Here is a 223,779-nt window from a genome sequence, read left to right as displayed (position 1 = left end):
GTGTACATGTCTAGGGGGCAGATGTCATGTGACCTTGACCTCATTTTCATGGTTCAGTGGTTATAGTTAAATTTTTGTGTTTTGGTCTGTTTTTTTCATACTATATGCAATAGGTCTAATATATTTGCTGTATGGAATGATTGTAAGGTGTACATGTCTAGCGGGCAGATTTCATGTGACCTTGACCTCATTTTCATGGTTCAATGGTCAAAGTTAAGATTTTGAGTTTTGGTCTATTTATCTAATACTATATGCCATAGGTCAACTATATTTTGTGTATGGAAATATTTTATGATCTTTATGTCAGTAGCGCAGGTTTCTTTTGACCATGACCTCATTTTCACGGTTCATTGCACAGTGTTAATTAGGGCCCCGCCAAAGGCGGGTCGCCCTATAGTGATCAGTCTGTCCGTCCGTCCGTCCGTCCGTCCGTCCGTCCGTCCGTCCGTCCGTAACACTTTGTCCGCTCCATATCTAGAGAACCATTATAATTTCATACTTTATACTTTACATTTATTTATGTTTAATGTTTATTAACCACCACCAGAGGGCGTGTCATGATGTATGTACAACTTCCTAGGTCAAAGGTCAAGGTAAAAAAACTTTGGTTTCAGTTGACAACCCTGTGTCCTGTGGTGAAGATCGTGTCCGCTCTATATCTTGAGAACCGTTATGATTTCAAAGTTTATACTTGACATGTATATGAACCAACACCAGAGGGTGTGTCATAATTTATGAACGACTGCCTAGGGCAAAGTTCAAGGTCAAAAACTTTGGTTTCAGTTGACAACCCCATGTCCTATGGTAAAGATCCTGTCCGCTCTATATCTTGAGAACCGTTATCATTTCAAAGTTCATACTTGACATGTTTATAAACCAACACCAAAGGGTGTGTCATAATTTATTTACAACTTCCTAGGTCAAAGGTCAAGGTCAAAAACTTTGATTTCAGTTGACAAACCCATGTCTTATGGTAAAGATACAATTTTTTAATGCACATTATTCACAGCGGGGCCCACAGAGATGGCTCCCATCTCAATGATATCTAGTTTTTTGTGTTTTGGTCTATTTTTCTTAAACTATAAGTAATAGGTCAACTATATATGTTGTATAGAAGCATTGTTAGCTGTACATGTCTGCCTGTCATGGTTCATCTGACCTTGACCTCATTTTCATGGTTCATTGGTCTGTGTTTAGTTATCTTGGTTAATGTTAAGTTTATGAGACAGTTGTAATAAAGCTTTATACTTAGGACTATCAACATAATATCAATGATTAGTATAGAAGGCGAGACATTTCAGCGTGTGCACTCTTGTTACTATTTGATATGTTACTTATAGGAAAATCATAATATTGATTCTGTTTGTTAGACTCTTCCTGAATAATACATGAAAAAAATACTTTAAGGTAATTCGCTTCTCAGTTTCAAAATAATTAGCTTTTCAAAACACTAGTTTATATTGATAGGTGATTAATTAAGGAATCAAAAGAGCAAAAAAAAAATGTATAGGTCAATGTGCTTGTTTTCGATATATTAGCCATTGAAATTTTGGCTGGAAAATAGTCTGTCTTGACTTTTCATAGCTTTATCATTGACACGTTTAAGTTCTCATAAACTATTAAAAAATAATTAACATTTTTTAAGACTTACAGATGTCTTATCATCATACACGTAAAAGATTTATAAAAAGAAAGATAAGGGTCAATGGGCAAATTTTTTTAAGGCATTCAAATGGATAAAACCAAAGGATTCTGAAAATTTGACAAATACCCAAAACATGACAAGCGAACTTCATTAAACCTATACAACTACTGTTCTTATATATACAGTACAGAGTCCAAATAATGCAGATGTAGGCAATTATAGGTCAACTTATTTTATTTTGTTTCTTTATTATTATGAGGCTGACTTCATGCAGGAACTTCTTAGGAAGAAAGATAAGAATTTGGCAATATCCTTTAACTCTACTTTCCGCTATATAGATGATGTTCTTTCACTAAATAATTCAAAATTTGGTGACTATGTGGAGCGCATCTATCCCATCGAACTAGAGATAAAAGATACTACAGATACAGTTAAGTCGGCCTCATATCTTGACTTACATCTAGAAATTGACAATGAGGGTCGTTTAAAACAAAACTTTACAACAAAAGAGATGATTTCAGCTTTCCAATTGTGAACTTTCCATTTCTAAGTAGCAACATTCCAGCAGCACCTGCATACAGGGTATATATCTCCCAATTGATAGGATATTCCTGTGCTTGCATTTCCTATCATGATTTTTATCGAGCCTGCAACTTTTGTTGCAGAAAGCTCGACATAGGGAAAGTGATCCGGTGGCGGCGGCAGCGTTAGCTCACTTCTTAAAAGCTTTATATTTTAGAAGGTGGAAGACCTGGATGCTTCATACTTTGTTTATAGATGATTCATGTTACGTAGTGTCCGTCAGTCACAGGTCCAATGTCCTTGACCTCATTTTCATGGTTCAGTGACCACTTGAAAAAAAAGTTCAAATTTTTTGTAATGTTGAATTCTCTCTTATTATAAGTAATAGGATAACTATATTTGATATGTGCGTACCTTGCAAGGTCCTCATGTCTGTCAGACAGTTTTCACTTGACCTCGACCTCATTTCATGGAGCAGTGAACAAGGTTAAGTTTTGGTGGTCAATTCCATATCTCAGATACTATAAGCAATTGGGCTAGTATATTCGGTGTATGGAAGGACTGTAAGGTGTACATGTCCAACTGGCAGGTGTCATCTGACCTTGACCTCGTTTTCATGGTTCAGTGATTATAGTTAAATTTTTGTGTTTTGGTCTGTTTTTCTCATACTATATGCAATAGGTCTACTATATTTGTTGTATGGAATGATTGTAAGGTGTACATGTCTAGCGGGCAGATGTCATGTGACCTTGACCTCATTTTCATGGTTCAGTGGTCAAAGTTAAGTTTTTGAGTTTTGGTCTTTTTATCTAATACTATATGCCATAGGTCAACTATATTTGGTGTATGGAAATATTTTATGTTCTTAATATCAGTCGCGCAGGTTTTATTTGACCGTGACCTCATTTTCACGGTTCATTGCACAGTTTTAAGTTTTTGTGTTTTGGTCTATTTTTCTTAAACTATAAGTAATGGGTCAACAATATGTTGTATAGAAGCATTGTTAGCTGTACATGTCTGCCTGGCATGGTTCATCTGACCTTGACCTCATTTTCAAGGTTCATTGGTCTTTGTTTAGTTATCTTGGTTAATGTTAAGTTTATGTGACAGTTGTAATAAAGCTTAGCTTTATACTTAGGACTATCAACATAATATCAATGATTAGTATAGAAGGCGAGACATTTCAGCGTGTGCACTCTTGTCTTGATAGAGGGTTGCTGCTTACAAGGAAGCTATTAAACCAAGAGTTCCAAATGGTGAAATTGAAATTATCCCTTCCTAAATTTTACAGACACCATCACGGGTTGGTTGACAAATGATATCGGATATGTTCCTTACGTCGTAACTACAATCCCCTTCCCTTTCATAAACGTGACCTACCAAATTAAACTGTTTACATGATTTGTTATCACATGAGCAACACAACGGGTGCCACATGTGGAGCAGGATCTGCTTACCCTTCCGGAGCACCTGAGATCACCCCTAGTTTTTGGTGGGGTTCATGATGTTTATTCTTTAGTTTTCTATGTTGTGTCATGTGTACTATTGTTTGTCTGTTTCTCTTTTTCATTTTTAGCCATGGCGTTGTCAGTTTATTTTAGATTTACGAGTTTAACTGTCCCTTTGGTATCTTTCGTCCCTCTTTTATGGCTTTCAACTATGATCAAAATCCCTACTGTATAACAGTTATAAAAGACCCTAACATGACAAGTGTAAATAATTTGAAATGAGAATACCAATTGCCAGATTTATGGCAAAACAATAAATGAAAAGAAAAAATGAGACACACTAATCAAATTAAAGTCAACCCCTAAATTAAGATCCTGAATTGGCACATACACATAAATGTAATTGGGTAGGGTTCAACATGTATGGGAGTGATCAACCCTTTCTCTAACCTTGAACAGTAGTAGAATATTACAACATGAAGATAAACTGAAATCAGTTGGAATGTGTCAACTTATTAGACTGGCATAAAGTACAAAAAACAAAAGATACAATGTACCAATCTTATTTTGCAGTGGTTATAGATGGTAATTTTCAGCAAGATGTCAACATAATGCACCAGTACAAGATTTATTATTTACCTTGGAATTAAGTGCTGAAATCTAAGTGTCGGGTTCACAAAAATTTATTGTAAGTCTTGAAGAATTCAGTATACTTATGATTAATCTTAGTTTTTTGTGAAACCAACTTCAGGGTCTCAAACAGAAGAAGGCTAAATACACTTAACCACTCATAAATAATCAATTTCTGTATCGTTTTGAAACTTTGCATGCAATGTAGCATCTGAATATCAAAGATTTATAAGATATGTAAAATGGAAGAATGACATTAGCAAAAAACAAGAATGTGTCCCCAGTACATGGATGCCCCATCTGCACTATCATTTTCTATTTTCAGTGAAAATAGGATAAAATCTCTAATTTGGCATTTAAATTAGAAAGATCATATTAAAGGGAAAATGTTTACTAAGTTTCAAGTTGATTGGATTCAACTTCATCAAAAACTACCTCGATCAAAAACTTTATTCTGTAGTGGAACGAACGAACAAACAAAAGGACGATAAATATAAATGGGGCATAAAAATTAAGCATTATAACAGACCACACCATCCACCAAGACCCAACTTATCTGAAAAGGTAAATATACAAAGACAACCCAGAACAACATACACACATTTTATGTTAGATGTTGTGGAGTAATGAAATTTTATATAACCAGAGAAATAAAATTTTTGATGCCCTGTCTGTGATACTTTAGGGCAATTTTTGTTCTGGTGTGTGTGTCAGTCGTTATTCCATCTGACCATTAGGTCTGTCTCATATCAGGTTTAACTTTCGGGATTAGTTAATTATTGATTACCTCTTGACATATATTTCAAAGGTTGTGTCTGTTCCATTATCAAACTATAAGGTAGATCAACCCTCAAAATTTATTTGTTTTCGGTTAAAGATTATTTTCTTTTTAATCCCTTCTGAAAGACATGCAACATGTTTACGACGGTCATTCTTTTTAAAAACAAACAAAATTGACAATTGTCATAAGTAGATTTCTTCCAATTTTTTTTTCATAAAGCTCCTCTTGTCCAGAGCTATAGGTCATTGATTCAAAATCAAAATTTTGAACAGTTCAATATTTGAAGTTTCTTATTCATTGTTTTGGGTGCTTAAAGACAAATCCCTCTATTGTTTATGCGCATATACAAGCGCAACAGTACTATGCCGTCAGTGGTTTATGACGTCGCGGTTTCCGCGAACTGGAAACGTTTATTAGAGTTATTCCTCTTTGAGCCGATGGAGAGAGTGACAATCGTTTTGATAGGTCACTTTGCCGAGAAAAAAATGAAAATTGTTTTTAAATAATAGACATGTTCCAGAATTGGATAAAATATGAGAATGAAAAGAGAGTCAACTATACAGCAATCTAACAACAAAAAATACACAAAAATGACCGTAAAGAAACGAAATAGAATCTGGATACTCGACAACAAGATGAGCCAATCAATTTATAATATAATACTTTTTTCCTTAATTTTCTACATGTATAGACTTTTGTAGGTTCTTAATTACATCGATATTTTACAAATCATTAAGAAAGTACGAAAATCATCAATCTTTCTGATCATGTCCTCAAAATTCAGTGTATCTTTAGCAATAGGTATGGATATGGCAAATTGCACTGACGTATTTTGAATGTGTACTGCACTTACATTTTTACATGAATATGATAATTAGATTTCAAATAAACACCAACAAAACAGTAACCTAATGACGCATACATGTAAAACAAAGTACATCTAGAGAAGTTAACATATAATCTTCTAACATTGTAGGTTTTTTTATATGACCATTCCGAGTTTGTCCCGATTGTTTGATATTTATGTATAAGGTGCGCATTTTTTGTTTAAAAAAACATAATCGTGTCTGTGTTAAAAAGATGTCGGAATGAAGAATTACAGAGGAATGCATATGGGAAAAAAATAGTTAAAAGGAGATTTGAGAAAAGAGGTCGGACTAGGTTTTATTCATACTCACGGTATGACAGCTGTATGAGTATACTTAGGCTGAGTTTCTAGCAACATTACGGAATATTTCGATATTCATAGATGCCTAAGGATGAGTGATCAAAACAGAAATGGTGTTAATTAGACCCCGTTAACACTTGCACGGAATGAAATAAAATCGATCTCTGAAGAGCATCTCGCGTTTTCGATCTTTTTAAAAGAACTTGTGCGTTTACATTTAGTATGCATTGCATATCTAAAATAATCAGCCTAACCATTTCGTTGACAAAAAATCGTAAAAAATTGAATAAGGAAATATTTGGTTCATTAGATAATTATATGCTTCTGCATTTATTAATATTATATTTGATTAACATGTCATAAGTAATTAAAAAAAAAGAATTGTCAGAAAAAAATTACTTATAACGCTCATTTCGTTTGAAGATGAGTAATCTACAGAAAAAAAAAATACTGAATGGATACAAATGAAAAGATATTGTTTTAAAAAGGTGTACCGAATAACACACGTATAGTAAGAGAACATAGAACGAATAAGTAACAGGGCATCAGTCGAGCACTGAAACGAGTATTTACGCCTTAGAATAGGGTTATTTTATCTCTTAGAACCAATATATAGCATCAGAGACGAGAACAAAAAAGGTGCGACCTATAACAAGCATATTGTAAGCGAATAAGTAGCAGGTCATCGGTCTAATGCTAAAACTTGAACATACGCGCTAATAGATATATTTCACTTTTAAGAACCTATAGCTAACACCAGAGACAAGAAAACAATTGAAAAGATTTGTTTCGTAATAGGTGCAATGTGTTTCAACGTATAAGGAACGAATAAGTAACGGTATCAGTCGAGCGCTGTAACGGGTCCTGTCTCAACTCTGTAACGGGTCCTGTCTCAACTCAGGAGTATGTAATTTAAAGTGGTTGTTGTTTGCAAAAGAGTCACACATTTGTTTTTCATTAATTATTTTTTTTTTATTATTTTCTAGTTTGAATTGTGTTACATTTGACCTTTCGGGACCTTTTATAGTTGTGTATGCGGTATGGGATTTGCTCATTGTTGTAGGCAGTACGGTGACCCATAGTTAATAATTTCCAGTGTCAATTGGTCATTTGTGGAGCATTGTGTTATTTGCAATCATACCACATTTTCTTTTTTTATTTATATATTTTCAGAAGAATGACGCAAAAAACGTCGAATATATTAATTTGGTTTTTATTATCTCCATGGCACGTTTTGTCAAATCATTTGAGAATAAACACTGAAAACATTTTTAAACTGACCATGCGCAGATTTATTTTCATATCTACATAAAACACTTGGAATTTTATATCGATTGATTGATTGAAAAGTCGATCGCGATGTATCTAAAGCGTTTTCACTTGAAGAAAAATCGGTTCATAAAAAAATCGTTCTTTTAAAACTACGTCTGGGGATGTAATGTTTACGTCCGATTGAAGATCGATCTTTCTCCTTTTTGCAATACTAAAGATCGGCGAATGCCGATCTCAGAAATGATCGATCTGTATTGTTATTGGAAACGGAGTCTTAGATTTCTAATGATTTTAAGTAATTATCATCAAAATAAAAAGGAACAACATTCTTAAACGAAATTAAAATTCATGATACCGGAAGCAAAATTCTGTCTTGTCTTTCAGATGTACTTTGATTGAACAATGATATTATATAAAATGTCTTCACTATTTTAAAAAGAATTTCTGTTCAACACGTAAGCACTATGAATAACCTGAAATGAAATGTTCACAGAAGCATTTGTGTGTACTTTTGTACAACGCATTGTTTTTCAACCACCGCATTTATATTACGTGTCTGTGATACTGACTGAAAACTAAGTACTATCATGTGTAGATTACTGTGAATTTATCGTAGTTTAAAACAAACAAACAACAAAACAGCAAATAACGAGAACTGGGTTGTCTCTAATTTGTGAGAATATAGCCTAAAACGGCCGAACGTCTTTCGACGTTGTTTTTAGAATTGGCGCAATGTGTTCCCGCCAATTCAAATTGTTAACCCCTTTTTTGAAATATCTCTTTTTCCATTACGGTGACCCCATCTTTTTATTTCCTTATTTTGTTTAGATATAAACAACGCATATTCTATTGAAGACTCATGGAGAAATTATTGGTCAATTTTTTTTAAACTTATTTTTTTTATAGGTATTTCACAATAAAAAAAGGCGGGAAAACTATTATAGCGACTTATCATTATTATTTTCCATTCAGTAAAGGGTGATATTATTAAAATAGTTTGTATTAACAACTAGGTTAACAAAACAGACAAGTTTTTATTGGATACGGACTTTAAAAAAAATATTACACTGCTATTGACTAGAAGTCCCAATTTGCAAATTCCATGAAAAAGATGGCGTTTTAAATCGAAAACGAGGTCGGTGACCCCATTTTTTTATTTGCTTATTTTAAAGCTTTGACCTAGTCTAAAGTAAAAATAAAATATAAAGAAGATATTATTGGTAGATCTGAATAGAAGGATTTGTCTTTAAAGTGATGTAGAAACTAATTTTACTGGATTCAATCAAAATCATGGACAAGAAGACATAAAATTCATATCTATGCCTGCCACATCCTCCCCAGGAAAGAGTACAGTGGATTCATTATTATTCGTTGGATACCAATTTTCATGGATTTCGTTGATTTAGGTGAACCATCGAAATTAAATGTTCAACAAATGACAAATGTTCTAAAGGCTTGTATAAAGACTACGGCAAAACCACGAAATTAAATGTCCACGAACATGCAAGTTTTTCTTCATCCACGAAAATTGGTGCCCCCGAAAATAAATGAATCCTTAGTATGTATGTTAAATGGTAGTTTACTGTACATAACTATGTCCTCTATGTTTGCTTTTGTCTTTGGGTTTATGCCTCATTGACAAATATTCCATGTCTCCATTTATTCATAGATAAAAACAAAAACATACATTATTAAAATTCATTTAATAACAAAAACACAACACATGCCATGGATAATAAATAGCATTCAACACTTTCATACCCCTCATTTTCACAATAACAACTTACTGTTACCTTGGTAACAGTTCAAAGGTAAATACCAACAGAAATCATAGATTAGGTTTTGATAAACTGTGTACAACTATAACATGATAAGTTCTGATTATGTTCTAAAAATTTCAAAAATGGATTATCTACTAGGCTTTAGTATTACATTAACATAAATTAGTGATAAAATGAACTTCATCTAGAAACTGCATTTCTCTTATATCTCAAAACTAAAAAACATATTTGGGGATTTATAAAAAAAACAACAGGAAAATCTAATAATGTTACTGCATCTTTCTACATATAGACCAAATCTTGTTGATTTACAAAAACCAAAGTTAACATCAAAACATTTCAAGGAATGTATAATGAAGTAAATGGTCGGCGGTAAACAATCATATTTCCATGGTTACAGAATGTCAACTTCTGTTTAATTTCTATTCTATACGACACAAAACTGGTAATTTAAAGAAATATATAATATTTTTTCCCAGACAACTTCATCATAATATATGTCAATTAAAACTTTCATTCAGAATACTAACTGAGGTAAAATTATACATAATGGCAGTAATGAAACAAAGAACAGATTAAAATACCAATAGGTGTTCTATGAAAAACAATAAGGATTCTGAAAATCACCCATTTTACATAATTTCCATGTATGATATTGATAGAAATTGCCATCCGTTACCAAAATGAATAATTTTATCAAACAACCCTATAGAAAATCGAGCTGTGATATAGTGATACTTTGTATGAAAGCTTACATATGACTTTTATCTGGTAAAGTTCATTGTTGTGTTATAAAATTTATAATTAATTTGAGAAATGTCTGTAGGCTAATATTTATTTTTATTCTTTTACAACAGCACTAAAAACTGCTCTGCCTGTTTTTTTTTCTTAACTTTTGAATTTAATTATTAAGCAATTTATAAAGCATAATATACATGTATTACTCGTGCACTGATTAGATACTGATAATACTATCTGCATCAGTCTTTAGAACTATCAGATATATTGTGATTTTTGTGCAATAAGTTGATATATCCTCTAACAAGTATGTAAAACTATTTTAACATAAATAATAAATTACCATTCATCACATTCACTACAAAGTATTAAATATTTCAGAAATATTTACAATTGATTAATAAGCTACATACAGAAGCATAAAATGTAAACAGGACAATTTAATAGAAAAAAGAATTCTTGGCTTTGCCAAATTCATTATTAACGTAAAGACTAAATGCAAAGTTTAGTGTTTAACATGGTAAATCATGTTTAGCATAATTTTTATATCTATGATTAATCATGTTCAGCATGATTTTTTTATCCTATGATTAATCATGTTCAGCATGATTTGTTTATCTTACGATTAATCATGTTTAGCATGATTTATATATCCTATGTCCAACTCTGGAAATTAATATTAAAAAAAGCCAAATAAAACGTTGATAATGAAGAGGGTATAAAAAGGCCACGATTTTGAAAATTAAAGTATGCATCAATTAAATTTCATCCTTAAAATATTTATATTTGTCTGTCAGATATTTCTCCCTGGCAAAATAAATGCTCAATCCTGAAATAATAAAGCATTCTTTCCCTGTACCCCCAAAATTTGTAACTAATTCCTTATTCCCAATAAGTATAAATCCCAAATTCCTCAAAAATAAGGGCCCAATCCTAATGTCCAGAAAAAGGTCCTTCCACCCCTATTAAAAGGTCAATTAATGGCTCTAATCATACTTCCCCCTAACAACTCTAGTCATAATTTTAATTTCTCTGGAATCAATGAACCAAATCAAATCTGTATTACCAGCGCATGATAAAAAATAATGTAATTTCATTTATAACCAAATGACTTACAATAATCTGTACCCACAATATTGAAATGAACTATAATATAGAAATATTTTAGAAAAGACATTATAATCACATATGATAAGAGACACAAAATACACATCACATACCAGTATTTAATATTGCACATTTAAAATATCCACACTTTTGATGTTATACTCAACATTTTACATTATACGAGACAAAATCAAGATCATCCCTTCAAAACCTCATGTGTATGATATCAACTACATCAACAAAAATATAAACAAAGAGTTCATGAAATTGTAATATTCAGCTAGTGACATGAACTTTGACCTTTTTCTTGTAGGTCTGTACTTCTCGAATTATCTATTTATAGTAGCTTTGATTTTAGTCACAGTTCAAAGAAAAACAGTAATTATAACATAATATAATTGATTGATTGATGTTGGGGTTTAACAACATTTTCAACATTCTTGACTATCTCATGGTGTTCAGATTTTATTGGTGACGAAAGCCAGCCAACCACAACCTAAGGCTTTAATTTAATATGAGAATGACTTGTTATTTTTAGCAAACAATTATTGAGAAATATTTATACAAAAAATCTGAAGTATGGGTACATAATTCAGTTTACAAATGTATAAAAATTACAATACTAGAGCAATTTTAATTCATTTGCTTTTACAACAAAGCTTCAAACTATTTGCAAACAAATGACTTAAGTAAACATTAACCCTAAAAGAACCAGAAAAGGATAAAATGTTTGATTTAAAAAAAGCTGTTTCTTTCAGAGATCAAACATTTTGGAATGAAGTTATTAGTATCATTTTTATCACATTTATTTCTGATTATGAGATATTTACAAATGTGGCGATGAAATATGATGTAAATTTTCCTTTGAGGAAGTAATGAATACAGACCTATAGGTATTAGAGACCTTTAACCTAGACCAGGATTTGGTTTCACAACAAAACTTACGACTAAGATTTCTCTTGAGTATAAGGAGTATACTGAATTGTTCATGACTTACGATAAATCTTAATCGTAAGTTTTTTTGTGAAACCGACTCCAGAGCTTAGAAAAATTGTAAGTTAATTTCTTTTTGACTGTGGCATTATCTATATAGCAATGCAAACAACTTTATTCTTTTCTGTGCGTGTTATTTACGATAACTGTGATTTTTGTACTAAAACCTAAACTAATATAATTTTTCTGCAGCTTCATATATCATGAAAAAATGTCAACTGCACACCATTTAATTTCCTAAATTTACAAATAAGGATATTAGGAATAGCAGGAAATGTTTAATTTATCGACACAATAAGTATTAACGATATCCACAGTTTTAAAAAATTACTTGTATTCTTTCTTCCTAAGCAAAATACATCAGATCGATTACTAATATTTTCTTGTGGTTATTTTTCTTTAACTTCTGTACCAACATGATACAATTATGCTGAATTATGCGATTTATTTGACTTGAAAAAGATGGTTATCAAAAGCAAACTAATTTTTCGTGAAGGATTTTTACCTTTACAATTGATGAGCACTATAATTGTGCACCTATACTGAGACAAAACTATTAATTTTGTAAGTATATTTGGTAATTGGTACTACTTGAACAAAATAAATCTTTGTTTTAATAAACTATTATAGTTACAATTAAAACCTCTAAATTTCTATTAAAATTTATATCTGCAAAATCTGTTCAAAATGTTTAGTTTAATTATCATACATTGCAAATATGAAAATCTTGCTGTTTCAATCTCCCTATTTTTTCCCCATTTAACAAATGTCTAAACTGTGAGACCAATAGGAATTACGTTTTCAGCTGACATCACTAACATTTGATGATGATTGGCACCTATATTTTGACTTAAAGCTTTGATGACAATCATCTAACAATAATCTCCCTGAGCTGATCAATGTTACATGATAACTCGTCAGATTTCTAGGAAATCTTTCAACAATGTTTGACGTCTCTTCTCCGCAACATCCATTTGATTTTCTAGGTCCTGAAATAAACAAACAACAATAATAACATATAGTGATTATATCTTTAATATGAGATTTCATATAAAAAATGGCCATTGAAAAATGAAATACAAGTACATGAATTTTAATCAATCCGTAGGGTGCCTGTAATTCAGAGGTTGTCATTAATTGTTGTATATCATAGTACTCTTGAAAATCAAAGATCAGAGTTTTTATATACTATACAGATCCTCAGCGATTCCATAGGTGTAGTCTGAAGTAAATCCTTCAAGTCTCCTTGTTTATATGTGCGACATATGAATTTTTTTTAATTTAAATAGTTTTTTATACTTTCTTTACATTTCAAAAGTGTTCTTTAGCTATTTTTTTCCCTAGGCTTTAGTTTACCTAACAGTAGATTCTTTCAATATCTGTGATAATCAATATTTTTGTTTTCTTGTGCAATTACGACTGTTTGTTATTTTGTATTAATTGTAAAATATAGACATGGATAGGCCATAGTATGTCATATATATGTTGTGTACAAATTGTAATGTTGTTCGAATTTTTTGTACAAGTTATCAGTGTTTTATGAAACTGCTCAACCCAAATGAAGGATGCAAGCTACATTCTTTTGTTTTGATTATTTATGTCTTATTTCCAATACTACACAATACAGTTTATACTGAGCAAAAATATTATTAGAACACAAAAAGACTTTTTAAAGATAGGTTTTTGGTATAAGAAGAAAAATAAAAATTGAATTTAAATTATCCAAGTGTTCTTATTTCCAGTTTGAGGACAAGGAGAATAGCACTAAATGTTAGTTTGAAGTATACAAATTTGAAATTAAGACATTTAATTGATACATATCAGAAGAGAAACTTTTATCACCTGGTGCAAAAAGGTGTGTCAAAAAACTTATAACTTGTACAAAAACCCTGTACAAATTATACTTTTTACAAAGTTTCATCATGTACACAACATATACTCTTCTCCACCATTTTACTTACACTCCCATTAGAATTTTTGACCTTAAATAATTTAAACTGGTATCATTTTGAGGTAAATAGCATTGATGTGATAAAGCTTTCATATGTCTTTCTTTTTGGGATGTGAAATCCTATGATTTTTTTTACCCCTGTGCAGGTGACACGAAGAATAACTAATAAATCTATCAAAATCTTTCCACAACACATACCCCTCTGTCTGTTATTTCTGCTCTTTCTACCTTCCATGATAAGTTTTCTACTTCAGCTTCTAACTGAGCTTGCTGATATTCAAACTGAAAAAGAAATCAGAATGCTTGTTATTAACATAGAATAAAAGCATCATTTATGAAGGCTACTTATCACTATAATTCAGAAAAAACAAGAATGTGTCCATACATTATAGTACATGGATGCCCCACTCGCACTTTCATTTTACATGTTCAGTGGACCGTGAAATTGGGGTCAATAATTTTATTTGGCATTAAAATTAGAAAGATAATATCATAGGGAACATGTGTACTAAGTTTCAAGTTGATTGGAATTCAACTTCATCAAAAACTACCTTGACCAAAGCTTTAACCAAAACTTTAACCTGAGCTTTGCACTATCTTTTTCTATGTTCAGTGGACCGTGAAATTGGGATCAATACTTTAATTAGGCATTAAAATTAGAAAGATCATACCATGGGGAACATGTGTACCAAGTTTCAAGTTGATTAGACTTCAACTTCATCAAAAACTACCTTGACCAAAAACTTTAACCTGAAGCGGGACGCACAGACGAACAAACGCAAGGACAGACGAACACGGATGGACGAACGAATGGAGGCACAGACCAGAAAACATAATGCCCCTCTACTATCATAGGTGGGGCATAAAAATCCATTTACAGGGGATTAAACTGATGATTTTAATAAAAAGTCCATTTATAAGTAAAATAAGGATAAACAAGATTTATTTTTTTATTTCTGGATACTATCTTCCGATTATAAATAAGCTTCTGTCCAAGTTTGGTAGAAATCCGGGATAGTTTAAGGTAAAAAAACATTCTAAATTAAAAGTTTTGTTGAAATTATATACTTACAAGTTGTTTTCTAGCTCCTTTTTCCATAAAGTAGGCATACGGATATGTGTACTGTAATGAGTAACGGCACTGTAAAAGAAAAACAAGTTTCTTGTTATGCAATATGCATGTTCTGTAAATAAAATTATGTACACATATATCATTGGCTACCTTACTAATGATTGAACAAATGATGTCAATGATTCACATTTGAATGAATGGATGGAGAAATATTTTTCTGCAGTATTCTATTAAATCATATGATAGAAAAGTTCCAGTTATGAATATTTCACTTCTTAAGTCAACAAAATGAATTTCAACTTTTAATTATCTTTTTTTTTGGGAGGGAGGAAGGCAAGCAGACATCTATATATAAAGATATTGAAGAAAGTACCAAAATGGTAAAATGAATAGATCAATATCATTTCAAGTATCAATTTTAACTTTGAACATTTTTATAGCAGGTTTTGAATTTTTATATGCTTTTATTTTATATAGAAAGTTGTTTCAATATTCCCAACTTGAACTAAGGGCTGTTTTATTCAAACATACATGGTACCCAGGGGAGGCACTTTAAAAACACAGTGACCACCTATAGAAGCAATTTTAGAGTCCTGCATACCTTTAAAGCCCATTTAACATCCACCCATAGTGGCAAATTAAAGTTGCCTTCCCTGGGTTCCATTTATGTTTTTATGGAACATCCCTAATTAATAATTTCCTATAATTGCCTTATTTTAATATTGCAGTTACAATACACATTTTAAAAAATACCCACTTTTCTGAGAAGACCTGCAGCATCTAACAAGTACTGCCAATCAATCCAGGTGCCAGCATTATTCATCACCTTATCCTGAATTCTGGATGTTATTTTAAGTAATGTTTGCTCCTCTAACTCTAAACTCTTTGAATGATTTTCCCACTGAAACAAATCAATAACATTGTAATGACAATTAAGGCTTATTGAAAGTATAGTTTTGCATTCATAGATATAGACCAAAAACCTTTAAACTTATGCCATATATTAAATTATTAAAGGTAAACAACTGCTATAATTAAACCCAAGAACAAATTAAACTGTTTGGTGCACATTTATATTTCACAATAATTCCCAGATAAAATATTGATTAACTTCTCGGTTTAAATTTTGAGAAACTGAGATAGTTCCAAAACTTCAAATGCTAATATTTGAGGATGGGAATGAGGTCAAATGTGCATAATCTTATTTCAGCCAAATATATTAATCTCACAACTCTTTTAAATTTTATAACTTTTTTCAGAGATGAAATTGTGTGTTGTCTTGTCATGCATCGTTCAGGGTAAATTTCAACCCCTTTGTTTTGTTAGAACACTTCTTCATTTTGAATATAAAAAATAAAACAAATTGCCGGGTCCAAGTTACATTTTCTGGAGTGTTGAGTTATCTCTTAATGATGTGTCTGTTTAATAAACTACCAATATATAGCCCATAATGATACTGTAGATTCAGAAATATTGCGAAAAATGCCACAGGGTGAGTATTGCAAAAATAAGGATTCACATTAATATCTGTAAGCAGATTTTCCTGAAATCATAATCATTAATCTTGCACCATTGTCCATTATCTAGAAATCGCAATCATAAATACACACCTTAATTCCTGAATTTACAATATAAATTGATTGATGAAGTTTTTTTTCAAAATTTCTCATTGAATATCAACTTACTCTTTCAAAATAGAAGAGGTATTTTTTGAGAGCCTCTCTTGCTTGAGCATGAGCTGATTCATTAGCAATGTTAGGATTTTCTTTGTATCTGCTGCATTCATAATACTCGCTGCCATGTGCCTTCCAATCTGAAAAAATCAATAATTATCTTAAAACATTCAGACTTCACTATAAATATTTTTAGTTATACTTTAATTTGGAGTAATGTTAGATCTGAGATTTGATAACCTAAACAAGTCTCTCTGTCTATCAGCTGAGTATATAAAAACCTTTCTCTAATTTTTGTGCTATTTTCACATTTCCTGACTGGTGTGAGAAAAATATTTCTCCTCACTAGTGAAAAATCTGTTCTCGGCAAATGATTAGTCGAAATTTGATTATGACGTCTAAATGTTTTGTTTTCTTTTGAATTTTCCTATTGTGACGTCATGAAAACAGGCGACCATGCCTGATGACGTCGCATATAAAGAACACAAGTTTCTGAAAATCTTTGAAAAAGAAAGATAAAAATCATTAGAGAAACAGATTCCTACACTATAACTCGTGTATTATGATATTTCTCCACTCTTGACAGTTAAATTTTAGTTATTTAAAGAGCTCGGCAAGCCTCGCGCTTTAAATAATAAAATTTAACTGTCTCGAGTGGAGAAATATTGTAATACACTTGTTGCAGTGTAGGAATCTATATATATCACTTGAGTACTGTGAGATTAAAAATGATCATATTAAAGAAAGATCAAAGAAATTAGCAATAAATTATAGAATAACTTAAAAATAAATAAAGTTAAAGATATAAACAAGAATAAAACTTACCTCCTAAACACATCCAACAAAAGTCATGTTTACACTTTGTACATTGCTGAAATATGATTGAACAAATTATTTACATGTAGTTTCCTTTCTCATTTTTTTCTATTATTTTCAGAGTTTAACTTTTGTGTTGAAGCATTGTTATTTTTTTCATATCAAAAATGATTGCTCAGAAAATTTGTTATAAATGAACTCTGTTTCAATTCATTGTTTCAGAATCAGATCATAACCAAGTGCTCTGCAGGATGCAGCTTTGTACGACTGCAGATGTCGAACCCTGAACAATTGGGCACAACAGTCAAGCTTGATACAGCTCTGAATTTGGATTGTGACAAAATTTTTGACATAATATGAGTTTCTGACACAAAACAAATGTCAAGATCTTACAAATCTATTGCACAATATTGTGCAGTCAAAGATTTCTTCTTCAAACTTGTAAAAAATTTGGAATTTGAGAAATTTGGAGAGAAAAAAAATTGAAAACTACTACCACCCCCCTTTTTTTGCAATTAGTCAAAACCAGACATTTCTTTATACATAATTTACAACTAGTGTAAAGGAGGTAAATCTGAACATACCCAACAATGCATGTTAAATGTTTCTGAATTACCTCGTTTACACTGCTTTTAAATTGTCTTAATTGTCCATTGACCAGAAAAACCTAGTTTCCCCTTTTTTTGCCCCTAATTCCAATACCTTTAAAACCATAACCCCCCAAAGTTAATACTAACCATCCCTATATGGTATGGACAAGGATCTGGAAATTTTTTCACCTAATTTCGGTCATTTTCATATAACTTAAAAGTTGGTGCCCCTTTTCAAAAACAGATTGTCAAAATCTCATTACTGCATGAGTATGCACCTATTCGTAGCATCAACGAACTTGTTTAACTGTTGCATCGCGTTTACTTCATGATTTGTCCTACCATTTTCCTAAAATCGATCAAGAGCAATTAAGGGAAGGCAACAGTTTAAGAATAAAATGATTTTAATGACTCAAAATCGTAATTTTCTCAGTCATCGCTTACGTTTCTTTCGATTCTGAAGTCGAAATTCAAACCGGATGTAATGCGACAATACTAAAACGAACAATTCCGGACTTATTCCCGGGATTAGTTTTGTTTATCAAATTCACAGGAAAACATCGTTTTTTTTTTAAAATATTTTACCTTTAATAGTGTAAGAATATTAATGAAAATAGTTGCACTTGCTTTATTTAGCAAGAAATCATTTTAAATTTACGATTTAGTGTAAAATCTGCGGAAGAGAATTTTAGGCATGCGTATCATAGCACGTGTGTTAGTAGTGAAAAAAATCTTTTTTCTACGTAAATTAAATCAAATTTTAATTTAATTTTAAATCATAATTGACAATTGTCTTAGCTGAAAAGTAATTAAATAATGAAGACAGTTGGTATTGAATTTTAATTTCTTTATAATATTAGTTCGGAGCTTGTGATTAATAGCCAGGTGTGAATTAAAAACACAGGTAAAAGAGATTAGCGATCATTAGCCAATAGCTCCCTGAGGCATTAATATAGCTATAAGAAGGGCCCTCAGGATTATAACACTTTACTGGAGTGGCAGTTTAACTACATACAAGAGGCTGTCACAACGACAGCAAACCGGATTTATTAACATTTATTTGTGTCCTGGCAATATCACAAGAACCATTACTGATGAATGGTGAAAGTGAAAATCGTCAATATCAAATTTGACCTCCATTTTGTCATCAGTATCAACATATTAAAATTTGAAAAGCTTAGATTGAATGGTTCATGAGTAAATGCAACAACGTGAATGGAAACGCCATTTTACGATTTTTCAAGAACCATAACTCCTGAACGGTAAAAGTCAAAATCGTCATTATTGAACTTGACCTCTATTTTGTCATCAGTAACAACATATTAAAATTTCAAAAGCTTTGGTTGAATGGTTCATGAGAAAATGCACGGACACGACGGGAAACACCATTTTTCAATCTTTCAAGAACCATAACTCCTGAACGGTAAAAGTCAAAATCGTCATTATTGAACTTGACTTCCATTTTGTCATCAGTAACAGCATATTAAAATTTCGGAAGCTTTGGTAGAACAGTTCATGCATAAATGCACGGACACAACTGGAAACTCCATTTTTCAATCTTTCAAGAACCATAACTCCTGAACGGTAAAAGTCAAATTCGTCATTATTGAACTTGACCTCCATTCTGTCATTAGTAACAACATATTAAAATTTGGGAAGCTTTGGTAGAACGGTTCATGCGTAAATGCACGGACACGACTGAAAACTCCATTTTTCAATCTTTCAAGAACCATAACTCCTGAACAGTAAAAGTCAAAATCGCCATTATTGAACTTGACCTTCGAATAGTTGTCAGTAATAACATATTAAAGTTTTAAAAGCTTTGGTTGAACGGTTCATGAGTTAATGCACGGACAACATTTGATTGCCGCCCGCCCGCCCGCCCGACAGCCCAACCGCCCGGCCGCCCGCCGTACATCCCCAAATCAATAACCGACATTTTTGTCACAAAAATCCGGTTAAAAATCGATAACAAAACAAAAATATGTTTAAAATGGCGATTTGAAACTCAATCTCAACGAAATGACCGAAATTATTTCTGTTGAAAAATAAAATTTGACCTAAATCCCAATAAATGATTTAGGACTTTTGAGTTTCCAGATCGGTCATGTCTGGCATATATGACCGTTTCCGGACCCTTGGGTATGGAACCTTGTAGTATAATTTCAGAGATATTATACACTCAAACACAAGTTATGGACTGGAATCTACAAAAATGCTTATATGGGCCCATTTTTTTACCCCAAATTCCTAAACCTTTGGAACCATAACCCCCAAAATCACTCCAAAACTTCTACCTGTGGTATTAAACATTTTGGTACAATTCCAGAGCAATTGAAATACTAATACACAAGTTGATATCCTGAAAGTAGAAAAATGCCTGTTTTGGGCCCTTTTGGGCCCCAAATTCCAAAACAGTTGGAACCATCATCCCCAAAATCAATCCCAACCTTTCTTTTAAGGTATTGAACCTTTTTTTTAAATTTCATAAAGATCCATTCACTTAAACTAAAGTTATTGTCCGGACACCAAATGTGTCTTTGGACGATGTAGACGACGACGACATCATATCATTATACGAATGCAATTTTTTTTGCGGTCGTATGAAAATGAAGTTATTTGGTTAAATATTCAGTGTTTAGGAAACGTGTCTATCCTTTTTGTTTTGAAATACCTTTCAACTGGGTGAAATGTAGTCCAAATAATTATGACGTCTGGCAAGGCTATTTCAATTTTTTTCTGGGACGCCTTCCTACGACTTCATAACGCTGAAGTCATTATTTACGTCTGGAGTCAAATTTTTGGGGGAACTTTGAGACCTAATTTTGACATAAAATTTTCCTTGCAGGTTTAAAATTTTTACGTAGTAACAAAAAAATTAGAATAGCCTTGCTAGATGTCATAATTATTTGGACTAGGTGAAATGTAACCTAGAGTAAAATTCTGGAACTGTGTGTGAAGTTGAAAATTAATAAAGATAAACATATTTAGTAATAATAAAATATACAATAAAAAAATTCAAAATGATAAACCATGTTGTGCATTATTTTCCATGAATGACACTTAGATCCATTTGTCATTCAGAACAATAAAATAAGTTTGACGTACTAAGATCATGTAACCAATTACATATTCAGTTTCAAGCATAACACTAACGACAAAATTATTAAATATGGTTGTGTAAATATGAGTGAAATCTACAACTTCTCTATTAACCATTAATAAAAGTTATTGTACAATTCAGTCACTATATTTAAGATACAGAATTATGTATGCTTAAATTGTAATTCTTACCACATGATTACAACCTCCATTTTTCTCTATACAAACATGGCACTTTGGACACTGAAAAAGAAAATCTTTCAAAATACAATTATCTGCTGAGTAGCTGTTAGTAAATTTTTTCATGTGGATTTAAATATTTTTTTTTTTAGATCATTTACTCAAACTGTCAAATTAATTTGAAATAAAATGCTTTGCTGAAGTTAAACCCTAAACAGTTGAGGCAAATTTGGACACAATATTCAAGCTTGATACTGTCTGAATTTGGATTGTGATAAAAATTTTGATACAAAACAAAAAAACATGTCAAGATCTTACAAACCTATTGTGAATACTGTGCAATTAAATTTTTTTTCTTGAAACTTTTGAAAAATTTGGAATTTGAAAAAAAATTTGAACTCCTTAAAAAATTTGAACGCCTTAAAAAAGTTAACCCCCCCCCCCCTTGGAGCAATTACCCCCACACTCAATTCCAAACTTTCCTTTCAAGTATGGAACCTTGTAGTACAATTTCAGGGATTTCCATACACTTCACAGGAAACTAGTAAAATGATTGTTTTTGGCCCTTTTTGGCCCATTACCACTTCATGAATGAGGCAAGCCATTCCAAGCCTTCTTCTTGTGATATGGAACCTTGTTGTACCAATGTAAGAGAGATCCATACACTTACACACAAGTTATTCTCCAGAAACTACAAAATTGCTTGTTTTTGTCCCTTCTTTGGTCCTTAATTCCTAAACTGTTGGCACCATAACCCCCAAAATAAATCCAAACCTTCTACTTATGGTATTAAACATTCTGGTGCAATTTCAGAGCAATTGAAATACTTATACACAATTTATTCTCTGGAAAGTCTAAAAACACTTGTTTAAGGCCCCTTATTCCTATAGGTTGCATTTCTGTAAATTTTGACAATGCAATTTCCCACAGGAACTCCTTTTACAACTAAAACTGTACCACTTTTACTATGAAGTTTTGAAAAAAATCTTATCCTAGAATTGAAAGTTCATATGCACTACAATTTTTTTCAAAGGTCAAAATATAGGGCTGTGCAATCATATTTTCAAGTTTATATGCCCTGAACTTCTCACAGTTTAAACTACCCCTACCTCGAATAAAAGGTTACCACAGATTTCAATGTAAACAATATGCACATGTATATTTACTGGTAACATTCCAGAGTTCTGTCTCTATGAGATGGAACACAGAGATCACAACTGGGAACCAGTATGTAAACAAAATTAATTTTCTATGAATATTCTAAATCTCCCCAAAAGAGGCCTGGTTTGAGAAACAGCTGTATTTACAAAGTGCAAGCTATACGGCTTGGGCCACCATCCCCAAAATCAATCCCAATTTGTTGTTTGAGCCTTCTTATAAAATTTCATAGAGATCCATTCACTTAAGCTTAACTTATTGTTGGGAAACCAAATGTGTCTTCGGATGCAGACGCAGATGACATTGCAGACGATGACAACATCATACCATTATATGATCTAAAAAAATTTGCTGTCATATAATTATAGATTTAATTTATATGTAAGACAACTTTCAGAGGGGTTTTCTCTAATCTTATGTGCTTTTTATACAAATGTTCACATATTTTGATAGAAATCCAATCATTAATATTTCACAAAAATATAAATGCACTACTTTTTCAATTTTTCTGTATATTTAAGAGTTAACTTACATCTTTAGTATTTGCACTGATATAATTAGCTGTTTCTGAGTCATCAGCACATTTAGTCAGCCATTTCTTTATTGTACCACAGTCTGTAGGACAATGGTAATCTATACCACATTTAAAACTGCAAATAAAATATCAATAAAGTCATATGAAAGAAGTGACTGGTGAAAAATAATGTTTATTCAATTCTTGAACTGATGCATGTAAATTTCATAAACTTAGTCCTCTATGCACGAATTTGTTCTTTTTTAAGCATCCATATTGCATCATCATCAAAAAAAATTCTCAGTCTGTTATGATGTGAAAATATGGCAGCTAATTAATTGTCGTGTTTTGAAGCTGTACTTATTATTACCTAAGTAATTAAACAATCAACAAAGAACCATGGATATTTTAGCATGTGCATAACATGTACAATAAGATAGTAGTTTATTTCAATGACAGATCCATGTGTATTGCGACCAGAATTTTACAAGAAAAGTCACGCTGAGTTCACTGCATACAAAAAACATAATCAGCAAATTGTTTACTGGAAACAAACAATTAAAAAAAAAAGTAAATTTCTTCTAAATTTGGACAAATTATAGAATTTTCTTGAGAAAAAAGTTAATGCACAAATAAGTTTTATAATAAAAACTAGCCATTAAGTTATAAAAAAACACGTGCATAATTTTTTTTAATTGGAAGTTTCACATATTTGCCAAAGGAGTAGGTTCAGTAAGACCCCTTTTTGGCCCCAAAATATAGCAGTTTTACAAAATTGTTAGAATTTAAACTATTAGTTATTTATTGGACAGAAGAATGGTTCTGCTACATAAATATGGCCTGTTTATGACAATACAATGCACAAATATCAGGTACTAGCACCATTAAGTCATGCTAAATTACTGAAATCGTCACTATTCTATCATTTTAGGTAAATTTTAGACGGTTTTCGTGTAAAACAAAAGTGGCCGCATTCGTGTTCATCCTCAATATTGAAATGTAAGTTGTATTTGATAATAATACATAACATATATAAAGGTTGAGGATGAACACGGATGCGGCCACTTTCATTTTTGACAAAAACCATCTAAAAAGTGATATTTTTCGGCATATTTTGTAGATTTTTCATATTTGACCTTGAATCAGATTGTTTTTAATGACTAAATCAGTTAAAATCTTTCACATAAACTAATTGATTCCAATGAAATAGACACTTAAGTGTTTAAAAAGTGTTCAAAATCGTATGTCAGATGAACCTGAAATTTGAGGCCAAAATCGGTCCTTACCGGACCTACTCCTTTCATTGTTGAATATACTGTTGACTGAGGAAAATCAATTTTCAAGGCAATACTTTAGTGTAACAAGAAAATGGATAATTAAAGATATAATTTATATGTGAATGTAAAACAGCAAATTCTATAAATGTGATTCGGGGACATGAAATAAATACTACATCTTTATAATTTGAAATAAAAATCTTGTCCAGCTGATGTGTGACCTATTAGATGATTGATTGTTGTTTGCTAATTTTCCAGTGGCAAGATTTTATACCATTATACCTTGCATACCAACTACAACATCAGTGATATACACACATACTTACCAAAATATAGTTTTACACTGTCCACATTCTACTTTTTTGGCTTTGTTTTCCTTTGCTCTGACTATGACTGAACAATTAGGACCAGGACAAAACCTCAGCTGTGGGTGTCCCTAAAATTAGAAGTTCACATTACAACTGGGGAAGAAGAGAAAATTCGTTTTAAAATTATGACAAATTTCATATTAATAAATCTTATAGGATCTACTAAGCTTTAGAGTAAAAAAAAATTGGAAATATCTATGACAAAACCAGATACTTTTTTTTCTTTTAAGTATATTTTATATTAACTGTCTGGAATATAAATTGAAAAATAAATTGAAATGGACATATTTGTTTTTTTTGCTGTAGAATAGAAAGAAATATATTGAATTTTGAATGTTGGCCTACGTAAACTGGAGGTTTTGATGTCAAAAATTGAGAATTTCTGGTAGTAGAAATAAGTTGGTCGTAACTTGCAACAGCTGTTTTTGTGTACTACTGAGTTTGCGCTAAAGATAGATATATTGCGATTATACTGGTTGACGATGGTAGGACATCATATTAGAATTATTTGTTTAGTTTTTACTTACTTCAATATGATCTGTAAATGACCTTGTAGAATATCTGTCTCTAAAGTCTGGTTTACTGAGAGCACTACAAATAAAATCTTCAGGTACCAGTATATTACAGTCTTTCTCCATACACTCTATCCCTGTCAAGTAAAGATTTGTCAATCATAAGCTTAAATATACAAGTCACAATGTAAAATATTCAACTCAATATTTTGACAAACAAAACCATGTCTTGAATCCAAATTAATGGAGCAGTGTGTTTGTGTTTCTATCATTCTAAACAAGAGTAAGACATCTATCTTCAACAATGTAAATTTGACTAAAAATGAATATTAAAGTAACATTGTAATTTTTTAATGCTTTAGACATAAATTTAATGTGTAAACTATTTTTTTGGGGTTTATTTAAGCTCCAGAAAACAGTAAAGACCTTTCTGTCCCATTTTAAGATTTGGTTTTAATTTTTTTTAAAAGATTGCAAAGTTTAATGTATCCTATAAATAATACCTGTAGTGATTCCTTGTTGAATTTGGATTTGGAAGAAACTATCCCAGCACTCTTTACAGAACTGGTGTCCACATGAAATACTATACATCTGATCCTTCTGTACAGTCAAGTAACACACAGGACAGGTACGATAATTACTGAAACAGGTATCCTGAAATATACAACACACTGTTAATACACACAGGACAAGTACGATAATTACTGAAACAGGTATCCTGAAATATACAACTCACAGTTAATACACACAGGACAGGTACAATAATTACTAAAACAGGTATCCTGAAATATACAACACACTGTTAATACACAGGACAGGTATGATAATTACTGAAACAGGTATCCTGAAATATACAACTCACTGTTAATACACACAGGACAGGTACGATAATTACTAAAACAGGTATCCTGAAATATACAACTCACTGTTAATACACAGGACAGGTATGATAATTACCAAAACAGGTATCCTGAAATATACAACACACTGTTAATACACACAGGACAGGTATGATAATTACTAAAACAGGTATCCTGAAATATACAACACACCGTTAATACACACAGGACAGGTATGATAATTACTAAAACAGGTATCCTGAAATATACAACACACTGTTAATACACACAGGACAGGTATGATAATTACTAAAACAGGTATCCTGAAATATACAACAGACTGTAAATACTATTTTATTAACATTCTGTTGTATATTTCAGGATACCTGTTTCTATATACAATAATTACCAAAAGCAGGTGTCATAAATGAGAGGCAAACAGTAACAAATGGACATTCAATACACAACAAGTTAACAGACAAAACATGAGATAGGATTGGGATAGTAATTTCCAAATAAGGTATTTATGAAATATTTCATGGCAGCTGTCGATTTGTATTCAATTAACCATGGGTTGGGCATTTATATTCGATTTATCTCACCCTGAGCGTAAGGGAGGGTTAAAAAATGTAAAATTCTAATAAAAATGCCCAACCACGGTTAAATGAAAACAAATCTAGGGTGCCATGAATTATTTAGATTCTTATGGGACAAATTCATTAATTTTGTTAACCTTGAAAGCCCTATACATATGATACTGTTTTGGCTGTTCCGTTTTACCCAATTTTGATAATATTAGTAATATTATATAAATCAATAATTTTTTTTAATCATGCTTTTCACTTATATATTTTCTTTCAATGTAGTTTTGTTCGTTCTGGGGCGTTCAAGAGGCTTTAAAACCCTGGTATTTACATTTGACTTTTTGTTTACAGAAAGATACTTGTGACGTCAATTTGTTTCGTTGCCATACCAAGACAAATACATCATTTCGTGGAATTTTCGTTTTATGAAATTTGACCATGAAAAATAAATTGAAATGGACTGATTTGTTTATTTTGCTGTAGAATAGAGATAAATATATTGTATCTGGATCTTGGCCTACGTGAACAAGGGGTTTTGATGTCAAAAATTGAGAATATTCGGTAATCTAAATAAGTTGGTCGTTACGACGAACAGCCGTTTTTGTGTATTACTGCGTTTGCGCTAAAGGTAGATATATTGTGATTATACTGGTTGACGATAATAGGTGGTCAGAGAGCTATGGTGTAGTGGTTAGTGCATCTGACTACTAACACAAAGGTTCCTGGTTTGATTCCCGTTTGGGATAAAAATTTCAGGGACTGAATTTTCGCCTCTCCCTTGACACCATCTGCAAGTATGGTCTTGAGAAAACAATGATAGTCTGTCGGAAGGGGACGATAAATGTCTGACCCGTGTTAAGAGAGAGCCATATCTCTTGCACGTTAAAGACACCCTTGTAGATTTCTAAAAAGAGCAGGCTAATGCCACTACAAGGCAGCACTCGCATCCGCAAAGTGGAAAGGAATTAATATAAGTTGCAAAAATTGTTTCCCAATCCACTATAAATAAATATGTATAAACTAAGGTGGTCATATTTGAATGTGTATTATATAACAGGTAAATTAGTAACAAACAGAAATAAATAACATGTGTAACAAATCAGGTAATGCTATTACTGGTCTAAAGGGAATATGAATTCAAAAAAGGTTATAAAAATATCTATCCATATATCATGCTAAAATTCACAACTTTTGTAAAGAAGAACACAAACTGTCTGCTTGCATAAACTGTTAAATACTGTTTTCTTCAAAGGAAGTCTCTACCTACTAGTTTAATATTTTTAAAAGAGAATTTACAATCTTTGAGACTCAATTTGTTCTTCTTGGCTATCTAAAGTGATTCATATCTATATGATTCAGCTTATTTTACCTTTTATATATGAAATAATTAAATAACTTACCTTATACTTCACAGCTGGTTTTATCTTTGAATCTATCAATAGTTTTCCATGGTCTATAATGTGTCTGGAAAATTGTTATTTTTATGAAATGAAACTTCATATTACTGATTTTTTTTTTAGGTATTGACAGAAAATTTGATAATTAATAGTAATGAAGTTGGAATGATATTGATATTTTTTATATCAATAAGAAGTTTATGTAGCTTATGACATAAGTAGACATATATTGCATTTCTGTGATAACATTCATGGCCCAACTTAAGGCTTTTCAATGGCAATGCAAAAGGTCATGCTTTTCTCAACTGCTAATGAAATTTTAAAACTAAATCTGTAAGAAGTATACTTATAGGTATTAATTCTGAGAAACATGGTACATTCATAAGTCGAAAGTGGGCGTTGAGCTCCATTGTTTTCACTAAATCACAGATCTGTACTTTGTATCTTTTGTCATTTTGTTAGTTGGGTTTATTCTTAGAACCAATATATGTAGCATGATGTTTTGTACAAATAGGTTAGCACCCATGGTGTAAGGGCTGAGTAATCATAAAAGTTTTTTAACCCGCCAATGCTAAGGCCAAATAAAAAAGTATGTGTGGTTCCAGTTACATCTGAGAAAAAGTTAGGGTAGGTAGGTAGAGATTTTTTTTTTTTTTTTTTTTTTTTACATTGAGTCTATGGGAGCAACATTCTGACTTTAACAGTGCTTAATGAAAAGTGACAATAAAATCTTTAGCCTTAGGGTAGGCTATTTTTAAGCCGAAAAAGTAGGGACGGTAGGGTTACTGGAACCACACATATATTTTTATTTGGCCTAACTTTCATATGCTTGGTGTCCAGAGTTCGTCATTGGTTGTCATCTGTCATGATTCATTTTGTTTTTATAATATAAGATTAAATCATTCAATTTTCTCTTTCAAATTGTTTCAAATGTTATCCTTGGGCCTCTTAAATCTTTATGGTAAAGGTTTTACTAATTGATGAAGGCAACATTGTGACCTATAGTTGTTAACAATATTGTCCTTTGGTGGATAAATGTCTCATGGACAATCATACCACATCTCCTTACAAAATGTATGTTTATAATTTATACTCTGAGCAACTTTTCTAACCTTTCTATGATAGATTCTTTATTCCAACCATGTACTTGCAGTAACATCTTGGCTAAGGAAGGATCAATCTGTAACACATTCAAAAAGTTAATTTACCATTTCAAATTTTGAATTTCTAACTTTTAAAACAATTATTCAGTTTCAGATTTAACCAGAATTGGGGTAGAAAATAAATTTCTACACAGCATACAAATGTATTATGCATTTTAACATTTTTAGCAACAGGTCAACCTTCCCTTGACAATTGTTGTAATGGTCCTTCATTGAATTACATTACAACAGAAACAAGTCATATCTTAAGCTTCAATTAATGGTGTTATGGATTCATCTCACATGAACTCTCAGGGTTCTCGCTAAGGATTTTTGAAGGCGAGTCCAGGGACTCATCATTTTTAGGTATGATGAGTCCAGCAGTAAGAAGAAAATATTTTATTGCAATATAAAGTAATATTTTAGTCTCCATTTCCTAACAGAGCAATGAAATCAAATCAAATTCAGATCACTTTTAAACTTTTGCTATAAAATGATGATATTTGTGTTTAACTGTGTTCAGTTTATACAAAATATTTCAATCTTGATGCATCTGTGGACTCACCAGTTTTGAAAATGGTGAGTCCAGACAGATTTTGATGAGTCCAGGACTCATGGACTCGCCTTAGTGAGAACCCTGAACTCTTATTCTTTATTTAAAAACATTTTTAAAACATGTTAGTCAATAAGGTTTCTTTTTATTTTACATGTAGATGCAGCAATGTGCAATTTTCAGATATATATACATGATATAATATATACAAAACATCTGGTACAACTTTAATAGTCCATTATGATTAAAGCCACTCCTAAGCTGTGTTATTTCAAATGAAAGTGTTAAGGATGAAAGCCCTTTACATCTTTTATTACATAGGGATAATAAATTGACACTAAATGGAATGCTGTTATTACATTTTGTATAATAAAAGACAAATAGGTCACATTTACCTTTAATTTACTGCATAAAGCTTCTACTTCCTCATTCAGTAACCTTTCAGCATCCTCTAAATGAAGAAGGTCAAATTCAAAATATTCAGGGTCATCACTTTTCTTTGGTTTGTCAATGTCAAGGTCATCAGTATCATTGTCATAGTAACCACAATAATCATCTTCATCATCCTCGTCCATGTTATCTGATTCATCGTAATCTGAATCGTCTGAATTCTGACTTTTCATATCAACTGTGTCTGTCATTTTTATCTGAAAAATTAAAACGTAAGTCACATAAATACAAAATAAAAGTACAACATAGTTGAACATACATGTGCATAGTGCTAGGTTTATTTGTGTTTGATAATCGTCTTTCCATGGCATTTCTTTGTCAATTAGAAATTTTAAATTCCAGTGTAGGGCAAGATGTTACCATTTAATGATCTCTCCATAAAGTGTGAATAGTTCAGGTGCTGTGGAGTCACTATTATTTGTGGGATACCAACAATGAATTATTTTGAATAATTAAAAAATAAATGTATGATCAAAACTAAAAATAATTTTTAGCTAAGGGGGGTTTATAGTTAGTTAATACTGAAAGTAACCTGAATTTTTCCATTTTTCCATATTCAAATAATTCCTCATTTACCAAATTTGGTTGATTTCCTTAGAAAACTATGTATAAAATGTTCAGCAAAGTATAAATTGTCTTTTAACTTGTAAACAAACTTTTGCAAATCAAATATCCATGAAAATACTATTTTTTCCTAAATCTGCTAAATATATTATTAGTACCCATGAAAATAAATAAATCCACAGTATACACTTCAATACATCTGACAAAATGTCTGACAAAATAAATAAATCCACAGTATACACTTCAATACATCTGACAAAATGTCTGACAAAATAAATAAATCCACAGTATACACTTCAATACATCTGACAAAATATCTGACAAACATCAATAAGACATTACTAATTTGGTATACATGTATCTCAGATTGTGGTCTATGAATCTATGTTCAATTCACTTCCTCTCATAAACATTATTAAACAAAGCTATGGTAAGTGAGAGACATATGATATTATAATATTGGTTGTAATGAAAAACTGTGATTTCTGAAGTCTAATAAAAAACATTTAGGTGGTAATCAGGTAATGTAGCAATGATATTGCAATTTTACAAGGTGGTCGATAAAAAAACAAATACCCAAGGATTAATATTTCTATCATAATGATTTCCTAAAGCTAGTCATGCTAGTACAGATTTTAGGTCATGGAAGAAAAAGATAGTTTCCATAATTTCACACCTGAAAAAAATCATGTACATGATGTATATGACTCCACTGACTTCATACAACTAAGGTTAATCTGGGTTTGTCAAAACTCTGTAGAAAACATTAAGACCTAAAGAAAAAGACGGTGTTCTTTGATTTTTTTTTCAAAAATAAATGAAAATAAAATGACTAATACAAAAAAATTACACTCATGACCAAAAAATACTTTTATTCTGAGACATGTGACATCACTCATGTTTTGATATTGTTGTTATTGTAAACACCTACAGCGAAAAAATATTATTTTGGTCTGACACCTTTTCCAGTGATATTTCATATTGACATAAGGTCATTTTGTCCAACTAATAAATTATTTATTACCTATATATATGGATCTTACTCACTCAAGAAAAAAACATAGTACACACTGTTAGTTATACAATATTTAGAAAATAGGATTTTTTGAATTCCCCTTTTCTGGAAACTAAACAATTAAACATTTAATTCACTCACTACTTTCATAACAGCTTTTTTTGGTCACAACTATCTCCATGAAAAATGAAATACTAACCTTATTAATCACTGTAGTCAATAAACGTTTAGTCCTGGACAATTAACATCAATTCAAGTATATACACATCTATAAACAATCTACTTTCTTTTTCCATCTGACCTATTTCCTCATGAATTGCATCAATTTACCTTTATAACTTATTTAAAAGTCCGGAACAACAGCTGATCAAGACAAGTTTATTTAAATACACTCAATAAGCCAATGGTTCAATTCATAACAGTATTCCATAATAGTATATGATAACAATGAAATGACGATATTTATTGGAAATAATTTCTTCGTGACCTAAAATCTGTACTAGCTTACGGCAATCATCATAATAGAAATATTAAATCTTATTTTAACACATGTAAACTATTTCTGTAAGTTTTATGATAAATATGAGATTTTGCTATATATAAAGACATGTGAATATGTTAAACCTACACAGTAATTAGGTATTAGTTTTCTTGATCACGTTGTATAATGGAAGTATTCTTGATATAAACTCCCATAAATACATGATGTTTGTACTTTTATATTTATAAATTCTTTAGACAGAGGCAGTTTTAAGGGGCAACTCCACTCTTAGACAGCTACATATATGGTTAATACACATACTTTAATGTGTCCCTCTCCTAATGTTGCCTTGGTGGGGGCCCTTATTTTATATTCTATATCCTCAACTGTTAATTCGATTCGATCAACCAAGTTTAAATTTCCCCAAATGTTTCAATGTTTCGGCAACTAAAAGTATTTTTGTATGTAACCATTACTGCATGTGTAGTACAAATTATTGTAAACTGAAATTTTTCTCCACTTTGTAACAAGTTAAATACCATGTATACATGCAGAGTTCAAAATATAGTTACATGAACCTATAGCTATTTATACACATGTACATGATGTAATACAATAATAAAACCACAAGACAGAACAGTTGTTATTATGAACTAAAAAAAACCTTGTCTATTCCTTAATATCAGGTACATGTAAATAAAATATATATGTGAACAATAATACCTTCTGAAATTCAAACTGTCTACATATAAGTTGAGGAGGAGCACTCTGATTCATCTTAAACTTAAACAAAGATTATGTAATAATGTATCCTGGGTAAGACACATCCTGTTTACATGATGTAAAATTACATGTCTAATAATAGCATTAACAGTTTTGGTGAGTTAGTTTCCTGTAATTATAAGGCTGTCCCATCTTACAAGTACATATATATGTCTTATGTAAAATCTCATAAAAATTTCCAATTAACATGATTATTTAATGAAGTGTTTTATTATTATTATATTTCCATCATAATTATGTTCATCACAAATTTAGTACATTTTACTTAGAAAGTGCAAAATTTAAGCTCATTAGGCATTGTCATTTGAATCATCAGCTAGTTTGTAATAAAAAATGTTTTTCAATTTTTTTTTGTTTTTTTTTTCAAATTTTCATAATAACTACCTCCATTTCAGGCAGAATTACAAGAATCTACATTTTCTCATCCTCATTTTCACAATATTTTGGTAAATAATCTGTTTTTTGAAATAAGAATTCAATTTGATTGATATAAGCTGTGTGAAGCTATCCATTATGATATATTTGTAAATTTCATAAATAAATAGGTTTAAACTACAAAATGAAATAGTTTTAATTTCTTATATTTTCACCATCACAATGATTATGTTGGTACACAAAATTTTGTGTTTAAGAAGACTACTTATCATATATACTAAATGTCACATTTTAAGTGTTCAGATACATTTATTTTTTATACTTTTTTTTTAGTGAATAATTACTCATCAATTGAGGTGCTCCTGTATTGGAGGAAGATTCTCAAAACAGACTTTTACAGAAAGAATGAAAACTGCCGTTTCTCTCCTCAATCTCATGTATCCCCAGTAATTATTGATGCAGGAATTCTGAGAATGATTTTAATAATCAGTAAAGGATATCCCTGCTTCTTCGTAGTGTGGCATTCCATCACTGACGTCATTACAATATAGGTTAAATATATTTAGAATATTTCCAAATATAGATTTTTCCGGAATGTAAAAGAAACGTGAATAGTGTAAAGGAGAGCTCAAAATACGACAAATTCACAAGAAACAAAAGGAAAATGTGTGAAAAGGTGTTTAAATTCTATCTATTCATTTTTGTGTCTCCTTCATGTCCTTATCATCAATCTCAGTAAGATTTTTTGGGGGGTTTTCCAAACTATAAGCAAAATGATTGATGTGAGGGCTTGTCAGTCTGGCCAACCCCATAGGAGAATGACGGCTTAAAGCTGTCTTTCTACATAAAAAATCATTATTGATTTAATAAACTGCTTCTTACAAATGTAGATCTTGTTGTTGAAATCAATGACTATAATATTTATCATTGTTTATAAGCATATTTGCAATACTGCTGCTAAAATATTTAGGAATTTGTTCATATTAAGTCTCATGACACTACCAATGGTCCATGACTACCAATTACTGCAGGGGTGAATGAAGGAATTTTCAAAAGGGGGGTGCTAACTCAGGGCAAAGGGGGTGCAAAACATATGTCCTGATACAAATGCATTGATCGGACAATATAATGGGGGGTGCGAACCCCAGAACCCCCCTCTGGATCCGCCACTGAACTGAATTAGTCATGTCACACTACATCAATTTTGAACTAATTGCTTAAATTAACTCTTAATAAAAGATATTTCCATTTCAATTATTTTCAAGGGATCTCTCAGATTTCCTCATCAGAAATGGAAACTTCTCTCCAGAAACTAAAATTATTTCCAGTTAGATTACATTCATTGACATTGATTAATCGTTGCTAACTTGCTAGCTTACAAAATGTATAAACTTCTATTCTATTCTATCAGTAGTTGACTTGTACATGTACATGTATTATGAGTTTGCTCAAACTTGAATATACTCACCAAACAAAGACATTACAAATTTTATAAATGATCAGAGAAAACAATATTTATTTTAATGTGGCCGTTTACAATAATATTAAATAAATAAAAGTATTTTAGAAAAAATGACTAAGACATCTCACATTAGACAATCATAAAGTTTACTTGTATGGCATTATAGAAAGGTCACTTGTTAACATTCTTGAGAAAATACTTATGTTTCGGTTAAATTTCAAAATAAGTGCAGGGTATAAAACACAAAGTACATACATTTGTATGTATTACAAGAATCAACTTTACCTAACAAACTACAGAATTTGTTTACACGAACAGCTCTACTATTTCAAAAAATAATGTGTTCTTGAATGCATGCCCTTAATACTTCCTGGTAGAAAAAAATTCAACCAAAAAAGAGTAATTGTGTCTTTTTTTACAATGAATATGATGAAAATAAAATAAAGAAATGAGTTTCCCAATAATCAATGATAATTAGTAAATATAAATAAAATTTAGAAGACCATATAGGCATATATATTGTTAAAACTTTTGGAAGACCATATTGTAAAGACTTCATACAAAATGTACAAATAATGTATGTGCCTACCAACATGACCAACATATCATAAACTTCAATAAAGTTCATGTAATAAAATTTTAAGATACATGTACACCTTCCATATTATGAGATAGTATCATGGTCAAAAGAAAAAGACAAACATTAAATAAGATTACAAAACAAAACATAGAAACTGAAAACTTAGCAACAAGATCAATAAAAATACCCAGATGTGTACTCAAGTACATGTAACTATGTACTTGGTAAAAGTTATTGATTAGTTGAATAGTAAATATTATAACAAATATTATTGGATGCCGATTTGACTAGATGCCGATTTAACCAGGTGCCGATTTGAGCTGTACATTTCAAATCCTCTGCGATCGTTTGCGGTATTTTCTTGAGAAACCCTGCTTTCTTTCATCAAACAGAACTAGAAACTGCTTTAAAATGATTCTAGAACGCTTCATGATTGTTAAAATAAGTTTAATCCACTTAAAAAACAATTTTGAAACTTTGCGATGTTTTGAAAGGAAGTTTAAAAAGCATAGTAAAAGAAGAAATTAACCGATGAGAGTCGAAATCCGTACATGACAGATATCACTATAATACGACTTTGAAAATAAAACAGTTCCATCCTTTTGTAAAACAGTCTTTAATATACCTATCACATTAATGTTTTAAGGGTCTTAAGCTTATACAAACCATTTAAGTCGGTATGAAACACCAAAACGGAATGAACAATAACCGATTACGTTTTGTAGTTTACAAATTCTAAATGCATTGAACAGGAAGGAGAAATTTGTAATGAAATGTTGAGTTTTTATATTTATCACTTTTAATTTGATATTAAATAGAAATAACTTATTAATATGGATGAGTTAAAATTATTAGTTTGAAAAATCATGAGAGTGCCCTCTACAATATCAATAACAAAGATGGCGGAACGTAAACAAACCACTTCGCCGCGAATATGGAACTTGTTCTCTTATTTCTTGCTAATTGTACTATATAGTCCGCATCCCCACTGGAAGGTCCAATTTTGGAGAATAATAGCACGGACTATACAAGCCTTCCTATGGACAGGTCAACATTTTTGTTGTAAATAAAATAAATTATGTAAACTGGTTCCCGTCCGACTACAACACTTTGTTCGAGTGAAGTGGGATACAAGCAGAAACCAGTTAGTTTGTAAAATAGTAAATATGAAACCGAGTGCGGTAGGCGGAGGCAATAATTGACTTCCTGTTGTTCTGGTCAATGGTATTGGAACAATGCCGCTGACGCGTCATTTTCCAAAAAAACGTTACATGTACCTGATGATAGCGTTTCTTTGTTTACATTGCATATGACATCATAACTTAAATAACACCACAACTAAAATCCCTAACAACAGAACCAAAATTTGAAACGTTACGATATTTCAGTTTCTTTTTTTTAACAAACATTTAAGTCACAAAAAAAATAATTCATACAGACTTCGTCCCCATTTACAGGTAATGCCTGCCTCATATTAAGTACATGTATAGGAGATAATGAGTACATGTAGATACTATGAACTGGTACATTGCAATGTGATTGAATATTGAGCCCAGGAAACTTAAGTAAATAAACAGGTTGGGATTTATAGGAATAATATCCTATACATGTAACTAATTTAAGAACATGTATCAATCTAGCTAGTGTCAGATTAACATTTTAGTTTATTAAACTGTAATGCCCTTTTTAAAAAGTATGGAGAATGATCCAAAGGTGAACAGACTCTATGGGGCAATAAAAAGACCAGGGGCAATAAAAAGATCAAGGGCAAAAATGTCATCAGGGTGGAGGGAACCTGATACCAGTTTTACCCTCTTCAAATGAAACGAATCCGGGTCCGTTCGCGCCCATTCACATTCGCACCCATTCATGTTCGCCCCCTTTCACTTTCGCACCCTACATGTTCGCGCCCAATTTTAATTGGTTTTGTGTTTAATAACTTTGTAATCAAGGGAACCAAGCTATTAAAACAATTATCTTTTATGTTTTTCATTTAAAATCTTCAATGTTTTACTCATACCAAGCTATAAATACATTCAGTATTTACACCAAAGCAATTTAAATTTTAAAACAACAATCATGATTTTCTAATTGTTCAACTGGAATTTGAATTAAAATTGGGCGCAAACTTGTAGAGTGCAAACGGACCTTGGGTGCGAACGTGCGAGGTGCGAACGTGTAGGGTGCGAAAGTGTATTGGGCACGAACAGACCTGATACCAAATGAAACTTCAACATCAAATGAAATATGTTTTTTTTTATGTTAAACTGTTGTAGAAGAAGATTCAAATATCCTGTTATATCTTTTTGTTTGGATTTCGAATACTGCCATATAAAAGTTTGTGGCTTCATTTGTAAACACAAGGAAATATGTGTCTGGACTACAGTGAACAAAAACACACCCTTTTCAAGGTCTTTGTTTAAAACTGCACTGCAATGAACAAAAATTATGATCGTGATTTCTATCTGAGTGAATGTCCAACTTGAAAAGTGTTTTTACTGGCGTATCAACTTACAAAATGTGTGTTTTAGTTGTTTGTTGTTCACGTTTGTTCAATAGAAACCCAAGTTTCTTTGTTGCTATTCTGGGAAATTTCGCATATATTTTTTCCACAACAAAATTATCTAAAACGGATGTGACGTCAACTGGGTACTAAAAGAGCTTGTAGTACATAAATGGAGAAAAGAGTCAGTATTGAAAGCGCTTTACAGATGTAGACTTTGTCTTTCGGAGGTTCTCGGATATTTCCTTCAAGAAAGGAGAGTAAATGCAAAGAAGATCTGTTTTGGCGAAAATGAAACTAGCGAGGGTACTTTCAAATTCTTAAATTCAACATATCTTATCTTACCCAATGCTTTAACTCACAACAGGTTAACCTTCTCATTTTATTTTGATTTTGAAACGTGATTTCATATGAGAAAAGTTTAAAGAACATTAGACTAGTGACATATTTGTTTAAAAGTTTTTAAAAGTTATGCTGAACGGGTCGTTGTCGACCTGGGTACTCCATCAACTAGTCCAGCCCTGGCCTCAGTGACTCATTTTTTTTTTTTTTGTTTTTTTTGTTGTCACTGAGTCCAGCTCGCCCTCCATTACCTTCAATGGTGCAAGCTCCCGGGTAGATTACCCGGGGACGATAGAGACAATGCCAGAGCGCTCAAGTACGAAAAATGTATCACAAATAGTAAAACTTGATAAAATAAAAAAGTTGCATACCTGAAATGCTTGTACACTATATGGAAACTCATCTTAACAGAAGGAAATCCCTTGCAGTCGGAGCTGTGGACATCTTGTTTACATCAGTAACGCTATATTACGGAACGTGACGTTTCTACGCTATAACGTTAGACGAAACGAATTCAATGTATCGATAAAGATTTTCAACGTTTAAACTCGTTAAATCAACTATTTTGCACCTCAAACTATTTAAACGCGGACCTTAGGGCACTGAATGCTGCTGGTAAATTATGACACTTTAAATCATGTTTATATATGTGTACCTTCTGTTGTTCAGATAAAGTTTACTGATTGTGTTTTTTTCTTCAGTTCCCGGCAAGTGACAGAAAGTTCAAACCAAATTAATCAGTTTTAACTTTTCCACATATCATGGTTCCTTTCAGTAAATGACAGGACAATTATTATAATAAATTTCTTCATTAATTTATCATCACACTTTTATTTTTTTAACAATTTTTTTATCCCGAAATTCCATGAAAAATCCCGAATATTTAATTTGTGGTTGCCGTACGGCCAACAGGCGGCTCTGTCCATTTCCTTGCGATAACATATAATAGATCACCCTTTCTGAATATGAATTAATTGTTACTTATGACAAATTGAAGAAAACTTTAATACTGACGATTTTCGTTTTCTCTCATTTTTTTTTTTAAAGTTCTTGTTAATACTTCAACGCGGTTAGTCTTTTTTTTTCTGCGAACGATAAGTCTGAAATTGTTTTTCACTTAAAGTCTTTTATTAGTGTATTCAATTTAACATTGTAATTTAATGCAATTTAATACATTTTTCTTTCTTTCAAATTAAAGAAACACATACCCTCTATTAACATATGGACCAAAATAAAGTATTTTGGATGGTGATTAATCATTTTACAAGTCCAGTTTCCAAAATCGTATCAGGGCCAGACCAACTCCGTTAACATTCGGATTGAAAAATTGTTAAAAAATAAAAGTGTAATGATTAGCTGATGAAGAGATTTCATATTGTCCCGTCATTGACTGAAAATTTACGAAGAAACGGAATAATCGTTCGAGTTATATATTAAGATTTTATTTTTTTAGTCCTAGAAGATATGGCCAACTATGAAAACATTCCTTTACAGGTGTGAATGTTTTTTATACCCGCAGAAAACGTTCATGCATCCGAGTTAATGCAGCAAGTTCTTTAATTATGAAATCATTAGAAAATAAAAATTATTTTAGTTTTGGTAACTATGTGACATTTTAATTGTTAATTTCCCTAGATGTAGAGTGCCGACAGATTTATTGCAGAACGTAACGGTTATTTGACATTGATTGCTTTATCGTTTTACCCGGAATATTCTGCTCATTGTTGACTTTCAAAAATATCATTTTTAAATATTCTATTGATACCTAAGCATCTGCAAGATTTATCTCTATATATACATATACATGTATATATCTTCTTATGCATTACGGATTGAGTTTTAACACTTTATTTATATTCTTGCAATAACTTCTCATTTATATTCTTGCAAAAACTTCTCATTTATAATGCACGCCGTATCCCTATGAATTATAGAAACTCAGGTTGATGTATGAAAATCCGGGAATTGTAGCCCTATTAATGCAATTTCGTTAATCCCATCCGTTTGAATATGATCACAAAAAACACCGATAGAAAAATAGAAAAACGAAATTTATTGGACTGAAAGAATACGGATTGAATTAGAAAAAAGCAAGCAAGCAAAACACAAACAGACGTTGAAACTCATGATCATATAAAAATTAGTTTGTTTGCATGGAATGAGAAAAAAAATGGTTATTGTTCGAATAACTTTCCCTGTATTCCAAGTAAAAACAGTCTCTGAAATTCATTGTTCTGTACAGAAGAAATCCGATATAGAACCGATATGGTTTCTGGATTTTTTTTTTTAGTGTTGGTGTTTCTTTGTGTGAATAAATGGAGATATGGGATATACAACAAGATAGCAAAGGCTATGCAATTAACGACATCAAAACCATAGACATTTTTCAGTTTCCTAGTACATATTTGTTTAAGTCGTTAAACTTGTAATTGAACTTCTGGAGAAAAATCAAACCATAATGAAATCAGGAGATGTGGTATAGTTGACAATGAAAACAATTTTCCACCAAAGACCAACTAACGTACATGATAGCTTGCTAACATTGGTACATTTGATAACACCAGTTTACCATTTCACTACACTGCATATTCACTGATACATGAATTGTCACCACATTCCTTATAAAATAGCACCATCATATTGTTTTAACCGTTCAGCAGTCCAATTTGTACTGGGTATATATAGGTTTCATATATACGGCTTATCTATTAGGACGACAGTCTTTTAAATTGTATACCTGCTTGCATGCTTGTACTAAAGCTGCGTATATCGTCAGTTTTTTTTTGGAAATAACAGGTTGCTGGATTTGGCATTATGATACATGATATAAAATAACACGCAGAATGCAGACTCCGGCTTACATGTCGTACATGCACAATTTCAAACTGGAATTTTTGCGCGGAGTGTTTTACTTATATAAAGGGTGCATATGTTAGCGTAATTTCATTCCACCGTGTATTTATTCCGGGTATCTGTTTTTCACTAGAGAATATTGGAAGTAAAAAGTGTCACGAGCGTCGATCTTGGTATCGTTGTTTTGTTTATATTAACCGGTTTATTGTTTACATATACATTTATGGGTTGAAATTAGAATAATTTTCAGGGAACCAGTTTAATAGTCCTTCATTATTGAGTAAAAATATAAATTTTTCGTCAATAGACAAGTTATAAAATGATTGTGATTTATATCGCTTATACATGTAAGTACGAAGCTTGTTACCATTACTCTGTGACAAAATTTTCGTTTGCCATTCTGCAATATATTTATTAAATAAAACATTTTCAATTTGTAGAACAATTTTCTTTATGCAGCACACTATCAATACTAGTATACAAATCAAAGTTACAATCTTTAACTTTTTTTCATGACTCTAGCTATTACACCAGTTTTTCTTATTATTTACAGCATTTTTATGTGACCATTCGAAAACTTTATAATTTATTCTGTCGTTGGTCATGGCACTACATCTTCCCCAATGCCCAAATACACATGTCCATTGTTTTACACTAGGAGGTCTCCAGCCCATGTCCCCGTTAATTTCATCATTTGGCGTACACTTGCCTATACAAAACCTGATAGCTCTGTTCTGGACAGCGTTGATACAAGAAAAAGAACGAATGCCCTAAATGGATGCACCGTAGCTTATTACTGACCAGACTAGAGTATCAAATAATGTTTTAAAGATACGTTGCTAGAAACCACAATGTGCTTTACATTTAACAATTAATAAACTTAGAGCTCGACTGGCAGACCTTGCTTTAGCTTTAGCCATAATATTATGAGTGGTGGATATTTGGAACTGGATCCGGATTAACCAACCTTTTAAATTCTGTTGATGGATAAAAAGCAATATCTGAATTTGTCGCAAAAATTGACGTTTTCCTATAAAAAAAAGTAAAATCACAAAAATACTGAACTTAGAGGATGTTATGATATTGTAATTATTGTATTTATTTATGTTGGCCTGATTTGTATTGTGTGGCCTGATAGTTGTTTACAGAATAATTTTAGAATTGTGCAGTTTAGAAATCTCTGGAACAATTACAGAATGATTGGAACTTTCCAGAATGATCCTTATAAAAGATGCAGTATATAAACTTCTACATTTTACTAGAAACTTCTGTTGTAACTTTCTAGGATGTTCCTTTATAGACTGTTCTAGAATCTTCCATGACAAATATATATATATACAGACACGAAAGACTCACTCTTACTCTTGGACTTACACTTAGACTTAGACATCGATAGACATTAGTATTCACCGCATTTGGATTGACACTTTAATTCTACAAACAACATCATACTGGATTGTGACAGTAGTAGTGAACATAATATTCAGATTGGATTCCGAAAGATATCCGGATACAGACAAAGATAAAAGATTGGACTCATATTTTGACAGTTAAGTTGACAGTAATATTTGTGTAATACTTCTTGTAAACTTTTGTTTAATAAATATTGTTAAATTTTATTATTGATTTGTGTCTTTTGTTGGCTACAATTTAAAGGCGATTTCTGGCCGTAACAAGGAAAATAATTCGGAAAGTCCATAATCACATTAGAAGACCAAAAATGGTGACCCAAGTTTTTATGCATACAATGACTTATACTGATGTAACTCGATTCAAAATACAAGTGTGCCAAAAAGTTTAGAAATCGGGAGATATGCCATTCGGTATCGTGTTACGAGTTTAAACGTTGAAAATCAGTATCGATACATTGAATTCGTTTCGTCTAACGTTATAGCGTAGAAACGTCACGTTCCGTAATATAGCGTTACTGATGTAAACAAGATGTCCACAGCTCCGACTGCAAGGGATTTCCTTCTGTTAAGATGAGTTTCCATATAGTGTACAAGCATTTCAGGTATGCAACTTTTTTATTTTATCAAGTTTTACTATTTGTGATACATTTTTCGTACTTGAGCGCTCTGGCATTGTCTCTATCGTCCCCGGGTAATCTACCCGGGAGCTTGCACCATTGAAGGTAATGGAGGGCGAGCTGGACTCAGTGACAACAAAAAAAAAAAAAAAAAAAAAAATGAGTCACTGAGGCCAGGGCTGGACTACTCCATCAACGTACCCTGGGTACTTTTACTTTCAATGATGGTACCCTGGGTACCGTGTTTTGTCATACACGTACCCTCGTTTGAAATAAAATGCGTCATGGTACCGCGGAGTATTAAACGTACCCTACTCTCATCTTAAAACCACGTGATTGCTATCGGAACATCTCTGGATGCTGCTGATGTTGTTGATGATGCAAAATGGCGCGGAAAATTAAACAAGAAAATCTTAAGGAGTATTTGGATTCTATTGAAACTTTCAACTTGGCCAATATTATCCGGAAAGGAAGAGAAGTTAAAACAAAATATGTGAAAGCTGAAAAGGGAGAAAATGGATTTTTGACAGACACAATTATATTCAAGAGTGAAGACATTGATAAACCAAAACAGAGAATTTGGGTTGCTCGGGAGACCCTCCTCTGCAATGGGACAGGCAACTGTCTCCGGAATTGTGGAGGTTTTGGTGAATGTGTTGAAGGAGAAATTGATCATGTTCGTTCTCATCTGATTCTGTTTCTGAATCATTGTAACCCCGAATCAAATCCATCGTCCATTTGTTGTTTACAAGTGTAGAATATAATTAAAAATCAACCCACGGGCTAACCACCAACATCCGACTATTCGGAACTCCTAAGAAATCTCGCGATAAATTTCAAGACTCAAATCGGTACGAAGCTGGGTACGATTATCGACGGAAACGTACCCTATTGGTACCATTCATCCAAAACACGGTACCCAGGGTACCATCATTGAAAATAAAAGTACCCAGGGTACGTTGATGGAGTACCCAGGTCGACAACGACCCGTTCAGCAAAAGTTATAGTGTTTTTAAACACCTTTTGGAGAAAATGGTTAACACCTTTTTGGAGAAAAAGGTTAATTCCAAAAAGCATCAATATTGTCACCAAGGAGTCACAGGAAATAAATCAAATTGGTCTATCAAGATATCTTGCACAGATGCACACACCTGTCTCAGAAGTTAAAAAGTGTATATGATTCAAAACAAATCAAGATATGTACAAGAAATCTACCCGAAAATATGTGTTTAATTATAGCCAATTGTGTAAAGATGTAAATATCACTGAAAATACACCTATGTCGTGTAATTGCAGTAATTCAGAATACACCTATGGACCAATTTCCCATGTTATAACAGGAGACCTTAACATCGTTCGCGACCGAGAGTTAAAATCATTCCTCAGTAAAGGACCTAAATATCGTCCCCCGTCAACTATTAACTGGAATGAGTGTCGTAATATCATCAACGACTCACTCCGCGCCTACTGTTTGAAATGGGTAAAACGGGAAAAAGCTGACAAAAAATCTTTGGACTCTTTTTTTAATTCAGTAATGAAGATAGTTGATATTCGAATACAACATTTTAAAGAACATTTTACCCTCAACAAAAACTATAAAAACCCTATTTCGCTTATCAAAAATAAACTAACAGAACTAGCCAAGGAATTTGTTTTTGTCCCGGCTGATAAAGCTGCTAATAATATCATTATTGTTTGACGTAAATTTTATATAGAGGTTCTCCAAAAGGAAATCACGAATTCACCAACATTCCAACTGACTTCATTTTTAGAAAACGACATCTGTAACAAACATAAACTTTTAGCTACTTCTTTACAAGCAGAACCAAACACAATGAAAGTCCCAACTATGTACTGGCTTCCGAAGCTGCACAAAAAACCTTACAAATATAGATTTATTTCATCTTCCAGCCATTGTTCAACTACTAAATTGTCTGTTTTACTTACTAGTACACTTGGTACAATAAAAAACCTGATAATAAATTGTTCAAATAAGGCCTTTGAAAATAGTGGAATTAATTACTTTTGGAGTGTCAAAAACTCGTTGGAAGTACTTGATAAATTGCATGCATATATTGGTGATTTTGAATCTGTTCAAAGTTTTGATTTTTCTACCCTATATACCACTTTACCTCATATTCTTATTAAGAAAAAATTCACATCCCTAATTAACTGGGCATTTAAAAAGTCGGAATGCGAGTACATATGTTCAAACTCTTTTAGATCATTTTTTAGTAGCAATAAACAAAAGAACTATGTCAATTGGACATGCTTTGATACTATTTATGCACTTGAATTTTTACTTGATAACATTTTTGTTCGCTTTGGAGATTCCGTATATCGTCAAGTTATTGGAATTCCAATGGGGACTAACTGTGCACCACTTATTGCGGACCTGTTTTTGTATTGTTATGAGTTACAATTTATGACTAAAATTAGCAAAGACCCATTAAAACAACATTTGATACAAAAATTTAACAATACTTTTAGATATTTGGATGATATATTGGCTCTAAATAATGACGACTTCAGTATGTATACTAAAGAAATTTATCCTGTAGAACTTACTTTAAATAAAGCTAATGATAACAATGACCACTGCCCTTTCCTCGATCTTGATATCTATATCATAAACGGGAAGCTTAATACAAAAATTTATGATAAAAGAGATGATTTTTCATTTCCTATTGTTAATTATCCATTTTTAGATGGTGACGTTCCCTTGTCACCATCTTATGGTGTTTATATATCTCAACTTGTACGATTCGCTCGTGTATGTAACAATGTATTAGATTTTAGCGAGAGAAATTTATGTATTACTGAAAAATTATTACACCAGGGTTTTCGATATCACAAACTGGTCAAAACATTTACTAAATTTTATCACCGGTATAAGGAAATAATTCGTAAATATAACTCAACATGCAGACATCTTATACGTTCAGGTATTTCACATCCAAAATTTTATGGAAATATTCTTTATAAAGCACAAAAATGTCAGTATTCTCCTCAGAAACTAACAAAACCTTTAAATAGACTTATTAAAAGGGGATATAGTTACGATACTGTTGTCAGGTCATTAAAGATTGCATATTTTGGCTTTAACATTGATTCACTGATAGGGTCTTTGCATCGGAACTAAACACATTTATTTCTGAAAAAACAGTTGTTGGCATGACACGGGTTATGTTCTTCTCATATATTTTATGATAGTATGATACTAAACCCCTAACGGGAGGGATTGTACCTGATATTCATATGATGAAGACATAATCTTTCAATCAGTTTAATTGAGGTCTGGAGCTGGCTTGTCAGTTAACTGCTAGTAGTCTGTTGTTATTTATGTATTATTGTCATTTTATTTATTTTCTTTTGTTACATCTTTTGACATCAGACTCGGACTTCTCTTGAACTGAATTTTAATGTGCGTATTGTTATTCTTTTACTTTTCTACATTGGCTAGAGGTATAGGGGGAGGGTTGAGATCTCATAAACATGTTTAACCCCGCCGCAATTTTGCGCCTGTCCCAAGTCAGGAGCCTCTGGCCTTTGTTAGTCTTGTATGATTTTAAATTTTAGTTTCTTGTGTATAATTCGGAGTTTAGTATGACGTCCATTATCACTGTACTATTATGCATATTTTAGAGGCCAGCTGAAGGACACCTACGGGTGCGGGAATCCTCGCTACATTGAAGACCCATTGGTTGCCTTCGGCTGTTGTTTGCTCTATGGTCGGGTGGTTGTCGCTTTGACATATTCACCATTTCCTTTCTCAATTTTATGTATGCTCCAAATATCAAATTATATACCGAAAGCGTAACAAACATGCTTAACACAATTTACTGGCTACCATAACAAGAAAGAATACTTAAAAACTGATTAAATATGTTCCATACAATAACAAACAACATATTAGCCATACTAGATACTGACATACTAATTAAAAGCAAAATAAACATCAGGTCAAACCACAAACAAACCTACTATACCGACTAAATTGATGTAACAAAGACAGTTTCAAATTTTACTTTTTTTCTGCCAAACTATTAAAGACTGGATCAAATTACCTGTACATTTGAACCAATAGCCTGCAGCTCCACTATTCATTTCTATTGAATAATCCAAGGAGCTAGAAATTCACCAGTGAAATTCTCCATATGACACTTACAAACAACTACATGCTCAATCTGCATATTGTTTTTATCTTACATGTATACCAAAAACAAATTGAAAAGTGTTACTTACATATTAAAAATTTGTAAATTATACGGATAGATTTTTTTTAATTATTAACAATAAGTACATGTACTGTAAAACCAGGTATGCGCTAGAAAGTAATCATCAACCAGTCCATGTTTTTTTCTGTTTACAAAGAAGATTAGAATAACTCATTATCAGAAACAAGTGCCTGTAATCATATTGGAAGATTTTGTATAGAAAATTGTATTTGACTTTTTTGCTATTGTGTGTCTGACTGTTGTAAATTTTGAGAGTTTTATCCTGCATCTTTCAGGGTGAATGTTCTGTCACATTCTAGAGTTATTATTTAAAGTTTCCAATTTGAATAACAGTTTAAACGGCTTTCTTGCAAACAGTTCAACATTTCACTAATAACTTTACATAAACTAAAGATTGAGAAATGAAAATCTCAGAGAAGTAAAATTATTTGCTCCTGAACATGCTGAAGGGTAAGTTGTTCCTGCTCCACTTGTGGCATCATCTGTGTAAATGATTCAATATAATACAAATAAAATATGGTTAGAATCTGAGACTACTATACCTGGCAATTCTTGACAAGTCATGGTTTTGATACAGTATGGCGATTGACCAATCTCTGTGTAACATGTATAATAGTCGTAACTAAACATGCTAAAAGAGGGGCGAAAGATGATTAATCTGTGATGTCATAACTGAAAAGAGGATGGGATTGCACAACTGCAACTAAAAAAATATATCTTCATGACACAGATATATATACAAAAGAAATGTAAACATTGGTAAAGGTAGCATAAAGTCCTAACATTGAACATTTTCCTCCAATTATGCCAATTAATCTGGATTGATATTCTGTTCTAAAGGTGTAGTACCACCATTGATTTTCTGCTATTAGTCTTAGTTAAATTTGCACTTTCAAAAGTTTGTGCAGACTTTATCTTTATTTCAAATAAAGAAATATTTTGCATAAGAAAAGTTTTATCCTGTGCAGTACTAAAGACAACATTTTACTAAGATTTCATTGCATACAACATGTACAAGAAAATAACTTAGAAGTTAACATATCAAGTTTTCATCACTTTTTATCCTGTTTACAAGTTTTAGTAACCATGTAACCTCAATTTTCCAAAATAGTCTATAGAAACACCAAATAAAATAATAATGGTGCTTTGAAACTCCTGGAATATATGTTTATCATGTTAATCATGTTTATGATTCAGCAATTTTTTCCTGCCATGAAATGAAGGATTATTTTCCTACAATTGTCAAATTCAAGGGAATATTATAATTTTTTTACCCTTTTTCGTATGCAACAAGATGTGACGTACAATGATTTAGTGGAATTACACCGAAAAAAACTTAAAAATGTATGATTTTTTCCAAACAGATTCACAAATTCTATTTATTTTGTAAAAATGAATCACAATGTTTCTGTATCAATCTCTAATTTGTATTTTCAATACATTTACTATTTTTTTCAGCATTGACAACTATTGATGTTTCAATACAATGTTTTCTGCTTTGTCAAAGCTGGTTAGTTTTATATATCAACCCGAAGATGAGGACTCAAATGATGAGGAAGATGTGGACAAGAATGAAGTTCCTGCAAATGGTTCAAGTCATCTAACACCTGACGCTATTTTGCAAAAGCAGAACTCTGACAGCTACAAGAATTTAACTGGCAAGGTCACACATGTATTTGAAAAGCATGGCCTCATCAATGGAGAGATTTATTTCTCATTTGACAAAGTAATCGACAATGTCAGTGTAAAGATGGGTGATCTAGTTGATGTTGTTGCTAGGCAACAGAATAGTTGTGGAGTTTGGACAACAGATCAGGTATCAATTATTCAAGAAAGATGGGATGACAATGACTTTGAAGGTGACAATGACCTTGATGTTTACAAAAACCAATCAGAAAAATCTTCACAAGATGGTATTGTGGGTAAAATAACCAGGTTTGATGGAGAACAGGGGTTAATTAATGATTATGTCTGTTTTGAAGTGTGCCAATTTATTGATGATTTTAATCCATATGTTGGGGACTATGTTAAGGCAGATTATGGAAGTGATGGGAGTGTGATGCAAATTGCAAATATTCAGCCATTGAGATGCATAGAGAAAGAATCAAAGATAACAGCATTTCAAGTGGATCATGGGTACATTGACAGTGAAATATTTTTTTACCCAGAAGTCTGTGTAAAAGGTTATAGACCACGTAAATGGGACAAAGTTGTTGTTAAAGCTGTTGAGAGTGCACAAGGAAAATGTAACTGGAGAGCTGTTTCTGTTAAGCCAGTGAATGTTCCTCTTTCTCAAAGGTATGATAAGAACTAAAAACAAATCAAGAAAATTTGACATAGATGTGAATTAAAAGAGATATTTGAGAAATTTCAATGTTTTAGATGTCCAACATTACAGTATAATCAAATAAGACAATTTCTAAATAGACAAAATTTACAACAAAAACCACTCACTGACTAGGTTCCTGACCTCAGGCATTGTGGTCACATAAATTTTGATCATTGAACTCAGACTTATAAATCAACCTATCAAAAAAATTTGCTTTGTATTTCAAGCACACACTTTGTACTTTGTACTTTGAGTAAAGTTTTATGACAGAGAGCTTAAGACTCTGGCAAAGTCTAATTAGCATTCAACATAGTAGGATTAAACAGACATTGATAATCTATTATGACACTTCAATGAACATTTTAGTCTAAACATTCTTCCTTGAACTCATATCAGATTCCAGAAAGCTCTATATAGGATGATATGATATATATATCAATTATATCAATGTTAATTAGGAAAATGTCTTGTTAATTTCAGAAAATTTTACATGTATTTACATCATATAATTGAAATTGTCCCACTGAGACAAGCTTAAAATGACTTTAAATCTACACAGTTATGAATAAAACAACCCTATATCTAAAACACAGCCAAATACTCAAAAGAAAAAATTGACAAATCTATACACAATAACTAAGGAAGACTGTGAATTTATTTACCGTGTTTAAGACCTTTTCATGATTTTAATTTTGTTGATAGCATGTTATACATATCACTAATTATCTTAATGTTTTGATGTATTTTCAGCTTAAGTGCCAAATTCTTGCCAAGTCCAACACGCCAATCATTTGTAGAAGAACTAACCAAAGACAAACATGGTATATACATCAGTGGCCAGACAGATATAAAAAATGTCAAGTTTGGACAGGAAAAGAAATTGACAATATGGATACAAAATAAAGGGACATCACCTCAGATCTTGAGGAAATGTCATATTCCATCAGAAACTTCACAGTTTTCTGTTGGTAGTGTTAAATTTTTACAAGAATACTCAGCAATGATGAAATCTGGAAATTCAACGATAAAGGACGAATCTGTGACCATTTTTCCAGCCATGTCTGTATATGTTAATATAACTTTTAATGCAAGGTAAGAAACAGCCAAGGACACATGTATACTTATACAGTTTTAATGATTAGTATTTACAAATTGGTAGCACATGTAGATAGCAACTTTTAACGTTTATATCAGGAACAGATAGCACTTTTTTTCTGAAAGCTTCCATATCATACTGTAACAGTTCTTCTGACGCTACAGAATATCTGAAATAGAAATGATTTAAAGCAATGAGTAACAGATTTGTTGGTTTAACCAATTGTTGCATTAGACTTGTTCGAGTAAAAATTAAGAATTTAACATGACCTAGATTTTAAATCACATTTATTAAACACAGAATATTATTGATTATTCATAATGATTGTGTTTTGATAATTTTTAGATAAAATATATATGAAAAGAGATTCATTTCCATTCTCAATTTTATAATAAATTTGAATAAGTAAATAATCAAACAATACAAAACTAAAACCAAGTTATAGAAAGAGCTGTGCATTTATATATATATATATATATATATACATAAAATTTACTAAAAGGAGTACCAAAATTTAAACCTTTTTGTATTTAAAGTAATTGAAAGATAGGAAACTTACCTTTTCCATTAAAATTTGACCAAGTTTGAAGTTACAGTATCTCTTGGCAGATGGTAGTAAACTTAGCACAGTTCCATTCTTCACACAATAATTAACAAAATCCCAGCATGCTTTCTCAAGGTCATCAAGGCCAAACTGTGATGCACCACATAAAAGTCCTGAAATGATAACCGATAAATTAGTGTTACAATAACTTTCCAGTATGCTTAATTTAAAATTTATTATAAATTTGTATTTGAAAATTATTTAATCTGTAAAACTATAAAAATGATTATTACTTATGGAGGCTCGAGGGTATAAAAATTTCAGAAAAAAATTAAACATTTATTTTTCATTGCAAATTTTATTTATTACCTTTAGTAGTTGTTACTTTATCATATGGTACAAAAATCATTAAAAAAAAATCAATGTGTGTTGGTTCCAGATGATTTTTTAAATGTAAATATCATTGAAAAGCTCCAAATTATCTCACTTTGGTGCAAAAATGCCAGTTTTTGGCACTAAAATTGAAATATCTTTTTTAATTCATCGGTGACCTATATTTTTTATTCTAATTTTCAAATAAGCTGTACTTAAACTAAATTATTGTAAAATTTGAGCGATTTCTGTAATTAAGTTCTTGTTTTATTTCGTTATTACCTTTATTTCTCCTATTAGTTTAACAGAAAAAAGGCACCTTTACAAAAATGTCTGATTCTTTCGAAGGTAGATTGTGAGCGTAAATGAATGGTGACCCCATTTTTTTATTTCATTTTTCTATTAAGTATAAGATAAAGTTCATTTATAGAAAAATATAGCGAATCCAATATTAAATAAAAAAAAATGATTTAGACCTGCGAGCCCCCTTAAACATGGTGTATGAATGTAATAATATTCCTGATCTGCCTTCTAGTAGCAAGATGTATGTTCCCTGTCTATGTAAAGTAAAAAATAATAAAAATAGCATGTTATATACCTGCCAGACAGCTGGAGTTGATGTCAACAGATCCACAATGTATAAACTCAATGATCTTCCTGAAATCTTCTGGTTGGTATTTCTGGACTGTGATTAATACATCATTTTGAAAAATACTGGAGGTTTTCTTTTTTTTGTCCTTTTTATGAGTTTTTCCTTTGAACTCTTGCTCTTTTTGTTTCTTCAGTATCAAGTTGTACAGTACTCTGAAAGAAATAGTTTATTCATTTTCTTTACAACAATGTATGAAAGTGATTACCAGTATCTATGTTCAATCCTTTTTACTTTTTAAGAGACAGTATGATTTAACTGGTATGTCAATGTATGTATTGTTTGTTCCACTCTAATATTGTTATAGTACAGTATCATGGGTATCATGAGAAAGCTCTCTCACAGGCAAACTATCCATAACTACCCATCTACATTTCTTAGACAAAGTTAGAGAAATTTTAATACAGTTTTGGAAATTGTAATGTTTTATTGGTTGTCCAGGTATGTGATGAAATTGGAATTTAAGTCCAAATATTTCTTGTGTTGAAAGTCAATTTCTTTTTTTTTTCCAGTGGTGCTTGCTTATTGGCACATATCCCACCATATCATTACAAATGTATTCAATATACATGATATAGGACATTTAGTGTTGGAGAGTTTAAAACCTTAACACAATGATTGATGGTATTATTAACTATAATGTGAGTATAAGGTACAGTATCTCTGAACTATGTGTTAACTTACCTGCTTCTTGTTCCAAGGATGGCCTTGACACCATGAACCTTGACCTTTTCTGGTCCAACTTCAAAGATAACATCACATAGCTGTGGGATATATGAGATTGTTCTCAGATGCTCAGTCAGTGTCTGTGTATTCCTGAAACTCATTGAGGTTGAGCTTGTCCAATGTCCCATCCTTGTGTTGAGAATGCTATTTATTGACCTGGATGTGTGTCCTATATGTTCCCTATCAGGGGTGTCAACAGTGTCATTGGCCGTTACAGCCTCACTATCAGACAAATCTTGTGACGATCCATACCCAGAGGAGCAGTCTGTAATAGAAACAAACAGTGTACCAGTAAGAATGACAGAAAATGCTCACCATCTATTTTATTTTGTTTAGAGACTATGAAATTAGCCAGATTGAATTGTGAAAAGATTAGACCTGGTATTTGTACAAGCTATTGTAAATATTATATGAGACACTAGTGTTAACTGTAAAAGAGGAATAAGTTTACGTTGTCCAGTACTTCTGAACTTTTAGTAAATTGGGTGAAACTTTTTAATTGCTGTCAGAGTAGACAGCTACTTGTTCTTGTTAAAGTTTTCAAAAAAGTATATTTTATACTTTTAATTTAGTTTTAAAAAAAGTAATTTTAGAAACTTTTGTTTTAGCTTTCAAAAAAGTAATTTGAGATACTTAAAATTTAATTGCAATAGTAGAATTCAGCTCATACAATAAATCTTTGTTAATAAATAAGAGAATATTCATTTTTATAAACACAGTGTATAAACATGATAAAACCAGTATTGTTATAAAAAAGAATACAAAAAAATAGAAAAATACTTGATAGGAATACATAACTTTCAGCTATGTGATTGAGAAAATCTGGCCAAATATTTTGATTTTACCAATAAAAAGAAAATGAAATAATTAAGTTTTTATAATCGAGAAATATTTAATTTTTTTTGCTAAACATCAATTTTACCATGACTTACCATCAAACTCTGTTTGTTCAAAATCTACTAAAGCCAATGTGGACTCACTTCTATCCATTATAAAAAAGATTATTATTGACTTTAAACTTTCAAATTAAAATTGCATCAAATTCAGACACAAATAGTACACTGTTTCATGATGTTAAGAAATCTCTGTTTATACCCTATAGATGAGGAATGGCTTTTAGCAGAGCTTGGGGTCTCAAACATTTGATTTTCAGAGCTTGTGCCTCTGTTTTGTTTTACATTTTTGGGCTTGGGTCTCTTCTTTATTTACGAAAAATTGTAATATATTCAAAATACTCTAAAAGCATAGTTAATTTTTTACATGTTTATATATTTTGTTTATTTTACTAAATCATCAAAGAATATACTAATTGGCAATGGTGTGATTGAGGTGATCTAATTAATGGAGTATTTTATTGCTGTGGCTTAATTTTAATAGTATGTGTGGTAATGTATTTTGGAAATAAATCTCATTGAAGTTTAAACATACCAAACTTTCACCATAAAAAGTTAAAATTTCAAATAAAAAAATATATAAATATCTTTAATTTGCAAAATATATTAGACAAAATATATTATACTTTATTTAGCCACAGATGATAAATAAAAGCTCTGGAAAGGTAATTGCCTTACTTGCACAGAAGACAGTAACAATAAGCTGTCAGTTTTTCATTTTTCTACTTTAACTTACATGATTATAGATTCTCTGTCAGTTATGTTCATGATATTGGCCTGAAGCTAGGGCTGGTAACTTCTTTTAATGAACTTTAATTATTTTTTCTTTCGTTAGATTTTTTCCTGTGACACCTATTTATTATTTTGTGTTTTCTCAACTATTAATTTTTAAATGAAGAATGGTTGAATTTTTTATAAATATTTCTTTGCTTATTTATAAGGTCATGTGACAGTTTGAACAAAACCCTATATACAGTTTCATTAAGATATATGTAAACTGTAGAGTCAATAGATATAACTGCTAAGCAGTTTTAAACAATCACTGGTCCAATATTAACTCTTCATATTCTAAAATACTAAAATTGTGTATTTCCTATATAAAGGCAAATTGTGGGGGTTGAAACTTTTGGGATACCACTTTTGAAGAACTCTGCAGTGAGTCTTTTAGCTCAAAGCAAAAGATTACAAACCTCTGAATATTCAATGTGGAAATTCAATTCTGTTTGAGCAGAATAATTGCAAGATGTGGAAAACAATACAGTCATTGGACAAAAGTGAGTTCCCATTATTATTTCAACTTAAATCAATTTTTTTTCAAAACTACATGACTGATTTACAACAAATAAATACCATAACATGTAGAGTTGTTTGAAGTTTTGTTGTTTATTTGGCCATGATATTATTCATGCTCATTTTAATTTTCTGACAAGGTGAACACAAAAGAAAAATGTTTCTGGAAAAGCCTTGGCTTAAGCAGAAAAGAAGTTATAAAGGCCCCCTATATATATATAAGCATGTATATTAAGGTCAAATAACAGTAGTCCTAGAGTGCATTTAATTACCCTGATGAGTTTAGAAAACTGTCTCTTCTTCCCTAATTATGTGGTTGATACAATAACATTGACAATTAAGTTTTAAAAAACAACTTCAAAAATTACATTTTTAATTATTAGAGCACATGGACATGAGAAACAGCTACTAGTAATAGTATTTGATGGTTTTAAGATAGGAAGATACCTGACAGCAGAAGTGATAGATCCTTACATGTCTATGGTAAACCATACTGGTTCTTACACTGGTACCAGAAGTGAAGCTTTCAACAGGTACAAGACTTCATCTAGGTCTGCTGAGACTTGGAAAATATCAGGAGAAAGACCAAGCCAAAATAGGTATTCTGTAGTTGTATTGGGATTTTTTTACTGGTTTTTTTTTTGGGGGGGGGAGGATGATTATGAAGAATATATAAAAGATGACATGATTATTACCAGATTTACAGTTTAATTTTTATTTGGTCTTTTGAACACTTATAATTTCAAAAGAAGAATTTTGAACAAATGCAAGTTATCTGAATTTTACTCCCACACTTCTAAATTTTACTCCCAAACTCAAGTGTGTAGTTAAGGGACATTTTTCCCCTGAAGTTTGTTTTTAGTACTGGATTTGTAATCAACAAACTTGTAAAAGTTTATAAAACAGCATTCATATAGTGTGTTATGTTTAGTTTTTTATTCAAGATTTTATTTTCCACAACTTTTTTCCAGCAAGTTTGCAAAAAGGAAGTTTTTACCAAACAAACTGAAACAGTACCCTGTCCCTACACCTCTTAGAGAATGTATTATGGAGAATGATTGTATAGAAGACAACTATCCTGTTCTAACAGAGGTAAATATACTAGACTTTGTTATCAAATACAGGAAAACGTTTTGGGAATACAGAACAATTGAAATGTATCTTTAACATTATGCTGAAATTTCAGAATATTTGTCTGTGTAGTAAAAAGTAAAAGATCACAGATGCTTTTGTGAACACTCTGTCATTTGATTGCTATTTATTTTTCTTTTAAATTTTAAAAAAATTGGTACATGTTAACATTCTGACAATGAATTGATTATTTCATCTTTAGCCTCAAATAAGAAAGTAGTTGGTATAAAACACCTAGATTCATTATAAAGGCATTGTAATATTTTGTCCAATTACTCACACAGTCCTGTTTTATTAACTTCTATTATTTGTTTTTGATAACTATGAAGATAAAATTTCCCAGAAGATCCCTCCATTACTCAATAGTGTCTTTTTCATCAAAAGTGGTTGTTTCTACTGCACATCATATTTTACATTGAACAAAAAAATCTATGCTGTTTTAACCCTTATACCACCTGACCAAAAATTAATGGTGTTATATTGTAATGATCCTTGATGAAAAGAAAATTATATCAAAACTCATCAATGGTACCACACTTATAATGATGCTCACTAGACATGTTATGTCCAAATCTGAGCTTTGTAATTCAATTATGTATTATTATGCCCCCACTGCTAGGCAAATGGGGCATTAAGTGTTACCCTTGACCTGCTGTTTGTTCATCTTTCCAACTGTTCCATTTCCATTTCAAAGCTTGAACTCTTAAACACATTCTTCATTTATTTGTTATTTTACATGATTTGTTTTAGGAGCTAACTTTTGAGAACTATACCCAGAAGTTTGATACACTGATTCACTTAGAAGAAATACAGATGGAGATAGATATTAGAGAGTTTGATTTAGAAAGAGTAAGTTATTTAGTGATACATTTGAAGAGATATGATGTGTTTTGCCAAACCAACAAAAAAAACATGATTGATGTATGAAAGTATAGCCCTTTAAGCACAGTGATTTGCGCATTAGTCATATTTATTAGTTGTAAGACAATATGGTATGAGTGCAAATTAGAAGAATTAAAAAAAATTCTTGCTGGGTAATTCTTTTAGTTTCGTAGGTAATTTTCAATTTCCCTATTACACATGGTCTATGTCCCTTATTCTTTTCTTTACTCAATGCCTGTACAGATAAAAGGGCTGAGATGTTGGACGAGACAGAGGACACATTATGCAAACAAAAATTTAAATGACCTAAAGGAATTTTATTCATCATTTTATAAACATGATAGATAAAAGTATTTTTTACACAGTAAATTAGAAAAGACATATATATGTTTACATGATACACTTTTTAATGTTTTAACAGTTCCATATTCAGAAGAATTCTTTAAATTATGATACCTTCAGAATGTTTTTTCTTTAATTTTAGGTTTGTATGAGAAGAATAGGAGAATATTTGGGATTGAAGGTACCAGGCCTAGCTGAGGGAAGACCTTCAGTCCTTATTGGTGACAGAGTTATACTGACAGACCCAGGTGATCCTGATGGTCCACGTTATGAGGGATGTGTTCATGAGGTAAGGACCATTATAGGCATGAGAAATATTGAAACTCATATTGGAGGATTTAAGTGGTTATGATGATTTATGATAAGAGGTCCTGAAATGATTTAAAAGTAAAGACTTTTGGTTCCAGGAATGGTGAAATGGAAACCTTACAAAATAAAATTGATACTTTCACAAACCAAAGATAATAGTATAAATATAAATCTTTTCCCCCCTTTTAATGTAGTTTTCAACTAAGATGAAATGTTGCAATTTTGAGCCAAATATTAAATTGACAACATTTCTGATTATAAAATCAAATATTGAATATACATGATATATGTTCATTTCTTAAACATTTCAGTTTGGGTTTAAAATGTACCCTTTTCATTGCTTTTACTGCCAGTAAATGACAGTGAACTCAGAAAAATGGTTAATGACCTGTTGTTGACCTTCTGCTGTTGTCTGCTCTATGGTCGGGTTGTTGTCTCTTTGATACATTCCCAATTTCCATTCTCAATTTTATTAATGAATGCAAAATATTGTCTATTTGACTTGCATATCCTCAGAGATAAAATAATGTACAGAAGTTGAAAGCAATGTACAGAAGTTGTCCTAAAAGATATTCACATTAAACCTGTATTTTGTTTTATCAATTTACAGGCAAAAAATAGGAATCATTGAACTCTCATTTTTGATTTCAGTTACTAAAAGATGAAGTTCTAATGAAGTTCAACAAGACATTCCAAGACTACTACACAGGAAAAGATTATGATGTCATGTTTACATTTAATAGGTACAATTTATTTTTAGAACCACAAGAAAACAGATTATTTTTTCTTATTGTCTCTTAAAGGGGCACTAGCTGCCAAATTCTTGTTCACTGATTTGATTCAAATTCTCATATTTTATTTATAACAATGTAAAACATTTTTCCAAACAATCAAAAGTATAAAATAAACGATTTACAGGACATGGGGTCAATAATATGTAGCTTCGTTTTGTGTGAATTTTAGCCAAGACCCCATCTTATTATCTATCAAGTTGACCTTTGATGGCCATATAAACCAGGTAAACATAAACAAAGATATAAAACAGTTTAAGCAACTCGTGCAATTGGATTTTTATAGGTCTGTTAAATTTTGTATTATAGATTGAAAATTTATTTTTATTGTCGTTTTTTTTTAAGTACAATTTTTGGCGGATCGAATCAGTCATTCAAATTATTTACCTTTGTTTCACTTTCAATGTTGACATTCTTTTCCTTTAAATAACCATACATGGACCATGCATGCGTTATTCTATCTCTTTCTACAGGGTTAAATTGGAGTTCACATGAATACGGATTCAATGAGGTCTAATTATTCACTTGCAAGTGAATTATTCATTATCAATGTTTTTTATCTTAATTTGACAAATCTGAACTATATAAGCTGATAAAAGCAAATTATTATTTCACTATTTCGCTTTCATTAATGATTGAACAAAAAAATCATTTTTTATATATCTCGTAGCTAGTGCCTCTTTAATGGACAAGAAAAAGTATGACCATTTTGTTGTTTTATTACAGTTAATTTGAGTTCTGACGGTCATTTGTTCTCTTGGCTACTCTGACTTCAATCTCCAATAACTGACCACCATGTTATGAGCAAGGTTGCTGAAAGTGGTGTTAAACACCTACATTAAAACAATTGAAATTGAATGTTAAGATTTAAAGAGGTTTAAAATCAGTGGTTTAACTGATATATGAAGATTTCAGTAATACTTATACACAAAGCTTAATCACCCCTGCCGCTACTGTTACCCTTGACTCTCCTGTCGACCATCAATCTGTCCTATTTTCATTACAAAGCTTTAGCGGTGGCATTTGTGTCCTGAGACACATTCTTCTTTTATTCGAAATATTTTTAGATATAAAAATTCAACAGCATTATAAATTGTCTAAAATTCAGTAATTTATTGTTAATTGTAGGGCACCTGTCAGAAGATGTCATCAGTCTGTAGAGTTTGCTGTGCAGTTAGGAGAAAATGGTACATATAGATAATATTTTCTGAGTAAACTTAATCACAGTATAAACTTATTTAGCAAGCAATTGTAACCATGTTTCTAAAAAACTTCCCTCAGCTGATATTTCTAAATACTTGGTTTGAAAGTGACTAGTCCACTTTTGTTTTTGTCCATCTGATGAGTTAAGCCTTTTTCAACAGATTTTTATAGTTCGTTCTTATGTTGTACTGTAATACCACTGTCCCAGGTTAGGGGGAGGGTTGGGATCCGGCTAACATGTTTAACCCCACCACATTATTTATGTATGTGCCTGTCCCAAGTCAGGAGCCTGTATTTCAGTGGTTGTTGTCTGTTTATGTGTTACATATTTGTTTTTCATTCATTTTTTTTTACATAAATAAGGCCTTTAGTTTTCTCGTTTGAATTGTTTTACATTGTCTTATCAGGGCCTTTTATAGCTGACTATGCGGTATGGGCTTTGCTCATTGTTGAAGGCCGTACGGTGACCTATAGTTGTTAATGTCTGTGTCATTTTGGTCTTTTGTGGATAGTTGTCTCATTGGCAATCATACCACATCTTCTTTTTTATAGATAATGTTTCCTGAGTTTTAAAATCATTGGTTTCTTTACAAAAATAAGGATGAACTGTATGATTGCAACAATACAGATGTCCATTTAAAAACCTAAGATCAAAGATGTGATTATTCTTTAAAAAAACAAACTTTGTATGACTGAATATGATTGACTTTCACATTAACATTTTTAAATGAGGATAGATTGTCTAGAGAAGTGTTTTTGTTTTTTTGTGTCATTTTGTTTGAATGCTCATGCTAGATGTACCCAATATTCTCTTTTATTCATGTATACAAATACCATATATGATATTGTATATGTTTAAAAAAAAAAAAAAAAAAAAAAAAAAGTCAGCACCTTCAAATTTCTTTCAGTACTATTTCCAACTGTTCTCATGCCAAAGATGTCACAGTTGAGGTCACTATCCCAGAGTGCAACAGTGACACCACTGCATACTAGTCCAAGTAAAAGCCATCAGAAACGAATCAATTATTACAATAAATCATTGAATGCCAGACAAAGGGCAGCTGTGACCAGGATATTGGAGGGACAATGTCGACCTGTGCCTTATATACTGTTTGGTCCACCTGGTAAGCTTTCCTTAGATACTGGATTGTCCAAGGGGAATAGGCATCTCATTTTGCTAGACAGTCCTCTTTAGTAAAAGTCTTACAAGATTCTAATTTCAATTTTCACCAAACTGCAATTTTCCATGGTCAAATGAACAGCATGTTTTGCATACATGTACTTGAATTAAGATATAATTTTATATTTTTTGTTTTATATTTATTTGTAGGGGTTAGCTTTGAGAACCCATTGTAACGCATATTGCTTTGTTTTGTTGTGACATTTAAAAAAAATGTATGTCTCTTTTCCCTACAGTATGATCTTCAGTGGTTACTAAATCATTGTCCATTACATTTAATTTAAAATTTCCGTTCTACAGAGGAAAATTTGTTATAGATATAAAAAAAAAAGAGTGTAGAAATCAAACAAAAGAAAATTATGCATTCTTCCTTTTGTTATTAAGTTAAAAGCAATAGGTATTTCTTCTTTTAACACAATTTAGAAAGATACTTTGATTAGAACAATACTCAAAACTTTACCTTCTAAATTTTGATATATGGAACATTCTGGAAAAGTCCATAGAATAAGAACAGTTAACAATAAAAAGGAATACAATAGCTTCTTTAATTATTTTAAGGTTAAGAACTGGTTTGACCAGTTGACCAAGAGGACAATAGTGTCATATTATCATAAATTCTGTATCTGATATGATGTATATTTGTGATGTGAAAACATAGAAATTCTTTTTATAGGAACAGGCAAAACAGTGACAGTGGTAGAAAGCATTCTACAGATTTTACATAAGATTCCATCCAGTCGAGTTCTGGCTTGTACACCATCTAACAGTGCAGCTGACCTCATAGTAAGTTAGAAATGTCTAAGTAGTTATTTTATCTTAATATAGGATTGGTAGTACCATGAGCAGTAGGTCTTGGAAGAATCCAAGATTACATTTAGTTTGTATTTTGTATTTGCTGCTGACCTTCTCACAAGCTTTATATAGTAGACTTAGAAGGACTATATTTATTATACACTTGCCTGTTTTCACCCTGAATACCAAATATGGTTTCTTGACAAGAACATTCAGTAAAGGAAAGGTGTGAAGTATTAGGCCAATTATATGTATAAACTAGAGAGCATGATCTTTATAACAATCTCTTGTAACCCAGGACCTCTGTGTTACAAGGCAGCGTGTTAATCGACTGAGGTAAAGAAGAACTTTCTTAGCTCAACCGCTTACTGCTGGATAAGTATCTACTATATGTTCAAAGGGAAGCAATCCCATCACCTATTAGTACTTTTTAAAGAAAAGGAATTTTTGTTTGCCTTTTTTGTTTTGCCTTGACGGAGTCAAAAAGCAAGACAATGGTATGCTGTTTCTGGCGATGGCGTCAACAGTGTATTAGTTTGTGATTAGGTCTAGTTTATGGTGAACCACAAGTGGTAGGTCAATCATATTTGGTAAACAGTCACATCTCATTTCCATGGAGATTATTTGGCCCTGACCCCTCAGTCATGGTCTATTAACTTCGAAACTTTTGCTGATTTTATATGTATTAGTTTGTGATTAGGTCAGTTTATGGGAAACCACAAGTGGTAGGTCAATGATATTTGGTATGTAGTTGTATAAGCATCGGTATATCTCATTTCCATGGAGATAATTTGGCTCTGCCCCCTTAGTAATGGTCTATTGACTTTGAAAAAAATTGTGAGTTATCATATATTAGTTTGTGATTAGGTCATTTCAAGGGGAACCATTAGTGGTAGGCCAATGTTAATTGGTATTCAGTTGTATAAGCATTGGCACATCTCATTTTTATGGAGAATATTTGGCCTCACCCCTCAGTCACAGTCTAATGACTTTGAAACTTATTTTAGTTTACATGTATTAGTTTGTGATTAGGACATTAGGTCAGTTTAAGATGAACTGCTAATGTTAAGTCAATGATATTTGGTATGCAAATTTATTGGCATTTGCAAGTATTGTTTCCATGGACATAATATAGCCTCAACTCTTCTTATTGAGTTTGAAACTTTTCTATACTTTACTAGTTAATGTTTGTATTTAGATTTGGGAACGACTTATAATAAGTCAATGGTCATGATGGTATTTGGTATGTAGTTGTATAAGCATTGGCACATCTCATTTACATGGAGATTGTTTAGCCATGTAACTCAGTCATGGTTCATTGACTTTGAATATTTTCATAACTTGTGTAAGATGTTAAAGTATTGCTATTTTAATTTCAACATTTGCATAATCAAAATTATAATAAGGCAGGACATATCCTTCTCACAAGCTTTATATAGTAGACTTAGAAGGACTATATTTATTATACACTTGCCTGTTTTCACCCTGAATACCAAATATGGTTTCTTGACAAGAACATTCAGTAAAGGAAAGGTGTGAAGTATTAGGCCAATTATATGTATAAACTAGAGAGCATGATCTTTATAACAATCTCTTGTAACCCAGGACCTCTGTGTTACAAGGCAGCGTGTTAATCGACTGAGGTAAAGAAGAACTTTCTTAGCTCAACCGCTTACTGCTGGATAAGTATCTACTATATGTTCAAAGGGAAGCAATCCCATCACCTATTAGTACTTTTTAAAGAAAAGGAATTTTTGTTTGCCTTTTTTGTTTTGCCTTGACGTTTCAAGGGGAACCATTAGTGGTAGGCCAATGTTAATTGGTATTCAGTTGTATAAGCATTGGCACATCTCATTTTTATGGAGAATATTTGGCCTCACCCCTCAGTCACAGTCTAATGACTTTGAAACTTATTTTAGTTTACATGTATTAGTTTGTGATTAGGACATTAGGTCAGTTTAAGATGAACTGCTAATGTTAAGTCAATGATATTTGGTATGCAAATTTATTGGCATTTGCAAGTATTGTTTCCATGGACATAATATAGCCTCAACTCTTCTTATTGAGTTTGAAACTTTTCTATACTTTACTAGTTAATGTTTGTATTTAGATTTGGGAACGACTTATAATAAGTCAATGGTCATGATGGTATTTGGTATGTAGTTGTATAAGCATTGGCACATCTCATTTACATGGAGATTGTTTAGCCATGTAACTCAGTCATGGTTCATTGACTTTGAATATTTTCATAACTTGTGTAAGATGTTAAAGTATTGCTATTTTAATTTCAACATTTGCATAATCAAAATTATAATAAGGCAGGACATATCTCTGTGATAACAGGTTATTTTATCAACTTTAATGTTTGTATATTCTATTATTCAGTGTTATTATATTTAGCATATACATAAGATAATCTGTTTTTTTAGGCTGAGAGAATACATGAGAGTGGACTAGTAAAGACAACAGATATGGTCAGATTGAATGCCAGAAATAGAAATCTAGAGGTTTGAAAATAAATAAACAAAAAGTGCTTGCATGATAATTAATCCAATTTATTTTGGTATTTGAAATTCTTTTTTTCTGCAATAATTCAAACTCTGTTCCTTTCTCTTTATACCGATAGTACAATAACTTTAACACAAACTTTGGTGTATTTTTTCACATACAAAAATTCAAATGTCAAAGTTACATTGCTCTTATAAAAGAAAATATGTGTGAGATATCAACATAAAAAAATATTGTTATAATAAATTGTTTGACCAGCAACTGAATTTTGCTGAATAGAACCGAAGTTAACTCTGATCGTAGCATTACTTTTATTTTACATCATAGTTTTTGTATCATGTGAACAATTATAAAACCATTTCCATAATATTAAGCTTTTTTAGTACACTGAATACAAAAACAAATTAACAAAAAATTGTGAAAACTTTCAGGTTATATCAGAGTGTCTGAAGCCATATTGTTTAAATGGTGACGATCTTGACACTGCCTCACACTACAGGATAGTTGTGTGTACATGTGTATCAGCTGGTGTGCTGTATTCTCTAGGGATCAAAGCAGGACATTTTACACATGTCATAATTGATGAGGTATTTAATTTCATAATTGACCAAAAACCTACTGCTTGTATTATATATTTTTATAAAATTTCTGAAATGAAACAACTAATATTTTGACTTTTGACTTTAACGTGTCACGCTTACAGAAAATCAGCAATCCTGTGTAACGCTTAGACAAAAATGAGACCCACTACAATTCTCCTTATCTTTCCTGTTTAGAATTTTTCAATTTTTTTTTTTTAGAAGCACAGTCAATGCAATTATAAATATATGTTCATATTTTCACCAAATGATACTAATGTTCTGAAATTTTATATATACAGTCGACTCCACTTAATCGCTTACTTAATTGCATAATTCTGTTAATTGCATCATTTTCTCCTGCACAAAACCATTAACCCTTCATCTGCTTAGCCTTAAAAGTGGCCTTTCAGTTAATTGCATAAAAAATATTGCCTGCTAAATATGCTTAGTTAAAACTGATGAGATTTTTAAACAGTAAGGGCAATTTGGTAAGTACATTTTTTATTGAATACATTTTTTTATTTACGTAATTATTTCATATTCACTTTTGAGGGTTAGTTTTAAAATCAATGATGCCTGCTAATTCACATAACATCCGATGTATTGGCTGGTAATTTGGCTTGGGCTGATTAGTATTCATGTTAAACATTACAGCGCATTCAAAATGGCCGAAAAATTCTATATGTCAATCATGTATTTTTTTATGATTTTTTGAAAAAGCATTTACTTCTAATTATAATATATTTTCTCAGATTCAACACAGATGCTTCAAGCTTTCAAGCAAATACCCTGTAAAGGGCCTCTTTCTTAACTGATTTGTATATACAAATCTAATGAGGTTAAAGAGACAACGTTTGAATCACTGTGAAAGATGTAAATACTTCATATCACAGGCCATTATACATTTATTGTTAAAAAAGATAATAAACTCTGTAGCATTGTTTAACAGCTTATTGTAACCAAGGTGTAAAAATGTACATCCACATAAGGGTCATGGAAACAAATCTATTTTTTAGGAAATTTGGTTCTATTTTTGTATTCCAGGTATTTAAAAGGAAACGTTGGTACCCAAATAAATTACAAGAAAATGTGTTTATAAACTTAATTGAAGGAACATGTTTGACATTAGACATATAACTTTTATTAGAATATATATCATCATTCAGTACATTGCAAGTGGATTAATCTGTTCATCTTTCATCAGGGATTTCCTTTACTAATCTTTACTTTATAGCTTACTATTGATGTTATTTGACTGTAATTTGGCATTTTAGATATATATGCATACTTCGCTTAATTGCATAATTTTGTCTGACAATAAGGCTATGCAATTAACAGGAATGGAGGGGGAAGGACTTTTTCAAACCTCAGATCAGCTGTTTTAAAGCTCGATATTTAGGGTTGATCCTTTCAGGATCCGGGATTTCTTTTTGGAATTTGGGGAAGTCAGATTTTTTTTTTTTTAATTCATGACCTTAGGATTTCATGTTTTTAAGCCCGGGATTTAGGGATCAGGATCCCTCCAATCCCCCCTCTATTGTACTGCATTTACAAGTTTCTTTCAACAATCTCACTGTTAAGAATTAACAGAAGCATGTTACTTTATATACTAATTATTGGGAATTATTCTATATTATTTTAGGCAGGACAAGCTACAGAACCAGAGTGTCTAATATCGATATGCTTAATTGGTGACGAAACTGGTCAGGTAGGAAGAATGTAAACCTTATATAATAATAAGAAGATGTGGTGTGATTGCCAATGAGGCAACTATTCACCAGAGTTCATATGAAGCAGATGTAAGCAATTTTAGTTCACTGTACAGTCTTCAACAATGAGGAAAATTCATACTGTAAAAGGCCTTGACATGAAAAATTTGAAATAATAATTGTTTACTTCAACTTGCTCAACTTTAAATAAACAGGTTCTGTTCTTGCAGTTAAGATCTAAGTTAAGATTATGGTAATTGTTTCAAAAAAATGATAGATGAAACATAAAGAATATTTTTATACAATGAAGAAATCGCTTTGTGCTTTGTTAAATCCATCTTTAATTTTAGATTGTCCTAGCAGGCGATCCAATGCAGCTAGGAGCAGTATTAAGGTCAAAATATTCCAAAGAATATGGCCTAGAATTATCATTTCTAGAAAGGTTGATGAGCAGACCTTTGTATGATAGGAATGAAGCAATATTTGCTGATCATGGGTGCTATGATCCTTTGTTGGTAAGCAAATACAAATAAGGAGATGTGGTATGATTGATAACCACCAGAGTTAAAATGAAGTGGAAGAAAGCATAATGTCATAAGAATGTGTTAAAAATAAGACTGAGTTAACTTTGCATATCATGGGTATTTCAACCCTACAAGGTAGATATTCTGTATACCCAGGTAAATCCATCTCTTATTTGCTTTCTGGTTTGCCAATTTAGGATAGAACAAAAAGAATGTTTGCCATGTATAAAAATTAAAAGATTACTTGTATTTAGTTCTAAAAAAAGTAGAACTGTCTCCATTTGATTCTTGTGTTTCTAACAATTCCAAAAAATGTTGTGACAAAACTATCGGGCTATATAAATAAGTTTTTAATGGAATGAATTCAATTTATTGAAATAAATAGAACCACCTGACATTTGTAAAAATGGTCGGGGAAAATAAGAAAATTTAATGTAGATTTAAACATTTTCAATAAGATTTGTTCTCTAAGAAAGCAAATTAGATTTTTACAAAGTTTCTGCTTTTTAATTTGTTAAAATGCACACCATTTATGTAAAACCTCTTAATTGAAAAAAAAAATAAGGATATCCACACCAACACCAGGAAAATAATGTCACAAAGGTTTGTCTAAAAACAGGGTAAAAAGGACAGGGACAATTATAGATGTGATTACATCCTTGAAAGGTTAAATGGTCACTCTCTTTAATAATTGGTGATATAACTGGTAAATAAGTATCTGTCTCATCCTGTCATCAAAGGACTATTTATCCTATCATGAAATGCTATTGAAACTCTAAGAGTTTTATTTCTTTTTCTGTTCTAGGTGACAAAATTAGTAGATAATTACCGCTCACATCCATCCATACTAGGATTACCATCTGAGTTATTTTACCATGGAGAACTCTTGGTCAAGGCAGACCATCATCTGACCCACAGACTATGTAACTGGTCCATGTTACCTACAAAACAATTTCCTGTTATATTTCATGGAGTAAGAGTAAGTAGTTTAAATGGCTATTGCTGTCTCTTTAAAGATTAATTAATGTGATATATTAAACATTCTTTTATCTAAACCAACTTTGATCTTTGAAATTCTTATAAATTATTTTATAGTATTCCTTTCAAAGTTTTGGGTCCTCAATGCTCTTCAACCTTGGACTTGATTTGGCCTATTAGCTTTAACTTTTAACTAATGAATATTTTGAAGATGAAACTCCTGTCTTGTGTAAACATTTATAAGCTTGTTATCTTTGATAATAGGAAAACAAAATAATAATATGTATCTTTTGAAATATTTTGCTGTTGTCAATGTCACTTAACTAACTTAATGTTTCTATATTTATCTTATCTATTTATAACTCTTTATTGCTACTTTCACTTTTCATTGTTTCTCTCACCTTCACAACGTGAAATTCAATGTACCACTTTGAGTACGAAAATTGTCCTCATGAAGCCTGCCTTGTAGGCGAAACATGTAGACCATTTGAAGTGTTGTCAATTTTGTGTATAATTTATTAAAGTTAAACCTAATTTTGTCATTTCTTTTTAAAGGGAGACGGATTTATATAAGTTTTTCTTGTTTCCGAATCCCTGTATTTATATTGTATTATTATATTTCATGCACTTTTTTTTGAATAAATATTGTTTAAACTAATTTGTGAGTTAAATTTTTTTTTTAAATTGTGGAGTGAGATGACTATTTTGTCCTACATAAGTCAGGAATTAATCATAACTCTTCTCTTTATGTAAAAGATTGTTGAAATTTTGCATTAATCTTAGACTAACATATTATTTGTTAGGGAACAGATCTGAGGGAAGGGAACAGTCCCTCCTGGTTTAATCCTGTAGAAACTGTACAAGTAATCAGATATCTCCAGGGAATACTCAATGATCCTGATGTGAAAGTGGACCCAGAAGATATTGGTATCATCACGCCATATCGTAAACAGGTACACTACTCATTTTTATACTGCAAATAATGCATTTTTAGCTCAATCATTTTTTATGGCTGCAAACTGAGCTATTGCCGTCACTTGGCATCACTTAGCATATTTCATCGTTTGTCTTTGTAAATATTTTTTTTATACATGACTTAGTCATATTGTTATGGTCCTTTGATGTTATAAAGTTGACTTAGTCATATTGTTATGGTCCTTTGATGTTATATATGACTTAGTCATATTGTTATGGTCCTTTGATGTTATATATGTCAAATGATCTGTATACTTTTTGGTGAAAATAAGATTAAAACTTTTTGAGTTACGGCAATTTGTAACTAAAACAGGGGGGTGTTTTTTTCACATGTTGCATCGTATCTCAAAAACGATTCTGGATTCTGGCTTAAAACTTTTTGAACACTTCTTAGTTATATTAATCTTAATATCTGTATACTTTTTGGTGATGATTCAAAATTTCATTTTTGAGTTATTGAGTATTTTGTAAAAAAAGGGGAGTTTTTTTTTACATGTCGCGCCATATCTCAAAAACGATTTATGATTATTGCTTAAAACTTTACACATGTCTTTGTTATATTTATCTAAAGATCTGTAAACTTTTTGGTGATGATTCAAAATTTCATTTTTGAGTTATTGAGTATTTTGTAAAAAAGGGGGAGGGTTTTTTTACATGTTGTGCCGTATCTCAGAAACAAATTTATGATTATTGCTTAAAACTTTACACACTTCTTTGTTATATTAATCTAAAGATCTGTATACTTTTTAGTTTTGATTCAAAATTTTATTTAAAACTTTCTCAGAAACTATTTATGATTATTGCATAAAACTTACACACAAGACGTCGGGCGTATCATGCGCTCATGGCGCAGCTGTTTATTCTTGTTTTAGGACCATATTTTGTGTATAAGTGTATTGATCTCTGTAAAATTGAACCACAAAGTTCCATACCACAAAAGGGTTATGGCCCAAACTGTTGAGGAATTAGGTGCTAAAAGGGTTGATCGTTGCTATTGAATTTGATTTTCTTTTAAATTACAATGCATGGTTATTAATTTAGTATTGAGACTTACTTCCTTATTAGACTTCAGCAGACAGTTCATGAAGAATAATAATAACAATTCCAATACTAAAATCCATCTTTCTCTCTTAAAAATATTGTTCTATTCTAATGACGTCACAATCATAGATATTATATATACCAGTTTGATATTAGGACAGAAAAGTTCAAAGTTACCAAATTTAGATTATTGTATTGCATCATCATGTTGGTTAAGGCAAAGAGAAGAATCCATTTTCTTGTTGATAGGGGTGCTCAGTAGAATTTTAAATAATTAGTTTCTATAGTTCAATTAAACTTGTCAGAAAGTGTGTTATACTCCGTTACAAATGGATTTATTTGCCAAAATTTTTCATTAATATAAAAAAGAAGATGTGGTATGATTGCCAATGAGACAACTATCCACAAAAGACCAAAATGACACAGACATTAACAACTATAGGTCACCATAAAGTTTGCCTCAACCAATTGTTATGAATCTTGTAAACAATACTTATTACCACAAAACTCAGATCAAGTACAAATTGGGTAGTGTAACTTTTAACGTTCTTTAGTTATAAATGTTTCTTCATAATTTTATATGATTTGTAAGCAGGGACATTTTCTGTGTCAAATGGACACATTCCCCATTTATTTTTGTTAGAATTTAATGTCAAAAGAAATGCACTACAACTTTATCTTGTTCCCTGGCCACTTTCTAAAATGGTGTAGGAGGGCAGAGATACCGGTAATTACCACCCATACACTCTTAGAAGAAAATCTTTTTTAATCTTTTATTTATTTTTTTAAAGATTATTATTCTAACAAAACACTATACAAGCTTGTATTATTGTGGTGCCAAGTGCAACATTTAGGAATTGTCAACAAAATTTTCAACAATAAAGTTTCTTTTGAGGTAAACTTATATTACTGCATGACTGAAAAATAGATTCCTAGAACATAGTTAGACGGTCGAATTTGTTAGCTTGTTAACTATGGTGGCTTGATAATATCCTTGTTTTAAACAACAGTTTTGAATTTGAAGCTTATCAAATTTGATATACTTCAAAGTGTTATATAATTGATAAGGAAAAGGGGAATGTTTCAAAGAGACAACAACCTGACAAAAGAGCAGAAAACAGCACAAGATAGCACAAGACCACCTATGAGTCTTGAATGTAGGAGAGAAAATCCTGGACCAGGAGGTGTGATTCTGCTGGCCACTTAACAATAAAGTAATTAGGCTAAATGTACACCACAAACAAATCAGAAACATATAAATGATAAAAAAAATTAAAACATGCAGGACTAATGAAGGTTAGAGGTTCCTGATTTGGGACATGTTCAAAAATGCATTTTAGTTAAACATGTTTTTCGAAATCTCAACTCGCTTAAATCTTCCCCTATACCTCTATCCAATGTAGAATAAACAAACAGACAGCTACACAGTAAAACATAGTGTAAAAAGTCTGTGTCAAATATTAGAAAAGTGATAAATTTGTATTCAGACTAACTTTATTATTGTGTATCATCAGACAATCCATGAAGAATTATTAAAAATCCAATACTAAAATCCATCTTCCTCTCTTCAAAATAATGTTCTATTCTAATGACGTCACTATTATAGATATAATATATACAAGTTTAGTATTAGTACAGAAAAGTTCCATTTTACCGAATATAGATTAAACTTATGCGTCATCATGTTGGTTAACGCAAAGGAGAAGAAACCATAACTTGATAGGGGTGTTTAGAAGATTTAAAATAAAAAAGTTTCAAAGTTCCAACGGAGAATGAACGTCTACAATACTTAAATTTCCTTTCATTTCTGTATGTTTGTAACTTTTATTCATTTTATATATATTTACATAAGATTATTCTAAAGCATCAATAAATGTAAATAAGTATAACGCATAAAATTGATGTTGTTTAAAAAGTTACTCCCCCTTCTAATTTAATGGACATAACCAATAAGTTGGTTAAGACAAGAATTTGGATCACCTCCGTCAGTATTTATTTATACATTTACCTGACATAAATATCAGCCCACTTTTTGACTTGTATATCTTTTGGCAATTTGATATGTTATTTCGGTTTTGGGTTATAGTTACTGAAATAAACTATGATCATTTTGAAGAAGTTGTTTTGCCCCTATAGAAAGGTTTATGAAAGGTATTTTAGTTTCAGTGTTCTAAATTTAATACTTCCTCTGTGACAGACGTTATGTTCAGGAATTGTTTTTGTTCCATACCAAAATCTAAACTTTGAAATATTCATTTGAAATTTGGAAAGGTAATTTTTGACAAAAATTTAATTTCTTGTGTATACTGTTCCTTGACAGTTTTAGAAAATCATCTAATTTCAGTTTTCCCTTCAATACCTACAAAAATTACTAAATCTTTTCTTCTATATATATGTGTCTTTGAAAGCCAAATTATTGTGTACTCAGATAAAAATATGATGAAGAAAATTGGTGATGGGCAACATGGTAACAGCATGATTTTAATGACACATTTTACCTTTAATTTCCTATTGTATTTTAAAAGAAGGTTATAAATCCTTCAGCCGAATATGACCATGGTATAAGTGCTATCATATTCTGGTCCTCTTTATGTAATGCTCTCCAGCATTGAATTGTTCAAGATGGGTAGCACAGAAATTCATATAATACACTTTTTACAAGCACTTACTTTATGACTGCTTACTGTGAATACAATTTGTGCAGTAGCCAATAATTTAGCATCAGTATGGTTTAATTGATTAATTCTGTCTCTATATTATTTCCTGTTTGGTATTTATATAATTGTATTAAAACTGAACTCTCACAGACTTAGTTGGTCTTAAATGGTATTGACTGTTATGTATCATTAGCGCTTTTGGTTTCAAATATTTTGGTACAATTGCCATGATTGCAAATTGAAATTTGTCCAATATCACAAATTCAGTTGTTTTGAGCAAAGCCTTTTTATTTTGCTATATTCTGAAGTTTCCAACTCCCCCTTGATATAGTGACCCCTAGAACATGGGATATTTATAGTCAATATTGAGTAAAGAGTCTTTGTTATTTATATTTATTCTAATTTTGTATAAGTAAGATAAGATTAGGTGTGGAGTGTATCTCAATGAGACTGTAATTTAACTACACTCTACAAAAAAAGACATCTGTAGCCTTTAAGGTTCTAAAATATTTCAGCTCATTTTAAAATAGGTATGAGGTTTTTTTGAGTAACATGCATATTCATATAATAGTAATTTTAATACATATTTTGCCCTCTTCTTTTTTTTTTTGAGGAAGGAAGGGAGAAAGGGGGGTGGGTCAGGGTAGGAATTGTTGGAATAGAAGCTCAATGGACTGCTAAAAGTGTAGGTTTATCTAGTAGATACTTTCAAAATACTATGCACAGCTATGAATTTTGTATTAAGACTAACTTCATTATTTTCCATCAGCAGACAATCCATGAAGAATTATAATAAATTTTTTATCCTATACTAAAATTCATCTTTCTCCTTTTGAAATGTTGTTCTATTCTAATGACGTCACAAGCATTGGTATTATATATACCAGTTTTATAAGAACAGAAAAGTCCCATGTTACCAAAAATAGATTATAATAAGGCATCGTCATGTTGGTTAACGCAAGGAGAAGAATACATTTTCAAGTTGATAGGGGTGCTTAGAAGATTTCAAATTAAGTTCCAAAGATCAAACTGAGAAATGAAAGATCACAATATTTAAATTTCCTTTCATCTATTTTAATCTTTGTAATTTGTTTTTATTTCATATTTTTCCTTTAATCATTATGATTATTTTAAAGCAAAAAATATATGTAAATAAAAATGGCACATAGAATTTCTGTTATTTAAGAAGTTATCCCCTTCTGATTAATTGGAAATAACCCATAAGTTGGTTAAGACAAAAATTTGGATCAACTCCATCAGTTTTATTTATACATTTACCCTACTTAAATATCATCCCACTTTTTCACTTTTAAATTTTTATGCCCCACCTACGATAGTAGAGGGGCATTATGTTTTCTGGTCTGTGCCTCCGTTCGTCCGTCCGGTTAAAGTTTTTGGTCAAGGTAGTTTTTGATGAAGTTAAAGTTACATCAACTTGAAACTTAGTACACATGTTCCCTATGATATGATCTTTCTAATTTTAATTCCAAATTAAAGTTTTGACCCCAATTTCAAAGTCCACTGAACATAGAAAATGATAGTGGGAGTGGGGCATTCGTGTACTATGGACACATTCTTGTTTGACAATTGTATTCTCCTTGCTTGGGATGATCATACTAAAGTAAACAGTAAAGTATGACAATTTTAAAGAAGTTATTTTGTCCCTGTCTTAAGGTTTTAGACAGGTTTCTGTTTCATACCAAAAGCTAATCTTTGAAAGATTCATTTGAAATTTGGAAATGTGATTTTTGACAATGAATACAAATTAAATTTCTTGTGAATACTGTTCTAGAGTTAAGAAAAATCCTTAGGTTTTACATATTCGTGACCACTGATATTCGCTGTTCTATATTCCCTGTTCGTAAGTTTTTTAAATTTTGCAAATCTCCTAGGCATAGTTAGTCTAAAACGTATTGACTGTTTTGTAAGTAACGCTTTTGGTTTCATTCTCCCAAATTTTAAAAAGTTTTGGGTAAATCATACTTTCAGTTGTTGTTACCGATTGAAAACCTTTTTTTATTTTGCTATATTCTGCTGTTTCCAACTACCCCCTTAATTATGCCCCATTTATGGGCATTATGTTTTCTGGTCTGTGTGTCCTTCCGTCCGTTCGTTCATCTGTTCGTTTGTCCGTTCGTTCACCGTCCGTCCGTTCGTCCTGCTTCAGGTTAAAGTTTTTAGTCGAGGTAGTTTTTGATGAAGTTGAAGTCCAATCAATTTGAAACTTAATATACATGTTCCCTATGATATGATCTTTCTAGTTTTAATGCCAAATTAGAGATTTTATCCCATTTTCATGGTCCACTGAACATAGAAAATGATAGTGCAGATGGGGCATCCGTGTACTTGGGATGCATTCTTGTTTACTCACAAATCTAATATTTAATATTTGTAGACAATAGCAGGTTAAAATTCATTTGACAATTTTTTTTTCCCATTTCAATTTTGAATTGTTTTGATATTGAAATAAGGGCAGGTGTGGAGTATATGTTAATCAGACAGCAAACTTACAAAATAATTAGAAAAAAAGAGACATCTACGCCTGAAGGTCTTATATCATTTCAGAACTTTAGGGGTTTCAATTTTGTTTGAGTTTCATGAATATTTATGTTATTCAAAGTCATTATTTTGATAAATTTGTTTCCTTCTTCTATTATATCAGGTTGCTTGTGGGTTTTTTAATTTGGAAAAAGGGGGGGGTATAAGAATTGTTACAACAGATGCTTTTTTTTCTTATAACTACAATACTATTAAATAAATCACCTTCTTTAAATTGTTTTTGTATTTACCTACTGTTAATTCTGCTTAAACTGTATGTTGAACTGAGAAGAATATATACATCCATAGAAATTACTTTTTAACTAGGTGTTTTAATATCTCCTGAATTCAGTCACATTAAATAGATAATAATTCCCAAATTTCCTTATATGAATTTGATTCCAAGTTGAAGTTGTCACATTATTTCATTTTCAAACTATGGATTTGTTATTTTCCATTCATCTTTCTCAAAATTATTGTCGGATCTAATGACGTCACGAACAGCATAGTTATTTGTAACGATTTATTTACGACAAAAAAGTTCCAGAATTCTTAAAATAAACTTATTTTGGCACGTCATCATGTTGGTTAACGCAAAGAAGATATACCATTATGAAAAATAGAAGGTTTTAAGTTAGTATCTCAACATTATAAGCTCTACTATTTAACAATGAAAGATTTCAAATATTATTTTTAATTTATTTAAATTTGATTTTAAAAGAAAAAAACACTTTACTTTATTCCTAAAATAGATAGGATTGTGAAAAATTATATTTAAAATAGAGTTGTAACCCCTGTTATATAAAATGTAGATGCTCTTAAGTTGGTTAAGGCAAGAATTTAAAAGACCCCTGTTTGTGAATGAATTGTTCTGGTTTGGTTAACACAAGTAATATGATAACATTATGGGTTATACCAATTTATAACAGTATAGGTAAAAATAGCAATACATGATCAGCAAAAAAAGGTATGACATATTATTTATAATTATATTGATCTTGTGAACTATATATAGAGTAATACTTGTTTACATGATATTTTTTATATTTAAGATATTAAATTTTATTAAGTAATTTTCCTTTGCTTACTTTTATATGATTAAACCAAGGATTTGTATAGTAAGACTTACAAATCCTTGATTAAACAAAATATCTGTTAGTATTTAAACTTTAAATAAACTTATTGGAATAATATTTATTATTAAACTTGCATTTAAAACATTGAATTAAAAATAGATTTAAAATAAAGAAAGAAGGGATATTATTCATGTTTAGTTACAATATTGTATGTTGAAAGTAACTGATGCTTCAATTTTTCTGTTTCTAGTTCAATAATTTATTGTTGTATATGGGAAATATATATACCTACTTTATAAACGATATTTAGGGTAAATGATTATTTTAGGTATAATTTCCATCAAGTTGATAGACTTTCCTTGGAAAATGATACATATATATATATATATATATATATATATATAAGGCTCGGGGGCTACTTCAATACTTAATTGTTAGGGGGTGCCGCTGGGTTTCTGTTACCCCACCCTTTTCATATAATTTTGATTTTTAAAATGTATACCTTTTCGTATAGTGCGTAGGAAAAGATGTAAAATTTTTCCATATTGTTTGGGTTTCATGTGTAATTTAAGAGTTGACTACCAAAGTGTCAAAAGAGAAAAATTGGTTGGTTATGGTAAAACCATAGACAGGAACACCTGCATGCAAGAAAGATGACAGACGTAGAAAGTATGGAACTTTATTGATCTTATCATATATTTTTGATAGCTTTCCTGACCTATTCACTCTTTTTCCAAGCTTGTAAAGGTAACCTATTCCAGCGTCATGTCCTATCACCTTGTATATAGGAAGTGTCCTTTATTGGATGTTCTAGATATTTTTATTTTTATTTTTTTGTTAGCTCACCTGCAGGAAAGGTGAATGTATGTCTAAAGATCTGGCCCGAGAACCAAGATGGTCGTTATGGCTAATAAAAGATCATAGGGGGAAAATGAAGTTTTGTCTATTATTTTTAAAACTGTTATAAATAGAGAAATTCTGACAGAGAAAAACGGTTCAGAATGTTGAACTCTAACAATTGCTCATCCAAAATCAAAACTGTCAGACGTCTTTTTATAGGATTTATTGCCCTTTAATGACAAATTTTTTTTTTTTCTTTTTTGCCTATTATCTTGAGAACTAAAATAGATGGAGACATACTTTAAAATGCAAAAATGAGCAGCAAGACAAGATCTATAAAATGTGTGCTTGGTTGAAATTATCAGTTGACCCCTTACTTAGAGTTATTGCCCTTTGATTTTACCAATTTTTGGCGTTTTTGCCTTATATCTTAAAAAATATTATAGATAGATAAAAGCTTAAACAAGCAAATTAATCAGCAAGACAAGATCTACATTTAAGACTATTTGGAAGAATTTTCAGGCAACTCATTATTGGAGTTATTGCCCTTTAATGATGTTTTTTTTTCCCTCAATTTTATTGGATTTAATAGATTATAGAATTATTAAATAATCAAATGATAAGCAAGGCTAGATAAACAAACAAGTAAATTTTTGCTGATACAGTTAGTAGAGTGTCACTCTTCAAAGGAGTAATTACCAGGACTTCTTTAACCTCTTTTGTGTTTGAGTAAAAATTAAAGAAGGCAGAGAGAAATTTAACAGACAAAATAATCAGCAATACAAGATCAACCAGATGCTCCGCAGGGCACAGCTTTATATGACTGCAGAGGTTGAACCCTGAACGATTGGGGCAAGTATGGACACAACATTCAAGCTGGATTCAGCTCTAAATTTGGATTGTGATTAAATAGTTGACACAGCATAGGTTTCGGACACAGAATGAATGTGGTCTAATGAACTTAAAATATTTTTTTTGCCTTTGAGCAATTCACTATGCTGTTGAATATTAATCCTCTCAAAAAAATGTTTCAAGAAATATTCTTTTTATTTATGAAATCTGAAATGAGAAAAATTTACCCCCCCCCCCTTTTTTTTTCACATCCCCCTTTCCCTTTTTCCAAAACTGATCTCAATTCAAATTTCTAATGGAGTTTGCAACAATAACTACTCATTTAAATACATCATAAAATATTAAAATGTAACAAAAGGTGCTTGTTATCACTGAATGGTAAAGATTGTTTTAATTTATCAGTTGGTAGTAAAAGTGAATATACATTGTATATTGTATAAAACAATGATTTAAGAAGTTGATTCAACTGCTATTCTGGACAAAGAAAGATAACTCCAATCAATTGAAAATTTCTATATTTCTTGCTATTGCGCAATACTGTGGAATTGAAAATTTCTTGCTATTGCACAATACTGTGCAATTAAAGATTTCTTGCTATTGCTGAATACTTTGCAATTGAAAATTTCTTGCTATTGCACAATACTTAATGTAATAATTTTGGATCCTGATTTGAACCAACTTGAAAACTGGGCCCATAATCAAAAATCTAAGTACATTTTTAGATTCAGCATATCAAAGAACCCCAAGGATTCAATTTTTGTTAAAATCAAACTAAGTTTAATTTTGGACCCTTTGTACCTTAATGTAGACCAATTTGAAAACGGGACCAAAAATTAAGAATCTACATACACAGTTAGATTCGGCATATCAAAGAACCCCAATTGTTCAATTTTTGATGAAATCAAACAAAGTTCAATTTTGGACCCTTTGGGCCCCCTTATTCCTAAACTGTTGGGACCAAAACTCCCAAAATCAAACCCAACCTTCCTTAAGTGGTCATAAACCTTGTGTTTAAATTTCATAGATTTCTATTTACTTATACTTAAGTTATGGTGCGACAACCAAGAATAATGCTTATTTGGGCCCCTTTTTGGCCCCTAATTCCTAAACTGTTCAGACCTCAACTCCCAAAATCAATCCCAACCTTCCTTTTGTGGTCATAAACCTTGTGTTTAAGTTTCATTGATTTCTATTTACTTATACTAAAGTTATTGTGCGAAAACCAAGAATAATGCTTATTTGGGCCCTTTTTTGGCCCCTAATTCCTAAACTATTGGAACCAAAACTCCTAAAATCAATCCCAAAGTTCCTTTTGTGGTCATAAACCTTGTGTCAAAATTTCATAGATTTTTATTTACTTAAACTAAAGTTATAGTGCGAAAACCAAGAACATGCTTATTTTGGCCCTTTTTGGCCTCTAATTCCTAAAATGTTGGGACCAAAACTCCCAAAATCAATCCCAACCTTCCTTTTGTGGTCATAAACCTTGTGTTAAAATTTCATAGATTTCTATTCAAGTTAAGAGTGCGAAAACTAAAAGTATTCGGACGACGACGCAGACGACGACGCCAACATCATACCAATATACGACCAAAAAATTTTTAATTTTTGCGGTCGTATAACAAAAAAGAGATTTTTGTCATGAATTCAATTCTTATCTACAATGTTCGAAGGAGTCCATTGTTGATTATGCACATAGACCTAGGTGAACAACACAGACTCTTTAAGAGCCTTTAGTTTCTCTTGTTCTAAAATTTCTGGCCAGTGGTTGTATTGTTTGATTTTGAATTGTGTACTTCAACAAGTCTTGGAAAATTTGATTGTGATAATAAAATTTAAAGACCAACAAATTAGTGTCCACCAAACTATAACACAGATAAAACATCCGAAGTGAAACATGTTGGGAAATCACATCTGCATGATCTATAAACTATTATCAAAAATATAACTATCAAAATATTGTCCAAATCCACTCCCTTGATTTGTCGGTTACAGTAATTCAGTCTTCATTTATTGTTACACAGGTAGAGAAGATTCGACTGTTGATAGATAAACTTGGTATGGCATCCATTAAGATTGGTTCTGTTGAGGAATTCCAGGGACAAGAAAGACAAGTTATCATTATTTCTACTGTAAGTTTTTTACCTTCGTTTGTCAATGTCAATAAGAATCAACCCCCCTGTCTTAATTATGTAGTAATGGATTGATTTAAGTAAGGTCTGTACTCAGAATATCTTGCTTAAAAATGCACAATTAAACATAATAAAATGCATTATTGTCCATATGCAATGGTCACTGACCAGTATGGCCAATTTTCTGCAATTTTGAAATGTTTTCTGAATTTACAGTATTGTAGATTCATTTATTTTTAGTGTACCCTTGTTGGTGGATTAATGCAACATTGCATTCTGTTATATAATTAATTTGTGGTTTAGCCTAAATCTGCTTAAAAGCCTATAGAAAATTTATTCTTTATTGAACATTACATACACTATTTGTGGTGCATGTATAATACCAATGGAAAAATGAAGATGTGGAATGATAGCCAATGAGACAATTCTCCACAAGAAACCAAATGATACAGAAATTAACAGCTATAGGTTACCATACAGCTTCAAAAATTAATAAAGCCTATGCTGCATTGTCTTTAAAAGGTCCTGAAATCACAAATATGTAAAACAATTCAAACGACAAAACTAACGGCCCAATTTTAAAATGTACAAAAAAAGGAATGAAAAACAAATATGTAAAACAAATACAAACAACAACAACTGAATGCTCACAAAATCAACAAAATATTGTACCTCATGAATAATAATGAATCCACATTATCTATATACACCATAAGGCATATTTGACAATATTAAGTTATTTATGAATGTGATGTTTAACCATGTATGACAAAATGATGTTTGATTTGAGTTACACATGTACACAGTTATCTTTTCTTTTAACAGGTGCGTTCCAGTGAGAAGATGATTGGATTTGACAAGAAACATACACTAGGTTTCCTGAGTAATCCTAAGAGATTTAATGTGGCCATCACCAGAGCCCAGTCACTACTCATCATTATAGGGAATCCATATGTACTTGTACAGGTAATATACTCACCACTCATTATTATAGGGAATCCATATGTACTTGTACAGGTAATATACTCACCACTCATTATTATAGGGAATCCATATGTACTTGTACAGGTAATATACTCACCACAAGTGGAATAAACTCATTATATTGTCCATCTGTCAGTTCATCAAATCAGTTTTCCACACTTTTTTCTTCATGCTTGAAGATATTGATTTGTTTTTTAGTGTATTATTTTCTCATGACAAGTTACAGATCAAGTTCAAATTTTGTTCTATTGTGATGATTTGTGCAGAGTTATGGTCCTTTGACTTTGAAAATATACTAAAATATTCAGTTATCTGCACTTTTTTGGGTCATTCCTGAAGATATTTATTTGATAATTGGTTTATAGTTTTATCATAACAAGTTACAGTTCACGTTTGAATTTTGTTAAGGTCTGATGATTTTGTGCAGAGTTATGGTCCTTGAACTTTAGAATTCATTCAAATAGTTTTCCACACTTTTTGGTCATGCTTCAGAATATTGATTTGTCAATTGGAATATAGTTTTATTATAACAAGTTACAGATTGAGTTCAAATTTGGTTCCTATCTGATGATTTTGTGCAGAGTAATGGTCCTTGGGACTTAAAAAAATTACTTAAAAAATCAGTTTTCCATACTTTTTAGCTCACCTGGCCCGAAGGGCCAAGTGAGCTTTTCTCATCACTTGGCGTCCGTCGTCCGTCGTCCGTCGTCTGTCGTCCGTCGTCCGTCGTCCGTCGTCGTCGTCCGTCGTTAACTTTTACAAAAATCTTCTCCTCTGAAACTACTGGACCAAATTAAACCAAACTTGGCCATAATAATCATTGGGGTATCTAGTTTAAAAATTGTGTCCGGTGACCCGCCCAACCAACCAAGATGGCCGCCATGGCTAAAAATAGAACATAGGGGTAAAATGCAGTTTTTGGCTTATAACTCAAAAACCAAAGCATTTAGAGCAAATCTTACATGGGGTAAAATTGTTTATCAGGTCAAGATCTATCTGCCCTGAAATTTTCAGATGAATCGGACAACCCGTTGATAGGTTGCTGCCCCTGAATTGGTAATTTTGAGAAAATTTTGCTGTTTTTGGTTATTATCTTGAATATTATTATAGATAGAGATAAACTGTGAACAGCAAAAATGTTCAACAAAGTAAGATCTACAAATAAGTCAACATGACCAAAATGGTCTGTTGACCCCTTTAGAAGTTATTGTCCTTTATAGTCAATTATTAACCATTTTTCGTAAATCTTAATTATCTTTTACAAAAATCTTCTCCTCTGAAACTACTGGACCAAATTAAACCAAACTTGGCCACAATCATCATTGGGGTATCTAGTTTAAAATTTGTGTCCGGTGATCTGGCCAACCAACCAAGATGGCCGCCATGGCTAAAAATAGAACATAGGGGTAAAATGCAGTTTTTGGCTTATCACTCAAAAACCGAAGCATTTAGAGCAAATCTGACATGTTAGTAAAATTGTTTATCAGGTCAAGATCTATCTGCCCTGAAATTTTGAGATGAATCGGACAACTCGTTGATAGGTTGCTGCCCCTGAATTGTTAATTTTAAGGAAATTTTGCTGTTTTTGGTTATTATCTTGAATATTATTATAGATAGAGATAAACTGTAAACTGCAAAAATGTTCAGCTAAGTAAGATCTACAAATAAGTCAACATGACCAAAATGGTCTGTTGAACTCTTTAGGAGTTATTGCCCTTTATAGTCAATTTTTAACCATTTTTCGTAAATCTTAGTTATCTTTTACAAAAATCTTCTCCTCTGAAACTACTGGACCAAATTAAACCAAACTTGGCCACAATCATCATTGGGGTATCTAGTTTAAAAATTGTGTCCGGTGACCCGGCCAACCAATCAAGATGGCCGCCATGGCTAAAAATAGAACATAGGGGTAAAATGCAGTTTTTGGCTTATAACTCAAAAACCAAAGCATTTAGAGCAAATCTGACATGTGGTAAAATTGCTTATCAGGTCAAGATCTATCTGCAACAACAAAAGAAAGAGAGTTTTTAACGACCTCAGCTGGCTATACAACCCTTGCACAATCAACTGAATTTTGCAGAAATCATTAATAGGATAGATTGCCCTTATATGATAATTTTTTATTACCTTTTTGGTTTTTTTTGGCAAAGTGAGGGGGGGGGGGGGGTTGCACAACAACAAAACTACTTCACAACTTTCTCATTACTTTGCATTTCTTGTTAGATAAATTTTACAAAAATTCTCCCCTGAAACAACTGTTGAATTTAAACAAACTTGGTTTAAATCACCACTAGGATATCCAGGGACCACTGTGTATGATGACCCTGCCTGCCCACATGGCTGAAATAAAACATAGGTTTCAAATGCACTTTTTAGTATTATATCTCTGAAACTAAACGACAGTACAACAGTTGCATTTATCATGCAACAATTGTAAATAAAAATATCAGGTGAGCGACACAGGGTCCTTGGACCCTCTAGTTTAAATTTTTAGTCATGCATGAAGATGTTAACTTGTTTTTTGTTATATAGTTTACTCCATGACAAGTTATAGATCAAGTTTTTGTTTCAACACAATTATTTTTTGTCGAGCCTTCAACTTTTATTAGCTCACCTGGCCTAAAAGGCCATGTGAGCTTTTCTCATCACTTGGCGTCCGTCGTCGTCGTCTGTCGTCGTTAACAATTTTTCAAACATCTTCTCCTCTGAAACTACTGAATAGATTTGAATGAAACTTAAAATGATTGTTCCTTAGATTATCCTGGACAAAGTGTGTGCTTCGATTTTTGATCCGTCAAAAAACATGGCCGCCGTTACTTAAAATAGAACATAGGGGTCAAATGCTGTTTTTGGCTTATATCTCAAAAACGGAAGCATTTGAAGCAAATCTGACATGGTGTAAAAATGTTCATTAGGTCAAGATCTATCAGCCCTGAAATTTTCAGATGAATCAAACAAACCATTGTTGGGTTGCTGCCACTTAATTGGTAATTTTAAGGAAATTTTGCAGTTTTTGGTCATTATCTTGAATATTATTATAGATAAAGATAAACTGTAAACAGCAAAAATGATCAGCAAAGTAAGATCTACAAATAAGTTAATATGACCAAAATTGTCAATTGACCCCTTAAGGGGTTATTGTCCTTTAATGACAATTTTTCACAATTTGTTCATCATATTTGCTAACTTTAAAAAATCTTCTCCTCTAAAACTACTAAACCAAATTCAACCAAACTTCAACTGAATGATCAGTAGGGTGTATAAAATAAAGTTTGTGCTTTATTTTTTATTTCGTCAAAAAACATTGCCGTCATGGCTAAAAATAGAACACAGGGTAAAATGCAGTTTTTGGCTTATATCTCAAAAACTCCAGCATTTAGAGCAAATAAGACAAGAAGTTAAAGTATTTATTAGGTCAAGGTCTACCTGTCCTGAAATTTTCAGCCGAATTGGGTAACTGGTTTTTCAGGTATAATGCCCCTGAATTGATGATTTTAAAGAAATTTTGCAGTTTTTGGTTATTATCTTGAATATTATTATAGATACAGATAAACTGTTAATAGCAAAAATGTTAAGCAAAGTAAGATCTACAAATAAGTCAATTTGACCAAAATTGTCAATTGACCCCTTAAGGAGTTATTGCCCTTTAAAGACTTTTTTCACAATTTGTTCATCATGTTGACTTACTTTAAAAAATCTTCTCCTTTGAAACTGCTGTATCAATTTCAGCCAAACTTAGGCTAAATGAGTTTCAGAGTATCTAGTATAAATTTTATATTTCATTTCCTTGTATGTCAGAAACATAGCTCCTATGGCTAAAATAGAACATATGAGAAAATGATTTTTTTTTTGCTTTTGAAGAAAATAGGACGATTCAAAGAACATTTAAATAAATTGAAAAGCCAAAATAATCATTGATGAGAGATTTAACCAAAAAAATTAAGGTGAGCGATTCAGGCTCTTGAGAGCCTCTTGTTTAAATAGCAAGACATAGCGATCCGACATTCCTTGGTCATGGTCGTCATGTCCACAAATATTCACTCTGTGGTTAAAGTTTTTGAAATTTTAATTACTTTCTTAAACTATTCTTGTTTTCTACAAAACTTGGACAGAAGGTTGTTTATGATCATTAGAAAGTATCTAGAAGTAAATTTTGTAAAAAAAAATCATTTTTTTCTGTTATTTTATTAGAAGTGAACTTAGTTTTTCTGCCAGGAAACATTACATTCACTCTGTGGTTAAAGTTTTTTAAGATTTTAATAACTTTCTTAAACTATCCTGGATTTGAACCAAACTTGGACAGAAGCTTGTTTATGATCAAAAGCTAGTATCTAGAAGGAGAATTTGTTAAAATTTTGTACCTTTTTCCCATATTTTACTTATGAATGGACTTAGTTTTTCTTCTGGAATAAAAACTTAACAGTATATACAGTCTGCAGTTAAAGTTTTTAAAACATTTATTAGATTCATAAACTATCCTGAATTTTTACCAAACTTGGACAGAAGCTTCTTACCATCAAAAGATATAATGGAGAAGAATATTTTTATTAATTCTTTTCCTCATTTTTGTTGAGACTGCGATTAACAGCAAAAGTAGGTGAGACACTGGGTTCCGCAGAACCCTTACAAATTTTTTAACCGATTAAGGACTATGTGTGACTATTGCCATTCAATACTCACAGAATGCTTGTTTTTTTTTAGTTCTTGACCCTCTCAATCTTTTAATCTCAAGCAGAGGTATAACATAAGGCACATATGAGATTGTACTTAGATTTCATTTAAGTATTTGAGATGACATATATTTCAGGATGAGTACTGGCAATCACTGATACAGTATTGTATAGACCATGGAGGTTATACAGGGTGTAGTATACCAGGATATGAGGGATTAGAGGAGGTAGAAGAGGAAGTAGAGGACTTTAATGAGAAGGGCACTACATCCTTAGATAATAGTGGTCTGGGTGAACCTGGATGATGTTCACATTGTAATATCCCATTATATACTCTTCACTGGTTCATGAAGAACAAAAAAAGATTTTGCCAAAAAGGGTTATTGCAAGAAAGAGGTTATACTGTGTAAGATTGAAAATGTCATGTGAGGAAAGAATTCAGGAGAATATTTTTCCCATAAGTATTATACAAGAGGAGATTAAAAACAGAATGACAATGTTTTAGATGGAGATATGATGAGAAACTCAATTGTCTATGATATACAATTATCTTTTTACATCATTAGACATTGCTTATCAATTTGAAAGCATTAATAAATGCAGAAAAATCTTCATCAAAAGACTAGCTTTTTGGACATATTTTAACCATTTTAGGTTTAGATAGTCCGAAAAAAATGTTTTTACTGTAAATAATGATTAAGGACTCATTTAGTTGGTAATTTGCATGTGTCAGTGCATCAACCGTTGTTATAAGGTGACAAACAAAATTCTAGTCAAAATTTTATATGTTAGTTTTTATTTTAACTTCAATCATGCCAGAAAATATTTTAATGTCAGATTTTCAGAAAAAAAATCACGATAAAAGTCTTTAAGTGTAATAGGATCATATTTTGATTTATTTCATATGCAAGGAAAGAAAATGAGGATTAATTAATTAACTATTGTTTTGATTTTTTTTTAATATCATAAAAGCTCTTAAAAAAAGTGGTCATGCATCAAGAGAGACAACTCCATGTGCTTTTTCTTGGATGTAGATTTTTTGCATAAAATAATTGTTTAAAGGAAAACAGTCTTTGTCAATGTTACAATGATAGAAGAGCATTTCATATTATCACATCAAACAATATGTAATTGTTCAAAGTGTCTGAATAGAATTTTAATATGTTACAAAGAGTGTATCAGTGTTTATCATTCGATGTATTTAATATAACACAATAAATTTTTTTAAGGGACCCATGCAAAATTTTTGACACTGCATCTTTTGACAACATCTAAGTCTTAATCAACATTTTAATGGGTTTTGGGGTTTTTTCTTTTACATATAAATTAAAGGAAAAGTTAGTATTCTTCTGAATGAAATTAGATTGGTTTAATTTTTTAATTTACAATTGTCTGTATTTAGCAGAGAAATTCATTGACAAAAACACCTTAGACAAATTGTTTTCTTTCAGGTTGTTATGAATTAAAGTGAAATAATCATATTTTGATTCTTTATTGACATTTTTGTAATCAGTAAAGAGGAGGGGAAATATTATGACTTTTTTGTCTATTTCTTTAAGAAATCAAAGATGGTTCTGGAAGTTGAAATTTTGATAAAACTTATAATGATATAATAATCTTCATTGTAATCTTTGTTTAATTGACCATCAGTTTGGTTTTTATGCCCCATTTATGGGCATTATGTTTTTTCTGTTGGTCCGTCTGTCTGTCCATCTTTAGGTTAAAGCTTTTGGTTAAAGATTTTAGGAAGTTTTTGATGAAGTTGAACTTGAAACTTGGTACACATGTTCCCTATAATATAATCTTCCTAATTTTAATGCCAGGTTAGAGTTTTGACCCTAATCTCACAGTTCACTGAAATTATAAATGTGAGTGGTGCATCTGATTACTATTGACACATTATTGTTTACTATGATCATTGCAATTGTTGAGAATATCTTATGAGTTGAGATTTTTGTTGTACCAAATTATTAGATTTGGTTTAACCAATGATAGAATCAAGTGAACATTTCGCTTGTGTCTGCTTTGGTAGTTGTTTTTATGCCCCATTTATGGGCATTACGTTTCTAGTCTGTGCGATCATCTGTTTTGTCTGTCTGTCCCGTTTCAGGTTAAAGTTTTGTTTAAAGTTTTTGGTCGAGGTAGTTTTTGATGAAGTTGAAGTCCAATCAACTTGAAACTTAGTAAACATGTTCCCTATGATATGATCTTTCTAATTTTAATGCCAAATTAGAGTTTGTCTAATTTTCAAGGTCCACTGAACATAGAAAATGATAGTGTGGATTGGGCATCCGTATACTTGGGACACATTCTTGTTTTCCTCTAAAGTAAAGTAGGAAGAGGACTTGATACATTAAAACTTTTTGTCAAGTTAGAAAAAAACATAACTTATAGAACTTTGAAATAAGTCTGCTTTGTTGCAAACAAAATTTCTGAGAATGGATTATTGTGTATTATAAGGGTATAGCTTTTTATTTTTTATTCTATCCTGAAATCATTGTAAAAGTTGTTAGCTAAAAGATGAAAATTTGGCACGCTATTATTACTTGGAATTTAAAATGATTTATAATACTTAACTTACTTCATTTAATTTTCTAAAATATATTATGCAGGTTTTTTTTTAAAGTTTTATAGTCTTCTTTTACTAAATCTGTCAGTTGTTTTACAAATTGACAGGTTTGATTGTTTATCTAGTTAACATAATCCTTGTCAATAAATACTGCTGAATGAAGTATTTTGTATTTTTCATATCATGTGTATTTTATTTTTTTTTAAATAAAGTTGTTTTTTGTTTTGCTGCTTTTATCTATATCTTATACCCCACCACCCTCTTCATATTGCTCATCTCTCTCATTCTGTTAAGAGATCTTTTTATGACCCATTTATGGGCATTATGTTTTCTGGTCTGTCCGTTTGTCCACCAGCCCATTTGTCTGTTGGTCCGTCCTGCTTCAGGTTAAATTTTTTAGTCGAGGTAGTTTTTTGATGAAGTTGAAGTCCAATCAACTTGAAACTTAGTACACATGTTCCCTATGATATGATCTTTCTAATTTTAATGCCAAATTAGAGATTTTCCCCCAATCACAGAGAAAGACATTCAATGTAGCTAAAGCTGTCAAAGATTGAATATAGAGTGATTTGTTAGTCATTTGGGTTATTTTGACCTTTTTTTTCAGGTGACAGGTCAAATGGAGGAGAATTCAAATTATAAAGGAAAAAAAACAAATCTCCTTTGGTTTAGTATGTCATCTGCTGTTTCACATTTCTGTCTGAGATATTTCACTAATTTGAAGTCAAAGCTTCTTTTTATATTGCACATAACTTCATCCAATATGTCATACAGCAACACATTTTTAGTACATTCAAGGTTCTTCCCTAGATATGGGAGATGACATTCTTGGAAATCCTTCTGGTACAACCTTTATATATACAAGGTCTATTGTTTAGTTGAATTTTATTGACATTGAAAGACCAATGGGGTCACCCTCATTTAAGTGGTCTCGGGTAGGTTTTCATTATATATTTTTTTAAGTATCAAACTGGCACATTGTGCCCTCTGTAAATATGAAAGACAGAAAGTTAACCCTAATTCCCCCTTTTTTAATGAACAAAACAAAAAAACTTGGAAACAGTATATCTGAAATTTATAAAAAAAAATGAAAGGGAGCTCACATCAATAGATATAAACAATTCACCAAAGTTTCATGCATATTGGTTGAAATGTTTTTTAATTAATGTGCGACTTGTTGACGACAGATAGTTGACGGACAGTACGACAGACAGAATGACAGACCAGAAAACATTATGCCCCTCTACTATCGTAGGTAGGGTATAAAAATACAAATACAGGTGCCAATTCCAATTTTAGTATACAATTATAAGACACTTTTAGAGATATAACTAATAATGTCAACTGTAAGATTAAAAACAACATGGATTATATAAAAGGTAGTAATATTGTAAAGATGTCAGTTACTATTCACAGGCAAACATAATCACCATATTAAATCCTCATGTGAGTGAGTAAATTAAAAATAGTAACTAACTTACTATCCTGTTCACAACAGCTGAAAAAAGATTGATTTATTGATGTTTAACACCACTTTCAGCACTATTGTGCTATTTTGTGGCTTTCAGTTTTATTAATGAAGGAAGCTGCAGTGCCAGTTAGAACTACCAATCGTCAGTAAGAAAACTGACAATCCTAGTAAATAAAGTTAGGAATTGAGTACATCTGCCACATGCAGGATTTGAACTCACAACCTTAGTTTTTACAGGTAATGATTCAGTAGTTCTGAAGACCACTGAGGCCTTGGAAAAAAGAAAAAAAGATCAAGTTTTTAAATTTTATTATTTATTTTTATTGTAATACTACAATTATATAGCCTTTTTTTTTTATCTATTGTAAATCAACAAAAGAAGCACTCTTAAAAATTTATTATAAAGATCTTTAATAATCAGGAACTATCTTCTAGCACAAAAAGGTACTGTGGAGTCATTATTATTCGTGGGATACTAACTTTCCTGCATTTCTTTGGTACAGGTGAACAACAAAATATAAAGTTTAACAATTGACAAATTATACATAGGCTTGTATGCGGACATCGACAAAACCACGAAATTAAATATCCATGAATATGCAAGTTTTCCATACACCACGAAAAATTGGTACCCATGAAAATAAATGAAATCCACAGTTTTCAGCATACAACAGTAAGTAGAATATTCCAGAAATAACATTAGTAATTTTTTTTTTTTATCTTTATCCTGGATCTAATATATAATTGTTTCCCAATTCACTTTTTTTTTAATTCAACATTCAAAATTAAGATAACTTCTAATTTCTCTTCCTGGAAAATTCCTTGTTCAACAATGCCAGGATTGCTCATACAATTAGCTAATGTTTACCCTGTGTTGACTATGACATTATTGTTTAAAATGCATAAACAAAACAAATCCCTGAAAATCTAGTAATGACGAAAAAAAATGCACTATTACATAAACTAATACTCAGATCTAATACTCATATGTGTAACTATTAAAAATTATTTACACCCGGATAACCTTATTAGTAAAAATATATAAAGATAGATATTAAAAATTTACTTTCAAACTGACAAAATGATTGCATGTTATGTAAAACTTAACAGATTATGTCAGTGTTTGGTCTAGAATATGAAACTTGAGTTTTAGACTTAAGTTTTAGACTTCCGCCTATAAAGACATGAACGAAAATTTAATACTTATGTGAAGAGTCAATAACACTCAATGATGTGCATTTCAACTGTAATTTCATTTTTATGCCAGGGTTCTAATTTCGGGGATTTTGTGAACTATAAATACATATATGCAACCAATACCAAATTTCCTTTATGTGTTTTTGCAGAATTTGTGAAAAACAAAAACATGAATTCAAGAATCCACGAGAAAATAATTATCTTTAATTAAAAAATTTAGTACCCACAAAAAATAAAACGAATCACATTATCATTATTTTAAGCAAATATTGATTTCAACTACTGGTATAAAATAATGTTAAAATGACAACACGTGACAAATTTACCTATGTTAAAAATGTCTAAAAAAATCATAAATCCACACAGATGAAAACACTTGATTGCACTATTATACTACTGAAACAGTACAACTATTATATATAAATTATACATTTAACAGAAAATGACTTGAGCTTCAATAGAAAATTCTCCATGTTACCAAACAGATGATACAATACTCACTCTTCTATAAGATATTATTTGAATTTTAAACAATTATTTAGAATCATTTTCAATGGTAGAAATCTAGTGAAAGATTAAATAATTCAATATTTCGTTTTTTAATTCTATGCCCTATTTAGTATTTTACTGTAATCATAACTGATCAAAGGGATTTCATGTTCATATAAACTGCAAAACGGAAAACAATGCTGCTAAAAATGATGAGAAAAAGAACCCAATTTATTAAATTAAAACCAATGTGGTTGATGAGGATATGTTATAATTCAGAATACAGAGCTTGTAATGAAAGATGTGGACTGATTGATTGATTGTTGGTCCTTTAATGTCCAGTGGAAAATATTATTTATAATGTCATTGCTTATAAAGACAGAAGATGAACAATGTTACTAAAAGGACAATGTATGATAGAAGTAGATGGACATATTGACAAGGGCATTACAGCCAATAAATACATTCAGATAACTAGGTATTTTTGTGTGATTGTTTATCTTGCAAAAAGGTCTATTACTGAATAAAAGTACTATAAAGGTATCGTTTTCTCAATTTCATGGCAATGGGTACATTCAAATTTTATAACATATAGAGTGGGGCGCTCATATTTGCCGTGGACACAATTTCGCCGTTTTATGATTTTGAGGTATAAAAACTTCAAAGGATGGTTGAAATTGAAGAAATATGCCAGTAAATTATATTTTTATAACAAATATGATTATTTTTGAAAATGAGACCAAATTTCGGCACTTACCGCAAAGGACCAAAAACGATTTTCAGCCAATTTCCTGAATGAAAAAAACGATTTCAAAGAAATATTTCTTCAGTAATTCTTTGACTGATTGCCCTAAATTTTATTTTTTTTACACCTTTCAAATGTCTGCTATTCATCTATAATGAAATTTATTTGATAAATATTGTTTAAAGCTGCAGTTATTTGGTTTTAAAATAGATGTGTAACAACGGCGAATATGTGTCCCCTGTTGACAAAACATCAGGAAATTTCAAGCACCCTTTAATCCAACATTTCAAATGATTTTTCTCAAAACAAACACGTTTTAAAGCTAAGAATATTTTGAATTTGAAGTTATCTTCATATAGAAATATCAGTATACTTCAAAAACATATAGACCTGAACATAAACTGAAGAAAACATGGAAAGATATGGCGAAAATGAGCACCCCACTCTATAATTCCTAGGGAATTTGAGTAATTGTTTGACATGTTTTTTCCACTTCATTGCTGATCATGCTATTCAACTACATATTCTCTGGACTTTCAACCCATTTTATTCCATTCCCTGAATGACTTATAAAGATTATAAAAAATATTGTGCAACTGATTATCTATGATTCTAAAATCAATCAGCAAGATGGTAAACTTTGATGACTGGATGTAATACTGATAAAGTTAAAGTAGACAGAATACTGATACCATGGTATAGAAAATGAAGAAGTTGACAAATATAAGATATGGAGGGAGCACATAAGCAAAGCTAGATTTTTGAGTAGGATTGGATTGCTCCAGCTGGTAGACTTATCATAAGAAAAAAGTCAACTAGACTAAAACCCGAACTCCAGACCTGCTGGCATGACATAAATGTTAACAGAGGTACAATTTTATGAAATTTTATGAAATTGTACCAGTCAAAAGGTCTTTATTTGGAGAAAAATATGTCATCTGTAGCTAAACACAAGCTCAATCTGTATGACACTACTATATACTATTAATGTAATAGCAATCTAATCAATTCATTTGGTCATAAAAAAAAGTCTTAAGCGAATTGGTTTTAGAATGACAGAAGTAAGAGTAAGGTAACACTACTTATTACCAATAACTTTAAATGACATGAAATATAAATCTAAATATAATTTTACATTTTGAACTGGCTGTTGACATTATCTGCATTAGTTATGATTTTTGAATGTTTTCATGTAAATATCAAACTTTACATGATGAAGAAAAAGATAAACATGTGTTTGATATTTATTAGAGATAATTTAAATACATGCATAGATTTTTATGATTAAGGTAAGGTACAGTATAAATTTTTAACACCGGTTTAAAAATTGGTAAAAACTGTTATAAATATTTTAAAATTAAAAAAATAACACATTATTAATGACCTCTTTGCTAGCATTTATCTGTTCACATTATTGTACATTTCCCCTCAATTCTTTTATACAAAATAAGACAATTTTACCAAAACAAAGACTAAAGCTTAAACACAGAGACAGAAACACATACTATATATAATATATTTTGGAAAGACAAGATAAAAGCAATGTTTGGAAGCATATGAAAAATTCTATTTATGGTCTTAGCCATGATCTAACTTAAATGTATATAAGATAAATATAAATAACTAACAACAAAAAGAAATATAAATAATGATTAAATGAATCGAGGTATGTGAAACAATCTTTGGCTAAGATCTTGTGTTGACAGTATGGGAATTTCAATCTTTGTCTTCTTCCTTATCTTCATTCTCCTGTTCTTCAAATTCTCTCATTGAATTTTCTTTCTGCTCTTTTATGATTTCAAGTTGTTTTTCTGTAGGCAGGTCAACTGAAAACATATAAAATAAGGTCTGTTGTAAGGTTCCATGGCATGCATATTATAATAGCTGTAGAATAGATGTGCTGAACTCCCTATAATGAATGAAGATCATATTTTGAAACATAGAATTATGAAAAAAATCTAGTGGTAGATAAAAATTTCTTTTACATATGTAATATTTATAATAATGAAAATATATCTTTTAATTCATTTTGATACCAAAATATCCTTCCTCCCTCCTCCAAATCTCAAAGCAGGATAAATTTTTTGCTGAATGATGAAATCAAGGATAGTTAATTCAGTTATCAACATTCTTTTCCTATTTAAAAAAATGAACAGTAAATATCATGTCTGGGTATCTCAAAGATCTCAAAAACTCAAGTCTCAAGAATTATACATTAAACATGTTTAAACATATCTTGAAAACTTTTTGATATTACTACACAGGAGTTCATCCAGGGAGAGAAATGAAAACAAAACAGTCTGAAAAGGTCATCTTTGTGTGAAGATTGGGAATCAACTCAAACATAGAAATCCCTAAAATCTTTGTATGCTTTAGAATCTGAAGACCACAAAACATTTAAGTGAATGGTGGGAAAGAACAAAATACTAAATATATCTGTTTGTAGACTAAAAAAATCATTTTATGTATATTTTTAAAGCAACTGGTATCCAAAAATGACATTGGTTTATAAACCTGAAACAGTAAAAACTGTAATTGTGTAACCAGTCTCATCATCATGCCTCTATCACAATTACAAAGAATCAATGCTTAACCATTGTAACTAATTTTAAAACATCTTTTAAGAGCCTGACTGGTACCTACCTCTATATTGTAAGGATTTCCAAAATTCTGATTGTATATCTATTGTGTCACAAATGCTTGTCACAGCACTGAAAAGAAAACAGTGGATTAGAAAAATACATACATTTACAATATATGATTTGCTATGTTATCAATAAGATTGCCTTTGAGTTGTTTTGATAAACCAATATATAGAATCAATTCACATTCACTTAATGTAGAAACTGGAAGATACTTTAATATTTCCAGAAATGAGCATGTTTGTAATATGTGTAATAAGAAAGTAATCGAAGACGAATATCATTTTATATTAGAGTGTGATCATAAGTAAATATGTTAAGATATATTATTATAGAAACCCATCTACCTTCAAATAAGTTCAAATACTATCTGTAAGAAATATTACAGAATTAGATAATCTGGGTAAATACCTGTATGAAGCAGAGAAAATTCGTAACACTTGATTTTTTTGTTATGTACCTTTATTACCAATGTAAATTGTATGCCAAACTCCGCTATATATTAATGCTGTGTATGTATATGTAAACTGTATAATTTGTGTATGTATTTAATCCAATGAGCTGTATATTTGTTCACAGAATAAAGAATTATTAGAATACATATCAGTTGTAATCTGTCAACAAAAATAGACAGTTTAAATATAGTCACTGAATCATGAAAATAACTTCAAAGGCAACTATGCAACAACTCTTTTAGGGGTTAAGAGGAGGCTTGTTGCAGGGCTGAATTTATGCCACTATACAATACACCCCCATTTTTCAGAACTTGATTCTGAGCAGCCCATTTTACAGGACCTACATATTGTATGTACTGTTTATTTGTTCTTGTCTTGAACACACTTGAAATATTTGTAACTGTAAGTAAAGCAAACAACACATTCTGTCCCAAGTCCAAAGCCTGTAGTTCAGTGGTTGTCATTGGTTCAGGACTATCATATTTTTCTTTCTTCGATTGCATTGTTATAAATTAAACCTTTAATTTTCTAAATTGAATAGTTTCATATTTTTTATGTCGGTCCTTTTATAACAAAATATAGAATATGGTTTTTTTCTCTCATTGTTGAAAGCTGTTTCCTATAATTGCTTACATCCGCTTCATTTGACCTTGAGTGGATAGTTGTCTCATTGGCGATCAAACCACATCTCCTTATGTTTTCAGAATATGAGGCATCTGAATACAAGATAACCATGTTTCCTTCTTGTATTCATAAAGGTTTATACAAATAAATTAGGTACTACTGCCATCAGATTAACATCTTTGTCTGAAAATTAATGACATTAATTACAGGCATAGAAAAAATTAATAATTCTTACCTTTGACTTGGTATCATGGAAGATAAAGAAGGCAAAGGGTCACCTAATAATGTAGAAATACAATAGGCCATTGATTCTGATGTCATGTCCAAGTTATATCCTCCCTACAATAAATATTTGTAATGATATGTTTTGTTCCCAAGTCCCTAAAAAAAAAAGATCAAACTATCCATATGTACTGTTTTATTAATTATTTGCCAATTGTGGAGCAGGATCTGCTTACTCTTCAGGAGAACTTTTCATATATGAGTTTCAAAGTCCCTTATATATCTTTCACTTCTTTCAATAGATGATTGAATTAAAAAGTATACCTTTATACAATTTTAATAAAGAATAGCTTGAACTTATAATTTATTGATTTGGTGGCCTCAGTATTTTTATTGTAATGTCACTAACTATCAATGCAATTATTCATATCAGTCAATTCTATTAAGCTTGGAATAATTAAAAATAAAATTCACCATCTTAAAATCCTACTGAGAGCTAATTTTAAGACAAGGAATTGTTAAAAGTTTGACATAGCAAGAAACAAGTTCCAAAAGGAAAGATGAGGTTAACCAATCTATTCTAGTCAATATTCCAGTAGAACTAGCATTGTTTGTCCTATTCCTGAACTGAAGAAAAGTTACATTGAATCTGCAGACCATCTTTTTAAACAAACTTACCTCCAGTGCCGTGCCAGAATAATTTTACCATGAGCTAGGCCTTTTAACATACTAGTCATGTGACCAAGCTTACCTCCAGTGCCAGAAAAAGTTTACCATGAGCTAGGCCTTTTAACATACTAGTCATGTGACCAAACTTACCTCCAGTGCCAGAATAATTTTACCATGAGCTAGGCCTTTTAACATACTAGTCATGTGACCAAATAATTCTGGAGATAATCTGTAATTTCCCTGAAATAAATTAAAAGAGACATGTTCTATTTTCTCCAAAGGCTGACAAATAACTAGAGGCTCTAAAGAGCCTGTGTCGCTCACCTTGGTATATGTGAATATTAAACATAGGAAGCAGATGGATTCATGACAAAATTGTGTTTAGGTGATGGTGATGTGTTTGTACATCTTACTTTACTGAACATTCTTGCTCCTTACAATTATCTCTATCTATAATGATCTTGGCCCAGTAGTTTCAGTGGAAAATGTTAGTAAAAATTTACAAATTTTATGAAAATTGTTAAAAATTGACTATAAAGGACAATAACTCCTTAGGGGGTCAACTGACCATTTTTGTCATGTTTGACTTATCTTTAGGTCTTACTTTGCTGTACATTATTGCTGTTTACAGTTTATCTCTATCTATAATAATATTCAAGATAATAACAAAAAACGTCAAAATTTTCTTAAAATTACCAATTATGGGGCAGCAACCCAACAACCGGTTGTCGGATCCATCTGAAAATTTCAGGGCAGATAGATCTTGACATGATAAACAATTTCACTCCGTCAGATTTGCTCTAAATGCTTTGATTTTTGAGTTATAAGCCAAAAACTGCATTTTACCCCTATGTCCTATATTTAGCCGTGGCAGCCATCTTGGTTGGATGGCCGGGTCACCAGACACATTTTTTAAACTACATACCCCAAAGATGACTGTGGCCAAGTTTGGATTAAATTAGCCCAGTAGTTTTAGAGGAGAAGATTTTTGTAAAAGATCACTAAGATTTACGAAATGGTAAAAAATTGACTATAAAGGGCAATAACTCCTTAAGGGGTCAACTGACCATTTCGGTCATGTTGACTTATTTGTAAATCTTACTTTGCTGAACATTATTGCAGTTTACAGTTTATCTCTATCTATAATAATATTCAAGATAATAACCAAAAACAGCAAAATTTCCATAAAATTACCAATTCAGGGGCAGCAACCCATCAACGGGTTGTCCGATTCATCTGAAAATTTCTGGGCAGATAGATCTTGACCTGATAAACAATTTTACCCCATGTCAGATTTGCTCTAAATGCTTTGATTTTTGAGTTATAAGCCAAAAACTGCATTTTACCCCTATGTCCTATATTTAGCCGTGGCAGCCATCTTGGTTGGATGGCCGGGTCACCGGACACATTTTTTAAACTACATACCCCAAAGATGATTGTGGCCAAGTTTGGATTAATTTAGCCCAGTAGTTTCAGAGGAGAAGATTTTTGTAAAAGATTACTAAGATTTACGAAAAATGGTTAAAAATTGACTATAAAGGGCAATAACTCCTTAAGGGGTCAACTGACCATTTCGGTCATGTTGACGTATTTGTAAATCTTACTTTGCTGAACATTATTGCTGTTTACAGTTTATCTCTATCTATAATAATATTCAAGATAATAACCAAAAACAGCAAAATTTCCATAAAATTACCAATTCAGGGGCAGCAACCCATCAACTGGTTGTCCGATTCATCTGAAAATTTCTGGGCAGATAGATCTTGACCTGATAAACAATTTTACCCCATGTCAGATTTGCTCTAAATGCTTTGGTTTTTGAGTTATAAGCCAAAAACTGCATTTTACCCCTATGTTCTATTTTTAGCCGTGGCAGCCATCTTGGTTGGATGGCCGGGTCACCGGACACATTTTTTAAACTACATACCCCAAAGATGATTGTGGCCAAGTTTGGATTAATTTAGCCCAGTAGTTTCAGAGGAGAAGATTTTTGTAAAAGATCACTAAGATTTACGAAAAATGGTTAAAAATTGACTATAAAGGGCAATAACTCCTTAAGGGGTCAACTGACCATTTCGGTCATGTTGACTTATTTGTAGATCTTACTTTGCTGAACATTATTGCTGTTTACAGTTTATCTCTATCTATAATAATATTCAAGATAATAACCAAAAACAGCAAAATTTCCATAAAATTACCAATTCAGGGGCAGCAACCCATCAACGGGTTGTCCGATTCATCTTAAAATTTCTGGGCAGATAGATCTTGACCTGATAAACAATTTTACCCCATGTCAGATTTGCTCTAAATGCTTTGATTTTTGAGTTATAAGCCAAAAACTGCAGTTTACCCCTATGTCCTATATTTAGCCGTGGCAGCCATCTTGGTTGGATGGCCGGGTCACCGGACACATTTTTTAAACTACATACCCCAAAGATGATTGTGGCCAAGTTTGGATTAATTTAGCCCAGTAGTTTCAGAGGAGAAGATTTTTGTAAAAGATTACTAAGATTTACGAAAAATGGTTAAAAATTGACTATAAAGGGCAATAACTCCTTAAGGGGTCAACTGACCATTTCGGTCATGTTGACTTATTTGTAAATCTTACTTTGCTGAACATTATTGCTGTTTACAGTTTCTCTATCTATAATAATATTCAAGATAATAACCAAAAACAGCAAAATTTCCATAAAATTACCAATTCAGGGGCAGCAACCCATCAACTGGTTGTCCGATTCATCTGAAAATTTCTGGGCAGATAGATCTTGACCTGATAAACAATTTTACCCCATGTCAGATTTGCTCTAAATGCTTTGGTTTTTGAGTTATAAGCCAAAAACTGCATTTTACCCCTATGTTCTATTTTTAGCCATGGCGGCCATCTTGGTTGGTTGGCGGGGTCACCGGACACATTTTTTAAACTAGATACCCCAATGATGATTGTGGCCAAGTTTGATTAAATTTGGCTTAGTAGTTTCAGAGGAGAAGATTTTTGTAAAAGTTAACGACGACGGACGCAGGAGGACGACGGACGACGGACGCAGGACGACGGACGCCGGACGCAAAGTGATGGGAAAAGCTCACTTGGCCCTTCGGGCCAGGTGAGCTAAAAATTGGTCCTTTCAAACCATGGTGAAACAATTTATAAGATCCTAAATTTTCAGGACTTTCTTTTGTAAATAGTAACCAAGAACTTTGATAATTGATGCATTACAGATGGCTAGGTACTTTAAAAGGAGCAACCTAATAAATTCCTTTAAATTGTTTTTCTTTTACTCCAACCTCCAGAAATGGCAAAATTGATAGCAACAAAATGAATCCAAATTATGTTCAAAATTTACTTACTAAATTGTCTCCTTTAGCACCATCAAAACCTGCAGCCACTAAAACCAAATCTGGAGAAAACTGAAAAGCAATGATAACCAATAAAGAATTTGAAATGAACTATGATTTTTTACTATGGAAATCTTTGGTTGAATTCAGTTTAATCTTTTCTAATTTGTGTAAAAACATGTTAAACATGAAGACATTGGTAATATAACCACATTTTATTTTTATATACACAATATCACATGATATTGAATCTGGGTACATTTTTTGATGCAATATTTTTTTTGGTCATTTTATAAAAGAAACATTCATCTCAGGTCATAAAACTACACTTCAAGTCTAAATTAATCTAAATCTAAAAAAAACAAAAAGTAACCTAAAATTATTATATTTTTAATATGTGAGATAAACAATATATAAATACCTCATAACATAAAGGAAGGATTACATTTTGAAATGCTGCTACATAATCTGCATCCCCTTTGGGTTCCTACAATAAAGAACAAACTATCAAACTGATGTGGCTTATGAGTACAATAATGTTTTATAGGTTATAATATAATGTTCAAGTTTAAGGTTAAATATACATATTCCTATCAAACTGTCCCAAAAATCATGCCTAAAACAACATATGATTTCAAGAACAGTTATTGTTAGCAGGAATTCCCTGTATTAAGCAACTATCAACACATTAACAGAGAATTTTATACTCAAATTTGTTTGCAATATGTGAAAAATGCCTAACATCTGACAGTAAAAAAATTGGCTCGACTGTGATGATTTAAGTCCCAGAACTCTTGAACAAACCTATAAACAATTTAAATCAACAGGAATCTTTCTTTTATCTTTTCAAATATTCAATAAAACTTTCAAATTATCAAACTTCTGTAATTTTAAATTAAAACATTGCCTATAATTCTCTAACCTAAAGATCCATGCATAAAATCTGACTTACATCGTTCCAAGCAATATTGACATTGTATCCCTGAGCAGAATTTCCACCCACACACTTGTGGTATCCTTCCCCTCCATATGGATAAAAGGATCCTTTATCAAACCGGTGTAGTGATATGTATAAAACACTGAAAATACATAATGTTTATTATTCTGACACTTTAAAACAGTATATTGTCATGATTGTAATTATCTTAATTATGAAAATATTATGAATATTGCAATAATTAAATATCTTAAAATTTGAATAATCAATTAAAGTAAATTTTAACTATAAACATTGAAAGTACCTTTAAATGTTCATATTATTAATTTTATTTATCAATGCAACAAAGATATTTGCATATAATTAACATTGCTTCCTTTATCATACCACTATTACCTTGTGTCATCATAAAATAGAGTCTGTAATGCATTACCATGGTGTATATCCCAGTCTATAATCACTATTCTGAAATACATATATTATTACCCTTAAGGTGGTACCCAACACTTTCACTAAAATTAATTTGGCTCGTTTAATTTTTATAAAATTTTGTCAAAGCATTTACTTTGACACTTTAACAAAAATATAAAAAATTGAAAAATTTTGAACCAACCGTTTTGTCAGAAAAATTACACTGGTTATATAGCAGATTCACAAACACCAATTTTGATCATTAAGAAGCTTAATATTCCCTTTACAACACAACGTTATTAAAACGTTTAGCTGATTTTACAGAGTTATCTCCCTGTAGTGTTAGGTACCACCTTAATGAAACAAAAACATAGATTTCACCCCTATTATATTTGTTGCAAGCATTTATGGAAATTTAACACAGCTCATGAGAAGTTCAGGCATATCAATAGCTTTTAAGCTATTCAAAAAGGTCAGGTATATATATAAAACAATGATTTGAAGGTGGCATTTGGGGTAAAAAGGAAATTATGTATCTTAGAAAAGAGTTGAAACAGAAATACCGAACTCGAGGAGAATTCAAAACAGAAAATCCCTAGTCAAATGACAAAATCAAAAGCTAAACACATCAAACAAATGGAAAACAACTGTCATATTCCTGACTTAGTACAGACATTTACATTTATTCTTATCGCTTTTGTTTTTTTCCATTAAATCATCGATGTATATACATGTATGATCAGCGCTGTACTAATTGACATAGTATTTCTGTTTTTTTTTTGTGCATGGTTTTTTTTAAACTTACCTATTAACATTATGTTTTTGTTGAGCGTATTTGGCGGCAATGCCGATATTATTAAACATACAAAATCCCATTGTAGTATTGGCCTCTGCATGATGTCCAGGAGGTCTGCAATGGTGTATAGTCATGATTAATAGATCTTTTATTACCAATGGAAATATAGTGCAGATATATCTTAGAAATATTGAAAATAAAAATGTCTTCTAGTTACCAATTACTATTAAATGTATTGTGGAAAAAATAATTCATTTATTTTCATGAGTACCAATTTAATTTTTTCATGGATATTTGAAACAGTCTTTTTGGCAAGGTCTGCTTATATTCCTATGGAAATAAACTCATCATAGATACAAGGACTAAATTTTGTATATACGCCAGACGCGTGTTTCGTCTTCAAAAGACACCTTAGTGACGCTCGAATCCAAAAAAGTTAAAAAGGCCAAATAAAGTACGAAGTTGAAGAGCACTGAGGACCAAAATTCCTAAAAGTTTTGCCAAATACAGCTAAGGTAATCTATGCCTGAGGTAAAAAAGCCTTAGTATTTCAAAAAAATTCAACATTTTGTAAACATTTAATTTATAAATATAACCATATCAATGATAATTCATGTCAGCACGTAAAGTGCTGACTACTGGGCTTGTGATACCCTCAGGGAAATAAAAACCTTAATGCAAATTTTATGAAATTGAACTCCACGGAAACACTTCCGGTAAAAACAATGGCGGTTTCCACCATTTAAAATCGTCTTGGAAAATGTGAAGGTCAGGATTATCATATAGTTTTTCACATTCCATTCATAAATCGCAAAAAGACAAATCACTATTGACCTACCTTTTAAGTGATTGCACTGTGATAATCCTGACCTTCACATTTTCCAAGACGTTTTTAAATGGTGGAAACCGCCATTGTTTTTACCGGAAGTGTTTCCGTGGAGTTCAATTTCATAAAATTTGCAATAAGCGCGGGAAACCTTATCACATCAATGAAAAGAACATTTCAGGAAACTGTGTAAGTGACGAATGTCATATGTAAACAAATGATCCTCATAGAAACGAAGATGGCAGAATTACAATGGAAAACATTCTGGAAAATGTGAAGGTCAGGATTATTACCGTGCGATCACTTAAAAGGTAGGTCAGTAGTGTTTTTCTTTTTGCGATTTATGAATGGAATGTGAAAAACTATATCTGGAGTGAACACGATTGAGTTTAGATTATTTTTAACGATAACCGCTACGAATTTCAGCTGACGGCGACTATAGAATTTGTGATTCCTGGATATCTATTGAAATCCTAGAAAATGGGTCTTCAAAGAATAATAATGAATCCAGTTTATTTTTAAATTTGAATGTGAGAATTTTCGGGGCTAATCAAACCTGAATGGCCTGACATGTTTGAGATGTCACAGTATTAACCAAACATTATTGAGTTTGAATGGCCCAACACAATTGAGGCTATAAGCTTAACATCTTTATGATGCACTTTAATAAACATAAGTCATTTTTTTAATGTTTAAAAATAATTTGTATGCTTACCTTATCAGGGCAACACCACTCTGAGACTGAAAAGAAATATTTAAACAAGCATGAATAAACCATTTTTACACTAACGAAATGTGTCAATATGCATATACACAACACTGTCCAAAAAATATGTGTGTTGTCATAGCCTTCAAAGGCTTCTCAAACTATACAGGGTATTGAATTTAAAAGTAAAAATCTTTACTTGTTTTGCGTTGTCAAAAAGTTAGCATACTTTGAAAAAACAATAAAATTTTATCATTATATATCTCTGAAACAGTAATAGCAGTAACAGTGAAAATCTACATTGAGGGCAGCAAATTCAGCAATATTGCAATTTTATTCAGTCCAAATCCATAGCAAACAAATAATAGTCCTGAAACCATTAGTGTTGGACAAAAAGAAGGAAAACAGCTTTATGCTCTACCAAAATTTTGTGGATCATTCTAAACTGACAAAAGTTCACCAATCGTCTAGATCTGTCAAACTGCTGCTGAGAACAGACAGGAGTTATCCAATATTCAAAGTTATTTTAGTAATAGTGAGCAGTGACAACTTTCCTAGCATGCTTAACTATCCATGCAGTTATACTCAGTGATATAAAACTGGCCTATGACTACTTAAATTGCCTGTAAAACCATAATGTATATCTGAAACCAGTACCCATCAATTCAATGGTTCAAAACATATGTTACACTCAGCATGTTTACTAAAAAAATCTATCCTGTTGAACTTACTTTAAATAAAGCTAATACTAACAATGACCACTGCCCTTTCCTTGATCTTGATATCTATATCATTAACGGGAAGCTTAATACAAAAATTTATGATAAAAGAGATGAATTTTCATTTCCAATCATTAATTATCCATTTTTAGATGGTGATGTTCCCTTGTCACCATCTTATGATGTTTATATAACTCAACTTGTACGATTCGCTCGTGTATGTAACAACGTATTAGATTTTAGCGAGAGAAATTTATGTATTACTGAAAAATTATTTCACCAGGGTTTTCGATATCACAAACTAGTCAAAACATTTACTAAATTTTATCATCGTTATATAAGGAAATGATTTGTAAATATAACTCAAAATGCAGACATCTTATACGTTCAGGTATTTCACATCCAGTCTTTTATGGTAATATTCTTTACAAAGCACAAAAATGTCAGTATTCACCTCAAAAGCTTACAAAACCTTTACACAGACTTATTAAGAAGAGATATAGTTACGATACTGTTGTCAGGTCATTAAAGATTGCATATTTTGGCTTTAATATTGATTCCCTTATAGGGTCTTTGCATCAGAACTAAACACATTTATTTAAAAAACAGTTGTTGGCATGACACGGGTTATGTTCTTCTCATATATTTTATGATAGTATGATACTAAACCCCTAACAGGAGGGATTGTGCCTGATATTCATATGATGAAGACATAACCTTCAATCAGTTTAATTGAGGTCTGGAGCTTGCATGTCAGTTAACTGCTAGTAGTCTGATGTTATTTATGTATTATTGTCATTTTATTTATTTTCTTTTGTTACATCTTCTGACATGGGACTCAGACTTCTCTTGAACTGAATTTTAATGTGTGTATTGTTATGCGTTTACTTTTCTACACTTGCTAGAGGTATAGGTGGAGGGTTGAGATCTCATAAACATGTTTAACCCTGCGGCAATTTTGCTCCTGTCCCAAATCAGGAGCCTCTGGCCTTTGTTAGTCTTGTAGGATTTTTAATTTTAGTTTCTTGTGTATAATTCGGAGTTTAGTATGACGTCCATTATCACTGTACTAGTATACATATTTTTTAAGGGGCCAGCTGAAGGAAGCCTCCAGGTGTGGGAGTTTCTCACTACATTGAAGACCCATTGGTGGCTTTTGTCTACTCTATGGTCAGGTTGTTGTCGTTTTGACACATTCCCCATTTCCTTTCTCAATTTTAACACATACCTGTCCTGTTAAAATATCATCCACAACTGAAAGCAGTGTCCCAACAGACCAACAAGCAGCTGTGAAACTGTCCTGTAAATGAAAAAGACAAACTTTACTTCAGTTTGTGTTTCTCAAAATATTTCTATGAAGAATTCACTAAAAGTTTACTACAGGTGAAAATTTTGAAATATAAAAATCCTCAAATGTCTGAAATATGTGTGCTGTACAAATAAATTTGTTTGTACGATTCTTTTAATTGCTTATCTAGATTCAAGTCAATAATTATTATTCTAGTTTCTGCACTTGAATGTTATTATGTTGACTTCTACTTTTGTCGCGTTTTACTTTAAGATTTTTAGAGAAAATTTGCATTACATGCAAAAATTTATTAACTTTTATATACTTTTTTCCTTGAAATACACAATTATTTTATATAATATCTATTTCTTATGTAATGTGATGAATATCTTATACATACATTTTTTGCTGTAGTTCAGGAATTGGACTATTATTGTTATTTGGTAAAGAAATTAAACTAATGACATGACCAGAATTCTATCTAATTGATTTTCATTGATAATTGCTAAGCATAGAATCTGCACAAAATAAAGCTAGATTGCAAATGAGTTCTTTGACATTGGGCAGGAACTGTTTGTATCATTAAGTTGATAAAAGAATAATGTCAACAATACAAATAGAATGTATCACAATATACCTGACAAAAGTAGACAGATTTAAAAGAAGACTGGTATTTGATTAAAGCATCTTCCTCCATTGTCTCTATTTTCTTCAGCTGTCTGATGAAGTCCGGACTGAAAAGTACAATTTGTAAACATTTAATCATTTAACTTTATTATTTTAAAGTATATGTCTTCTTGAAATTTAACATGGGGTTAAACATTTTTTTTCTCTTTTATTTCAGACTTTACAATAACTTTAATATACATGAATTATAAATATCATAATGAAATACTTTATCTTTGTACTGAATCATTTTTTTTTCTAAAAATCAAGTCAAAAAATATTATTCCGCCATACAATTGTGGATGCTGTGATTTTAAAAATGGACATAAACGAACAATAAGAACTGTTTTTATAGAGCTGATGGGATGAGAAAAGAAATATGTAGATTTGACCTGAAATAAATTATTAGAAAGGACAATTTTTTTATTGAACTGTATGATCAGAATTTTGGGATTATTTCATGGGGGAGTGACATTTTTCACCATCTTCCAGGGTCTAGCAATTTGCGAAAAAAGTAATCTCACTTGCCACCTCGAAAATTTAACCAGATATGTATAAATGTATCAGCTTCGATATGAGCCATCATACATGTTCAAGTAAACAATATGGACTGAGCAACGGAGGAAAACGTTACCATTACCGCCTATGGAGAATTAATTGTAAATGTTGACCCATTTGTATTGGTAAAGTAGCCTAAGTACCTGGATAGAACCATTGGCCTTCACCACCAAAACTGGCAATCCTTGTGAATGAAGATTTGAATCCAAAACAACTTGCACCAAGCAGGGTTGGAACTCACAACCTCAGAGTTAACAGACAAGTGGTCATCACTAAACATGCCCTTCTTATACCTCTCTGCCCCAAAGGTCCCACATTTTCAAGTTTTGATCTTTCAAAATTTTTCAAATTGTCAACATTTTAACAGCTTATTCATCTAGAGTTTAACCAACCTTTATATAGTAAGGTTGGTGTACTCCAACTGTTGGAGGAAGATATAGAGGATAGAGGAACAACCATTTTAACATTTATGTATTACCTGTGAGCAAGTGATAATTCATCATCTGTAGCTTTTCTTCCCTGAAAAATATTGGGTACTGTAAAATCAGAAACTATTGCAAGCATTCATTACTGTCAATTCAGAAATTATTGCATGCATTTATTATTGCAATTTTGTCATTTTAGACTAAAATGTGATTTTAATTTTTGCGATATTGAGTAAAATACTGTTTAATTCATATAAAAATTTTCAAAATGCGAATTTAAATTATTGTGATTATAACCGTGTCACATTTTTTGCAATAAGAAAAAAACATCGCAATAATTTCTAAATTTACAGTATACCATTTTTGAAGACTGGACTAAAATACTAAAATAAGAGATGTATTTTTTTAATTTCATGAAAAGCTGCATATATAAATTATATATATGCTTGAGATATGAGAATGCATGTTCTTATTATTACAATACAAATTCAGTCACATTATTCACATTAATGCAAACCTCACAATAATTTCTGAATTTACATTTTAAAAGTAAAAATAACATGTGCTAGCTTAAAAATCTACAGAAGACATATCAATAAATTCTGAAACTGTATTACAATTTCAAGCCGCTTACTGTCAAATGCTGTTAATTAGAGAAGCAATAAATATCAATTTCAAAATTCTGAGTGACCTCCTGTATTGGAGGTGAGAAATTCTATAATAAACCAATAAGATCAGTTGATTGAAATATAATTTAAAAGTTTTTCATCTTCTCAAACGTTTATGTCAAGAATTTGGAGATCACCAATGCATATATAACATTTATAATAATAATAAATATACTGGTGTTATTAAACATCTATCCCATATTCCTTTATTCTTCAAGGTTTTACAGAGGTGTTGTAATCTTTCTGGACATTCTTCAAAGCCTCTGAAATATAAGTCTTCAATAAATGGAAGTCATAAAATTTAAGTGATTTGTCTATGACAATTCCAATTAAATGTAGTATAAATTTCAGTTCTTTCATTATCTCAGTTTAATTCTCAAATTCAGAATCAAAAGGATTATGGGTAATTTTGTTCTTTGTACCCCAAAATATTATTAACAACAGATCATTAACCAAATTTCCTATGTTTGAGACATTTTTAATCAATCAAAACCATTCGTGGTGTGCTTTCAAAAATATTACCAAAAATGCATTAGATTCTGTAGAGTTGTATTCTTTTAATTTACAATTATTTTTCAATTCCCTGTTCTATTAGAGCTTATCATATTGTATAGATGATTAAACTTTGTTTAAATTTTAAGACAAAAATTTTTGTTGAGTTGCTCTTTATATACAACTATATTTGATTTCATAGAAAATGTCAAAAAACAATTTTGTACGAATTCTTTTACTGCTTTATAACTTTTTTTAATCTATTTGTGTGTGCTTTTTTCTATTTCTTATTTAAAAGGTTTCTGTTGATATTATACAGACACCTTTTTTTTCTAACATAGTATGATTGGTATATCAGTGAAGACTTACCCACTACTTATATCTTTATGTAATAGTGACTGTTCTGAATAGCCTAAGCATACTCTGAAATGTAAACAAGAAACTACATATGATAACAGTTACATTATATAGTCTAAAGTTATAATTGTTTAGTGATTAAGATTATAAAACAATGTTGACTGCTGTATATTTGTCATTTTAAAATATTATTTCTGTTTGTTTTGTTCACACATCATTATCAATGTAATGGAATTTGATGTGACTGTCATACAAGTGAGCTGTTTAGCTAGCAATAAAACTAAGTTCAATCCATCATTTTCTACATAAGAAAATGCCAGTACCAAGTAAGGAATATGACAGTTGTTATCCATTTGCTTGGTGTCTTTGAGCTTTTGATTTGGCCATTTGATAAGGGACTTTTGTTTTGAACTTTCCTTGGAGTTCAGAATTTTTGTGATTTTACATTTTTCTTACATTTCTAAAAGATTTTCTTAACTCATGTTTAAATTTCAGAGGAAATTTTGCTCAAATATCCTCTTTGAAAATCCAGGTATGGTTCAAATTCTCGCCCTAAAATGTCCTACGATGTTGGTGCTCAAATGGCCCTATACCCTTTTAAATCTTGTACAATAAAGGAATTTGAACATACAGTTTTTAAATGAAACTGATACTAGTTTCAATGAATGCAAACTAAGGAACAAAATTAAATAAAACATTTAAATAGAAACACATTTATTATCATAGGCTTTAACAATTTCTTTTTACAATTGTTGATTTATCTCCAATTCCCCAGTTTTATTTATTCATTCCCCCGATATTTATAACAGAACTTTAGAAAGTCCTACACTACTTGTTTGGTGCACAGGGCTGTAGAGGCTTTTTCATCAATTCAGCAACTCTCAGTTTGAGTTCCTCTTCTGCATCTAAGTATTCAGGATTATAACATTCTTGACTCAGGGAGAAGGTACGAGGTCTCTCATTGGTGTAAAATTTGACATCCCTCCTGAAAATAATGTAAGATCTTATTATACATTTATCTAAAATACTACATTTTTGACACTTTTTAGAGCTTTTCACATGCTCACTCTTGCTTGTTTCTGAGGTGTTTTAAAACAACTAGAGGCTCTAAAGAGCCTGTGTCGCTCACCTTGGTCTATGCGAATATTAAACAAAGGAAGCAGATGGATTCATGACAAAATTGTGTTTTGGTGATGGTGATGTGTTTGTACGTCTTACTTTACTGAACATTCTTGCTGCTTACAGTTATCTCTATCTATAATGAACTTGGCCCAGTAGTTTCAGTGGAAAATGTTAGTAAAAATTTACAAATTTTATAAAAATTGTTAAAAATTGACTATAAAGGACAATAACTCCTTAGGGGGTCAATTGACCATTTCAGTCATGTTGACTTATTTGTAAATCTTACTTTGCTGTACATTATTGCTGTTTAAAGTTTATCTCTATCTATAATAATATTCAAGATAATAACCCAAAACAGTAAAATTTCCTTAAAATTACCAATTTAGGGGCAGCAACCCAACAACGGGTTGTCCGATTCATCTGAAAATTTCAGGGCAGATAGATTTTGACCTGATAAACAATTTTACCAAAATGTCAGATTTGCTCTGAATGCTTTGGTTTTTTAGTTATAAGCCAAAAACTGCATTTTACCCCTATGTTCTATTTTTAGCCATGGCAGCCATCTTGGTTGGATGGCCGGGTCACCGGACACATTTTTTAAACTAAATACCCCAAAGATGATTGTGGTCAAGTTTGGATTAATTTGGCCCAGTAGTTTCAGAGGAGAAGATTTTTGTAAAAGATTACTAAGATTTACGAAAAATGGTTAAAAATTGACTATAAAGGGCAATAACTCCTCAAGAGGTCAACTGACTTATTTGTAAATCTAACTTTACTGAACATTAATGCTGTTAACAGTTTATCTCTATCTATAATAATATTCAAGATAATAACCAAAAACAGTAAAATTTCCTTAAAATTACCAATTTAGGGGCAGCAACCCAACAACGGGTTGTCTGATTCATCTGAAAATTTTAGGGCAGATAGATCTTGACTTGATAAACAATTTTACCCTGTCAGATTTGCTCTAAATGCTTTGGTTTTTGAGTAATAAGCCAAAAACTGCATTTTACCCCTATGTTCTATTTTTAGCCATGGCGGCCATCTTGGTTGGTTGGCCGGGTCACCGGACATAATTTTAAACTAGATACCCCAATGATGATTGTGGCCAAGTTTGGTAAAATTTGGCCCAGTAGTTTCAGAGGAGAAGATTTTTGTAAAAGTTAACGACGACGACGGATGACGACGGACGACACCGGACGCCGGACGCCAAGTGATGGGAAAAGCTCACTTGGCCCTTTGGGCCAGGTGAGCTAACAACCTTTTCAATAACATTTGGTGTTTTGTCTATCATTCATTATCAAACACTATATCAATTGTAAAGTACATTGATATATGTATATATAAGTTGTATATCTTAGATATATATCTATATTTAAATATCACACTATACACAACCTTCTGCTAATAAAAATGATAAACAGAAATACAAAGTGTAATCATAACTGTCCTGATAAAAAATTTGTACATATTTGTATTAAAGACAATCACATATACTAGGATTTATTTCAATATAAACCTGCTTCAGGTAAGCACATGGTAAGTCACATAAAGCATTGATATATTAGATTTCTTCCTTTTTTATTCACAAATTTAGTCAAAGGTAAAAGGTCATAATTATAATTTCTGCATAGAATAATTGCATTATAAGGAAATTCTACTTTTTTAATGTCAGATTAACAAGTGGAAACTTAAAATATATTTTTAATAATGTATAAAAATATAAAACATAGTTGCAAAGCAAAAATTGGTATAATTTGGAAGATGTTAAATGCCAAAACAACAAGACAACTTATATACAAAATTAAGTATAAACAACTGACAACTACTTTACATTTGAAATACATTTCTGTCACCCCATTATATCAATGACACTACACCAGTTAAAGAATATGCAATAAGAATGCCACTTTGCTTCACTATTTCTTTTTTTTTTCACTTTTCAGCATCTGTGCATCAGATGGCAACGTTACCTGAAGTCAACATAAAAGTCATTAAGACTTATTCTACTAATTTAATCTGTGTTAAAGAGTGCTGACACTGGATCACCAAGCAGCATTGATATCAAACATTCTGATACCAGCTTTAAATAGAATACATATCAATGACAAAGACGAGGTAGATATTCAAACTTTAAATGGAGCTTCAGTTTATGAAATGACAAGACCACCAAGTGGAGATATTTTCTTGACTATAAGGAACAACAATAGTACCGATGTCTACATGTTGGTCCACTCAGGATTACAACCCTTTCTATCAATAGCTCCACTCTTTCTACATGGCATATATGTAACAAGGCACAATGAGATTGTTCTTGGTGTCATTGAATCAAACGATGACATGAATGCTATATATAAACTTACTGAAGCAAGCAGGAGAAAAGTCCTATTTTTTGGTATGAATAGGAAACAACGACAAACTTATGTATTTGACAGACATAACCATCGACTATTTACAGTACCTGCCAGAGTGACATCAAATATCAACAATGACTTACTGGTATTAGATATGCTCTCTAAAACTCAAGGGAGGGTTGTAGTTTTAAACAGGAAGGGACATGTAAAGTGGACCTACCATGGAAATCCTCAGGTTAATGTAGAGGGGTGTTCATTAAATCCTATGGATATTGTAACAACATCAGCAGGTCATGTGATAGTTGCTGATTTAACGACACATGCTTTGCATGTCCTATCTTCTGAAGGAGACCAGCTAGCAAGTAGAGTAATGGCAGATCAGGGGATCAGATTCCCAATGTCACTTGATATAGATACCAGGGGACAACTGTGAATTGGTTCTGGGTGTGATGATGGTATAATACAATATGAAAAGAGGGATTCTAAGTTACATATAGCAAAGCTGCAATTGTAATTCTACATTGACTAGAAGGACTTCGAAAATATAATACTTTGATGTTTCAAACTTTTACAATTATTCATAAGTGCCGCTTACACAGGAGAGTTTTTGCTGAAATGAAATATTTAAATAATTGCAAAAAAAGAGTTTTAAAACTAATTTTGAAAATGTCTGCTCATAGATTAGTACAATATGAAACAGTTACTGTGAATTCATTTATTTTCGTGGGTACCAGTTTTCGTGGGTTTAGGTAAACTTGGATTTTCGTGGATATTTGACTTCATGGTTTGCTTAAATCTGCATACATTCTTTTAGAAGATTTTTGTTTTTGTTGAACATTTGAATTTGCGTTTTTTGGGTATTCAAAAGATCCACTAAAATTGTGATCCAACAAATATAATGAATCCACAGTATCTAGACCACAGATATACTAAGATACTTCATACTTACTGAGGAGGTTAATCAAGCAAGGCCTTGAATTCTGACACTACAGAATCATACTTACTGAGGAGGCCAATCAAGAACACCCTTGAATTCAGACACTACAGAATTATACTTACAGAGGAGGCCAATCAAGCACACCCTTGAATTCTGACACTACAGAATCATGCCTACTGAGGAGGCCAATCAAGCACACCCTTGAATTCTGACACTACAGAATCATACTTACTGAGGAGGCCAATCAACCACATCCTTGAATTCAGACACTACAGAATCATACTTACTGAGGAGGCCAATCAAGCACACCCTTGAATTCAGACACTACAGAATCATAGACCGAGTTCACTTGAAACTCTTCGATCGACTTCAGAGTTAATAGATAATCATGTGAACGCACTAGAGTTGATATTAGGAACAACTCTAAGCAACTCTAGGGTAAGGCCCTGACCAAGCATAATCAAAGAGCTGAAAGCTCTGAAGAAAAATGACGCCACTGTCTCTAATATTGGGATAGTTTTTATGCAAGTCTTGATTTTCACATACCGTAATTAGTTTAACAATGCAACATGTCTCGTAAGCAAATAATTGATATTCGTATATGTGTGTGTGTGAAGTGAAGGTGACAACTGGCTGTTTTTTTAAGACAAATGAATAGGTCAAGACTACCTGAATTGTACAAATGAATACCGTAGAAAGGCTTGTATATTTCTCAATGGTACATAGTCTGAATCCGGGTCCGTTCGCGCCCAACTCATGTTCGCCCTCTTTCACTTTCACACCCTACATGTTCGCACCCAATCTTAATTGGTTTTGTGTTTAATAACTCTGTAAGCAAGTGTTTTCTTATAAGTATAATTGTTGTCATTGTCTTAAAATAAAATGAGACAGCATTTTTGTTTGTGTTGATTGATTGATTGATTGTTGGTTGCTTAACGTCCAGTGGCAAATATTTCATGCATATTCAGGACGAGAACAAGTTCACAATAAATACAATAGGTAGGTTGATGCAATAGAGGCCATCTGGGATGATGGTCGCAGAAATTTGGACTGCCACCGGAAAAAGAGGGTATATTGGATAGGAACAGAAATTTGGCCTTTGCAACAGGCCACCTACGGACCCCTTAAAGAGTTGTTGCAAGGGTTCTTAACGTGCAAAGAGCGTGGCACTCTCTTTACACGAGGCATCAGATTTAACGTCCCCCTTCTGACCGTACGTGACTGCGAACTTGATACATCCCGCACAGCCAAACGGATGCCCAACTTCAGCAAGCGTTTTACTGCCGGTCGGGAGAAGACCAAGTAACCATATTTCTATTCCCCAGTCACCCTTGGGGAGTGTTTGTGTTGAATAAATCTTAATCATGTTTTGGATAGCGTATTGTTATTGCAATTTAAAACAACAATCATGATTTTCCAATTATTCAACTTGAATTTGAATTAAAATTGGGCACGAATGAGTAGAGTGCGAACGGACCTTGGGTGTGAACGTGCGAGGTGCGAACGTGTAGGGTGTGAAAATGTATTGGGCGCGAACAGACCTGATACCACATAGTCTGAACCCCCTTCTCCCACAAAATATTAAGTAAATAATCTTTGTGTTACTGTTATCAAAGGTCTAATGAAACTCAGGTAATTTCAAACATTTGTCAAAGAATTCTAGTCAACCGGCACCTGGTTAAATAGGCACCTGGACAAATAAGCACCTGGTTAAATTGACACTGGATATAGTCAATTCGTCACCCATGTTAAATATATATTTTAACAGTATTTTAAGCAAAAAGAGTAAAAATAAGAAAGGGGTTGCCAGAATTTTTTTCAGTATTTAAGCAAAAAGAGTTTAATACTAACTTTCACATTTTTGGGTGTCCATGTACATTTTGTATATATTTATTTTTCTCAACTAAATGACTTTTTTGGCTTATTTTTAATGATATATATATGAGTAACCGTTACGGTAGTCCAAATAATTATTACGTCTGGCAAGGCTTTTTAAATTTTATTCTGGGACACCTTCTTATGACCGCAAGGCTATGTTAATTTTTTTCTGGGACGCCTTCTTACTAAGCCTTCCTACGAACGTCTAAGGAAGGCGTCCCAGAAAAAAAATAAAATAGCCTTGCCAGACGTCATTATTATTTGGACTAATACATGAGATATTGGATATTTTTATGCATTATTTTAACCAGTTGAGCATTTTACAGGATTGTTTGTTTAATGCTGTTTAAACTTTACTGAAAAAAAACACCTAAAATTTGCTAATTATTTGGCATGAAAGTTTGATTTATTGAAAGGGACTCATAGTTTTCCATTTTATTTTAATTATTGTCTAATTGTTAAAACAATAGCTTGGGTAAAGGCTTCGTTGTTTACTGTACCCTTATACACAACAACATATTCACTTTGGTTTCGTTGTTTACCTAAATACACAACAACATATTCAGTGAGTGACGGTGGATTTCACAGTGAAATTCACTATGTACTTGGTACCTGTTATTAATTAATTTAATAGAAAATATTATAACAAATATTTATATTGGATGCCTAATTGACGTCAAATAGGTGCCGATTTGACTAGATGCCAATTTATTCAGGTGCCGACTTGACTTGTACGTTTCAATTCCTCTGCGATCGTTTGCGGTATTTTCTTGAGAAAACATATTTTCCATCATCAAAGAGAAAAACAAACTGCTTGAAAATGATTCTGGAACGCTTCATGATTGTTTCAATAAGTTTAATTCACTCAAAAAACAATTTTAAAACTTGCGATGTTTAAACAGGAAGTTTCAAAAGCACGTGTAAAAGAAGAAATTAACCGGTGAGAGTGGAAATCCGTACATAACAGATATCACTATAGTACGACTTTGAAAGCAAAACAGTTCCATCCTTTTGTAAAAAGTAAAATCACAAAAATACTGAACTCAGAGGAAAATCAATTCGGAAAGTCCATAATCACATGGCAAAATCAAATAACAAAACGCATCAAAAACGAATGGACAAGAACTGTCATATTCCTGACTTGGTACAGGCATTTTCAAATGTAGAAAATGGTGGATTGAACCTGGTTTTATAGCTAGCTAAACCTCTCACTTGTATGACAGTCGCATCAAATTCCATTATATAGTCACCGATGCGTGAACAAAACAAACAGACATAATAGGTAAAAATGTCAAAAAATTTGTAAAACAGTCTTTAATATACCTATCACATTCATGTTTGAAGGGGCTTAAGCTTATTCAAACCATATAAGTCGGTATGAAACACCAAAACGGAATGATCAATAACCGATTACGTTTTGTAGTTTACAAATTCTAAACTGGTTCCTGTCAAACTAAAACACTTTGTTCGAGTGTAGTGAAATACAAGCAGAAACCAGTTAGTTTGTAAACTGGTTCCTGCCTGATTACCACACAATGATCATGCATAATGATAACACAAGCAGATTCCAGTTTGTATGAAAAATAGTAAATACGAAACCAAGCGCGGTAGGCAGAGAAATGTAATGAAGTTCAGGTCGCCAGTAATGGAACAATGACTGCGTCATTTTCCAAAAAATAAAATATTCTCATTGGTTTGACGTCATTCAAGAGTTTCTTGAGTTTAACCCTGGCTCGGTGAGGGTTAGAACTAGGGAATGAGGGATTAATTCGAGTGGTTCAAGTAAAATCGTTTTGTTGAAACCTGAGTAATTAAAGTTAACTCAAGAGTTTCAAGTGAACTTGGCCAAACTTACTGAGGAGGCCAATCAAGTACACCCTGGAGTTCAGACACTTCAGAATCATACTTACTGAGGAAGCCAATCAAGCACACCCTTGAATTCAGACACTACAGAATCATACTTACTGAGGAGGCCAATCAAGCACACCCTTGAATTCAGACACTACAGAATCATACTTACTGAGGAGGCCAATCAAGCACACCCTTGAATTAAGACACTACAGAATTATACTTACTGAGGAGGCCAATCAAGCACACCCTTGAATTCAGACACTACAGAATCTGATAAATGTCCTTGAAACTGTAAACATTTCCAGTGTGGTCGTAACGTTTTAATCACATTTAATATTGTTTCTCTTGTCCTGAAAAAAAAACATGCAAAAATTGTATTAAAGTTGTAAGCCGATTATTGCTACATCTACTATTTACTTTATTCTTCTTTAAGCTGTATTGCTTACGAATAAAAGATTATTATTATTTAAAATTCAATTCTTGATTTTTAAAGCAGTTGCTGGTGGGCTAGTTTATTTAGTTATAATTTTAAATGATCAAGATCATGTGTCAATTGGAACACACAGTTTGGCTCTGTGGCATTATTTGGGTCAGATCCAAAATTTGTATTCTAATAAGATGTGCATGATGTGGAAAGATTGCCAATGAGATAACTATCCACCAGAGACCAAATGATGCAGAAGTTAGCCACTTTATGTCACTATATTGCCTTCAACAATGAGCAAAATCCATACATCATAACAAGCTATAAAAGGTCTCAACATTAAAAAAGTAAAACAATTCAAACAAGAAAACTAACGGCCTGATTTATGTACAAATCAATAAATGATATAAAAATCTGATAAACAACAACAAGTGAAAATAAGAAGTTCCTGACTTGAGACAGGAACATAAAATTTGTAACTGTTTCTTATGCTAACCGTTCTATAAATGGACAAAAATTGCCCAGCCAGCCATGTCCTGAATGAAAATAACCTACATCTAAAAAATGTATGCAAGATGTGGTTCTAAAGTTTATAATAATAAACAATGATCCGTTTGTTCTTCTTGATGAAATATACTGTTATCACAGAGATATATCTTGCCTTTTTGCAAATGTTGAAATTAAAATAGCAGTTCTTTAACATCTTACATAAGTTATGCAAATATACAAAGTCAATGAACCATGACTAAGGTTCATGGCTAAACAATCTCCATGTGAATGGGATGTGCCAATGCTAATACAACTGTATACCAAATACCATTGACTTATTATAAGTCATTCCCTTTAAACAAACACAAACATTCAAGTCAATGAACCATGAAGAGGGGAAGAGCTATACAATCTCAATGGAAATGAAACTTGCAAATGCCAATAAATTTGTATACCAAATATCACCGACTTAACATAAGCAGTTCATCTTAAACTGATCTAATCACAAACTGATACATGTAAACTGAGCAATAGTTTCAAAGTTGATAGACCATGACTGAAGAGGCAGGGCCAAATATTCTCCATGGAAATGATATGTGCTAATGCACAAACAACTGAATACTCATTAACACTAATGTTTCCCCTTGAAATGACCTAATCACAAACTAATGCATGAAAACTTAGCAAAATTCCCAAGTCAATAGACCATGACTGGGGGGCAGAGTCAAATAATCTCTATATAAATAAGTTATGCCAATGCTTATACAACTGCATACCAAATATCATTGACCTTCTACTAGTGGTTCCCCATAAACTGACCTAATCACAAACTTATACATATAAAATAAGAAAATTTTCAAAGTCCATAGACCATGACAGAGGGGTCAGGCCAAATAATCTCCATGTAAATGTGATGTGCCAATGCTTATACAACTGCATATCAAACATGATTGACGTACCACTTGTTGTTCACCATTAACTAGATCTAATCACAAGGTAATATGTTGTTTCTGCCGCCGCCAGAAACAGCAAACCTATGTCTCGCTTTTTTGACTCCGTCATACTGTACTTTGGATAAGGTTTTAATAGTTATACAAATGGACTATGTTCTCCTTAAATTTTCCTCCGTTACCAAACTGTAAATTGGATTATCAAACTGTAAATTGGATATGGTTCTGGTAAGATGTCTTACAATTTCAAGGATCTCATAGCAATGACCTTAATGAGAAGAATAACTTCAATTTTATACTGTACCTTGGATCTGGAGTTCCTAAAGGTTCTAACATGGGACATGGATCTCCTAGTAGAGTCTTCAATGACAAGGCTACACCTTCAGCTAATGTGTCTATGCAGTAACCTCCCTGGAAACAAACAAAAATATTCATGGTTTAATACCTACACAATTGAAAATGTTGTATTAAACTTTAATATTCTTTGCTCTGCTATAATCAGATTAAAAGTTTGACATTTATATCTGCAAATTTAGAAGCAGTAATGACAATTGTTAACGTTCACTGTTGAAGATTTGATGTTGATAGACTTCCTCATATGTATTGGTCTGCTATTGTAAATCATAAAATTAATCCTAGTTTATAGAAGCAAAATACAGATAATAGAAGTAAATGTGCCACGTTGCATGCCATTCCAAAAAGAAGACTGAAAGATATTTAGTGCTGACGAATTTCAAATTCAACTTATGGTTTTTGACTGTTCATTGAAATTTCCATTTTATTTTCACTATGCAATATGTGTAGTTATGACAGTAAATATTTTACTTATGTAATCCTGAAAAAATCATTATAGTTCAAATATAAAAAAATAGATAAAATTCTTCACATTGTCCATTCTATATTCTATGCTGTATTTCATTCTATTACATTGTAAAGTGTGGGACACTTTTCACTGAAAAAATATTTGTCAATGACAATTTGTTTTCTGAGAAGTATTTTTTGAAGTATTGTCTTTCCATTGTTTTTCTTTTGTCCATAGTATTGTCTTTTTTCTTTGACTTATGTATTTGTATTGTCCCTTGATATCTTGCCAGAAGTTATTCCTTTGTATATACAAAACGTTCAAAAACATGAATTGTTTATCAAAATGGATCACAATACCAATAGATACTGAAAATCTATTTTGGATTGTATATAAATTAATCAACAAATATTTGAAAGAACTGGTGGTAGACTAACATAGTAGTTACCTCCAACACAAGACAAAGTTTTCCACCAGCCAGCGATGAAATTAAATTAACAAAATGAGCAAAACATACAGGTGTAACTTCCATCTCACCCTGAAAAAACAACCATTATAATATGTTAATCATATTTACTCAAGGCTATACAGTGTAAGCCATATTTACTCAGAGCTACATAATATCTTAATAATATTTACTCAAGGCTATTCAGTGTAAGCCATATTTACTCAGAGCTACATAATATGTTAATAATATTTACTGCTTTATATACCATAACATGTATAAGATATTAAGACATATAAAAGATTGCCTTATCTGAATTTTTATTTTAATTGCTCTTGAAAGATTGATCTGAAAATTAATATTGAAAGGTTATATTAAAAAAAATAGAAATGTGACACGATTGCCAGTGAACTATCCACAAGAGTCCAAATGACATATATCTATTTATGCAACTATAGGTCACTGCACAGCCTTCGACAAGAAAGATAGTATACATGTTATCTAATAAGTTAGAATTGGTGAAGGTACATGTATACATAATAAATGGTGAACCATGCTAGGAGGTCAGATAGATGGACAGACTGGGGTTAAACAATCTTTGATTGGCAGTAACAACCTGCCCAATTTTTATAAAAATCAACTATAAAAAGATTAAGCTATGGATATTTTATTCAACTACTTGATATTCTAAGTAATCCTACCTCTGGACAACCTAATGCAGCATCAAAGCCAGCTGATACTATTACTAACTCTGGATCAAACTGAAAATAAAAAATTATGTTTAATACATGTGTTATGTTTCAGGATACTAACAATTTTGATAATGAAAGTATTTTACCTTTTTCTGAACAGACATGCAATGTATTTCTAACATTTCATTTGTGCCATTGTTACTAAATATATTGTCATTCTGAGGTCTTGTCATATATGTCATATTTCAAGGAAATAATTCAGATATCACAGTTGACAAAATAAAGTTTGTCTGATAAAAGAATTTGAGTAGGCAGCTTTTTTCTGGGTAGGTAGCGTTTGGGCAAACAAACCTATTTTTTTTATGGCCTGGTGATTCTTCCTGATTAAAATTTCCTCTGCTTACCTTATAAAATCATGATTTTTTTTTTAAATAGTATAACAAACATTAGTCTGCTTAAATTTCTATTCTCTAAAATAAAAGACACTTTACCTCATAAGCTATTGGTAAAATAATCTGATGAAATACAGCCATGTAATCACAGTTACCACAACCTATCTGTAATATAAACATTAAAACATGTGTAAGTTATAAGTGTGCACATGTAAAATAATCTGATGAAACACAGCCATGCAATCACAGTTACCATAACCTATCTGTCATATAAACATTAAAGGCAGTGGCTATTCGTCCGGCTAGCCAGAATCCATAGGCAGAACAACAAAAGAGAGAATCGCAGACGGATGGCCGGACGAAATAGAGATTTTTAACTATTCGTCCGGCTAGCCGGACGAATAGACACTCCGAACATTAAAACATGTGTAAGTTATAAGTGTGCACATAAAAAATAAACATGAAAACTTAAATGATTCTCTCTTTTGTTGTTCTGCCTATGAATTTCCTGTAAGGGAAATAGTCAGGCCAATCATTATTGGCTTCATCTATGATTTCAAAAGATCCTAAATTTATAGTTTCTGTGGAGTTTGGTTAAAGTAAGGTCCTCATATGATTATGCACCATTCTTCATTTAAATTGTTCGGCAATTTTTAATTCATATGAAATTTGAGAAGGGCAGGCACGTGTTACCTGTACCCAAAAGGAGGATTGTGTTTTCGATAAAAAAATTTAAAAAAAAAAATGTATATTAGATACAACAAAAAAAAGGGGGGATACCCAAACCCTGGTGTCTTATTCCCAGTCCAGGCATATCAGTATGTTCATAGATCTGCGTTGTAGTATAACTAAAAAATAATGCATCCAAGCAATTTTTATATAGTATTTTTTAAGAATGCGTTTTAGCCTCCATAAGGTAATTGGGCTAAATCATCAATTTCACTTTAATTTCAGGCTTATTCCTCACAGTAAACATGTATACGCTATTGTTCTGGAATCACTCCTAAAGACATTTGTTTAAGGCAATCACATTCTCTCTGGTTTTCTCTATGACATCTTTAAATATGAATCACAATCTCCAATTCTCAACACGTCCATTGCATACGCGCGTGTGTTATCCAACACCGCGTGTGTTATCCGACACCTCATCCGGGACACTTTCCACGTCACATGACACTTTTATTGATATTGAATATTTGCGCATCCGCAGACGGATGGCCGGACGAAATAGAGATTTTTAACTATTCGTCCGGCTAGCCGGACGAATAGACACTCCGAACATTAAAACATGTGTAAGTTATAAGTGTGCACATAAAAAATAAACATGAAAACTTAAATGATAACTTGAAACAACATTATAAATTTCGAAATAGTCAGTCACTGTTAATATCCTGCATTGAACTCACTTCCGTAATACTACAGCATTATGTCATGTAGTCAAATTCTCTTATATCTAGCTCTTAGACATATCTAAACACAAATGTTAAATTTATATAAAGAAAGGGAGTCAACATTGTCAGTTATAATCCAGTGTGGTTAAAAGGAAAATGTGGGGTATACATTACTAATACAGTATCCCAACAACATACCCCCAAAAAACCACAATCCAGTTATTCTGCTATTTTGTTCTTATACAGGTAGTACTGTGTTTTTAAGGAACTTAATAAGACTTTAGTGTTTGTGTTTGATTGGCTTAGTATGCTTAGTTAAAGAGTGTTTTTGGCATTTGTTTTTGTTGCAGTTCAGTGTTTCTGTTGTTCTGTTGTTTTCCTCTTATAATTGATGTGTTTTCCTCGGTTTAAGTTTGAAACCCAGATTTGTTTTCGCTTAATGAGATACAAGCATATTTTACAACAAAATCAGCTATACAAATCTCAGTCTGCCAATATTCTTTTTATTACAATAACACATTGCATTCTATATTCTTCTGAATTAAATATATACTGACCACATTTAAAGGTATATTAACATTAAATCCGACTCCAGCCCCTTCACCGGTATGGTCATAATCTGACTCTCGTAAATATGGCCATTCCTTCCCATCTAAATATTTATGTATGGAGATATATAACACACTAAAAATAAAAAAATAAAAGTGTTCATCAATTTAAATAATTAGTAAAAAGTAAATCTAAAATTATTACATGGCAGAGCAAAATATTTCTTTTACAACACTGAATTTCAAAACATATTGACCATTAGAGTTCAATGAAACAGTTTAAAATAACAAAAAACAAAAAATTGAAAGTTTGTTTCACAGTTTATCTTTCAAATCCTTGTTTAAATCCTCATCATTTTTTTGATCGATTGTTGGTTGCCTAACATCCAGTGACAAATATTTCAGGCATTTTCAAGACAATCACTCTTAGGTGTACTGGTGGATAGTTGTCTCATGGGCAACGAAACACTATCTGCTTATTTTCAATTTCAATCACTTATCTTAACCAATAAGATGTTTCTTAGCTATATAAAAACTAACTTTGGGTTATCATAAAAACAATACTGTATTCCTTGGCCATGATGAACATCCCAGTCAAGTATCAAAATCCTGAAATAAGAACACAGAATGAATCTATATCTACAATAGGCACACAGATTGACAATCATATTTTATAAAAAGTTTTAGAGATGACTAAGTCAACATAAATAAAGATAATTTCTGTGTTATTTGCTCTCTTGTGAAGAGTTGTCTCATTGGCAATCATAATACATCTTCTTTTTTCTATTCAAATATGTATGAAAAGTTTATTAACCTTATAAATATATGAATCATTTAAATATATTGGTTGACTGGTGTTTAAAGGCCACTTCAACATTATAGTCCTATTTCGTTGCAGTATATTTTATTGGTGGAGGAAGTTGACGTGCTGGGAGAGAACCAACTACCTTTGGCAGGAAAACTGCCAATCCTAGTGAATTTAGATTAGAGTTAAGTACACTGCCCCATGTGTGATTTGAAATCACAATCCCAGTGTTGTCTGGTTAGTGATACAGTGGTTTGACTACCTAGACCACTCTGCCATTGAGGCACTACATTCATTCACATATATGTCTGTATTATAAAATTTTAGTCCATCCATTTTATAACATCCTCAGGGCATTTAGACATTCATTTCAGATTCCAGTGTAAGCCAAGGCAAGACATTATTTTTGTCTCCAGGATTCATAAAATAACAATTAACCTTTTCTGAATCTTTTCCACATATATCTTATCTTTTTGATTTTTTTTTTAAATTTTCAAATAAATATCTTGTGTTACTTTTATATATACTTTAACTTTGTGATGACAATTAGAAGTCAAACTTATTTGATGATACATGTATAAACTAATTAGAACACAACTATTGTGTATGTTTTTCATGGACTATTACTTAAGATTTATTCTTAAATGTACATGTTACCTTTTCAAACCATGATTCTTGATAGCTAACTTGGCTGCTGTAGCTACATTATTTAAATAGCAGTATCCATTGAATTCATTACTCATTGCATGATGACCTGGTGGTCTGCAAAAAAAAATGTTAAAATTACAATATATTTTATTATCTAAATAAAAAGATTTCAAAAGCAAAACACATTTAACATTTACTTTCCTGTAAAAGAAGTCTTCACAATAAAAAACACTTAACATACAAAAGTGTCAATTTTTGTGGACAAATTATAACAACAGTCTTTGGACAATAGTCATGATACATGTACTATATTTTTGTATAGCATAGTAATTTTTCTAAAAATTGATTCAAATTATCATGATTATCAATTGATAACAAAGGAAACTATTTTTCAATATATATTGGAATATATAGAATAATGGCATTTTCATTTTTGATACTGACTTTCATCAGCAAAAATATCAAACAATCCAGTCATAATATGTAATTTTATGAAGAGCTGAGCATAGGGAAGACCAATAAATATTAAACAGTCAGGGGACTTACTTAAATAAGTGATTTTATAAATCACTGATTCAAGTAACATTATTTCCATAAAGGTTGGAAGTTAGAGTTGTCTTTCTTTAATAATCACCTATTTAAGTAGTACAAATTAATCACTACAAGAAGTGATTTAATTTTATTGTAGCTTTAAATATAGAATACTAATGATCCAGGGACTAATTATGTTTCTAAACTTATCAGAACCAACATCTGTGTTGTCTAGGATAACCAGGTCATTTCAGGTGATGACCTTGTACTGAATCTAGGATAATGACATAAAAATCACTTGTTTAAGTATCAGACCTCAATTTTCTTCCCAAAAATCACTTCTTTAAGTATCATTCTTTTAATAACCCCCACTAATTTCAACACCCCCGAACAGTGAAATTTTTATCGCGAACAGTCGAATTTTATTACATAATCTGGAAGATGAAACCTTGAACTTCACAGGAAAAATACTCCCAATGCTGGGAAAAATCTTTTAAGAAAGTATCAGTTCATTATGTAAAGCCATTATAATAGCATTTTTTCAACTAAAATAGAATTTTCAGCTAAATGATAGCATCAAAGGCATAAACCTTGCTACTTAAAAGAAGCAAAAAGTTTATTTTTTTTTAATTTTACTAATTAAAAGATATTATTTAAATCTATGTGTTTAAAATTTTGAAAAAAATACAAAATTCCAATTTGTGACAAAACCTCGAATTTGCTACTTAAATAAGTGATTTAAAAATCACTTATTTCAGTAAGTCCCCTGACTGTTAAATATAATATATCATGAAAAAAAAACCACCTTATGACTTCTGCGCTCTCATTCATAAAACTTTACTCAGTAAAAAAATAACCACCTTATAACTTCTGGGCTCTCATTTATAAAACTATACTCAGTAATTTAGGTTACCTTATAACTTCTGGGCTCTCATTTGTAAATTTAGGTTACCTTATAACTTCTGGGCTCTCATTTATAAAACTTTACTCAGTAATTTAGGTTACCTTATAACTTCTGGGCTCTCATTCATAAAACTATACTCAGTAATTTAGGTTACCTTATAACTTCCGTGCTCTCATTCATAAAACTTTACTCAGTAATTTAGGTTATCTTATAACTTCTGGGCTCTCATTTATAAAACTTTACTCAGTAATTTAGGTTACCTTATAACTTCTGGGCTCTCATTTATAAAACTTTACTCAGTAATTTAGGTTACCTTATAACTTCTGGGCTCTCATTTATAAAACTTTACTCAGTAAGTTAGGCTACCTTATGACTTCTGGGCTCTCATTTATATAACTTTACTCAGTAATTTAGGTTACCTTATAACTTCTGGGCTCTCATTTATATAACTTTACTCAGTAAAAAAACAACCACCTTATAACTTCTGGGCTCTCATTCATAAAACTTTACTCAGTAATTAAGGTTACTTTATAACTTCTGGGCTCTCATTTATAAAACTATACTCAGTAATTTAGGTTACCTTATAACTTCTGGGCTCTCGTTTATAAAACTATACTCAGTAATTTAGGTTACCTTATAACTTCTGGGCTCGCATTCATAAAACTTTACTCAGTAATTTAGGTTACCTTATAACTTCTGGGCTCTCATTTATAAAACTATACTCAGTACTTTCGGTTACCTTATAACTTCTGGGCGCTCATTTATGAAACTTTACTCAGTAATTTAGGTTATCTTATAACTTCTGGGCTCTCATTTATAAAACTTTACTCAGTAAAAAAACAACCCCCTTATAACTTCTGGGCTCTCATTTATAAAACTTTACTCAGTAATTAAGGTTACTTTATAACTTCTGGGCTCTCATTTATAAAACTATACTCAGTAATTTAGGTTACCTTATAACTTCTGGGCTCTCGTTTATAAAACTATACTCAGTAATTTAGGTTACCTTATAACTTCTGGGCTCTCATTTATAAAACTATACTCAGTAATTTAGGTTACCTTATAACTTCTGGGCTCTCATTCATAAAACTTTACTCAGTAATTTAGGTAACCTTATAACTTCTGGGCTCTCATTCATAAAACTATACGCAGTAATTTAGGTTACCTTATAACTTCTGGGCTCTCATTCATAAAACTTTACTCAGTAATTTAGGTTATCTTATAACTTCTGGGCTCTCATTTATAAAACTATACTCAGTTAGTTAGGCTACCTTATGACTTCTGGGCTCTCATTTATAAAACTTTACTCAGTAATTTAGGTTATCTTATAACTTCTGGGCTCTCATTTATAAAACTTTACTTAGTAATTAAGGTTACCTTATAACTTCTGGGCTCTCATTCATAAAACTTTACTCAGTAATTTAGGTTACCTTATAACTTCTGGGCTCTCATTTATAAAACTTTACTTAGTAATTAAGGTTACCATTCATAAACTTTACTCAGTAATTTAGGTTACCTTATAACTTCTGGGCTCTCATTTATAAAACTTTACTCAGTAATTTAGGTTACCTTATAAATTCTGGGCTCTCATTTATAAAACTTTACTCAGTAATTTAGGTTACCTTATAACTTCTGGGCTCTCATTCATAAAACTTTACTCAGTAATTTAGGTTACCTTATAACTTCTGGGCTCTCATTCATAAAACTTTACTCAGTAATTTAGGTTACCTTATAAATTCTGGGCTCTCATTTATAAAACTTTACTCAGTAATTTAGGTTATCTTATAACTTCTGGGCTCTCATTTATAAAACTTTACTCAGTAAAAAAACAACCCCCTTATAACTTCTGGGCTCTCATTTATAAAACTTTACTCAGTAATTAAGGTTACTTTATAACTTCTGGGCTCACATTTATAAAACTTTACTCAGTAATTTAGGTTAACTTATAACTTCTGGGCTCTCGTTTATAAAACTATACTCAGTAATTTAGGTTACCTTATCACTTCTGGGCTCTCATTTATAAAACTTTACTCAGTAATTTAGGTTACCTTATAACTTCTGGGCTCACATTTATAAAACTTTACTCAGTAATTTAGGTTACCTTATAACTTCTGGGCTCTCATTTATATAACTTTACTCAGTAATTAAGGTTACCTTATAACTTCTGGGCTCTCATTTATATAACTTTACTCAGTAATTTAGGTTACCTTATAACTTCTGGGCTCTCATTTATAAAACTTTACTCAGTAATTTAGGTTACCTTATAACTTCTGGGCTCTCATTCATAAAACTTTACTTAGTAATTAAGGTTACCTTATAACTTCTGGGCTCGCATTTATAAAACTTTACTTAGTAATTAAGGTTACCTTATAACTTCTGGGCTCTCATTCATAAAACTTAACTCAGTAATTTAGGTTACCTTATAACTTCTGGGCTCTCATTTATATAACTTTACTCAGTAATTTAGGTTACCTTATAACTTCTGGGCTCTCATTCAAAAAACTTTACTCAGTAATTTAGGTTATCTCATAACTTCTGGGCTCTCCTTTATAAAACTTTACTCAGTAATTTAGGTTACCTTATAACTTCTGGGCTCACATTTATAAAACTTTACTTAGTAATTTAGGTTACCTTATAACTTCTGGGCTCACAGTTATATAACTTCTGGGCTCTCGTTTATAAAACTATACTCAGTAATTTAGGTTACCTTATAACTTCTGGGCTCTCATTTATATAACTTTACTCAGTAATTTAGGTTACCTTATAACTTCTGGGCTCTCATTCAAAAAACTTTACTCAGTAATTTAGGTTATCTCATAACTTCTGGGCTCTCCTTTATAAAACTTTACTCAGTAATTTAGGTTACCTTATAACTTCTGGGCTCACATTTATAAAACTTTACTTAGTAATTTAGGTTACCTTATAACTTCTGGGCTCACAGTTATAAAACTTTACTCAGTAATTTAGGTTACCTTATAACTTCTGGGCTCTCATTTATAAAACTTTACTCAGTAATTTAGGTTACCTTATAACTTCTGGGCTCACATTTATAAAACTTTACTTAGTAATTTAGGTTACCTTATAACTTCTGGGCTCACATTTATAAAACTTTACTTAGTAATTTAGGTTACCTTATAACTTCTGGGCTCACATTTATATAACTTTACTCAGTAATTTAGGTTACCTTATAACTTCTGGGCTCGCATTCATAAAACTTTACTCAGTACTTTAGGTTACCTTATAACTTCTGGGCGCTCATTTATGAAACTTTACTCAGTAATTTAGGTTATCTTATAACTTCTGGGCTCTCATTTATAAAACTTTACTCAGTAAAAAAACAACCCCCTTATAACTTCTGGGCTCTCATTTATAAAACTTTACTCAGTAATTAAGGTTACTTTATAACTTCTGGGCTCTCATTTATAAAACTATACTCAGTAATTTAGGTTACCTTATAACTTCTGGGCTCTCGTTTATAAAACTATACTCAGTAATTTAGGTTACCTTATAACTTCTGGGCTCTCATTTATAAAACTATACTCAGTAATTTAGGTTACCTTATAACTTCTGGGCTCGCATTCATAAAACTTTACTCAGTAATTTAGGTTACCTTATAACTTCTGGGCTTTCATTTATAAAACTTTACTCAGTAATTTAGGTTACCTTATAACTTCTGGGCTCTCATTTATAAAACTATACTCAGTAATTTAGGCTACCTTATGACTTCTGGGCTCTCATTTATAAAACTTTACTCAGTAATTTAGGTTACCTTATAACTTCTGGGCTCTCATTCATAAAACTATACTCAGTAATTTAGGTTACCTTATAACTTCTGGGCTCTCATTTGTAAATTTAGGTTACCTTATAACTTCTGGGCTCTCATTTATAAAACTTTACTCAGTAATTTAGGTTACCTTATAACTTCTGGGCTCTCATTCATAAAACTATACTCAGTAATTTAGGTTACCTTATAACTTCTGTGCTCTCATTCATAAAACTTTACTCAGTAATTTAGGTTATCTTATAACTTCTGGGCTCTCATTTATAAAACTTTACTCAGTAATTTAGGTTACCTTATAACTTCTGGGCTCTCATTTATAAAACTTTACTCAGTAATTTAGGTTACCTTATAACTTCTGGGCTCTCATTTATAAAACTTTACTCAGTAAGTTAGGCTACCTTATGACTTCTGGGCTCTCATTTATATAACTTTACTCAGTAATTTAGGTTACCTTATAACTTCTGGGCTCTCATTTATATAACTTTACTCAGTAAAAAAACAACCACCTTATAACTTCTGGGCTCTCATTCATAAAACTTTACTCAGTAATTAAGGTTACTTTATAACTTCTGGGCTCTCATTTATAAAACTATACTCAGTAATTTAGGTTACCTTATACCTTCTGGGCTCTCGTTTATAAAACTATACTCAGTAATTTAGGTTACCTTATAACTTCTGGGCTCGCATTCATAAAACTTTACTCAGTAATTTAGGTTACCTTATAACTTCTGGGCTCTTATTTATAAAACTATACTCAGTACTTTAGGTTACCTTATAACTTCTGGGCGCTCATTTATGAAACTTTACTCAGTAATTTAGGTTATCTTATAACTTCTGGGCTCTCATTTATAAAACTTTACTCAGTAAAAAAACAACCCCCTTATAACTTCTGGGCTCTCATTTATAAAACTTTACTCAGTAATTAAGGTTACTTTATAACTTCTGGGCTCTCATTTATAAAACTATACTCAGTAATTTAGGTTACCTTATAACTTCTGGGCTCTCGTTTATAAAACTATACTCAGTAATTTAGGTTACCTTATAACTTCTGGGCTCTCATTTATAAAACTATACTCAGTAATTTAGGTTACCTTATAACTTCTGGGCTCTCATTCATAAAACTTTACTCAGTAATTTAGGTAACCTTATAACTTCTGGGCTCTCATTCATAAAACTATACTCAGTAATTTAGGTTACCTTATAACTTCTGGGCTCTCATTCATAAAACTTTACTCAGTAATTTAGGTTATCTTATAACTTCTGGGCTCTCATTTATAAAACTATACTCAGTTAGTTAGGCTACCTTATGACTTCTGGGCTCTCATTTATAAAACTTTACTCAGTAATTTAGGTTATCTTATAACTTCTGGGCTCTCATTTATAAAACTTTACTTAGTAATTAAGGTTACCTTATAACTTCTGGGCTCTCATTCATAAAACTTTACTCAGTAATTTAGGTTACCTTATAACTTCTGGGCTCTCATTGATAAAACTTTACTTAGTAATTAAGGTTACCTTATAACTTCTGGGCTCTCATTTATAAAACTTTACTCAGTAATTTAGGTTACCTTATAACTTCTGGGCTCTCATTCATAAAACTTTACTCAGTAATTTAGGTTACCTTATAACTTCTGGGCTCTCATTCATAAAACTTTACTCAGTAATTTAGGTTACCTTATAACTTCTGGGCTCTCATTTATAAAACTTTACTCAGTAATTTAGGTTATCTTATAACTTCTGGGCTCTCATTTATAAAACTTTACTCAGTAAAAAAACAACCCCCTTATAACTTCTGGGCTCTCATTTATAAAACTTTACTCAGTAATTAAGGTTACTTTATAACTTCTGGGCTCACATTTATAAAACTTTACTCAGTAATTTAGGTTACCTTATAACTTCTGGGCTCTCGTTTATAAAACTATACTCAGTAATTTAGGTTACCTTATAACTTCTGGGCTCTCATTTATAAAACTATACTCAGTAATTTAGGTTACCTTATAACTTCTGGGCTCTCATTTATAAAACTATACTCAGTAGTTTAGGTTACCTTATAACTTCTGGGCTCTCGTTTATAAAACTATACTCAGTAATTTAGGTTACCTTATAACTTCTGGGCTCGCATTCATAAAACTTTACTCAGTAATTTAGGTTACCTTATAACTTCTGGGCTTTCATTTATAAAACTTTACTCAGTAATTTAGGTTACCTTATAACTTCTGGGCTCTCATTTATAAAACTATACTCAGTAATTTAGGCTACCTTATGACTTCTGGGCTCTCATTTATAAAACTTTACTCAGTAATTAAGGTTACTTTATAACTTCTGGGCTCTCATTTATAAAACTTTACTCAGTAATTTAGGTTACCTTATAACTTCTGGGCTCACATTTATAAAACTTTACTCAGTAATTTAGGTTACCTTATAACTTCTGGGCTCACATTTATAAAACTTTACTTAGTAATTTAGGTTACCTTATAACTTCTGGGCTCACATTTATAAAACTATACTCAGTAATTTAGGTTACCTTATAACTTCTGGGCTCTCATTCATAAAACTTTACTCAGTAATTTAGGTTACCTTATAACTTCTGGGCTCTCATTCATAAAACTTTACTCAGTAATTTAGGTTACCTTATAACTTCTGGGCTCTCATTTATATAACTTTACTCAGTAATTTAGGTTACCTTATAACTTCTGGGCTCTCATTCAAAAAACTTTACTCAGTAATTTAGGTTATCTCATAACTTCTGGGCTCTCCTTTATAAAACTTTACTCAGTAATTTAGGTTACCTTATAACTTCTGGGCTCACATTTATAAAACTTTACTTAGTAATTTAGGTTACCTTATAACTTCTGGGCTCACAGTTATAAAACTTTACTCAGTAATTTAGGTTACCTTATAACTTCTGGGCTCTCATTTATAAAACTTTACTCAGTAATTTAGGTTACCTTATAACTTCTGGGCTCACATTTATAAAACTTTACTTAGTAATTTAGGTTACCTTATAACTTCTGGGCTCACATTTATAAAACTTTACTTAGTAATTTAGGTTACCTTATAACTTCTGGGCTCACATTTATATAACTTTACTCAGTAATTTAGGTTACCTTATAACTTCTGGGCTCACATTTATAAAACTTTACTTAGTAATTTAGGTTACCTTATAACTTCTGGGCTCACATTTATAAAACTTTACTTAGTAATTTAGGTTACCTTATAACTTCTGGGCTCACATTTATAAAACTTTACTTAGTAATTTAGGTTACCTTATAACTTCTGGGCTCACATTTATATAACTTTACTCAGTAATTTAGGTTACCTTATAACTTCTGGGCTCACATTTATAAAACTATACTCAGTAATTTAGGTTACCTTATAACTTCTGGGCTCACATTTATATAACTTTACTCAGTAATTTAGGTTACCTTATAACTTCTGGGCTCACATTTATAAAACTTTACTTAGTAATTTAGGTTACCTTATAACTTCTGGGCTCACATTTATAAAACTTTACTTAGTAATTTAGGTTCAACACCAGATTCTGTATTTTGATTGGTTGATTTCTGAGTCTTTGTGAGATAAACATGCTCGAAATTTACATGATCACAAGGCATGGTTGTCATCTCTGTTCTGAGTCAACAGTTTATTATGAAGATTTTAACTGTTAAAGTTTTTTTTTTAAAATAATTGTATAAATATAAACATTTCAAACTTACCTAACAATTGCAAATCCATTTAAAACCTGAAAAAGATTAGTAGTTCTTTGTCAGAAAATATATAATAGAATTTCTGAGAAGTCTAATACAGTTTATATGTATTATAGTTGATAATACTTGAAGAAGTTCAATAAAAGATGTAACTTGTGGTTATCTTTGAATATTTAGATACAATCTTAGTTGGACCATAGGCCATCTTAATCTTTTTGTTTTAATCATAGTTGAAGAACAGTTAATTGTAGATGATGAACTGCAAAAACAGTGTTTATGCTTGGATGATACCAAGCATTCTATAAAGAATAATTTTCTCACATGCAATTACCAATTACCAATTTTTCCAATGATAGGGCAAATATTTTCAAAAAAAACAATTTTACATAAATCCGTAGCATGCTTTATGGTAAAATATTCTAAATTACAAATTTACAAGGACAAATTTTTGGCCATATGAAATTCTGTAAATATTAGATACAATTTGTATGAACTAACCTTTCCTGTTACAACCTGTTCCACTAAGTCTATGGTACATCCTAGTGCAAGTCTTGCATTGTTATATATATCCTGAAAAAAATTAAACTATCAATCTAACAATCATACATTTCAAAATCAAACTGCAATTCCCAGTAGTCAACCAGAACAAGTAAAACTGTGAGCTACTGCTCACTGATCATACCCTCCCCAAATATGTCAGTAAACAGAAAGTTGTTGAGAGATGAATCTGATTGATTGATTGTTGGTTGCTTAACGTCCAGTGGCAAATATTTCATGCATATTCAGGACGAGAACAAGTTCACAATAAATACAATAGTTAGGTTGTTGTAATAGAGGCCATCTAGGATGATGGACGGGGAAATTTGACCTGCCACTGGAAAATGAGGGTATATTGGATAGAGACAGAAATTTTGCCTTGCAACAGGCCACCTACGGACCCCATAAAGAGTTGTTGCAAGGGTTCTTAACGTGCAAAGAGCGTGGCACTCTCTTTACACGAGGCATCTGATTTAACGTCCCCCTTCTGACTGGACGTGACTGCGAACTTGATACATCCCGCACAGCCAAACGGACGCCCCACTTCAGCAAGCATTTTATTGCCGGTCGGAAGAAGACTAAGTGACCATATTTCTATACCCCAGTCACCCTTGGGGTGAGAGATGAATCTGAAAACACATCACACAATATAGCTGACTTATATAAACCTTGAAACCAAATTTCAGAAATATATCCTTATATTGTAGTTCCTGAGAAAAATGTGATGAAAGTATACCCCCACTTTTTTAAAGCCGGGTATAATAAGCTATCTAGAGAATTGACTACTGAGAACTTTTGAAAAGTGTAAAAAAAAAACTCAATGTGGTTACTATCTATGTTATTCATGTTAAAGCTATTGCTTTACACTACCGGAAATTATACCCCGTTAATGTTTTACTAAATGACGTATTATTATGTCACCAAAATTTTTTATACCATTTTAAGGTAAGAGAAAACTGTAGGAAATATAAACATGTAACAATGTATGCTATGACTAGATGACATCTTGATAATATCCGCGTTACATGATAGTCAAAAAATAAATAATGTAAAACATAACTATGACATGTATGTAAGTTGAATAACCTAATAAATAAACATATTTTACACCTGGCAAACACCTCCACTTGGCATATTACCAGAACAGTACCTAAGTCTTAAGGGTAACCTATATTTATTTAATTCTAGGTTAAAACTGACTTTTATACATGTTATATGTCTGATACAAAAAATAATGTGCAGCTCACTTCAATATAAACAGGGCAAATTTAATTATCTGAGTATAGATTATGCTTGATCATTTTTATATAAGATTACATTACAAATATGTCTATTCATTGAAACCTTTACTGCTTGACACGTAAGTGTCCAAAACTAAAGCTTAACAAGTAGTGTATGAAACAGAAGACTTATTCATCTCATTAAATATAAGGGGGCCTCGTTGGCTAAGTGGTCCAAGTAGTTCTACTACTGTAATCACTAGTCAGCAAACACTGAGGTTGGGAATTTGAACCCTGCTCATGCGGGTGCACTCGACTCCAATCTTAATTGACAAGGATTAAGTTTGTTTTCCTATTGAAGGTCACTCTGGTTTCCTCCACCCATAAATACTGAGCGCCAGTGGCCCAAGAAATAGCCCAAAAGTGGCGCTTACAAGTGGCATTATAACACCAACAATCATTCAATCAATCATAAAAAATCATTCAATCAGTCATAAAATATAAAATGTAAAAACAAAACTGCATCCACAAGGCATAAACAAGAAAGTGTCCATAGTACACGAATGCCCCACTCGCACTATCATTTTCTATGTTCAGTGGACCGTGAAATTGGGGTCAAAACTTTAATTTGGAATTAAAATTAGAAAGATCATATAATAGGGAACATGTGTACTAAGTTTCAAGTTGATGTAACTTTAACTTCATCAAAAACTACCTTGACCAAAAACTTTAACCTGAACTTCGCACTATCATTTTCTATGTTCAGTGGACCATGAAACTGGGGTCAAAACTATAATTTGGCATTAAAATTAGAAAGATCATATCATGGGGAACAAGTGTACTAAATTTCAAGTTGATTGGACTTCAACTTCTTCAAAAACTACCTTGACCAAAAACTTTAACCTGAAGCGGACGGACGAACGGAGACACAGACGGACGGACGAACGGAGGCACAGACGGACGGACGAACGGAGGCACAGACCAGAAAACATAATGCCCCTCTACTATCGTAGGTGGGGCATAAAAAATTGACCTATTAACCTGACCCCTTTTTTAAACAGACACTGTCTGGTGAGAACTGGTGTCAAAAGAATAATTAAGTATTCCTCATTTGTCTCCATGAAATAAATTAGTTTGTACTGTTCAAGGTCTAAAAGAACTACATCAAATTGACACTTTTTCCTAGAATATCTTTGTATAAGCACTTTTGTCCTTAGGAGCCAACTTCAATCTACCAGTAATCCATCAAAACTAATTGTAACTGAATTCTATTTACAAAAAATGATTTACAAGGAGTTTCTACACAGTCTTTTGGCCTACCTGGCCACATTTAGGTCAACAAAACCATTCAGATTCATTTTACAAAATGAATGTTGGTTATAGATATATATTCATTTCCTCATTTCCTATTTTTCACCTTAGTCAAAAGGGGGTAGCAAGACATCTTTTTTACCTCAACACCCCAACCCCCTTTGTGTTTGTCTATATTTAAATCACTCTAACAGAGGTTCAAAAGGAAGTCATTTCCGATATGTTATAACTTATTGTGCTGACATGAATTGTCATTGATATGGTTACATTTATAAATTTACTGTTTACAAATTTTTGAATTTTTTGAAATACTAAAGGCTTTTCTACCTCAGGCATAGATTACCTTAGCTGTATTTGGCAAAACTTTTAGGAATTTTGGTTCTCAATGCTCTTCAACTTCGTACTTTATTTGGCCTTTTTAACTCTTTTGGATTTGAGTGTCACTGATGAGTCTTTTGTAGATGAATTGCGCGTCTGGTGTATATACTAAATGTAGTCCTGGTATCTATGATGAGTTTATATTCAGAAAATAAACATAAAACAACTTCAAATAGCTATTACAATTTCTTATCTTAATCACTTTCATATTTTCTTTCCTGAAAACAGTCTTGTTCAACTTTTATACCTTTCAAATAGTTGTGTTACCATGGTTACTATTGAAATTTTACAAATGTTAAAAGCCATCAGACATGTCAGAAAAGAATCCTCATAAAGACCTTTTTTTTTTAAAGAAGAGAAAGTCTCTTAACCTTGACCAATGTAAACAATTTATTAAATTCTGAAATTTGGTCCACCCTTTTTCTACTACTTACAGTAAAACAGGAAATTTACCTTAATTTATCTGATCAAACTGTTTACCTTATGAAAGTAGAGGTAGTCATACAGTCGAGATAACTTTCTCATTTCTTCTAACGGCAGGAATTGAGACTTTTCTAGGATATCTATTAATTCTTTGGTATGATAAACCATCATTTCCTCTTCTGTTGCTAGTCTAGACTGTAAAGAAACAAAATGGAAAATTCTGACATAAAATTTCAAGTCTATAGGCCAAACATAACTGATAAAAATTGTAAATATTTTTTTTTTGGGGGGGGGGGGGAGATCTTATTTTCAAATTTTTAATTAAAATTTTCTGCAAATGTTTTTTAGTATTTAGATTTTCTCAGGTCTGCTTAATAATGCATGTTTGAACATTCCAGTTATCATGGTTATTTATGGCCTTTGCTTCCAAATTATAGGAACCAAGGTTCCATGCCAGGCTACTTGAAAATGCAAATAAGTCATAAGATTATACACTAATATACCTGTTGAAGTCTTTAAAAAGAATGAAAGACCAGGATAACATGGGTTTATCACTTTATTCCCTTTGACATCGTTTATGATTACATTGACAACTGCATGTGCATCAACTGTGCATCTTTAGTTTCTGACTAATTTTATATATCAAGCAAGAAGCATGATATGAAAATTCTAAAAAAAAAAAAAAAATAAAGAAAAAAAGACACAAAAAAGTGATACAGATTGACTTTTTCCCATTAATAATTCCATTTGGCATTAATTAACATATGTAATCATCTTAAACATGTTAGAAGTTAATATATTGGTGTTTAATTCATACTTACAGGTACATATTTACATCTCTCTAGAAGACCATATTTTTTACATCTTTTTATCGTCTCAGTAAATCTCTCTGGTTTTTCCGTGAAATCTTCTTTCCATGAATGAAAATGGCTACTCATATGTTCATCATAACTGACAGCAGTTCTATATCTTCTGGAAAAGAGGAGATATATATACATTGTAGCATATAATGCAAAGTCAATTAGTTCAAAATACATATGTAAACAAGAATGTGTCCCCAGTACACGGATACATCCGCACTATCATTTTCTATGTTCAGGACCATGAAAATCGGTGAAAATCTCTAATTTGGCATTAAAATTAGAAAGATCATATCATAGGGAACATGTGTACTAAGTTTAAAGTTGATTGGACTTCAACTTCATCAAAAACTTCCTCGACCAAACCTTAACCTGAAGCCAGACGAACTGACGGACAGACGAACAAATGAACCGACTGACCGACGCAGAGACCAGAAAACATAATGCCCATAAATGGGGCATAATAAGATGATGTGGTTTGATTGATAATGAGACAACTCTTCACAAGAGAACGAAGGACAAAGAAATTAACTATAGGTCACAGACAGCCTTCAACAATGAGCAAAGTCCATGTATACCACATAGTCAGCTATAAACATGATAAAAGGCCCCAAATTGACAAATGTAAGACAAATAAAACGAGAAAACTAATATGCTTGTTTCCAATATTGAATATTTGATTTACAGTGTAAGATCATATGTGCTGCTGTCTTGATGTAAAAAAAAAAAATGAATGAAATAGAAAATTACTCTTACACTAGAGTTCTGAATATACGAATTGTGATGCAATTTTATATTACCAGAAGTGTGCAAAACCACATGACAGTATAACATGTATAACATTTTCCGATTCAATAATGTAAACAACCTGTTGACATAAATATGTCTTGCCTATACCTTATTTTGATAGTATACTGCAAATGTTGAAATTAAAATGACAATACAGTAGTATGTTATAAAAAAGAAGATGTGGTATGATTGCCAATGAGACAAATGTTAACCATGTTAACTATGTAAAACATTCAATACATAATTTACTTGTACACATAAAACATTCAAAGTCAATGAACCTTGACTAAAGATGCAGGACCACATAACCTCCATGGAAATTAGAAACGCCTATGCTAACTGAATACCAAATACCATTGACCTATTACTAGTGTTTTTCTTGAAGTGACATAATTTCAAACTTTAACATGCATCAAAATTGACCTGTCACTAGTGTTTTACCTTCAACTGACCTAATCACAAACACATTGTTTAAAACAGCATACCTAAGACATGCTTTTTAAAAATTTTCTAGTACGGACAAAAACAGATTCCTTCAACAACCAACAGATTAAATTTGAATGCTGCTCAAACATTCCCTTAAACTGTATGTTCACATAAAATCAGTCTGCACGGTTAGCCACTAGTCTGAAGCCCTAGACTAGTAAATATTGATTTGGACTAGTGAAAATTTTCAAGTTTAATATAGTCATATAAGGACAAATTTTGATATTTAGTTTCCGGACTAGAAGATGAAAAAGTTTTCTGTGCAGACTTTAAAAATCCTTATCAAATAAATCATTTATTCAACATTCAGAGACCTATGAAAGCTCATCTTCTGAAAAACAGAATTTTGCTGAATTTGTAATACATTGTAACTCTTTTGTTGAAAAATTTCTTGTCAATGAAAAAATATAGACTTGGATCATTACAAATATCTTTTTTTTTTTTTTAACCAGAAAATCATCAGCCCCCCCCCCCCCCCCCTTCACAACTAAAAATAAATCATTCAACTATTAAATATAGGTCAACAATCCTTTTACATAAAATCTTTAATATTTTTACTGTTCAACTTCGAAAATATTCATAAACATGATAAAATTTTACATTAAACTTTAACAGGTAATTAGTATATGTGTTAAATGGACGATTACAATGTGTTACCTATACCTAACATCTCATTTGAATTTTGATATAAGAAGAAATATCATGATTATCTAAAACAATATATAAATACAATTGTAAATAAAAAACTTACTTTTGACCGTCAGAATCAACCTCTTCCTCCATTACGGTAGGTATTCTATATCACATTTAATTGTTTGAAGTGTTAACTAAAAAGTAAAACAAAACTGTCATAAATTTAACAACTATGTCTTCACATCTTTTTTCATCATTAATCTTAATTTTCTTCAACTTATCCTTACAAAAATGACATTAAACTGTCACCTCAGGAAATTTTCGGTAGATGAAAAAATAGAAACAAATTCATTCTTTGTATCGTTAACGTCTTTTTTCTGTAATTATAAAATGTATGAAAATGACATATTTCTTACTGACACAAGATAGTATGAAAGGTCATTATTGACTTTTAAAAGTATGACAAAGTAGTTAATTACATTAATTGTTAATTAATGTTTTCCAAACACTTCATACATTTTGTGTCATAAAACTTTATGAAAAAAATATAAAATCTAAATTTAAGATTTTGTTCACTTATTCAAAGTTCAACATATATATTTACAAAATTCATAGCATTGATGGAAACTTTCAGAACCATTTCATTATTTTTTTCAAATTGCAAAAAATATTCTGTTTTCTTCACTTTAAACCCATTTATCAGATGCTTACTGCATGTCACAAAAATAAATCCAGTATCAGAAATATATTGACGATATCAAATTCCATACCTGCTTTTATATGGAACAAGTCAATCTTCTGATGAGTCAACTTTCTACTTTTTCAAACAAAAAAAACTTCAATATTATCTGATTATATAAAATATTGCATTCACTTTATACAATCAATCCAAAAAAACAAACCAGCAAATGTGTTATGGCTGACAATCTAATTAAATGTTTCAATTGACAGAAAATAGATATGTAACTAAAAGGTAAATCACCCTAATTAACATTATTTTTTAGTTGGGCAGAATGTCGGCCAAACACCTGTTAGGGCAAAATGATTATGAACAAAACTAGCATTGTTCTAGGTCATTTAGATCTGACCATGGTACAATGTGGTAGTTAACATGTATATTATATTTCATGTACTTTAAAGGTCACTTCGGGCCTTAGATATAGTACATATGTATGTATACAACATATGTATGCATACAGTCAAACATGAATACACATGGTTAAATGGGTCACATTTAAAATTTGGAATCTATAAAAAAAATATACAAGAATATTATTTAAATCTAAAAAAATTTTTTATAATATTTAATAATAAAGGTAATTCTTTTCTGAAACTAGGCCATGCATGCCTCAAGTGTTAGCTTGTTTTATATTTTAACAATATATTTCTGGGATAAATTAATGAACCTTGTGGCACAATTTCTGAAAATTGAAATTTCATACCTTGCTTTATATCTTTCAAATAAATACCTACATGTATATATATGTGTATCAAGTGTATGTAATATTCAAATTAATTCTTCATTTACAATTCTAGGTGTAAAAATAGACTTTGATAAATAGTTCTATTAAGTTATTTTGCAAAGAGAATGAACAACTGATTACAGTTATATAAAACTTTGAGGTCAACTTTCTCATCAAGTACATAATAGAGACTTGGAGGAACTTTATTTATTACTGCTAAAATATCACTGGTCAACAAGCAAAATACAAATATGTCATGCATGTACATGCAGGAAAGGGACTTTTCTTAATATACTGTGGTATCATTTATTTTCCGACATGGGTACCAATTTTCATGAATGAAGGAAAACTTACATGTTCGAGGATATTTAATTTCGTTGTTTCGCAAAAGTCTGCATACAAGAAAATATTTCATTTGTTAACATTTAATTTCATAGGTCAACTGTACTCACGAAAATGGTTTCTATTGACAAAAAAAAAACCCACAGTAAAGCTGAAGTCGAAGAGATCTTTAATCTCTCCTAGAAAAATGTTTGTCAATTGAATAGCTTGTGATTGTGTGATGATCAATAACTTTAATGAACAATGCAGAATATGTCAAGAATTAGAACCATAATAAAATATGAGTGATTGTAATACTAGTCAACTATGTGATATGAAATACATATACTGTACATAAAACATTAAAGATTATATTAATAATGACTTTTTTGCCACATTCTTACCTTAGGACTCAATGAATTATTTACTTTAGCTAAAAATTATCCCATTAAAATATTTTTTCCTCATCATTCATAATATTTTCTTCAGATCTTTTTAATTTCAACTTTTTCTGAGGACATCAAAATTAAATGTAATATGGATTGTTGAAAGTGAAAGTAGTGATTTTGCTAAGGCAGCAACCATTTGATTTTCTGGGGGGGGCTATGGTTTTTTTTTCTGGACAAATTTTTTTTTTCGCCTGCGGTGAAAAACAATCTATTTTTTTCGCGACAAGTCGAAAACAATTTTTTTCTTTCAATTTTAGCATTACATATAGTGGCAGCTGAGGGTGAAACAAACAATTTTTTTTTCTCAGAATCAAAAACAAATAATTTTTTTCTCCAAAAACTGGAAACAAACTTTTTTTTCCAAAAAAAACCATAGCCCCCCCCCCAGAAAATCAAATGGTTGCTGCCTAAAGTGAAAGGAGGGTTCAAATTACACTTTGACCTTTTTAATAACCAAATCCTAGATTTTCATGATTTTTGCCTGCCAATTCATATACAGACGACTGACAAAAACCTCAAATGGTCTTTGTCAGTAATTTCGACATATATTCCAAGTGAAAACAATTTAAATTAAAAAAAAATCAAAATTAAACTGCATCGTGGGTCATAAGGAGTACTCCCACTCAGGGGCACCCAAAGGGTATCCTGTCCACAAGTACCTGTGACAATGATAATCTCTTAATAAAAGAGAAATTTACATGACTAACAATCCTTTTTTCTAATCAGTCGCTGAATCATTAAAATAGGTCAAGGACAATGGGCAAATGTGGAAACTTTGTAACATAAAATCTCTAGATACATAGTTTGAAGCATTTACATCTTCTACCATGTCTACTATATGAAATTAAGTGCTAAATTTATATACATATGTGACTTGTTATATCTATGTCTTCCATTCAACGAAAGCCGCAGGTTATTCCCTATAAAGAATAAATATGATTGCCAACTAGACAACTCTCCATCAGAGACCAAATGACATAGACGCTATGACCATTTCTGATTTTAATAACATTATTTGATAATGTATATTGTACAATATTGTAATTGATTACTAAAATCATGTAATTCATGTTATTAAATATTTCTCTTGATTTTTTATTGATGAAATTTAAACAAAAGATCTTTATGAGTTGTTTTTGACATCTAAAGATGTAAATAGGTCATAATTAATATTTTTTAAGCAACATACTTCATCATAAAATAAAAAAATGACAGTAAAATGTTATAACAATGAGATTATTATTTAATAAAGCTAAAAATAAACGTATTTTCATACAAACCATTAATTAATAAACAACATGTGTAATATCCTGTTCAACTAAAATAATACTGTTTTTATAAACTCGAACAAGTTTTCTAAATTTTAGGAGCGAAATACTGATAGGACAAGGATTTGGTATTTTTGAACATTTTTGTACCTTAATATAACTTCAAAGCATTGATAGTCATTCTTGTGTTCTCTGTTATAAAAAAAGAGGCCCAATGGCCTTTTCGTTTATTTCTAAAGACTTAAACATGTTATTTATGACTTATTTTACAAAGTTGACAAATACATAATATAAAACAGGTTAAACATGTATGGAAGACATTTATACAAAATGAACTTGACTTAAGTCGTCATAATTTGACATAAGACTTTATCTACCTTTTTGAACTGCATTAAAGTAAAAAAAAAAAGTCAATTAGCTGTTATACATGTATAAGAAATTATCATTGCATGTTTCATTTAGGTGTGCTGTCAAATAAATAGTTTCTCAGTGCTCTACCTATTCTACTAAAACAGTTGGATGCCTAGGCCAGGGTGACCAATATATATGCAAACAATTTCAAGATTGACTTACAGAAATAAGAGACTTGCAATTGGGACTGTTGAATTAAAAAAGAATCCAATTACATGTACGAGTTATTTTGGTCAAAATGTGAAACTTAATTGACTGACCCAAACAGATGACTCTATGCATGAAAATGAAGTGGTTCTGTTAAGGCCACATATATATTTTATAATTAGTCACAACATATTCATGATATTACACTCAAATAATGTCTACTGGATAAACATGTAAACTGTATTTTACCAATATTCCAAAATACTTATAATTGATAACCATGGTAACATTGTCATATCATGCATTTCGAAAGTAGAAAAACATGGATATTGTTTATCATTTCATACCTACATCTAAACATGTATTGAATACTCTAGTTTTCATTGTTTATGTGAAAGTGGAGTGATTACACATAATAACATGTGATTTTTTTCATCATAATTTACACAGCAAACTCATACATGTATTAACATGTACATGTACATTTATGCTAGCAGAGGAACCATAGCTCATCTAGGTCCTTACTATCTATGGTCCACAAATAGTCAAAAATAACATAAGGACCTATGAACTACAGTTCCACAGCTAGCATACATTTGTACATATATGCATGCCAAACGATTATCATGATTACAAAATGAATTATAACCAGGGGAAAAGTTAATCTTGAATATTCTTTGAATTTGCTGCAAACAATATTTTCATTAATTACATAAAGTTAATTGATCGACTGAAAAGGTGTCTGAACAAAGTATTTAATAACAGGGATGATTTTGCCTGAAATAAAATCTGAAAACACTTGTACCCTGCTTTAAAGGTGCAATTTGCAACCAGCTCTTACTACATGTAATTTAGAACTAAATATTAGCAGAGTACCATTCCAACATGTTGTGATGTAGGTCCATCAACTTTAAAAACTGTAAACAAATTCTCAGAAGGCAAAAAGTAACTGAATTCAAAAATCCCTGTAATTCAAAAAGCTGAGATATGCCATGACTACAGACTTTTACCACTTTCATGACTTTAATTATTTAATGATAAATCCACCACAACAGCAGCAAAACCATGGTCATGAAATACAATTTTTGTTTACTCAAGTAAATACCAAAGTCTGGACATGCTGGTTACAACAAACATGACAAGGGGTTTTCAAAAAATACATGTACATGTACGGTATATGAGCCAGACAGACATTTCTTTTATTCTGATTTTAATCCATGAATCCTTTAACATATTTAATAATAGGTAACAAAAAGGCCATCATGGTGTTTATTTAGGCATCATGACAATGACATAAAAGGAGGTCCATATTACCATAATTAGTTTGGGGGTTTCTCAAACAAAATGCAACAAAAAGTGTCAGAACTATTTACATGTCATTGCAAGACATTATAGAGTGAGTTAATTGTACATGTATGTCTTGTGTCAAAAACTTGTTGGAAGTACTTGATAAATTGCATGCTTATATTGGTGAATTTGAATCTGTTCAAAGTTTTGATTTTTCTACCCTATATACCACATTGCCTCACATTCTCATTAAGAAAAAATTCACACACCTAATTAAATGGGCATTCAAAAAGTCAGAATGTGAATATATATGTTCAAACTCTTTTAAGTCATTTTTTAGTAGCAATAAACAAAAAAACTATGTCAATTGGACATGCTTTGATACTATATCTGCCCTTGAATTTTTACTAGATAACATTTTTGTTTGCTTTGGAGATTCTGTATATCGTCAGGTTATCGGAATTCCAATGGGGACTAACTGTGCACCACTTATTGCAGACCTGTTTTTGTATTGCTATGAGTTACAATTTATGACAAAAATCAGCAAAGACCCATCAAAACAACATCTGATACACAAATTTAATAATACTTTTAGATATTTGGATGATAATTTGGCTCTCAATAATGACTTCAGTATGTATACTAAAGAAATTTATCCTGTTGAACTTACTTTAAATAAAGCTAATACTAACAATGACCACTGACCTTTCCTTGATCTTGATATATATATCATTAACGGAAAGCTTAATACTAAAATTTATGATAAAAGAAATGATTTCTCATTTCCTATCATTAATTATCCATTTTTAGATGGTGACGTTCCCTTGTCAGCATCTTACAGTGTTTACATATCTCAACTTGTACGATTCGCTTGTGTATGTAACAATTTTTAGATTTTAACAAGAGAAATTTATGTATTACTGAAAAATTATTACACCAGGGTTTTCGATATCACAAACTAGTCAAAACATTTACTAAATTTTATCATCGGTAAAGACATCATTCGGAAATATAGCTCAACATGCAGACTTCTTATAAGTTCAGGTATTTCACTCCAATATTTTATGGAAATATTCTTTATAAAGCACAAAAATGTCAGTATTCACCTCAGAAGCTAACAAGACCTTTAAATAGACTTATTTAGAAGGGATAAAGTTACGATACTGTTGTCAGGTCATTAAAGATTGCATATTTTGGCGTTAATATTGATGCACTTATAGGGTCTTTGCATCGGAACTAAACACATTTATTATTAATAAACCAGTTGTGGCATGGGGTAATGGTAATTTGTAATTGTAATGCATTGTAATATTACATTTTTTGGATGTAATGCAAAGTAATTTGTAATGCACATTTTCTGCATTACAATTACATGTAATGTAATGATTACTTTAGTTAAAAATTGATGTAATGCCTCCATTACAGTACATTACTTTTCATTACAAATTGGTAAAATAGATAAAATTGAAGAATATTGTATAATAAAAATAAAATATTAACAAAAACAAAAGAAACAATGGAATAAAATTTTTGTCACGGTTAATTACTGTATTAAATAAATTACATCAATCTTTAAAACGCACATTAAGGTAAGAAATATAAAATGGTAAAAAATATCAAGTCCTTGATCTTGGTTTCTGATATTTGTTTAATATGATATGATATGGGAATATTTTGGTGTTTGGTGGTCTATGAAAAATCTTATAAAAAAAATTATCAAACAAAACTATATAGATCAATGAAAAAAATATGAAGATGAAAATTTCATAATTCTATACACACCTTACATGGGTGTGTTCTCATTTCGCCTTAACTGGAAATTCCAGGTAAAAAAGGTAAAAAAATATACTAAGGCCAGATGGGAATTGAATTAAGGCGAAATGTGAATTTAGATAAAAATATTAAATAAACAAATTAAACCTCTGTGTTTTTATTGCAATTTAAACAACATGCAATTAGGGAATTTTTTCTCTTGAATTATTATTTTTAATTAAAGTGACCATTTTTATGATTTCAAAAGTTGTGAAATCAGGAAAAATCTAAAATAAAACATTTTAAGTAGGAAAGTTGCTTCTCTTAAATATTGTTTGTTTCATATTTAATAAAAGTTGAAACTTTTTTTTTATTTTATGCAGTTAGAAAAATCTAAATAATCTAATTATCCTCAGAATTATCCTTTTACATTATGCAACACACAAAAAGATTAATATAACAGAAAAACATGTTTTCCAACAGACTTTTATAACAGAAACTTTAATAATAAAAAAGATTGAATTAAAAAAAAACTGTCCTTATTGTATATTAAATTTGTAAGGATTCCGTTGAACCTGGTGTCTCGCCTACTTTTGATGTTAATAGCAGCCTCAACAAAGATGAGAAAAAAAAATATATTCCTCTCTATACTAACTTTTGATTGTCCAAGTTTTAAAAAAAACAAAACAGGATAGTTTATGAATAAATGTTTTAAAAACTTTAACTGCAGACTGGCAGAAACAATAAGTCCATTTATATGTAAAATACTAAAAAAAAATGAATATTACATCTTACAAAATTTACTTCTGTATATTATCTTACTATGATCATAAACAAGCTTCTGTCCAAGTTTGGTACAAATCCAGGATAGTTAAAGAAAGTAATTAAAATTTTAAAATCAAATCTTCTCAACTTATGTTTGTCCTCACAGAACCCTTAGGCATTTCACAAGATAATCCTTTAATGACACATTTATTATATCCCTTTGAAATCCTTAATGATCATGTCTTAATGATTAAGTGATCAATGTTAGAAACAAAATGATATGATTATTTATTTATTTTTTAGCACCACCTAAGAAACTTGAAAGTGACTTTTTCAGTTTCATGCCTCCTACTACTCAATCAAAGGGTATAGACACAGGTACGGTGCAGTACATGATGTTGACATCTACTTGTCTGAGCCATGTGAAGAAATTTCAATCAATGCACTGGAATAATGGAATTCAAATTCAGTGTGCCTTTCTTCTTTGGCTAATACAGCTATCAAGTATTTAGCCATTTCCCACACATAAGCTCCTGTAGAAAGGCTTTTAAGTATTGACGGAAAGGTGTACAGAACTGATCGCTGTTCTCTTAATGGCATCACATTTAAACCACTTATGATGATAAAGTGCAATGGACATATTAGTTAACCAGTATTTGAAGTCTATGTACCTAACACTGTATACATATGTACATATACCTCTGTTTTTGAAATGCTTTTTGTTTTTATATTGAAAAAGTAATGTGTAATGTAATGCATTACACAGGCAAAGTTATTGTAATGTAAGGCCAAAAAAAAATATATGTCTGTTTCCTGCTGCCAAGGCAAAAAAATCAGGGTCGGTAGGTCGGGATTTTTTTTTTTTTTTTTTTTTTTTTTTATTATTTTTTACATGTGAGAAAAAATGTAATTGTAATTGTAATTGTAATGGAAGAATCACATTGCAATGTAATGGCCCCAGGCCTGGGCCGCATGGCACGGGTTATATAAAAAAGAAGATGTGGTATGATTGCCAATGAGACAACTATCCACAAAAGACCAAAATGACACAGACATTAACAACTATAGGTCACCGTACGGCCTTCAACAATGAGCAAAGCCCATACCGCATAGTGAGTTATAAAAGGCCCCGATAAGACAGTGTAAAACAATTCAATCAAGAAAACTAACAGCCTTATTTATGTAAAAAAATGAACGAAAAACAAATACGTAACACATAAACAAACGACAACCACTGAATTACAGGCTCTTCTCATATATGTTATGATGGTATGATACTAAACCCCTCACGGGGAGGATTTTGCCTGATATTCATATGATGAAGACATAATTTTTCAAACAGTTTAATTGAAGTCTGGAGCTGGCATGTCAGTTAACTGCTAGTAGTCTGATGTTATTTATGTATTATTGTCATTTTGTTTATTTTCTTTGGTTACATCTTCTGACATCAGACTCAGACTTCTCTTGAACTGAATTTTAATGTGCGTATTGTTATGCGTTTACTTTTCTGCATTGGCTAGAGGTATGGGGGAGGGTTGAGATCTCACAAACATGTTTTACCTCGCCGCATTTTTGCGCCTGTCCCAAATCAGGAGCCTCTGGCCTTTGTTACTCTTGTTTTATTTTAACTTTTAGTTTCTTGTGTACAATTTGGAGTTTAGTATGGCGTTCATTACCACTGAACTAGTATATATTTGTTTAGGGGCCAGCAGAAGGACGCCTCTGGGTGCGGGAATTTCTCGTTGCATTGAAGACCTGTTGGTGACCTTCTGCTGTTGTCTGCTCTATGGTCGGGTTGTTGTCTCTTTGGCACATTCCCCATTTCCATTCTCAATTTTACTGAAAAGATTTTCCCAGATTTAAATGAAAGTTTTGGATAATGTCAATTGCCATTTTGTCTCTGAAGCATGTTGAGCAATCTAATTAAAAATAATCTTGAATCATGTAAATTGCTCTCTTTCTGATATGCCACTACATATATATATCAGAACAGGAACAATTCAAGGATCTAATCTTAATTAGATTGCATGCTAAGTGGACAGAATTTTACAGCAACAGTTATGAATTAGCCCCCTCCCACAGAATAATATTTCATAGCAGTTTTTATCAAATATTATTATACTTCACATATATATATTCAGGTTAAAAAGCAAGATTTTGATTGGCTAATACAAGGGATATAATTTACTCTATCCCATGGCTGAGAAGGAGACAATTTGTTTTATGTCACCCTTTTGTTGCAGACCAATCAAAATTTGATCATTTAAAGAACACTGATTTGAATTTACATCAACTGACAAATACTTTAAAAAAATGCTCAAGTTCTATATTTTGCCTCATAACGTTCTCATAGACTATTAAAATAAGAATAAAACATATTGTGCATCCTTCACTTCTGTCATGTCTGTTGATTTTTCTAATACCCATTCTGTAACATTTTTAAACATGACATCAGAGTAAAAGATTTCAAGTTCAAAATTCACCATATATTAATAAAACAGAATCCAGGTCCGTTCGCACCCTTTCACGTTGCACCCGATTACGTTCGCGCCCTTTCACTTTCGCACCCTACATATTTCGCACCCAATTTATATTGGTTTTGTGTTTAATAACTTTATAACCAAATTTTGGCAAGTGTATTCCTACTAGTATATTTGTTGTCATTGTCTCAAAATAAAGTGAGACAACGTGTTTTTTGTGTTGAATAAATATTAATCATGTTTTGGATAGTGTTTTGTTAAAATATTTTTAATCATTGTTTCTAAATAAAGTGAGATTCTGACAACGGGATTTTTTTGGGGTGAAATAAATCTTAAATTTTAATCATTTTTGGTTAGTGTATTGCTATACTTTTTTGTCAGTTAATTGTTTCAGATCAAACAATTATCTTTTGTGTTTTTCATTTAAAATTTTCAATGTTTTACTCATACGAAGCTAAATACATGCAGTATTTATAACAAAGCAATTTAAAACAACAATCATGATTTTCTAATTATTCAACTGGAACTTGATTTTAAATTGGGTGCGAACAGACCTTGGGTGCGAACGTGCGAGGTGGGAACATGTAGGGTGCGAAAGTGTATTGGGCGCGAACAGACCTGATACCAATTGCAATGAAACAAAACCTAGAGGATGAAAAAGTTTGTTACCCTGAGAACTGGGGTGAAGACAGTATTCACTATGGTTTTTTTTCTGATCGAGGATTATCAATCTTCTTAATCACCCTCTCAGCTATGTGTTATTTGATATATCTATACTATTAAACGAGAAGACCTCATTTTGTGTGTCGCTTCTCTTCCTTCCACAATAAATCAATCATCATGCCTCTGTGTCCTGTAGGTACCATGTATAGTCGCATTTGTCATCCATTCTAATGTATAATGATTATTCAGATTGGGTTATTTTGGGAGAAAAACGAAAAAAAATGCGTCCGGATATTTTTCCGTCATTGGATGAAATTTTAAGCCAGACTAGACTTCCGGTTTGCGTTTTTCTTTACTTTGAACATACAAAGACTATGAATAAAGTGTATTTGCTATCTGCTATCATTTTTCAAGTTTACTAACCACGGCGGTCACAGAGTTTATTAAATAGAGAGGGTCTATATAATATGTCAATGACCGCCGTGGATCGATTAGTAAAAAGCAAAAACACTTTATTTATAGTAATGAATGTTCATAATATTATACAGATAAACGCTAACATTATCAATAACTGATTATTGAAATGAATAAGGGAAAAAATGGGAATTTTGGAGGAAAAAAAATGAGGAGGGGAGCTAGAATAACAATTGTCATGTCCCAAAGTACCTATAACTTTTGATACATTTTCTGAAATCCTCCAGTCGTTAAATCTTGTACAAAAATTCATCCAACAACACTGTTTACATACAGTCAGGGGTACTACTTGTACAAGTGTATTTTATTTACATTTTGTACTTGAAGAAGTAAAAAAAAATATACACATATAAGTAAATTTGTAGGATTCTTATACAAGTGAATTTTATTTACTTGTATAGGTAAAAAAAAAATTGGCTTAGTTATGTCCCTTAGGCATTCAGAATTTTTTACTTGTATAAGTAAAAAAATCATCCTTTCTTCTTTTCTTGAATTCTTAAGATTTCTTTGCTCTAATAGAATTTTAAATTGTGTACCCTTTACAGATGTCTTTACTAATCATTTAAGTGTAATTTCATGGACAATGAAAATCCCATTTGTCTGTTATCTTCATAACACTGCTCATTTACAAGCCCTAAAGGAGCAATTTTTAATTGCCTTGCACAAATATACAAGATCTTTGCTCAATCAGTTTCTTTGATGAATTAATAAGATGAAACATTGAACTTTAATGAAAAAATTTGAGCAAACCTGGGAAAAATCATGAAAGGCATGATTTTACATCTCAAACTTGAGGATTTTTGTGGGATTGTAAGAAAAATTTACTTATACAAGTAATTTTTTTAGAAAATTAAGGGGAGATTATTCAACCATTATTTATTTACTTATATGTGTATATTTTTTTTTGCTTCTTCAAGTAAATAAAATACACTTGTACAAGTAGTACCCCTGACTGACATATTTTGAGAAATATATATGCATTTTCATGGTATATAGAAAAACAGAAGGAATAAAAATAGGTATTTGGAAAAAAGGGGGAGGGCAAAACAAGTGTTTTCAATCTCAAAGTACCTTTGATGCCTCTCCTGAAATTCTCCAGTTATTTTTTTTTACAGTTTACATACGCTCTATTTCCCCGCGATTTCGTGTGTGTGTTCTAGTAATACTTTCATCATTATTCATTTTTTACATTTTATAATGTAGACCTGGCTGTTACCTAGTATTTATCTCCCTCCTCTAACAGGAGCATTGTCTTCTGACTAGTGACTACACGTATTATATGCACCATAATACGGCACTCTTACACATGGATCACTCTTTTAAAATTGGTTTACAATTCATTTACATATATCACCAACTTATTTACAGCATTAGGACTAATACATTACCATATAAAGGAATGTAACTACGATTAAATTTAGGCTAATGAAATTTGTCTAGATAGTCGTAAAGAAGTAAGATGTCGGATCCCCGACGAAGCTTTGTTTCTTTGCATTTTCCTTTAAACATTAAACTTGTAAGTATTATGAGGGTGTACGTGAAGTAATCCAACATAAGATTTTTGTTTATCATGTAAAAAGATCGATAAAAATGTAAATAATCTGCTTACAAAAATTTAAACCCATTCACCCGCTCCAAACAACTTCCGGTGTACTATAATTTGGACTGGGTACGGTAACTATTTCCGTAAAAACATTGTATTTTGATATGGTGTCTTCTTTGACGTCCGAGCGAGTCGAAGAAAAATTGTATCTTCAATCTTGAATCAGGTCCGCGTTATAGGACTACAATCAAGGACGTAAATTTAAATAAATTTCATATTTCAAGACACTATACGTATATTGTTTTTACACTGAAATCGATAAAAAAAATTAAAAAAATAATAAAAATATGAAACAAATATTATTAAAAAAAGTGTTTGGAATTTCCCCCTTAGGGTACCATTTTGGGGTATTTCCCTATGAGCGTAGTCTAGGCGGTAAGCATTGACAATTTAAGGAATTAGAAGGGGAAAATGAATTTAATTAATAACATTTGATAAACATATGGTATATAAATTACCAATTTGAAGACATAACAGGTTTAAATTCATAAAAGTTTGACCATTGTTACTACACGTTGTCATGGTTGTGACGTGACGTTGTAAGTAGGCGGGGCTTATAGGTGAGTTGAGGTCATTGACGTATAAAGCTAACGTTTATACGTATAGCTTTATCTGTATAGTAAAATATCTGATGCAGTATAATAGTATAAATACGTCCTTGAATTAATCAAGGAATTGTATATTTAAATATACAATTCCTTGATCAAAGTTTTTCAATAAAAATAAATGATATGACCCTTTTTGTGTTACGCTGGCCTCTATATATTAACATTATCAAGCATTAACTTTGAATAATGAAAATGCATAAAAAACCAGCTGTCTATCCATAACTCTATACAAAGATGATCTTATTCAATATTTTATTTCTGACTGATTTTATCTAAAATCTCTTATGATTGGCGAATTATTGCCAACCTATCAAGTTCTCGAGTTATCTTGGTACTGTAGTTTCTCTGGCCGTTATGCCGTCCCATTGTACACTTAGGTTAAGTTCCGTGACTAGCTATAGGCGCAGGATCGGAATTCATTAGGGCTTAAGTGTATCTTGAAAGCGGTGCCCTGAACTCTGAGTTTAAATATTCTTCTATTATATCCGCTGTTATCTTGTATGCATCTTTCTTTGCTGGTGCTAGTACGGTTTGGACTGAAAAAAAAAATGACATTTGTATTATTTTTGGCACGGCCTGGGATCCACGATAGGTAATTTCTGTGTCATTTTGGTCTCTTGTGGACAGCTGTCTCATTGACAATCATACCACATTTTCTTTTTTATTGTTTGTATGCCGCCTCTCAGGAGGGTCTCGATGCTTTCTTTTATGTCTGTGATAGCAGTGCCGATGCAGTAAGTTCATCTTCAGTTAAACCGCTGAGTCAAGATGCCAACAGCTGTCTGGCTATCTGAAAGAATTTTAACTCTGAAAGCGTGAAAATGCGGTTCCAGGACCATAAGGATAGCAACTAGTTCCGCTAAGAGTATTGATCCTCTGCTAGAATTCTAATATTTTAAGCTAGTTCCTTGGTGGTTATCAGGATATATCGTATTACGCGATACTGCTCCACATGGTCATGGATTGCCCGGACAGGAGCCATCTGTGATAGATGTTAAGTTAGAGCTGTCCGTGTCCTATCAGTTCTTGTACAATGCGTTTGCTTTCTAGCTTTCTAATCGGCTCCTGTAGCTTGGAGCTCTCATCTGCATAAAATCCGTTCATAGCGGTTTTGTAGGTCAGGGCCGCAACTAGCCTCTTTTAAGAGTGAGGCAAAATATAAAAAAAAATGGGAGAGGGGTCTGTGGCCCCCGGAAGCTCTGAGAAAAATAACGCAAAATTGTGCATTCTGAGCGTTTCCCCGACTCTTTCTTGCATTGAAACGGCTTAATTAATTTTTTGATATTTTTTTTCGACAATCAGGTCCCAAAGCAAAAACAAAGATTCATTGTAATTTAAGACTTTACGGTATTAGAGACAACATTAAAAGACCGATATGTAGGATAAAGCAAAAATCGTAATTCTCATAATTATTAAAACCGTATATGTCTGTCTGTTCTTGTCTTGTATTGTGATTAGACTTTGGTGATTTTTTATGACTAGATTTAAATATAGTGACTTTGCAGTATTATACTTAAAGTACTAGTCACACTAAGGACCATCTTCACCTTGTTTTACGATCTTTTACGGTATTAATGATTCTTTAAAAGTATTGATGAAGACCATCCGGCAACTATCAAGATGAAGAGCAGGAACACAAACTTTGACATTGATCATTCGTATTTTTTTCTATACATTGACTTTGTGTGCGATTATGTCCCCATACTCCTTTATTATCTGTTAAAGGGTCTCAACACGACTGAATGCAAGTTTAACCTTTCAATGTAAAAGGTCATATATGGCAATACCTTGTTTTTTGTTTCCATCAAATTATTTGATACCAGGAAATATGTGACCTTACTTTAATTCAAACCATGTCAGCTATCTAGTTTTAGTTTACGATAAAAACAAACTGTTTTGTGTTCTTTGATATCAATTTCAATTATCCATGCAGAAAGGACAATTTTTTTTTTTTTTGTGCCCACTGAGTTTCATCGCATGTTCTTAAAATATATTTCTCGCACAATTCTGGACATCTGTGGACATGCAACATTGCAAAACCACGTTTACAAATGAAAATCAAAGCTCAGACTATATAGACAAACCCGGAACACAGAAGTACAAACAGTAGACCATCAACTCTGAAAACTAAAAGGAAAATAGAAACATGGATAACGAAAAACATCCAGGAGATACACCAGAGAGTGAAGAGAACTTGCTTCTTGCAAAACACTTTCCGTGAAAACAATTTGATATGAAAACCAACTTTTGTTTCATTTTTTTTTTTTTTTTTGAATTTTTTTACATGAGGCATTTCGCCTCATTTGCTTCAATGTAGTTACGGCCCTGTAGGTATACTAAACTCGATCTGCCTCTGCCATGGAAGTTTTATAACTACTTGTGTTGCATTGCGGCATGTCGATGGCTAAATTTATACAGCCCTATGAAATGAAGCTTGTCGTTCATATGCATTAGTTGCTGGTAAGATACTCCTTCATTATTTTAAAAGTCCCAGTCCATCTGTTGTTTCCAAAAATCAAATAAAAAGAGATTTGTTATCGACGGTTTTCAAATATTTCAATTCTTACTAAAAAAAAAATGATAAGAAAGGGATTTTTAACATTTTACCAAAGCTTTACATGTTAAAAGAACATGCATCTTGTCTTTTATTCCCTCATTACAGTGTTAGCATTATCTATTTTCTATAGTTTAATATTTAACAACCAAGGAATTCCTTATATAAAATGTGATTTTTTTTTTATCAAACCGCATACTCGTTATTCGAATTAGTGTCACTTAATGGTTATATATAAAGGCAACAGTAATATACCGCTGTTCGAAAGTATATCATGAAATAAACTCTGAGACAAGTGATATTAAGTGTATGGGGAAATAAATTCTGCGACAAGTAATATTAAGTATATGGGAAAATGAATTCTGCGACAAGTGATATTAAGTATATTGGAAACTGAAAAACATGATTCTGAGACAAGTGCTTGTGGGTAGCAGGGGCGGATCCAGCCATTTTAAAAAGGGGGGTTCCAACTATATGTCCCCATTCAAATGCATTGATCGGCCAAAAAAAACGGCAGGGGCGGATCCAGCCATTTTAAAAAGGGGGTTCCCAACCCAGAGTAAAGGGGGTTCCAGCTATATGCTCCCATTCAAATACCATGATCCGCCAATGGTAGGTGTTTCGCTCCAGTGCCAAGTCAAGAATAATATGACTGTTGTTATCCATTCATGTCATGTGTTTGAGCTTTTTCGCCACTTGCCTAGGGCTTACCGTTTAGAATTGTCCTCTTTAGTTCGGTAATTTTTTATTATTAATTAACGTTATTTTAATTTTAAGCATACTATTCTCAATTTTGAATTAAAAAACTATCGTCATTTTTTGTATCAGAGACATGTAATACCGAATTTTATTATATGCCTCTGGTGTTATTGATATAGGAAAAACACGAAAATTCATATTGTGTTTAAATATTTTTGTAATTCCCGGGCTTTTCAACTAACAAATGAAACTTGCCACGCCGTATCATGTGGTTTGAAATTTTTCGTTCTGTCACGTGATAAACAGGAAGCCATGTAAAATGGAGACACAGGCCGAAAAGGCCTCTGCTCACATTTCCTGTCTGTTTCCAGAAATTTTGACAATAATATTTAGTTATTTAGAGGTAAAAGACAAAGGTCGAGCTGCCCAGGTGTGCGTGTCGTGGAGAGACGCTGCTTATAATCGTATGGTCTGGAGAGGGGTCATATCAAAGCTCCATCTCAGACGTGCAAACCCGTCTTTGTTCCCGAGTTTGGTAAAACGTGGTATCAAAAGAGTACAAATTTTAAGTTTGCGACGTAGCCTTCGAGATGTCGTAACTGGGATCTCTAATTTAGAGTGTTTAGATTTGAGTGGGTGTTATAATGTGACTGATATAGGCCTTGGTGGTGCTTTTTCCAATGATCTCCCTTGTATCACTGCATTGAATCTCAGCCTCTGTAAACAAGTGACAGATAACAGTCTAGGCAGAATTGCACAAAGTCTAAAAAATCTTGAGATCTTAGAATTAGGTGGATGTTGTAGCATTTCTAATACAGGACTTTTACTTATTGCATGGGGATTACGAAAGTTAAAACAACTCAATCTGCGGAGTTGTAGACACATTTCAGATGTTGGCATTGGGCATTTAGCAGGACAGAGTCCACATGCTGCAACAGGAACGTTAGAATTAGAACATTTGGGTTTACAAGATTGTCAAAAACTTACAGATCAAGCTTTAAAACATGTCAGTGGTGGAATAATGCAGTTAAAAACAATAAATTTAAGTTTTTGTGGAAGTGTTACCGACACAGGTTTAAAATTCATATCTAAAATGCCAAATTTACAAGAAGTGAATCTTAGAAGTTGTGATAATATTAGTGACACAGGCATTGGTTATTTAGCTAATGGTACAGCAAAAATTTCAACTCTAGATGTTAGTTTTTGTGACAAGATTGGGGATCAGTCTCTTCAATATATTGCTCAAGGGTTATTTTGTTTAAGATGCTTATGCCTTAATGCGTGTAATATTAGTGATGATGGTATTTACAGACTTGTTCAAACGTTACATGAATTAACCACCTTGAACATTGGCCAGTGTATCCGCATTACAGATAAATCTCTTGGACTTGTTGCTGATAACTTGAAGAATCTAAGTTCCATTGACTTGTATGGTTGTACAAAAATAACAACTGTTGGTTTAGAGAAGATAATGCAGCTGAAAAGACTAACAACTTTAAATCTGGGATTGTGGCATAAACGATAATGAACGTGTATAATATCTTTAATACTGTCAGTTTTTAACATGCTAGATATATATTTTTTTATACAAAAGGTTTTTGAAGTGATTATATGATTGATCAAAAAGACAAAAGTACATTGTATGTACATGTACATTTGTATACACATCAATGAAACAGTTATCAAATGCAGTTGATCAGTGATATTGTTTGCCTTAAATCATTTTAAATTAGTGGAGAATAAAGGTTTTTTCCCCTGGAGAAGAATCCCAATTTGAAAAAAAATGGCTTAAAATTATTCCCAAAAAGACAACTTTTTCCCCAAATATTGCAGTCTCAGTAGTAATTGTGCATCAATACAAACTGAAAAACTCTCAATTAAACAAATTACATGCCTAAAATGACTATGTGCAGATTTGAGGGTCTATTTATGTATAATCACTGACAAAAAGGGGTCTTATTTCAAAGCAGGGGTTGACTCTTGAAAGGGGGTCTGTAAATTGAAGTTTCAGTCAAATTTTTCGTTTATTTTAAATTTCCCAATTTGATTAAAATGACTCATATTTTCCCAATAAAAAGGGGTAGAGGTAGTTTTGAAAAAAAGCTAACAATAACACTGATGATACATACATACCAAAAAGACATCTTTATTTGATTCGTTTGATTTACTGTTTTGCACAAAATAATAAAAAAATTATGTACATGTATACACATGACATGCATGATATATGAGCTAAGCTTGATTAAATAAAATTTTGAAAATCCTTTTCAAGTGTAACATCACTACAAGTTAACATTGAAGTTGCAAATGTTACATACACAAAAAACAACAGTATTAACAAAATGAAACTTGCAACAACATATTAAACAGCAAATGAACAGTGAATTTGTGAATATTTTCAAATTTCTATTAAAACTGTTATAATTTACAGATTAAAAGAACTTCATCAGTTAAACCAAGTTACAAATGAATGTGTCTGCATTTAACTTTCAGCCATACAGTATATTATATATTATATATACATGTACATGTAGTACTTCCTTTTGTTATTGATGTTCATTTGTACATTGTAAAGTGATTGTCAATTGTGACAAAAAGTGTTCTTGTAATTTAAAGAAGCAAAACCATGACATAAGTACAATTGTATTATGAATTAGTTTCATTTTCACAATTACAACATCAATAATATGAGTTAGAGTACAGATATGATTTATATTTTTCTTGCCATACTTTCAAAAAGTGCTATTTTGTTCTAGTAAATATTTTTGTTTCAGTGCGTAAATAAATGAACATTTTTTTAAAGTTGAAATAACCATGTTCATGATGTTTAAGAATGTCCTATACCATGTATACATGTATGTCTTGTAGATGTATGTCAGAGAAGGTAACCTGTCAAAAAATATAAATTCAGGGAGTCAAAATATGGGGGAAAGATAGAATGTAAAAAGAGTTATGTTGCCAAATTTTAAAATTTTTCCTTAATAGCTTATCCAAATTACTTTAAATATCGATATGTTAGTAATTAGGACATAGACAGATTTGGCTGAAATAGACGTGTAGAAGTTCTGAACCAGAATTGGTGCTTTAAATGCCAGAGCCTTGCTTCACTGAAACAAAAATATTTACAATGTGTAGTACATATTTTTTTTTGTGTTAGTAGATTTATTTCATTGTAGTTTAAAAGGTTTGTTAAGTTTATATTTTTTGTTTATGATTTAGATTTTATTTCACAGTTTGAATTATTTATAAAATTTACTGAACATTTCTATACCTATTTTTTCTATGAATCAATTACAGAAATCATATTTATGAAAAAATTATTATACAAGTACAATGTAAATGTACATGTACATTTTGTAGCATTTTACGAAGAACAAAGTCATGTTAGTTATAATATTATATAGTTGTATAGTAAAAACATTTCATGTACATGTATACACATCAATGTACAGTTTCATTTTATTTAAATGTATGCGGGATCTATCCCAATTAAAAATATAACTACAGTATTTAAAGAGTGTTGATCATGTTGATGCAGCAATTCTTAAAATTCATACAAGTTACTGTTATTTCCATGTTAACAATAACACGTTAAATGCATATATGTAACATGATATATAATGTATGCAATGCTCTTAAGATTTTTTCAATAGAATGTTCGAAAAATATCTGGTTGCCCGCCCAACCTCCCCACCCCCCTCCCTTTTGTTCTGGAAAAAAATTGGTTAATTAGATAGGAAATCACTGGAGCATGACCACAGCTAGCTCCCTCTTATGCAGTCAGTGGTTCCCCACTGGATTGGCAAAATTTATGTTATGAAAAAAACAAGGAGAATACATATAACTATACTAGGCTTTTGATTTAGATATATTGTAATTAGAATGTAAGATCTAAGTTAACGTATATGTATTTTGTGGCGGTATTAAACAAAGAAATGGGTCATCGTATATATTGCATGACATGTACATCTACCATTACCTTAAATCTGTTTTAATTTCTTATTACTACACATTAGTGTACATGTAACATTTGTGTACATTTACACATAAATGTGTCACAGTTACATTAAAAAGTGATGCAATACAATATTTATCCATTCCCATACAAAATATACAACTATCATGACTGTTTAATCTTTACATGAAGATAAGTTTATGCTTTAATATTTGTAAACAAAATACAAAGTACCATACAAAACACATATATTGTGTTATCACATATTTATATACATTTGATTTGTACATGTGAATAATTTAGTAACAAGCATATGCATTGAAGTTAATTAAGCATGTTAAAGGGCATTAACATGATTAAATTTCATAAGTTACATTTTCTGCTGGCTACCACAAAGTTCATGTGTACGTTTTTACAATAAAAATCTTCTTTAATCATGATTATATATGTGCATATATAATCATAAAAGGAGAAGTATAAATTTACAGTGTTCTCCCGGGCTTTTAAAAAGGGCATTGCGCTTTGGCATTTGAAATAGCGAAATAAATATTGGTTTCACTTCAAAGGGCATGTACGTGTAGCTACATGTACCAACAGGGCACATTTAATGGCATTGTTTAAACTCCAAGAGCATTACCGTGATTCAGGCTTATTATTAACAAGGATTAAATTATAAGCTGAATTGTTTTTGGGTGAAAATAAACTACAGTAACACTTAATATGTAATTTCCTTACTCAGTGCATGTGGTACAGCAGCTGCTATTTAATACAATATTTGAATCATAATTCTGTAATGAGTAAAATTAATAGCGTTGAAATTTGGCTTTTCATGATATAGATATGTAAGAGACAGATATATTTAATTTGAAAAGTTGCAAATTCAATGCAAAAGAAGCCTCCTTAATTATCATTTTCTTTTTGAAAACAAATAATTACTCTTTTTTCCTGTTATCAATAACTGTTTGTTTGCTTGTTTGTTTGATTTTTTTTTTTTTACATTTTACATATATATCATGTATATGATCTCTAGTTTTGAATTTGTTCTTTATACTTACACTGGCGGGAAAACACATGTTAAATATACATTGGTGGCCTTTGGCTGTTGTCTGCTCTATGGTCGGGTTGTTGTCGCTTTGACACATTCCCCATTTCCTTTCTCAATTTTATTAGTTACCATGGTTACAGTTGTATCCTCATCTGTATTCAGATCTATCTTAATTAATTCTTCACATAACTTTTTACATGAACAAGTTTAAACTGTATTATAATGTTTGTAATTATTTTTATATCGGATACTTGCTCTAGATTATAATTATGATCTGATACTTTAATTGGTATATTTTCTTTTGTAAATCTTTAGATTTTTCTTTCGGACTTGTACATGTAATTGATAAAGTATTTTATTCACTTAAAGCAGAATCAACTAATTGAAAATATATGACAGAACAAATAATATCATATTGATTAGAATCAATCTGAAAGCAGCATAATGAGAGATTGTCATGAACGTTAGAGTGGGGAGAAGTGGACTTATAGAGAGAGAAAATTAATGAACAAGAGAATGACATGAAAAGATAGAGAGAAATACGCTGCTTCTCCAATATTTACAGACATTAAATGTACTCTACATGTACATGCAGGTCTGAATGGGGTTCACAATAGAGAACAATGAACCAATACTGCTGAAAAATTGACCCAAAATGAAAGACTAGCAAAAAAAATAATTAAAAAAAGGAAAGAATTACGGATTGTTAAAATATATAAAGAAGAGAGAATATAACCTACAAAATTTATAAAGAATAGCAAATAATGCACATAATTTAAAAAGAAAATGAAAAATTACATTTTTTAAAAAAGAATACAGGAATGTAGAACCCGCCCATCCAGACCCTATTACACAAGTACAGTTTGTACATGTAGTCATAGTAATACAGACACTGACTTGCCTTTCTTTGTTGTTCATACAATTGTAATTTTTATTTTCAGTCATTTTTTAACAAGTTAAAAAAGCATTATATGTCTGATTCCAGTTTTCAAATAATTTTATTGATAAATAGAAGTACATATATAAATGTACATCATATAATGTAATAATATTAAGATATCATGTCATAGTTTAAAAAAAATTGGTGCAAATTATATTTATACAGCACTATATGGCCATATTTGACAAACATGATCTGTATTTGTGTTTTAGTACTACAGGTATACTTATCCAATGTGCATGTTTTTAATACCTTTGTTAATATAGTAAGTAGCGATTTTGTATTGTTAAAGAATTTACTTGCAGATGAAAACAATTTGCAGATCAAGTTTGTCAACAAAAGTTTTATTTTGAGGATCATTATTTATACAAAATAAACAAAATATCCAAAGATTCACATATAGACTTTTTACTGCCAAGCCTTGTAGAGAGAGACATATTTTTGATAATCAGTTTTGTTTTTTATCCATAACTTATTTTATAAGGTTGACTTGTATTTACTGAGGAGATTTTGAGATTGTTATTTTAGAGATTTACATATCTGTATCTATATTGGCATGTTTAGAATCCTATTAAGGCTTTTAAACATGGTGAATACATTTGTACAGATAATTGTCTTTTTTATAGGACAATATTGGACTCTATAGATTCATTCTGGCTTTTTGTGCTGTTGGATTGCTTTCTCTTGTTCTCATCTCCTGTATTTAATACCTATCTTTTTATTCATTACAATTAATCCCTAAGCTTAGTTTCTATATATTTAAATTTAGTATGCTCAATTGTGACTCCACATGCTCCATGCAAATTGTATTGTTTATATAAAAAAAACTATGTGGTATTGTGCCAATGAAACAATCATTTATGATCAAAAACCGTAGAATAATGATGCGAACAACATATGATCTTCTAAAATGAGCCAAAACATGATAAAGTAGATTTTTAAGATCAAGGGTTAACCTGGGGTCTCTAAACTACGTTATTTTGGAACATTGGTACTTTTTCTAGCATAAACTTTCTAATAGTACTCAGGACAACACTTACCAATTACTCAAAAGATAAAATGTGATCTCTTAAAATTGACAATGGAAAGGAGGAGACCACAGAGGAGAAACAACCAAAGGCCTCCAATAGGTCTTCAACACAGTAAGAACATGATTATCCAGAGGCAGTTTTCAGCTGCTCCCTCCTAAACACAAATGTGTTCTACATGTACCTTAGTGAAAATGGATGTTACACTAAACTTGTTAATTTATAAACAAAACATATAAATCAACTTAGATTAAAAATACACTCAAGACTAACAAAGACCAGAGGCATGACCTTATTTTCGTGGTTCATTGATCAATTTTGAGGTTTTTGTTTTTGTCTCTTTTAACTCACCTGGCCCAAAGGGCTAAGTGAGCTTTTCTCATCACTTGGCGTCCGGCGTCGTCGTCCGTCGTCGTTAACTTTTACAAAAATCTTCTCCTCTGAAACTACTGGGCCAAATTAACCTAACTTGGCCACAATCATCATTGGGGTATTTAGTTTAAAAAATGTGTGGCGTGACCCGGCCAACCAACCAAGATGGCCGCCATGGCTAAAAATAGAACATAGGGGTAAAATGCAGTTTTTGGCTTATAACTCAAAAACCAAAGCATTTAGAGCAAATCTGACAGGGGTAAAATTGTTTATCAGGTCAAGATCTATCTGCCCTGAAATTTTCAAATGAATCGGACAACCTGTTGTTGGGTTGCTGCCCCTAAATTGGTAATTTTAAGGAAATTTTACTGTTTTTGGTTATTATCTTGAATATTATTAGGCCAACTAAAATTAATTAGTAGATTTTCATCCAAATTTTTGAAAAAAATGGGGCGGGTGGGAGGATTTTATTTTTTAAATTTTATTTCATATGAAACCTTCTTGTCATGTGTTATTCATATATGCAAGTGTAATAATAAGCTTATATCATGTAAATACATTCATAAGGTATCGTGTATAAGACAATAACAATCAAAACCAAGGAGTAACCAAAGACTCATAAAAAACCAAAAGACATTTACATCAACAGTTACAAATAATAAGTAGGAAACAACACGAACTCCACTAAAAACCGGGGTGAAATTAGGTGCTTCGGAAGGGTAAGCATTTGCTGCACCGTATACGGCACCCGTCATGTTATTTCTTTGTTCAGTTCGGTAATGATGAAAGGTTGTTAATGACTGAGGAAGAATATCACTGAGATATTATTTCTGACACACTTTTGTCATAATGGCCAATCAGCTCATGATGGCGACCATAAAATTGCTTGAGTGATGACCTTAATTTGATTGATTCATAGCCCTGTCTTAGCAACTTTTGAGAAAGCAGTATTCCTCGTTCAACAAAATCAACGTACTTTGAGCTATAGCTCTAGAGTAACATATCAATTGAGACACATATACTCCATATGCTGGTGCCGCTTTTTTCAAATTCATAAATATATATCTCTGATCTGTTCTACATGTAATTGCCGCTTTAGAAACCTATTTTATAGTAAACAGAAGAAGTGTGGAGAAATGTTCTCTTCAGTTGGACTACCTACATCAAATGTATTTTGCTTTCTATTATGTTTTGTTGTCCTAATAAAAATGAAGCAAATGCATTGGTATGCAACACAAGTACGATAAGTACAGAATAAAATGAAAACTCAAACAGTGTTTAAATAAGGGTCTCACTAATTAGCGACAACAAGCGTCAAGACGCGACAACAAGCGTCAACAAGCGTCAACAAGCGACAACAAGAATTATTTTAGCGACAACAAGCGACAAGAAGACTATTTAGCGACAAGAAAACATTTTTCTTTATTAGATATAAAGAAATTTGTATTTAATGCTTTTTTTTAAATATACGAGCAGATATGTCTAATTAAAATGTTTTATTATATAGATAGACGAAGAAATGAAACATTTGTGAGGAAGAAAGAGATTGTGAAGTTTATATTAGTATATTGGTAGATGAAGAAATTAAACATTTGTGAAGAAGAAAGAGATTGAGCTTCTTTTTTTTATTTTTAAATATGAAGAATATGTATAAGATAATGTATGTATCTGTTTTCATCAAAGTCAAAGTATGAATAAACGAATGGAGATATATATGGAGCGGGCATAATGGAATATAATATTTTGATTCATTTGCTTAATACTATGCTCTAAGTGTACTGTTGTTATGTCAATTCGATGCTTTATTTGTAGAACTCTCAGCCATGCTTTGCCATCTTTATTATTTAAGCGTCACGGTTTCCAGACCCCACGACGAGGACGTGGTTCTACCTTGGGGTCCATATATTTTTTTTATTTTATTTTTTTTTAATTATTTTTAGTCATTATATAGTAATATGTACATTCCTATCTAACATAATATTTATACATTTTGTACATGGTGGTCCCATTTTGATAAGCCGTAGATTTTTACCACTAAGGTTCACTGTATTTTTGCCCTTTTTGAAGTTGTAGTTTTAGCATTTTTAATACGTTTCCGTTGGCAAGGTTTACGTGCACATGCACTTGTTTTGGGGATTGTCAGCCCACCATCTGTTGAAGTGGTGGACTTTGGGATTGCGTTTAACTTTCTCCCATGAGTCAAGAATTTTTGCAATGCAAAAGCCTTTTCTTTCTCCGATTTAATCTGTCATAGAGCTTTTGTGCATAGAAAATGGCTTACTGAGGAGCTTAGATTAAAGTCTCCATGTCCATAAAGTGCGCCATTGACAAGACTTTCTTGCAACTTTATTTCTTTGTGAATTTTATTAATTAAATCTGGAAGTTTCTCAGGCTTCCAATCTTGATTTAGTTTCAAGATGTAATTGATTGATTCACAATTATTGTTTTTCCATTGCAATGGAATTCTCGACTCTGTTTTTCGAGCATTGCGATTTAGTATCAGGTGATGTTCTGATATATTCTTGATTTGTCAGTTTAACGTTACCATGCTTGTTAACTACTTCAATAGGATAAGTTCCTATGTACTCTGCTTTATTCATTGTTTCCAATGAATGGCCAGGCATTTTATCGAACCAACTAATTCTTTTTTTGTAAGAATTCATTCTTTTTATTTTTTGAGGCAGCCTTACAAGCTTCATCATATGATGGTGAGACAAGTTCTAGTCTATTATGCTTAGATGTAAATGTAAATTCTTTGTTCATTTAATATTTGTCTAGAAACCCTGTCTTCAACCAAAGAGCTTAATATATATTGCACGAAAAGAGTTTTAAAAAACAAATTATAAGATAAATAATATGTTCTAAAACACAAGGAAAAGTAATCTCATAACACAATAATTAATTAAAACGTAATACTGGCTGTTATACATAATAGATGATAAAATATTATGTAAATAATGTTTCATTTTTTTCTATCAATTTTAACTTTCTTGTCGCTAAAATTATTTTCTTTTGCATATTCTGTTAATATCTATTGCAATAATTAATTTTAATTAAAAAAAATATGTTTTCTTGTCGCTAAATAGTTTCTTGTCGCTTCTTGTCGCTAAAATAATTCTTGTTGTCGCTTCTTGTCGCTTGTTGACGCTTCTTGTCGCTAAAATTCTTGTTGTCGCTAATTAGTGAGACCGTAAAATAATAGGACTGGTCCTTTTAAATATGCAAGATCACTGTGTCTAAACCACACCGGCAAAATTTGCTCGGACTCGATGGTATCTAACATCCGGCACAATGACGGAACACCAATAGACAAAAGAAAGGTAGGTTTCTCCTTATTTTTTTATTTTTTTTATGATATCGAAGAATATATATACATATACAACTATTTTCTATTGTGAGATGCAATATTTTCTACAACCGTTCTATATTAACGGAGAAATAAGTAAAAATGCATGTCAAAATGACGAATTGAGTGAACCTTGCCTCGAAATTGTTTAATTTCTCGTTAAATTGATCACATTGTACGGAAAGAAAGGTACGGGAAGATAGATATTGACACGGAGATTGCAAATTGAGTTATGATGAGCATCTCAATAATTGTATTTCTGTGTATGGAACGAAAGAAAAGGGTCATGCCAAATTAAAATAAACCGGTTTCGTCAATGTTGTTACTACACAATCACCCGGTTTCGTCTATATATATCACCCGGTTTTTTTGGTTTTTTTTTAACAAACAATTTATGAAAAGAAACTGGCACGGATCTGAACATTGTCTTTCGAGATTTTAAATATATATTTATTGTAAAGTAAACTTGGCGTGTTAAAATCTATTTTAAACGGGCACTTTTGGACATAGTTAATTATGATAATCAGGGGCGTAGCTAGAAAGAAACAATGTGCAAGCAACTACCGGAAAAAAATTTGGGACCCCTTTATGCAGATAAATGTTTTCTTTTCCGGTTTTCGGTCATAGGACGGTTAAAAGAGGAGCTATATGTAGATAGGACTTATAATATAAAAAAATTATGAATGTAAAACTATTAATAAATCTTCTGAATAGAGTAATACATAAACAACACATATTTGTGATACAGAATTTACTCAAAATTGTCCAAAATCTGCTGTTCGGGTCTAGGCAGAAACAAACTTCTCTATTGCTTTAATTGTCAATATTCACACTGAAATGCCGATGAATATGCAGTAATGCTAGTAACTGTCGTCGTTCATTGTTGATCGTACATTTGTTTTCAACATACTCAAAAAATAATGAGACTTTCCAATACTGTTTTGGCGTGTTTGCAGGGTGATTGGCTCTGGTAGCCTGTCGACCACATCGCCTCGGCATATTTTCAACGATATCGAAGGGTTCTGATATTCTAATGCCGATTGGTACATCTCATTCCAAACTGATGAACCGTACACTGTAAAATGTGCTCCAAAAACTACATGTCTTAGACTGAGTATTACAAATTCAAATCTTGTAGAAGATACAAGTTACTGTCCGATTTTGTCATAATCTCCAATAACACTTTTATTTTGAAACCAAATGCCGTTATTTAATGATATTTCATCAATTAAAACAGTGACAACATAGGTGTTTCCTTTAACATTCAATCTATAAATTTTTATTTTGCCAATTATTTTTTTGCATGCCGAATCGATGTGCACGCAACTGCGTGTTAGCGTATAGGGAGCTACGTGCCTATTAATACACATTTTCCTAATGAAAGGCGTATCCCTTATTTCACTTAACTTCAAACTAATTTTAAATTGAATATAAATACTGAATAGCAAACACTGGTATCTTTTTTTCAATTATTTTGTAACATTATTATATTTTCTTTGTTTCTAATAGTAGTATGTAAAGATGAAAAATAAAAGGATGTGTTTTGATTGTGCCATAATTTTATAAATAATACATTTATGCATTCAATCATTGACGAACAGTCCCAAACCGACTATAGTCTATACTGTTCTGCACAAATTAATCATGCATGCAGTCCTGCTAGATTTTCTGGTACTATATATACTGTGTTACTTGCGCACTAAAGCGAGTTTTCACACTTAAGCATCCATAACATAGCAGTGAGATTTGTAACTTTCTCCCCGTTTCTGGTAGGCACATTTATTTTCATAGGCATGTTTTTCACATTAATTTTACAGTAACTTCTTTTTTATTTTTTGTACAGTTCAAATTCAATTGAAACTTCAAGATAACTTTCGAAAACAATATCTGACAGTTTTGTATTTTCAATGTGAATAAAAGTTGGTTTGCAAAACATGACCGTCATTTATATCTAGGTCTTATTAAGAAGAAGTAACCACTTTTCCCATAAACATTGACAAAGAGACAACTTTCTTTTAGACACAAAAATTATGTTGAATTAATCAAGTTTAGGTCAGCGTATGCCTTAAACAATGAGAAAAACACACAAACTGCATGAAAGCAAGCTATAACAGGGCCCTACATTATAAATGTAAAACAATTCAAACAAGAAAACTACCTGCCTATTTTATGTTCAAAACGCATATGGTATAAAGCAACCAAAGACAACCATGGAATTACAAGCGTGTGATTCGGGAATGGACTGAGTCAAAGTGTTGTCGCTGACACAAACAGTACAACAAAAGTACAAATAATAAAAAATGATGAAAAAACCTTAACTCGTCCGATGACAGAGCCTGTATAGTAAATGCGCGATGTGTGCCAAAACTTGTATCATAGTTAAAATTATCCCTTAAAGATTGTAGAAAAGATTACATACATAGAATGATTAGATTACTTATAAAGGTGTCCATCCTTTTGTGCGAGAAAATCACATATCAATTGTGCGTTTCGATTTTTAAGACCGTAAACTTTAATTTCAAGTTTAAACATGTTCAACACATTTTCCCATAACTCATATAGAAAACGCATATTTAGAGAGCTTTAATCTCAATATGCTGTTAAAAAATTTCGGAATGCAAAGCAAATTAAAATATTTGTGTTCTATAAGAGTAGGAATTCAAGTGTTTGCTTATTATTTAATTGAATTCAATCTGAGACTCATATAAATAATTATAGCCGTTGTCCTGTGAACGAACTTGTTTTCCAACGACCCACAAAACTCCTTTTGAACACTGAAGTTAAATAATCAACTATAATGTAATGCGATTATGATTTTTTTTATTTGACCAAACCGGGTTATGCATTTTGAAATCTATGACGAAACCGGGTTGTATACATTGACGAAACCGGACAGTTCCATTTTGACATGACCCATTTCTTTCGTTCCATACACAGAGATACAATTATGGAGATGCTCATAATAACTAAATTTGCAATCTCCGTGTCAATATCTATCTTCCCGTACCTTTCTTTCCGTACAATGTGATCAATTTAACGAGAAATTAAACAATTTCGAGGCAAGGTTCACTCAATTCGTCATTTTGACATGCATTTTTACTTATTTCTCCGTTAATATAGAACGGTTGTAGAAAATATTGCATCTCACAATAGAAAATAGTTGTATATGTATATATATTCTTCGATATCATAAAAAAAATAAAAAAATAAGAAGAAACCTACCTTTCTTTTGTCTATTGGTGTTCCGTCATTGTGCCGGATGTTAGATACCATCGAGTCCGAGCAAATTTTGCCGGTGTGGTTTAGACACAGTGAAGATGGAAATATAATTACAATGTAGAAAATAAAGTTGTTTAATGACTCTATCGTGGGTATTGGGACAGAGGATATTTTCTCTATTTCTGCAAAAAACGAAACTAAGGCTAAATCTAAATCTAAGAGCTTGCTATCAATTAATAAATTAAAAATGCGTATGTTTGTCGATTTGTTTAACTCAATATACGGTCACAATCTAAAAAGTTCATGCTTGTGCTAATTTCTTTATTCCAGTCAAATGTGTTCCACGATTCTAACGCTTTTGTGTTTCATTCACAGTCCAAATTTCTTGATACAAAGTCATTGCATAAATAAAATAAATCCAAGTGGTTTTACTCACAAACATTTGTGTCATTTGTGACATACGGCGATTTGCGTTCTTGGGCACAGCGTATTACCCGTAACCCGAATAGTTCACGCCCTTCTCGTAATCAATCTCTATTCTCGGTAAATGATGTTGTCATCAAAGATCAGCAGAATATATCGACTAAATCATTCAGTAAGAATACGCTATGAAATACGAAAACCGAAATCTGAAACAGGAAGTTATAGATGAAACGAAATTATCGACGGTTACTGGTAACGGAAATGAACAAAATCCGGAAATCGTATTTTTTTCAAAAATAAAAAAAATCGGGGCGGGAAGATTTCAGAGGGGCGGGCGGGGATGAAAATCTACAATTTAATTTTAATTGGCCTTATAGATAGAGATAAATTGTTGACAGCAATAATGTTCAGCAAAGTAAGATTTACAAATAAGTCAACATGACCGAAATGGTCAATTGACCCCTTTAGGAGTTATTGCCCTTTATAGTCAATTTTGAACCATTTTTCGTAAATCTTAGTAATCTTTTACAAAAATCTTCTCCTCTGAAACTACTGGGCCAAATTAATCCAAACTTGGCCACAATCATCTTTGAGGTATTTAGTTTAAAAAGTGTGTTCGGTGACCCGGCCATCCAAGCAAGATGGCCGCCATGGCTAAAAATAGAACATAGGGGTAAAATGCAGTTTTTGGCTTATAACTCAAAAACCAAAGCATTTAGAGGAAATCCTGATGGGGTAAAATTGTTTATCAGGTCAAAATCTATCTGCCCTGAAATTTTCAGATGAATCGGACAACCCGTTGTTGGGTTGCTGCCCCTAAATTGGTAATTTTAAGGCAATTTTACTGTTTTGGGTTATTATCTTGAATATTATTATAGATAGAGATAAACTTTAAACAGCAATAATGTACAGCAAAGTAAGATTTACAAATAAGTCAACATGACTGAAATGGTCAATTGACCCCCTAAGGAGTTATTGTCCTTTATAGTCAATTTTTAACAATTTTTATAAAATTTGTAAATTTTTACTAACATTTTCCACTGGAACTACTGGGCAAAGTTCATTATAGATAGAGATAACTGTTAGCAGCAAGAATGTTCAGTAAAGTAAGGCGTACAAACACATCACCATCACCAAAACACAATTTTGTCATGAATCCATCTGCTTCCTTTGTTTAATATTCACATAGACCAAGGTGAGCGACACAGGCTCTTTAGAAACTCTAGTTTGAATACTATAGGCAATAATTATCTATAATTGGTCTATGGAATGATTGTTAGATGTTAATGTCTGTCAGGCAGGTATCATTTGTCCTTGACCTTACATGGTTCACTGGTGACTTTTAAGTTCCTGTAGTTTGGTTCCTTCTTGGATCTACTACAAGTAAAAGGTCAACTACTATATCAGGTGTATTTAACAATTGTAGGATTAACATGTCTTTTCGGTAGGGTTTGTCTGACCTTGACTTAATTTTCATGGTTCATCAGTTAATAATTAGTTTTCATGGTTAACCTGTTTTTTTTTGTCCAGCCTGCGACTTTTGTCGCAGAAAGGTTGACATAGGGATGGTGAACTGACTGGTGGCGGCAGAGGCTGCGGTGTTAGCTAACTTCTTAAAAGCTTTATATTTTAGAAAGGTGGGGACGTGGATACTTCATACTTTGTTTAAAGATGCCTCATGTTACAAACTTTCCATCAGTCAGTATTTTTGTGATCTTACTTTTCACATGTCCAATGTCCTTGACCTCATTTTCATGGTTCAGTGACTACTTGAAAAAAAGTTCACATTTTTTGTATTGTTAAATTCTCTCTCATAAATGATAGGATAACTATATTACAAGGTCCTCATGCCCTTCAGACAGTTTTCACTTGACCTCTTTTCATGGATCAGTGGTCAAGTCCATATCTCAGATACTATAAGCAATAGGTCTAGTATATTCGGTGTATGAAAGGACTGTAAGGTGTACATGTCAAACTGACAGGTATCATCTGACCTTGTCCTCATTTTCATGGTTCAGCGGTTATAGTTAAGTTTTTGTGTTTTGGTCTGTTTTTCTTAAACTGTATACAATAGGTTTACTATATTTGGTGTATGGAATGATTGTTAGGTGTACATGTCTAGCTGACAGGTGTCATCTGACCTTGACCTCATTTTCATGGTTCAGTGGTCAAAGTTATGTTTTTGAGTTTTGGTCTTTTTTTATAATACTATATGCAATAGGCTAACTATATTTGGTGTATGGAAATGTTTTATGTTCTATATGTCAGTCACAGAGGTTTTATTTGACCTTGACCTCATTTTGACAGTTCTTTACTCAGTGTTAAGTTTTTGTGTTTTGGTCTGTTTTTCTTAAACTATAAGCAATAGGTTAACTATATTTGTTGTATCAAACGGAAGAATTGTAAGCTGTACATGTCTGCTTGGCATGGTTCATCTGACCTTGACTTTATTTTCATGGTTCATTGGTCAAATTGAATGTTTAGTTTTTTGGATAATGTAAAGTTTATGAACAGTTGTTATAAAGCTTTTTATTTAGAACTATCAGCATAATATCAACGATAAGTAAAGAAATCTAGACATTTTAATGTGTGCACTCTTGTTTAGATATTTAAAAAAGCAACACCTCAACTTTATTGGGTGCATGGAATGATTGTAAGGTGAACATGTATCATATGACCTTGGTCGCATTTTTGTGGTTCATTGGTCAATGTTGAGTTTTTACAGTTATTTTGCTTCTTTGAAACTGTAATAAAGGGGTCTACTTACTATAAAATTGAGAAAGCAAATGGGGCGACAACAACCCGACCACAGAGCAGACAACAGCCGAAGGCCACCAATGGGTCTTCAATGTAGCCAGAAACTCCCGCACCCGTAAGTGTCCTTCAGCTGGCCCCTTAAAAAATATGTTTACTAGTACAGTGATAATGGACGTCATACTAAACTCCGAATTATACACAAGAAACTAAAATTAAAAATCATACAAGACTAACAAAGGCCAGAGGCTCCTGACTTGGGACAGGCGCAAAATTTCGGCGGGGTTAAACATGTTTCCGAGATCTCAACCCTCCCTCTATACCTCTAGCCAATGTAGAAAAGTAAACGCATAACAAAACGCACATTAAAATTCAGTTCAAGAGAAGTACGAGTCAGAAGATGTAACAAAAGAAAATAAATAAAATGACAATAATACATAAATAACAACAGACTACTAGCAGTTGACTGACATGCCAGCTCCAGACCTAAATTGGCAATCGCACCACATCTAACTTTATTTCAATTTCTATGTTGTGTTTTGTAAACTGTAACATTGTTTATCTTTATATGATCACAAATGTGCTTGTCCAATGTTATCAATGCAGTCGTGTATCCTTGGAATCGGATAGGAATCATATTTTGAAACTAAATTTACTTTTCTGAAACCAGTTACGAAACGAAAGGTTTTATCTGGTTTGGGCACAAGGAGACAAGGAGAGCTCAATAATATCATTGTCAAGCGAATATTTAATTTCTTGTCTCATATATTCAAGTGTTCACATAACATGAAATGATGGGTTTAGGATAGCTAGACTGAAATAGATAAACTGTGTTTGTGTTTTAATTTAAAATTGAAAATATCGCATGCGTTATAAGAATCAAAACAATGGTTGTAAGAAATTAAATGACCGAAATGATCCCATATAAAAAAAAATATTTAGTACTCATAACTTTTGTAAGGATGATAATCCACCCAGAGATCCAATTTCTACAAAAGTGATTACGTTTTCACTCAGATCTCTACAAAAGAATTTGAGCAATTAGAGATATTATGGAAATAATTGTGCAAATCGTTATAGAAGCATGAAATTTGGTATGAAGGTTGACTAAACGATAATTAAAAGAAATCAGCTGCTGGCCATCCAAAATTTTCCTTTTTTGAAGATGGCCACCGCTCATTTTGCAAATGGCGTAAATAAAGGCAACAGTAGTATACCGCTGTTCAAAAATCGTAAATCTATGGACAAAAAACAAAATCAGGGTAACAAACTAAAACTGAGGGAAACACATTAAATATAAGAGGAGAACAACGACACAACATTTAAATGTAACACACACAGCAACGGACTAAGCATTAGACAAAACACGATGAGAATAACCAATATACCATCAAAACCAAATACATGAATTTGGGATAGAAAAGAACCGTGACACGTCTTATAGTAATGTGAATTTACACTCAAATAAAAAAAAATGTAATATCCAATTGGCTACATTTCGTAAATCCTTTGAAAGGTGTGTTAGAGGTATAATCCAATGAAAGTTTTGATAAAACGTAGATAATAGTTCCTAAAAGTACGATGAAACAATATACAAATAACTTAAAAGTGACTTCCGGTTAATAAATTGCGGCAAAAACGTGGAAAAAAGGTCAATTTGTTTTTTCATTTTCTTCTAATTAACAAGAGATTTCACTTACTTTGTTTAGTTCAAATTCCTAGTTTGGTTAGAAAGACGGGTTGCTTATCTTATAAATATTTGACAGTTGCCAGTACACAAACCCGTACAAGGAAGGACATAAAGGTAGCATTTCAGTTACCAACAAAGCTAATTTCTTGCATTTGCATTTCAAAAGTTCCTGACACGATGGTGCAACAGCAGCCAAAGAAGTTCATCTTGGTTTCCAACTGTCATCGATTTCATCCAAACCCAGTGTTCATGACTTGGTATGTGTACCTATCAAATGCATAAATACATAAAATTGAGAATGGAAATGGGGAATGTCCCAAAGAGACAACAACCCGACCATAGAAAAAAACAACAGCAGAAGGTCACCAACAGGTCTTCAATGTAGCGAGAAATTCCCGCACCCGGAGGCGTCCTTCAGCTGGCCCCTAAACAAATATATACTAGTTCAGTGATAATGAACGCCATACTAATTTCCAAATTGTACACAAGAAACTAAAATTAAAATAATACAAGACTAACAAAGACCAGAGGCTCCTGACTTGGGACAGGCGCAAAAATGCCGCGGGGTTAAACATGTTTGTGAGATCTCAACCCTCCCTCTATACCTCTAGCCAATGTAGAAAAGTAATCGCATAAAAATACGCACATTAAAATTCAGTTCAAGAGAAGTCTGAGTCTGATGTCAGAAGATGTAACCAAAGAAAATAAACAAAATGACAATAATACATAAATAACAACAGACTACTAGCAGTTAACTGACATGCCAGCTCCAGACTTCAATTAAATTGACTGAAAGATTATGATTTCATCATATGAACATCAGGCACAATCCTTCCCGTTAGGGGTTTAGTATCATACCATCAAAACATATATGAGAAGAACATAACCCATGTCATGCCAACAACTGGTTTTTGAATAAATGTGTTTAGTTCCGATGCAAAGACCCTATAAGTGAATTAATATTAACGCCAAAATATGCAATCTTTAATGACCTGACAACAGAATCGTACCTATATCCCTTCTTAATAAGTCTATTCAAAGGTTTTGTTAGTTTTTGAGGTGAATACTGACACCTTTGTGCTTTATAAAGAATATTTCCATAAAAAATTGGATGTGAAATACCTGAACGTATAAGAAGTCTGCTATAGAAGAAGTATAGTTGAGCTATATTTACGAATGATGTCCTTATACCGATGATAAAATTTAGTAAATGTTTTGACTAGTTTGTGATATCGAAAACCCTGGTGTAATATTTTTTCAGTAATACATAAATTTCTCTCGTTAAAATCTAAAACATTGTTACATACACGAGCGAATCGTACAAGTTGAGATATATAAACACCGTAAGATGGTGACAAGGGAACGTCACCATCTAAAAATGGATAATTAACGATAGGAAATGAAAAATCATCTCTTTTATCATAAATTTTAGTATTCAGCTTTCCGTTAGAGATATAGATATGAAAGGGCAGTGGTCATTGTTAGTATTAGCTTTATTTAAAGTAAGTTCAACAGGATAAATTTCTTTAATATACATTCTGAAGTCGTCATTATTGAGAGCCAAAATATCATCCAAATATCTAAAAGTATTATTGAATTTGTGTATCAGATGTTGTTTCGATGGGTCTTTGCTTATTTTTGTCATAAACTGTAACTCATAGCAATACAAAAACAGGTCCGCAATAAGTAGTGCACCCAACCTTGATATGCTTCTCTTTTGATGTTTTCCGGAAGAGAACCTCTGGTAGGCGGAATGTCATCACAAGGCCGTTGCTTCCTGGCAAATGATTTACATTATGCCTTGTTAACAGCAAATGTTGGTGTTGCAATACATGATGCAAACCCATGCTTCTTTGATGTCCATGTCTGTGTCTTCATACAAAATTAAAGCGGAAAAAAACGTCCGTAACATCTGGAAACACTTCCCATGTTTCACAAGCTGACCTCTTCACTTTCCCACCAAATGCTTATACAGGGTCACATCCACAGAATGCATAGAAGGAAGAAACAGCAGCTACACGAGGACCAAGCGCATTTGACATGGCATGTACAGGAAGTAATCGAAAGTCTGTATTCCTTCAAAAACCTATCCACAATTTGTCCGCACCTAATCTTGCAAGTGCAGCAATTCCTAATTCTACTACATCTGCGATTTTATACTACTGTTTAAAGTGACATCCTTAGACCAACGAGCAGTTTGGTTTTCATGGATAAAGAAATATTCCAAGTCAAACTACCTACTTTTACAAGAATAGAAAAGTCTAGTAAAGAGATCGCAATCACTTTTTATGTTCTCCAGATTTGTTTTTTTGACAAAGACATTTCCAGTTTCATTTTACGGCTATAATAGGAAATTGTTCTTTTTTATCTGGTTATAAAAAGCAGATTCTTCTTCATATTGCATTTACTTCAAAAGATCTTCCTATTATTTGGACCAAATATCTTGGAGTTGATTTACATTTTTTATCTGCTTCCGAGTCAACAATTTTCTTAAAAGAGTCAATTTTGTACAAATCTGACGACTGTTCTAGAAATGGATTTTCAAACTCGTTTATCACTTTAGAAAACCTTTGGCGCTTTTTGAAGAAATCCCTCTCTGTTTTCGTAGAGTCTTCATGATGTTCATCTGTTGTAGGATGAATCAAACCACTAGATTTTTCAAATTCATCTACCAGTCTACTGACTCTGGTCCAGCTATCATCCATCGTCACACAGGGATCTTCGGTTAAATCTATGGCACCAACATTGCCCTTCACAATTGCATAACTCTGTTTTAGTGCCTGATCAATTGTGATATTAGAAAGTAACTTGGTGGTCTTACGTACAGGGAATTACCATTTGCAAATTCCATTGTCACCTGTGGGTGATGTTCGTAAAGGGAAGCCATATCTCGGGGATAGATCGGTAACCATTGAGCATAATGTACACAATCAAGACCAAAGTATTACGGTATTATGCATGATAAGGACGGTTTGTAAAGTACGATATCTGACTCATACAATAAGCGTACTACCGGAAGCACAGACAGTTCTTGAGAGGACTCTCTTTCCTTACACCAGTCTATCAAATAATCGAACATCACAGTCAAGAGCTATATTTTCTGCGTTTACGCTTTTATAAGCCGACATTAATGATTTAAGCAAAACACATGCAGTTATCTGATGTGTGTGTGTGTAGTATAAAGTACATTTGAATATACATGGACAGAATATGCCATTCTAGTTGTTGCAATATCGGCTTCAGTGAAGGCACACGTCCATACACTTTCACGCAATATATCATCCAGAATTTAAAAACAAGCCATTTCAATGAACAATCCACCAAACATGACGGTACGTTTTTCGTACAAATCTGGCCATTTCCACTGAATTTGCTTATCCAATACCAAAAATGGTTGATCTGCAGCTATAATTGATGTTTGCCCGGGATTTAGAAAGTCAACAACTTTTTTAACCTTATCAATCGAATGCTTGATCATTGCAACTAAATGGGCGTGTTTTCAAACAGTGGCATCATAGAAGTAACACTTACTTGAACAGAAGATCCTAGATGTTTAGAGGAATCAAACAGAGGACCGAGATATGTTTACGAAATCCAAATCCTCGCCTGTTAGATGAACTACGATTTATATCAGTGTGCCCTGGTAGTGCGCGCAAATCGCTCTGTATGTCTATAAATAGTTTGGGCGTGCGCAATATTGATATACCCATGTGCTTTATAACCTTAAAAAATATTATCAAACCAAACTATTATATCCTTAAAAATCCAAAAGCAATAAGTATCAAGTAAATAGTTCAAATGTGTATGCGTGAATTTTGTTACATTTTCGCGCATGCGCAAACCCTTAAGAGTCAAATATTTATTTCTAGTATATACGTCACATGTGAGGAATGTAATCACCAAACCTGATAATATTTCTTACTAAAAGAAGATCAAAGAAAAAGTTTTCCAGAAAAATTAGTATTTTCGAACTGGAAAAAAACAGACATTTTTGAAAAAGGACGTGGCCATCTTGATTTTAATTTATGGCCAGCAGTTGTTTCTTAAAGAGTATATAATAATGATGCTTCGTGGTAATTTCCATGCTTGTATCATCATTTGCACAATTCTCTCGAGTTTGCTTGCTAATGTCTTCCACTAGCCAGGCCAACTTTATATCTTGATAACCAGCCTCAAAAATTCAAACTGACGATATACGCGATACACGTATACTAAATTCGATAAACATTCAATATTTTTATAAATCAAATGTATTTCTATAATTACCAAAATGACAACATAGAGGTAAATCACAAGAAATAAAGGTACGGTAGAAGCACATGCAAATTTTAAGTGAAAAATTATGGTTTTTGGTTTTGTTGCTTAATTCAAAGTAGAAAATAAGACATGATTGATTATGATTTGAAACGAAGCTGTAAGAAATGTAATGAATGAAACTGTATAAATATTCAGTACTCACAACTTTTGTAAAGATGATAATCCATCCAGAGATTCGTTTTCAACAGAGGGGATTCTGTTCTCACTCAAATCTCTACAAATGAATTTGCAAACTGGTTACTTAAGTCGGTACAACTTTTTATTTTATAGTACAATAAAAGGCTTTAAGTAAATGCAAATGGTAATCTGAATAGAGTAAAACTATTTTTGTTTCTTAACGTACCTTGCAGTTGCAAGTTCTACATTTTTGAAAACCACATCTTTTTATTTTTATATTAAGGTGTTTAATTGACTTTTCCAATATTCCCTGATCTAAAATAAAGAAAAAAGAAAAGAAAACAAAATATCGTTGCCTTTGTCGTAAATTTTAGAGACAGATGTTTTTTTTTTTAGATTTGATTTCTGTTTACATATAGACAAAATCTAAAGCTAAAGATTTGTTTAAGACATCAATCAATAACTTTGTCAAACCTTCCAAAAAATTGTTAATGAAATTGGACAGAAAATTTGTCATGATCACAAGATAACATCTGAAGCAAAATGATGAATATTTAGTTTCTAAGTTTCTGTTTTTACCGATAAATCATATTGTTTGCAGCGAATATTTACAAAACAGTATTAAATATTAAAGACATCCATAATCTTATCAAACCTTTTTGGAAAGTTACGAACCTGGACATAAGCCATTTCATCAACAAAAATAGCATCTGTAGAAAATTTGAATTGTTTTGTTTGAAATTTTGACTGATAATTGGATTTAGTTTTTGACATTCGACATTACACTTTTACACTGTTATTCGTAATCCCAAGTGAAGCACAGAGGCATATGTCTATTGTTCACTCTATTCCGTTGGTTGTCGTATGTCATTATTGATTTTATTTAATGTATGTTTTACCTGAATTAATTCGTGAGTTCTCCTCTAGGTTTAAACAAATTTTCTTATTCAGTTTTTTTTATACCTTCCGATACGGTTTGTATTTTCTGATCATTGTAAATTGTTCCATGAACTGTACTTGTTTAATCCTTATTCATTGTGTTTATTGTGGATAATACAAATAATACAAGAAAAGACAAAACAGAAATCGCCAAATACACCAATCAATACAACAAATGACATCATTTGTTTACATTCTTATTCGTTGTGTGTATTGTGGACAATACAAATAATACAAGAAAAGACAAAACAGAAATCGCCAAATACACCAATCAATACAACAAATGACATTATTTGTTTACATCCTTATTCATTGTGTGTATTGTGGACAATACAAATAATACAATAAAAGACAAAACAGAAATCGCCAAATACACCAATCAATACAACAAATGACATTATTTGTTTACATCCTTATTCATTGTGTGTATTGTGGACAATACAAATAATACAATAAAAGACAAAACAGAAATCGCCAAATACACCAATCAATACAACAAATGACATTATTTGTTTACATCCTTATTCATTGTGTGTATTGTGGACAATACAAATAATACAAGAAAAGACAAAACAGAAATCGCCAAATACACCAATCAATACAACAAATGACATCATTTGTTTACATTCTTATTCGTTGTGTGTATTGTGGACAATACAAATAATACAAGAGAAGACAAAACAGAAATCGCCAAATACACCAATCAATACAACAAATGACATCATTTGTTTACATTCTTATTCGTTGTGTGTATTGTGGACAATACAAATAATACAAGAAAAGACAAAACAGAAATCGCGAAATACACCAATCAATACAACAAATGACATTATTTGTTTACATCCTTATTCATTGTGTGTATTGTGGACAATACAAATAATACAAGAAAAGACAAAACAGAAATCGCCAAATACACCAATCAATACAACAAATGACATCATTTGTTTACATTCTTATTCGTTGTGTGTATTGTGGACAATACAAATAATACAAGAGAAGACAAAACAGAAATCGCCAAATACACCAATCAATACAACAAATGACATCATTTGTTTACATTCTTATTCGTTGTGTGTATTGTGGACAATACAAATAATACAAGAGCAGACAAAACAGAAATCGCCAAATACACCAATCAATACAACAAATGACATCATTTGTTTACATTCTTATTCGTTGTGTGTATTGTGGACAATACAAATAATACAAGAAAAGACAAAACAGAAATCGCGAAATACACCAATCAATACAACAAATGACATTATTTGTTTACATCCTTATTCATTGTGTGTATTGTGGACAATACAAATAATACAAGAAAAGACAAAACAGAAATCGCCAAATACACCAATCAATACAACAAATGACATAATTTGTTTACATTCTTATTCGTTGTGTGTATTGTGGACAATACAAATAATACAAGAGAAGACAAAACAGAAATCGCCAAATACACCAATCAATACAACAAATGACATCATTTGTTTACATTCTTATTCGTTGTGTGTATTGTGGACAATACAAATAATACAAGAAAAGACAAAACAGAAATCGCCAAATACACCAATCAATACAACAAATGACATTATTTGTTTACATCCTTATTCGTTGTGTGTATTGTGGACAATACAAATAATACAAGAAAAGACAAAACAGAAATCGCCAAATATACCATACAATACAAATGACATCATTTGTTTACATTCTTATTCGTTGTGTGTATTGTGGACAATACAAATAATACAAGAGAAGACAAAACAGAAATCGCCAAATACACCAATCAATACAACAAATGACATCATTTGTTTACATTCTTATTCGTTGTGTGTATTGTGGACAATACAAATAATACAAGAAAAGACAAAACAGAAATCGCCAAATACACCAATCAATACAACAAATGACATTATTTGTTTACATCCTTATTCGTTGTGTGTATTGTGGACAATACAAATAATACAAAAAAGACAAAACAGAAATCGCCAAATATACCATACAATACAAATGACATCATTTGTTAACATCTGTATTCATTGTTTGTATTGTGGATAATACAGGTTACACAAGAAAAGTGAAAACAGGAATGGCCAAAATAAACCATAAAATACAACAACGACATCGTGTGTTTAATTGGCAATCATACCAAATATACCATACAATAATTTGTTTAATTTACCATCATACCACACATCCTTATATTTGTGTAGGTTGTTTTTAAGATGAAATTCCATACAAGTTATAAAACGTTCAGACTTTTTATGCAAATTTTATTTATCTAACACCACCTACTATCTATTAAAACCCATTCGAATGTCATCAATAAGTATAATGATGTTTATTTCCCATTCTATAAATACACATTACGCACTATATTCTTCTGCATAAAGCTGTACTCGGGTACAAAAGACATATTATCACCGATACCAGATTATAAGTGCCAAAATATCCTTTTAAGACAGACAGCTAGATACCAGAAACATACTATGTATACACATGCCAGAGTCTGAGCTTGATTTGCTATATGATATAAAAACTAAACTTACGAAAAAAGGTCATTTAGTCAAAATCATAAAATGCAAAAAATACATTTTGCAAATAAAACATTTGACATAAAAGTTCATATTTAATATGAAATAATAATACATAATTAATACGAAATTACATCAACTAATATCATATCAATTGAATAAATGACAAAGAATAGCAAAGGTGGGGAGAAAAATCTGCCCCATAAATAAACATATATACACATCTACTTCAAAAGATAACATTAAGGGAGGTATGAGGGTGGGAATTTTGAACAAATTGTTTGATAAGAATCACAAGCTAACACCAAATGCTGATGATAAAAGGAAGTGACCATAATGCACTTACACGTGAACTCGTGCTGACCCGCAAGATCATTGACCAATAAGAAAGATGAAATCCAATCATGCATTGGTCATAAGTGAAATTTCTCTGCACGTGGAAACATGTCATCTAATTTCTACAATTTATAGTTTAATTAAGTAGGACACTCTGACCCTTTGACCAGACTAGAGACATCCTACATTTAGAGTATTAATAGTTCACTCTTTTATTTAAGTTGGTTAGTAATAACATAGATGTAATACATCTATGTTAATAAACCAATTAAAACAGAATTATCTTCTCTGCTGTCTTAAATTATTTTATGCCGCTTAATTTTCAATTAGCAAATAAAATTGGTTTTAAGACAGACAGCTAGATACCAGAAACAGACTATGTATACACATGCCAGAGTCTGAGCTTGATTTGCTATATGATATAAAAACTAAACTGACGAAAAAGGTCATTTATTCAAAATCATAAAATGCAAAAAATACATTTTGCAAATAAAACATTTGACATAAAAGTTCATATTTAATATGAAATAATAATACATAATTAATACGAAATTACATCAACTAATATCATATCAATTGAATAAATGACAAAGAATAGCAAAGGTGGGGAGAAAAATCTGCCACCAATCCACTCTTAGGCTGAAAGAGTGGATCCGAAATCCACTCTAAGGCTGAAAGAGTGGATCCCCCACCCGAGGACTCTGGCGACGTGAATACAATTTATATATGACTTGAAAAAATTTACAAGCATGACAGTCACATACATGTACACCAAACAAATATCATTTTATTATGTAAAACGTTTCCACATTTAGCAGAAATATTAAAAGTTCATATTATCATATACCAAGATATTACTTTTCAATTTTCTCTTACTGGTAAAAATGAAGAAAGGTGTAAATTTTATTCCGGTCAGGATCACAGCAATTAAATTACAATAGAATCGTCGTTAAGTATGTTCCAGAATTCATATTTCTTCGTACATCCAGACATTTAAGAATAGAATCCTTTATATAATTTAGTACAGACAACTATATATAGTACATTAATTTATCGAAACTGTATCTTTAATCTAAAAAAATTCAAACAAAACGAAAGTACATTTTACGAAGCCCTGGATCCTTTCTAAAACGAAGTTTTGTATCTGACTATTTCTGTATGGGATCATGAGTAAATGATTCTCATACTACATTTGACATTTTTCAATCGAAATTGTATAAATATAAAAAAGAAGATGTGGTATGATTGCCAATGAGACAGTTCACCACAAGAAACCAAAATGACACAGAAATTAACAACTATAGGTCACCGCCCGGCCTTCAACAATGAACAAAACCCATATCGCATAGTCAGCTTTAAAAGGCCCCAAGATGACCATGTAAAACAATTTAAACGAGAAAACTAACGGCCTTATTCATATAAAAAATGAACGAAAAACAAAATGTAACACATATACAAACGAAACCACTAAACTACAGGCTCCTAACTTGGGACAGGCACATACATACATAATGTGGCGGTGTGAAGTTCATAGGGGAAAAGTTTTAAATTGAAATTAGCAAATAAGTATCTAATGTAAACCTTTTTTTTTTTTTAACTCTCAGTTATATTTGTTGTGATCCGAATTGATAGAGACTATAGAAATAATTTTCGTAATACATTTAAAAGGTTTATATTGTATGGTAGTAAATAAAATGAAAAATATAATATTGTTTCATATAATTAAACTGTACCTTAATTGCGATGAAAGTTAAAAGATGTAAGTTTAGCCGAGAAAATATTTATAGCTTTTGACACATACGTTAAACATTAAACCAAACATGCCAAAATAAAAGAAAAAAAAAAAACCAATTTAGTTAATAATAAAAAGTTTAGTTAAATATAAAATTTTGGTTTGTGATGGATTTACCTCTAAAGACCATAGCATTTAGTACAACAATGGAATAAACCATCAAGTCTTTTTATATATATAATTTGAATAATTAATATGAATTAGATAGGCAACATTAAAACCATATCCTGATTTACGAACAATTCATGTATACAAACAGGTCATAAAATTAAAAAACAATTTAAAGGTAGCCTATTGAATGATCGCATTGACAGTCTGAACAATGTGTAAAGACAGCACCGGCAGGATGACGGCAATAAAGACACAATCGTATGAAATAAAGATCCTAAACGTTTTAGCAGGCAATACTGACCCAAAACAAGATACGGCGAAATTATGTGAAATAAAGATAATAACCGTTTTGCAGGCAATGCTGACACATAACAGGACAGTTGTGATTATATGAAATAAAGATCATAAAACGTTTAGGCAGGCAATGCTGACCCAAAACAAGACAGTTGTGATTATATGAAATAAAGATCATAAAACGTTTTGGCAGGCAATGCTGACCCAAAACAAGACAGTTGTAATTATAAGAAATAAAAATCATAAAATGTTTTGGCAGGCAATGCTGGCCCAAAACAAGACAGTTGTAACTATTAGAAATAAAAATCATAAAATGTTTTGGCAGGCAATGCTGGCCAAAAACAAGACAGTTGTAATTATAAGAAATAAAAATCATAAAATGTTTTGGCAGGCAATGCTGACCCAAAACAAGACAGTTGTTATTGTATGCAATAAAGATCATAAATATTTTGTCGGGTAATACTGACCCGATACAGCTGAAGTATAAAGTTCTGATATTAAATTTATTCTTTTAAGCTGTAAAAATCCATAAACGCATATGCCTTCAATCCTTGAATCACGGATATTATTAGGACCATTCCATCCAAGAACTGCGGCAGAAGTCTTTGTTTGATTTATTTTCCTTCCTCTAAAACTAAGTGCTGTCTTTTAGTTACGAGAGTCCTTGACAATTAGCGACATAGTCAACTTTAAAGAGATGATGGAATAACAATAGGTGCTTTGAGCTTTCATTGTAACTGGGGTCCAGTTGTGTATCAAAATGCTGATCGCAGTCGTATTTTGTAAATTTGTATTTATAAAACAGTCAGATTAGGCTTCGGTTAGTCATGTTGATACGACTCGCACTTGTGGATCAAAATTCTAATCTCGAAATTAGGTATGTGTCATTAATGTCAGTGAAACAGCAACCCATCAATATACGTTTTGTTTGTATTATCGGAACTATGGCATACCGCTGACAAATGAAAGTATATGGAAGTTGTTGATATCACGCTTTATTGCACATTTCCTTCAATGGGGAAAGTTCTTTCGTAGATGGATGCCATACTGAGCGCTCTTTGTCCATAGTTAAAGCATGAAATAAACAAAATAAAAACATAAATAATGGATAAAATTAAATTCCCATTAAAAAACAAACTTGATCTTACTCAAGGACCACAAACATAACGCATGTTAAGGAATAATATGCGATAATTAAATTATCATAGTTGCTCTTCTTTAATAATCACCCATAAACAGAAAAGATTTTTTTTATATATCATGTATTTAATGATGAGTATGAACTTTAAAATATCATCAGTATATATATATATATATATATATGTCTTGTCCAATGTTATTTTTATTACTAGTAATAAATCTAGTATACAGAAAAAAAAAAAACAAACGACCTTGAAGTGCAAAAGTATCGGCATAAAAATTATCAATTACGTTCATCGCAACCCAAACTATATTATATACATGAATTATACTAGTAAAGATAATTACAATAATACATTAAAAACATGTATTACAAACTGATAAACATGTAAATCTGGCTACATGTCTCAAAATACTGGCAATTTTGTATGAAGCTAAAGAATTGATTACAAAATTAATTTATTCCAAACCAATCACCATGACGAAATATTTAAAAGTAGTTTAGTATGAGTTTCATAACGAAGCATAAAACAATACAGAAATCATAGACCAAGCTACTACGACCTCTGCAAAAAAATAGCATGCGTTTCATGACGAAGCATAAAACAAAACCCCACTACATAATAAATTTACAAAAGCAAATACACAGAGGTCATAGACCAAGCTTCTACGACCTATGAAAAAGTAGCATGAGTTTCATGACGAAGCATAAAACAATACAGAGATCATAGACCAAGCTACTACGACATCTGCAAAAAAAAAGCAGCATGAGTTTCGTGACGAAGCATAAAACAATACCCACTACACACTACCATATTTGCAAAAGTAAGTACACAGAGGTCATAGACCAAGCTACCACAACCTCTGAAAAACAATACACAGAGGACACAAGTACAAGCAACCACGCCCTCTGCGAAAGTTAAAATAACGTCCACATTACCCAAACAGGCAAAGACAGGTAAATTGGTTCGTAATAAATAAGCATTGGGTTGCGATATAGGTAAGAGACATATCCTTTTTATACCGTTAACATAAAGCAAACAAGGTACACTTGCATAAATTAAAATACTAAGAATTATAGCGATTAGTCTAACTTGCAAAATTATAATAAGCTCCAAACAAACTGGCGTGACGAGATTTACGAAAGTAGCATGAGTTTAGTGACATAGCATCAAACGTAATTGAAAAAATCAAATACACAGAGGTCATAAGTACAAGCAATCAAGCTCACTGCACTAGTTGAAATATCGTCAACCTTACACAAACAAATAAGGCAAATGGGTTTGTAACACAATAGCTTAGCATTAAAACTTAAACTGTCTTGCTCGTTCATAAAACAGTACTTAAAATGTATGGAACCGTTAATAGCATCGTATATAAATAATAAGTGTGAAACTTTGCATTCTATCATGTATGGTATTATCATCGTTATATGAAATTATCCAATTTTGTATTTGTAGTTAAATTTAAAAGAATCATGTATCTTACAAATACATAAAGCAGATATACGTTCTGCAAACATTAGGATGCTGTACCTTTAAGAGTTCAGTAACTTCTAAAATTACAACATCAGGTTAATTATCAGATATATGATAAATAATTTCATTTTGATCGCAAACGCACAGTGTCGCCACCCACATGAAAATTAATTTGACCCACTGATCTCCACAAAGAAATGAGTTTGACCGACTGCTACATGTTTTGCATAAATCAAAATCGTGAGTTCTATCCGAATGAAAGAATGGTTAAAAAAAACTGTACGTTTGTTCAAAATGTAAGCATAGGATAGCTTAAAAAATAAAATTATAGTTCGATTTTACCTGAAATAGCTAAAATGAAATCACTCCAGTCCAAAATTATCCATAAAATAGCACATATAAAATTTTGAACAAATTGTTTGATAAGAATCACAAGTTAACACATCAAATGCTGATGATAAAAGGAAGTGACCATAATGAACTTACACGTGAACTCGTGCTGACCCGCAAGATCATTGACCAATAAGAAAGATGAAATCCAATCATGCATTGGTCATAAGTGAAATTTCTCTGCACGTGGAAACCTGTTATCTAATTTCTACAATCTATAGTTTAATTAAGTAGGACACTCTGACCCTTTGACCAGACTAGAGACATCATACATTTAGAGTATTAATAGCTCACTCTTTTATTTAAGTTGGTTAGTAATAACATAGATGTAATACATCTATGTTAATAAACCAATTAAAACAGAATTATCTTCTCTGCTGTCTTAAATTATTTTATGCCGCTTAATTTTCAATTAGCAAATAAAATTGGTTATACTGTGTCCATATGAACAAGTTTGTATCCGTGTTTTGTATAAGACGTAGTTACGCAAATATGACAGTGATCATCTTAAAAAAGGCAATTGGCTGATATGACCAAAATATGTTGAGGGGTTTGCAGAATACTAAAAACTAATACATAAATTCCTAACACATTACATGAAATAATGGGTTTAGGATAGATAATATGGGTTAGAAAAACTGTGTTTGTGTTTTAATTTAAAATTGAAAATATCGCATGCGTTATAAGAATAAAAAAAAAGAGGTTGTAAGAAATGAAATGACCGAAGTGATCACATATAAAAAAAAAAATTAGTACTCACAACATTTGTAAAGATGATAATCCATCCAAAGATCCAATTTCTACAGAAATGATTACGTTTTCACTCATATCTCTACAAATGAATTTGAGCAATTAACATGTAGCGAGGACAACTTTATATCTTGATAACCACTCTCAAAAATTCAAACTGACGACATACGCGATACACGAATACTGAATTCCATAAACATTCTATATCTTGTATAAATCAAATGAATTTCTATAATTACAAACATTACAACATAGAGGTAAATCAAGATAAATAAAGGTAGTAGTACATGCAAATTTTAAGTAAAAAATGACGGTTTTTGGTTTCGTTGCTTAATTCGAAGTAGAAAATAAGACATGCTTGATTATGATTTGAAACGAAGCTGTAAGAAATGAAATGAATAAAATGATATAAATATTCAGTACTCACAACTTTTGTAAGGATGATAATCCTTCAGAGATCCATTTTCAACATAAGTGATTCTGTTCTCACTCAGATCTCTACAAATGAATTTGCAAACTGGTTACTTATAGAGGTACAATTTTTTATTTTATATAAATTGCACAATGAAAAGCTGGAAGTAAATGCAAATGGTAATCTGAATAAAATAAAATAATAATTTTGTAGCTTAATGTACATTGCAGTTGCAAGTTCTATATGTTTGAATTGCGCTTGAACATAGATCAATTGAAAGGTTATGTAGTTTGATCTACAAAAGTGCACCATGGACCCAGAGACTGACTGGACGAATTTGTATTAATGTTGTAAATACCTTTTCAAATATCAATTTATTGTTGGTTCTCGTCGGCACCCAGTTTCAAGTTTCCTCAAGTGTGATAATATAAGCTATACCCTAATATGGGTATTGGAATGAAAACAATTACCAAAGAAATGATTTATTTAAAATACAACAATTAATTTCAGTAAACATTATGTATATACACGAATAAATATGTTTTAAGGAAGCCAGCCACATCGACATTCAGACATTTGTTATCAACTGCTTATGCATTTTATAAAACTGAATAATTTTATGAATAATAAAATCGTAATTAAACATATCATAAAATTAACCAGTATTCTTTTTAGTAATAAAATCTAAAATAGCTTTATATTTCATTATTTAATAGTTATCAAAAGTATCAGGATTATAATTTAGTACGCCAGACGTCTACATAAGACTCATCAGTGACGCTCATATCAAAATATTTATAAAGCCAAACAAGTACAAACATGACAAAGTTGAAGAGCATAGAGGATTCAAAATTCCAAAAAGTTGTGCCAAATACGGCTAAGGTAATCTATTCCTGGGACAAGAAAATCCTTAGTTTTACGAAAAATTGATAAATGTTACAACCAAATAAATGGTTTTCAGCACCTAAACTTGTTTTAATATAGCTGTACCGTCTCATCTCTTTATCATTTTGTAGAAATAAGAAGACACTTAGAAGCAATCTATATAACTATATGGTGAAAGAATATAAGGATACTAAGAATAACTTAGGTGTAACCGTTGTTCGTCTACTTTTTGTTTAAATAACTATATACAGTTACGATAAAAACACTAATTCAAATTTCTGGTAAAATACTCACAGGTCAGTTGTGTTTATCATGTTTATGGGAATTTCATCTAGTATGGATTCTAAATTTTGGTTTTTGCAGTTAATCTTTAACGGGACTGAACAATCACACATATTACAAACTGCATCTTGGATATCATGCACCGAACTAACTACAATACTAACAGATGATATTCATGTTGTTCAGATTTTTACTATAATTACTAACAGATACAAAATCATGGTAAAAAGTAATAAACAATATCAGGTACAGACCTGCGTGAGGGTGATGCTATGACATAAAAATCAATGAAGACATGAAGACATGAATAGAAAGCAACAATGAAGACATGAATAGAAAGCAGCAATGAAGACACGAATAGAAAGAAACATGAAGACATGAATAGAAAACAGCAATGAAGACATGAATAGAAAGCAACAATAAAGACTTGAATAGAAATCAGCAATGAAGACACGAATAAAAATCAACAATAAAGACATGAATAGAAAGCAACAATGAAGACATGAATAGAAAGCAGCAATGAAGACATGAATAGAAAGCAGCAATGAAGACATGAATAGAAAGCAACAATGAAGACATGAATAGAAAGCAACAATGAAGACATGAATAGAAAGCAGCAATGAAGACATGAATAGAAAGCAACAATGAAGACATGAATAGAAAGCAACAATGAAGACATGAATAGAAAGCAACAATGAAGACATGAATAGAAAGTACAATGAAGATATGCATAAAAAGCAACAATGAAGACATGAATAGAAAGCAGCATTGAAGACATGAATAGAAAGCAATAATGAAGACATGAATAGAAAGCAACAATGAAGACATGAATAGAAAGCAACAATGAAGACATGAATAGAAAGCAACAATGAAGACATGAATAAAAAGCAACAATGAAGACATGAATAGAAAGCAACATTGAAGACATGAATAGAAAGCAGCAATGAAGACATGAATAGAAAGCAACAATGAAGACATGAATAAAAAGCAACAATGAAGACATGAATAGAAAGCAACAATGAAGACATGAATAAAAAGCAACAATGAAGACATGAATAGAAAGCAACAATGAAGACATGAATAAAAAGCAACAATGAAGACATGAATAAAAAGCAACAATGAAGACATGAATAGAAAGCAGCAATGAAGACATGAATAGAAAGCAACAATGAAGACATGAATAAAAAGCAACAATGAAGACATGAATAGAAAGCAATAATGAAGACATGAATAAAAAGCAACAATGAAGACACGAATAAAAAGCAACAATAAAGACATGAATAAAAAGCAACAATGAAGACACGAATAAAAAGCAACAATGATGTTCTGCGTTTCCTATGCTTGGTTTAAAAACAACACCTTTTCTGTGGCCAGAAAATTAAATTCATTTACATTCCTTTCAAAAATGAACTTTGTCAAATAACTTTTCTTTTCAGCGACACATGGGTTATTTGTCGAACTATGTATTTACGGAATTCTTAGTGCCTGTCTTACTTATTATTTATATGGCACAAATACTGCTCTTTACATGCATAATTGATGTAATTATCTAAAGATTATATAAGGCTGCAAAGATAGTGTGTCATGTTTGTATTATAATGATGTAACTTTCACTTTTCTAAATGTCAGGAAATTGAATATAAATTATTGAAGCGCAATGTCATATTTAACTAAGATATACACAGTGAAGTAGAAATCAAATTTATGGACTTGAAGATCAATTCCTTGTTCATTTATATTCTGAATTAACAAACACCTGCAATGAACAAAGCAAGCCTTTTTATTGGGGAAAGACCATTGATTTATGAATTTTGTAATATCTCACAGTCTGAAATACTTGACTTGCTGCAAATTATTCATACACTGAGTCCAAATCAGACAAACAATTGGAACATAGTATTACTTAGATAAAAAAGATAGACATTGTTTAGAGCAAAAGATCTAAAGAATAGAGGAGATAAACCACTATAGGTATATTTTCACTGATTTTACGTTCTCCAAGCTACATAATCATCAAATTGGATGCATACAGAATAGTTCATTCTGTTAAATATTTTACAGAAAGTACTGTAAGAGGCTTATACCTTACATAAAACATATAAATAACTTTTCGTAGGAGGTGAAAAAGCAAGCAAATACAAATTGTGTTAAGACTCAATTTCACCAAGTGTGTAAATTGTTTTGGATAAACTTTTATCATATAATCCTACATTTGAAGATTCAATCAAATATGTAATCAGAAAAAATCAAATTCCAGTGCGGACAACGAGAAGGATTTAGTTACAGTAGCTGATAATGGCAAGTTTCATATGTATTTTAAAATGTAGTCCACTCCTATTATTTCATATTCCTTCTTGGTTTTTATATTTTCTAAGATGAATAAGGGGAGAAAATGCATGAAGCTTAAACAAAGGTCGTTCACCAAAATTGACCTTGACTCGACAATTGTCTTGCAAGAGACAATTATTGTTTACCCACCTGAATACTCACCTCTTTTCATATAATCCTACATACTGACATCTCCCAACAGTAGCTCAACCTTAACAGAAAAACATGAAGTACAGTTGAAGATTCAATCAAATATGTAATAAGAAAAAATCAAATTCCAGTGCGGACAACGAGAAGGATTTAGTTATAGTAGCTGATAATGGCAAGGTTCATATGTATTTTAAAATGTAGTCCACTCCTATTATTCCATATTCCTTCTTGGTTTTTATATTTTCTAAGATGAATAAGGGGGGAAATGCATGAAGCTTAAACAAAGGTCGTTCACCAAAATTGACCTTGACTCGACAATTGTCTTGCAAGAGACAATTATTGTTTACCCATCTGAATACGCACCTCTTTTCAGTTTTCTGCAAAGTTCTTGTCGTTTTAGTTTTGGGCAAATTTGTGTATTGCTGTCCAAAACAAAGGCCAAGGCAATCAGTGGTTGTTGTTCATATCTGTTATATTTGTTTTTGGTAGATTATCTTGATATAAATTATACCGTTAGTTTTTTTAAATTGAATTGTTTCATATTTTTCATGTCTGGTCCTTTTCAAGCGGACAATACGGTATGGGTTTTTCCCTCCTATTGGAAGCCTGTAAAGGTGCCAAATATCTTAAATATGGGGAAAACAGTCACGGGTGATGTATGTGTTATCTCCCCTTATTTACACTTGCCATTGTGAAAACATAGTGTTACTGTAAGTTGTCTCTCATGGAGATATCGAAAACGAAATATGAATTCTTATAGATACTGGTATTTCGTGCGGAAAATAACCAAAAATGATGACGATGACACACTCACAATACACAATTCACAATGTAATAAGAACATACATACACATTTGATTGGACTGTATTATCTGTAAAGAAGTCAAAGAAGTGAACACAGGTGGTTAACTGAATTTCATATCGCACTGGATATTTTGATATTGATGCTAGTGCTATATTGTTATAATTAAACATATGCCAGCATCACAGAGACTATCTTTTGTCATTAATTGGAGAGGAAGCCTAAGTAAACTTAAAAAAAAGGGGACGAAAGATACCAAAGGGACAGTCAAATTCATAAATCTAAAACAAACTTACAACGCCATGGCTAAAATAGAAAAAAGACAAACAAACAACAGCACACATGACACAACATAGAAAACTAAAGAATAAACAACACGAACCCCACCAAAAAACTAGGGGTGACCTCAGGTGCTCCGGAAGGGTAAGCAGATCCTGCTCCACATGTGGAACCCGTCGTGTGGCTTATGTAAGTCTAATTCGGTAGGTCACATACATGAAAGGGAAGGGGATTGTAGTTACGACGTAAGGAACATATCCGATATAATTTTTGAAACGGTTATTCCATAACGGTCAACCAACTCGTGATGGCGTCCGTAAAATTTTCGAAGGGATGATTTCAACTTCACAATTTGGAACTCTTGGTTTAATAGCTTCCTTGTGAGCAGCAACCCTCTATTTAGAAAATCATGATAGGAAATGCAAGCACGGGAATATCGTATGAATTGGGAGATATATACCCTGTATGCAGATGCTGCTGGAATGTTACTACTTAGAAAGGGAAAGTTCACAATTGGAAAGCGAAAATCATCTCTTTTGTCGTAAAGATTTGTTTTCAACCGACCCTCATTGTCAATTTCTAGATGTTAGTCAAGATATGAGACCGACTTAACTGTATGTATAGTATCCTTTATGTCTAGCTCGATTGGATAGATGCGTTCCACATAGTCATCAAATTTTGAATTATTTAGTGAAAGAACATCATCTATATAGTGGAAAGAAGAGTTAAAGGATATTGCTAACTTCTTAACTTTCTTCCGAAGAAGTTCTTGCGTGAAGTCAGTCTCATAATAATAAAGAAACAAGTCGGCAAGTAGAGGGCCACGTTAAACGTTGCTAACCAGAATCTACAATAAATTATTTGTTTTCAACAAAGTGATGATATTTTCTTTTTTTTTTAATTTTGAAACCCTCCCCTCACCACACACACGCCAAAATATATATAGATAACTGTCATCCCCTAAATCTTCTACAAGAAAGATACCGTGGTCTGAATTTGTTTTATATTTTTTGAGTGTGAAATTCAGTCTCTATAATGAGCCTTCAAACATGTTAATGACACATTATGATGTAAATTCATTACAGAATGATTGAGAAAAGACAACTAAGTACTGCATAATTGCCAGTAAATATTTTCACTCTTTACTGGGAAGGTTAGTTTTCTTGGCAAAAAATGTTGTATATTAAAGAAATCACACCCATTTTTATATCTTGAAAAGTATTCTCTGTTCTGATTATGTTTTCTAATTAATACAAGAGGGGCGAAAGGACCATTTTCACAAGCCAGGAATAGGACAGTTGTTTTCCATTCGTTAGATGTGTTTGAGCTTTTGATTTTGTCATTTTATAAAAGACTTTCTGCTTTAAATTCCCCTTGCAGCTCGGTATTTTTGTTATTTTACTTTTTTTCAGGAATTCGAAATTGAGCCATGTAATTCAGGTTAGTTAAATCATCGGGAATTCTGAACCCAGAATATCATACAGTTTGTAATATATCATTATGGGTTCAAAAAAACATCTTTTCCATGATGCAAAACATTGTATTATACTGTACAGTGAGAAGATGTTCAAACCCTTTACTATTGGCTTATATTCATGTTTCTTCTTTGAGTCAATATGTTCTTTTACAATACAGTTTTATGATTTTAATTTGGGCAAATAGCATTGTTCATATTTGTATATTTCATATGGAAATTTTAATACATTTTCATTTTTTTTCAATTTTTCAATAAATAGGTTATATTTTTATATCACCTGGCCCGAAGGGCCAAGTGAGCTTTTCCCATCACTTTGCGTCCGGCGTCCGTCGTCGTCCGTCGTCCGTCGTCGTCGTTAACTTTTACAAAAATCTTCTCCTCTGAAACTACTGGGCCAAATTAAACCAAACTTGGCCACTATCATCATTGGGGTATCTAGTTTAAAAAATGTGTCCGGTGACCCGGTCAACCAACCAAGATGGCCGCCATGGCTAAAAATAGAACATAGGGGTAAAATGCAGTTTTTGGCTTATAACTCAAAAACCAAAGCATTTAGAGCAAATCTGACTGGGTAAAATTGTTTATCAGGTCAAGATCTATCTGCCCTGAAATTTTCAGATGAATCGGACAACCCGTTATTGGGTTGCTGCCCCTGAATTGGTAATTTTAAGGAAATTTTGCTGTTTTTGGTTATTATCTTGAATATTATTATAGATAGAGATAAACTGTAAACAGCAATAATGTTTAACGAAGTAAGATTTACAAAAAAGTCAACGTGACCGAAATGGTCAGTTGACCCCTTTAATAGTTATTGTCCTTTTTAGTCCATTTTTAACCATTTTTCGTAAATCTTAGTAATCTTTTACAAAAATCTTCTCCTCTGAAACTTTTGGGCCAAATTAATCCAAACTTTATCACAATCATCATTGGGGTATCTAGTTTAAAAAATATGTCCGGTGACCCCGTCAACCAACCAAGATGGCCGCCATGACTAAAAATAGAACATAGGGGTAAAATGCGGTTTTTGGCTTATAACTCAAAAACCAAAGCATTTAGAGCAAATCTGACGTGATTGTTCATCAGGTCAAGCTCTATCTGCCCTTAACTTTTCAGATGAATCGGACAACCCGTTGTTGGGTTGCTGCCCCTGAATTGGTAATTTTAAGGAAATTTTACTGTTTTGGTTTATTATCTTGAATATTGTTATAGATAGAGATAAACTGTAAACAGCAATAATGTTCAGCAAAGTAAGATTTACAAATAAGTCAACATGACCAAAATGGTCATTTGACCCCTTTAGGAGTTATTGCCCTTTATAGTCAATTTTTAACTATTTTTTCGTAAATCTTAGTAATCTTTTACAAAAATCATCTTCTCTGAAACTACTGGGCCAAATTAATCCAAACTTTATCACAATCATCATTGGGGTATCTAGTTTAAAAAATATGTCCGGTGACCCCGTCAACCAACCAAGATGGCCGCCATGACTAAAAATAGAACATAGGGGTAAAATGCGGTTTTTGGCTTATAACTCAAAAACCAAAGCATTTAGAGCAAATCTGACATGGTTAAATTGTTCATCAGGTCAAGATCTATCTGCCCTTAAATTTTCAGATGAATCGGACAACCCGTTGTTGGGTTGCTGCCCCTGAATTGGTAATTTTAAGGAAATTTTACTGTTTTGGTTTATTATCTTGAATATTGTTATAGATAGAGATAAACTGTAAACAGCAATAATGTTCAGCAAAGTAAGATTTACAAATAAGTCAACATGACCAAAATGGTCATTTGACCCCTTTAGGAGTTATTGCCCTTTATAGTCAATTTTTAACCATTTTTCGTAAATCTTAGTAATCTTTTACAAAAATCATCTCCTCTGAAACTACTGGGCCAAATTAATCCGAACTTGGACACAATCATCATTGGGGTATTTAGTTTGAAAAATGTGTCCAGTGACCCGGTCAACCAACCAAGATGGCCGCCATGGCTAAAAATAGAACATAGGGGTAAAATGCAGTTTTTGGCTTATAACTCAAAAACCAAAGCATTTAGAGCAAATCTGACTGGGTACAATTGTTCATCAGGTCAAGATCTATCTGCCCTGAAATTTTCAGATGAATCGGACAACCCGTTGTTGGGTTGCTGCCCCTGAATTGGTAATTTTAAGGAAATTTTACTGTTTTGGGTTATTATCTTGAATATTATTATAGATAGAGATAAACTGTAAACAGCAATAATGTTCAGCAAAGTAAGATTTACAAATAAGTCAACATGACCGAAATGGTCAGTTGACCCCTTTAGGAGTTATTGCCCTTTATAGTCAATTTTTAACCATTTTTTGTAAATCTTAATAATCTTTTACAAAAAATCTTCTCCTCTGAAACTACTGGGTTAAATTAATCCAAACTTGGCCACAATCATTTCTGAGGTATTTAGTTTAAAAAATGTGTCCGGTGACCCGGCCATCAACCAAGATGGCCGCCATGGCTAAAAATAGAACATAGGGGTAAAATGCAGTTTTTGGCTTATAACTCAAAAACCAAAGCATTTAGAGCAAATCTGACATGGGTAAAATTGTTTATCAGGTCAAGACCTATCTGTCCTTAAATTTTCAGATGAATCGGACAACCCGTTGTTGGGTTGCTGCCCCTAAATTGGTAAGTTTAAGGAAATTTTGCTGTTTTTGGTTATTATCTTGAATACTATTATAGATAGAGATAACCTGTAAACAGCAATAATGTTCAGAAAAACATGATTTACAAATAAGTCTACATGACTGAAATGGTCAATTGACCCCCTAAGGAGTTATTGTCCTTTATAGTCAATTTTTAACAATTTTCATAAAATTTGTAAATTTTTACTAACATTTTCCACTGAAACTACTGGGCCAAGTTCATTATAGATAGAGATAATTGTAAGCAGCAAGAATGTTCAGTAAAGTAAGATGTACAAACACATCACCATCACCAAAACACAATTTTGTCATGAATCTATCTGCTTCTTTTGTTTAATATTCACATATACCAAGGTGAGCGACACAGGCTCTTTAGAGCCTCTAGTTTTTAAATTCATCATGTATATTGTTTCTTTTTGCAAGTTTTATATTCATGTAGCATGTGTATGAAGTATCCAGCACTACCCTCACATCGAAATGATTTGTAAAAATCTGTTCATATCAAAAAGTTGTATGAAGATTTTGGTTTAATGTTCAACAGAATAGGAACTAAGATTGGTGTCCCTGTTTCCACTACCTTGTGCCAACTTTTAGAAACATCAACTGATAAAAGAAGAATACTAAATTTATACTGATAGGCTTTCAGGTGGCACGGTTTTTCCTAGGCTATAGTGATAAAGACTGCCTTTTTATAATTTTCACCACTTTCTTACACCGAACCAGAAACTACATACACAGTTAACTGAAATACTCTTATTATTATGTTCAGAAATAAATTTGAATGAGTATGATGACCGTTCCATCTATTCTGCTATCTATATTAACTAACGCCCTCTAGTGTTTTCAAGACGTTTATCATGCAGTGAAAACAACATTTAAAACCCTACTTTAACATTCTTTTTCAACTGTATGTAAAATTATTTTATATTTTCTGCCCCTGATTCATCTCTCAGTCTGATGCTGTATTTTGTGCAATGATAGTGTTCGTATACAGTTACCTCAGTTTGGTACATAAAAGAGCACTCTAATTTCTAGAATGCAAGTACTACCGTGCCACCTCCATACCCGTCAATGAAAATGTGCATACATGGTCATGGTGGATCATATTCTTGATGCTTTTTATTTTTATTTTTTCAGGTCAATACTGTTTAAAATTAAAATCTACTAACAAACATTCATACTTTCAATATGAGTTATCAAATATCTGTATATCTATATATTTTTTATGAATGATAAATAATTGTAACAAATTATCATTGGCAGCATGAAAACCTTCTTTATAACAGTAACATGTCAAATTGTAATTTGCTATAGAATCGTCAAACAAAAATAACAAATCTTGAGCAGGTTCAATGTTCGTGTTACCTATCCCCTCCCCCTTTTTGGATTTTTTGCCAGTTTGTCCAATCCATAAAAGAAAAAGAAGACATTAACCAAATTAAACAAAATAAACACATGAAAAATTTCACACGGCATGAACTCACATTATATAAGAGTGATTAGACAGTGGCAGTTAAACAGAACCTGGTCACTTAATGTTGACAAAATGGAGGATTTCAAGCAAAAATATAAATGAATATTTTATTTTGAAGAAATGACACCACAAAAAAGGAGATATTTGAAATGCTGGATTTCTTTAGTGACAGACCGGAAAACTGTGGAATGTAACCAATAAATAAAATTGAGAATGGAAATGGGGAAAGTGTCAAAGAGACAACAACCCGACCATAGAAAATACAACAGCAGAAGGTCACTATCAGGTCTTCAATGTAGCGAGACATTCCCGCACCCGGAGGCGTCCTTCAGCTGGCCCCTAAACAAATATATACTAGTTCAGTGATACTGAACGCCATACTAATTTCCGAATTGTACACAAGAAACTAAAATTAAAAAAATACAAGACTAACAAAGGCTAGAGGCTCCTGACTTGGGACAGGCGCAAAAATGCGGCGGGGTTAAACATGTTTATGAGATCTCAACCCTCCCCCTATACCTGTAGCCAATGTAGAAAAGTAAATGCATAACAATAGGCACATTTAAAATTCAATTCAAGAGAAGTCCTAGTCTGATTTCAGAAGATGTAACCAAAGAAAATAAACAAAATGACAATAATACATAAATAACAACAGACTATTAGCAGTTAACTGACATGCCAGCTCCAGACTTCAATTAAACTGATTGAAAGATTATGATTTCATCATATGAATATCAGGCACAATCCTTCCCGTTAGGGGTTTAGTATCATACCATCATAACATATATGAGAAGAACATAACCCGTGTCATGCCAACAACTGTTTTTTTAATAAATGTGTTTAGTTCCGATGCAAAGACCCTATAAGTGAATCAATATTAACGCCAAAAAAAGCAATCTTTAGTGACCTGACAACAGTATCGTAACTATATCCCTTCTTGATAAGTCTATTTAAAGGTTTTGTTAGTTTCTGAGGTGAATACTGACATTTTTGTGCTTTATAAAGAATATTTCCATAAAAAATTGGATGTGAAATACCTGAACGTATAAGAAGTCTGCATGTTGAGCTATATTTACGAATGATGTCCTTATACCGATGATAAAATTTAGTAAATGTTTTGACTAGTTTGTGATATCAAAAACCCTGGTGTAATAATTTTTCAGTAATACATAAATTTCTCTCGTTAAAATCTAAAACATTGTTACATACACGAGCGAATCGTACAAGTTGAGATATATAAACACCGTAAGATGGTGACAATGGAACGTCACCATCTAAAAATGGATAATTAACTATAGGAAATGAAAAATCATCTCTTTTATCATAAATTTTAGTATTCAGCTTTCCGTTAGTGATATAGATATCAAGATCGAGGAAAGGTCAGTGGTCATTGTTAGTATTAGCTTTATTTAAAGTAAGTTCAACAGGATAAATTTCTTTAGTATACATACTGAAGTCGTCATTATTGAGAGCCAAAATGTCATCCAAATATCTAAAAGTATTATTAAATTTGTTTATGAGATGTTGTTTCGATGGGTCTTTGCTGATTTTTGTCATAAATTGTAACTCATAGCAATACAAAAACAGGTCCGCAATAAGTGGTGCACAGTTAGTCCCCATTGGAATTCCAATAACCTGACGATATACGGAATCTCCAAAGCGAACAAAAATGTTATCTAGTAAAAATTCAAGGGCATATATAGTATCAAAGCATGTCCAATTGACATAGTTTTTTTGTTTATTGCTACTAAAAAATGACCTAAAAGAGTTTGAACATATATATTCACATTCTGACTTTTTAAATGCCCATTTAATTAGGTGGGTGAATTTTTTCTTAATGAGAATGTGAGGCAATGTGGTATACAGGGTAGAAAAATCAAAACTTTGAACAGATTCAAAATCACCAATATAAGCATGCAATTTATCAAGTACTTCCAACGAGTTCTTGACACTCCAAAAGTAATTAATTCCACTATTTTCGAAGGCCTTATTTGAACAATTTATTATCAGGTTTTTGATTGTACCAAGTGTACTGGTAAGAAGAATAGACAATTTAGTAGTGGAACAATGGCTTGAAGACGAAATAAATCTATATTTGTAAGGTGTTTTGTGTAGCTTCGGAAACCAATACATAGTAGGGACTTTCATTGTATTCGGTTCTGCTTGTAAAGCGGTAGCTAAAAGTTTATGTTTGTTACAGATGTCGATTTCTGAAAATGGAGTCAGTTGGAATGTTGGTGAATTGGTAATTTCTTTTTTCAGAACCTCAATGTAAATTTACGTCAAACAATAATAATATTATTAGCAGCTTTATCGGCCGGGACAAAAATAAATTCCTTGGCTAGTTCTTTTAGTTTATGTTTGATACGAGAAATAGGTTTATTGTGGTTATTGTTAATAATAAAATAAACACTGTTACAAAGAAATTGCACTGAGTCTTAAAAATTGAAGTTATCAATACTCTATAAAAAATTAGAGCAGGAACTCAGGAAGGGTAATCCTGTTGTGCTCCACAAGAAGTAAGCCTTGCATTGGTCTAAAAAAGCAGTGTTAGTAAATTCATAGTCGGAGAAAATATATCAGGTCATTTTTTAGAGAAAGAAGACTTTGCATTGAGCCACAACACTAAATAATTACTATAATATGTTTATGTTTGTTTTGTAGGTACATGACCAGGTTCTGTTAAATACACATATAACAAAGAAAAATCAGATGGAGGATATAACGGAACAGCAACATCTAATATTTTCGAAGAGCACATGTGATAGTGGAGTCTGATGATAATTCAGACGACGAACCATTATTTGATTATCCTTAGAGAAATTGCATTTCGGTTTATACGAAAACCTCACGTTTTAGTATACCCTATATTCATAGGCAAACATATATATGCCAACAATAAAAAAAAGTTATTACAACGTGAAAATTCTATGGGTCGAGACATGTGCATATACCTATACATGTGTAGATAATGTTCATGAGCACAAAGGTATTGATATACTCAGTTATGAACAATACTTCAATATTGCAGAACTGGTGAGAGCTTTTACTGTTCAAATTAACCATTGAAACGTTTTAGTAATATGGAAATTTTATATGAAATATACAAGGAGTGTAGTTAAACAAAAACATCAATCGTGATTTAACCTGTCAAATTTGAAATCACTCTGGAACGGCGAAGGGAAAACAATTAACATTTGTGATTAGTTGCCACATCGGAAGTTTGGAGTAAATGTACCAAATTTGTTAAACTATGACCCATAACTGTTTACATAGAATATAAAATTTGAATTCCGTTTCTGGTGCAGATTTGCAACACATCATGACAGAAATTGAAAGTGCTGACATTTGTGCTGTTTCTTCTGACTTTGACAACATATATTCTTTAACAGTTGGCGTATACATATCAACTTTGTATTTATACATGTCGAGGAAACAATACAATTAACTAAAATGAAATATACTTCATTGTATTAGGGTTTTTACTTTCCTGAATTATTGCCTTGATACATGCATTTTGAATTCATATAAAATGGAAATGATTGAAACATCCTGCTGTATGTACATAAACATTGATAGCAAAAATCAAGGTGAAGTAAAACAGTGATAAGGGCCATTTTAAACTTACAGTTAAGTGTGAGCTGCACTTGTTGAAAGCCTCACTTGGACAAATAGATGAAAAACAGCAACAGCAGCTCTATTCTTTGCTGGAATTGTATCTTCTATACTATTAAACGAGAAGACCTCATTTTTGGTGTCGCTTCTCCTCCTTCCACAATAAATTGATCATTGTGACTATATGTCCTATAGATACCATGCATAGTCGCATTTGTCATCCATTCTTATGATTATTCAGTTTCGGTTATTTTGGGAGAAAAACGGAAAAAATGAAGTCCGGATATATGTCCGTCATCACTCCGGCTTTTATTCATAGACAACTTCCTCTTCCGTTTATATTTCCAGAAGTTTTTACATTACACATGACATACATGTACCCTATATTATCATGTTTTATTTAAGATTCATTGCCTGAATCGTTATATAAGAATGTTGTCCCAAGTGTAAGCAACGACCCAGGCTGTGTGAAAATAAACACAATCATTTTTGTTATTCATTGTCCCAAGTGTAAACAACGACCCAGGCTGTGTGAAAATAACACAATCATTTTTGTCATTCACTTATCGTCACGTAAATAACGACACAGGCATAGCCTAATTATCATGTTTTATTTGTCACTTAAATAACGACACAGGCATAGTCTATATTATCATGTTTTATTTAAGATTCATGCAAGCCATTTTCACATTGCCTGAATCGTTATATGTTGTCCCAAGTGCAAGCCATTTTCACACTTATCGTCACGTAAATAACGATACAGGCATAGCCTAAATTATCATGTTTTATTTGTCACGTAAATAACCACACAGGCATAGTCTATATTATCATGTTTTATTTAAGATTCATGCAAACCATTTTAACATTGCCTGATCGTTATATGTTGTCCCAAGTGTAAGCAACGACCCAGGCCGTGTGAAAATAAACACAATCATTTTTGTCATTCACTTATCGTCACGTAAAGAACGACACAGGCATAGCCCATATTATCATGTTTTATTGTCATTCAATCACTTATCGTCACGCAAATAACGACACAGGCATAGCCTATATTATCATGTTTTATATATTAAAATAAGTAAAACATGCTCAACTTCATCTAAAACTACCTCGACCAAAAACTTTTACCTGAAGTGGGACAGACAGACGGACGGACGACCGAACAAACGAACGCACGGATGCACAGACTAGAAAACATAATGCCCATAATTGGGGCATAAAAATTTATTGTTAAAAGGGAAAATAGTGATTTGGCAAACATGAAAGTAAGGTAGAGATTAGAGGGAGGCAGGACCTTATTCGGGGCGTCGGGATCGGGTGTTTTCAAGCTCGGTATTTGAGGATGGATCCTTACGGGATCCGGGAATATATTTTTCGATTTCGGGATATGAATTTCTTTAAATTCTGCATCTCAGTTTCATGGTTTTAAGCCCGGGATTTCGGGATCAGGACCCCTCCGATCGACAACCCCTCAAATTAGCATTAGTCGGTATTAGTCATTTATACATGATTCAAATCCTACAATTGGCATGTTAATAAGGCTCTCAAAAAAATAGCACTGATGAATTGTCATAGAAGCATATTTTTTAGACTAATAGATATATAAGCAGTTACATTTATTTCATGTTTGAAACGGTGCAAATTTTTAATTTGATTTGACTTTTACCAAAAGAAGCATTGTAGCGTAGCAAAGGAGAGGAATAATTGTGGTCGTAGGGCCAGAAACACGAATCTAATTGAATTTAACAGAAAGGAAACAAATATCGGACTTTGGAAAAAGGGAGGTATACCTTCTATGTAATTCTCCATACATAATATCTTTTACAAAAAATCATCCTGCAACAGTTCACAAGCTGTATATATGCCCGCGATTTCGCGGGTGTGTTCTAGTTTAAATAAAATAAAGATTTTGTGTCATAAATTTTTCCTCGTGTAGTTGATGTATTTCCCTCGGTTTTAGTTTGTAACCCAGATTTGTTGACATTCAAACAACGGTATATAAGTACTGTTGTCTTTATCTATACTTCGATTCCTACATAGACTTTACTTTAAATATATTTGATCAACATTCAATGTGTGATGAATGAAATCCCTTTTTGCAGTACATATATACGTTAAATAATAAATCTGATTGCTATGGGTTTCATACAAAAGGTTGACTGCTTATGACAGTGTGTTACTTCTGAAAAATGAAAATACCTTACAACATATGATAGTTGTATTCCATTCGTTTGATGTGTTTGAGCTTTTGATACGTGACTTTTCGTTTAAATTTTCATGATAGTTTAGTTTTTTGTTTATTTTTCAATTAATTTATATCACAAAACATTGGGTGAGTGAATTGTACACCTAAACAGTTCTTATATCATTTTACCATTTTATTTTTTCAGTTTCTCTGTGATCATTCATGAAAATGTCCACCCTTATTTTGTTTTAAATTCTATGACATGTACTGACTGTGTGCAAGTATAGGTGGCACGGTAGTATTTCCAGCCACATACAGGATAATGCTAACCTTTTTAGAATTTTCTCCACTTTCTAACACAGCCAAACATTCTACATTCACAGTTAACTTAAGTACTTTCATTATACTATTCAGAAATGAACTTGAATGTGTATCATGACCGTTTACTTTTTTTGCTATTTTTAAAAAACTAAGGTCACTAGTGCTTTTAGGTCTTTTATCGTGCAGTGAATACAAAATTAAAAAAAAAAAAAAATCCGAAAAATTCATTTTCATCTGTATGTAAAAATATTTCATATTTTTTCTACACCTGATTCCTCCCTCAGTTTGGGAAAGTATGTTAAGTTGATACTGTATTTTTGTCCAAGCACACTGTTCAGATACATTGACTAAGGTAGGGTACACAAAAGAGCAACTGAATTCTGGAATGCAAATACTACCGTGCTACCAATAGGTAAATATTTTGTCAGATGACTTTTTAAATTTTAAGAGTTTTCTTTTTTTTTAATTTCTATGATCACAACTTATGTTTCTCGTATAACGCGAGATAACCCAAATATCAATATAGAAAAAAAAGATATGAAATCTGTGATTGCGATAATAGAATTTACTTAAAAGTGATGTAAAAATTCAGATGGGCAAACATTTATATGGAGTTATTTCAATTTACCAGCATTTGGTGGATACCTTTGTTAGTCCGCAAGGGTGTCATGACTTCAGTAGTATCTTTACATCTCTATTTATTTTTATTATTTCGGTTCGAGCATTCCTGGTAAAAGCAAATCCAAAAATATGTATAGTGTTATTCTAAAACTTTAGCTATCTGTAGTTGTTCAGAATAAAATCCATATGTTCAAACTATTTTCCGTCTGGGATGTTTTTAGATTAATATTTCACGGTAAGATACGCCATACGTAAGTCATTGTGCATGGGTGCAATGTACAATAAAAAGCTTGTTATTACAGACCGGCCTTTTTTTAATAATAAGAGGGAACATTAAAAAAAAAATACCGTATCGCTCTGGATGAGACATAGACCCTTTAATTATGTCAGGCAAATGTGTTTTTGATAGTACTTTGATTGTCTCTTCGGAATATGTATTGAGGAATAACAACAAATGCATGTAAACTTGAATTCTCATCTTTATGAATGTCCTGATGCAGGCAGTTGGTGTGCTTAATTTGCCCGTAGTTTCTTCTTTTCGACCTTGATATTGTTTTATTTTATTCCACATATTGTTTTATAATCGACTTATACGCATCTTGTTTTCTTTTAAAATATCCGAATGAATTGATTGAGAATGATTGTTGGTGTTTTGACGCCATTTTTAATGGCAATTTTTGGGCTATTTTGTGGCGGCCATTTTTAGTTGTTTGGGTTACCAGAGAAAACCACCAACCTTCGATAGGATAACTGACATTCCTAGTCATTTAAGGTTGATGTCGAGTGCACCTGTTCGAGTGGGGTTCGAACTCACAACATCAGTGTTGAGTGGCTAGTGATTACAGAATGAATTTAAGAGATTCACTTTTTGTCAGAATGGAGTTTCGTAACTCGCAACTCGACTTTCTTAACTTGCAACTCGATGATAAGAAACCCTCTGAATCTAGAATGCTTATCTGTAGGTTACTTTTTACGTGTTTTGCAGTTTTCTTCAGTCCGAATATAGAAAGTACGTATACTGCTTGATAGTGTTTCGGTAGAGACGATCAATCGATAGATTTTATATGTAAAAAAAAACCAGTTATATAAACTGACAAGATGTGTGGTCTTTCCATATCATCTCGTTACAGGTGTTAACAATAGACATTATATGGTGCATTGACTGTTAATTTAAACCATCAAAACCAAAGCCACCTACCATTAACCTGATAGTTTTATCACACTGTCCAGTTGATTTACAACCAAGGAATATTCATGATACATTTTGACTTCTTAATTTACTTTTTCGCTTGAAATTATTTATCTCAAACAACAGATTTTTACTTGTTTAATGAATTACTTCATCGCCTATGGAACAACAACTGCTAACCCTTCCGGAACACTTGAGTTCACCCCCGGGTTTTAGTAGGATTTTCTATGTTATAATTTTTCTAAGTAATGTTGAATTTATTATTTGTCCTTACCTCCTTTTTTTTTTTTTTTTTTATCAATTTACGATTGTGTTTTCTAGACTTCAAATGTCCCGATGTGATTTGATTTATCAATTGCTATCTTCTCTCTTTTTTTCAGTTGAATAATAGTTATCAAAGGTACCAGTATTATAGTTTAATACGCCAGACGACGCGCGTTTGGTCTACATAAAACTCATCACTGATGCTAAGATCAAAATAGTTGTAAAGCCAAACAAGTACAAAGTTGAAGAGCATTTTTCCAAAAAACATGTGCCAAATACGGCTAAGGTACTCTATTCCTTGGATAAGAACATCCTTTGTTTTTCGAAAAGTTAGAATTTTTGTAACAGAGAATTTATAAAAATGACCATATAATTAATTTTCAAAACCGAATTGCTGAATACTGGGCTAATGATACCCGCGGGGATATACGTCCACCAGCAGTTGCATCGACCCAGTGGTGTAAATAGTTATCAAAGGTACCAGGATTATAATTTAATACGCCTGAATAAGTCAGTTGTCCGTCACATTAATCCCAATTTTAAATTTGGTACTGAACTGCGGAATACAGTTATATTTTGGCTGTATGAACTGTGAAAAACTAGGATACTATAAACGTGCAATTTTTTTATTCTATTCTCGATGACTTTCACACAGTGTCTCCAGTGATGATAGGAACTTGTTTTGACTGTAACTCTGGCTCATTTTTTCTGAAACTATAAATTAACTCTACAAATATTGTCACCGTATTTGGCGCCACCTTTGAGTTGTGAAGCACGTATGTAACACATGCATAAACACTATGCGTAAGTTAAATATAAATTTCCAGTGATACCACAAAAAGACATCCTGGATAATGTCTTACTGATTTCGTCTATTTCAACCATAGACGAATTATGATGCTAAGTGGAATGTACAGTCTTCTTGGTTTATGGTTATGTATAGCATTAAAGCAATGAATCGGTGAAATAAAATTGAGAATGGAAATAAGGAATGTGTCAAAGAGACAACAACCCGACCATAGAAAAAACAACAGCAAAAGGTCACCAACAGGTCTTCAATGTAGCGAGAATTTCCCGCACCCGGAGGCGTCCCCTATACAAATATAAACTAGTTCCGTGATAATGAACGCCATGTACTAATTTCCAACTTGTACACAAGAAACTAAAATTAAAATAATACAAGACTAACAAAGGCTAGAGGCTCCTGACTTGGGACAGGCGCAAAAATGCGGCGGGGTTAAACATGTTTATGAGATCTCAACCCTCCCCTATACCTCTAGCCAATGTAGAAAAGTAAACGCATAACAATACGCACATTTAAAATTCAGTTCAAGAAAAGTCTGAGTCTGATGTCAGAAGATGTAACCAAAGAAAATAAACTAAATGACAATAATACATAAATAACAACAGACTACTAGCAGTTAACTGACATACCAGCTCCAGACTTCAATTAAACTGATTGAAAGATTATGATTTCATTATATGAATATCAGGCACAATCCTTCCCGTTAGGAAGAATATAATAAAAGGATGAGATATCTATTATAATTGTTGAGTCGCGATATCTTTATCCTTTATTAGTACATGAAATACAGATTCATTGTGGATTTCTTTGTATTGAGTTGCACGGTCGTTAATTACTACGAAACATTTATATTCATTTACATTATTGTAAGTTGTTGATTGCACTGTCATGTAGTGGAAGCATTTATTTTGAGTCAAAACATAATAGGCGTATTTTAAATGTTTTAACACACTTTGAGAGAATGTTTCAAATAATGAATATCATTTCTTATCTCACAATCAGCAAGCTTGATTCGGTACAATGAGATGGTCATTTAGTAAACAAATATTAAATAACTGATTTTTCATAACTGAGTCATTATGTGTATCGAATCTATGCAATCAACCACACATTAATGACTTATCAATCCCGTGTTACGGGTATTATCATTACCAATTCTGTGTATAAACCATCTTCAATTAATTGCTTATTAACAAATTTGTTATTATTTTGCACCTCTTGACATTATATTGTGAACTGATAGAACTTGTATTTTTACGGCTGAAATATTTTAATGAGGTTGTTTTTAAACTTGTGTTTTGTTGGAATCATAAGCACTATTAATACGAATATTTTTGATGAAAATAGTTATGCATGTATATCTTCCATTCAGCTATACTTGATAAACAATCATTAGTATTTCTTCAAGTTTTGAGTAGATTTTGGGCTACTATTAGACATAATAAGTGTAAATTTATTCTTAAAATCTATTTTTTTTATTCAAAAACAAATGTTTGCCTTGTTCTTTTGCCACGGTTAACGACGAACAAAAAGCGACATGTTTTGATGTCATACACAGAGAGCATTTATTTTTCAGATCTTTAAAACATTTTAGTTTGTCGAGAACAGTATTTATATTTAAGAACTATATCTTACATACCTGTAATTAAGGCAAAAGGGGTATGCAAATGTAACATGTTCCCCCAAAACTTGGCTAAAAGTACAATTTCATTCCGTTTGTGTGATACTTTTTCTAAACCTTTTGAAATTAATCTATCAATTGATCAAATAAAAGTTGAATGCCTCTCGCCTCATTTTTTCGTAAAATAGAATCACAAAGTTCGTCTGGTGTGGATGTGAAAGTACGAACTGTCATACAGAAAACAGTTAATAATACAAGGCTCTGTGTTGAATCCCGTACCTTGACCTATAATGGTTAACTTTGTACAAATTATGACTTGGATGAAGAGTTGTCTCATTGACACTCTTACCAAATCTTCTTATGATCTGATTCAGTCTTTCATTGCACTGTAACTAATTGAAGTGTGGGTAAAGATTCAAAGATTTGTTTCACGAAGAAAAAAAACATACAACAATCATGCATGGGCTTCAAATCTAGTGCAACGTACATATCCTATGTGAATAATTATTCAGGTACGTCGGATATTGGGGTCTTCTAATCAGAAAGTAGTATGGTTAGCAGAAACAGCAATAATATTACATAAATCTTGATTTGATATAAAATCACCGAAGTGTGCGTTGCATTTTTAAAGTCCGTCAGTACTATATATGTTCAGAAAACATTCAGAATAGAAATAAATGCACGCCTCCTGTTTAATAATAAAATTTTTTGTAATAATGGTCTTCAATTAAGTGATGCAGTTTCTTACGTGAAGGTTAGAGGAACAAACAAGCATACCAGAAATAACTCCTCGCCTCCCATATTTGACCAATTCGAGTATAAATAAACCCAGCCTGAAAAATATAATAATTACAACTCTGAGACTTCTGACGTATTTAATTATGCTGAATAAGTGGCAAAAATACACTTCTATAATAAACCAGGAATGCTGTATAATGTCACATTAATGACAGAATCAACAGGCTCTTAATTAGGTAGTTAAATTACGAAGAAAACATCAACTATAACAGGTACGTTACTGTCTTCTTATATTACAATTAAAGGCGCAATAACAAAGGTATTTAGACGTATCAGAAAGACATTCATTGCCTGTAAAAGGATTATTGATTATGAAGATATTTCTAAAACTGCCTATAAAAGAACACCTGTATCGCGATGATTAACAGAAAGTCCTCATATAAAACAGACCAACCATACAATATTAAATCTTTTCATTGCAACTGAACAAAACATATTTTTGGTTCTACATACTTTATGTCATACCAGCTACACTATAAACTGGTTAATTGAGGTGACTTTTTTGGCTTAATCATATTATGCCCATCACTAATTTATTACAGTCATACTTTTAGTTAAGATAGAAAAAAGGAATTGTCGATTTCCTGTCGAACAGTTTCAAACATAAATAGGTTTCAATGATGAAAATGATTTAAAAACAAAAAAATATTTATGTATTATATATATGTACATTCTACTAGCACATCGAGTGTGATACGATATTTATCCACTTAAGACAGTTAAATTTTCTAATTAAAATGCGAGGCTCGCCGAGCGTTTAAATGTTTAATATTAATTGTCGAGAGTGAATAAATATCGTCTTACACGAGATTTGGTGGTGGAATATGTATCTCAAATGACATTTAAACAATATGCAGGAAAACGTATTCCTTAATTTCAAATAATCTGCAGAAAGATGTGGTCTTTTTGTGTAACGTCATCAGACATGGTCGCCTTTTTTTATGCCGTCACAATAGGAAATTTAGAGGAACGCAAGAAAATTATAATCGAGTTTTGAGCAATGAAGAACTGAGATAAAAAGATTTTATCCAAGCAGTTTTTCTATTTCCGACTTCTAGTATACATGTATGTATCAACCATCAAATGAAAACTTTTTTCAGATGATAAAGGGCAACAGGAGGAAAATAGGCAAAGATAAAATGTAAACAGAAATAGTCTATGTAAATGTGAATGTTGCAAAAATACTTTTTTCTCGAATGCCTCACAAACCCCAAGCCGATTGACATTTTTACTTGCGTTCAGTAGCGAATAATTATGCATGTTCCGGACGAGAACAATTGAAAATAAATACAATAGGTAATAGAGGCTGACCGTGTTGAAGGTCAAGAATGTTTGGACTGCTACTTGAAAATTAGGGTATTTTGGCTATGGACAAAATTATGCTCAAATTATACCTTTCAACAAGCTATCCCTTGGACCCATCAGAGATTTGTTACAAGGGTTCTTTACGTGCAAAGAACGTTAATCTCTTTTTGCACGAGGCTTCAGATTTAACGTTCTCGTTCTGACTGGACGTTGCTGCTTACCGCTGCAAAACGGACACCCCACTTTGCAAGGGTTTTACTGCTGGTCAAAAGAAGACATAAGAGACAATATTTCTATTTCCCAGTCACACTTGGGGTTATAGTTTAAATAAATCCAATGGTAAATGAACATTAGTTCTTATTTTGATACTGTGTTAGTTAATAAATTAATAATTTAGAAAAAAGACAAACAAACAATTTGTTACAAAGGAGGAGGACTATAAAAAGTAACAAATTTCTGTAACATGTGAAATATGTGATGTACGGCTGATTCTATGACTTAGTTTTGTGAAATTGCTACGTCATTCTGTTTTCAGTTTCATAACTTATCGAACAATTATAATTAATATTAAAGTTTAGGAGGGTAAAATTACAAAACAAAATCATAATTAATATGCAATTACAAATCGAGAATTCAAAATGCGGAAAATTAAATAGGACTCATAAATAAAATGGCTAACAAATAGATTTCAGGCATGAATTCTCACAGGCTCTTAATTACTCAAATTAGTAAATAATTTCTTTTGAACATCATCCTATTGCTCATAAGTGACGCAATTCATAAAACTACTGGAATATATTTTTAAAAAATAGGACGATAAATTTATTACAATCACTATAAAGAATAATTTATGTAGCGAATACAAAAAAATGTTTTTGATCCGCAATTTCAAAAAGCTGTATTCATATCCATATGGGATTGGAATTTTACAAATTTAAAAGCGAACCAAGTTTTTAACTATGCTATTTCTTTGACGGTAATAAATACGACGTTGTAGGTAGTTTTTGCATATGCCTTCTCGCTTTGTGGTAATTCTTAATGGAATTTAATTGCTTATCAATGATATAACTCTGTTCTATTAAAAGGCAATCAATTCCTTTGACAACAAACTTCTGTATGGAGTTACAGAAAACCGCAGAGAGGTAAACGAGTGAAATTTTCATTCAGAACTGAAGTGGTGCATGATGATTGGATAACGCATACTTGCAGTATAAGCATATGTACAGATTGATTAAGTATATGGATTTGTGGTTAGTGACTTAAAACCAAGGAGACTGTTTCGTAAAGAAATAAGTATATCAATAAAACTCCATTTTCTGGACAGATGGGAACTAACCGGAAATCAACATTATAAATGCTCCAAATCCTATCCTTTAACAAGCATATGATTTTAATCTTTTAACATAACCACAACTTTTTTTATTCCTTCTCAAATAACTTTGTTTAGAAGGATGGGGATGTTTTACAACTGTTATATTCCTGACTTGGTACAGGCATTTTCTTATGTAGAACATTAACCCTGCCAAGATAACACAATGACGGGATATATATGTACAGAGCCACGTCATATGTAACAAAGAATAATAAAAAGACTTGTAGACAAAGCATATTAGCAAAAATGAAAGACAAGAAAACAAAAATAATCATACAACAACGGGCTGTATAAGTAAAGAGCCACGTCAAATGGATACCACCAAAAGCGGACAAAACAGTCAAGGTAATATTTTAAAGGCAAATGAAATAATACTACAAGTGGTCTTGAAGTATAGATTATGCGTACTTACGTTGTTTATCATCCTAATAACGTTTTTATTCTTTTATTTGTCTTTATTGATATTACTTTTACTGTGTAGTCTGTTTTGGTGATATCCATTTGACGTGACTCTGTACTTATGCATCCCGTCATTGTGTGATTGTTCTATAATTTTTGTATTCTTATCTTTCATTTTTGCTAAATCTGCTTGATATGTCCTTGTGTTTTCTTTGAAACATAATGACTTGGCCCTTTTTTGTTTTAGAAGAAATTCACAATCTGCATATAGACAAGCGACAAGAAAGACACTTCTAAACTATAGACTATATTCTGTTATACTTTGAACGACAAAATTATTTTATATCTACCTGTGTGACGTTTACATGATGATCAACTAATGTACGCAAAACGCGCGAGTATACGTCAGAGTTAATGTTAACCTAACCATGTGTCTGTCAAGGTAAGGATTCGGTCCAAGTACTTAAAATCGTTCAATCCTATTGGTAGTTTAATGAAATCGGCTAATAAAAAAGCAATGAATGAATTTGTTGGATTTGATATAGGCCTTTTTGTGCTTCTTTGTTACATTTTTGTTTGTTTTTATATAATGCTGAAGATTATAACACAATGTTGACTGCTGTACCCCTGTTTTTGACATTTTTACCTATTATGTCTATTTGTATTGTTCACGCATCATTGTTAATATAATGGAATTTGATGCGACTGTAATTACACTGGGAGGTTTACCTAAAACAAAACCAGGTTCAATTTTCTTTTCCGTTTTGAATTTGCCTCAGTATTTTTGTGATTTTTAGAAAAAGGACGAGACGTACTTTGACATACCCCTTGTTGATAAATTTTCTACTCAGACACTCGTGACGTTTTACAAAGTCTGAGCAGTTGCTGCATGCTCTAGAATACCGAACAAGTTGGGAAATGTATATCCCATATGTAGGTGGAGCTGGCCATGGTACATGTATATTGCTACTAAGATGGGGGAAATAATAATTTTAAAATTAAAATCGTCTCGTTATTTTGTTCGTTATTACTTTGTTTCATTAAAAAGAATGTTGAACGTAGATACGATTATCTTGTCTTGAGAAGGGATAAATCCCACTTTGTAAAGAATCACTCTGATTCAAACACAAAATATTTTGAAACTGACATTATCAAGATGCTTGATTTCTTGATTGAGAACATATTTGTTACGTTTGGAGGACGTGTTTTTCAACAGACTGTCGGAATTCCAATGGGAACCAATTGTGCCCTCTTCTTGCCGACTTGTTTACTTTATTATGTTGAGGCCTACTTCATTTGTGGACTTCTTATGAAGAAAGATAAAAAGTTAGCAATATCCTTTAACTTAAAGTTCCGTTATATAGATGATGTTCTCTCACTAAATAATACCTAATTGTGTGACTTTGTTGAATGAATCTATTCCATCGAACTAGAGATAAAGGATACTATAGATACAGTTAAGTCTGCCTCATATCTTGACTTACATCTAGAAATTGACCATGAGGGTCGGTTGAAAACAAAACTTTTCGACAAAAGAGTTGATTTCAGCTTCCCAATTGTGAACTTTACATTTCTATGTAGCAACATTCCCTAGCAGCGCCTGCATATGGAGTATATCTCCCAATAGGTACGATATTCCCGGGCTTGTATTTCCTATCAGGAATTCCTTCATAGAAGATTGCTGCTCACAAAAAAGCTATTAAACCAAGATTTCAAAATGGTGAAGTTGAAATCATTCCTCCGTAAATTTTACTGACGCCATCACGAGTTGGTTGACCGTTATGAAATAACCGTTTCACAAATGGTATCGGATATGTTCCTTATGTGGTAACTACAATACCCTTCCCTTTTCACTAATGCAAACTACCGCATTAGACTATTTACACAATTTGCAATAAGCAACACGACGTGTGCCACACGATGAGCAGAATCTGCTTACCCTTCTGGAGCACCTGAGATCACCCCCAATTTTTGGTGGGGTTCGTGTTGCTTAGTCTTGTGTTGTGTCTTCTGTACTATTGTTTGTCTGTTTGTCTTTTTATTTTTAGCCATGGCGTTGTCAGTTTATTTTCAATCTATGAGTTTGACTTTCCCTCTGGTATCTTTCAGCCCTCTTTTGACATAGATTCATTTTTGTGCCATTATTTATTATCATTCTTTGCCATGTTATAAATAATTCATTTTAAGATAAATGAAGAAGTGATAGTAAAGCAACAATATTTTCCAATTCTATCAAACTATGAACTAATACTCCTCAAAAATAGTATATTTTCATCGTTTTGATTTGTTCCTCTATTAATATAAGGATTTCGTACAGGAGCTTCTCGAACAAATTTGTTTAGTTTGTTCTACTATTGAACTGTTACACCACTGTCCCAGATTAGAGGAGTATTGGTGCCTTCAAACTAATTTAACCCCACCCCATTCTGTATGTGCCTGTACGTATACCAAGTCAGGACCAAGTACTAGTAATTCAGTGGTCGTCGTTTGTTACTAAATAATAAAATTATTTTTTGTTCATTATTTTGTATATAAATCAGGTCGTTAGTATTCTCATTTTAATTACATTTGTCATCTCGAGACCTTTGATAGCTGACTTTGCGGTTTATGATTTACTTATTGTTGAGGACCGTACGGTGACATATCGTTGTTAATTTTTATGTAATTTGGTCTCTTGTGGAGACTTGTCTCATTAGCAATCATACATACCATCGTCCTATTTTTTTAGACACGAGACTTCCATTATCCTTCAACTTCATGTTTTGGTATATGGTTGATGTCCGCTCACTGAAATATTTAATGTTTGGTTATTATTTTCAGTGCGCCACACATAAACATACATCTGTTCCATTTCTCGACTTACCCTTTCGGAGCATATGAAATCACCAGTAGTTTTGAATTGGTTCGTGTTATTCAGTCTTTATTTTTCTATGTTGTGTACTTGTATTTTTCGTTTCTCCACTGTCTTTTTCAGTTTGTTTTGAACTTTTGACTTTAAATATCCCTTTAGCATATGTCAGCTCTCTCTGTAATATATAAAACGAGGGTTAGTTGATAAATAAGCTTTTTGACAAAAAGGAGTGATTTCGATTTTCCTATTGTGCTGTGACATTTTAGCAGCGCCCGTATTTAGATTTTATGGACGTTTTTCAATAAAAAAATATAATTCTTGTCCCAGCCACTTTAAACAAGAATGTGTCCATAGTACACATATGCCCCACTGGCACTATCATTTTCTATGTTCAGTGGACCGTGAAATTGGGGTCAAAACTTAAACTTGGAATTAAAATTAGAAAGATAATATCATAGGGAACATGTGTACTAAGTTTCAAGTTGATGTGACTTCAACTTCATCAAAAACTACCATGACCAAAAACTTTAACCAAAACTTTAACCTGATCCTTGCACTATCATTTTCTATGTTCAGTGGACCGTTAAATTGAGGTCAAAACTTTAATTTGGCATTAAGATTAGAAAGATCATATCATGGGGAACATGCGTACTAAGTTTCAAGTTGATTAGACTTCAACTTTATCAAAAACTACCTTGACCAAAAACTTTAACCTGAAGCGAGACAGACGAACGGACGGAGGAACGAACAGACGAACAGACGGAGCACAGACCAGAAAACATAATGCCCCTCTACTATCGTAGGTTAATTAATGGTTTTTTTTTTATATAAGTTCGATAATTATTCAAAAGTATGTTTAGAGCCAACATATTTTAATAAACAGTTTTTGACAAAGGATTTTTTAATTTTAGCAGGTAAAATATTCACTACGAAATGAAGTAATTAAATTTGCGAATAAACAGTTTTATATAATCAATGTTTGCCAGAAATTGACTGGATATAAACATTAGAGTCTAACAATAGAAGCGATGCTTTTATAACGGCAGTTTAATTGTTGGCAAAAACAATTAAGCATATCAAATGGACCAGAGTGATGCTGTATTTTTTCTTATGTCCACTACGAACCGGTTGAAATCTCCTTCAGTATCTAGTTTTAAAATTATGAGAAAAATATCAGAGTACAGCTTAGTATGTGCTTTGATTAATAGAATCAATTTTGTTACTATTGCAATATAGGGATTGTGGAAAAAAACAAAACATGTGAATACGTCCACAAGTAACGGTATTTTAACCTACGAAACAAGTTTGGGAGAAAAAGATGAGATACTTCTAGTATATAAAATAAAACAAATTATAGAATGCAGAAGCAGACCTAGCAGTACATAAATTATGGGGAAAAATATTTTGAAGAGTATTTAAGATTGCACTTTTCATTTACAAACAGGTCTATAATACAGGTATTCAAAATAATCTTCAACTAAGATTTTAAATATAGTTAATTTTTTTCCTTTTTTAGGTCTAAAAATACATGTATAATGTATTTTATCTTGAGTTTAATTTTACTATTATTTTTTTCCATTTGTAAACTATTCTTTTTTATATTATCAACAAAGTCAAACGGCTGATACTTCGACATTTCCTAATTTTGTCAAAATATAAATTGAAAGAAAAGTACATTTGAAAAAAGATACATTTAAAAATCGCAAAGTAAATTACGAATCTCAGCTTACTTGATCGTGAGCATTTATAATTCTTCGTTCATAAACATTGTAATTTTAAAATAATAAAACATGTAAAGTTTGTAGTAAAACTCATTCTATCGTCAATAAACAAACAAGCAACAAATAGTTCTAATAAACTGACATCGGAGAGTATACGAAAAAAGAATAAACAGTTGCAGTCGTAATATAGTTTTATTTTGTCAATATTTTACATTTTTTTTTATTATTCTCTACTGGTTTTTTTATTTTGCTTTTTTGCTAAACGTATATTTTAGTTAAAAAAATTATATTCCTTCTTTATCCGAAAAACAAAAGATGAAATTTTACAAAAAACAGCAAAACAATAAGTATATGTTTAATAAAGTAATACAAATTTACTGCTTGTGAAGCACAATAGTTTTATTTATTTACATTAAAAATATAAATTAAAAAAATAGATCACTTGTTTTGAAAACCGATAAAAAAATATTTTCGATTACACATATCAATTTCAGTATCAATAGCAAACAATAATCAATTATGATCAAATGCAGAATATTAGTTTAACAAATTATTTTGTATTTTTTTTTTTAAATCGTATCTAATTTAAACGTGCATGTTCCTTACCAAATATTTTTTTGCGTTTTAAAATTATTACGAAAAAGAAGTAAATATTGGAAAGAATAAAAAGGACTTACCAAGCCTGCTCAAAGTAAACTGAAAGTGATTGTACAAGCAAAATACTGTCTAACCGTTCTAATAATGTTATCCGAGAATATTATATAAAATCTTGACATAAAAGTAGAATATTAAATATATATAAAGGAAACTACAAGAATTAGACCGTCATGGAAAATAGAAATTGAATTCAAAATCACTTTTATCCAAACTCAAAATTAAACTTTGTCGCAATATGCAACCAACTAATAACGACCGTCGTGTCTGTTGTGCATTACATGTGGCTATATATTGACAACTAGAATTAATAGTCTTTTCGAGAGCAAAAGTAATTAATATTTGAGACAAAATTGAAGAAAGCGGATCCAGCTTTTACAATCAAGAACCCGGAAAGAATTTTTTTGATCTAAAATATTCCTGTGGCCGATTTTGGATGAATAAAAAGGCCTTGCGAAGGGTTAGTCAGACGGGGACGACTCTCGAAAAAAAGTGGATATGTCAAGGTTAGGAATTAAATGATTTTGCATTTGAATTTTCTGTCACTGAAGGTCGACAGTTGAAGATTAATAATACTTGGCATTATTACCTTACTAAATCCTTTTTTGGTTTTTTGGTTATAAAGATCCCTGTTTCTACGTATTGATTTTAAATGTGTACATTGTGTATATTGAAAAAGTAGTGGTGAAGGTACTTCGGACGCATGAAATTTATCGAGTGGTATATTTATATATTATTAAATGTGATTGGTTCTTTTTTGTTCGACTAAAAAGAACCACGAATTACTATGCTTTAAGTGTAGTCATATACTCTTTCAGTGTTTGAATCAGAAGTGGATTCATATGATGAAGACATAATCTTTCAATCAGTTTAATTGAAGTCTGGAGCTGGCATGTCAGTTAACTGCTAGTAGTCTGTTGTTATTTATGTATTATTGTCATTTTGTTTATTTTCTTTGGTTACATCTTCTGACATCAGACTCGGACTTCTCTTGAACTGAATTTTGATGTGCGTATTGTTATGCGTTTACTTTTCTACATTGGCTAGATGTATAGGGGGAGGGTTGAAATCTCATAAACATGTTTAACCCCGCCGCATTTGTGCGCCTGTCCCAAGTCAGGAGCCTCTGGCCTTTATTAGTCTTGTTTTATTTTTAATTTTAGTTTCTTGTGTACAATTTGGAATTTAGTATGGCGTTCATTACCACTGAACTAGTATATATATTTGTTTAGGGGTCAGCTGAAGGCCGCCAACCTCCGGGTGCGGGAATTTCTAGCTGCATTGAAGACCCGTGGTGACCTCCTGCTGTTGTCTCTTTGACAGATTCTCCATTACCATTCTCAATTTTGTCTTAATCTTTTTGTAGCTATATGTAATTATTTTATTTTTTACTCTCACTTTGTGTCATTCATACTTAGTGTCCTTGTTAACTCTGTCAGATCTGGGACTACTACAAAAATTCCTCCAAATTATTAACATGTACTTTGTTCCTACTATTGGAGAGACGTGTATCATGTGTATACAAAAAACAAATAATATAACGATCTGTTCCAGTTTATACAATCTAAGTATCAATTAAATTTAAATTGTAATAATGTAATAACAAATAAACATTCCTTAATGTAATAACAAATAAACATTCCTTAATGTAATAACACACAAACATTCCTTTATGTGATAACAAATAAACATTCCTTTATGTAATAACAAATAAACATTCCTTAATGTAATCACAAAAAAAAAAAAACATTCCTTAATGTAATAACAAATAAACATTCCTTTATGTAATAAACATTCCCTTATGTAATAACAAATAAACATTCCTTTATGTAATAACAAATAAACATTCCTTAATGTAATAACAAATAAACATTCCTTTATGTGATAACAAATAAACATTCCTTAATGTAATAACAAATAAACATTCCTTTATGTATTAACAAATAATAAACATTCCTTTATGTAATAATACACAAACATTAAGGACCTCAATGTAATAACAAATAAACATTCCTTAATGTAATAACAAATACGCATTTCACTTGTCTACCCATTACAAAAGTATTCCACATCTCGTTTATGGTCATCGTTTCTGTCATAGAGTTTTGTTTATACTACCAAAAAAAGCTATTGAATAAAAGGTTCCAGATGGTAAAGTTGAAAAAAGCAAAATAAACAAAATGCCAAAATTAAAAACGGAAAGTCCCTTATCAAATGGCAGAATCAAAAGCTGAAACGAATGGACAACAACTGTCATATTTCTGACTTGGTACTCTTATGTTGATAATGGTAGATGTAACTTTTATAGCTAGCTTAAACCTGGTTTTTTAGCCAGCTAAAATCTGTTTCTATAGCTAGCTTAAACCTGTTTTTATTCTTAGCTACATCTCTCACTTGTATGAAAGTTGCTAACAATTTCATTATATTGACAACAATGTGGAACACAAATAACAGACACGGTAAAAGTGTAAAAAATAGGGACACAGCAGTCAGCATTGTGTAATAATCTTTATCACTATCATAATAAACAAATATGCCAATAAGGAAAAACAAAAAGGCATGCAGACAAATAATAATAAGCACAAGTGAAACTGCGAGCTACTGCTCACTGATGATACCCCCGCCGCAAGTGGATAATATTAATAATGTAAAAATATGCAAGTGTTCGGTAAACAGGAAGTTGTCAAGTGATGAATCTGAAAACGCATCACACGGTATAGCTGACTTATATAAATCCTGAAACCAAATTTCA

General features: G+C 31.7%; 5 protein-coding genes across 22 annotated transcripts; 2 read left to right on the top strand and 3 right to left on the bottom strand.

Annotated features, from left to right (window-relative positions):
* Nucleotides 1–9,154: 9,154 nt before the first annotated feature.
* On the bottom strand, nt 9,155–38,178 carry LOC143085407 (putative E3 ubiquitin-protein ligase ariadne-2). 4 transcript variants are annotated; one of them, XM_076261753.1, is made up of 15 exons: nt 38,039–38,178; nt 30,209–30,460; nt 29,231–29,298; nt 28,122–28,185; nt 25,802–25,952; nt 25,314–25,435; nt 24,745–24,854; nt 23,160–23,277; nt 21,482–21,532; nt 17,607–17,652; nt 16,794–16,921; nt 15,866–16,009; nt 15,109–15,177; nt 14,235–14,318; nt 9,155–13,074 (listed from the first exon to the last, which is right to left on the bottom strand). In XM_076261753.1, exons 2-15 carry the CDS (start codon nt 30,452–30,454, stop codon nt 13,003–13,005), a joined length of 1,473 nt encoding a protein of 490 aa, XP_076117868.1. In that variant the 5' UTR covers nt 30,455–30,460; nt 38,039–38,178; the 3' UTR covers nt 9,155–13,002. The 4 variants fall into 4 exon arrangements, with proteins under 4 accessions (XP_076117868.1, XP_076117856.1, XP_076117877.1 ...); XM_076261741.1 differs by lacking the exon at nt 38,039–38,178 and adding an exon at nt 33,047–33,138; XM_076261762.1 differs by lacking the exon at nt 38,039–38,178 and adding an exon at nt 32,042–32,165.
* Nucleotides 38,179–38,239: 61 nt separating this feature from the next.
* LOC143085357 (RNA helicase Mov10l1-like) lies at nt 38,240–88,629 on the top strand. Of its 2 annotated transcripts, none has more exons than XM_076261638.1 (20): nt 38,240–38,332; nt 48,947–49,786; nt 50,568–50,909; nt 55,771–55,986; nt 56,359–56,479; nt 57,269–57,367; nt 57,885–58,031; nt 58,703–58,794; nt 59,971–60,029; nt 60,954–61,169; nt 61,899–62,008; nt 64,447–64,524; nt 64,957–65,112; nt 66,749–66,814; nt 67,166–67,330; nt 68,145–68,318; nt 69,121–69,270; nt 80,321–80,428; nt 81,254–81,394; nt 86,220–88,629. In XM_076261638.1, the coding sequence occupies exons 2-20, from the start codon at nt 48,975–48,977 to the stop codon at nt 86,385–86,387; spliced, it is 3,420 nt and encodes a 1,139-aa protein (XP_076117753.1). In that variant the 5' UTR covers nt 38,240–38,332; nt 48,947–48,974; the 3' UTR covers nt 86,388–88,629. The 2 variants fall into 2 exon arrangements, with proteins under 2 accessions (XP_076117753.1, XP_076117761.1); XM_076261646.1 differs by having other exon boundaries at nt 38,313–38,393.
* On the bottom strand, nt 50,934–76,107 carry LOC143085432 (serine-enriched protein-like). 6 transcript variants are annotated; one of them, XM_076261790.1, is made up of 6 exons: nt 75,780–76,107; nt 68,169–68,280; nt 53,163–53,469; nt 52,428–52,633; nt 51,473–51,630; nt 50,934–51,082 (listed from the first exon to the last, which is right to left on the bottom strand). In XM_076261790.1, the coding sequence occupies exons 2-6, from the start codon at nt 68,197–68,199 to the stop codon at nt 51,047–51,049; spliced, it is 738 nt and encodes a 245-aa protein (XP_076117905.1). In that variant the 5' UTR covers nt 68,200–68,280; nt 75,780–76,107; the 3' UTR covers nt 50,934–51,046. The 6 variants fall into 6 exon arrangements, with proteins under 6 accessions (XP_076117905.1, XP_076117913.1, XP_076117921.1 ...); XM_076261798.1 differs by having other exon boundaries at nt 75,784–76,107; XM_076261806.1 differs by lacking the exon at nt 75,780–76,107 and adding an exon at nt 71,827–71,845.
* Nucleotides 88,630–90,414: 1,785 nt separating the features above from the next.
* LOC143085372 (protein deacetylase HDAC6-like) lies at nt 90,415–153,782 on the bottom strand. Of its 9 annotated transcripts, none has more exons than XM_076261702.1 (30): nt 153,725–153,782; nt 140,754–140,829; nt 138,689–138,836; nt 137,925–138,062; nt 134,497–134,568; nt 134,008–134,033; nt 125,085–125,189; nt 124,163–124,231; nt 123,632–123,758; nt 121,783–121,848; nt 121,301–121,360; nt 120,603–120,692; nt 119,657–119,763; nt 117,714–117,839; nt 110,180–110,332; nt 109,360–109,413; nt 108,674–108,761; nt 107,884–107,924; nt 106,819–106,915; nt 106,122–106,193; nt 104,184–104,209; nt 102,652–102,756; nt 101,832–101,900; nt 101,451–101,577; nt 100,920–100,985; nt 100,511–100,570; nt 97,316–97,405; nt 96,510–96,613; nt 95,197–95,264; nt 90,415–94,379 (listed from the first exon to the last, which is right to left on the bottom strand). In XM_076261702.1, the coding sequence occupies exons 2-30, from the start codon at nt 140,783–140,785 to the stop codon at nt 94,270–94,272; spliced, it is 2,496 nt and encodes an 831-aa protein (XP_076117817.1). In that variant the 5' UTR covers nt 140,786–140,829; nt 153,725–153,782; the 3' UTR covers nt 90,415–94,269. The 9 variants fall into 9 exon arrangements, with proteins under 9 accessions (XP_076117817.1, XP_076117772.1, XP_076117798.1 ...); XM_076261657.1 differs by having other exon boundaries at nt 138,689–138,839; nt 153,725–153,775; XM_076261683.1 differs by lacking the exon at nt 153,725–153,782 and adding an exon at nt 153,504–153,676 and having other exon boundaries at nt 138,689–138,839.
* Nucleotides 153,783–157,880: 4,098 nt separating this feature from the next.
* Nucleotides 157,881–163,915, top strand: LOC143085346 (F-box/LRR-repeat protein 14-like). The gene has a single exon (XM_076261629.1). It carries the CDS (start codon nt 157,899–157,901, stop codon nt 159,102–159,104), a length of 1,206 nt encoding a protein of 401 aa, XP_076117744.1. The 5' UTR covers nt 157,881–157,898; the 3' UTR covers nt 159,105–163,915.
* The last annotated feature ends 59,864 nt before the right edge of the window (nt 163,916–223,779 follow it).

This window comes from Mytilus galloprovincialis, chromosome 1, assembly GCF_965363235.1.
Source record: "Mytilus galloprovincialis chromosome 1, xbMytGall1.hap1.1, whole genome shotgun sequence".
Taxonomy (NCBI): Eukaryota; Metazoa; Mollusca; class Bivalvia; order Mytilida; family Mytilidae; genus Mytilus; species Mytilus galloprovincialis.
This window is presented reverse-complemented; position numbering and strand designations above follow the sequence as displayed.

What these genes read in the sequence shown, in the direction of transcription:
- LOC143085407 (XM_076261741.1), bottom strand. Translation starts at nt 33,100, where the DNA reads ATGAATCAGAGTGCTCCTCCTCAACTTATATGTAGACAGTTTGAATTT. An exon ending in AAAGAATCTATCATAGAAAG is followed by an intron (nt 28,186 to 29,230) that starts GTTAGAAAAGTT and finishes ACAATTTTCCAG; the next exon opens with ACACATTATAGACCATGGAA. An exon ending in TCAGTGCAAATACTAAAGAT is followed by an intron (nt 21,533 to 23,159) that starts GTAAGTTAACTC and finishes TTTCTTTTTCAG; the next exon opens with TGTCCAAAGTGCCATGTTTG.
- LOC143085357 (XM_076261638.1), top strand. Translation starts at nt 48,975, where the DNA reads ATGTTTTCTGCTTTGTCAAAGCTGGTTAGTTTTATATATCAACCCGAA. An exon ending in GGTGCTATGATCCTTTGTTG is followed by an intron (nt 67,331 to 68,144) that starts GTAAGCAAATAC and finishes TTTCTGTTCTAG; the next exon opens with GTGACAAAATTAGTAGATAA. An exon ending in TTATATTTCATGGAGTAAGA is followed by an intron (nt 68,319 to 69,120) that starts GTAAGTAGTTTA and finishes ATTATTTGTTAG; the next exon opens with GGAACAGATCTGAGGGAAGG.
- LOC143085432 (XM_076261774.1), bottom strand. Translation starts at nt 54,194, where the DNA reads ATGGATAGAAGTGAGTCCACATTGGCTTTAGTAGATTTTGAACAAACA. An exon ending in TGAACAAACAGAGTTTGATG is followed by an intron (nt 53,470 to 54,136) that starts GTAAGTCATGGT and finishes TTTCTATTACAG; the next exon opens with ACTGCTCCTCTGGGTATGGA. An exon ending in CAACTCCAGCTGTCTGGCAG is followed by an intron (nt 51,631 to 52,427) that starts GTATATAACATG and finishes TTATCATTTCAG; the next exon opens with GACTTTTATGTGGTGCATCA.
- LOC143085372 (XM_076261657.1), bottom strand. Translation starts at nt 140,785, where the DNA reads ATGGAGGAAGAGGTTGATTCTGACGGTCAAAA. An exon ending in GAATTATCACTTGCTCACAG is followed by an intron (nt 106,916 to 107,883) that starts GTAATACATAAA and finishes TGTACTTTTCAG; the next exon opens with TCCGGACTTCATCAGACAGC. An exon ending in CAAAAACATAATGTTAATAG is followed by an intron (nt 101,901 to 102,651) that starts GTAAGTTTAAAA and finishes TATGTATTTCAG; the next exon opens with AATAGTGATTATAGACTGGG.
- LOC143085346 (XM_076261629.1), top strand. Translation starts at nt 157,899, where the DNA reads ATGGAGACACAGGCCGAAAAGGCCTCTGCTCACATTTCCTGTCTGTTT.